Source organism: Phalangium opilio, unplaced genomic scaffold, assembly GCF_054372755.1.
Source record: "Phalangium opilio isolate 3A_F unplaced genomic scaffold, DU_Popi_V2 ptg000209l_1, whole genome shotgun sequence".
Classification (NCBI taxonomy): domain Eukaryota; kingdom Metazoa; phylum Arthropoda; class Arachnida; order Opiliones; family Phalangiidae; genus Phalangium; species Phalangium opilio.
The window spans coordinates 16837325-17124111 of record NW_028324217.1 but is presented as its reverse complement, the minus strand read 5'-3'; the positions used below and the strand labels follow the sequence as shown (position 1 = coordinate 17124111).

Below are 286787 nucleotides of genomic sequence, written 5' to 3'. Positions count from 1 at the left end.
CGATGTGGCTACTACTACGAGCCCTTGGGTCGTCTTGTTAAAAATATATATTGATACATTTTTGTTTTGGCTAGAGGTCGGGTTGTCCACAGCATTTTCTATTTTTTATTGCCTAGGCTAGGTGTTGCTACCTTTCCTTCTGTGTTGCGTTTGATCCAACGATCATGAGTTAGGAGAATTTACGTAGATCATAAGTAACATAATAACAATGAATATAACATTTCAAATATACCCAATGCTAAATGATACCCTTTGGGAAGGTTTCTCCCAACGGGATTTACATGGAAACAGAATACGAAAGTTCCAGGAAACTCTAAACCGTATTCTCCTTGGCGCCTTAAAAATGGTCGCTTCTACGACAGTGTTTGACAAAAAACATTGCTTTGGTGGAAATGATGTTGCACTCAGAAACAGACCCTTCTCCTTTAATGACATACTGTTTGTTGCGAAATGTCACTTATGGTTAATTTTCGGTTATTTCTGGCACATTCATGTAGGCAAAAAATTGTACTATAGATAAAATTGTTACAACTGTAGTTTAGGTAAAATTTTCCCGGCTCATGAATTTTGTACTAACAATATTTTCAATTAGATTAAGTGTAAAACCTGTTATCAAACGTAAATTCAAAATATTGCCCCATTTTTAAACATAAAATTTATTGTATAACTATTTTGACACTGCCCCTTTATGGAACAAGAAAAAAATATTTTGTGTACAATAACTATTTTGACACTACATAAATATTTACAGTGTAATATAACTATTTTGGCACTACCCCTTTTTGAACATAAATATTTATAGTGTAATAGAACTATTTTGGCACTAACCCTTTATTGAACATAAATATTTACAGTGTAATATAACTATTTTGACACTAACCCTTTAATGAACATAGTGTAATATAACAAAATTGTAAATCCACTTTTAAATATGTACACAAAGCGTCCTTGAAAAGCAAACATTTAACTAGAATTACTCTAATATTTCTAGTAAAATTAATAGTACCTTACCTTAAAATTCTAGTTAAAAATAGGCCTCGCATTTTCTTAAGTATAAAATTCGAGAAAAATATATTGTTCATATAAACACCTAATTAAACTTTGACCCATTAATTATTACGAAAAGAAAAATATATACTGTTGAAACAGATGCTTCTATCAAGTTCTTAAGAATTAAGAGGGAGACGCAGGCCCGAGACTGGCGCCATGCTTTCACAGATACCCAAGAAAGTCCATCGATGATTGGCCGAAAATAACAAAAAAATCGAGCGTGCCCCTCTCGAATTCGATATGAATTAATGTAACCTTTTCAATTTTGAAAACACAATCTCCAATTTTCTCCATCGATGTAATCAATATTCAATAAAGCTTAATACCTATCTGCGAGTTCTTGTTAAATTATGTTAGTTTGCTTTTAAGTTTAAACTAAAATCTGATTCAATTATTCCAGTTATCATGAAGGCTCAGAGTAAGTTAAAGCCAAATTAACACGCCACAATTAACAGAATTAAACTCAATTTAGGACGTTGTTTCAAGTCATCAAAGTATTCTAAGGGAGCGGTAGCCTGATGACGGCTTTAATGTATAGGAAGGTTTTTGGATTGGTTTTAACTTTTTTCGTATTAAGTTTATTGTTTCGAAATTTTTCTACTGAACTAAAATCCGGGCCCTTAATATGTGGTAAAAATTTCAAGATGATCCACCTAATAGTTTATTTTATAAAGCATAAAGTTGCTAAGGGTGGTTTTCATTTCCATAAAATTAATCACAGATTTTGGCGAAAAACTAGAGATCTCCATAAAAATAACATGGGAAATTTTCCAAACTTACCCATTTTGTAACTACCCTTACAAAAATAACTATACGTTTGATAGATTTGAAAACGGTCTTAAATGAAAGCCCCATTTTTAAAGTGGGCGCCAATTTTTGTTTCAATAAGAAAAACAAAGTTTAAGTATTGTTTTTAATAGTTTTAAGTACCCCCTCCGAATTACGTGGTTTACCTTTAAACTGTGGAACTTAAGACTTTTTTGCTTGGGTTAAGTAATAAAGAAAGTCATTCTAGGACTTACGTCGTTTTACTGCGGATAATCAAATTGGTAGTGCAATTAGCTAGCTTAATTGTCATTATTGCGCGTCCAACTAATTTAGTTGCGAAGTACAGATTAAACTTAATTAAACAAAATAAGCAATTAAAGATAATTAAACAAAATAAGCAATTAAAGATAATTAAACAAAATAAGCAATTAAAGATAATTAAACAAAATAAGCAATTAAAGATAATTAAACAAAATAAGCAATTAAAGATAATTAAACAAAATAAGCAATTAAAGATAATTAAACAAAATAAGCAATTAAAGATAATTAAACAAAATAAGCAATTAAAGATAATTAAACAAAATAAGCAATTAAAGATAATTAAACAAAATAAGCAATTAAAGATAATTAAACAAAATAAGCAATTAAAGATAATTAAACAAAATAAGCAATTAAAGATAATTAAACAAAATAAGCAATTAAAGATAATTACCAATTATAGTAAATTAAATTTTTACACGAGTCTAAACTATAACATCTGTTTGTGTACAAGTCTACGGAATTTGTTTAAGCGCAGACCTACAGAATATTTTTGTGCAAAGGAGTATAAAATCTCTTTGTGCAGAGGCCTATGCAATCATTTCGTGCACAGGCCTATGAAATATTGTTTTACACAGGCCTCTGGAATATTGTTTTACTCAGGCCTATGGAATATTGTTTTACACAGGCCTATGGAATATTGTTTTACACAGGCCTCTGGAATATTGTTTTACACAGGCCTATGGAATATTGTTTTACACAGGCCTCTGTAATATTGTTTTACACAGGCCTATGGAACATTGGTTTACACAGGCCTCTGGAATATTATTTTACACAGGCCTATGGAATATTGTTTTTTACAGGTCTACGGAATGTTTTTGTGCAAATCTGCATGGAATCCTTTTGAGTATAGGAGTATGGAATCTTCTGTGCACAGGTCTATGGAATTTTTTGTTCTTGGGTCTATGGTATATTTATGTGCACAAGTTTGAAGAATCTTTATTTGCACAAGTTTGAAGAATCTTTATGTGCACACAAGTCTGAAGAATATTTATGTGCACACAAGTCTGAAGAATCTTTATGTGCACACAAGTCTGAAGAATCTTTATGTGCACACAAGTCTGAAGAATCTTTATGTGCACACAAGTCTGAAGAATATTTTGTGCACACAAGTCTGAAGAATATTTATGTGCACACAAGTCTGAAGAATATTTATGTGCACACAAGTCTGAAGAATATTTATGTGCACACAAGTCTGAAGAATTATTTTGTGCACAGAAGTCTGAAGAATCATTTTGTGCACACAAGGCTGAAGAATCTTTATGTGCACACAAGTCTGAAGAATCATTATGTGCACACACAAGTCTGAATAATCTTTATGTGTCCAAGTGAAAAATCTTTATTTGCACAGGTCTACGACTTCTGTTTGTGCACAGGTCTACGACTTCTGTTTGTTCACAGGTCTACGACCTCTTTTTGTGCTCAGGTCTATGGAATCTGATTTGCTCATTTCTATGACATCTCTTTTTGCGCAAGTCAATAACATTTGTTTCTACACAAGTCTAAAACATCTGTTTGTACACAAGACTAAAACATCTGTTTGTGCACAAGTCTATTCCATCTGTTTGTGCACAAGTCTATTCCATCTGTTTGTGCACAAGTCTAAAGCATCTGTTTGTGCACAAGTCTAAATCATCTGTTTGTGAACAAATCTATAACACCTGTTTGTGATCAATTCTATAACACCTGCTTGTGAACAAGTCTATAACACCTGTGTGTGAACAAGTCTATAACATCTCTTTGTGCACAAGTCTATAACATCTGTTTATTCACAAGTCTATGACATCTGTTTGTGCACACGCTAGTGACTTCTGTCTGAGCAAAGGTCTACGGAATATTTTTGAGCACGGGTCTACGTATTATTTTGTGCAAATGGGTATGGAATCTTTTTGAGCATAATGGTTTGAAATCTGTTTGAGCATAGGGGCATTGAAAATGTTTGTGCATAACTCTATGGAATCTGATGTGCACATGTCTATAACATCTCTTTTTGCGACATTTCTTTGTGCACAAGCCTGTGATTTCTATTTGTGCACAAGTGTACGAAATATTTTTATGCATTGGTGTACGGAATATTTTTATGCACAATTTTACGGAATATTTTTGTGCACAGGTGTACGAACCTTTTTTGTTCACAGGTGTACGGAATATTTTTGTGCATAGTTGTATGGAATATTATGGTGAAAATGGATTTCGAATATTTTTGTGAAAATGGATACCGAATATTTTTGTGCACAGGTGTATGTGATATTTTTGTGCACAGGTGAACGTGATATTTTTGTGCAAATGGGTAAGGAACATTTTTTGAGCATAGGGATATGGAATGTTTTTGTGCAGAGGTCCATGGATTATATTTGTGTACAGGTATATGGAATGTTTTTGTGCAGAAGTCCGTGGAATATTTTTTGTGTACAGGTATATGACTCATGTTTGTGCACAAATCTATAGAATGTTTTGTACACCGGTCTAGGACATATGATTGTGCACAAGTCTATGGCATCAGTTTGTGCAAAAGTCTAAGGGATGTGCTTTTGCACAAATATTTGACATCTATTTTTGCACAAATTTTGCACAAGTCTATGGTATCTGTGTGTACAGGTCTACAAAATATGTTTGTGCACAAGTCTGAAGAATCTTTATGTGCACAAGTCTACGGAATCTCTTGTGCAAATGTCGATAACATCTCTTTTTGACGAAGTCTATGAAATCAGTTTTTTACACAAGCATATGACATCTGTTTGTGCACAAGTCTATAACATCGGATTGTGCAAAACCGTGTGACTTCTGTTTGTGTACAAGTCTGTGGAATCTATTTGTGCACGAGTCTACGTAATATATTTGTGAGCAAATCTATGGAATCTATTTATGCGCTAGTGCTAGTCTACGGCATCTGTTTGTGCACGGGTCTACGGAAAATGTTTGTGCAAATGGGTGTGGAATATTTTTGAGCATATAGGGGTAAGAAATGTTTCTGAACAGGTCCAAGGCATGTTTTTTGCACAGGTCCGTGGAATATTTTTGTACACAGGTCTATGTCACATGTTTATACAAAAGCCAATAGAATATTTTGTGCATAGGTCAATGGAATCTTTTTGTGCACAGCACAGTTTTATGAAATATTTTGTACGCAGGTCTAGGGAATATTTCTGTGCAAATGGTTATGGAATAGTTTTGTGCTATGGGTATGAAATCATTATGTACACAGGTCTATGGAATCTTTAGCGCGCAGGTCTAAGGAATCTTTATGTGCACAAGCATATATCATGTTTTGTGCACAGTTCCATGAAATATTTTGTGCACATCTCCATGAAATCTTTTGTGCAGAGGTCTATGGAAACTTCATGTGCAAAAGTCTATAGAATGTTTTTTGTGCACATGTCTATGACTTCTGCTTGTGCACAAAACTATGGAATCTGGTTTGAACATGTCCATGACATCTGTTGTGCACAAGCCTGTGACTTCCACTTGTGTACAAGTCTACGCAATTTGTTTGTGCACATGGCTACGGAACCTGTGCACAGATCTCCGGAATCTGTTTGTACACAGGCCTACGGCATCTGTTTGTGCACAGGCCTACGGCATATTTTTGAGCACAGGTCTAGGGAATCTTTTGTGCACAGTTTTATGGAATCTCTTTGGGCACAGGTCTATGGAATCGTTTTGTGCAAATGGGTATGAAATTGTTTTGTGCAAATGGGTATGGAATCTTTATGGAAACAGGTCTATGACTTCTGTTTGTAAACAAGTCTAAGACTTCTGTTTGTGCACTAGTCCGTGGAATCTGATGTGCACATATCCTTGACATCTCTTATTGCGCAAGTCTATGATGTATTTTTTGTGCAAGACTATGACATCTGTTTCTGCACAACCCTGTGACTTCCGTTTGTGTCCAAGTATCCGGAATCTGTTTGTGCACATGTCTACGGTATCTGTTTGTGCACATGTGTACGGTATCTGTTTGTGCACAGGTCTACGGAATATTTTTTGCACAGGTCTACGGAATATTTTTGTGCACAAGCCTACTGAATCGGTTTGTGCAGAGGTCTAAGGAATCTGTCTTTGCAAAGGCCACTGCATCTGTTTTTGCACATGTCTAAAGAACATTTTTTTGCAAATGGATATGCAGTATTTTTGTGCAATGGTGTAAGAGATATTCTTGAGCATTTTTTTGAGCATAGGGGTATGGAATGTTTTTGTGCAGAGGTCCATGGAATCGTTTTGTGTACAGGTATATAACATCTCTTTTTGCACAAGTTTATGACATCTGTTTGTGCGTAAGTCTATGACATCATTTTGTGCGCAAGTCTATGACATCAGTTTGTACTCAATTCTAAGTGATCTGTTTGTGCACAATTCTAAGGGATCTGTTTGTGCACAAGTCTACGGGATATGTTTGTACACAATGATATGACAGGTGTTTTCACAAGTCTAGGTTATCTACGAAATATGTTTGTGCACTCAGGGTGACCACAAATAACCTTGTAATAGTTATAGGAAAATAGGAAATTTACAATTGATTTACAGGAAATTATAGGAGACTAGCTGTTACCCGCGGCATCGCTTAAGTGTAGTAAGAACTTCCATCAAGTATGGGTACATTTTACTGATTCGACTAATATTTTTGTAGCATCCTAGGAGCGAAGGCACTCGGCGTCGCCCATCAGCTCGTCGGGACATTTTTTATTACTTTACACGCAGACATTCTATAAAGATAGGTTTTTAAATATCTGGCCGCCATTTAAAATGATGGCAACAAATCGATCCCGAAAGACCAAAACCCGTCTATAGGTTAAAGGAATCCAGTGTACTAAATATTTGTGAAATCGGACTTTCTTACAAAGAGAAGATTTGTTACATTTCTGGGCGCCATTTATGAAGATGGCGGCGGATTGGAAAAATCTTTCTTAGTACGCGCCTACTACTTACGAGTAACGTTGCTCCAAATTTTCAGCCTTCTGGGGCCAGCGGTTTGGGCTGGACGATGATTATCAATCAGTCTGTCAGTCAGTCAGGACTTCGATTTATATAGATATAGATGTATAATTAAAAAAACAGGAAAAGACAAGAGAACTACTCTTGAAAAAATAGCAAAATATAGGTTGCAAATGCCAAGAAGTTATATCAGTATCTCAGAGAGAAGATATAAGATGCCTTTGTATTCGCGCGCCACAGTGGCGTAGGAACGGGGGGGTACAAGGGTACATTGTACCCCCCTAAAATTTTACTAGGGCGCCTAAATAGATCAGAAAGAGCGCGAAATTTATAATCAAAGAGCGCCAAAATGATACTGAAGTAAAAAGAGGCGAATAGACCATTTCGGTATTAGGCGCCGCGCCGTTTTCCGTCGTAGAAGCCAAGCCCGTCTTCGGTAAGGCATAAAAAGGTAGAGAGCTTATTCAGCTTATCAAAGACAGCTTCGCAAATTTGGGGCGCTGAAGACCGTTCCTGCCTGCGCAGAGATGAATATCGAAATGATCTATTGTGAAAAAAAAAGCGGACACGGAGAAACCTTTCTTTAAAGGCAATGGCAGCGAGAAAGTATGCAGGACGAAACCTAGTCTTTTGCATCTTAATCGTCTGCTTCTTGTAGTGCCTGCCACTTACGCTTCAGCACCCAGAGATCCTATAATTCCAATAAAATCCTATATTTTAGAAAATATCCTACAATTTCACAAATCGTCCTTTAAAGTCCTATATTTTTGGGATTTCCAAGTAATTATTTATAATCCCATTTGCATGACGTTTTAAACGTAGAATTAACGAGATCTCATTTGGTCGCTCGCTCAGGAGATTTTTCCCTTCAATGTTTCCATAGTTGAATTTAAATCATTTTTAAAGTATATCAATTACTTTGCATTCTGAGCTGCGTTCCAATTGAACTTTGCCTAACACCTTTCATCTAAAATGTCTAAGTTCACGGATTAAGCTCAATTTGAGCACAGAATTTTAAATTATCTTTAATTATAAAAATAATTTTGAAAATTAGTTTTCTGGAAATTATCTTTTCCTACCTGACCCTTTAAATAGCTTGATTTGTCAATTTTCAGTCACTTTTAAGTCTCTTTTTGCTTATTGTTTTTTTTTATCATCAGTCACTTTTAAAAGTAAATCTGAATGTGTGTCTTCTGTGTGAGCCCTTCAATATTTGATTAGATCAAGATGTGATATAACACACTTAAAGGAATCTTACATTCTCACTAAATAAAATCATCCGCACTATGGGTCTTATCATTTAAGAGTCCTATATAATCCTTTATTTTTATGAATCCGGTCCTATAAAATCCGACTTTTGAGAAGGGAATCCTATTTTTCGTATTAAAAAATTCTCTAAAAGAGTTGGTGCCCTGACATACGGGCAAAAAAATTACTCAATAAGAATAAATCATTTAGTGATTATCTAAACATATCCAGAGAGGATTGATAAAAATTTCTTGTGCCGAACATTATCGACAACCAACAACTATCGGCCACCAGTTTCTGGAAAATCATAATAATTCACCATTTCACATTTCACTGTAACTAAAGTACCTTAATTGTTAAATGTATTTTTCGACATTTTTCTTTTCTTGGGGGGGGGCGTCCAAATCCACATATAGACTGTACCCCCCTAAATTCGAAACGTTCCTACGCGCCTGGCGCGCCATAGTCCCAGTCCCCCTTTCAAAATGCAAGGGGGACGTAAAAGGAGGCGCCGGGCTATTTCGCTCACGTCAGTCGGAAATTTTCCTCACTCGCGTCGTCGCGCTGACGTGAGTTTTCAAGAACCCCCTTTTCAACCTTGTCTTGCTGTGAGCTATCAGGGTTCATACAAACCTTGAAAAATCAGGGAAATAAATAGTTGACGAAAACCTCAGGGAAAACTCAGGGAAATTTAGAATTTTTAGTAAAATTCAGGTAAATTAGGGAACTTTGCGTCAAACAGAGGCCGAGTAATTAAGCAAAATGTTCATGATATGAACATACCCTCCATAGGATTAACATTCCACTAGTCTTTGGAGGCTCATAACTCTGGTTCTACTAGAGATACAGGGATGTCCTTCTAGTATGTTATAGTCTTATTTGCCTAACAATAACATCCAACGATACTAAAAACTTGGGATTTTGTCAAACAGGGGTCGAATAATTAAGCAAAATGTTCGTGAACATTCCCTCCATAGGATTATCATAACACTATACTTTGGAGGCTCATAACTCTGATTATATTAGAGATACGGGGAATCGGGGATGCCCTTTGATTATGTAATTGTCCTATTTACAGTTCCTCCTTCGTTAACATTTGCTCCATAGGATAATCCATATACGGGAAAAATCTGGGAAACTCAGGGAAGTATATGGGGAAAAACCTGGAAATCTCAGGGAAATTTGTTTTCCAAAGTTGTATGAACCCTGCCTATTGTGTCGGTTTTCTATTTAGCCGGGTCGGAAATAAGATAACTTTGAGACACTTATAGGGGTCACTGCCTCACTGGACCAATGTCCTATAAATTGATTGGGTGTGCAAAAATGTTCTGGTTGCTGGACCAGCTTGTTCCTTCCTACGTCCACGCACGCGTTCGTGGTCGAAAGTAATTTATAAAATCGTTTTTCAAATTCAGAGCTAGAAAATAAACCACGTTGCCTCAAGATATTATAGAGCACTCGAATAAACAAACTCCTCAAATATAGGCCCGAACTTCTTCTGTTTGAGGTCGTTGCCACATTGTCAATAGTAGAAAAAGAAAACTCTGTTATTACAGAAAGTGAGGAGAGCAGAAATGTAGACGGATTGTGTATTGGACTAGTATTCTACAACGCAAGCATAAACACCCACAGCGGGTGAAAGAGCGTTGAAAGAGGATAATTTGGTTACTTTATGTCACGTGGGCTACTGTGTCTATAACGCGGATGGTATAGCGGTAGCGGGCTTTTATATTAGTAGGCGGCAGATCGCACACTGCAAGGTTTCTTGCAAATGCCTAAGTTCTTGGAACTCACTACTATAGGCGAATATTTACTTTTTCTATAATATCACCAGCGGCGGAGTTTGTGTAAATCGTTTCTTTAAATATCTACTTTTTACTCCACGTGGTTATGTAATAACCAATGAAGTTATGCGCTGATACCCAGTTCTGTAGTTATTTAGTTAGTTATTTATTATAATGCACGTAAAAAGGCAGCGCTAGCGATTCCATGGATAATGAAATCGTAAAGGGGACGGGTAAAAGTGACAGCTTTGATAGATCATGAATCGTGGCACGAGGACGGTTTTGAAGTTGAATATAAAGCTCGGGTTAAAAAATACTGTGAAACGAATCTTGTAGTCTCGTGTGTGTATATATTGTCCCTGACCCACCATTTTTCCGACTTCATGTCCAGTTTTCATATAAATATACATGTATAGAAAAAACTTTACCAACTCACGGTTTTCTATACATAGTGTATCTGAAATGGACGTAGGAGCAGAAGTATTTGGGTTCCTGGGGCCAATATAAGGCGAAACTGTGGTATGACATTTTGTCGTACGCCAACCCATTTGGAAGTTAATTGAACCTCACACTTGCTAGTTTGCATAAATCACAGCATGTTGACTTCGTCTAAAACAGTAGGAATTAAGTTCAAGATAGGATGATTATTGCAAATTAGTGGTTGCCAGCTAAAACAAAAAGCCTTATAGCCATAGAGTCAATTTTTAAGGGGTAGAAAATTGTACAGTTGGTGACTCATAACGAACATCATTGTAAAACAACATGTTACGATTAGTTTTTGAAACAACTGACCGATACTAACGGGAAACTGACAGCGATAAGTATCGGAAACTAATAAGGAACGCCGACATTTTGCTTCATTCTTCAAACAAGAAAGGTTGCAAAAGCGTTCATTTTGGATTGTGTACAAGACTAAATATCCGGCGACGTCTTGTTTCCATTAAATTAGCAAATTTATTTTTGACATGCTTGAAAACACTTTGAACCTTTAAAAGAAGAACCTTTTTACCGTTTTTATTGTCAATTTTCATAGAATAATTCCAAGGAGTAAAAATGTACATTTCCTTATGGGTACATTACATTGCATCTCGCATTGCACGTAGGTCTCCGATCGTTCTCAACGCTGGAAGATTGCTACCAGTTAGTAAATGTCATTAGTCTAATGTTTTAGGGTCGTCTGCACATCACTATAAAACGTTCGCATGCTACGATACTTCAATCATTTCTCTCACAGTTTCTTGTTCAACCATCCGTACTTAATTTGTTAAGGGTGAAGTTTCGGGTGAGGCCCCAAGAAAACCGCCTATACTCTCTAGAGAGGAAGGAATGTTGCCTTTTTTGGTCACTTTGAACCATAACAAATTTAATTTCATTTTCAACATTTAGGTTTCTTCATTATTTGTTGATTTTTATAAGGATTAAATTTTACCAATTATGCATTTTACTGCTCAGTTTTAACAGGCGTTGCCCAACATCCCATCCCAAACATTCGCCCACTAACATTCATTCAAGATAAGTTGCAACATTAACCTAATCTTTAAACTAAATGCAACCATTCGATTGTTTGAAGAATGAAGCAAAATGTCGGTGTTCCTTATTAGTTTGCGCTACTTATCACTGTCAGTTTACCGTTAGTATCGGTCAGTTGTTTCAACACACTAAATCGTAACATGTTTTACATTGATGATCTTTATGAGTCACCAACTCTACAACTTTCCACTCCTTAAAAAGTTACAATAACCTCTATGGCTATGAGGCTTTTTTGTTTTAGCTGGCAACCACTAATTTGCAATAATCATCCTATCTTGAAGTTAATTCCTACTGTTTTAGACGAAGTCAACATGCTGTGATTTATGCAAACTAGCAAGTGTGAGGTTCAAGTAACTTCCAAATGGGTTGGCGTACGACAAAATGTCATACCACAGTTTCGCCTTATATTGACCCCAGGAACCCAAATACTTTCGCTCCTACGTCCATTTCAGATACACCCTGTATAGTGTTGCAATTCTTTCACATATAACCGTGGCTACTCATACAGCTGTTGAAAAACCAGCTTCAAGAGTGAACAAGTTGGGAAAACCAAAATATTACCTCTCCGTGTCGAGAAGATTATATAACCTTAAGTATCCAATGAAAACGTCGACCTTTTTGCCCTCATCCTTTCCCGCGCTTTGCGCTTCCGCATTTCATCCTTACTCTCAACATTATCTTCCTCCATTTTACATACAAAAATCAAATACTCACAAAAAGAAGTGGCAAAAACCTACTGGCTCTTTACAACCACCTAATTTGACTTAATATCCAATTTCCAACAACAATAATATACCGGTAGTTTAATTGACAACCTACTAGCATCGAAATTCTCAATAAGAATGGCTCCCGCGGATAAAAAAGGGCAATTTTCAACTAGGTGGGCGTTATCTCATTAGATTTGAAAAATATCATTTCTCTTTTTTACCAATGCCTAACCGTTTGGATTTTTTTAAAGCAATCTTAGCACCAAAAAATATTTTTTGATACAAAATAAATGTTTTATATTCTTATTAAGAATAGAACAAGAGGATAAAAAAGGTCTGTCCTCTCGTAATTTTTTAAGCTTTTATCATGATTACTCTATACAACAGTAACAAGGAGTATAAACCCATTAGTGGAAGCAGTATTTTTTTTCCGAATCAATCTCGCTTATGTTTATCCTCTCTAGACTTCGCTAAAAACGTATTACTCCTACGTAAAATATTAATAAACAGGCAAGGATTCATACCATTAAAGGAGCGCAATATTATCCCTATTTTCATTTCATATACAGAGAAAAGAAAGTATTATGTTTCTGAGAGGAGCTTTCCATTTTTGTTGTTGTTTTGAAAAATATATCGCAATGCACGGGCCTTGATATATATAGGAGGCAATGAATGAAATATATCACAATGCACGTGCCTTGATAGATATAGGAGGCAATGAATGAAATATATCACAATGCACGGGCCTTGATAGATATAGGAGGCAATGAAGGAAATATATCGCATGCACGGGCCTTGGTAGATATAGGAGGCAATGATAATCTCTCTTTGCACGAGAGGTTTATCTTTAATATTTAAATAAATATAACTATTTTTAATTATTTTAATCTTCAATAATTAACATTAATAATAGTTAAATCGTTTAAAATAAAGTTATACCTATTATCTTCTCAAACTTTGCTAATATTGACGTTTAAAGTGAAGGGTACCCCTCTTCCCGCTTTCTTCAAATTTTGGGGTATATATACGATTCGTTTCCATTATAATAGTAAGGAAAAAGCGCAATTGCGAAAACCTTCGGTGGTCGATCCCACCTTAGGGAGGCTAGACGTTTCTCGTAACCCTAGCTGATCGCCGCGTATATCCTAAAACCAAACGATGATAATGGAGTAGAAGCCAATGATACAGATTGTTGTCTATGTGGAATAGACGGAAGACCAGTGGATGGTGGTGTTAGAAGTCAGTGTAAGTGCAGACGGGTGTCAATGTGGGATTGACAAAGAACAGAAGATGGTGGTGATTAGAAGCCAGTATGTACAGACTGGTGTCCACGTGGAATGGACGAAGACCAGAAGATGGTGGTGATTAGAAGCCAGTAAGAACAGACTAGTGTCCGTGTGGGATGGACAAAGACCAGAAGATGGTGGTGTGAGAACTCGAGTAGAGGAGCCATTTCCGTGACTGTGAAAGCAGTTCGGAAATGGCGAACACGTTTGCTCCGATACGCAAACTGCGAACGCGGTCACGTGGGTGTAACAACGGACAGACAGACACGGCCGTTACAGAACCTCTCCTGGACTACGTCACACGGAGAGGTAAAAAGTGAAGCGCCTCAAAATATTGTAAATATCAGTCGCGACAACTTTGGTAATTGATAGGTAGGCTAACGACATTGCGTTTTTACTATTTTCTACGATTTACGGAAAGAGCAAAAATGCATGTTAGAAAAGCATGGCATCTTATAGTGTCGTGGATACTGTATCCATTGATTATTGAATTATGCTGGCATTTCTCAAGTTTATGCTGCACTCTTCGTAACTTTATCGTGTATGCTAGACACTGTACAGCTTTAGATTATTGTTGGGTGCTCCTTTGCACATTGGAAAGCTCACTGAATATTGCAAAATAATTAATTATCTTGTTTAGATTGAGCTGATGAAGCTGAAGGACAAGAGAATGAAAATGATGAGCGAAATCTTGAACGGAATCCGCGTCTTGAAATTGTACGCCTGGGAGAGGTCATTCCAGAGAATCGTTCTTGAAACAAGGAAGAAAGAAACTGCACTAATGAAGAAACAAGGCCTATTCCAAGGAACAAACAAATTTATAACTTCTCTCATACCGGTTTTGGTACGAACGTAAAACATTAACAAGATGGATATTATTATCGACGATGATGGGGACACATGGAAGTGTAGAGATTTCAGCTACTTAATACTTTCTTCTCCAATTTTCTCCCTTGGTTGAAATCTCAACGCTTTCGGCAATAATGCAATAACGCCACATTTCTGCAAACGAAATAAGAACACGGGTTGAAGTTGCTTTTACCAGAAGTGAGATGAGACTAGAAGTACTGAGCTAACCAAATTCTTCACTCGGCGAAAGTGAATATTCTTGATAACACACCAACGGTTGGCCCTCTTGTGGCGGTTTCAGAATTTCCCCTCCACAAACGTGAGAGGCTCGCGGTGGTGGACGGCCGAACTAGATTCAAGCACCCACGTCCGGGTTTCGCCGCTTTAGGTTGAGGGGAAGGGGGTAAGAAATGTTTTTGGATGTCGACCAATTTTTTTCTCTCTAGCGTAGGCACGATTGAAGCGGCCTAAAATCCTCAAATTTGTTCACTAATGCCAGGATGTATTACCAATGCTAGAGCCCTTCACTTCTAGTCTCATCTCACTTCTGGTTTTACTGTTGGTGATCCTCACCTTCAAACTATTCATCTCCGGGGCTTACAACACTTTACCTCCATATTGATTTGAGCTTCTTACAGATATTTTTCTATGTATTCAGATTACTACACCGTGTTTCGCAATGTTCGTATTAATTGACGACGATAACGTTCTCACCTCAAGGAAAGCTTTCGTGTCCTTTCAGTTGGTACGATTATTAGGGACGTCAATGGTTTCCTTTCCGGATTTAATAAATACCTTAGTTTTGGTAAGAACGGTGTCCGGGGGAGTCAATAGATAAATCTACTATTTGCTTCTTCTACGAAAAATGTTAACTGGTTTATGATAATCAAAGATTTGAAAGTTTTTGGTTTTATGACAATTGAAACAATTTTTAATATTATCAAAAGTATATGATATAAACAGAAGTAAATAGATTATAAACAAGAAGTTAATATCTCCCCGGCATGGGCGCGTTATGAAAGTTGAGATTCCCGCTCCTATTCCGCGGCAGCGCACAAATGGCGTAGCACCTAGCGAACCACTTGACATGTACCTAACGTATCTAGTGTCGCGCCGCTCAGACAAAGTAGTGCTTGTTTTTGAAGGTTTAATCGACGCGCATGCGTTCTAAAGGTAATTTCAATCAGCTGTCTGCTTTGAGACTGTGACAGTATAGCCTAGGGCTAGTACAAAATCTGTGAAGACTACATGTGATTGCCTATGATTGCGATAAAATAATAATATGAAAAATGGATAAGGAATATGATTATGACGAATTCGTGAAACAAAAAGATGAACGTAAAACAATACTACAATGTTGGGAGAGCCAAGGACGTTTGAAAACTTTTGTTTGCAACATGATGGAAGAGTATGCGGTATTATTCGTAGGTTTCAGATAAAAATTGCACTGGGTCGATACCGAAGGCGAAACTAAAATCGCTTTTTACGCGGCATTATGAAACTAATTACAGTTTTAGACTTTAGTATTTTAATATAGTTTACCATAATTCAGCAATTACCCGCACTACTACGGCGCCATTTTCCATCACGTAAGCGCGGCTACCAATGATATTGCCCTAAATTTACTCCCATGATGCTCAGTAATTTGTACTGCTTTCCAATATCTCTTGTCGCTTCTATGACGTCATGCGAACATCCTATTGGTTACAAGCAAGCCACGTGATACTCGATACTCATTTTACATAGCATGCAGGCGGGAAGGTATGATTGACTTAAAGCTATTAACTTTTTGATTCCTATTTACTTTTGATATAAAGAAAAGTTTCTGTTTTCCACCTTTGTATGTGGTTGCCACCTTATTATCGATAGCAGTAGTAAGATGAGTTTCATAAGTTTGTCGCTGGTTACTGAGAGCTTGTCATGAAGTGACGTAGGTGCAACGTCATAGATTCTCCTAAATCGTCGCCTGGTGAGGCGCTGTCCGGGAAGATGAACCGCAAAACCAAGTGAAGTCAATTCTCGCGTCATTTTCCAACTATAGCTCTCATTAAGTCGCTAGCATTACGAAGTATATCATATTTATGGAACGCATCTTATAAAGTTATGCTCTCACCCAATCGGCGACAGTTTTAACTACGTCGTTTGAAGAAAAAACATTTTTAGACTTAGTTTGCCTATAATTAACTGCTGGCCGTACTGTTCTTGTTCATTTTACCAGGCGTACTCTACGCGAAATTTATTCTTTCAAGCAGAAGTTTATGACTTCTTATCCTGGGAAGTATTGGACTCTAACCATATCCGGAACCATCTCTGTTAGCCAACTTCTTATTAGGTCCGATCACCGCGCCACCTACGGCATTTCCCTCATTTTGAGTTGGCAGGCTGATTTGCGCGCCAGCAGCGGGCAAGAAACGAAACTTTAAGGTGTGTCCTGTGGTTTGAGGTAACGAATCAGAAACGGTGACAAGAACAGCTGTTTTAAAGGACTGCTAGAAATTCCGGTCAAACTAGTGTGGGGTCCTAGGCCCACGGATTGCAATGGATTTTGAATGAGTTCTAGCCAGATAGCTTTTCAACGATTGGCGCTGAAGAAGTTTTGAACACGCCCCACAGTTTGAGTGCCACAGCCTCTCGGCGTGGGATTTTTTTCAGTAGATTAGATAGTTTTCCTAGTGGGGAGGAAACTTTCGACCCTCTTTTACGATTGCCATAGGCAATTTTGACTAGCAGGGATGGATACTATATAATGCCTTAGTGTCCAATACTTCCTAGGATAAGAAGTCATCAACTTCTGTTTCAAGGGAAGGAAACACAATGTATAACTTCTATTAAAAAAACCCAACTCTAAAAAGACTAAAATAATGAAAAGCCCAGACTATTATATTTAAAACATCTTGAATATTAGAAGATTATTTTCCCTAGGTATTTTTCCACAATTCAGGGAACAGTATTACCACTTTCGTCATCAGTACGCCAAAAAGGGGTTGGCTTAAATGGGGTAGGAAGGAACTTGGGGACACGGGTACGACCTGGAAACCTTTCCTACATGCTCGAGCTTTTTGGTTTCAATATATATACTTTTGATTTTTATTGTGCCATTGTTTAAGTAATTGTAGTTTGCGTCATTAAAAAACGGCAACTAAATTCATGTTTTAAACCTTTTAGTACAAAGCATTTTCCCAATAAAGAATCATACACATGACTGTAACGTTTACCGAGTTATTCCTTACAGACACACGTCTCGGTAAGAAGAATTTAAAACTTTCTGAGTCTTGGAGAAACCAAGCCTTACGTAAATCAGATGGCTTGCGACGGCCAATATGGTATGTCAATTAATTAGGGACTCGAGAAAACGACATAGGTCGCTTGTAAACTCGATCTTACACAACCAGATATATTTAACTTCAAAAAGAGACAATTGATGGAACTTCTTCAGAACTTAACCCACCAATCCGTAGACTGGGAATAAACAAAAAATATCCTTCTATACATAACAAGGTTGTTTCCCAAAGTAGGTTTATACCGCGGGTGAAAAGGAATTCTGGCTTAAAGCACAATAATCAATTTTAGAATGAAGTCTTGCCAAGGCTAAAGTGTCTCCTTTAATAATGTTATTTTTAAAATAAGTCCATCGAGGTGTCGTTCTATATATTGTTTTCAGATATTTTTAACATCAATTTTTTTCTATGAAAATTTTAGCAATTGAAATTGAGAAGGGAACGTTTTATTGGAAGTTTGAAGAGCCGGAAGCGGCGTCTCTTCAGGACATCAGTTTGAAAGTGTCCCGTGGATCTTTGGTGGCCGTGGTGCGGACCAGGAAAGATACAACAACGTCATTCGCGCATGCGCCTTACAACCGGACCTCGACGACGAAACGGAGATCGGAGAAAGGGTATGTATTATCATAAGCAGATAATCTTTATTAAGTGCCCATCATTAAGTCCTTAGTGGAACTTGTCCTGCTCCCTTCCTTTAGTTTGGGGTGTCTCTATTCAGCGTGGGGTTTTTCATAGGGCTGTGCGAATAGTACTTTTTAAGGTATTCGTCGAATACCAAATAGCAGTGTTTTTGGGAGCCATCTCTCGGCTCGGAATAGGAAAATGACCAAATAATTTGACCAAATAGTGTGAAGTTCAAAAATTCGACGAAATTTTAATTTCTATAAAACTATTCTACCAAATTTCAAATTTATAAATAATGGGACACGGAAAGGTACTTTTGAACAGCTGAAAACTTATTTTTCAAGGAGTCAAAGGTTTTATTTTAATCAAAATTAGGTTAGTTGTCAATATATCCCTACTCGTTTTGCAATGTATGACCTCTTCCATGATACTATATTTTTAATAGGTATACTGTAGTGACATATTATTAGGAAGTTCAATATAGTTAGCTCCGCAGCGAGAACCATTACCCTTTAAAACCTTTAATGGTTTATGTAAAGAAAGTTTAATATTATGGTGGTGGGCAATCTTGTTTTCGGAATATTTGACACTTTAAAGTTATTGACAACCCCTTGCTTTTATACCTGCGAAAAAACCCCCAAATACCTAAAAGTGGGATAGGTCCAATTACTTTCCATAATAATAGAATTTTGTACGAAAATATTTTGGTAGAAGAGTAAAAGCGTTAGCGTTGTAAAGAGGCAGAGCGTTTCAGAGCGTATAAGAGTTCGGAAGGATAAAATTTGTAACCTTTAAGAAATAAAACAGTTTTTTGATATTTTCACTTTTAACTCGGTTCATTATTTAAATACTCTAATGCATCTCTCCAGAGTAGCGTAGCGTAAAATAATAAGAAAAATTACATGGTGCCGAAAACGCGGGATATTAGATTAAGAATTAAATAATTAGCGAAAAATCGGATTAATTAGTGAAAATGGATCGAAACTTGATTAAGCGAGCGACATACCGAACTCTCATCAACAATGTCTTAGTAGCGATAGAACAGACACTCAACGAAGAACAAGTGGATATTAACTATTTAGAAGAACAATTAAAACAATTGAAACCCAAAGTAGAGAACCTCAATCAGATTGATTTGGCTATCGAAGAGGATACACCAATTGAACAATTAGAAAAGGAACTTTATGAAGTAGAAAAGTTTCGAACCAGCGTCATCACGTGGAAAACAAAAGCGGAGAAAGTGATAGAGGAAGATAAACAATCACAGAATACAGCAGCGGCCTCTATACCTTCAGCGTCGGGAAGAGGAAATGTGGGAAGTGCGGTGTCGGTAAAACTGCCCACATTGGAATTGAAAAAATTTTATGGAGAAAATACGCAATGGTTAAAATTTTGGAATCACTTTCGTACGATGGTACATGAAAATCCGAACGTTCCTGAAAAGGTAGCGAAATTCAATTATCTTCTAATGAGTTTAAAGGGAGAGGCGGAAGCGATCGTAGACGGGCTCCCAATTACCGAAGCAAATTACGATTTAACTATTAAAACTCTTAAAGAAAAGTACGACAAAAAAGAACTGTTAGTGGACACTCACACGGAAAACCTTCGTAACATTAGACCAGTTTCTAATGCTTCTGACATAACGGGATTAAGAAAACTATACGATAAATGTCAAGTCGAACTTCGTAGTTTGGAAACATTAGGGGAAAATCCAGAGAACTTTGCTAATTTTTTCTGCCCTATGCTTCTGAGACGCATCCCTAGAGAAATAGCGTTGGCATATAATAAGACACCCCAAGCGGGAAAAACATGGAAGGTAGCGGAATTGATGACGTTTATAAAAGAAGATTTAGAAAGCAGGGAGCGTACGTATAGGATCTTAAATCAAAGCGAATTTGAAAGAGCAGAATCGGATAAAATTAGAAATCAGAAGCCTATCAGTTATAAGAAGCTTTCAACGACCGCCACACTAACCACATCAGTTGAATCGCAATTAAAAGGCTGTGTTTTTTGCGAAAAGGATCATAAGCCCGAAGATTGTAAAACTTTTGCTTTGGTAGAGAAAAAAGAGATTCTCGAAAAGAAACGAAAATGTTTTAGATGCCTCAAGGGTGACCATATTTCAAAATATTGTAGAGGCAGGGTAGAATGTAAAACCTGTAGTCGACGTCACCACTCAGCTATGTGTGAAAACAGCGAGCGAAAGGAGAGAGAAAAGAGCGAAGCTGACCAGAGGGACATCGTAGAGGCAAGCGAAGTTAACGTTTCGGTAGTTAACCCCCATCACAAAGCGGGAGGAAAAATTCTCCTACAAACAGCCAAAGTAATGGTTAAGGGTAGCGAAGATATGGCAGTCACCCGATGTTTGGTTGATGGAGGGAGTCAGAGAACTTTTATAAAAACAGCGATTTCAAGAAAACTAGGACTCGTAACTAAAGGAGAAGAAGACTTGAAATTACAAGTTTTTGGAAATAAGGATCGGTTTCGACATTTCTTTGCTTCTTGAAAACTAAAACTCTCAACACACATTTTTCCTCGTGATAATGCTAATGCGCATTTGCAGATACCTGTAGCACAATACAGACAATTTTTTAAAGCCTTTGGTATAAAATGGTGTGCGATCAACGAAGTAACAGTCACCAGTGGTGTAGTCTTTAACTTTGCGTCCATGTACTGGCTGTCTCTGTGGTGTGCGAACTCCAAGGAAGATTTTAAAGCAAACCCAGACTTAAAGGCAACCCGTATAGCGGTCTTACTCGTTCTTGGTCTAAGCCAAGTATCCCCCGTTGGAAGGATACTCAATCGTTTCGCCCAAGATATCGACGTCCTCGACCAGAAATTACCTTCAGTGTTATTTCTAACCAATTGGGGATTGATCTTATTAATTATTTACCCGTTAGGAATTGCAATTTATTTGCCATTATTCATAATTCCCTGCATTGTTATGGTCGTTGGATACCTTTTACTTCAGGTAGGAACTCAATTTTAGACTCCCGTCATTCAGTTAATTGTCATAGTTAAACACTGAATTCTTAGAAAGTGGGGGATAGCCTGTTTTGATCCTTAATAATCGGGAGTTGATTGCAATTCAGAGCTTGGAGCTCTTCAAATGAGACTATTGAAAAATAGAGCCTAATTGAAAATAGGCAAGATTATTATCGACATTTCCAACAAACATTTTTTTATGATTTTTTACAAAGTTTTACTAAGCGACGGGAAAGAGGGCCTTGGTGTCACGACTATACTATTTGAAACTTCTCCACCCACCACTTTCCCTGCGAAATAAATGTAACCCTACAAATCTGTGAACTATTGAACAGCATAATTTTTTGGCACTAATACAATTTATTGCAAAAAGTGTAGAAAGAATGCACGTTCTGCTCGAGCCCATTCCTGGGGGCATTTACTTCAAAAAATGAGGATTTTTCAACATTTTTGCAGCGTTTCATGATGGCGAGCAATCGTCAATTCAAGCGGATAACAAGCTTGAGAAATTCCTTTTTGTTTTCTCACGTGGGAGGATCAGTATGTGGCAGCAGTGTCATCAGGGCATGTGGCAGCAGTGTCATCAGGGCATGTGGCAGCAGTGTCATCAGGGCATGTGGCAGCAGTGTCATCAGGGCATGTGGCACCGTAGAGAACTTTGAAGGACACTTCCTGAAACTGAGCGACGAATGCACTGCTTCTAACTACATGATGAACATGGCGCAAAGGTAATTTTGTAATTGCTTTATTAAGGTCTAATTTCTATCGCGTCTTTTCGTTTTGCAGCTTCAGTTTTTCAACATCTAAACTACGTTTTTACCTTTGGGTTGAAAAGCTCTGTGGATGCAAAGCAAAGCTAGAATTCCAAGTCGCTACTCATTTTTCAATACCATTAAACCCAATGTATTTGCAGATGGCTGACAGTACGCTACAATATCTTGGGCAATTGCTTGATGTTTTGCACCACAATTTTCATAATTTGGAGCAAAGGAACTCTGTCAGCTGATTTTGTAGGAATGATTTTGGCTAATACCGATCGGGTAAGCGCTACCATTTAAACGAAGCGAGTAAATCAAAATCTTTTCCACAAGCTAAAATCTCTGCTGGCTTTTCGATTAACTCTTGATACTAGCGTGATATTGCAACGTAGTAAAAGCTCAGGTTAAAGATATACAAATAGGACCCATAGTTACTGAATTAGCAAAGGTTATATTTTTGTTTGGTTTATAATTAGGTTAATTATAAACAACTAATTAAATGATTATTAACGAGAGAAGAGTAACAACAACTTCATAGCTCGGGTGCCATATTTGATCTGCTTTATTGATCTCCTCCTACGTTAGGCCTAATGCACTAGCGTCACCTAGCGAGGAGGATATGAACTATCATAAGGATATGAACTATCATACATTTACATAACATGCCCCATTTTTTTTCAAATTAAACAAGAGTAATAAAAGGGACGGATTTATAAGAAAACAGTTATTCATTAAATATTAGTAAGTTATAAAAGTCTTTAAGGTACATAGTCTTGGAATCGTTCCGGCTTGCGTGGTACCCGACCACTTCGTGTTGATCCCGCGGGACGCTGTGCGGGGTCTTGTAGAGGACGCAACGGCGGTGGCGGTGGTGGCGGTGGAGGTGGTGTAAGAGGTACGGTGTGGAAATCCTCGACCGTACGCTGGTGTTTATATGAAGACTCTCGATCCGTTGTTAGATCGGGCCTCAGGTAGAAACGGTTGCGAGTGTATATTCTACCATCCGCTGCCTTAACGCCATAGTAGAGAGCTGCAAAATGAAAATATTGACCTCCAACTCCTTCCAACTCCAGGGCAATATAAAATTATGACTCCAATTCCTCCCATTGCCATTATCAAAAGTTTCAACTCCGCAGAACTCCGCCAAGCGAGATGTAAAACTCCTTCCAACTCCTTCCATGAAAATTAAAATTTCTTAAACTCCTCCCAACTCCTTCCATGAAAATTAAAATTTTTTAAACTCCTTCCAACTCCTTCCATGAAAATGAATATCTCTTAAACGCCTCCCAACTCCTTCCATGAAAATTACAATTTCTTAAACTCCTCCCAACTCCTTCCATGAAAATAAAAAAATTCCAAAAATACTGCCAACATCTCTCTCAATAAAATATAATATCAAAACTCTAAAAACATTTATAGTTTAACACCCCTTTTTATTCCTACCAAATTATTTGGCTATTTTTGCTTAACAAATTGTCAACATTTATTCATCTCAAATGACAAACTTTTACAATTTGAAATACTTTAAACGAGCTTATATTCCAGAGCGTTCAAGATTTGAGTTTAAAAAAATGATACTGTCGACATTTTTGGGTTTGAGGTTGACTCGTCGCTTGGCAATAACTTGACCTGACTTACTAAAAACTCTTTCACTGGACGCGCTAGAAGCTGGCACGGCTAAAACTTTTCTAGCAACTCTGGCTAAATTCGGGTAGTTTTGCTGATTATCGTTCCACCATTGCTGAAGGTTAAAATTTTTAATTTTCCTATCACCAACCGTTTCCATGAGATATGACGTAAGCTCATCATCATCCTTTTCAATCACGCTAACATCTTGTTCATCGAGGTCAAAAATTCCGTCCTTGAATGATTTTTCAAGTCGTTGGCGTTTAGGTTGAAGTTCTTCAATATCTTCATTAACATGTTCTGTTACGTTGCCTCTCATTCTTAACTCTCCTTGTTTGTCCTTAAGAGCTTGAATTTGTTCTCGAAGCCAATTAATTACTCTCTCCTTTACTTCAGGAGTTAATATGCTCATTGATTTTGTTAGAGGATTTAGTGCCAGCGCTACATTATGTAAAACATGTATTTCAATGCTCTGAATTTCGTTGGTTAGCATTACTTTGCACTTTTTAATGGTTTCGGAATCTTCATCAACAGGTTTACAGTGTCTCAGAAGCTTTTCTTTGCATGGCAATACGAGATGAACTGTAGGTTCTTTTTCAGCGGAAAGCATGGATATAGCATCTCGAAATGGCGAAAGAAGTTTTATAAGATCTTCAATCAATGGCATTGATTCATCTAATGCGAATAAATAACGACTGGCTTCTTGTCTCTCAATCAGAATTTGAGTTACTTCGGTTTTCGATTTAAAAATTGATTCAAACATCAGTAATTTGGAACTCCAACGAGTAACTATGTCTTGTTTGAGAGTGTACTTTAACTTGTTTTGAAGTCCGGCCCTCTTGAAGTGCGCTACGAGATTTTTGCACATCGCTATGCAATCAGCTACTTCTTTGACGACAGGAGACTTGCCCTGAAGAGGTTTCTCAAACACGTGGCTTAGCTTAACGTTTATCTGGTGAGACGCGCACCAAACTCGATTTGGAAATGCACACCGCATGTTTTGCGCTCCATCTGTAACATAAGTAACGTCTAAATCTGCAATTCCGAATTCTTCAAGAATTGTTTTCATTTTCTTGGCTATTTCAGTGCCTTCTTTCTTCTCGTCCATTGGTCTGGAGGCCAATGTTGCAGAAAACAACTGGAATTCTGAATCCATATAATGTGCTGTAGCTGACATGTATGTCTGCTTAGTCTCATCAGAAACCCAATGATCAGACGTTACAGCTAAATACTGGCCTGACGACAGTAAACATTTTAGTTTCTGCTTTGTAATAGACACTACTGAGTCAAGTCTACGACTGACGGTTGAAGGATCTGGTATAATCGAATGAACTGGCACATCGCCGTATTTAGAGCCAATTCGTACAAAAGCTTGAGCAAGCTGAACGAAACCATCACCAGTAATGGATTTAAAAGGTCGAATATCTAAAGCGCAAAATTTCACTACCGTATCAGTTAGCTTCTTTTTCTCTTTTTGTGGTATGGCATAGACTGGCTTTATAGTTGTTTGCGTTAATCCGTCCTTAGACTTCAAAGAGTTGGAGTCTGCGCTTAAAAATACGTTAGTCCTAGGGACGATGTTTTTATCGGTGCATTTGTGATAACGCAAGCTGTTAGTTCCATTTTGACGCTTATAGGTGAGAACAGTTTTACACTTATTACAAATTGCCAAGTCATGTGGTGTTCCATCAACCTTTATTTTGGAGAAAGATTTCCAGATTTCACTCTTTGAGTGGACAACTTCCAAAGAGATTCTAGAACTTTCGTTGCAAACAAGCATTTGGACACTTTCTTTAGATTCAGTCTTAATACTTGACTTTGCAAGTACATCTTCGCAAACATTTTGAGAATAAGAACTTATGTTACTTGAAGCAGTAGTGGACTCCTCTTTTCTTGAATCTTCGTATATTTTACTGTTATTCTTGCTAGTCGTGGTCGATTGCGTTGCCGGTGCAAAAACATTTTTTTTAAATATGGTAAAAGTCTCTGAACTCTGACTCGCGCACATGATTCTACCAAGGCTCCAAGAAAATTGACAATGGGCCATCTCATGATCTCATCCCCAGATGGCGTTACTAATCATCAATTTAAAGACGCGAACATTTAAAGCAGTAGCAAGTAGCATTGGGTGAGTCTGAGAGAGACTCACTGAGGGGGTTGGGCACGTGTCGCGTGCGGTTAAAGAAGAATTCCGTACCGTATGAAGCTTTTGAAGATAAACAACGCTAGGAGTCCGCTTTTAAATTGGAACCCTACCATTTACCCGACTTAAGTTTTCCAACTCCATGGATTTCAATGTTTTAAAATAATTTTCCACTGCCTCCCAACTCCGCAATTATAATTATCATTATATCCATTTCCACCCTAACTCCGCAATCGAAAACTTCCACTGCCACCCAACTCCAGTTTTATCTCAAAAAAACATTTCCAACTCCCGGAGTTCCCATCGCTTAAACGCGGAACCCAGCGGGTTTCGGAGTTCTTCCACGGAGTTGCAGCTCTCTACGCCATAGGAACGAGGGTTGCCGCCAGTATTGACTATGACGCCGCGTTGCCATTTTTCGTTCAATTTGTGGCGAAACCAAACGCGCTCGTTGGCCTTTAGCTCTACGAGTTGTTTTGTATGGGCGTTGTTATACTTCTTCTGGCGGGTTTGACGTGTGACCAGTGCATTCGCCGCGTCTGAGACGTCATATGAAGGCAAGAGCCTGTCGGAATGACTAGGTAAGAAGGAACGAAGGCGCCGACCCATCAAAAGTTCCGCTGGGGATTTTAACCCTGATGTGGGTGTGATGCGATAATCCAGTAGGACGGAATGCAGATCTTTTCCATCTTCTAAGGCCTTGAGCAGGCTATGTTTGAGGGTTTGAACCGACCTCTCAACTTGACCGTTCGATCGCGGATACAAGGGTGACGACATGTTGTGATAGATGTTCCATTCCTTATGAAAGTCGGCCATAGCAGATGAAGTGAAAGGCGGACCTTGATCACTTACTACTTCTTCAGGGATTCCATGTCTAGCATAGATAGTTTTCATGGCCATGATTGTTGCTTTGGCTGTTTCCCCGTGCGTGAGTTGTACTTCAACGTACTTAGAGAAATAGTCCACCATTAGAAGATACTTCTGACCCTGAAGTTCGAAAAAATAGCAGGCTACCTTCTGCCATGGGCGGGTAGGTAGGTCCCTATCGAGCAAAGGTTCATGTGCGTTAGCCCTTTGCGATTCTTGACAAATTATGCAACGCTCGACATATTTGTCGATTTGGGCGTTCATTTCAGGCCAATAAAAGTATTCTCGCGCCTTTGTTTTCATTGCGGTGATTCCTCTGTGAGCAGTGTGAAGTTTGCTCAGTACTTCAAGCTGGGCTGCCTTGAGTATGACGAGTCTGTGGCCCCTGCAGATCAATCCATCAGCCGTTTCATGCAGTTCTTCACGACAGTGCCAAAATGATTGAGCATCTGCGTCTGAGAGTTTTTTGCTAGCCGGCCAACCATTGCGGATGTGATGCGTCACCGCTTGGAGGTGCGGATCGTTTTCCGTCTGGTGGTGTAACTTGTGCCAATAGCCATTTGATGCTTCAGCTTTGACACAAACCTGGATTGGTTGTACCTCCACATCAAGCTCTTTAAAGGTAAGATCAGTGCGAGGTGCCCTGGATAAGGCATCTGCAATTAGAAGTTCTTTTCCGGGAACAAACTCCAGGTGGAAGTCATATCTGGTCAAGCGCAGTAGCATGCGTTGCAAGCGAGGAGTGATTTTTTGGTATGGTTTGGCGCTGAGGCCTAACAAAGGCTTATGATCGGTCTGGACAGTGACGCGACGGCCGTAGGTGTAGTTATGGAAATGTTCTAGGCCAAAGATAACGGCAAGTAGCTCTTTCTCTATTTGAGCGTATTTTTGTTGAGGGACCGTCCATAAACTACGTCACACTCTTATGGGGGGGAGGGGGTTTCTAAATATGTGACGGTCCGTGACAAGGGGGAGGGAGGGGTTCTTCTATGCGTGACGTCCCATTTAGCATTGATTTTGTTACGAAGTCAGTAAGAGGCCGATTGGCTCTCTTATGTTATAGAAGAGGGAAAGACAACATTCCATAGTCCACCGTTACAATAATTTACCAAAATTGTTATTCCATCATCGCTTAGATAGTAGAAAATTTAAGCAATTTTCTACTATTTACACCTTGTATAGCGTATTTAAAATAAACAGCGTAAACTCTCTTATGTCTCTGTTTATTCGCCCCTATTATTTTTGAGGATGAATCAAATCCCCCTGCCGATTGAAATGGTTTCGATTCTTTGGGAAATTTTCGAAATCTCAAGCTCGATTAATCTGTTTTCGGTGACTGTGTCGAAACCGAAAAAGTGTGCCCCTTTAACTAAGCTTTATGGAACATTTTTGAAGCTTATAAAAAGCACATCCAGACATTAAAATTCTAAAGGTCAATCAGAGGGAAAAAGCTTAAAACGGAAGAGAACTTTGAATTTTCAGCCGAGCAAAATATTTCTGCGAGAGCGGCATATCACTTAAGAAATTAATCAAATTAAATTTGTAAATTAAGACAAATCATAGTGCATAGGGGGGGTTAAAGAAATGTGACGTGGTTTTTAGGGGAGGGGTCTGAGAAAAGCGTGACGAAGCGTGATCTGGGGGGACGGGGGGGGGGGTCAGAAAATGCTTTTTTTCGCGTGACGTAGTTTATGGACGGTCCCTGAGTATCTGTGAGCGAAGCTGAGCCATAGGCTACTGGGCCGTTTTCTTGAAGTAAGACAGCACCGAGGCCATTCTTACAAGCATCTACCGAGACGGTGACTGGTTTTGCATTGTCGAAGAATTTCAGACAAGGGCTTTGTATTAAAGTCTCCTTGATCTTGTCGAAATCTCGTTGTGTATTGGCATCCCAGAGCCACGCCATGTCATTTCGTACCTATGGCGGTATCATCGAAATAGGGGTTGATGCGAGAGTCATTTTCGAAAAGTTCGTCCATTGCGCGTTGGAATTCCTCAGGCGCGTTATTTAAACCAAAAGGCAATACGAGATACCGAAATCTTCCCCAGGGTGTGGTAAACGTCGTGAGATAGGACGAAGGCTCATCGAGAGGAAGTTGCCAAAAGCCATCTTTGGCATCAAGGACGGTAAAGTACTTTGATCCTTGCAATTGGCGAATATTCTGTCCGCTGTAGGGATCGGATAGTGTGGACGTAGTATTGCTTGATTGAGTGGTCTTGGATCAAGGCAAATCCTTAGTTTCTTTGGGGTATCTGATATAGCCATGTTACTGACCCATTCTGTGGGTTCTGTGACTTTAGTGATAATACCAAGATCCTCCATGCGCTTAAGCTCGGTTTGTACTCGAGGATGTAACGCTAATGGTATTTGGAACGGCGCCGATACATGTGGTACGGCCCCTTCCTTTAATTGGATCTTAACCTCCCTCTTGAGTCTGCCTAAGCCCTCAAATACATCCGGAAAGTCAGCGATGACATCTTCTGGTGTTTCAGGGGTAGATGGCGCTTCCACAGTATGTACTGTACGGGACGGTTTAGATTTTGGGTCAACGAGATTATCAGGAGGCGGTTTCAGTCGATAGGTGCGTGAGACCAATCCTAACTGAGTACACGCTGGCAGTCCAAGAATTGCGCTAGTGTGTAAGCTAGTGACGTAAAATTCAAAGGCCTTTTGTTGCCCCGTGATATCGGACGCGCAGGTCATGGTACAAACGCCGGTAATGGGAATTTGCTCCCCATTGTAGTTTAAAACTGCTGTTTTAGCTGACGTAAGTGTTGGTGGGTTAGTCCATGTAGCAAGTTCGTCCTGGGGGATGACATTTACATGTGCCCCTGTATCCAGTTTGACTGTGACAACTTCGTCGTTGACATATATAGTTTCAGACCACTCTACTTCCTCATCTTCGTTTGTGAGGTTACCGACAGTGGGTTGTACCGTTAGAGCTCCTAAATAAATAGGTGGTTCCTCAGTGGTGGATTCCAAAACATTCTATTTGTGCTCTTTGAACGGTGGTGTCCTCCTATATTCTTTGGTTTAGGATTTTCGACACGCCTTGTATTACATTGTGATGCCCAGTGATTTTTAAAGTTACACTTGGTGCACACAGTTCCAAAAGCTGGACACCGATCGCGAGGGTGTTGTCTTCCACAAGAGCGACAGTCGGCCTTCACATTTGGCTGGTGGGAGCTGCCCTGTGAGTGACTTTGACCTTGTTGTGGACGAGACGTTTGAGTTCTGGTACCTTTATGGGAGATAGCATGAACTTCTTTACGGCTTTCGTTCATGGCCTCTGACTGGGCCTTAGATTGTTCCGCTGCTTTGCATTCGGATACAACTTCTTGTAAGGTTTTAGCACGGCGGCTCGTCTCTCGTAGCAAACGCTCCTGGAGAGGCTTGTCCTGTAGGCCTTGGATGATCTTATCTCTCAACATGCGATCCGTTTTATTCTCATAATTACAGTCTTTAACAGCCTGTGTCAATCTTGAAAAAAGTCTTGAAAGCGCTCACCTTGACGCTGTGTAATTTCCAGAAAGAGGAACGCGGCATAAATTTCGTTTTGGTAATCTCCTTATTGACTATCGAATTCATCAAGGATTTGTTTAAGTGAAACTGCTGTCGCTGGCGCCAGTGTTTGTAAGGAGAACATTCTGTATTGTTTCTTCAATTCCTCACCACAAATATGGCGAAAGAGCGCAGTTTTCGTACCTTCCGATTCATTGTCATATTTCAGCGCCGCTATGTAATCTTCGAAATCCTGTCTCCAATGGCGCCAAGCCTCGGGCGGGTTCGCCCCGGCCTCAAAAGGCTGCATCGTAGGGAGATTCGCGGCCATGCTGGGGACTCGTACCTCCGGGCAAGAAACGCAAAAAAGGGAACAAAGATACTGACAGACGAGAAACAATTATGCGTGGAGAGTCGTGCGGCCTTCTGACACCATGTTAAATTTTTGTTTGGTTTATAATTAGGTTAATTATAAACAACTAATTAAATGATTATTAACGAGAGAAGAGTAACAACAACTTCATAGCTCGGGTGCCATATTTGATCTGCTTTATTGATCTCCTCCTACGTTAGGCCTAATGCACTAGCGTCACCTAGCGAGGAGGATATGAACTATCATAAGGATATGAACTATCATACATTTACATAACAGGTATATTGAGATGGAGTTGAATACAGGGGATAGAATAAGAGGTTAATATAGCGAAGCGCGAAGAAAAAGTTTAGCGATGATGTAATTTTAGGTTAGGTACACCTATAATGCCGCTATTCTTGTTTGTTTTTTTCATAAAGAATAGAACCTAAACTGGAAACCATTCTTCAACATTATTGCAGAATACGTTTAATAGCAGTTTCATAACGTGCCCTTGACAAACCCTTTTTAGAGTTTGATACTTGTTAACGATGCTTTTAAACATGAATCTCAAAGAATCAATTTAGGTCTTTAAGCAATTGTAATGCCGATTGCTCGATAAATATATATGCTACTCCTTTGTTAGTGAGAAAGCTCTGGAAAATGTAGGACTTGAAAAAGAACCTGGTCACGGCCCAATTCATTGAGATTTGAGAAAGTTTTCCTTCATACGAGATTTAAATTCGTGAACTTTAGTCGAAGACCGCTTCTACAAAAGTATAGCAACACGTAGGGTTTTATTGGGTCGATTTTATTAAATTTTCGGTGATCGAACGCAGTCCGGAGTGATCGAATCTTTTTTCATCAATTACAGATAAAAAGACTAAAATCCCGTGACTTCAAACATCTTAATTATTAGACGCAAAAAGTAATGAAAACACTAGAAACTGTGGGTATAGTAAATAGGCCAAGTTATCTTAATTGTATCCATATCCCGTGACTCGACGACTGAAAGGGGATAGGATATTGGGGAAACGGGTAAGACCAAAAATATACAATATTTTCATACAAAGATGTATATATACAGTATATCATGAAAATGTTATGTATTTTTGGTATGACCTTCAAAACCTTTTGTTTAATATACTTTTGATGATATACCATTTCCCTTAAATTCAAGTCGTTATCGTGGCTTATATTATTTATCTAATTGGCTAATTAAAATTACCCCTAAATTTTGAAAATAAATTGTGCAGGCTCTTCTGTCATATGGAAATATTATATATTAAGTACTGATTTAATATTTTGATCTCGCAGCTTCTACATGCGATCAAATTGTTTATCGCTAACGTTACTTGTTTGGAATCAAATGTCGTAATTGGGACCGTCCATAAACTACGTCACGCGAAAAAAAGCATTTTCTGACCCCCCCGTCCCCCCAGATCACGCTTCGTCACGCTTTTCTCAGACCCCTCCCCTAAAAACCACGTCACATTTCTTTAACCCCCCCCCTATGCACTATGATTTGTCTTAATTTACAAATTTAATTTGATTAATTTCTTAAGTGATATGCCGCTCTCGCAGAAATATTTTGCTCGGCTGAAAATTCAAAGTTCTCTTCCGTTTTAAGCTTTTTCCCTCTGATTGACCTTTAGAATTTTAATGTCTGGATGTGCTTTTTATAAGCTTCAAAAATGTTCCATAAAGCTTAGTTAAAGGGGCACACTTTTTCGGTTTCGACACAGTCACCGAAAACAGATTAATCGAGCTTGAGATTTCGAAAATTTCCCAAAGAATCGAAACCATTTCAATCGGCAGGGGGATTTGATTCATCCTCAAAAATAATAGGGGCGAATAAACAGAGACATAAGAGAGTTTACGCTGTTTATTTTAAATACGCTATACAAGGTGTAAATAGTAGAAAATTGCTTAAATTTTCTACTATCTAAGCGATGATGGAATAACAATTTTGGTAAATTATTGTAACGGTGGACTATGGAATGTTGTCTTTCCCTCTTCTATAACATAAGAGAGCCAATCGGCCTCTTACTGACTTCGTAACAAAATCAATGCTAAATGTGACGTCACGCATAGAAGAACCCCTCCCTCCCCCTTGTCACGGACCGTCACATATTTAGAAACCCCCTCCCCCCCATAAGAGTGTGACGTAGTTTATGGACGGTCCCTATCCATAGAAAGAGTTGACGAATACTGCCGTTTGAAGTCCGAAGCCCAGTGGGAGAAACCAGAATCTCCACCACCAGCTGACTGGCCTCAACGAGGACAAATCATATTCCAGGACTACAGCACCAGATACCGGGAAGGGTTAGATTTGGTATTGAAAGACATCGATGTCAGGATCGAAGCTGGAGAGAAGGTGGGCGTAGTGGGTCGGACAGGCGCGAGAAAGTCGTCTCTGACGCTGGCACTCTTCCGTCTCATCGAGGGGGTGCGCGGTCAGATCGTCATAGACGGTGTGAAAGTGGAGGGATTGGGATTGTCCAATTTGAGATCGCGGCTCACCATCATCCCTCAAGAGCCCGTCCTCTTCTCGGGAAGGCTCAGACTCAACCTAGATCCCTTCGATCAACTAGACGATCAGCGACTGTGGGCAGCCCTGGAACACTCGCACCTGAAATCCTTTGTGGCGTCACTAGAGCAAGGCCTAGATCACCCCGTGGCCGAAGGAGGACATAATCTGAGCGTCAGTCAGCGTCAGTTGGTCTGCTTGGCTCGCGCCTTGTTGAGGAACACCAAGATTCTGATCTTGGACGAAGCGACGGCCTCTGTCGACATGGACACCGACGATCTCATTCAAGAGACCGTCAAGAAGGAATTTGCCAACTCTACGATCATCACTATCGCGCACAGAATAAACACCATCATGGACTACGGAGAGTTAGATTAACTACGTATTAGATAGGCTTAAAATTGTTGACTAATTTATCGTCATTTAACTTTTCATAGGGTTATGTTCTCGATCAGGGTCGAATTACGGAATTCGACTCTCCACATGCCCTCTTAAAGAATGAGCAATCAATGTTCTACGATTTAGCCAAAGATGCCAATATACTCTAGATCACCTTTATTTCAACCATTATAATCAATGATTTATAAATTACTTGTCTAACCAATAACGTTATCAATCCAAAAAATTGCGAAACAAAGCTCATTCAAGTCACAAACGGATGTGTTGCAGCAATGGCAAATAGAAGTAACAGAATTTGAGTCGCTAGAGAGAATAAAAGCCTGGATGGTCAATGTTTTCAAGATCATCTTCATTTTAACCATTAAAATTATAGCTTTCATAGTTACGGACGTTTCGTCACAACAGAACAAAAAAGCTGACGAATCGCATAAGGACCAGTTTTCCTACTAACACTTCCGCGAAAACGTTCATGTCACTGCCATCTCAAATACTAGGCCATGCAATACGAAAAAAAGGGGGTGGCAGTTAGTATTTCACAAATGGCGCTAGATGTCGCTTTCCTGGGGTTTTAAACTGGCGGCAAATTCAAAACTAGGGGAAATTTTTGAAAGATTGCGAGACAACGGTTAAAGTAAAGCTATTGAGGATAATATAGCAGCTGACTAAAATAAAAAGACACAAAAAATTCAAACGACAATATAAAAAGGCATGTATCACAGTGTGGGTAAAATGTATTTACATCTTTAGAGTTTTTCATGGGAGAAGTTTGTTCTTGAACTTTTTGTACGATTCTTTGCGATCTGTTAAATCTTTTGCGTAGTTGTCTAACAATGGTCTTATAAACTTTGTTAACAGTAGTTTCATTAATTCCAAATATGAATCACAGTCATATTTTAAAGCCTTCGCAAAATATGATTGAATGAAATATACAAGTATCATCAATGAAGTGCATTTCTTCCTTCACAAAATCTGCAACATCAATTAAAATGTTCGTCTCTATCGATCTAGCAAACGTATTAAACTCAAAAGTTTTTGCGTTGGTTCTAGGTTGAGAGACACGATCCAAACACATTGATCTATTCATTGTAGTTGGGCTTCAGATTTAACTGAATTTGACGAAAAATACAATCATACATACCTAAGTATCATTTTAGCGACGAATTGCACCCATAGTCCGCCGCAGCGTGGGAAATAAGGCGGTGGCACTGGGCAAATGACCAGTTTAAAAATTGCCTGGGCCAGTTTAAAAATTAAATCGGAGGGGGTCAATGGTCCTCCGGACCACTAAGATAATTCAAGGGTAACTAGAGTCCAAACATTAACTCTAATAGTTTAATTATCCACTTCTCTAGTTTAGCAGACGGCGTGCCCTTGTGAAATGAACCAGGTTATTTAGTCCAGTTTAAAAAAACCCTTATTTCCCACCCTGGTCCGCCATAAGCGAAAGAAGTGACGTCATGCGAGACTGCGCAGTACGAATTTACTTTCGTCATCACGAAAATTCTCCCCAGAAAAGAGCCATCTAACGGTTACTAAGCGCAAATTCAAAATGTCAAATAAAAAATACTTCTGTTGCACATTTCCAGGCCTAGTATTAGAGAAGGCAGTGTTCATGTAGAGCCAAAATGTGATACTCTTACAGTTAATTATTTTAAATCCATGAATTTACAAATCTTACCGTAAAATTATTTCGTATCGAATTATAATTAAGTTATATCAGAAGTCCATTAAATTAGCCTAGGAAGTAACCAAAAGCGGGGTTTTGGACTCCCCTCTCTTGTGTAGCAATACTGAAGAAGGACGACACATTCGCCACCTCGCGCTAATTTTTCTCAGATCTCCGGTTCAGGTGCGACTCGTACGCCAAAATTTGCCCTATTGAGAGAGAAAAAACTATTGGCTGAAAATGAACACTGTATCTTTAAAGGGACCGGAAAACGCCCCCTTCCACTGTAAAACCGAGCCCTCTTTAGCATAGAATCAGGAGAAGGGATGGGGGGGGTGAATTTTGGAACAGTCTAGGTCATTCAGTTTTTTATGACTCTTCATAAATCTATTGAAAAAAAAACTATTTAACGACCGTGGCCGTTCCTTTTTTATTTTTTATGAAGCAAACAATCTACCCTTTAGAGAGCCAGCGTTCATGGGCTGAAGAAGTCACGCCCCGCTCACGTCAAGAAAGACTTCCTAGAGAGGAGCTCGAGATTTCTAACAGTGTTAGGAAAGGGGGAAAAATTTAGCCCCCTATCCATAGAGTAAGAAGGAGTTCTTACCGCAGCAGAGACGTACGCTATACCAGCTATTGTAATTGTTTACTTCCTTGGCTAGTTTAATGGACTTCTGGTCTGATTAGGGATCCATGTAATTTTAGAAGGAGGAATAGAGAACGGTTAGTCTTTACTTCAGTCAGACTCATAGCCCAGTATAGAGCCCCTCCCTTCAACACGTAACGAATATTTTAAATTATCTTAATGGTTCACATTTCTGACGGGGACACTGAAAATTACGTAGTTCGTTTTTACCTTTGTGGCTATGACCTGCCTCTTCTTTCATGCTCCCGTCCCGAGGTAGGGGTTCATGGACTTTGACGCGCGCCCAATGCATCCTGTTCTCTATTCCTGCTTCTAAAATTACTTGAATCCCTGGTCTGATCGTGAAAGCTTCCATTCTTTGTTGCATGTTCTTTTTGAGCTGCAAGACCTGATAATATATCTTTAGTATGGAGAAACGTTAAAAATAATGCTGGATAACTAAGAATATTGTTGAGGTGTAACGAGAGGGTAGTGTTTACAGGCCGATCGATTTGTCATTAGAGCTCTTTTAAACTCTTGGATAATTCATTTTTCAAAATGTAGTCGTTCATCAATTAAAGGGATAGTTGCATATTCAAGTAATTAAGTGAGTATATAGCCGTAGTCTTGACTCTGAGATGTAAAGTTTACTATATTGAGTTTACGACTTGAAAATATTGGATATATCTCGAAACCAGAATGGTTTTCCCCGTGCATTCTGATGCTTTTTGTATAATAAATATGTTTACTCTGGAATTATAAACAGAATCGTTTACCGACGGGGTCTGGGCGTTTACAAAAATTCTAACACTCGAGTGCCAGTTTTCTGTCGGTATTCTCAGCCGAGTGAATAATAAGCTTTAAGTGAAATAGTTGAAAATTTTCTCGGTTAAGACAACGAGTACTGTTGCGGACAGTAGCGTGAATAGAATGTAGAAAGGAACGCTGACGCTATTCAGGTTCAAGGCGTTCTTGCTTTTCAACGGTCTTTTCCAAGTGACGCGTTCCATGGCGTAATGGAATTGAAAGTGCTGATATTTGAAAATTTGCATTTCGAATAGCGGTGCCACGCTGCGATAGAACGTTCGTCAAGACTGTTAATCATTTTAAGATAAAATTCATACGGACCTCAGTTGAACGTTTTGTTGGACTTGCAGACTTTGTCTCATCCAAGAGGTGTTGAAAATGAGGTGCATGAAGTCGATATTAACGCTGTCTCGCGAAATGTGAAGACCTCCTTTCTTCTGCAAGAACTTTTCTAATTTGAACGTGTTCATCACATCAGGCAGAAGGGTCTCCTGCAAGATCATGGCTTTCTTTCCAGGAAGTACAGAAATAAAGGCATCAATCGTAAACAAATCCGAGTACCCGCCGAAAAACATTTTCTTCCGATCGAGTGCGTTTAGCCATTCCTTAACAACTGGATCGTGTTTTGACTATAGATAGTACGCAAGAGTTACGTCAAAAGAATAGAGTACATTACTGAAAGAAGGCTAGCTATTTACCAAATTTTCCAGATAAGCGATATCTGTGGTACCTGCGAACATGATTGGTGGAATTTCCGATTTGATCAAGTCCGAGAGGGAGTCGATACGATTGTAACTTTCCGTAGTGAAATCAGTGCGCATGAAACAACCCAAGAAAAACAAAATGAAAGTCACTCCAATCAACCACGACGAGGTTAGCAGACGATACGTAATGTGGGGCAAAACGAAGGGAATTGCTACGGAATATAAGTAATTCTGATGAAAGTGCTAACCTCCATTCGTAATAAGGGTAGCACAATCCCCATACGAAATGAATCCCTCATGGGAAACTGGCTCGCGCTAAGGTGAATTATTTTCAAATATTACTTGGCACTTTATTGCTTACGCTCGGCACACAAGAGGGACGAGTTCTCCCACACATTTTCCAGGGTTTTTCGGACCACTTTCTTGACAGCCTTCATGGTGCAAAACGATTTGTATTTGTTGGTTACGATGGAGTGAATGACGAGCATAACCGACAAAAGGACCAAGGTTAACACCATTAAAATCCCCACCTAGTTGAAGCAAGAATATAGTTTACTGAGTCGAGCGTAGCTTGTTAATAAGCATTGTTTACTTCTTTGTCCATATTCAAGAAGGACCAGGAAGAGGACGTGACTGCCACTTGGGGTTGGGACACGATAATTGTTTTGAGCGTTCCACAGGGTGGAGATGGAGTGAAATGGTCCAGTTGCCCTTCGAACAATGAGCTTATCGATTTATACATGATAATATGCGCTTTCTAAAGAGTTCATTATTTATGAATTGTACTTTTGAGCTTGTTAAATTTTCAAATCACTTACACGAAAGAAATAAGGTTTAAAGTAAAAGTGAGCTAAGAAATTTTCGTGTGAAATTTTATAATCTATAAAATTCACCCTAAAAGTCAAAGGGGAAAATAATTTTGTTCAATAAGATTTTGTCATGGTTTTTAAGTCCTTAAAGCTATAGCTAATCGTTTCTGAGGCATTGTTCACATTCGAAAGAGCAGCCGCGCATAACCTCTGTAAACGATAAATCGAGTCATATAGTGAGTGAGTGACTTTTACAAAGATATCTGTATTAGATTCATAGAGTGAGTGAGTGACTTTTACAAAGATATCTGTATTATCAAAATGACAGTTAATTATTAATTCATTTTTTGTAACATTTATTCGTTTCTGTTCCGAGTTTTCTAGTTATTTCACATCCTTTTGGATGAACGAGCCAGCGAGGATTTACTACATCAAGGCAATTCTTTCTCGCTCGTTCCAATTTATATTTGAATCGAATTCCAAAAAGGAAATATACTTTATATTGAAGATTCTTTCAAAATATTCCGCCATGAACATGAACTGTTCTCTGTTCTTTTTGTGTAGCCAATCATCCTGACAAGAAATGAAAGTGTAATTGCCACCGTAAAAACCCAATTAATTTCCCTTCAACAACGCCATCGATTGTTGATAAACTCACCACTATCGTCATAACGTTAGCGGTAGTTCCATTGGCGTACCTACAAAAAAGTATTAGTTTTAGCGGAGCCTACGTTAACGTAGGCTCTGGTTTTAGAACAGACATTAACATTTACGATTTGAAAATGCAAATTCCACCTGTATTTAAAATATCTGTCATTTCCATTCATGTCCATTTTGGGATACGTTTAAATCCTACTTAGTACAATTCGAAACCTTCAAAGGCTATAAAGAGTTGCTGATAGATTTTACATAGTTCACGGGCCTGCAGTAGAGGGTTATTTTAAGCAGCGTAGGAAATAAGGCGGTGGCACAGGGCAAATGACCAGTTTAAAAATTGCCTGATCCAGTTAAAATTAAATCGCAGGGGGGGGGTCAGAGAAAAATCAAGGGTAACCAGAGCACAGACAACTAAAATATTTTAATTACCCACTACTTTAGAATAGCACACAACGTGCCCTGGTCAATGGTCAAGGACCAATTTATTTATTCCAGTCCAGGGGATCGCTGCTCATTTCCCACCCTGATTTTAAAGCGAGTCTAAAACATGCACCGTCTTGTTTTTCCCTTTCAAGGACAAATTGAAGTTGAATTCCAACTTTTTTTTTGCGTCCCACCGGACATAAGGTGTTCCACAGTTAACACGCCTCTTTCTCTCAAATTTCGCGTCCTCAACGCACCATCCTTGATTTGGCCTTGAATGGTACTAAAAGAAAGAATTCCGGTAGACCCTACTGCGAATGACACGCCGATAACTCTTACGCAATTTCCCTCTCGCTTCGAATTCTTCTTAAAACATCTAATATCCCTGGTTTAGGTACAAACATTAAGTTCTTACGCGTACTCAAAGAATTATATTTAGAACTAAAAATTTTAACAAACCAAAAACACAAACTCACAGATCATACTTGTCAAATCGTTTTAGTCGTTTACACTCAGAGATGTGAAATTACCGTAATTTTTGAAAACGGTAATTTTCCGGGTAAATTACCAATTAAAATTTTTTGAAAATAAAATCTACCGTTCAGTCGGTAATTTATATTTTAACGTTTTTATGGTCCATTAAATAAATAAAAAAGTTGAAGCTTTATATATAGCTTTACTTCTAGCTTTACACCTTTTGCGGCTTTTGCTACTAAGACGCCAGCAGTGGCTTTTCTGATCTGATCTCTAACTAGGATTTTTGAAAGACAAGATGTCTAGCATACCTTTGGCCTCTGAGCACCAAAATATCAAAAATGTTCGTTATTTTACCAAGGAAAATTACCATTGTAAATAACGGTAAGATATGTCTGTATTTTACGTGGTATCTGGTACCCAATATCGTCCCCGCCCCTGTGTAATGTTTGCTCGTATGTAATTTCCGAAATGGTTTATTGCAGTTCCATGATTACTTTTTTATCGAGGACGTGAAGCCAGAGAATCTGATCATTATTTTTGTGGTGGTCGCCCGTTTTCCGCACAGTTTCTTTTCCACACCTTAACACCTATAGCGCCTTTCCGCAAGTAGTTAAACCCTGTACTTTAAGAGAAAAGTAAACAACCACGCCCCCAAAATAAACAAGTGTCGTGTTAGCGAGCCCACCTCCCCGGGGTAGATATTTTTCCCGACTATAAATGACGGATTTTGGTGAAAAGCCTCATTTCATCGATAAAACAGGACAAGATGAAAGGTTCACCAGATGCTCCAATTTATTTTTGTTTTGAGCATGTATTAATATCCGTGGGTATTATAGTAATTATGCTTTTAAACACACCGTCAAAGTATACTATCGCTGTGTTTTTGGTATTGTTAATGCCGATTACTATCCCTATATCATTCGTAATAGCCTTGCTAACAAACGATATATATTTTCTACTCGTATTTTTTTCGCCATTATTATTTATTTGTCACATCATCTACGAGATATTAAAGAAAGTAATTTTGTTACCGTATTGGTTAGCCGAATCGTTATTTTGTTTAAGTCACGAGTATTATAAATATGTCACCCGTATGAATTTTTACTCTGTACCGAAATCAAATAAGTAATTTTGTAAAAATAAAACATTTTTTTTATTGATAATTTATACATGGTTTCAAGAATTTTCTTTTAAACCGAGATATCCTCCCACGCGCTCTCTCGGAGAGAAAGCGAAAGTCATCTAAACCAGTTTAGCCGCCGCGGAGGTGTAGGGCGGGCGGGCTATATAACAGTGAGAGAGGGAGAAAAAAAGTTGTACAACTAGTTTATAATATAGTTCTCAATATCATTTCTTGCTATAACGCGCTGGAGAATAGAATTCGAAAGCCACGGTGAGTGTTATTTCTGTAAACCAAACTTATTAATTAATTTAACGTTCGTCTAAGCGTTTTTTGGAACACAATTGATTAGATTAATACAATTAAGAAGTTTGGTTTACCATATACGTAGAGTTTCACTATCTCCAAACAGGAATTTCAACGCGCCACGGAACTTTTATGGCGAAAGCTCTGTAAAAGAGACGAGATTTAAGTTCAAGTAGTTTATAATATAATTCTCAATAACATTACTCTACCGCGCTGGAGAATGAATTCAAAAGCCACAGTGAGTGTTTTTGCATTCTGTACGTAAACCCACAGTCCTGGATATTTATTTTTCTCCGAACATTTTACTCAAATGTACTGATTAAAATAACGCATTCAAGACTGTGGGCTTATCGATCCGGCACCAAGAAGTCACTGTAGTTTACTCCAAACTTTGATATGAATGTGGATTACCTGTAAACCCATATTAATTCTTTTCCGACCATTTTACTCAAATGTAGTGATTAAAATATTATATAGTGGGGCTTACCAAGAAAACAGCACCAAGAAAGACTGCCAAAACATTTTTACTCGCGCTGATTATTACCGCAGAAAATCATTGCGTTGATCCTGGGGAAACTCTCAGTGAGGAATGAGTGACTTTCTTTGGGGTATTTATACTAAAATTTACTTTTATTTACCTTTTTTAATCCGATTCTGGAGGTATGCGAGGTTAAAGTTTAGCATTTGCCCTTGTTATTATGTTAACTATTTTTTTATTTGAAACAGGGTGTTGATTTAAATAACGCCTAACCAGATAAATTTCTTCTCAAATGGGTGTAGCGTTGCTCAATTTACATTCATCTGTATATTATCTTAAAAAATCTTAGCATTTCTTGCTTAATAAAATCTTAGCATTTCTTGCTTAATAATTTTAAAATGATTTTCTATTACTCAATTTTAGACACGAAAATTTATCATGGTATAGAATTACGCCTTAATTTTTTTCTTGAAATTTTTTTGGTCTTCTTTGACATGGTATTTCATCATGGCATAAATTTATGCAAGAATTTTCTCCTTGACATATATTCCGCAATTTATCTTGACATGGTATTTCAAGTAATTATGACGGTAATTCCCTCTATTGCCTAATCTGTCTTCTTAAATTTATGATAACCATTTTATGAAATCAAATTTCATAATACCGAAAATGGGGTATGAAAAAAAAAAAATGGTGTATAAAAGCTGGTATGGATAACACCCAAAATCCATTCCTACATGAATCTTCACTTCGAGTGGATCAAGTCTTTACCGCGTTTGGATCAAGAAAGGAAGAAAACCAAATGGATTCTAGCAAGGGAAAACGCTCTGGCAAGTCTGAATATTTATCTTTAGATAATGAAAAGTATGAATCTTCCGATGATGACTGTTTTGAAGTTAGTTGCGTGGATGACGAAGGTGGTTTAGAAAGCGTATATACTCGAAGCTCTAACCAATGCGCTTCGATTGTTAAAATACCGCAGAAAAAGGGTGAATATTACCTAGATATTAAAGCTACTAAATATAAAGATTTAAAACGGTGTGCCAAGCAGGATGTTTGGACAGCGCCTTCAAAGCGCGTACAGTACATAGGCGATTTGAGCGAAAATGATTTAAAAGGTATTCTAATTTTAATGAAAAAGCTCGGAGAAAAGATAAAAGAAAATCCCCATAAGAAAATCTTAAATATCGTCAAAGCTAAAAAGGCAAAATCGCACCACTAAATACTTTTTGCTTACCAGATAATTTTTTCGTATTATTAATATTATAGGTAAATGGTGACGGTTTTTAATATTTAACCTTACGTTGTTTTCTTTCGAGCGCATTTAATATTTCGCATTACCCAGAATGGTTTCGATAAACGAAGCCATTCGAGACTATAAACATTTTTACAAGATAGAGAAACTTTCAGTTAAAACTTCAAGAAAATACAAGTGTAACCAGGTTAATTTTCGCGTTGATATCGAAAACACGGACGAAATTAGATTAACGCATATGTACGAAGATTTGCAAAACATTCTCGATTGTGTTTTAAAGGAAATCAAAAATGAATACCCAACGTACGATAGAGTTCGCTTATGCATTCAATCCGAGGAGCTCGAATCTCCTATAAATCTAAAATTAATGGCGTTAAATTCGCTTACTAGCGAACGCGTTTTGGCTGCAATTGAGCACGTAGCACAATCGAGAAGGGGTTTTATTTTAGATAGTTCTTTAAGATTTGATGTTGTTTTCCTCGACTGCGATTTTGAGATATCCGGGCTTTCCAACCGAAAAAGTGTTAGAAATAGAACTATAGTAGAAATGGAAAAATTTGTTAAAGCTGACAAAAATTTTATCACTCTCCAAAATAGCGACGATCTTTGTTTTGCTAGGACGTTAGTGATTGGGAAAGTTTTGGCGGATTTGAGATGTTGTAAATCGAAAGAGAGATCGGATCTTTATACCTATTTCGTTAAAATGAAAAGCTCCACGAGTTCATTACAGAAGGTGGAAGCTCTTAAACTGATTACATACGCTCGTGTACTACCCGGTCCAGTAAATTTAGCGGGTATTCAAAGGTTTCAAAATTATTTGCAAGGAGAATATCAAATTATTGTATACAACGCGGAAGATAACTTTCAAAAGTACTACGTCGGCCCATGGAGTAGAAAACAAATTTTTATTTTGCTTTTACGAAACCACGCTGTAGCGATAAAGAGTATTTCGAGAATGTTTGGCGGCGAAAGTTATTGTTCAAAATGCCTTGTTGTTTTTTATAAGTCTAGCGAAAAAAGGGCCCACCATTGTTCGCAGGGTGAATTAAATTGTAAAAGATGTTCATCACTTAACGTCTTCCATGAGATTAAAGAAATTCAGGTTATCAGGTGTAAATCTTGCAATCGTTATTTTAAAGGTAGTGAGTGTTTATCGTTTCATATTTCGAATGGTACTTGCGATCGACTAAAACGTTGTCAGCAATGCGGTCAAGAAATTGAAACTCTGAGCAATAGCATTCACGAATGCGAAAAAAAATGTAAGCAATGCTTGATTGTGCATGAAAAGAACCAGTGTTACGTTATGCCTTTAAAAGAAAAATATCCTCCCGTGAAATATGGATTTTTCGATTGCGAAAGCTACGTTTCCGACTCTAAAGAACATGTAGCCATCCTACTTGTCAGTGCTATGGAGATGGACGATGAAACATACGAATTTAAGACTTTCAAAGGGCAAGATTGTTGTAAACAGTACTTGGACTACTTGTTTCAAACAGAGGAATCGTTTGTTCAGCATGATACCAAAAGAATGAAGAAAATTAAACCGCGATTTGAGAACTACGTCATTTTTTCTCATAACGGTTCCCGTTTCGACTCGTATTGGATTTTAAACACTTTAGTTAATCACTACTTTATTAAACCTCAAGTAATTTTCAACGGCAGCCGCGCTTTAGCTGTTTTTATCAAAAACCAAAATATCAAGTTTTTGGACTCGATGAATTTCGTCGCCGGCTCTCTTAGATCTTTGAATAAAACCTTTGAACTGGGGGAATGTAAGAAACAGTTTTTCCCGTATATTTTCTTGACTCACGACACGATGAATTATAAGGGAAAATTGCCTGACAAATCTTATTTTCAACCTGAAAAAATGAAGACTAAGGATTACAAAGAATTCGAAATTTGGTACGAAGAAAAGCGTAAGACCGAGTACGATATGAACAAGGAGCTGGAGGAATACTGTCAAATGGATGTTTCCGTTTTAAAGGAAGCGATGGTTAAATTTAAAAATCTTTTTCTAAAAGCTACCAATTTCGACCCTTTCAATATGAACGCTATATCCATTTCGGGTGCTTGTCTACGTTTTTTCCTTCACACATACTTGAAAGAATACGCTTTAGCTATCGTGCCGCAAAATGGGTACCTATACCAACATCAAAATCAAAGTCGCGAAGCTATGAAATGGATCTCCCTCGAGGCTAAACAAAGGAATGTAAATTTCCAAACTACTTTTTCTATCCAGGGTGAAAAATACTTTGGAAAGTTCCCAGTCGATGCTTATTGTCCCGATCCTGAAATTATTCTCCAATATCATAATGATTTTTTTCACGGATGCGTTAGACACACAAAGCAGTCTAGCTTCAATTCATTTCTTGGAAAAACCAACAAAGCGTTATACGAAAGAACTCTAGACATTGAAGAATACATCAAAAACGCCGCTCCGAATGCTGAATTTAAAACCATGTGGAGTTGCGATTTTGAAGAATATCTTCGAAACCATCAGGAAGATAAATCTTATTGCGATACCGTATCATTTCCTTCTTCTATAGGATCGAGAGAAATGATTGTCGGGGGTAGGGTAGAAAACTTCAAATTGTTGCATATCTGTCAACCGGGTGAAAAGATACTGTATCGAGACGTCTGCAGTCTTTATAGTTTCGTCATGAAATTTAAAGACTTCCCAAAAGGGCACCCTACTATATTTACGCGAAATTGTAGTTTAGAAAAAGATAAATATTTTGGCGTGTTAAAATGCAAGGTTTTAGCCCCCAAAAAACTATACATTCCGATTCTTGCATTTAAATCTAATTCAAAATTATTGTTTAGTCTATGTCGCACCTGCGCGGAAAAAGCTTATCAAGCCCTTGTCAGCATTCGAGAGAGCAGCGTATATTCGAAGGTGTGTTCAATACTCCCGAAATTTATTTGGCAATGGAATTCAATTACGAGCTGATTTCTATATCCGAAGTTTGGCATTACCCTGAGCGATTCAGATACGTGAAAAACCAAAGTTCTGGATTGTTTGGGGATTACATTGACAAGTTTTTGAAATTTAAAATTTGTAATAGCGGTTGGCCTGACAATGTAGAGACTGAAAGTCAGAAAAAGGATTATTTACAATCCATTTACGAAAAAGAAGGCATCTCGATATCAATCGAAGAAGTGACTAACAATCCAGCTTTAAGGAATATTTGCAAGCTAACGTTAAACTCGCTTTTCGGTAAAATGTGTCAAAATCTGGACAGAGGAAAGACTGTTATTATAGATAAATACGAAGAACTAGTGGCTATATTAACCGATGAGACTAAAGATCTGGAAGATATTCGACCTCTGAACGATTCATTGGCTTTGCTAACTTACAAACATAAGAAACCTTTCGTTCCTTCTTTACGAAGTGGCAGTCCTGTTATTGGAGGTTTTATCACAACCTACGCTCGAATAGAGCTATTTAACGTTATTCACAAGCTTGGGAAACCTTTGCTTTATATCGATACTGATGGTGCCATATTTTTAGAAGGAGGGAAAGATGATTGGATCCCTCCCGAAGGAAGTAGTTTGGGAGAGTGGAAATCAGAAATAGGCGCTTCGCATATAACAGAATTTGTTAGTACAGGACCGAAATCGTACGCTTATAAAACATCAGACAATCAATGCGTGGTGAAGTCGAAAGGTATCACGCTTTCTCGCGAAAATGAAAAAATTATAAATTTTGAATCTATGGTAGACTCCTTACAAAATCCAGAAAAACGGTATACGGTAGATATCCCGTTTAACGTTGTTCGACGCAAGCGGGACTTAACTTTACTCTTAGGAAACTTAAAAAAACAATTTGGAGTCACCTTCTCTAAAAGGATTCTTCTAGATGACTTTACTACATTACCCTTTGGGTATTGCCAAGAAGAAGAAGCAAGTTATTGCCAAGAAGAAGAAGCAAGTTATTGCCAAGAAGAAGAAGCGAGTTACCTTTCATCACATTGTTAAAGTTCATTGGCTACCCGATAGCGAAGATCGAAGGAACGAGTGGCTGTACACCGCCGCGCGATTTAAAGATAGAGTATTTCTTTTGAACAACCTTTTGAAACCAATTTTTGAACGAAAATTAAAAGAATCATAGTCGACAATGTCCTGTCGGTTGAAATTCGTAGCATCCTTTCAAATGATTGTTTCCGGCGCGTCTATGTGCGGAAAGACGAATTTTGTTTTGGAGTTATTGAAAAATCGTCAAAAAATGATAGACCCACCCCCTCACAGGATCGTATATTGCTACTCTCTGTTTCAAGAAAAGTTTCACGAAATACGCAAAGAAATACCAGAAATTGAATTCCTGGAAGGATTGCCGCCTGATGATACGGATTTCTTTAACCCCAAAGTTAATAACCTGCTAGTGTTGGACGATTTAGCCCCTGTTGCTAATGCTAGTTCGTTCATTTCTTACCTTTTTACGGTTGGTTGTCATCATTTAAATTTAAGTTTAATTTTAATTACTCATAATCTATTCTCGATGGGGAAGGAATCTAGAGTTATAAGTTTGAATACTTCTTATTTTGTAATATTTAAAAATTTAAGGTCTCGGAGTCAGATTTCCCACTTGGAAAGACAGATATTTCCGGGTAAAAAAATAATGTCAAAAGCGTATGAAATGGCTACATCTGACAAACCGTATAGTTACATAATTTGCGATTTGCGCCAAACTTGCGACGACTCTTTGAGATTAAGAACAAATGCACTTCCCAATGAAGGAAACATGATATTTTTTGTGGAATAATAAATATTTTTTTAAAACAAAGTACCAGGTGGAGATTCAATTCATTGTAGTGAAAGATGCCATCCAAGTCATTTCGGAAACATTATCCTTACCTTAAACTACTGAGAGATATTAATCCTCAACAAAGGAAAACTTTAATATCGTTATCTAGCAAAGATCAGTTAAAATCTATTTGCACTATATGTTACAACTTGAAAAGAAACGCCATCGCTCTTCCGCAAAGCAAAAAAAGAAATTTGAGGCGGTACGAAAAAGTTATAAAATCGCTATCTAATAAACGCCGTAGCCCAAATCAGGTTCGACAGTTGTTGTACAAGCAGACTGGAGGATTTTTTCTACCTAGCCTGATTGGTGCTATAATTCCAACTCTTTTGTCAGCTATAACCGGTGGAGAATGAAGAAAATGATTCTAGTTCCGGCGTCCTCAATTATGACCGATGTTGAAAAACAGGTTTCTTCGTTGGATAATGAAATTACCACCATTCTCAACCAACCTGGGAATCCCGATGATAAAGCCAGACAATATCTGAAATCTCTTCAACAATACCTTACAATGAAAAACTTGGTTGAACCTCCCGAAGTTAGAATAGCTCCTCAGCCAACGCCTGTATCGTCAACATCCATGCCTTCATCAAGCTATCTAAAATCTCACCAATATACCGGACAATCGTACGAACCACCGGTTCCAGTAATTGTCAAAACGAAACCTCGAAAAAAAATTGTGTTAGTTAAAAAGACCATTGGAAGTAATTATCAAGTTCGACGTTCTCAAAAGATGAAGAAAAAGAAAATTAAGCTTTCAAATCCATCTCTAGAAGCAGCAAAATCGTCTCCTGTTCTAAAAGAGATAAAAACACCAAGGACTGTCAAGAGATCCCCGTATGAGTTAAGGCGAGAGAAAGGAAAAAAACCCAACCAATGGCTAGAATTTTGATTTTATTCATTACAATATCGAAACTCGTGATTTAACAAATGTGTACACAAATTTAACAATGATATGCTATCGTTATAATAAAGGTTTTTCTTATAAAGCAATTGGATTATTTCTTTCATACTGTAACCCTCGCATTTGGCGAAGCAGTACATTAAAGTATGCAAACCGCAAAAATCGCTATCGATAGGCTGAATTACACAATCGTTGTAGATCCATTCTGAAGCGTAGGGGGTCAAATCAAATCCGTAATGGGTAGGATTCCTTCCAAAGGAACAAAAGAATTCCGCTCTTTCTCGGTTGATAAAGAAAGCAACCCAGTGTCCATCGGCGATATAAGAAGGTGAAGTATTAACGACGAAAAGATAAACATTTTTCTCTAGAGGGGGTGATGGTAGCTTGTCCGAAGGAAAAACACCGATAAAAAATGGTGAAGTTCGAGGATCGCAGTGCAAGACTTCGGAGAGTTGTTGCGTATTCATGGCCTCACTTGTAATAATTGCGGTTCGTAAAAAGCGCCTCTGATTGATACACCTTGACCATCTTTAACGTTGTACGCTGGAGGACTCCGATGCAGGACTTTATCTATGATGAAATTCTCTTTGGTCCAGTTGGCAGTTCCTCCCTTTTCGAATCTAGTTTTCGAAGTTGCTAATTTAACTATCATGCCTGGTTTGAGAGCGGGTTTCTTTCCCTTCTTCTTATCTCCGTATAATCTAAACCAAACTAAATGCTCGTTATTGATATTAACATCTTTTGGTTTAAAACCAGTTGTCGAATGGACGCTCGAATTGTAACTTTTAACCAAGTTTGGCAAAACTTTAACATAATCATACTTCCCGCTTCTGGTAAAGTATTTGTATATCTTTGACGACAGTGTAGCATTGAATCTCTCTACTAAGGACGCTTTTGTATCATTTACTAAAGCGAATGAACTGACGTTGTGTTTCTTTAAAAAATTGTCAAACCTTTTATTTACAAATTCTCCGCCTTGATCGAAAGTGAGTTTGGAAGGTTTGCGAGATTTAAAAATACTAGAGAAAGCTTTAACAATACTTTCCGGTTTTTTATCTCGAAGAGGGATAGCCCAAGCGAAGCGCGATAACACGTCGATGATAGTTAATACGTAGCGTTTTTTATTATTATACCGCTTAAACCGGTTGAAATCCATAAGATCGCACATCCATTGTTCATCTTTAGAAGTTACATAGACTTGATTTCTGGGGAATTTGAGTTTTCTAGGTCTGTGAGTTATGTAGGTATCCTGAGCTAACAACCAATTTCTAGTCTCCTTTTTCGAAATTCCTTTAACACTATTTTGTAATTTCTTTATACTTCCTAACCCAGCCGGGTGAGAGAGATTGTAATAAACTTTCGCCAACTCATCGAGTCTCGACATTGGTGTGGAAAATGAGTAAATAACTTTCAATCAGGTGAAATTTATATTTCTTTATTCAGAACATTTTATCCGTACACAATCATATTTTTCAAATTGGTTAAATTATTAATAATATCGCTATAAAGGATGTACACGTCTTCTAATTTCGTTCCATCCATTTCTTCGTAAAATTCGACCAAAACCTCGTCGTAATTCATCCGCGGAAGCGCTTGTTCGATATTCTGTTCCACCGCTTGACACCAGTTGATATTATCGGCTCCGCAGGAAATATCGTGAGCTAACTTGTGATGACAACAACTGTTTTCGCATTTGATGGTAATTGAATAAAGTATATTCGTCAATTTTTCCAAAACGATCCTTTTCATAACATCCTTAGCGTCGAGTAAAACTTTGACTTCGCGATCGATGGTACTTTTCAAAGACTTTAAACTTTTCCACGATTCTTGATTCAGGGAGAATCCGCGAGCGGAAGAGTACATAATGTGATAGTTATGATTCGCGCCGCGAACGTATTGTCTAAGGTCCAACTGCTTTTCTTTTCCAACGGTGAGACACTCTAGCAGAATATTATCTTTACTCATCCAAGTGTGAAACCTTTCAGATTCCCCATCGAAGTGAGAATCAATTTCGGGTTGCACCTTCCAAAGATCGTTCCAAATAGAATGATGAAACGAAACTTCCGAGTCGTTGTCTCGTCTTCGAATGGTAACGTAAGGATCGACGATATTTCTTACTACGATCTCCAGATCGCTGGAAAGATTGTGACTGACGAACATCTTGAAGATTAATGAAGAGTTGGTCGAGATATTTTTCCATTTATAGTCGCTATTTTCTTAATTAGATGCTGACATCTGTGTTTTAATCAAGTGGATAAATAACGCTTCTGTCTCTGGTCACGTAGAGCTCTTTGTTAAATACAGCATAAATTACGCAAGTGGTGTTGGTGTTGAGTGGTTTAGCAAACTTCATACTAAGACGAAGATTTCCCTGCTTAGGAGGGTTGATAAAATCACCTTGACAATCGCCGGCAGCTGTTAAATCGTACGCGAATATGGTATAACCGTTACCATAGTCTTCGTAAGAAATATAATTGCCTTTGTTTTTACCTAGTATATCTAACACGTCGAACAGTGAGGCGTATTCTCTGGTATATTGTCTTTTGTCAAAGTTGGGTTCGAAAGGAATGTCTGGAAAATTTGTCAAGCCAATAGCGACCGACATATGTCTCAAATCATTATGAGTGAGATGGTAAGGATTGGTATCTAACGTACCGTTGAAAGCGTTCGTGGGTACGAAGAAAACTATCATAAGATCGGGCATTCTCCCAATGAAAACATTTTCCCTAGTGCAATCGACTTCGCCTTTAGATATTGGGAAATGTTTAATAACCGTTTGCTTAATCGTATATCGAGCTGGGTATTGCTCTAAAACTTTAGCGTGAGCCAAAAGAATTTCAGGGCGTACCTTAACCAATTTAGCTATGAGAACAGCTTCATCAATAACAACATGGTACGTCTTATTGGGTACTTTGGAAATAATAGGGAAATGTTTAGGAGATCGGAAAAGTCGAATCATAAGGTCAACTCCAGGAAGCATGTACTTATTCGTACGAAATAAATCTGCCGGTAAATGCCCAATCATTTCAATTTGATTTGATAATTTTGTTCTAGCGGCTCTTTTCAACATTCCATTTTCATTTGTTTTGTTTTGTTGAGTAAACATTTCGTCCGGGGAAGTTGGCGAGTCTTTGTAATAACATTGTAAACCGAGTTGAGATTTTTTAGCATCTTCGGAACAGCTTAAAACTGTTTCAATAAGCGGTCCGTATTGAGCGCAGTTGCTCGATGCTTGAGTCGGTGTATTTTGAGCCAAAACATCGATTTGACTGAATAGGGAGAATAAAAACAGATTGACTGGTCCAACGTTAACCTCGTTAGGTTCGAGTACCGTTCCGTCTTCGTGAAGAATTCTAGCTTTGACTTTAAGCTTTGTCTCGGCAAGATCCATATACTCTTCTTCGTTCGATTTAACGTAAAAGGTTATCGGTCCAGAGTCTGTAATCGCGCTAATCGGTTGATAGGTTACTTCGGTAGACGATATGACATTGCTGTTTTCCGTTGGAATTTCAAAAATGTCTAGCTCGTTACGCATCCCCTCTCTCACCTCCATGGTTTTTGATTATGGTAGAAAATCTCTCTTAGTGCGATTCTTCTTAACGCGTTTACTTTTCTTTTTAGCTCCGCCTTGTGAATTTCTTTTCCTTTTTCGACGAGCACCAGAACCGAACTGCGAACTAGCTACGTGATCACCAGCTTTATGTAAAAGATTACCTCCAGCTAGTTTTAGATTCTTTTTAAAAGCCTTTTTCGGGTCTTCTCCAGACTGGATATCGGTATACATTCTGGTACCAATACCTAAAGCCTCGCGTCCGACGGCCTTAGCCACGGGTTTTACAATTGGTGTAATGAATTTAATTAGCTTGCGAAATAAATTTCCAAGACCCCTCCCGCGTTGGAAAACAGGTCCTGAAAATACTGGAAAGCTTCCACTACCTGATTGCTGCAGGTAATACTGTAGATAACTATCCCTTTGAACCATCTTTTACGAAATGTAGCTTGAGGATAGTCTTACCTAGTTTAAATGGTACGTGTAAATTTGCGTCGGTTTTTATTTCTACCTCGATAATTTCTAGTTCGTTAAGCCTTAGCGGGTAGTAATCAATATTAGTAAACGTTTGAATGAACGTTTTCTTGTCAGCGTTATCCGGTCTAGCAACGATTCGTAAAAGAGGAGCAGCGACGTCACCCACAAATTGGTATTGAATAATATTCGTATACACGAACAGGGCTTCGATACCTCTGTTTAAATCCGCAATGTGTTCTCCGGTAGTATGATCTTTCAGCTGAACCCCGAGTTGACTCTTCGCGAAGCCTAACATTAAACCAAGACCCGGAAAACCAGTGGGAAAAGCCAGGCTATACCCTTTGTCGCACCAAATAGTAACGGTTTGGTCTTCATTAACGAAAAATCTAAATTTTTCTCTATAAGCATCGGGAATTGTTTTTTTCATAGCTCTTAAAATATCTTCAATATCATGATAAACACCCGCGGGTATGATATGCGTCAATTGATTAATCTTTGGCTTGATGGCTTGATCATTTGGCAAATCGTCGTCGCTGGAATCCATCATAGGCTGATCGTTAAGTAATTCATCCTTAAACGTATCACCCTCTTTAGCGGGTTGATCATTAGAGGGATGATCATCAGGTAGATCACCTTTTGCATCGTTAAGAGCTACATCTTTTTCTCTAAGACCTCTATTTCTAATTGGTATTACGTTAATATCAATCGCTTTGAGCTCGTCATCGACAGTTTTGGGTGCATTAATCGGATTGTCATCTTCATCGTCTACGCTTCCCGTTCTTTGTAGATTTACGGCTTTGAAATCCTTTTTTCTGGACCTTATTTCGATATAATTATCCTTGTAAGAAATGGATAAAGTTTTGGCGTGACGCGATAAGGGGAAACGGGAAACGTACCGACCCGAGACGAAATTTTTCTCTCGAAACTCTAGCACTAGAGAGAGAGGTCCTTCCGGGATTCTTACTTGCACATCCGGGTGTATATTCATCAAAAGAAACCTTTCTTCCGATTTTCGACCAACGACATTCGGATGGCGATCCACCTTCATTTGCAATAAATCTCTATATTTGGGTTTTATTTGATCGCGCAGGATATCAATTAAAGTTTTATGTAAAGAATATTTAACCGTATGACCTTTTTTCGTTCTTTTGCACTCATAATCACCTGGTGGTATTTCTAACTTGTAAGTAAACCAATTAGCATCATCGTCGATAGAGGGTGCCATGGTTAAAAATCTATCATAACCCTGAGTAACATTATCCCAAACTGGTGGTAAAACCACTTCAGCCAAACCAACCTTCCAGTTTGATAAGAGTTTAATAGGTTGCGGCAACTTCACCTTAAAAGATGATTGGTTGTTCTCGGGGAAATCGTCCATAGACGCATTACTGGGCAAAGTGACGTAAAACGAGTCTTCCATAATTAAGAGATTTGAAGAATACTGAGTCAGAATGGTGAAAGAGTGAAGGTTTTATAGTTGGGGTAGTAGTATTTAACCATTTCACCCCCAGCGGCGCGCTGCGGCGCGGTTTCTCCCCCATGTTGAATAATGTTAACAGTAAATTTGAACTTATATGCGTATTTTTCTTAAATGAATCTAAAATATTACATTTGTGTATTATTTATCACATAGTTAAGAAGAAGAAATTGAAGTAATTATATTTAGACGTAAAGATATTGTGGTACAAATACCTACGACATTTTTTGATCACTGATTGGCTAATAAAATTAACTCGACTCGTATCTTACAAGCTACATAATTCAGGAAGTAAATATATCTCGAACGTCGCTTAAATAAACATGAAGGAGCAAAGGTTATTATAGATAGTCGACTAAGATCCTCTCGGTGTTGTTGTTTTACATATAAAGTGCATACTTTATAGTCAGGAAAAATATCTACCCCGGGGAGGTGGGCTCGCTAACACGACACTTGTTTATTTTGGGGGCGTGGTTGTTTACTTTTCTCTTAAAGTACAGGGTTTAACTACTTCCGCACAGTTTGCAAATAAAACATTTTCATTTTCTTGTTGATCATAAAATTGTCGATGCTATTTAACGATAGATTTATTTTTAACACAGTTTTTACAAACGGAATTAAAATATGCATCTTTTATTTTTTTAACAAAAACCAGGGATAGATGCAAAAACACAATTGTACTAATGCTTACGTCCATCAATATACTTTTCTATATAGGTAGTGATATTGCAATGATCAAATCACAAGTTCAAAAGCAAGCCTCTATTGTAGCATAGCCTTACCTAACCTAACCCTAACCGAAGCAAACCCTACCAAAACCAAACCGAACCCTAAATCTTTGCGGAAATGTGCTGGGTAAAAACTGTTGAACTAAAATTTTGGTGTAGAAACTGTGCGCAAGTGGGCCATAAAAATTGTACGGAATGGGCTCTGATTCTCGAAAATTGTCTGAAAATGGGCATCCTCGATTTTTGTGACCCAACATTATAAGAGTTGCACGTGCAAATGTTTAACATTGGAAATTAAAACAGGTTTCTTAGTGAAACACTTTTTTTTTCTAAGAGTGAATTCTAGCATAGTTAGCCTCCATTGTTTCCATTCAAAAATTTTACGTTTGGTCGATTTTTCATTCTCGCAATATTGTAGTTATAATAATATATTATAATTGTATATTTTATTGTTATTATCGTAATATTGTAGTTATAACGATATATTATATATTTTATTGTTATTCTCGTAGTACTAATATAGTTAGTGGGAAAAAATAAGTTGCAAAATAGTTCGTTGGCTTTTACCTCTCCGAGCCAGTGGAAATTTGTTGAAAAAGCAAAGAGAAATAATACCATCAAATTTTACATTCACTCACTTTTGACTCGACCGAAATTAGAGCTCGGCACTATCTATCGATTATCCACGTCATTTTATCTTTATCCATACTAGAAAATTATCCACAGAACTTACGTCTTACATCGTATTATATCCACAACTTTGTTTATAAATAATCGGTTATCCACCAATTTGTGGATAATGGATAGAAAATGCCGAGCCCTAACCGAAATACGTTCGTGGATTTCGAAATTTTAACGTGTTTATCCGTTAGAATAGCAGCTGAAATCCGATTCGTTCGGGAAAAGGTATAAAAATAACCTGTGGTTGACATAAAAATATATCGTTTTCTCGTTTATATACTCGAGTGAGAAAGTCATTAACTAAATAACATTTACGAAAGCTTTAGGTAATATAATATTAATTTTCTCATTTAAATTGATATTATGTTCCATAAATATTAGAAGCACGGCGATAGAAAATGTAAAAGGGTCATAAAATTCAAAGAGTTGTTTACGAAATTTATATTTGTGGAAGTCTACTCACAAATGAAAATTGTCATTAAGGACCGCTTTATTTATAAGCTTCGCAGTCCTAAAATAAAAGTGCTTTTAGACCTATACACAATCCCTAACTCTCTTTCACACCCAAAAAGAGCGAGAAATTAGAAATTGAAACAGATATTGCAATTTGACACTAAGCTTAATCGATATGACCAAATAAGTGCAATCTCAGATTAATCTGAGGTGCAATCGATATAACCAAATAAGTGCTATCGATATGAGAAATTAAGTTTAATCGATATGAGAAATTATGTTTAAACGATATGAGAAATTCAGTTTAATCGATATGAGAAATTAAATTTAATCGATATAAGAAAATACGTTTAACCGATATGAGAAATTAAGGCAAAAGAGAGAAGGCAAAAAAAACCGGTGTTCACCCAACAAACAATAACAAAAATAATATTAAACAGTTAAAAAATGCTTTGTCACAAAAGTAATGAGCGACAAAAAAATAGGAATATTTGAAAGCCGCTAAATTATAATCGATGTGCAAAAAATCATACCTTCTTTCCTTAAATGTTATTCGCGTCTTCCAAGAAATTTAAGAGAAAACTGTAGGGAAAAAAAAACAACCCACATTAGAACTCATATTTCACAAAACCTGAGCTCTGGGTTTTTACGAGCCAAAGAATCTAGTAGCTACCTTTTACAGCGCATTTGCCCAATATTATATTTATAATTCTATATTACCAAAGGCGGCACTTTGACACGGCGACTACGTCGCTGACAATGCCTCGTACAATGCCGCAGGAAACAGAGCATGTCAAATTAACACCAACACACGATTTGGCTAAAAAGACAGTAAAAATAAAATATGAAAGTAACATGGAAATGATAAAGGAAAATTTACTTGGTGGAATATATTTTCACAAAAATCCATAAATTTAGAAAACCCTTTTTCGTGTGTAGGTTCACGTAACAAGATATAAACATGGTAGATAAGTAATAAGCCAAGCACGCATTTGCAACCTTAAAGCTCTTAATTAAGGTTCTTTATGTACAGCGTCGATACTCTTGCCAGATATGGCCGTGATGTGTGAGAATCGAGAATAGCAGTGTTCAAACCTTAAGATCACGACACTGCAGCTCAATTCTCTCATTTAACGGTCTCCGATTTTAATGAGTCTTGCTTTAAAATACAGTTATTAAATCGACTATAGTTGGTACAGACTTGTAAATAAATTAAAAATGGTTTTTAGAAGTGCATTCGCAAACGATAGAACCACAAGCAATTTTACTGGGTTAATTTGGAGAATATTTCTTATTAGCAATATGTTGTTTTTTTCGTAATTAACAATAAACCTACATTATACTGAAGTTCTTTCTAAAACAAAACATAAAATAGTCACTTAGCCCGCAGAGTGATTGACTGAGGACGTCATAACGGTGATGTGTTCTTTTGGCTCGTGACTGGCGTTTGCTCCAGACAAAATGTCCCGTCAGAAGCCGTAACTTAGCAACAGGGAGACGTCAAATTAATGTCTTTTTTTAAGATGTCGCCAAGATTAATTAAACTCAAATTTGAAAAAAAACAAGATGGCCCAAGGGCTGGGCCTTAATAGTAGCCACATCGTTATCCATTTAATTAGCACAAAAATAAAAAGAAAAAAAATTCAAAGACCCTAAAAATAATCACAAGTGTCCGACCCCACAGATAGAGAGGTACCCTGACTCCATCCCGACACTTTAGATATAAACTAAAGGATGAAAACTCGAATGTTTCAACGAGTCTCTATGGTTCAGTAGTAGCGTGTATTACTGCTGCGCCAGTGACCCAGGTTAAATTCCCGGGTGCGAAGTAAAAAAATTTTAGTTAAAATAAAATCTCTAAATGAACTCAGCTACCACTATTGGAGGGTTTGAGGTACAATCAAGAATTAATTTACTATAAGAATGCCTAAGTCACTAGATTTTACGCCGGTGTTAGTGGACAAATAAGCCCCACCCCTTTCAGGTCCGTCATTGCTCTGCGCTTTCCTATTGGATCCCGTGGGGATAGGTCATACAGACACGATTGACGTATTCCGACTAGATAAAGAAACCTCGAGAAAAGTAAACAGAAAATTGACGCTGCCAGCGGTGCTGAAACGGTACGCGAATGGTTTTTAATTTTTTTTAATAACAAGTTAGTTAAAGGTTTTGAACCTAACTTAATAAATTTTGAATACGTGTCTCTACGTGAAAATCCCTCGTTCTATAATTGTTTATAAATCGAATCAAGTGTGCTATACTTATGATTTCGTGAGTTCCAAAAACCAAACCAATACTTAACGAAAAGGTAAAAGAGATAGCTGGTGGAAAATATAGAGTAAGATAAAATATTAAGTCCCGCCTTGGTTTCCAGCCTCCCCCCACCCATGAGGGGGGATTGTCGACTATCACGCGCGCACCGGACGCCTTTTAAGGCCCTCTTATAGTAAATTCCTTCTTGGTATAATCGAGTTCCTTTGAAGCTAAAATCTGACGATAACGAAAGCGACAACCCCGGCCACTACCACTACAACAACAACAAAAACAACGACGACGACGACTACTACTACTACTACTACTACTACAGCTACTACGGCTCGGGTCAAACGGAATTCAACTCTCCACATGCCTTCTTGAAGAATGAGCAATCAATACTTAACGAAAAGGTAAAAAAGATAGCTGGTGGAAAATATAGATAAAATACTAAGTCCCGCCTTGGTTTCCAGCCTCCCCAGAGTCTGCAAGTTCTCTCCCCGCTTTTTACCTCTCCGAGTGACGTATGTCACGGAGAGGTTCTAATTTCGACGTATCTGTCTGTGTGTGTGTCTGTGTGTCTGTCTGTTATTATTGACTTATACCCCAGGGGACCGCGTTCGCAGTTTTCAAATCGGAGCAAACGTTTTCCCAAATTCCGGACCGCATTTACAGTTCCCGGAAATATGGAAAATTGTATTCCACTTAAAATGGCTAATATCCATTGCCTATCTAACACCACTATCCTCAGGCCATTTGTCCATCTTACTGACGTCTATAATCCACCTTCATCTGCTCTTTGTCCATCCCACATGGACACCAGTCTGTACACAGGCTTCTACACACGACCATTTTCTGGTCTTTGTCCATCCCACTTGGATACCAGTCTGTACACACTGGCTTCTACACACCACCATCTTCTGGTCTTTGTTCATCACACATGGAACTCTAGTCTGTAAACACTGGCTTCTATTCCCCACCATCTTCTAGTCTTTGTCCATCCCACATGGACACCAGCCTGTACAAACTGGTTTCTACACACCACCATCTTCTGGTCATTGTTTTTGTCCATTCCACATGGACACCAGTCTTCCATCATCATCCTTAAGGTTAAGACATACGCGGCGATCGGCCAGGGTTACGAGAAACGTCCGGCCTCCCTAAGGTAGGGCTTCCACCAAAGGTTCACGCAATTGCGCTGTTCTTATCCATAGCTGCGATTCGAAACCCTTATATACTACCTATTTTAGTTAGGCGAAGCAACCGGCGTATGCTTCATTTCAAACGCCAATATTAGTCAAGTCTCTCAAGAATGTTTAATTGTTCTTTTTTAAAACGATGTAACGTTCAATAAGGCGAATAACTAGCGAAGAAAATATTAAATATTAATTATATTTATTTTAATATTTAAGATAATCTTGTTTCTCAATTCAAAATTAATACGGAAAGAGTTAAAAAGCAGTCTATGTTATTGTCTGTGTGTGTCCGTCCGTTATTACACTAGTGCCGCAGTGCGCTGCGTTTTTTTTTTTTTTTTTTTTTTTTTTTTTATTGAATATCAGTTTAATAATAATATATATTTATCCCTGAGTGCCACATAAGCAATACTGCTTGAGCGTGGCTGGGGGTTTACAATGATTGTCAGAAAAGTGGTTACATAGAGTGGTTTCATTAGTTATATATACATTTGTCACTACACGTTGTTGACTTGTTATATTAGTTAATTAAGTTAGTTTCATAAATTATATTAATTACAATAAATTCAATAATTGATATATATTACTACATATTTAGTTATCTATATAATTGTTAATTTCATTAAATCCTTTAGCTATTAGCCAGGAGTTTATCTTATTTTTAAATAAATTGATAGTTTTACATTCCTTAGTTACTTTGTCGAGTTTATTATACAGTTTCGGACCTAAATAGGTTGAATGTTTTTGGCCGATAGTTTTTAATACTGTGGTACTCCCTAAGTTTCTATTTGCTATAAATCGCGTATTATATGTTATATTCTGTGGGAGTAAGGTGTTTTTCACTTTAAAAGTATTAATTAATATGGTTTTTGCATATAATTGCCGTACGGAGAAGACTTTAAATTCATTATACAGTACCAATCTAGATTCTAAACGAGGTTTTTTTAAACAGATTCTGATTAAGTGCCTTTGTATCTTTTCCAATGGATCAATATATTTATAAAACGTTCCTCCCCAACCTATGATACCATATACAATTAGCGACTGTATCAGGGAAAGATAGACAATTTTTAACCACCTTAATGTCAGAAAATTTCGTAGCTCGTAGAATTTTGGTAAACAAAGACGCAGTTTCTGGACTATATTATTTATGTGATGTTTCCATTGTAGATGTTGATCAATTGTAACTCCTAAAAACTTAATTTTTTCCATTCTTTTTAATTTTTTACAAGTACGCCCGCAATTGGTACAGTGATAATTATCGTGTATAAATAACTCAAAATTATTTATATCTAGTGCTCTAGACGAAAAACATAAATAGTTGGTTTTCTGTATATTTAACGTTAGAAGACTGTCATTTAGTTCGATATATATCTTATTTAGACCGTTCTGCGCCTTTGCAAAAGTTTCATCCCACGAGCTACCCTCAAATATTAAGGTTGTATCATCAGCAAAAACAGTGACTTTTCCATTTGTATCAAGATTACAAATATCATTAATATAAATTAAAAATAATAATGGTCCCAAGACCGTTCCTTGGGGTACTCCAAACAATACTAGTTCAGGGTCACTCAATGTGTTGTTTACTTTCGTTAAAGTTTTACGATCTTTAAGGTAGCTCCTAAACCAATTAAGGGGAATACCCCTGACACCCGCATTTTCTAATTTAGTTATTAATATCTTGTGTGAGACTGTATCAAATGCTTTCTTTAGGTCTAGAAATATTGCAATTGCTTTTTTACCTTTATCTATAGAATTATATAATAGTTCAGTTACTCTTAGAATCGCATCATTTGTACTGTAGCCAGGTCGAAAACCAAATTGATTAGGAGAGAAATAATTTTCTTTTTCCAGAAATTTAACCATTTGTTTTTTAACAATTTTTTCGATTATTTTAGAAATATTACTTAGTAATGATATTGGTCTGTAGTTTTCAACATTGGTTTTTTCTCCTGTTTTATAGATAGGTATAATTATAGCATGTTTTATAGCATCAGGGAAAACACCGTTGTTCAGTGATAAATTTATAATGTGGGTTAGAGGCTCAGAAATGTAGTTTTTTAGGGACTTTATTGTCTTAATGCTAATCTGGTCATGGCCGCATGAAGATAGATTTTTAAGGGATTCAATACCGTTTAAAACATCTCCTGTTGTTACTGGGCTAAAAAAAATACTACGTGTTATAGAGCTAGACCTAATACTTGACGTTGTCTTATTTTGTTTTATATTTTTAGCTAGTTCAGATCCGACGTTTGCAAAATAGGTATTAAATACATTTGCTACTCTTTTAGAGTTCATTTTAACTTCCAAAATTTCGCCTTTGTGTTTGATAGCATCAATTGGGTTATGTACTTTAGTTTTCCGTGTAACCTCGTTTATAGTTTTCCAAACTGATTTCGCTTCATTGCTCGCTTGTATTTTTGTTTTGAAGTAATTATATTTCAGTGTCCTGGTTAACGAGTTTAACTTATTCCTATAAGTTTTAACCAAGTCTTTCAGCTTAGCATTAAAGGGTTCATTTCTAAGCCTCTTTGCAAGCTGGTCTCGTTTCCTAATTGATACTATCAAAGCAGAAGTTATCCAAGGTTTAATTTTTATATTTTTATGGTTATTATTAACAATAGTGGATTTTGTTGCCGAAATTATAAAATTAGAAGTTCGTTTTGTTTTGATGTGTAAAGAAATCCTACAGAACCATAATATTCCCTTTATCCTTAATATAAAGTGAATATGATGAAATATTTTTCGTAATTATGATGCATTTAGTGCTTTTGTAGCTTTAAAGCTCTGTTTCATTTTGATATTCCAAAGATTTTTTTTAATATTATTATTTGAAATGGCTGTTTATATATTACTTAAGCTATACTACATCTGTATATAGAATAATCCTTGGTATAGTAATTTCATGAAGATAGCTAAGATCTAGACTCCGGCGGGTATATCTAGCATTACTTGCAATAAGTTTAGTGAAATATAGAGTAAATAATTGAGGCCTGAGGTGAAGTAAACTTTGGGTTTTGATTTTCGTGTCTGAAATGAAGAGACATCAACGGTTTGGAGTGAGCCGAAAGTTAAATACACTTTTTAATAATTAGGCTTAGATTATATAATCATGGTGGAAATCTGGGCCGCGTTCAACAGAGCCCAGCGCTGTGAGCAGTGTCCTACATAACGGGATTTTGTTTTTGAATTTTGACGTCACGGTGCTTAGCGCTGAGCTAGCGCGGTCTTCAAAGGAAATAGTCGGCTCTTTGGATAACGTGACGTAAAACGCATAGTTCTCAGCTTGGCGAAAAAACCATGGAGGAATTAATACAAATAGCTTTATGGGACTATAACTATTTAATTGGCGTGAAACCAGTTGATCACGCAAGAATTTTAAGAGATATGTTAGTTTCTAATTTTAATTATAAAAGTTAAATAATACCAAAGCTAAATTGTAGCTAGACGCACTGATAGTCAATGCGCACCATAAAGAGAATAAAAACTCTGTAGCTTAGCCCTACTAATCTAATTGCCACCATGATCTTTTCTTCTATTATAAAATCTTAACCTGATTATTTAAGAGTGCATTTAACTAGGGATGTCAAAAACCGCCCGGTTTAACCGAAAACCGGTTTTTTCAATCCCGGAGCACCGGTTTTTACCGGTTTTTTAATTCTTCGGTTTTAACCGGTTTTTTAAAATGAAAACCGAAAACCGAATCGGTTTTTTTTTTAATTCACAGAATTAAAAGTTTTCCATTTTCGTCACTTAATGTTACTTAGCTTCGGTTGGCTGCTAACAATCTACCACCATGGAGCAATATCAAAGGAGACATAGATGCGTTTAATGCAATTTTAAAGGAACTTTCGTTCTCACTCCAAGAAAATTACTCCATCTATCGAGTAATTTTTCATTGGCCTATTCTAGAATGCCAATGGAAAACGGCATTACTTAACACCTATTGGTACTAACAGGAATACGTACTATAGTCTGTCAAACGAAAGAAGAGCCATGAGAAATTTGTCCAAATTGGTGTCGCCACCATCGACCCCATAGTACTTTATCAACTTGTTTTGTTTTGTCAATAGTCGTCTGTAATATAGTCTGCTATAAACAGATAGGCTTAATCGCAATAGAACCAATAAATTTTGCTATATATATTTAATATGTTTATGTTTCATGGTTTTTTACGATCATGAGTATTAAAGAATAAAAAACAAAATTAACGACAAGACACCAGTTTTACCTTCGTTGAACTAGCATTGCAATATATTTTAATGACATAAGTTAAAGTACTTGTCCATAAGTCTAAGTAGTTCAGCATCAAAGCGTCTTCAGTCCACGTCCTCATCAGAGTCTTCGCTGTCTTCTTGCATATTAATATTGTTAGGGTTGAAACTCGATTACACTGAGAGGTTTATTTAATTTAGAATAACATAGTTTATTATCCTCGATGTTACATTGCTAGCGGTCAGACGTAAATGAACTCCGGTCCTTCCTCGGACTCGTAAACTACTACGCACGTTTCATCTCCAACGCTGCGACACTGCTGGCTCCGTTATATGCATTATTGAAAGAATCGACTCCATCGGAATGGTCACAAGTACAGCAAAAAACTTTCGACAAGGCAAAAAACGCTCTACAATCCTCGGATCTCCTTGTACTGTTCGACCCCAGGAAAGAAGTTCTCCTTGCATGCGACGCATCCCCAGTCGGACTAGGCGCCGTGATATCGCACATGGTGGACGGCGTCGAAAGGCCGATAGCCTTCGCCTCACGCACTCTAACAGCTGCCGAAAACAATTACGCGGAAATCGAACGGGAAGCCCTGTCGATAATCTTCGGAGTCACTCGTTTCAGAGATTATTTACTCGGAAAACAATTCACCCTAGTTACGGACCACAAGCCGTTAATCGCTATTTTTTCCGAAAGCAGACTTATTCCAGCAACTGCGGCAGCTCGCCTTCAACGTTGGGCCTTAATCCTCGCAGCGTACGACTACAAGATCGTACACAAAAAGGGCATTCATCACAGCAACGCAGACGCCCTTAGCCGTTTACCCCTCAAAACACCCGAGACGGAACCGCCGTTTCCCACGGAATTAGTCTTTCTGCTCCGCGGAGGGCCGGATGGCCCTATCGACGTCCACGAAGTCGGAAAAGCCACACAAGAAGACCCCATTCTATCGCTCGCGATCAAGTACACGAGACAGGGTTGGCCAAACAACAATGCCCAACTCCATCCAGACATCCGGATGTATCACAGGCGCGCCATGGAACTTTCAACCGCAGACAACATCTTACTGATCGGAAACAAGGTCGTCGTGCCGGAATCGTTGCGACCAAAAGTAATGAACGAGCTTCACAGTACCCATCAAGGTTTGATATCCATGAAAGAAGTGGCCAGATCAAAGATATGGTGGCCCGGCATCGACCAGGATCTTCTAAACCTATCCCGATCATGCCAGACATGCAGGAAACATGCACCCCTGCCACCCCAACAATACTCACCATGGCCACAAGAATCCGTCCCTTGGCAAAGGGTGCACATAGATTTCGCCGGTCCAATCGAGGGTCAATACCTGCTCATCACGGTTGACGCCTACTCCAAATGGATGGAAATCGATATCACGAAGTCAACATCATCATCCACGGTTATACGATGCCTTCGTCAACACATGACACGTTTCGGTATAATGCGAAAACTGATAAGAGCTGATAAAAAATACATTGCTAAAATGACGTAACTCTATGACAGAACTCTACAAATATTAAGAGGTTCAATTGTGGTTTCGAAGATGGAATCTTTTTCCCAATACTCATGCATTATATTCTCGACTTGAACTTTATGAAATAATAAAGCGCCACAAGTCCAGAACCCTGAAGTACGAAATGGACGAGGTTGCTAAAAGTAGAGGTCACACGGTAGTGAGGATTCCACCGTACCATTGCCAGTTTAACCCGATTGAACTAATATGGGCACAAGTGAAGAACGACGTTGCGAAGCAGAATTGTGGTTTCAAACTCTCGACGGTCAAAGATGCAACATTAAGGGCCATTGAACGTGTGACACCAGAGAATTGGCGTAAGCCAATAGAGCACGTCGAGAATATAATGCATGAGTATTGGGAAAAAGATCCCATCATCGAAACCACAATTGAACCTCTTATAATTAATATGCAAGAAGACAGCGAAGACTCTGATGAAGACGTGGACTGAAGACGCTTTGATGCTGAACTACTTAGAATTATGGACAAGTACTTTAACTTATGTCATTAAAATATATTGCAATGCTAGTTCAACAAAGATAAAACTGGTGTCTTGTCGTTAATTTTGTTTTTTATTCTTTAATACTCATGATCGTAAAAAACCATGAAACATAAACATATTAAATATATATAGCAAAATTTATTGGTTCTATTGCGATTAAGCCTATCTGTTTATAGCAGACTATATTCCAGACGACTATTGACAAAACAAAACAAGTTGATAAAGTACTATGGGGTCGATGGTGGCGACACCAATTTGGACAAATTTCTCAGGGCTCTTCTTTCGTTTGACAGACTATAACTAATCGGTACTAATAGAATAATTTCGGTTGAGAGGGGAGTGAACTGTGTATCCCCTACGTTAGGGGCAACTTTGTACTAGAGAATACTATTTGCCCCCGGAAGGGAAGGGGAGAGGGGATATCACTAAGGTAAGAGATAGAGGGTTATGACGTTGCCGTATATGGGAAAGATATTACTCTATATTTGGTCTTTGAGTTTACGTTGGAGTATCGCATTTTTCAACATTTATCATAAACGACCGGTTAAAAACCGGTTATTTTGTCGTTTTTTGAATCGGTTAAACCGGCCATTTAAATATACCGGTTAACCGAAAACCGGTTTTTTTCTGGGAAGTTGACATCCCTAAGCGATAGCTCTCTTAGATAAGACTTCATACCGACTTTAATGTATAAGGATGGTTTTTTGATTGGTTATAACTTTTTTGTATCGTATTAACTGCTTTGAAAAAATTCCACAGAACTACAATTCGGGCCCTCAATATGTGGTTAAAATTTCAAGAAGATCCACCCATTAAGCGACCTTTATACGCTCAATGTTTTGCACAAATAAAGTGTGGGACATTAATAAAATTCATCATCTTATAAAATATTCCCAAGACTTTTCTTTAATTGTGCAAATAAAATCTATCATGATATTGAAAGCTCAATATGTAGAAAAAAATTTTTTTTAATTTTATTGGGCAAATATATTGATCATATTGCACACTATTTATTCAATTATATTGAATATATTTTATCACAATAAAAAAGTTGATGTTGAGTCCATGGCATGGACCGTGTACAATTTTATTGACCAAACATAACATATAGATCGTTAAATACACCATGAACGAAATAGTGAACAATCCAGGACTTAACAGCCGTACCTTTGCACGTACAAACCGAGACATCCACTAGTTGTAACAAAAAGGGGGTGGAAAGATAGGCGGAGGGGATGGAAGTTTGAGAGAGAAAAATAAATTGGGGACAAATTAAGCTGTAATTTCCGTTTTTGCTAACGCCATCTGCGGGTGAACAAATAAAGTATAATATTTGAAATTTTGAAATCTAATGGCGTAAATGTTATCTCCTGTTCAATTTTCTTCAAATTATTGAAATTTGGTCGTTATTTAAGTAAAATGGTTAAGAATAAGCACTGTGTGTTTCCAAACTGAATCAGTGATAATCGGTATTTACAGCTTACCTCATTTCTCCCTATTTACATAAACCACATTCTATATTTCGTGTATGCCACTCTCTCACGTGACCTTTAATTCTGTCCCTAAAATGACGTAGTTCCGCTGGCGCGAATTTGTCTCAACAGGGGGAACTACTAGTCGCTTGTTACACATAGTGGACGGGTTTTTTCATTAAAGGCATGTCCTGGATTGTTCACTATTTCGTTCATGAATACACAGACTTTAGTTTTATTCCAATGCGAAATATTGTTCGTATTTTGAATAAAATTTTGAGCAATAAAAACTCACTCAAAATATATGTTCAGTTTTTTTACGCAAATATTGTCCAAAATTTACCGCAAATGATTTTCCATTTCCTAAAACATATTGTAGCATTATATTTGAACTTTGCACAAATATTAGTCAGGATAACGTTCTATTTATATTTTGTAACTTAAACAACGGGCCCCACGTTTTTTGCGAAAATTATTGAGCGTGCAGGGTGCCCTTTAGTTTATTGTATAAAAAATAAAGTTGCTAAGGGTGGTTTTCATTTCCATAAAATTAATCAGCCCTTTTGGTGAAAAAAATAAATTTTCCCATAGAAATAACATGGAGTTTTTTTCAAATTTAGCCATTTTGTTGCCACCCTTTTGAAATGAAATATTCGTTTGTTACGTTTGGGAACGGTTTTATATCAAAATTTAAACCTTTTTCTAGGACCATTTTTAAGGTTTTTGAGAAAAATTAATTTTAAGTATGTTTAATTTTAAATTTTAAAAACTACCCCAATCTGCGATATTTTAGCATGGATACGCTGTTTTATTGGTAAATATCAGCGCGACCAATATTGGCCTTTTTTTACGTATAGTTGCGTCATAATAATCCGATTGTTTTTTCTTAATGGCTTTTGTTGAAATGGCCTATCGATAGTGAGATAAGACTGCTTTAATATTGCCCCCGTGACAAATTACCCCGTTTGTGGCCGCCATTTTTTTAAGGGGAAAAAAATTTGAGAGTGGGTCCTTTTTCGTTGCCATTTTCATATTTTTTGAGGATTTGCTCATGGATGGATTTTAAATATAATATAAGGTAGGTTTCAAGCTTTAATATAAGCCTAATTTCATAATTTTCCACCTTTTTATTGTCCCACAATCTATTTGTAAACTTGGCACTTTTTTTAAGGCGGTGAAATTGCGCTAAGCCTTGGCTTTCCGTTAATTTTTGCCGTTTAAAAAAATGTTTAACTCTCGTTGCCCGTTACTTCGCCTTCTCGTATCGTCGTACTTAAGTTTAGACTTTGAAAGTAGTGCTTTGTTTTCTTAAATATTACTTAATTGTATAAAATTTCAATATTATAATTGCGTAAAACGAATTCAATGTTGTTTGTTGATGGGACGCGCCTTGCATTTGAATTTCGTTCCCTCCCTTTAACGGGCCGGAGAATTTTTCTTTACCGCCGTCTTTCGGTCGCTTCAGCCCTGAAAACAGCTGTAGTGAGAAATTTTATTTACTATAATAATAAATGTATGCGCTCAGTGTGTTGTTGTGTTTGAATTTTAATGCTTCTAATCGTTGTGCGCGTCGAGGTTTACGAATCCAACGTGTGTTGCGAAATGAAAATCAAGGGTGGATACTATCCTATATGATCTAGGCTTTAAAAGGAATTTGACAGCGCCAGGTAAGCAAAATGGTATTAGGCCAAGGTTGCCAAAAGTGACTGAGCTATAGCTATGATATAAGAAATTGACCCTCGGATATCCTGTGACTAGGAGATGCTTACAAAGTTACTAACCCTCGATTTTGGAGGTAGATACTGTCTAGTGACACTTAAAGTAACGATTTAATCTGATAAACAGACTACCATCATAAGCCCATATCGTAAATTAAACGATGTTGATATCAAAGCTTAATTGAAATACCAATACCAATTTTTTTAACTCAATGAATCTTAAATATCAACATCAAAAACTATCTTCTGAAAGAGATATCTACTTATATTCCATTCAAATTTCTCGCAACATTTCAAATTAACGAATAGAAATGTGCAAATGAAGTTCAAACTGATTAATTGGGCAAATTGCTATATTGGTCACCATTACCGATCACAGATAGATTTGCGCCCTTCAGTAGTGTTTATTATGCTTGTGAAATGGTAAGCGAAATCTGTGATTAAAGTTTAAAATAGACATGAGCAAAACCGGCTTTATTCATATCAACTCGATTACCGAATATCTAAATTTGACTAAAATTAACAAAATAATCTATTCATGGTTAAAAATCTTGTTTGAAGCAGCAAGCCAGCTAATCCTTATTTACTTTCTTTTGAAAAAAAATAATAGGTTGATACCTCTTTCAGTAGATTATTCATTGATATTTCAGTTTCATTGAGTTTAAAAAAAATTAGTTCCACCATTGGTTAATTTTCAATATTGACCAATCGATAATCACAAATTTTAATAACTAAATTACAAAAACCGGTTCAAAACCATATTAGTTTTGAAACGATTAAATTCTAATATTAAACATATATACTAGTTAATTCCTCGTAGGTAATTAATTTATTGCCTTAGTGAAATTAATTACACAAAGTAAATAATAAATTAACTTCTAAAATTTAAATGTAAAGTGTGTGCATTATTTCCCAATTAATTAAAGATATCCACCTATTTTCATTCAAATTAATTACTAATTTGTGGATAATGGATAGAAAATGTCGAGCTCTAATTGCGATATAGCTAAAATCAATCCCACGGGCTATTTATAATACAATATAACCTTTGCCCTATGTTTACTGTTTTGAATTTTATTTGTAAAATTTATAACATAAAATAGTATTACAATTTTTTTGATTAAATAGTTATTAATAAATTTCAATAAAATAAATACTGGTTAAATACATAACACTACTTTTTATTAAGTTTCTGAAATTATCAGAGCTAAATATCAAAGACACATATTTAATTGCTCTCATTTCGACACAACTGCAACCGTATAGATTCATTCATTTAATAACATTACTCATTTCTAATTATTTAAATTCAAAGGGCTGTATTAACTTTTAAAGGTGAAAACCCAGCTGACTGAGAAGCAGGCTAGGAAATAAGACAGGTTTACAGGTCAAAAACCAGTTTATTAATAGCTTGGACCACTTTTTTTATTCAAAACGTGAGGGTCACTGGTCCCAATGACTAGTTTATTAATTCCTACTTTTATTAAAAATTGATATGGGGACCTCTTTAATTATTTTCATTTTAACATAAATTTCGACTCCATGAGTCCAGTTGTGTATACAACCCTAAGCCGAGAGAAATTTTTTTTAGAAGCGAACGACCACAAGTCCTGGAACCAGTAGAAAAATAAATAGGGGAAGGGTCACTGGTCCCGGGACCAGTTTCATATTTGAGACATCAGGGGTCACTGGTCCGGAGGACTAGTTCAGAAATAAACCTTATTTCCAAGCCTGCTGAGAAGTAAACAAATACCAGGCTGCCAGGCTGTCTCTAACACATCAGAGTTGGCCATTCTCGCTTATGAGAAATGAATCCTTGTCATATGCATCTCTGGACTTTAGGAGCTCCAGGACTCCCAACTGAAGCAGGGTGGGAAATAGGGATTTTTTTAAAACTAGACATTGGGCCAGCGACCCCCCCCCCTGCCCTGGAATAAATGAACTGGTCCATGACCATTGACCAGGGCGCGGCGTCTGCTAAACTAAAGAAGTCGGTAATTAAAATAGTTGAGATAATGTCTGGACCCTGGTTACCCTAGAATTTCCTTAGTGGTCCTGTGGACCACTGCTCCCCCTCCGATTTAATTTTTAAACTGGTCATTTTCCCTGTGCCACCGCCTTATTTGCAACGCTGAACTGAAGATTTCTTTTGACCGGACCATAGCCTACTCAATCACGCGCAACACGTCGCAAGCTGCTTGCTATAGCGCGAGTCAGGGTGGGAAATAAGGATTTTTTAAACTGAACATTAGGCCAGGGGTACGTTCAGTAACCCTCTTTGATAGTAGCGCTTACTAAGCGATGTGAGATTTTTCCTACTGTACGCTTTTTCGCGTTTCCGGTTTTGACGTCATGATGCTCAGCGCTTGCCCATCAAAAAAGCCATCTAATCGATATGGTTTGTTTGATGTCGTAACGTAGCGTTTGACTGATGAACACTTGACAGACGAAAAGTTGGCGCGGGATTTAAAAATTAAATTCCAATAATGTTATTCCTACAGTAATTGTATTAGTTTTCATTACAAAACTACTTCTACCATTCAAATAGACATAATTTTCTTAAACAATTTCATTATTTGTAAGCTCGTTTACACTTAAAAAGAGCCATTTGCGCTTCGTAACGTTTTGAGGGCCAGTAAGACGTTTCCCCAACTCCATTTTCTAAACCAGCGCTAACTTCAAAGTGTTACTTTTCCGTTCAACAGCCTTTTACGTCACTGTGACGTCTCGAGCCCATCAACCACACATCAAGAAAACAGCGATTTCCTTGAGATTTTCGTTACTGAACGTACCCCTACTCCCAGAGACCCTCCTGACTTGGATTAAATAAACTGGTCCGTGACCATTGGCCAGAGAACGTCGTCTGCTAAGCTAAAGAAGTGCATAATTAAAATATTAGAATTTTAATGTGTGGACTCTGGTTACCCTTGAATTTTTTAGTAGTCTCGTGGACCACTGACCCCCCTCCGATTTAATTTTTGAACTGGACCAGACAATTTTTAAACTCGTCATTTGCCCTGTGTTACCGCTTTATTTCCCACGCTGGCGCGAGTTGCTTTGCGTTGTCGAGTGCGTGATGGAGCGGGCTATGCCTGGAGTCCCAACCCCCGTTACTTACTACCAAAATACCCACTAGCATAGCCCACTCGATCACGCTCTCTTTTCGCCGGCTACATATTTTGAAGAGGGCACTTTTTAGGCGTATTAACAATCTTGGATCACCTTTGTGGACTTTTAGGGTAGCCCTTATAAATTGAGTCGGCATTGCCCTGACTATATTGTGTTTAAGGTTTATAAGCTTAATATCAAACAGACGTTAGTTAATGCTACAAAAAAGTTTGAAATTGATAATCTCGGATCGTCTTTGAGAAGTTTTAAGGATATCCGAATTTCATATTGGGCTTATGAAAAGTTTGAGCTAAAGGTTAAACAGGCATAAATCAGCGTTTTAAAAAATTGTGTAAAACTGTAAATTTGGTCCTATTTGTGGAATTTTTAGGGGAGCGCCTCGCGTTTCAATAAAGGGTTGTAAAAAATTGTATAGATAGTTTTCACACATGGAGGATTCATACCATTTACACCAGGAGGCCGGGCTATCTGGAGGACAAAAACCCGTCTGCTTTTGTCCTCCAGATAGCCCGGCTTCCTGGTGTAAATGGTATGAATCCTCCATGTGTGAAAACTATCTATTATGTTAATTACAATAAGAATACAAACATTCAATGAGTTACGTTTTTATTTTTTGGAGTATCATTATAAATAAATGACTGATTGAGCTAAAGTTACGGTCCCCTTTTTATATGTTTCTGATTAGTGTAGATTTTGAAAATGTAAAACAGTTTCTTAAAAATCTTAATTAAAATGAAGACTGAAGGAGCAGATATTAATTAAAAATGTCTTGATTAGAATCAAGTCCTAAAAAGTATCGATAAGACTGAGGTTATCACTTGTCTGAAGGATCAGATATTAATTTTTCTTTTTAATTGAAACTTAAAGGCATGCTTAAGAAAAAACAACGTTCCATTACCGTTTTCCGTTGAAATAACTTATTTTACAGGTAATCAATTTCAAAAATTTACTTATCTCGGGTTTTCGGGCACAATTCCATTCCCCCAAAACATTTTATCATTACATTAATTACTTTTGAGAGATAACGTGTCAAAATAAGCTTTAAAACAATAAAAAACTGAATGAGCGGTCTGTTTAGCCATGACCAAAACCTTCAAATCAGTGTTGCTAATGTTAGAAAGTGGATGTTCCCTCTTCCATTTTAAAAATTTGCCGCATTTCCCACACCCCCTTTTTTACAGTCATATTTATCTGGACTATTTTATCATACTAAGTTTAATATAGAATATCACTCCGCATGGCTTTGACACTATGTACAAATGCTATAAAGCTTTAAAATTCTCAAAATATGCTTTCTTTTTTTTCAGTGCCAAACTTAAAATCACCGAATTTATTTCAAAATGTCGCTTGAAATTATTAAACCGGATAAAATTTTCGAAAATGCACCAATTTTAACTGTGCAGTTAAAATTAGTGCATTTTGCACTATTAACCCTTGAAAAGGAAAATTCCGACATTTGATTGATTTCGGAAAAATATTACTTTTTCCCCACAGAGCCTAAAACCAAACCTAAATCTCCCACGATGTGGGAAATTACCCACATATTGGCAACACTGCTTTAAAAACTTACAACAAGCACACTTTCGAGACATGTTCTGAACAAATTAGTGCTTAACCCGCTAATAGTACGACCACGGAGAATTGATGTAAACTGTAGTTGAAATATATTCATGTGCGACCTGCGGCACTGAATGGTCTCTAACCATTGTTTGAAACTAGAGAGAGAAACAGTGAGCAGCATTAATCATGTCCTGAGCTATGAGAATGAACAGTATGACTGTTGACTGAAGTACACTAGACATTACATCATTTTGCATAACCACGAGTAAAAATCTAACTGTCCCTACTTAATTTTCCGCCATTGTTTTAAAACGTATCCACTGCGAAGCATGCCGGGCACAAATGAGGGAACCTTTTAAAACTCAATGTCATACACGTACTCTCTCAAAAGTAATTAATGTAATGATAAAATGTTTTGGGGGAATGGAATTGTGCCCGAAAACCCGAGATAAGTAAATTTTTGAAATTGATTACCTGTAAAATAAGTTATTTCAACGGAAAACGGTAATGGAACGTTGTTTTTTCTTAAGCATGCCTTTAAGTTTCAATTAAAAAGAAAAATTAATATCTGATCCTTCAGACAAGTGATAACCTCAGTCTTATCGATACTTTTTAGGACTTGATTCTAATCAAGACATTTTTGATTAATATTAGTACCGAGTAGTTAGTACCAATAATGCCGTTTTCCATTGGCATTCTAGAATAGGCCAATGAAAAATTACTCGATAGATGGAGTAATTTTATTGGAGTGAGAACGAAAGTTCCTTTAAAATTGCATTATACGCATCTATGTCTCCTTTGATATTGCTCCATGGTGGTAGATTGTTAGCAGCCAACCGAAGCCAAGTAACATTAAGTGACAAAAAGGGTAAACTTTTAATTTTGTGAATTAAAAAAAAACCGATTCGGTTTTCGGTTTTTATTTGAAAAAACCGATTAAAACCGAAGAATTAAAAAACCGGATAAAACCGGTGCTCCGGAATTGAAAAAACCGGTTTTCGGTTAAACCGGGCGGTTTTTGACATCCCTAGTTAAATACACTCTTAAATAATCAGGTTAAGATTTTATAATAGAAGAAAAGATCATGGTGGCAATTAGATTAGTAGGGCTAAGCTACAGAGTTTTTATTCTCTTTATGGTGCGCATTGACTATCAGTGCGTCTAGCTACAATTTAGCTTTGGTATTATTTAACGTTAACACTCATGTTGGCAAACTAAGAATATTGTTGAGGTGAGACGAGACGATAGTGTTTACACTGCTAACCAGTTGTGAATGTAGCTATCAGTATATAGGGTAAACAGCTGAAGCGTAGACTTCATTTCCTGTTCTTTTTGCCATTAACTGATTTCCATGTGTCAAGATTTATCCTTATTGGATGTAAAATGTCGTCTGCTTTACTGTATATTCGCTATGCTTGGAATACTGCTTCAATATTTCGTAAATTTTTACTTCAAAAAAGAGAAATAATTCCATATCTAGGTAAATAACTTTGTAGTAGTAGACCTCTTGACTCGGAGAGGTAATATTTTGGTTTTCCCAACTTGTTTATCTTTACTTTAACCGCTAATGTTCTTCAATCTAGCAACACTTCAACAGTTCACGGCCAACTTAGATACTCGACAAGCTCGCCAATGAGGCCAGCCAAGTTTGATCGCCCTCTATGTTAACGAGCGTATGAAAAAAAACCTGAAAAAAAATCGAAGCCGGGACAAAAAGAGACGAGCTAAAATTTTTTTATAATGTTGCTAAAATTTTTTTATAATGTTAATCCTATGGGGCATGGTCCCGAAAGTGGATTCTATCAGCAATTAGGAGTAGTTTTTGAAATGTTTCCGATTTTTGTCAACTCTGGGTATTTTATGAGGCGTGAAGTAAGTTTTCAGCTTCATTTTGAACCTAATTTCATAATTTTACATAAAGTATTTCGCTATCAATAAATTATTGTTGCTAAGCCTTGGCCATGTTTTTGTTTAAGCAAGCCGGGACAACTCGGGACGAGCTAAAATAAGTTTCTAATGCTATTCCAATGGAAAATGGTTTCGAAACTGGATTCTACCTTTAATTAGGAGTCGTTTTCAAAATGTTTCCGATTTTTATTAACTCTGGGTATTTTATGAGGCGTGAAGTAGGTTTTGAGCTTCATTTTGAACCTAATTTCATAATTTTAAATTGCATTGTTTCACTCCCACTAATTTTTTAATCCTGGCTCTTGGTACTTTTTTGTTTTATTTAAAAATATTACACCACGGTATTGTTTGTTTTCTAAAATAACATTTAATATTATATATGTGCGTAATTTTAATTAGTGTATTGCATTGCAATAAACACGGTTTAAACTGTGAATGTTTGTCATATCATTTGTAGTTACAACTTTAAAACTTTACGACTAACTGGTTTATATTGGAGGTGTTTAACCTTTCAAACTTTTGGGAAATGTTGTGTAGTAAATTGTCCAGAAGAGGGGGAACCAGGCGTTTCACAATAGTCCCACAGTTTAATACAGGGCTCTTTTCAAGCTTGGGAATTAATAAAGACTCTAGTTTTTTCAGGATCCTTGATCTTGGCAAGTACGGTATTGTAGCTTCCACAAAATTTTGGATCACCTCGAGTGTCGCTACTAAAGCCTTACTGGGGTACCGAAGATTCCCTCTATTAGCAATGTCAATGAGCCCAAATAGAGGTGAATCAGATGCTGGCACACTTATATTTACATAGCAACATGGCTCAAAACTATCATCCTTTTCACAGAAGCGAAGAATTACCCCTCCAATGTAGGCCAAACTAGCTTGCTTGATGGAAGGGGACTGAGTTTCAGGGAATTGGGCAAGTTCATCAAGTGTAGCCATGATGGTGTCAGGTATGACTTTTGAGACGTCATACTCTTCTAAGGGGAAAATATCTTCATCATGGAAGGTTTTTTCTTCTTCAGGCAATCCCAAGATAGGTGTGAGGCTATCTTGTCGGACGTTGGCACCAACAAACTTGTTCAATTTTTTGGAACCGCAACGTAGAATGTTTTCAATGGCAAAAACTGCTGCCCTGGCATCTATTAGATCGTTTCCCCCAGAAGATTGTCGCATATTGCAAAAAAACATTTCAACACAATCGCTTGTAAGTTTGCTTGTTAGAATGAAGTGAAAACCATTAGACAAAAGATATTTTACACATGCTGTTGTAGATTGCGACGTTAGAATGAGACATTCAAGGGTTTCCTTGGTTAAAATATTGGGTTGGTTATCTTTTAGATCCTTTATGTAGTCAATGAATGTGTTTTCCAGCCAGTCTAGTCGTTCATCACTTATTGAAAAGAATGGCATTTTGTCTATATTTTGACTTTGTAGATAATGGACCGATTTCTAATGTTATGCATATCAAACCACTTCATCATTACTCGTAAGTAATCAATTGTTGGCTGACAATTTTTAAATTTAAATGCTTGTGGGTGCGAAAATCTATTATCTTTTAAATATTGTAATGCTGTTATAACTTCAGTTGAAAAGATGTCTAAGGCTCTACCAACATTCATTTTTTCCAGATTTGTTGGATACACGTGCTTTCTTGTTAATTTTTTGACCGGTTTGATGCTCATATCTTTTTGAAGCTCGTATAAGGTCTTAATGTATGACCCGGATATGTCAGTTGGATGGTTCTCTCGTTCAGTTGCCTCCAGTAATTGTGTTCGGTCATTTTTAATTGCATGACTTGGATCAAAACTTAGAAATAATTTTCGACTGTTATCTTTAGGATGAGTGACCTCCGCCTTAAGCACTCTTGCACCATCACCAAACCTTCTAAATAAAGCGACATTTGTTTTGGCATTGTCAGCAACGAGTCTAATGACAATAAAACCGCAATTTTCGACTTCACGAATAACTGTGATGGTTAGATCATAGAGGTCTCTTTCTGTAAGCTGCTTAGAGAAGAAAAATGCTGCTGGTAATGAAATGGATGTTGAGATGCCATTGATGAGGAAACAGAGAAGTTGATTAGCAACAACTGGATCACGCTTGGAATTTTGAAGTTCTTCCGCGGCTTCAGAATTGTGCCTTGCAAATTTCTCTTCGATGAACTGTGTTGTGTCCTTTAAGCCAAATAAACGGTCTAGTTTTCGATCATATATAAGTTGACTGTTCAGTGACATTTCATCAATAGCGATTGATACAACTTTTTCATGATCACTTAATTTTTTGGCTTCGAGTGTTAGCCTCCTTTTAATGAGGTCAGTGACGCCACTTTCTCCATCCATCTTCCCCACGTGAGATTTTAAAGTTGAATTGCATGGTAGCTTAATTAAAGTCCTTGCAAATCTGTAACCCTTTGGTGAACAATATCTCCAAAGCACGCATTGCCTAATATTGTCATAATCCCACCTAGGGCATTTCTTGGGGAAGTTCCGAATTAAATCTAATAAAAACAGCGCCTGGCTAGACTCATTTTCATCAGCTTCTTGTTGAATAATTTTTACTGAAATGTGAAATTCGTCTTTTTCATAGTCTTGCAATAAAACTTTCAATTTATCAATTTCTTCCCGTTGAATCTTTCTTTCTTCATTCTGTTGGTCAATTTTCTTTTTAAGTCTCCATATAGTTGAGTTGAGTTTATTTATCGTTCTCTTCAAATTTGAGTCAGATTCCCCCATCTCAATTTCTTCCACAGTTTCTGTAAAGAACTTTGCTGCTCTTCGTGCATTTGCCCATTGGAAATTTCTTCGGAAGAATCGGGACGTGACTTTTTTACAAGGGTAGATAAGGATGGTGAAATGTGTCTGTTGCACCTTTTCGTTGTGGCTTGTGGTTGCATATATGAAGGATAACCGGGAAATATTGATGGAATTACATTTTGCCGCAGCTTTCGAATTTTTAGACCTGAAAGTTTCATGTTTACAATTTTGCATTATGAATCTTGTTTCAGGAATCTTTCATTGCAAAACAGTTTTGTGTATATTAAACTTACCTTGGTGAAAGTCTGATGCTTTGAAATGTATGCTACAAACAATGGATGAAGATGCTGACCGTAATTTTGGTTCATAATCTTTCCTTGCAATGACTTTAAGCCATTTATTGCACAAAATAGGGTCGTTAGGAAACTGATGGAAAGATATATTTTCACTAGGTTTTCTTGATGAAGACTTACAAAATGGTACACAGCAAACTTTAACCATTTTAAAACTATTTATCTTATTAAATTAAACATAAGACGACGTTTTGAAAGGAAATTAAACGGCAAAAAAATTATTTTTCAAATTTTATGGAGTTTTGGCATTGACAGATGTACAGTTTGAAATCTCGCAATATTTACAAATTCAAATTTCGCGGGAAATGAAGCCAAGGCTTCACGATTACTCCGCCTCGAAATAGAAGTTCAAGTTTAAAAATTAGTGGGAGTGAAACAATGCAATTTAAAATTATGAAATTAGGTTCAAAATGAAGCTCAAAACCTACCTCACGCCTCATAAAATACCCAGAGTTAATAAAAATCGGAAACATTTTGAAAACGACTCCTAATTAAAGGTAGAATCAAGTTTCGAAACCATTTTCCATAGGAATAGCCATAGCCGACTTGTATTAATTAATTATTATTAATACAAGTCGGCTATGGAATAGCATTAGAAACTTATTTTAGCTCGTCCCGAGTTGTCCCGGCTTGCTTAAACAAAAACATGGCCAAGGCTTAGCAACAATAATTTATTGAAAGCGAAATACTTTATGTAAAATTATGAAATTAGGTTCAAAATGAAGCTGAAAACTTACTTCACGCCTCATAAAATACCCAGAGTGGACAAAAATCGGAAACATTTCAAAAACTACTCCTAATTGCTGATAGAATCCACTTTCGGGACCATGCCCCATAGGATTAACATTATAAAAAAATTTTAGCTCGTCTCTTTTTGTCCCGGCTTCGATTTTTTTTCAGGTTTTTTTTCATACGCTCGTTAACATAGAGGGCGATCAAACTTGGCTGGCCTCATTGGCGAGCTTGTCGAGTATCTAAGTTGGCCGTGGTCTGCTCGTTGCCCCTTCCGCGTTTTTTCGTTAAGCCTAAGCCAGCGAAGTGGATCTAGACCCTTTATAGTTTTACTATATCTATGGCCTTGACTGGTAAGAATCTATATTGATCTGAGGGGAAAACGCTGAATCTTTATTTATGGCCATTTTTTTTTGTTCCGTTTGAGGGTGACGAGCTAGGGCTTGACAAGCCTTACAGCTCCATAGGGAGGAAATGGGGGACTAGGAAGAGGAGGGTGCAAAAAGTAATTTTTTGAGGCCTAATTTAAATTTTGTTAGAGACGTTAGGGAGGCGAGATCTGAGGGTAGGGAATTCCATAGGGGAATGGACCGTCGAAAAAACGAGTGCTTCAGCGGGTTTTTACGCGAGGGAGGTAGGAAGAGCTTGAAAGAATGACCCCGGGTGGCATGGTTTGACGGGGCGCGCGAAAAATATTTTTGACCATTTGTGTGTAGTATACGAAACAGGCTGATAAGGTCAAGATAGGCCCGCCGATTGGACAATGAAACCCAGCCCAAAGAGGAAAGTCTAGATGATCGCGGGAGGTGACGTAGATTACACGGAATTTTTGACGCTCGACCTTGAACACTATTTAGCTGACGGATATCTTGGGCTTGATAAGGGTTCCGAAGTTGGCTACCAAATTCTACAATGGGGAGAATATAACTTGAAAATAGACGTGTCATGAGTGCGTTAGAAATTTTGGGGAAATTTGCTTTAATGGTCGCAAACAGACCGTTTTCGCGACTACAGGTTTTTGTAATATGGGAATGGAAGTTTAGATTGTGCGAGATGTGTACACCCAAATCGCGACATTCATTAACACGCCGTATGTTTTGACCACCTAGAAAGTAAGGGGACTGGAGAGCAGTGTCGACTTTAGATCGTTGGATTTGCAGTACCATTGATTTCTGGCCGTTAAAGGCCAGACCAAGGCGGCTCAGGTCAGATTGAAGGAGGTTTACATCATCATATGAACGTATGACGCGGTATAGCTTAAGGTCATCAGCAAAGAGGCATAAATGGAAGACTAGTTTATTGGGAAGGTCATTAATAAATATAAGAAATAGCAGGGGCCCAAGAACGCTCCCCTGTGGGACACCACTAGTTACGGAAAGGGGTTTGCTTAGACAGTTGCCAACCCGAACCGACTGGGTTCTGCGCGTTAGATAGGACTCAATCCAACGATATATGTTTTTGTGTATGCCTAAAGCGTGGAGTTTGGCTAGGAGTCGCGTATGAGGCACAGAATCAAAGGCCTTAGCTATGTCAAGGTAAATGATATCAACCCTATGACCTTCATCATAAGCATGAAACCAATCGTAAAGGGCACTTAAGAGATTAGACTCAACAGACCGGTTGTTAAGGAATCCATGTTGGAATATACTAAAGTGCGGGGTGACAAATTCTAAAAGAGGGGTGCGGAGGCATTTTTCAAATATTTTACAAGTAGTCGAAGTAAGGCTAATAGGCCTATAATTGGCGGCGTCACTTCGGCTACCCTTGCCTTTAAAAATAGGGGTAATATAAGCCGTACACCAATCTAAGGGGAGAGAACCTTCAGAGAGGGACATACTAAAAATAGTGTGAAGTGGATGGGCAAGGGCAGAGGCACAGTTTTTTAGAAGGCGATTTGGTATTTCGTCAGGACCTGAAGCACTTTTCGAATCAAGGTTTTTTAAAATACTATAGACCTCCGGGAGAGTTGGAAGGTAGTCAGGCATGGAAAAGGGTTTAGTTTCAGGGAGAGCTGTAAGGTCGGGGGGGAGATATTAAAGTTACAAACAAGAGTCTCATTTAGACAGTTAGCCATATCATAGTTCGAGTCAGTTTTCTGGCCGTTTCGAAGATGGATATTGAGCCGAGAGGGTACAGACCAAATTTGACTCCGTACAAATCGATAGAAAGCGCGCGGATTAGTGTGAACAGAGTTCAATTTACGTTGTTGAGATTTTTCAGTAGCTTTACAGATAAGAGTTTTCACATGGCGAGTCTGGGTTTTGTAATGTAATTTTAAGGTATCCCAGCGTAGTTGATCTCCCGAAGAGGCAGCGCGACGTAATTTCTTCCATAGGCGTTCCTTCTTACGGATTGCGCGTCTGGTGGCAAGAGAGATCCAGGGCTTGGAAGAGCGTTTGTCCGAGTGGGCACAGTTTTTGAGACATAATCGAAGAGTGATTTCTTGAAGATGTTCCATGCATCTTCAATTGGTAGTTGAGTAAGGGGGGCCCAGTCGTGGGCAGTTAGTTAATAAAAAGTTTAGCCGAGATGGTGGTGCATAGAAGCTGGTGTCAATGTGGAATTGACGAAGAACAGAAGATGGTGGTGCATAGAAGCTGGTGCAAGGTGAAATTGACGAAGATCAGAAGATGTTTGTGCTAGGAAGCTAGCAAGTACAGACTAGTGTCCATGTGGAGTGGACGAAGATCAGATGATGTTTGTGCTAGGAAGCTAGCAAGTACAGACTAGTGTCCATGTGGAGTGGACGAAAACCAAAGCTGAAGGTGTTGGAACTCAAGTAGAATAGCCAGAGGAGACAAACCCAAATTTCTGTCAATGCAGTCCGGAAATTGGGAACACGTTTGCTCCGATACGCAAACTGCGAACGCGGTCACGTGGGGCGTGACAGACAGACAGACAGACAAACAGACACGGCCGGTGTAATACCTCTCCGTGACATACGTCACTCGGAGAGGTAAAAAGGTGTTAAACTGCACCTCTGTTGCACAATTTTATACTTATCTTTGCCACCAATTGCTCAAATAAGTGTTATTAAACCCTTTCAGAGGTGTAAATGAACACCTGTAACAGTGTCAAATTTGGACCCATATAAACTACCTTTAAAGGTGTTAAAGCACACCCCATTTTCTTAGAGTGTAAGTGTGATTAAATCCCTTCAGGGGTGTAAATGTACACCTGTAACGGTGTCAAATTTGGACCCATATAAAGTACTTATAAAGGTGTTAAATCACACTCCAATTTCTTAGAGTGTACGCTTTTCGAAATTGGGGAAATTGTATTTCACTATGTAAACTATTTTACTCGAGTACCGATCCACTCTTTTAGTGGCCACTATTCCATCATCTGCCTAGTCTCTCGTCCATTGCACATAAACCGAATCTGTCGCTTTGTCGTCTTACTCCACCATCACGGGTACGAGATGTAACGAGTAACGTATAGCCTCCAAATGGCGGGACATCTACCAAATGTTCAAGCATTTGCGCTATCCATTATCAACTGGTCTCCGACTAATCCACTTAGAGAGCAATCCGTCAATGGATTGAAATGATTGCCTTGAACTCCATTATAATCGTTAGACCTTTGATTACGGGAACTGTCTAGCCTTCACATGGTGGGACTTCCTACACTCTAAGAAATTGGAGTGTGATTTAACACCTTTATAAGTACTTTATATGGGTCCAAATTTGACACCGTTACAGGTGTACATTTACACCCCTGAAAGGGTTTAATAACACTTATTTGAGCAATTGGTGGCAAAGATAAGTATAAAATTGTGCAACAGAGGTGCAGTTTAACACCTTTTTAACTCTTATATCGCACTGAAAGTGAACTTTTACTCTCATATTAGTGTTGTGCAACTCCTTAAAGGGTGCGGCATAGCACCTTTCAGAGTGTCGCTTCACACCTTTAAGAGTGTCGCTTCACACCTTTAAGAGTGTCGCTTCACACCTTTAAGAGTTTCGCGTAACACCTTTAAGAGTGGGAGATTTTTGGGTAGGATAGTAGTAGAAATTCTAGTACTTTTCCCATAGACTTAAGAGCAAAACCAATGACGTAAAAACACTATAGTAGCTACATTTCGACCACTCATGAGGCATAACTCAAATATCGAGTATGGTTTTCCTGTTTAATTAAATTTTGATTATCCGCCATTCCGCAGTATTATTAGCAATCAATGCTATATTCATAGCAGGGTTCCATCTTGAGAGAACTTCATCACCTATAGGGAGGAAAGTTCTCACATGCAGAACTATACCTCTTTAAGCGAGGGTTGTTGCACATAAAGTCATTTTTATTTTTACGGGTTTATGAACTTCTGAAAAAGGCAGAAAGTTTTCAATTCGTACAAATGCAGAGGGTATTAAATTAGTTTTGGAGGCTATAATATTCAAGCAGTAGATATAGACGTTCTTGTTAAATTTAATAATCTCTTTTCACTAAGAGTTTTTCGAGCACCAGAAACGCGTTTAATCTAATTTGCACTACAGATTTTACAAAAACAAATCCATTTAGTACTCTAATTTTTCTCAAAATAATGATTAAGCATGTCACAAAAGCAAGTGCCCCACTTTGGATTCTCAAGCTGGCCCTACTGTGAGGCCAGTATCTAACCTAGTCTCGTTTTTTAAGAGTATCGCTTAACACCTGTAAGAGTGTCGCCTAACACGTTTAGCATAGTTTTATGAAGTAGTACAGTCATTTTAGCCCAAAAATAGAGGGAACCCTGAACAAATTGAAACAAAGCTGAAAATTTCAGATTTTATAGATTTTTGGGCGCTCTTTAACGTGGTGTGGTCTCCCACACTCTCCCATTGGAGGAATTTCCGCCATATTGGAAAATGGCGGACAAAATCGAGAAAAAGTTTTATAACACCGGTTCTACTTAACCGATTAACACGTAATTAGGCTTCAATTGTAGATCACCTTCAAACACATAATTCACCTCTTAAGATATTTTGTCCTAGAACTAACCGGAAGTTCACAATCTGACTCTGAAGATTAGCCTCATATAAAAATGGGAATTTAAAGCATTTTAGGGTTTCTATATTCAGAATACATTTCCAAAATCGAGAAAAAGTTTAATAACTCTGGTTCTACTAACACGATTAACAAGTTATTAGGCTTCAATTGTAGATTACTTTCAAACACATAAATTCATCTTAAGATATGTTGTCCTACAACTAACCGGAAGTTCACAATCTAGCCGGAAAGGTAAGGCAAATTTAATATTTGAGTATTTCGAAACGGTTTCAAGCGAAATAAAGGCAAAGACGGTTTTAAACCTAAAATATATTATTCCCACTATATTTTTACATCTTTAAGTGACGATGACGTCACGGAAAGGTATTATACTGGACGTGTGTGCGGGGGGTGTCAGTCTGTCTGTGTGTCGGTCACCGCGTCCGCAGTTGGCAATTCGGAGCAAACGTTTTGCTTCTACTCCCAACGTTAGGATCAAGAAGTGCGTGGCGATCGGCTAGGGTTACGAGAAACCTCCAGTTCCCAGTTGCAGGGCTTCAACCAAAGGTTCATGCAATTGCGGATTTCTTATCATTTATTGTGAATCAATCGCCTTATATACCCTAAATTTCCAAAAATTGTTAAAGAGGCATACGCTAGAATTCAAACGTCAACAATAGCTATTTTTAAAATTATTTTAGGAATTATGTTTCTTAAAACGACTTCAGTAGAATTACGTTAAACTACTGACGACTAAAGTAATTAATATCAATTATATTTTCTTAAAATTATCAGAAGGGGATAATAGAAGAAGGATGACACTCTGTGTCCTCTTAATGCTTTAGTTATGTAACGTCATTCTTCCCAGGCTCACCCTTTTAGTTTGCTTTCCCACTGATCAAACTACAAATGGGCATCGCACCGTAAGGTGAATTCTATAATTGTTTTGCACTAAATCCCCAGCAATCACCCCACAAACCTCGTCTTGACGTGGGACAAAAATGCACAAGTGCGTCTTGCCAAATAATTAAATGCTAATAAAGTAATGATGAGGGAACTATTTATCGCGTATGTGATTCGTTTTAGTAACCTTGCTCTAAATGTTCCGATGTTGGGAAGAGTGATGTTACACTTACCCAGCTTTGTGGTACACTTCTCTCGAAGAGAAGTATTATATACTTCTGATATTATTAATTGCGTCTCGTATCGGAGAGGTTTATTTTGCTTTACGAACTTGTATATTAGTATATTTATCAATATTGGTTAAGCTTAAGTTTAATCATAGTCCTCTACTTGAGGTTGAGCCTCAAAATCTCTATGTTCATTTGAACAAGATACTCCCTTGCATTGTCTACAAATTGAAGAACAGACTGGACCAGTTTTGCAGCATTCACATTTCAAATCACAGACTTCCTTGCATTTACGAGGGATCATATGCAGAAGCTCAGCTGGAGCAGGTTGTAGAGTGGTAACGATTGGTTTGAGTTCCGATCCTACCTGTCCCCAACCCCATTCTCTAGCATTTAGGCTGCTTCCAAGCCACGTTTGAACTTGGTGATAAACTCTATTTGAATGTTGCTTTGCTGCCGCACTTGTTGGTGGAAGAGAAGCTAATTCAAAAGCTCAATTCCATAATCTTCATTTAAAGTATACACTCTGTTATGTCAACTTTGTTTCACACGATTTAACTCAACTTTAGCCGTATTGACAAGTGTGGGCGAACAATGGTATATATTAAAACATTAAGTTTTATGATGGTAAAAAGGCTGTTTTACCCTCTCCCGTACTATACATTATAGCTCTTGTCAGATAAAAAAACAAAATTTGTCAGTAATAGAAACTATATGTTTAATTTTTGAAACTTATTCTGAAAATAGAAACCATAAATGCTATAAATCCCCATTTTTTTATATGAGGCTAATCTTCAGGGTCAGATTGGGAACTTCCGGTTAGTTGTAGGACAAAATATCTTAAGAGGTGAATTATGTGTTTGAATGCGATCTACAATTGAAGCCTAATTACGTGTTCATCGGTTAAGTAGAACCGGAGTTATTAAACGTTCTCTCGATTTTGTCCGCCATTTTCCAATATGGCGGAAATTCCTCCAATGGGAGAGTGTGGGAGACCACACCACGTTAAAGAGCGCCCAAAAATCTATAAGATCTGAAATTTTCAGCTTTGTTTCAATTTGTTCAGGGTTAAAACCTATTTTTCCTGTACTAAAGGTACAACACCGCCAGATTACCAATTTCTTTGTTAATTTTATTTAAAGGATAAAATTGTTTTCTTTCATGAATATCATCTTTAAAAAAAGGTTTAACAAGTACGTTTTTCAATAATTTTTTACTGTTTGTATTGACTTTAAAACATTTATGAAAAATAAATGAAAGACCTTATTTAAGAAACCCGCAGTATTATAATTTTTCATGTTTAATTTCGAACGGTGTTTCAATAGTGTTATTTTACACCGAATTTACACTTTAAATTGGCCTCTAAAAACTCAAGGTAATAAAACACCCTTTTGGGTGTTTTTACGATGTTTACACCGTTTTAACACCTTTTTAACACTTCCATTTCTTAGAGTGTAGAAGTACAGGACGGTATAACATCGCTGTGCATCAGCATTGTCTCCCAGCACTGAAGTTTAAAGGGTATATGCGAAACGCAGCGGCGAATTTGTGAACTTAACCAGAGGAATAATTTTGGCGCGAAAGAAATTTTTAAAAAAGCGGGGCAAGCAAACGGAAGTAAGTGGTAGCCAATGAGGAAAGGTTCGAGAGAGAAGAGCGCGAAAGGAAACAAGTTGTTCCATAAATAGTGTTGGGTTGTGAATGTAATAGGCCTTTACATAAAATCCGTATGTTGCCGGGGGAAAAAGCAGAGACGAAGGCTATTCTTCCCTCCCGCGAAAAGAAAATGTTGCCGGGGGAAAAAGCAGAGATGAAGGGCGTTCGTACCCTCCCGCGAAATAATTTATAGAAAGGCCTATTGTAAAAGTCCACTTTATTTTTCCGATTTCAAAAAATAACTGACGGTCTATTGGTATTTCGAGCAATTTTTAAACGCTTGTGTTGAAAAGGAAATTAATATGAATTCAAATGTTCAAAATAGCCTTCATCAAGCTAGCACATTTTTAATATATACCTAATACAGCACTCAGTTCCCACCGATTTAAAGGTTTTTAGCGGGGATAGTTGGACCGTCTTATTACTAATAATAGGTTATGTGCGTCGACAGAAATTTGATTTCCTTTTTTAAGTCTGACAAATTTTTTCAATGCTTTAATGTTTTCCGTTTGTGACAGATGCTGGTCAATATTTTTCAGTTTAACAAAGCGTTTTAGTTGCTTTTCATATCACACAAATCGTGTTCAGATGTGTCTTTCTTTTTGGGCATGCGACGATTGTAATTAGTTACATTGATCCTAGGCGTTTTCCTAATTAGCAAAGAATCATAAGCCATTCTAAACAAAATTATAACGCGATAACAAGCTTCACACTAATCACGACACTGGCGGCGGTCTGACAGCCATTACCATCAACCGGAACTCCCGTAGGCTAACGTAACTCCAGATCCGGGTTAACGGGCAAACTAAACTTGTAAAACTGAGCTATAGATGGCGGGCTTGGATGTCTTGGAAGAAAACGTTGTTTACAAAAGCACAACCTACGTCCAGTACTTATAGGGAGCTGTAATATGATCCACTTATGGTTAAAGGAAACCAGTGTACTAAATATTTGCGAAATCGGTTGAAACGCGCGGACTTTGTTGCATAGGGAAGAATTTTTCACATTTCTGGGCGCCAATCAGTCGCGCCGCCAGCAGTAGGCACGAGTAGGCACGGGTAGGCACGTGCCTACGTTGGAAAATTTTGGCCTACTTGAGGGGCCTCCAAATTTTTAAAAACGTGCCTATAGAGGCCTTCGAATTAAATTTTATTTCTTACTTTAACAGCGTTTAATTACTTTATGTACTTTCATAGTTTATATTTCTATCTGTAAAACCAATGAGATGCTGGTTGTAATTTAGAGGCGGGGATTAACTCCGGACCTACGTTTGGACTGGAGATAAAGCCGGAAATGTTGAGATTTTATACCCTCTCCTTAATAAACTATATGTTACTTCTTGCATTGATCTATTGTTGTTTTATATCGATGGGATTAAGTCATAAAACTTATTGATTAGAAAGCAAATATTCCGCATTCGGATTAGAGTGGGATTATTAGAAAATCCGCCAGTTCGCTGGCATATCAGTTGAATGTGAATTCAGTCCAATCGTAATTCTGTTCACATGGAGGATACCGAAAAGATTGATTAAAGAATTTTGGCCATAAGAAAATTATATTTTCTTTTTCATGTCTAAAATTTTATCATTATTAAGAAAGAATCAATTAAGATAGATGCATACCAAGCTAAATTACCAAAAAAATATTTTTCACACTATAGTGAAGTAAGTTACAGATATTGCATTTTTCTCTAAAAGTTAAAGATTATATTGTAAAAACATTCAATAAAGCCTGACCTAGGCCTAAATTATTTCGCCTTAATTTGAAATAAATTTAATGTAAAAGCAACCAACCATTTTGTTTCTTCTTCATTGCTGAATTTAGTGTTTTGTTTATAAAGCCTTTCAAAGGTAAATATTCAAGCAGGAAACTCCATTAGCCGTATTGAACCGTAAACGTCTAACCTTTCTAATCTTGGTTTACTTTTATTTCAAAAAAATATTTTGCCAATTGTTTAGGCTTAACAAAGAAGTAATCAAGGAAATCCAATAACTCCTTTTAAGGTACGAGATTTCTCAAAGATATCCGCAATTTCGATTTAAACTCGCGAAACAGTTTCAGTTCTCGAGAGTGAACGTGATCACGGGGTTACGTGTCACGCAAGTTCCGCATTCTTAAAACACCTGACACCAAATTTTCAGTTATTTGCTAGTAAGTATAAGCAGAAGTGAGATGAGACTAGAAGTACTGAGCTAACCAAATTCTTCACTCGGCGAAAGTGAATATTCTTGATAGCACACCACCGGTTGGCCCTCTAGTGGCGGTTTCAGAATTTCCCCTCCAAAACGTGAGACGCTCGCGGTGGTAGACGGCCGAACTAGATTCAAGCACCCGCGTCCGTGTTTCGCCGCTTTAGGTTGAGGGGAAAGGGGTAAGAAATTTTTTTGGAACTCGACCAATTTTTTTCTCTCTAGCGTAGGCGCGATAGAAGCGGCGTAAAATCCTCAAATTTGTTCACTAATGCCAGGATCTACCAATGCTAGAGCCCTTCACTTCTAGTCTCATCACACTTCTGGTATAAGAGATACAGCAAGTTTCAGTAGTCTAGTGGGTAGAACTCGGAAAGGAAATTAAAGACAAGCTTGAAAACATGTTTTAGTTTTCTAGTTTGAGAGCGAGCGATTTTCGTTTTCCTCTGTTACTTGAGTAAAATCGTAAATCTATTAGCAGCTATTTACAACTTTTTGATAAGGAGACCCCAAAATGGCGCTGATCGATGTGAAATTTCTTGGCCTGCTGTTTTGGGTGTGTGTGTGTGTTTTTGGGTGAACCCCGGGTAGAAAAATCAGTGCAGATGGAAACCGACTAAGGCTATCCCCATACCACCTTGGAGCTAAATACTAACCGTTCTCCATTCCTACTTCTAAAATTAAATCTATCCCTGATTCTAGTAAACTTCTTAATTGGGTAGATAGCCCTTGTATGGACCGAAGAGGTTTATTCTGCTTTCCCAACTTGTTTATTGATGTTGCAGTCAACAAAGTTTGAGTGCTTAACGCCAACGATTTTCTAGTCTGTTACTCGAGAAAAATGGTAAATCTATGAGCGAAAATTTGCAGTCTTTGATAAGGAGACCCCAAATTTTGTCGTTCAATAAAACCTGACCTACATTATTTCGCCTTAATATTTAGTCTGTTCTAAGCCTTTGACAGCGCCTCACCAGGCGTCGCTTAACGAGAATCTATGACGTTTCACCTACGTCACGTCATGACAAGCTGTCAGAAACAGTGACAAACTTATGGAAACAAATCTTATGAACTCGTGATATTAAGTAAAATTAATGAAAAAGCTTCCAACCGTTATGTTTCTTCTTCGTGATTGAATTTCGTATTTTGTTAACTCAGTCTTTGAATGGTAAATATTCCCATGGAAACCCCTTTTTCTCTTTTTGGACCTTACACGTCCAACATTTCAAATCTTGGTTTATTTTATATTTCAAAAATTGTCACAAAAAAGTAATCATGGAAATCCAATAATTTCTTTTAAGCTCCAAGAGATTTAAAAGTTACTCACCGTTTCGATTTGAACCTTCGCGAGATTTTTAGTGAGCGATAGTTAACGTGATCAGGGAGTTACGTATCATTCGAATTCTGCATCTAAAAACACCGGATACCAACTTTTCAATTATTATCACCATCACTGGTAAGTTTAAAATACTCAAAAACAAGACTATCTTGGCTTCATTTTATCGAACAGATCTTGTAACGCTGTCTTGATTAACATTAGAGAGGTTTTATAGTTTCAAACCAAACACAACTAACTAGTCTCATTCTGTTACTGATGAACCATCAAAAAACTCTCATCATCTCTTTACAGCCGTTGAGGTTTTCGAATTGTTCTTGTTAGCATTATTTAAGTGGACGACAAAATGGCACTGAACGAAATTGAATTTGTGGGAAATGATCGATATTTCAAATACAGGTAGAACTTGAGATATCAAATCCAAAATGTTTTCGTTGATTTGAAAATAACTTTATTATTAAAGGTACATCCATGAGACAACTATTAATTGCTCGACACTTAAGTCTACTGAGGTGAGTTTCTCAAAATCGGTGGCGTTGTTGAAGCGAGTCTTGAGTCTCTCTTAATAAAGATTGCTTTCGTGATGACGATTTTATTTTCATTTGTTATCAGGACTTGGTGACTGATGCACATCTGAAGTTTATGGCAGAATATTTAAAACGATTCCTCAACATAAAGTAAATTTTACACTTTAAATTTGATTCGAATATTAATTATACTCAATTCCCTATTCCTCGCTGTCACCTTCGAGCAAATGGGTGTGAAAAATTGGAAAACTAGAAATATTTGAAGGTATAATCTTACCAAAGATGATAACAGATATTTTCAACGATTTATCAAAATGAATGACATTGATTTTCGAGAAAAATAGTGAAATTATAAAATATTCGGGAAACCCACCATATTAATTGTTATCAAGAAGTGATATCTAGTTTATTAGGGAGAAGATTAAGATGCCTAAGTACTCGTGCGACATAGTGCCAGTCCCCATTTCAAAATACATGGGGGGGACCTAAAAGGAGGCCGGGCTATTTCGCCTCTCCTCAGTCGGAAAATACGTAATTTTCGTCATTCGCGTCGCGCTGATGTGAGTTTTCAAGAACCAATGAGATGCTGGTTGTAATTTAGAGGCGTGGATTAACTCCGGACCTACGTTTGGAATGGAGATAAAGCTAGAAATGTGGCGAATTTATCACTTCTCCCCAATAAACTAGATATCACTTCTTGACTTTACTCTGTCTGCCCACAAAATGCTCCAAGGCATTAAATATATTCAAGTTGGGAAAACCAAAATATTACCTCTCCTACTTCAAAGTTATTTACCTAGATATGGAATTATTTCTCTTTTTTGAAGTAAAAATTTACGAAATATTGAAGCAGTATTCCAAGCATAGCTAATATACAGTAAAGCAGACGACCTTTTACATCCAATAAGGATAAATCTTGGACACATGGAAATCAGTCAATGGCAAAAAGAACAGGAAATGAAGTCTACGCTCCAGCTGTTTACTCTGTAGCTTAGCCCTACTAATCTAATTGCCACCATGATCTTTTCTTCAATTATAATATGTGAACCTGATTAATTAAGAGTGTATTTAACTTTCGGCTCACTCTGTACCGTTGATGTCTTTTCATTTCAGACACGAAAATCAAAACCCAAAGTGTACTTCACCTCAGGCCTCAATTATTTACTCTTTTTTTCACTAAGCCTATTGCGGGTAATACTAGATATACCCGCCGGAGTCTAGATCTTAACTTTCTTCATGAAATCACTAAACCAAGGATTATTCTATATACAGATGTAGTATAGCTTAAGTAATATATAAACAGCCATTTCAAATAAAAATATTAAAAAAAATCTTTGGAATATCAAAATGAAACAGAGGTTTAAAGCTACAAAAGTACTAAATGCATCATAATTACGAAAAATATTTCCACATATTCACTTTATATTATGGATAAAGGGAATATTATGGTTCTGTAGGATTTCTTTACACATCGAAACAAAACGAACTTCTAACGGACGGACACACACAGACCAAAACATAGACTGCTTTTTAGCTATTTCCGTATTAATTTTGAATTGAGAAACAAGATTATCATAAATATTAAAATAAATATAATTAATATTTAATATTTTCTTCTTTAGTTATTCGCCTTATTGAACGTTACATCGTTTTAAAACAGAACAATTAAACATTCTTGAGAGACTTGACTAATATTGGCGTTTGAAATGAAGCATACGCCGGTTGCTTCGCCTTACTCAAATAGGTAGTATATAAGGGTGTCGAACTACAGCTAAAAGCAAGAACAACCGCAATTGCGAAAACCTTTGGTGGCGATCCCACCTTAGGGAGGCTAGACGTTTCTCGTAACCCTAGCTGATCGCCGCGAATGTCTTAAACCCGACGATGGAGTAGAAGCCAGGTGTACAGACTGGTGTCCAAGTGGAATGGACGAAGACCAGAAGACGGTGGTGATTAGAAGCCAGTATGTACAGACTGGTGTCCATGTAGGATGGACGAAGACCAAAAGATGGTGGTGATTAGAAGCCAGTATGTACAGACTGGTGTCCATGTGGGATGGACGAAGACCAAAAGATGGTGGTGAATAGAAGCCAGTATGTACAGACTGGTGTCCATGTGGGATGGACGAAGACCAAAAGATGGTGGTGTGAGACCTCAAGTAGAGGTGCCATTTCCGTGACTGTGAAAGCAGTTCGGAAATGGCGAACACGTTTGCTCCGATTTGGAAACTGCGAACGCGGTCACGTGGGTGTAACAACAGACACACACGATCGTTACAGAACCTCTCCGTGACATACGTCACTCGGAGAGGTAACAAGTTGGGAAAACCAAAATATTACCTCTCCGTGTGTCGAGAAGATTATATAAACTTAAGTATCCAATGAAAACGTCGACCTTTTTGCCCCCATCCTTCCCCGCGCTTTGCGCTTCCGCATTTCATCCTTACTCTCAACATTATCTTCCTCCATTTTACATACAAAAATCAAATACTCACAAAAAGAAGCGGCAAAAACCTGCTGGCTCTTTACAACCACTTAATTTGACTTAATATCCAATTTCCAAACACAAATATTTACTGGTAGATAAATTGACAACCTACAAGCAAAGAAAAATTCTCAAGAATGGCTCCCGCAAATTTAAAAGGTCTATTTTCAACTAGTTGGGCGTATCTGATTAGATTTAAAATATATATTTTTGAAATTTTTGGTCTAACTATTATCTACACCTAGATGGTTTTCAGTCAAACAAACAAGGAGCATAAACACAATAGTGGAAGCTTCAGTCTTATTTAAAACATGTAAAACAATTATCATCTCTGCAAATAGCTTACACAATACACATGTCTTTTTTACCAATGCCTAACCGTTTTTCTAAAGCAATCTTAGCACCAAAAAATATATTTAATACAAAATAAATGTTTTATATTCTTATTAAGAACAAAACAAGAGGATAAAAAAGGTCTGTCCACTCGTAATTTTTTAAGCTTGTATCATGATTACTCTATACAACAGTAACAAGGAGTATAAACCCATTAGTGGAAGCAGTATTTTTTTTTTCGAAACAATCTCGCTTATGTTTATCCTCTCTAGACTTCGCTAAAAACGTATTACTCCTACGTAAAATATTAATAGACAGGCAAGGATTCATACCATTAAAGAAGGAGCGCAATATTATCCATATTTTCATTTCATATACAGAGAAAAGAAATTATTATGTTTCTGAGAGGAGCTTCCCATTTTGGTTGTTGTTTTGAAAAATATTTCGCAATGCACGGGCCTTGAAAGATATAGGAGGCAATGAATGAAATATATCACAATGCACGGGCCTTGAAAGATATAGGAGGCAATGAATGAAATATATCACAATGCACGGGCCTTGCTAGATATAGGAATCAATGAAGGAAATATATCGCTTTCACGGGCCTTGGTAGATATAGGAGGCAATGATTTAATCTCTCTCTTTGCACGAGAGGTTTATCTTTAATATTTAATTAAATATATTTATTTTTAATTATTTTAATCGCCAGTAAATAACTTTAAAAATAGTTAAATCGTTTAAAATAAAGTTGTTCCTATTATCTTTCGAAACTTTGCTAATATTGACGTTTAAAGTGAAGGGTACCCCTCTTGCCCGCTTTATTCAAATTTTGGGGTATATATACAATTCGTTTCCATTATAATAATAGATAAAAACGCATTCGCGTGAACCGATGGTGGAAGCCGTGCCATTGGGAGGCTAGACGTTTCTCGTAACCCTAGCCGATCGCCGCGTATATCTTGAAACCAATAATAGATATATAAAACGTCTTGGTTTGGACCAAGGCCGAAAAAACAAACGGTATGTGTGAGGTTTATCATTTGACTGAAGTTTCAGATATTGCAATTGTTCTAGTTATTACCTCTCCGAGTGACGTATGTCACGGAGAGGTTCTGTAACGATCGTGTGTGTCTGTCTGTCTGTCTGTCTGTCTGTCTGTGTGTCTGTTGTTACACCCACGTGACCGCGTTCGCAGTTTCCAAATCGGAGCAAACGTGTTCGCCATTTCCGAACTGCTTTCACAGTCACGGAAATGGCTACTCTACTCGAGTTCTCACACCACCATCTTCTGGTCTTTGTCCATCCCACAACGACACCAGTCTGTACTTACTGGCTTCTAATCACCACCATCTTCTGGTCTTCGTCCAATCCACTTGGACACCAGTCTGTACATACTGGCTTCTAATCACCACCATCTTCTGGTCTTCGTCCAATCCACTTGGACACCAGTCTGTACATACTGGCTTCTAATCAGCACCATCTTCTGGTCTTCGTCCAATCCACTTGGACACCAGTCTCTACATACTGGCTTCTAATCACCACCATCTTCTGGTCTTTGTCCATCCCACTTGGACACCAGTCAGTACATTCTGGCTTCTAAACACCACCATCTTCTGGTCTTTGTCCATCCCACTTGGACACCAGTCAGTACATTCTGGCTTCTAAACACCACCATCTACTGGTCTTCCGTCTATTCCACATAGACACCAATCTGTCTCATTGGCTTCTACTCCATTTTCATCGTTTGGTTTTAGGATATACGCGGCGATCAGCTAGGGTTACGAGAAACGTCTAGCCTCCCTAAGGTGGGATCGCCACCAAAGGTTTTCGCAATTGCGCTTTTTCCTTACTATTATAATGGAAACGAATCGTATATATACCCCAAAATTTGAAGAAAGCGGGCAAGAGGGGTACCCTTCACTTTAAACGTCAATATTAGCAAAGTTTGAGATGATAATAGGTATAACTTTATTTTAAACGATTTAACTATTATTAATGTTAATTATTGAAGATTAAAATAATTAAAAATAATTATATTTATTTAAATATTAAAGATAATCTTGTTTCTCAACTCAAAATTAATACGGAAAGAGTTAAAAAGCAGTCTTATGTTTTTGTCTGTGTGTGTCCGTCCATTGTTACACTAGTGCGTCGCGTTAGCAGTTAGCCTTGTGTTGATGTGTTAAGAAATCATACAGAACCTTAATATTCCCTTTTTACCTCTCCGAGTGACGTATGTCACGGAGAGGTTCTGCAACGATCGTGTGTGTCTGTCTGTGTGTCTGTGTGTCTGTCTGTGTGTCTGTGTGTGTGTCTGTTGTTACACCCACGTGACCGCGTTCGCAGTTTCCAAATCGGAGCAAACGTGTTCGCCATTTCCGAACTGCTTTCACAGTCACGGAAATGGCTACTCTACTTGAGTTCTCACACCAACATCTTCTGGTCTTTGTCCATCCCACACGGACACCAGTCTGTACTTACTGGCTTCTAATCACCACTATCTTAAGGCCTTCGTCCATCCCACATGGACACCAGTCTGTACATACTGGCTTCTAACCACCACCATCTTCTGGTCTTTGTTTTTGTCCATCCCACATGGACACCAGTCTGTACTTACTGGCTTCTAACACCACCATCTTCAGGTCATTGTCCATCCCACATGGACACCAGTCTGCACACCTGGCTTCTACACCACCATCTTCTGGTCTTTGTTTTTGTCCATCCCACATGGACACCAGTCTGCACACCTGGCTTCTACACCACCATCTTCTGGTCTTTGTTTTTGTCCATCACACATGGACACCAGTCTGCACACCTGGCTTCTACTCCATCGTCATCGTTGGGTTTAAGACATTCGCAGCGATCAGCTAGGGTTACGAGAAACGTCTAGCCTCCCTAGGGTGGGTTGTCCACGATAGGTTTTCGCAATTGCGGTTGTTCTTGCTTTTAACTGTAGTTCGACACCCTTATATACTACCTATTTGATTAAGGCGAAGCAACCGGCGTATGCTTCATTTCAAACGCCAATATTAGTCAAGTCTCTCAAGAATGTTTAATTGTTCTTTTTTAAAACGATGTAACGTTCAATAAGGCGAATAACTAACGAAGAAAATATTAAATATTAATTATATTTATTTTAATATTTAAGATAATCTTGTTTCTCAATTCAAAATTAATACGGAAAGAGTTAAAAAGCAGTCTATGTTTTTGTCTGTGTGTGTCCGTCCGTTGTTACAGTAGTGCGCTGCGCTAGAAGTTCGTTTTGTTTTGATGTGTAAATGAATCCTACAGAACCATAATATTCCCTTTATCCTTAATATAAAGTGAATATGTGGAAATATTTTTCGTAATTATGATGTATTTAGTACTTTTGTAGCTTTAAAGCTCTATTTCATTTTGATATTCCAAAGTTGTTTTTAATATTATTATTTAAAATGGATGTTTATATAATACTTAAGCTATACTACATGTGTTTATAGCATAATCCTTTCTAAAGTGAATACAAGCACAACGCTACTATGTTGGTCAAATGAAATTTTATTTGTCAATAGGCCTAGTGAACCAAATAGTAAACGCTTGGGTTTGGTTTTCGTTTCTGTAATGCAGAGGCATTAACGGTTCACAGTGAGCCGAAAGTTAAATACACTTTTAAATAATTAGGCTTAGATTATAAAATCATGGTGGAAATCTGGGCCGCGTTCAGCAGAGCCCAGCGCTATTAGCAGTGTCCTACATAACGGGATTTGGTTTTTGAATTTTGACGTCACGGTGCTAAGCGCTGAGCTAGCGCGGTCTTCAAAGAAAATAGTCGGCTCTTTGGATAACGTGACGTAAAACGCATAGTTCTAAGCTTGGCGAAAAAACCATGGAGGAATTAATACAAATAGCACTATGGGACTATAGCTATTTAATTGGCGTGAAACCAGTTAATCACGCGAGAATTTTAAAAGATATATTAGTTTCTAATTTTAATTATAAAAGTTGTTATCTATCTCTATAAATATGTTATCATACAATTTTTGTTAAGCCTTGGTACCTTGCACGCTTTATTGCGCTAGCGTCATTTATAAAACGCCGATGACCGGAGAAAAGCTATGACGACAGAGCTCACCGGTAAACATTTCCAAAATCCGCTGTCTTTTTTGGTGAGCTCTGCTGAACGCAGCCCAGACCAGTGAAAGGTCTGATCGTAATCGGATAATAGCTTCGTGTTTTCATGCTTTTTATGGTACGCATTTACTTTCAGTGTGTGTAGCCACAAATAAGCTTTGGTGTTATGTAACGTTAACAGTCATGTTGACAAACTACGAAAATCGTTGAGATGAAACGAAAGGATAGTGTTTACAATGCAACCCTGTTGTGAATATGGCTTTGAACATAGAGGCCATACAGTTGAGGAGTAGAAAATTGGGCCTTTACAAACACGTAAAGGTAATATCCCTCCAAAGTTTTATCTCTTCATTTCCCGTTTTTCCCCCATCGGATGATTTTAATGTGTACAAGTATATCATTATTGGATGTAAAATGTCGTCTGATTTACAGTATATTTGCTGTGCTTTGTATACTGCTTTAATATTTCATAGATTTTAACTTAAGAAACATTTCCATATCTGGGTAAATAAGTTTGTAAGTAGTCGTCTTGACTCGGAGAGGTAATATTTTGGTTTTCCCAACTTGTTCCATAATATAAAGTGAATATGTGGATGTATTTTTCGTAATTATGATGCATTTAGTACTTTTGTAGCTTTAAAACTCTGTTTCATTTTGATATTCCAAAGATTTCTTTTAATATTGTTATTTGAAATGGCTGTTTATATATTACTTAAGCTATACTACATCTGTATATAGAATAATCCTTGGTTTAGTGATTTCATGAAGAAAACTAAGACCTAGACTCCGGCGGGTATATTAAGTATTATCCGCAATAGGCTTAGTGAAACAAAGAGTAAATAATCGAGGCCTGAGGTGAAGTAAACTTTGGGCTTTGATTTTCGTGTCTGAAATGAAGAGACATCAACGGTTCAGAGTGAGCCGAAAGTTAAATACACTATTAAATAATCAGGTTAAGTTTTATAATAGAAGAAAAGATCATGGTGGCAATTAGAATAGTAATAGGGCTAATGGTAAACGGGTAGTAGCTACAGACGTTTTATTCTCTTTATGGTGCGCATTGACTATTAGTGCGTCTAGCTACAATTTAACTTTGGTGTTATTAAACGTTAACATTCATGTTGGCAAACTAAGAATATTATTGAGGCGAGACGAGACGATAGTGTTTACACTGCAAACCAGTTGTGAATGTAGCTTTCAGAATATACGGTAAACAGCTGAAGCGTAGACTTCATTTCCTGATCTTTTCCCTATTGACTTATTTCCATGTGTCCAAGATTTATCCTTATTGGATGTAAAATGTCGTCTGCTTTACTGTATTATTCGCTATGCTTGGAATACTGCTTCAATATTTCGTTTATTTTTACTTCAAAAAAGAGAAATAATTCCATAACTAGGTAAATAAGTTTGTAGTAGTAGACCTCTTGACTCGGAGAGGTAATATTTTGGTTTTCCCAACTTGTTTTTATCCATTTAATCCTAAATCAATATTAAATTCAATCAAATGATTTTACTGTTAATCGATCCATTCCCTCTAAATTAATTGAAAAAATTACATATCTACGCTTTTTCAAGAACAATTACATTTTCCGAAAACATTTTATCATGAAATTAATTATTTTGAAGGGAGTACGTGTTGAGAAATCAACATAGAATATTTGAAATATTCTATTGACTTTCTAAAAAGAGCAAGCGAACTTTGACATAATTCGAAAGGAAAATGAAAAAATTTAATCGAAATGCTACATTTCTATTGTCGCCTCTATGAAGAAAAGATTGCACTGCAATTTCCCTCTCCGTGCTTTAGAATTTCTTGGTCAAAACTCAGTCTTCATTTGAACACCGGTTACGTATTACGCGTAATCATTTTAGCACGCTTAAAGACCATTTCGGAAAACACACAGGGGCGAGGCCACCATTGGGGTATTCTCCCTCGCACCAAGGGTCACCGCCAGACGGTGCCAAAGTTCACTAGAGGCAGGAGGCTAGTCAACTCGCTCTGCCTATAGCGGTGCTTCTAGGCGAGAGAATGAAGACCCCAATGGCGTCATCACCCTTGTGATTTAGTTTCTCTGTATGTAATTTCTAAAATGGTCTACTCACTTACAAATGTACACAAATTACACTTAGTGATCGGTCCTTCAGGCGCTAGCGAGTAACAAGCCACAACCATAATCACTCATGTAAATGAATGTTTTATAGTTTTAGGTTATTAAGGTTGGCGGGCAAGTCCCAAGGCGGGCGTATTCGGTGTTGGGATTTTACGGTTTACCGTTCTAGCTACCTCTCTCGTCTAGCTCTTTTCATTGACGTCATACGTGGGCGCCAAAGAATACGCGATCTGTCTTATATGAGATATAAAGTTTGTATGTCCGGAAAAAGGAGAACGACGTTAATCGACGTTAATGGCCTTTATATACGTGTAAACACGAAGGTCTTTTTGCATTCAAAATTGCTATATTAAATAAATTATGTGCACCGTTATTTAGGATAATTATAATGTACACATAATACACATAATAGACCTACATTTAAAATGAGAAGACCAAGTATTTTGTATCAAATTTTATTTCAAGTAGTAACTTTTTTCATTTTCATTTTATCATCGTCAGCTTTGAAAGGTGATGGCAATAATTCATTCTTATAATAGTTCGTAGATTTGTAAAACCTTACATTAAATTAAAAGTTCATGACGTAAATAATATTTACCTTTCAGAAAGAATTAGCAACGCGCCGTTACCGCCTAAGATTTGAATTTATAACGGATAATCGGCCTCGCCCTCTCCCTAAACCATTGAAAGTTAGGTAGGGGTGAAGAAGAAAGGGGGTATACAATTTTCAAAGTAGAGAGACGTTTTCTCTCTGGACGCAGCCACCGCGGATTCTTGTTTCTAGCCCACGTAAGACGTCATAGTAAGGGAAAAAATTACTAGAGCCCCCCTACTACAAAAAGGAGAATCTCCCGCTTACCACCCCTGAAGGATGCTCCGACCTAATAATGCGAAGCGGTATACAGACCTTGGGTAAAGACATGTGGGTCAAACGTTTCCCTCCATCTCACTTTATGGTGCCTGCCCTGTACTCTATTATTATATTTTTTGAAAAATCCACTGGATTTTTCATCGTGGTTTAAACCGGTTTAATCCAGGTGGATAAAACCGGAATGGATACCAGCGTGCCAACCCTGTTTTTTACCGGAAATACCTAAGCGCCGGGAGAAGTGTTATTTTCTCTCACTGTAGGTCGCATATAGGTAACACTTTTTTGGCGGGAAGAAAACGCTGGATACATTAGGCCAGTGTGGCTGAGTAACTTATAGGGAGCTAGTATATGATTAACGGGTCTCGTACATAATCCCCCTGGACATAATCCCCCCGGACAAAATCCCCCTATTTTGGATTTGCCAAGACTTTTTCCCCCCGATTTTAGACGTGTTTGTACAAAATCCACCCAGAGAAAACGTCCAGGACAAAACCCCCCAAAAGGAAAACTGTTCAACAAAATCCTACCGAAAGGATCATTTTATTGAAAATCCCCCAGATAATAGGCATTTAGAAGTAAAGGTAAACGGAAGCCCAAATCCAAAGATTATCTTTAATAATAATGCAAAAGTATAATTCACAAGAGTGAAAGGTATTGCAAACAATGTTCCTAAACCAAATGAAGTAAACTACTGATTTTGTTTTAACTTATTTCCAAAATTCCAATATTTTGGAAAAGGCGGCATTTTATGGTTAGTCAGCAATATTTTGGAAAAGGCGGAAATTTATGGTTAGTCAGCGATATTTTGGAAAAGGCGGAAATTTATGGTTAGTCAAAAATATTTTGGAAAAGGCGGCAATTTATGGTTAGTCAGCGATATTCTGGAAAAGGCGGCAATTTATGGTTAGTCAGCAATACTTTGGAAAAGGGGGAAATTTATGGTTCGTCAGCGATATTTTGGAAAAGGCGGAAATTTGTGGTTAGTCAAAAATATTTTGGAAAAGGCGACAATTTATGGTTAGTCGGCAATATTTTGGAAAAGGCGGAAATTTATGGTTATCAGCAGTATTTTGGAAAAGGCGGAAATTTATGGTTAGTCAGCGATATTTTGGAAAAGGCAGAAATTTATGGTTAGTCAGCAATATTTTGGAAAAGGCGGAAATTTATGGTTATCAGCAGTATTTTGGAAAAGGCGGAAATTTATGGTTAGTCAGCGATATTTTGGAAAAGGAGGAAATTTATGGTTAGTCAGCGATATTTTGGAAAAGGCGGAAATTTATGGTTAGTCAGCGATATTTTGGAAAAGGCGGAAATTTATGGTTAGACAGCGATATTTTGGAAAAGGCGGAAATTTATGGTTAGTCAGCAATATTTTGGAAAAGGCGAAAATTTATGGTTAGTCGGCAATATTTTGGAAAAGGCGGAAATTTATGGTTATCAGCAGTATATTGGAAAAGGGGGAAATTTATGGTTAGTCAGCGATATTTTGGAAAAGGCTGAAATTTAGGGTTAGTCAGCGATATTTTGGAAAAGGCGGAAATTTATAATTAGTCAGCGATATTTTGGAAAAGACGGAAATTTATGGTTAGTCAGCGATATTTTGGAAAAGGCGGAAATTTATGGTTAGTCGGAAATTCATACTATTTTCTCCATCATTGGTTCCGCTTTTCCTCGTAGGGGGATTACTACTATTTTTACTACTATCCTACTAAAAAAATTTCCACTGTGGAAAACGACCTCTAAAATAGGAATGACCCCTCCAAGGTGGGGATTTCGTTCCGTAAGCGGGGGATTTTGTCTCCAATTTGGGAGGGATTTTGTCTCCAGTTTGGGGGGATTTTGTCTGCAAATGGGGGGGATTTTGTCTTATGCCCATTTGGACGGGGGGAAATTTTTGGGGGGATTATGTCCAGGGGGATTATGGGAGTCACCCATGATTAACTCATGCAGGCACTAATGAGGAGAGCTGATCAGGTTTAACATGTATTAATTCAGTCGGAATTTGTAACAATGCTCTCCCACTAATCAAACCTTTCAGCCTTGAGCCTCTTTGTCTCGCAAAGGTCCTGGCAACACCGTAAACTCTTATTTGTTAATAATATCGTCATTGTTCGCCATTCCTTAGCTTGTTTTTTAAAAATTGTTTCATGTTTCGAAACAGATCTTCATTCAAAGTTTAATTTTAGGGAAGAAATGTGTCTTCACAAACTGTCTTTACGCAACGCCTATATGAATTTGGTCGATTCTCAAAGGGGTATTCTTAAAGAGGTATTTGAGAAAATATTGTTCTGCCTTGTGAAGTTTAAAATTACAAAGTTTGTTTTAGGAAATGGATAAAGATGATTGTTTCTTAAGCAATGATGATAAAATGAAGAAACTGAGGAATAAGGTGGTAATTGACAAAACGAGAACACTTACAAAACATTATTTCCATAGAAAAAGCTTTACGAGGAAATCTAATGGGAAAAACTAAACTAGGGGCGCTTTCGCCATGCTCGAGTGAAAGCGCCCAGTTTTCCTGTAACCCTGTGAAGGCTTTATTAGATTCACAATAACATTGTCTACTGCCATTGAATGGCTGATGAACATTTTTTAAATGGCCTGCCAATGAAAAATTCCATTCTGATTGCCTAAATGGTGACCTTCAAAGCTGAATCCACCCTGGTTCCACGTCATTGGTTTTTTCTCTTTCATGCTTGTCCCTTTAAAAGGCATTCTGTGTGAAGGTCCCATGGAAATCAGCTTTTGTAATGGAATCTTATTTAAATTTTTCAGTTTGACGTTTTAATTTCGAACGTGAGAAAGGAGAGAATGGAAAATGAATTAACTATTAATGAACAACGAGAGAAAATTGACAGGCTCAATAAGGTCAGAGAAGAATTGAAAAACAAAGTCAAAGATCTCAAGGTATGCGACATTGTTCATTTGATGAAAACGGAAATCAGGGTTGGCACGCTGGTATCCATTCCGGTTTTATCCACCTGGATTAAACCGGTTTAAACCACGATGAAAAATCCAGTGGATTTTTCAAAAAATATAATAATAGAGTACAGGGCAGGCACCATAAAGTGAGATGGAGGGAAACGTTTGACCCACATGTCTTTACCTCTTTATTTCATCGAAATGGTCGATTCCCATACATTGTGGGTTAGTTTGACGCGCCCTCCTCCCACTGCCCCACCCGAAACTCGTGAGACTGAGTTGAATTTTTCGCCACGCTAAATTGTTGGGTCGGACTGCGCATTTAGAAAAATCTTTATCAGACCCCGCCCTTTTGAAGATCACAAAAAAGCCTACCCGGGTAGACGATATGATAACCCTACCCGACCCGACCAGCAAAACATTTTAAGTAATTTTCTCACCCAACCCGATATGGGTCGGGTTGGATTGAAAAATCCCGATTAAATCAGGGGCCCTACTCATCTCTAAGGGAAATGTCTATAGTTTTATCAACTTTCGTGTATAATAAAAATTATTCTCAATTAGACGGCTTAGCAGAAGTCAACTAGCGCACTAAATGTAAAAAAGAAGTGCTAAAATTAAGCGCTAGAGAGTAGTTTAAAAAAAAGCCAGATAAATCCAATAAAATCCGGTTTAAACCAGCAAAAAACCATATCAGTGGCTTTTTCAAGAAAAATCCGGATTTTTGCCAACCCTGACGAAAATATGAGATTAGATATTAGCAATATTCATTAATCATTGTTAATTCTTTAAAAAATTAGGAGAAAAAAGAAGTAATTCAAAAGGTTAAAAATGTATCAGTGAAAGTTGAACCAGTTGAATATGATTCAGAGCCAAAAGTTGAACTAGTTGATAATGATTCAGAACCAGATAGCCAAGCATTATCCCTACCAGTTGCGGAACAACAACCTCAACTTCAAAATGAAATGTATTTAAAGAAAAAAAATTGTATTTTATTGTTTTATTTTATCATAATTTTAATTATATAGCTCGGAAGGAGTCCCTACTGAGGACGACAACCACAACCAGCCTGGTGTGTAAATTTTTATTTACGTAGAAATATTGTAAGACTCCCGTCACTCCCCAAGTCACTTGCTGGGTGCACAATTCTTTGAACCACCCGCGGATAAGGGGAAGCCCTTAGATGAGCGGGTTCCATAATAGCGGTCCTCATATCAGCAGTTCCCTAAATAGCGGTTTCCCGAAATGGCAGTTTTCCCGATACAACAGCGGTTCTCGTAAACGCGGCGTACCATTACAGCGGTTCTCGTAAACGCGGCGTACCATTACAGCGGTTCTCTATAGAGCAGAAAAACAGGAATGCGAAAACGACTTTTGTTTGTTGTGGTGTACGCTGTGTTATATGAACTTAAATAGAACTAGGTCAGATATGGTTAGCTTCAAGTTGATTATTTAAACCCCCAATAGTGTTAGGTTTGGTTAGGTTAGGTTAGGTTAGGTTAGGTTGCTTTGGGTTTCTTTAGGTTAAAGTTGATTATTTCAATTAAATAATATTAGGTCAGGTTAGGTTTGGTTAGTTTTGGTTAGGTTAGGTTAGGTTAGGTTTGGTTTGGTTTGGTTAGGTTTGGTTAGAGTTGATTATTTCAATTAAATAGTATTAGGTCAGGTCAGGTCAGGTTAGGTTTGGTTGGGTTCGGTTGGGTTTTTTAGGTTTTGTTTTGATTGGTTAGACTTAGGTTAGTAATATTATGGAAATGGTGTAACAATGTTACGCCTTTTCCAAAATATTGTTGTTTATCTTCATTTACTTCCGAAATAAAATAAGCTTTCTTGAAATATTTTCTATCCTGGTATTAGAATTGTAAACTGATACAGCCTGAAGAATAGTGCAATATTTAAGTATACTTTAAAAACACGATCCGTAAGTAGGTCACATTACTGATTAAATGATCAGAGAAAAAGGTAGTTTTCGAAAACAACGAATATAACTGTATTGTTAAGAAATACTCGAAACTGAAGACAAACACTGCTATTTCCCAAAATAGCGGCCGCTATTTCTAAAACAGCAGTTTTGAACAACGCTGCTGTTTTTGGGAATCGCGGCTGCTATTTCGAGAACTGCTCTACCGGGAACTGCTCATACAAGGTACACCCCGGATAAGCTAGAACTAAAGCCCCGACGAGTTTTACGCCAACTTCTAAAAGCCTTATTAGTCAGTGGTGATGGTATGAAGTTGGGCAAACACATTGTGAAACCCTTAAAGAATGTGCATTATACGTAATTATTATGTAATGAAATGCTTTGCACAATTTGATGGCTTAACATACAAGAATGAAATTCATTCGACCCTGTTGGCGAAAGTAGCAAATGTGATTTTATTTCTGAATTCTACTGCTGATGCCAATCACAAAGATCAAGACGTCGGCCCAAATAGAAAATAGTTCAAATTTTCCAACAGTCTTTGGAGGATTGACAGAGCATGCTGGGAAATAACTTATGATAATCTGATTGAGCTAATATGGCACAGAGAAAGGCAAAAGCAATGAAGCTTGAACTTCTCAATTATTACAGTTCCTGACTATTTATGATCAGATAAGAATTTTAATATTGTGAGCGCGAAACAAATGTAGGCTATACTTAATGCTCGTTTTCATAGGCTCGAGTTGCGTGAAAATTTCAAGCGAAAGCGGAAAAGTTCGAAAAAATAACGTTACCGCGCGTATTCAAGCTCGCGAAGCGTGAGCGTTTTCGAATTTTCTAGCTTCTATGAACGAGCGAAATTACGTATGTTCGATTAAGTTATTTTGCCACTAGAATACTTATTTCTGTGAAATATTTGAGTTAAATGTTGGGAAGTGTAAATTCAGCTTTAGCCCAAAAACTCGCCCCCTAGGTCCAAACATAAGTGTGCTTGCAGAATTCCGAATTTTTAATGTTAATTTGTAAATTACGCATGAATATTACCAGGAGTTCATAATAACCCCCCTTCGGGGGGGAAGTACGAAACTTGCCATAGAGCTAATGGTAAAAATCGCGAACAACAAGATTTTGTCGTTGCGCATATAAAGGACTAGCCTGTTGATGGACATACAACTTTACAGTAGATTGTAGTAGTATCCATACTCCTTGGTTTTCGTTCCAAAACTTGGCTGGGAGCCTGGGATCTCCGTCGTTAAGAAAAATGGCGAGTATGTGGACGTAGAAACTCGATGGAATTCTTATATTAAAGATACTGGAAATCAATTTGTCCATACCGTTTTAATTTAACTACGGAATTCTCACACGTATCACAAGAAAACATTAATGACTATCGTTTAAATGTTTTGTAGAAAACTAGAAACCATCGCAAAGCCAACTTCTTAGCCAAGGCTTAATGTACACCGCGGCTGACCGCGCCGACAGACGCGACTCGCGAGCCATTTTCGCTCCCAAAATCACAAGATAAAAATAGTGCTAACCCGGAATATGGGAAGTTAATGCGCGTGGGCGCTAAACATTGGGGTAACTATTTCTTTGGGAGTTAAGCGGTGTATAAATCCGCTGAGCTTTACGGCGAAACTTTGTTGTTACGGGCTTTTTAACTAGTTTCGTACTTCACCCCGAAGGGGGGTTATTATGAACTCCTGATATTACTAAGAAAAAATAGATGCGATTCTGAGAATCTTTCACTCCTAGTCCCCACTGTGTGTGAAAAGTGGGCGGATACTTTAGAACTTGATACGAGCTCCGTCAAATCTCATAGAATCATCGCGCTTTCCAGATGTTACATGATTTTTTCTTTATGAAATGTATTTTTTGATTTGTGTAGGTAAATCCAAGGAAAAACATAATATTGAAGATAAAAGAGTTGTTGAACTTCGCTTCAAAATTCATAATAGAGAACAAATCTTCAAATGTGATCAGTGTGAATTTTCCAGCACACAGAAAAGTAATTTGATCGTACATAAACTCATTCACAGTGCGGCAAAACCCTTCAAATGTGATCAGTGTGATTATGCCAGCAAGCTGAAGAGTAATTTGATCGGACATGAACTTGTTCATAGCGGTGAAAAACCCTTCAAGTGTGAGCATCAACGTCTTTGCCATGGTGTAGATCCCTTCAGATGTGATCAGTGTGGATATGAAACCACACAGAGGGGTCGTTTGACCCGTCATCAGCGCATTCACAGTGGTAAAAAACCATTCAAATGCGATCAGTGTGACTTTGCAAGTACTCGGAAGTATGATTTGAAAATACATCAACGCATTCACAGGGGGGAAAGACCCTTCAAATGTGATCAGTGTGACTTTGACAGTTCTCGGAAGCATGATTTGTTCAGACATCAACGCACTCACAGTGAAGAAACACCTTTCAAACGTGAGAATTGTGAATATGCAAGCACACAGTGGAGTAATTTGAAAAAACATCAACGCATTCACATTGGTGAAAACCCTTCCAAATTGGATGAGAGTGAATACGCTATCGCGTGGAAGAGCTTATTGATCAAACGTCCACGCATTCACAGTGGTGAAAAACCCTTCAAATGTGATCGGTGTGGCTATGCATGCACACAGAGGGCTCATTTGATGAGTCATCAACGCATTCACAGAAGTGAAAAACCATTCAAATGTGATCAGTGACTCTGTTAGCGCGTCGATGTGCTTATTGATCACACATCAACGAATTCATGGTGTTGAAAAACTTCGTATGTGATCATTGTGATTTTAGGTGAGCTGAGACAGTAGTTTTATCAGACCCGTCAACGCGGTCACAGTTGAGAAAAACCCTTCTAATGTGATCAGTGTGACTTTACCAGCAAACTCTTCGCACGTGATCGCAATAGATATTCAAAACCACTGACCATAACTAAATATTCAAAAGAATTCTAAATGAAAACTATTAAGAAACCGTAGTTTAATTGTTTGAGTTTCATTTTTAGAAAGAAAGTTAGTTGTACAAGCCTTTAATATTGTAACGAGTATTAAAATTAATAAAAATCTGTTTAAATGATATCAATTTTCAGTTGGTAATTCAATTGAAGTGCCTAGCCTTTGTTAAATGTCGTATTTCAAGTAGGCTTTCGGGGTGAAGGGGAATTTAAGCGAACTGGGGATTTGGACAATTTATCTCAATGTGGCTAAAGGAATTATCTAGCCTTGTCATACTGAGATAAATATGGCCTATATTCATTTCATTTGGCAATATCATATCTCTTTCCTTTGAGTTATTAACAAATGAAGTTTTTGAGCGGTGCAGGACTGTATTATATGAATAGACCATTCCATTGTTTACTTGAAGAGAAACCAATGGACAGCGTACTTCCCTCAAGACAAGAAGCAAAGCAATGTCCCGCCTACCCGTCTCGGCCCCTGTTTGACGCAAATTTTCCTGATTTCCCTCAATTTTACTAAAAATTCTAAATTTCTCTGAATTTTCCCTGAGGTTTTTGTTAACTATTTATTTCCCTGATTTTTCCAGGTTTGTATGAACCCTGAGTTCAATTTGGTCGTGACTAACTCTAGAGATAACTCAGATAAGTATTGTATTTTCTAAATGCCACTCCAATAATAAAAAATATTACTACCTCCAAGTCGAAGCTGGGAAACAACCAGGCTGGGAAATAAGGATATTTTTTAAACTAGTCCTTTGGACCAGTGACCCCCTAGTGACTGAAATAATTTACTGGTCTCCGGACTGGTCCCAGCCTTTGCTCTCCAATAGATTTGCAATTAATAAACTGGTCCCGGGGACCAGTAACCCCCACTTCTTGAATTAAAAAACTAGTCCAAGCAATTAATAAACTAGTTTTGGACCAGAGGAAGTGTGCTATTTCCCAGCCTGGAAACAACATGCCTGTCTCAGGCTGTCTGCTAGTCATTCTGATTATGGCGCGAAAAGCGGTCAACAAACGTAGTAGACGGAAGCAGGCTGGGAAATAAGGATATTTTTTAAACTAGTTCTTTGGACCAGTGACCCCCTAGTGTCTGAAATTATTTACTGGTCTCCGGACTGGTCCCAGCCTTTGCTCTCCAATTGGGGTGGCGTAGCGGTTAGCGCTTTCGCCTCGCAGCAAGAGGATCCCGGGTTCGATCCCGGACTGTGGCACCGGGTGAAAATCTGGGAACAAATCCTTCTGCGTAGAGTTTGCAAGTTCTCTCCCCGCTTGTTGAAGGAGTTTTCCTCCGCGGTCTAACCCGGTTTCTCCTTTCCATCAAAACTTGCAGAGGTTAACGGTAATAGTTAGTATAGGGCGCTGTAGGTTAGCTGTGGCATAGGGGCTAGCCACCACCCCTCTATGCATTGTAAAGGGACCCACCTGTAAACAAGCCACAGGCTTAGAGTGGAAATCCCTTCTTAGACAAAGCTTAGATTATTATTATTATTATTATTATTATAGATTTGCAATTAATAAACTGTTCCCGAGGACCAGTAACCCCCACTTCTTGAATTAAAAAACTAGTCCAAGCAATTAATAAACTGGTTTTGGACCAGAGGAAGTGTGCTAATTCCCAGCCTGGACGGAAGCCCTTAAATGTGTATTACTAAAATTATAAACCCTTAGTACTGGAAATACTATTAAGAAAAGAAGAAACTCTTTCTCCAACAAGTACAAAAGGCATTAGTTACTAGCAGAAGTCCATTAAATTAGCCTAGGAAGTGAACAATTACAATGGCTGGTATAGCGTACGTCTCTGCTGGGATAAAAAGTCCTTCTAGCTCCATGGATAGGGGGTTAAATTTTTCCCCCTTTCCTAACACAGTTAGAAATCTCGAGCTCCTCTCTAGGAAGTATTTCTTGACGTGAGCGGGGCGTGACTTCATCAGCCCATGAACGCTGGATCTCTAAAGGGTAGATTGTTTGCTTTATAAAAAATTAAAAAAAAGGAACGGCCACGGTTGTTAAAGGGAGGGTGAAGTAGAAAATCAAGTGGTTTTTTATCGATTCTTCTACTAATTATAAAAAGGCAGGGGGTTACGCGATTGGTCGGACGTCCGTATTTAAAATTATCCTTTAAATCTGAACCTAATTTGAATTTTAAAATCATTCATTCAAATATTTCCTGAATGTTTGGCTATGCAGACTGGTCTTGCAATTAGTAGAAGAATCGATAAAACAATCACTCTATTTTCTAGTTCACCCTCCCTTTAAATGGTTTTTTTTCAATAGGTTTATGAAGAGTCATAAAAAACTGAATGACCTTGACTGTTCCAAAATTCACACCCCCATCCCTTCTCCTATGCTAAAGAGGGCTCGGTTTTACAGTGGAAGGGGGCGATTCGACCAATAGTTTTTTCTTTCTCGATAGGGCAAATTTTGGCGTACGAGTCGCACCTAAACCGGAGATCTGAGAAACATTACCACGAGGTGGCCAATGTGTCGCCCTGCTTCAGTATTGCTACACAAGAGAGGGGAGTTCCAAACCCCGCTTCTGGTTACTTCCTAGGCTAATTTAATGGACTTCTGTTACTAGTAACAAGAAAACCATTGAGGCTTAGTTTAGCCTTTTATGATTGATTGGTCTAATCAGATCGTTGACGGGTTGAAAGAGGGCAAGTAGGATGGATTCATTGAAATATTGTGTTGTTACGGTAAGAAATAAAAATGTTTCGGAAATTTGAAGAATACCTCAAGAGGTTTACTGGAACTGCCCTGGAAAAACCTTATCTAAGCAGACCTAATCTGGGGATTCTGGGCTAACGTAACCAAACATAACACGAAACAGGTTTCAGTTCTTTGCTCCATCTATGTTAGAAAGGGCCAATGGGCGAGAGAATCAAGAAAATATTTGCTTTGTGCATACTTTATTGTACAAAAAGGGAAACTTTACAAGCCAATTAAATTTTTTTGGAGAATATTTCTAAATCTTGAGTTGATTAGGGGTTAATTCTAACAACCAAATACATGAAATCTACGATTCTCGTCAAATTAAAAGGCTCATTCCTATAGAGTAATGTCAGTTCTACGTACGCAAACGTCATACCCTTCTATCTCTTAGCTCAGTGTCATCCCTCCTACCAGGCGCGTACAGTACCCCCCTCTTACAAAAGCGCGCCTAGAGGGAGGGATACACAGTATACTCCCCTCTCTACCGACACTGCTCTATTTTAGAGGCCGTTTTCCTTAGTGGGTAATTTTTTAGTAGGATAGTAGTAAAAATAGTAGTATTCCCCCTATGCGGGAAAGCAAAACCTGTGATGGAGAAAATGGTATGAATGGTTCCGACTAATTGTATAAACAGTAAAGAATAGGGAACTTCTATAAAATTATGATAAGGAAACTAATAAGGTTTTAACAAGAAGTGAATTATGATCACGGGAAAAGAGGAGTAACATGAACATTCAAATTGTAATACATGGATTTAGTTAAACAATAGTACCGTATTTTCCGACTTGACAGGCCTTTACAGATTAAATGAAAGCGCGGCTCCGTGGCTACACAGTGGCTAAGCTTGCTGAAGGCTAGTTAAGCCAAAGGCAGGAGCCAATGGGAACTAGTGCATTAGGTCTGATTGGTTCCTGCCTTTGGCAAGGTAAAATTCGTGTGCAGAAGATTAGCCAGAATGCTAGGGGTGATCATGGAGCCGCGCTTTCCTTTAAACATGAGCGGGTTTTTGTTATGATCAACCGAATTAACTGCTGCCTTTTCCATAATATTGCTGTTTCACCGTCTTTCTGCCGTGAAAAGAGGCGGGTGCTTAATCTCTCGTGAATAAACAGGGAAACCAATGCATTGGCCTTTTAAGTAGGGGTCCAAAGTGGCCTGCTTGCAAGGCCAGTACAAAATGGACATGCAAAACGGAACCGGAGAATTTCACGGGCTTCTGAACTAGGCGTTTATAGTGGTCAAGTGGCTTACTTGAGAGGCCTACACTAGAGTTACCAACGAGAGTTACGAGGTTCCCACTGATAATGTCCTTACGTTCAAACGGGAATAGACCAGGTTATTTTGGTTAGGTTCTGTCAAATGGGCATCTGTAGTGGCCTATTAGCGAGGCCAGTACAAATTGAACATCTGTATCTACTGCTTAAATATTATGGCCTCCAAAACCAATTTAATATTCCATACATTTGTACAAATTGAAAACTTTCTGCCTTTTTCAGAAGTGACTTTATACGCAGTTTCACACTGCACGCGAGAACTGCCCTCGCTTGTTTTTCAAAAACTATTTCATGTTTCAAAACATATCTTCATTCAAAGTTCAATTTTAGGAAAGAAATGTGTCGTCACAAACTGTCTTTACGCAACGCCTATATGAATTTGGTCGATTTTATAGGGATATTCAAAGACGGGTAAATGAGAAAATATTGTTCTACCGCGTGAAGTTTAAAATTACAAGAAAAAAATTGCTGTTTGTTTTAGGAAATGGATAAAGATGATTGTTTCATAAGCATAGATGATAAAATGAAGAAACTGAGGAACAAGGTAATAATTGCCAAAACGAAAACACTTCCCAAATATTATCCCTATAGAAAAAGCATTACGAAGAAATCTAACGAGAAAAACTAAACTTGGGGTGCTTTTGCCATGCTTGAGCGAAAGCAAAGTACCCAGTCTTGTCCCCTGTGAAGACTTTATTAGATTCAAAATAACATTGTCTACAGCCACTCCATGACTGATGAACATTGACTTTGTTAAATGGCCAGAAAATTAAAATCCCACTCTCTTTGGCTAAAGGTTTACAGGATTAATCATTAAGGTCCCTTGTTTTAAGCGTCATTAAAAATTAACGATCATCGATGATCTTTCCCGTCAATGGTTTCTCCTCTTTCTTGCTTGACCCTTTAAAAGGCATTCTGTCTGAAGGTCCCATGGAAATCAGCTGTAGTAATGGAATCTTATTTCAATTTTTTAGTTTGACGTTTTAATTTCAAACGTGAGAAAATCGCGAATGGAAAATGAATTAACTATTAATGAACAACGAGATAAAATTGACAGGCTCAATAAGGTCAGAGAAGAATTGAAAAACAAAGTCAAAGATCTCAAGGTACGCGACATTGTTCATTTGATGAACACGCAAATATGAGGTTAGGTATTCTTAAATCATTGTTAATTGTTTCAAAAAATTAGGAGAAAAATGGAGAAATTGAAAAGTTTAACGATGTATCAGTGAAAGTTGAACCAGTTGATAATGATTCAGAGCCAAAAGTTGAACTAGTTGATAATGATTCAGAACCAGATAGCCAAGCATTATCCCTACCAGTTGCGGAACAGCAACCACCTCAATCTCAAAATGAAAGGTATTGCAAGAGGAAAAAGGTATATTTTATTGTTTTGTTTTATCACAATTTTAATTGTATAACTCGGAAGGAGTCCCTACTGAGGCCAGGAACCGCAAGCAGCCTGGTGTGTAAATTGCAGAATATAGCATTTTTAACGTTAATTTGTGGACTAGGCATGAACATTACTAAGAAAAAAGATATGAGATTCTGAGAATCTTTCACTCTTAGTCCCCACTGTGTAACGATCATTTTTTGAAAAGGGGTCGGATACTTTAGAAAACTCGTAACTCATTAAGGGGTGTGATACTAGCTCCGTCCACACCTCATAGAATCATCGCACTTTCCTTGTGTCGAATCTATAATTTCGAAATGTTACATGATTATTTCCTTATTTATGTAGGTAAACCCAAGGCAATTCATAATATTGAAGATAAAAGAGTTGTTGAACTAAGCTCTAAAATTCATATTAGAGAACGAAGCTTCAAATGCGATCAGTGTGAATTTTCCAGCACACAGAAAAGTAATTTCATCAGACATAAACGTATTCACGTTGGGGGAAAACCCTTCAAATGTAATCAGTGTGATTATGGTACCAAGAAAAAGTATGATTTGATCAAACATCAACGCCTTCACAGTAGTGAAAGACCCTTCAAATGTAATCAGTGTGATTTTGCCAGCAAGCTGAAGAGTAATTTGATCGGACATGAACTTGTTCATAGCGGTGAAAAACCCTTCAAATGTAATCAGTGTGAATATGGTAGCAAGCGAAAGTCTGATTTGATTAGACATCAACGCATTCACAGTAGTGAAAAAGTTCCTTCAAATGTGATCAGTGTGACTACTTCAGCAAGAACAAGCATCAATGGATTGCCCATCAATGCATACACAGTGGGGAAAAACTCTTCAAATGTGATCAGTGTGAATATGCTAGCATGCTCAAGAGTAATTTGATCATGCATCAACGCATTCACAGTGGTGAAAAACCCTTCAAATGTGATCGGTGTGACTATAAAAGTACGCAGAAGGGTCATTTGATCATACATCAACGCATTCACAGTGGTGAAAAACCATTCAGATGTGATCAGTGTGACTATAGATGCAGGCAGACGAGTTCTTTGCTCAGACATGAACGCATTCACAGTGGTGAAAAACCATTCAAATGTGATCAGTGTGACTATGGTAGCAAGAACAAGAGTGATTTGAAAAACCATCAACGCAATCACAGTGTTGAAAAACCTTTCAAATGCAATCAGTGTGGTTACTCTTTCACACGGAATAGTGATTTGTTCAGACATCAACGCATTCACAGTGGGGGGAAAACCCTTCAAATGTGATCAGTGTGACTATACTGGTAGAGATAAGAGCAAATTGATCGCACATCTACGTAATCCCATTGGTAAAAAACCCATAAAATGTGATCAGTGTGACTATAAATGTAGGCAGAGTAGTAATTTGATCGTACATCAGTGCATTCACCTTAGGGAGGAAACCTTTCAATTGTGATCAATGTGACTCTACCAGCACACGTTAGTCAAATTTGATCACACATCAGGGCGTTGATAATGGTGAAATACCATTCAAGTTTTTTCATTGTGAAGATGTATCATCACACCAACGTTGAAAGCACATGGGCGAATAGAATGGATTTGAAGGACTGGTAAAGAGTAGAATCGAGGAATGTTTTTATTGTAAGACCTATTTGTATAATGAAAAATTTCCAATGTTGTAAAATTCGAAAAAAAAATGAGAATTCGCTATTGAATGAAACGATGTTGTTTTGACAAATTGCTAATACCTTTTCCGTTACACGAACTATTTCGGGCAACACTTGTTTATGGTGTGAAAAAAATTGCGCCCGACATTGATTATAACCCGAAACATTTGTTAGCTTTTCATTTCAGATAGATTACATAACTGTAATTAGACATAACTGTCTCATTGCCTATGAAATCTATATTTATTTTGATTTTTAAATTCATTAAAAACTATCACGGAGCAGCAATGATACCATTGTCCAATCTTCATTACAAGTAAATTCTCCTAATTCTGAAATAAAGTACATTGATTTCTTGATGTTCTGTTTTTATTGTTTTATTGTAAATGGATTTTTACGAAGATTAAAATTTATAAAATCTGCTTAAATGATATCAGTTTTCAGATGGTAATTTCAATTGAAAAAAGTTACCTAACCTTTGGGGGGGCAACATGATACATAATTACATACAAAAAAATGAAAACGTTTATGCAAAATTACGGTTTTATTTATTTATTACAAGCACATGCTCACCAAAATTTATTTGTAATTCAAATAATATTTCTGAAAACAGTTGCGGATCCCCTGTTGTATGATTCTTAAAAAGCCACTTGTTCCTGAAAAATTAGATACAATGCAGCTTAAAGCCTGACAATAGCTTAAAAACTATGGAGCTGGGGTTATTGTCGTGATATACTACTAGTAGAAAGTTGTTGAGTCAATTTTACATATTTCATTCGTCAAACTGAACTATCGATGGAAATAATGTACAGTACAAACTGAACTATCGATGGAAATATTGTACAGTATGAACATTTCATAGTTTACGAGATATCTACGCTGAAATACCTATTTTCTTCCAGTGTGAAATTGAAAATGATTCTAGTTAATTTCAGAATTTCATTTAGATCGCGAGTTTAACGTTAAAAAACTTTCTGTGCTCATTTTTTTCCGAGAGCCCGACAAGGAATTGAGCGAAGTTTTTTTAAAACGATTGCTAAGATTGCTTAAAGACTTCAACGAAACAAGCTGTTGGCGCCGAGCACAGATCGAGTGAGCTCTCTGCTAGTGGTTCAATGGAAATAGTTTAAATAAATTAATTAGCTAATTTTTTAAAAGATATCACCAAAAGGGGAACGAGATTTAGATATAACCCATTATGTCTTGAAGATATAGCATTTAGTTTTGGAATACCACATGTTGTTCACTTTTACTACATTTTATATCTAATTTAATTTATAATGTTTAATTTTGGAGTTTGAAGGTAAAATATTGATATTTTAATAAATTATCCATTATATATTTCTACTTTTGCAATTAAAGCGCTTAAAAATAATAATTTGTTATTTAAGTCTGAATTTAGTTTTGACAATTTTCCTGTCACGAGTAGAGCAAGATTTTGGTCCACGATAGTCTACAATCTACATCACGCTGACCACGACGACCGCCTTATTTCTACGTTATTAATCACGTAGTCTTGATCTACAGTTCTACACACAGTTTTCAAGGTCTGCTACGTTCTGGCTAATTGACGCCTTTATGAGACCTACCTCATGCGATTGATTGAGCCGTTGATAAGATAATTCATTATAATAACATTAAGAGTATTCATTATAAATAGTGTTGAAGGTTTAATTATAATTAATCAAAAATTCTAGTTTAAAATAATAAATTACGTAATCAAAGGGCGGGAAAAGCTGACTGGGTTTGGTATTGAAATAATTTGTATTTCATTTTGCCAGTTTGTTCAATGGTCTGAAATTATTTTTACGTCGCGAGTCCGGCAGAATTTCAGTTCTTTTTTCCGAGCAAGTTTGCGTCGTTGAGTGTGTGATCGAGTGGGCTATGGTTTTTGAAAACTGCTATCGCATATTTCTCGATGACGGTGATTGATACTTGAAAGGCCGTCAATTTGCCAGAACGCAAAAGCAATTTGCAAAACCACCGTGGCCAAACTAGCCCAGAAAAACCGATCGGAAATTTTTGCCGGACTCGCTCTAAGGCTGAGAATTAAGAAATAAGGATTTTTAAAGTGGACATTTTTCCAGGGCCACCACCTTATTTCTCACATTCTCAGCCTGTTGAGTCTAGAGATTAGTCAGATTCAGATAAGTATTGCATTATCTTCGCCAACATTATTAATACTGTTGGCAAAGGTTTTATCTAAATTCCACTCCAATAATAAAAATAATACCGCCTCCAAGCCCGAGACTGGGAAACTTAGCTGTCTGCTAGTCATTCTTATCTTATTATGACACGAAAAGCGGTCAACATCAACAAACAAAGTAGACGGAAGCCTTTAAATGCTAAAATTAGTAATGCTTAGTACTAGAAATACTATTAATAAAAGAAGAAACTCTTTCTCCAATAAGAACAAAACAAGTAGTAAATGCAAAACCATTCAGTTAGACGATATAGAGCTTGACTTATAGCCTTGAATGATTGGTTTAGTCTGATTCTTTGGCGTGTAAAAGAGGACAAGTAGGATGGATTCGTTGAAAGATTGTGTTGTTCCGATGAAAGCTTTAAGCTGGTAACCCTTACCCAAAAATAGACCTCCAATTATTGCCTAAAATTAGTCCAATATAGACCTGCTAATTATTTATGTTTCACGTTGACCGTTTACGTAAAAATTACGTGACTTACACTTGATTGTCATTTGTGATAAGAGTCATATTATCACTCGTTATAAACCTGTGTGACACCTGATCACTCATTTTTCACTAGACATACGTGACACATAATCACCCGTTATTGGCCCAAGAGACAGCCAACATGAGTGAAAAAACATCACCCATATTTGACCCAAAACACCCGACATAAGTGACACATTATCACCCATTATTGACCCAAAAGACACCCGACATACGTGACACATTATCACCCGTTAACGACCCTAGATGACAGATAATTAATCACCCGTTATTGACCCTAGATGACAGATAATTAATCACCCGTTATTGACCCAAAACCCACCCGACTCGAGGTGCCAAATAATCACCCGTTATTGACCCAAAGGCCACCCGACTCGAGGTGACAAATAATCACCCGTTATTGACTCAAAAGACACCCGACATGAGTGACAAATAATCACCCGTTATTGACCCAAAAGCCACTCGACATGAGTGACAAATAATCACCCGTTATTGGCCCAAAAGCCACTCGACTCGAGGTGACAAATAATCACCCGTTATTGAACCAAAGGCCACCCGACTCGAGGTGACAAATAATCACCCGTTATTGACCCAAAAGACACCCGACATGAGTGACAAATAATCACCCGTTATTGACCCAAAGGCCACCCGACTCGAGGTGACAAATAATCACCCGTTATTGACCCAAAAGCCACTCGACATGAGTGACACATTATCACCCGTTATTTACTCGAGATGACAAATAATCACCCGTTATTGACCCAAAGGCCACCCGACATGAGTGACAAATTATCACCCGTTATTGACCCAAAAGACACCCGACATACTTGACAAATAATCACCCGTTATTGACCCAAAAGACACCCGACATGAGTGAAAAATAATCACCCGTTATTGACCCAAAAGACACCCGACATGAGTGAAAAATAATCACCCGTTATTGACCCAAAAGACACCCGACATGAGTGAAAAATAATCACCCGTTATTGACCCAAAAGACACCCGACATGAGTGAAAAATAATCACTCGTTATTGACCCGAAAGACACCCGACATGAGTGACACATTATCACCCGTTATTGACTCGAGATGACAAATAATCACCCGTTATTGACCCAAAAGCCACCCGACATGAGTGACAAATTATCACCCGTTATTGACCCAAAAGACACCCGACATACTTGACAAATAATCACCCGTTATTGACCCAAAAGGCACCCGACATACTTGACAAATAATCACCCGTTATTGACCCAAAAGACACCCGACATGAGTGAAAAATAATCACCCGTTATTGACCCAAAAGACACCCGACATGAGTGAAAAATAATCACCCGTTATTGACCCAAAAGACACCCGACATGAGTGAAAAATAATCACCCGTTATTGACCCAAAAGACACCCGACATGAGTGAAAAATAATCACCCGTTATTGACCCAAAAGACACCCGACATGAGTGAAAAATAATCACCCGTTATTGACCCAAAAGACACCCGACATGCGTGAAAAATAATCACTCGTTATTGACCCAAAAGACACCCGACATGAGTGACACATTATCACCCGTTATTGACTCGAGATGACAAATAATCACCTGTTATTGACCCGAAAGACACCCGACATGCGTGAAAAATAATCACTCGTTTTTGACCCAAAAGACACCCGACATGAGTGACACATTATCACCCGTTATTGACCCGAGATGACAAATAATCACCCGTTATTGACCCGAGATGACAAACAATCACCCGTTATTGACCCGAGATGACAAATAATCACCCGTTATTGACCCGAGATGACAAATAATCACCCGTTATTGACCCGAGATGACAAATAATCACCCGTTATTGACCCGAGATGACAAATAATCACCCGTTATTGACCCGAGATGACAAATAATCACCCGTTATTGACCCGAGATGACAAATAATCACCCGTTATTGACCCGAGATGACAAATAATCACCCGTTATTGACCCGAGATGACAAATAATCACCCGTTATTGACCCGAGATGACAAATAATCACCCGTTATTGACCCGAGATGACAAATAATCACCCGTTATTGACCTGAGATGACAAACAATCACCCGTTATTGACCCGAGATGACAAATAATCACCCGTTATTGACCTGAGATGACAAATAATCACCCGTTATTGACCCAAAAGCCACCCGAGATGAGTGACAAATAATCACTCGCCATGGACCCGAAAGACACCCGACATGAATGACAAATAATCGCCCGTTATTGACCCGACGTACGTGACAAATTATCTCTTGCAACAGACCTGGGATACACCTGATAAAAGTGACAAATTGTGGCTTGCGATAGACCTGAGATACACCTTAAATAGTTGATATTATATCACTAGTTTATCTGAAATACACCTAATATAAGTGACACACGAAGGTTCTCCCCCATTCGGCTGTACCCAAAATTCAAATGTCCCATTCAAACAAAACCCCGCATGTTGGGTGGTTTTCGAAAAATATGGACGGTGTCAAGTGGCTGCACTAAACGATAATTGAACATTGCTTCGATATCCACGATTGATTAAAAAATCCGAGGATGCATGATCGATTCATTCAATTACGAGATAAAGGCTTAGCTATCACTATGGGAAATGTAAAATAAGGCATACTACGAAATTGGTCATCTGTTATTATGCTTAAATGATAATTAAAACGAAAAAAATATATTTATTTCTCAGCTAACAAACTTAATGAAAAAGACTTCTGATCTTATCTTTCATTTTTATTCAAAATCTTTAATATAATACGAATTAAAGGAAGCACTATCATACCAAGATAGGGCAGAATAAATGACACAAATGATATCACCTGTTATTGATCTGAGATAAACCTGAGATAAATGATAATGTATCACTCGCTATTGATCTAAGCAGAAGTTACTTCTGATCTAAGTGATATCACTCGTTAGTGATCTGAGATACACCCGACATAAATGAAAATTTGTCACTCGTTAGTGATCTGATATACACTAGACATAAATGATAATTTGTCACCCATTATTTATCTGAGATGCACTAGACATAAATGATAATGTATCACACGTTAGTGATCCGAGATACACAAGACATAAATGACACTTTGTCACTCGCTACTGATCTGTGATACACCTGTCAAAACTGATGTTTCACTCCTTATTGATCTGAGATATATCTGACATAAGAGATAATTTATCACTCGCTATTCAACTGAGTAACACCAAAGGTTACACCAAACATAAATGTTAAAACATTAATTCGTTTAAGTGTGTGACATATATGAGTTACTGAATTTCGGGTGAATATCGAATCCCCAATATTCACTATGGTTTATATATGTTGGTGATTCTTGGATGAATCGCGGACCTCACATTAATTATTGAATGTTTCTGACGAGCGCAGTTGGTATATCTCTGGTGAAAATTGAATGTGTAATATTCACCAACCTCAGTACATAAATGGTAATTTATCAGTCGCTATTGATCTGAAATACACCTGGCATGAATGATAATTTGTCACCCATTATTGATCTGAGATACACCTGGCATGAATGATAATTTGTCACCCATTATTGATCTGAGATACACCTGACATTTGTCACCCATTATTGATCTGAGATAAACCTGGCATGAATGATAATTTGTCACCCATTATTTATCTGAGATACACTTGGCATAAATGATAATTTGTCACCCATTATTTATCTGAGATGCAATTGACATAAATGAAAATGTATCACTTTCTATTAATATGAGATACAAGTGATAATTAATCACTCTTTGTTGATCTGAGATACACCAGACATAAATGATAAACCTTTAATTCACGTATATGCAGTTGGTGAATTTCGGGTGAATATCGAATCTTCAATATTCGCTACGTTTTATATAAGTTACTGTTGGTGGTTCTTGGATGAATGGCGGACTGTACATTAATTCACGAATGTTTGTGATGTGCGGGGCTGGTGTAATTCGGGTGAATATTGAATGTCCAATATCCAACAAGGTGTACTTAAACCCAGTGAAGTGTTACTTGTTCTCAGATATTCATCCGACATGCGCTCACTGAGTTCTTAACAAACAGAATCGACAGAGCGCCGAAGTGATTTTTGGATGTTATTCACCTGATATTGCTATCAGGAACCCTCATTTCATAAAGGCTTTGCCTTGAACGTGACCGATATCCATGGGTATATATAAGTGATGCGAGTGTCACCCATGAATCACCTTGAGTATGAAAAGCCATCTAACGTGACACTTTAAAGAGCTGGTATTCACTAATGAAATACTTCTCAAACACAAGTGATAATCATTGACACGTTGTGTCACGTAATATTCACTTGTACTTGGTAACAATCACGTGAAATTCATGTAATATCTACCTATTTATCATGCAATATTTTAGTAAGGGAAGTAATAAAAATATTTCGAACTTGAAGAATGCCTCAAGAGGTTTAATGTAACTGGCCTGGCAAAACCTTATCTAAGCTGACCTAATCCGGGCTAACATGAAACAGGTTTCAGTTCTTTGATCCATCTATCTTAGAATGGCCAAATGGGTCAGAGAAATGAAAATCGTTAAGTTAATTAGAAATCACGAACTCTTCAAAAAACACGTCACGATGTACATTCCCTCACTAATCACGTCATGATGTACATTCCCTCACTAATCACGTCATGATGTACATTCCCTCACTAATCACGTCATGATGTACATTCCCTCACTAATCACGTCGTGATGTACATTCCCTCACTAATCACGTCGTGATGTACATTCCCTCACTAATCACGTCGTGATGTACATTCCCTCACTAATCACGTCGTGATGTACATTCCCTCACTAATCACGTCGTGATGTACATTCCCTCATTAATCACGTCGTGATGTACATTCCCTCACTAATCACGTCGTGATGTACATTCCCTCATTAATCACAGTTCAACGACATTTTATGAGTGTTAAATATAAAAAATATTTTATTAAAATTTAATATTAGACACTAATCAGGAGATCTGATTAGTTTTAACATGTATTAATTCAGTCGGAATTTGTAACAATGCTCTCCCACTAATCAAACCTTTCGGCCTTGGGCCTGTTTGTCTGGCGGCACTGTGAACTCTTTTTAGTTTAAAATATCAACATTTTTCTCCATTCCTTAGCTTGTTTTTCAAAAAATGTTTCATGTTTCAATGTTTAATTTTAGGAAAGAAATGTGTCGCCATAAACTGTCTTTACGCAAAGCCTATATGAATTTGGTCGATTCTCAAAGAGTTGTTCTCGGAGAGGTATTTGAGCAAATATTGTTCTACCGCGTGAAATTAATAAAAACTGCTGTTTGTTTTAGGAAATGGATGAGAATGATTGTTGCTTAAGCAAAGATGATAAAATGAAGAAACTGAGGAACAAGGTACTATTTGACAAAACGAGAAAACTTCGGAAATAGTGTTCCCATAGAAAAAACATTACGAGGAAATCTAACATAAAACATGCTTGAGCGAAAGCGCCTAGTTTTCCTGTCCCCTATGAAGTCTTTATGAGATTCAAAATAACATTGTCTACCGCCATTAAATGGCTGATGAACATTGAACTTTTGTAAATGTCCTGCCAACGAAAAATTTCACTCTCATTCGCTAGAAGTTTGAAAATGAGGATTATAAATGTTCTTTAAAGGACATTGGTTTCCCCTCTCTCTTGTTTGTCCTGAAAGTCACATGGAAATCAGCTTTTGTAATGGAATCTTAATTCAATTTTTTAGTTTGAAGTTTTAATTTCAAACGTGAGAAAAGAGAGGATGGAAAATGAATTAACTATTAATGAGCAAGGAGATAAAATTGACAGGCTCAATAAGGTCAGAGAAGAATTGAAAAACAAAGTCCAAGATCTTAAGGTACGCGACATTGTTCATTTGATGAAAACGAAAGATGAGATTAGATTTTAGGAATATTCATTAATCATTGTTAATTGTTTAAAAATTAGGAGAAAAATGAAACTGTTCAAAAGGCTAACGATGTATCAGTGAAAGTTGAACCAGTTGATTATGATTCAGAGCCAAAAGTTGAACCAGTTGATAATGATTCAGAACCAGATAGCCAAGCATTATCCCTTCCAGTTGCGGAACAACAACCTCAAAATGAAAGGTTTGCAAGTGAAAAAAAGGTGTATTTTATTGTTTTATTTTATCATGATTTTAATTGTATAGCTCGGAAGGAGTCCCTACTGAGGACGACAACCACAACCAGCCTGGTGTGTAAATTTTTATTTACGTAGAAATATTGTAAGACTCCCCAAGTCAGTTGCTGGGTGCACAATTCTTTGAACCCCCCACGGATAAGCTTGCAACGGTCTACCCCGGGGAAAATTAAACTGGCCGATCGTAAAAAAGGGGTTTCCGTTACAGGACGTTAGGTAGCCCTAATTTAATTAAGGGGGACCTCGTGACAACGTTAAGTCTTAAAAACGGGGATTTTATGATAGGCCTAATTAATTAACTTCCTCCCGTTGAAATTCAATAAAAGAAATTATTCATACCTTCTGCTCATGTTGAATTCGAAAAAAGAAGATTTTAATGACTTTTTAAATTTACATAAAGAAAAACTTCGCGAAAGTTTCCCTTAGGATGACGACGTCGCGAGAACAAAACTATCGCGGTGCGAGACAGGGCTTCCGGCGAAGTGAAGTGAAGAAGAAACGAAGAGGAGAGAGAGAGAGCCGTGGGTCTTACACGCGCTTATATAGGAGAAATAAAAGGGGGGGTAGAGAGAAGGAAGAAGGAGGTGACGTAGACGACAAAAGGAGCGGACATAATCCGAGGACTCTATCCGTCCCTCTTGTCGTCTGCAGCGGTTTCTGGACGAAAACCGCTGCAAACGCCCCCTCGAAAAAAAGAATTTTGAAAATAGGCGCGAAATTAAACATAATACAGATTTTACAAATTGAGAAAATAGTAGCAAAATACTCCGTTATGCGGATAGCTAACAATAAGATTTTCATTATTTTGTTCACGTGAGGTGTTTCAATTCTGAAAAGAAAATAAATAGAACATAATTAAAGAGGTCCATTGGGATCGGAGGTACACGGATCGCAATGTTCTTTTGATTTCTCTTCTGTGGCTAAACTGCCGTTAACACTGTTCTCCTTGGGTGGGCTAGTCTAATTCTTTCCCAAGGAGGTTTGGCGATAGGTACTCGTTTGAAAGTAAAATCTTCCGGTTCTATATCTACGATTCCCTTCTCTCGTAAATATTGGGATATTTCGTTTGGAGAGCGTAACATGCGGCTCTTTGGCCCTGGTGGGTAGTAGTACACGTCCATATTCACTTTTCCGGGTTGGACAGTGTGGCGATAGCATAACTCGCGAACCCAGCCCTTTTTAAACGGTTTCTCATAATTTGTTGCCCGATAATCGTGAATGGTGGGAGCTATGAGAGGTTGAGTGTCATCTTCGCTAGCTGAGGATTCTGAATGTTCTATAATTGGAATTATCGAAGGTGGAGGTTCTCCTTCCGCACTTGTCGATAGGGTATGCAATTTTGGCGTCTTTTTTCTTGGTCTTGCCGAAGAACTTCCTGTTGTCGGAACTCTGACTCGTTTTCTCCTTTTTTCTCTATCGGCGACTCGGTCTGTTTCATCTGATGATGAACTTAGTTGATCTGGTTGTTGGGCTTGCGGCCGTCTTTCTCTTCTTTGAATAGGTGGATTTTGAATAATTAAGGGTTCTTTTGTAGTGGTATTACTAGATGACTTTCTTAATTGTTTCTTCTTTCGTCCTATGGAAGAAGATGTGGTAGTTGGGTGACTTCTCTTTCGGAGATCGGGGATCTCAGGTTCGTCACTGGAAAGACTGCTACTTATTGATTTTCTTACTGGTCGTCTTTTAGGTCCAGGAGCGGCGGATGAGGTAGTCGGATGACCTCGTTTTTCCGGTTCCGGTTCGGACATTCTATCGTCATCAGTAGAAGTGCTTAGTTTTCGCAACGTTTTTCTTCTAGGTCTGATTCCTTCTGTTGTCGTTGTTGTGGGGTGATCTCTTTTCGGTCTTTCGACTATCGGAATTGAAGGGGGATTCACTTGAATTGTCGCTGGAGGAGTTAGAGGTCCTTGAGGCAATGGCTCGGTTTCTGGATGCGTCTCTCCTTGATTGACAATGTTGTCCTGTAATTCCACTTCCGGCTGGATTTCTTCTGGTTGACGTATTTCTGGTTCTTGAGTTTTCTTTTTCGGTATTCTGTCAACAAATCGGAATGGGCCTATCATTTCTTCTACTTCCTCAAAAGACTCTGAGGAAGGTTGAGGTCTCTCTTCTAGTACTTCTGGGGGTGGTGTTCTTTCTGGAGTCGGAGCTCTTGACCTCGGTGGAGGAATAATTTCTTTTGGCTGAGTAGCTTCATCTTCCGGGATATTCTCCTCTAGGGGAACTTCTGAAGTTTGGTAAAGTTTGAGTTGAGCTATGTTTATGGGACCTGTTTTCTGTCCAGAGATCATGTCTTCGAGGATGTACACAAGGGGACTCCTTTTTTCCACGATCTTGAAAGGTCCAGTCCATTTCGGGCATAGTTTTCCCATCCTTCCAATATTTGCGTTAGATAGGGGATGAGTTAACTTCCATACTATCATTCCAACGTCAAATTCGAGATCTTCTCTTCTTAAGTCGTAGTATTTTTTCTGTTTGGCTTGAGCCAATTTCGAGAAGTCCTTAGTCAACTTCCATTGGTCCTTTAAGATCTTCAAAGTCTCGGATCTGTCTTCAAATTCCTCTAATGGCATTCCAATGTCAATGTCCCATGGGAGTCTTGGTTCTCTTCCCATGTTGAGGTAAAATGGAGATCTCCTTGTCGTTTCATGTGGAGCTGAATTTATCGCGAAGGCGAGAGCGTTCAAAGTTTCGTCCCACGTTCGGTGATTGTTTTCCACGTAGATTGAAATTGTTTCTCCAAGAACGCGATTAACTCTCTCTGTGATGTTTGACTGTGGATGATAGGGAGAAGTGTGGATGGGTCCAATGTTGAATAACTTGCAGGTATCGTGCCACAGAGAAGAAACGAACTGAGTTCCTCTATCGCTTAGGATCTGTTTTGGTGCTCCCCATCGGCAAACAAAGTTTTTCAGAGCTAGGGCGCAAGCATCCGCTGTTATTCTTTTCAGAGGTACTAATTCGACGAACTTGGTCATGTAGTCTGTGAACACGAGTAGGAATTTGTATCCTCTTCGGCTAACGGGAAATGGCCCCATGATGTCTACTCCTATCTTGTCGAAGGGTCCAGTCGGGACTGTGGATATCATAAGCCCGGGAGTTTTCCTGTTGCTTATCTTGTATTGCTGACATAGGACGCATTCTCTGACGTACTGTCTTACGTCCTTGTCCAGATCGGGCCACCAATATCTATGTCCAACTTTTTCCTTTGTCTTGTAGTTTCCTCGGTGCGCGGAAAGTGGATGGTCGTGAAGAAGTCTCATAGTTTCTCTTCGGAGTGATTTTGGTAGATAGATTCTTGCTGGACGAGTTCCAGATGCTTTTCTGTATATCAAGTTATTGACCATCTCGAAGTCTGGGTGTTCCGGAGGATTGTCCTGTCTTAATAATTCAATGAGTTCGCGTATAATGGGATCTTCTCCTTGGGCGGTAATGATGTCATCGCGGTCGAAGATGTGAAAATTTGCGTGTGGGAATGGAGGAAGAATGTACGCATGATGAGAGTGATCCGAGGGGACATTCGAGTTTTCTGATGATGTTTCTTGATTTTCCTCTTCAACGTTGGAGGCGACTGACATAGCAAACAGTCCTAGTGGGGCTCTTGAAAGGGCGTCGGCGACAATATTTTCGACTCCTTTCTTGTGTTGGACCTTGAAGTCGAAGGTTTGGAGATACATGGCCCATCTGACGAGTTTAGAGTTCGGCTCCTTGAGTCCGAATAGCCATTGTAGTGCTTTATGGTCGGTTACGACGGTGAAAGGTCTACTTTCCAGGTACGGGCGGAAATGTCCTATGGCCCAGTATATCGCGAGACATTCCTTCTCGGATGTGCTGTAATTTGCTTCGGCATTTCTTAGGTTTCTGCTGGCATAGGCGATTGGAACTTCAATTCCGTCTTGGATCTGTGATAGCATTGCTCCTAGGCCCGCGTCTGAGGCGTCCGTAGTTAGGATACTTGGCGCATCTGGCTTGTAGGCTGCTAGAGGTGGGGAACTGCAGATGGCTTCCTTGATTTTCTGGAATGCTTCCTCTTGAGCGGGACCCCATTCGAACTTGACTCCTTTCTTCTTCAGCTGGTTTAGAGGAGTGGCTATCTTCGAATAGTGTGGTATAAATCGGTGGTGCCATCCAGCCATTCCAAGGAATCGTTGAAGTTGTTTTAACGTCTTCGGCTTCGGATAGTCCTTGATGGCTTCCACTTTGGACGGATCGATGTAGATTCCGGTTTCGTTGATGACGTGTCCCAGGACTACTGCTTCTGACTGGGCAAATCTGCATTTCTTCAATTGAAGAGTGAGGCCTGCGTTTTTCAATTTGGTCATGACGTATTCCAAAGCGTTCTTCTGCTCCTTCCAAGTTTCGGATGCGATCAGGATGTCATCTAAGTATACGACTATAGAGAAATTTTCTCCATCTCGGAAGACTTCATCCATTAGACGTTGGAAAGTGCTTGGGGCATTGCAAAGTCCAAACGGGAGAACGTTGAATTCGTATTTTCCGGCGTGAGTGATGAAGGCGGTCTTTGGTGAACTTCCGGGCTCCATTTCGACTTGCCAGTAGCCTGATTTCAGATCCAACGCTGTGATGTATTTGGGTTTCCCCAACTTACTTAAGGTTTCGTCGATACGAGGAATAGGGTAGGGATCCTTGGCGGTTATAGCGTTCAGTTCCCGAACGTCGATGCAGAAGCGGTACTTCTTTTTTCCTGTTCCGGATCCGTCGTCTTGTTCCAGGATTACGACTGGTGAGGCCCATGGTGACGTGGAGGGTTTTATGATGCCATCTTTTAGCATATCGTAGATGTTTTGTTCGATGATTTTCTTCTTTTCGTCGCTAACGCGGTATGCTCTTTTATGTATAGGCTTAGCGTTACCTGTGTGTATTTCATGGACTACCAGACTGGTTCGTCCTAATTTGTCGCTGAATAGTTCAGGAAATCTGAGAAGGAGTTCCTTCAACTCTCTCTTCTGCTTGTACGAGAGAGAGGTTGAATCAACTGCTTCGTTGACGTTATTTACCATTTGAGGTGACGGGGGCAATTTGTCCTCTGACACCTCTAATAGTTTAAGTGTTAGTCCATTTATAGAGCATGTTAAAGTTCCAAAATCGATAATAGTGTTCCAATCTTCTAGGAAATCTTGGCCTAATATTGCGTCACATAGGAGTGAAGGGACAATATGAAACTCTTGACTAAAATTCCTAATGATGTCTTGTTCAAATTTTATTTCAAAGTCTAATACTGTTGATCCTTTAGTAAAAGAGTACTGTCCATTCCCCATGACTATGCATTCTGATCTTTCTGACTTAGGTTCTAGTTTATTTTCTCCCCTAAATCTTTGTATGGCCCTCCATTGGTCTAGGCTTATCATGGATACTTCAGCACCATTATCGATTCTTGTATGTAGGATTGTGTGTTCAAATTTTATTTTTATTAAATGAGGGTTCCTCTTTGGGAGTCCTCTTCTTTGAATTGTGGCCAAGTGAAGTGGCGTGGTCCCAATTCGGTCTTCTTTTTGATGGACTATTGAGTCGCGGGAGGGAAACGTCCTCTGATATTCCCCCCCGAGTTGGAGTTTCCCGGAAACTGACCTCGATTTCTTTCCATTCTGGCTGATGGACACTCAGTTGCGTAGTGACCTAAGCCACCGCAGTTGAAACAGGTTACTTGTCGTGCTCCTTGGTTGTTTACAGGAGGGTTTTGTCCTTCCGGGTTCTGGTCCTGTTGACGTCTGGGAATTGGTGGAAGGGATAGCTGTCGAGGTTCACGTTCCCTTGGTTCACTAGTTTGATTTCTCGATTCAAAGACTCGTGTTCGGCGAGGATATTCGTCTCGTTGTTGGTTTTGTTGTCTTGGTTGATTTCTTGTTTCGGGGTTGGATTGCCTCGTTTGGGGATTGGGTCTCGGGAAAGGAACTCTATAATGTTGAGCTGGGTAGCTTTGAGGGACATATTGGACGTGGAAAGGATTTTGGGATCCTTCCGGAAGAGGGAGGGTAGTGTTCCCATGAGGGATGTACCGCTCAAAATTTGTGTCCGTGTTTGAGTAATATGGTCCAATTTGCGGGATATACCCTTGGGGAGTTGTTACTGGCGTATAAACTGCTGTTGGGGGAGCTACCTGCTGTATAACTGGTTGTGAAGACATTATCGGGGGTTGGGGTATCACTTGAGATGGGGAGACTATTTGGGGTTGTATCTGATATACTGGTTGTTCTCTGATTATTATGGGGTCCTGATATGTCTTGACTTGAGGCTCAGGGGTTTGTTGAGCTTTTTCCTCGCTGGGATTTGACCTACTGCTGGTTTGACTAGATTTTGGCTTATTTAGGCCTAACGTTTGCTCGATTTTTAAACAAGCGTCATGTAAATCCGCGGTAGTGTACAGGGGGATAAACATTAGAAGCCCTTTTAATTCGTTTCTTAAATTCCGCTTTATCATTACGAGTAATTCATTATCCGGTATTGGGGGATGTAGATTTTGGTTTACCCTTGCAAAATAACCGAAAAATTCGTCTACTGACTCATTGGGTTTCTGTAGCCTATTATTTAGATCTATCCTAACCTTAGCTTCCTCATCCTCAATTTTATAATGTCGTTTCAGTCTCCCTTTAAATTCGAGCCATCCCATTCCTTGAGGGAGGGAGCGAAACCAGTATAGGGCATTTTCTCGTAAGAGGAGGGGCATAACATGCATTCTCTCGTCCTCGCTAATTTTGTGGAAAGTCGCGTATTCCTCGAACTGTCTGAGAAACTCCGGTACACTTTCGTTTTGCCTGCCGTAAAAAGCTAGTCTATCCGGGGGATCTAAACCTTTTACGCCGCCTTGGCTAGCGATGGCCATATTTGCGAAAGATTGTAAAATAGAGGCTAGAAATGCAGCCTGTTGAGCACCTCCACTACTTGTATTATTCTGTTGGGGTTGAGGATTTGACATCCCTGGGGGCTGACTATAGCCTTGACCAGGAGGGGGTTGTGAAATCCCTTGTGGGATATTAAGTGACTGTCTAGGGGGTCTCTGTGTTTGTCCTACAGATAATGGAGTATTTATATTCTGTCTAAGAGAGGCATTTGTGTATATCACCGAACTAGTATGTGGAATGGTTCCACAAGGAGGGGTATTAGGTACTGTGATTGGTATAGTTGACATAATTGGTTTATTCATTTGACTAGTTGGGGCCCAATTACTCATAAATCTCTTGGCCCTAGTATATGCGTTATCTTGAGCTACTTCTACTCTGGGTGTGGGTTGACTAGTTTGTAGGGGTTCAGGTACATTTACCAAGTCAGGGCTACTCCCTCCATACCTATTTTGAATATTATTTGTCCTATGGGGGTTGTAAACTTGGCTTGTGCGACGGAATAAGGCTAAGTTTCTAGCGCGTTTATTCGATTCGTCCTCAACTGACTTGGGAATTGTTTCCTTTTGCGAGGGATTGTCTATCCTTTCTTCTTGGTTGTATAAAAATCTACTTAAATCATAATTACTATCCCATAAGGGTTCCTCATTTTGGTTTGCCGCGTGTGCCATGCTCGTTTCAGTTAGTCGAGAGGGACGTAAGATATTACTAATCACGCGGTTTGGCTTAGCTTCCGGCCACGTGTATCCCGAATTTTCCGATTCACGGGAGGAAACCGAAGAAATATCCGAATCCTTGCGTTCGCGATATAATTTTAACTTTGGGCACGATTCGGGATGATTCATTAAAATTTTCAAAAATATTTAAATCCAAAAATCTATCTATTCGAAAAATAATTTGGGATATCACAAGATTCTATTCTAAAAATAAATAATACTAATCTAAATAAATACTATAATAATTAATTTCGATGATTGAAATCGATTTGAAAAATGTGGAAGCACGCCTTCGAATGTTCGAGAAGGAAATTCCAAGATGGCGGCTATCTAACTCAAACTAGAACTAGCCGGTTAGTACCTTGCGTTGTGGCCGCAATAACCCAGGTTCGAATCCTGGTCACGGCACCATTTGCAACGGTCTACCCCGGGGAAAATTAAACTGGCCGATCGTAAAAAAGGGGTTTCCGTTACAGGACGTTAGGTAGCCCTAATTTAATTAAGGGGGACCTCGTGACAACGTTAAGTCTTAAAAACGGGGATTTTATGATAGGCCTAATTAATTAACTTCCTCCCGTTGAAATTCAATAAAAGAAATTATTCATACCTTCTGCTCATGTTGAATTCGAAAAAAGAAGATTTTAATGACTTTTTAAATTTACATAAAGAAAAAGTTTCCCTTAGGATGACGACGTCGCGAGAACAAAACTATCGCGGTGCGAGACAGGGCTTCCGGCGAAGTGAAGTGAAGAAGAAACGAAGAGGAGAGAGAGAGAGCCGTGGGTCTTACACGCGCTTATATAGGAGAAATAAAAGGGGGGGTAGAGAGAAGGAAGAAGGAGGTGACGTAGACGACAAAAGGAGCGGACATAATCCGAGGACTCTATCCGTCCCTCTTGTCGTCTGCAGCGGTTTCTGGACGAAAACCGCTGCAAGCTAGAACTAAAGCCCCGACGAGTTTTACGCCAACTTCTAAAAGCCTTATTAGTCAGTGGTGATGGTATGAAGTTGGGCAAACACATTGTGAAACCCTTTAAGAATGTGGATTATACGTAATTATTATGTAATGAAATGCTTTGCACAATTTGATGGCTTAACATACAAGAACGAAATTCATTCGACCCATGTTGGTGAAAGTAGTGAATGTGATTTTATTTCTGAACTCTACTGCTGATGCCAATCACAAAGATCAAGACATCGGTCCAAACAGAAACTAGTTCAAATTTCCCAACAGGGTTTTGAGGATCAACTGAGCATGCTGGGAAATAACTTACGATAATCTGATTGAGCTAAGATGGCACAGAGAAAGGTTTTAAAATATTATAACGGCAAAAGCAATAAAGCCAGAGCTTGAACGCCTCAATTATTATCGTTTATGATCAGATTAGAATTTTTATATGATAAGTGAAACAAATGTAGGCTTTACTTACAGTGAAATTACGTATGTTCGATTTTGGGAAAAGATTAGGCATTACTTATTTTTGTGAAATATTTGAGTTAAATGTTGGAAAGTGTAAATTCGCCTAATTTTCAGCTTTAGTCCAAAAACTCACCCCTAGGTCCAAACGTAAGTGTGCTTGCAGAATACACAATTTTTAATGTTAATTTGTAAATTACGCGTGAATATTACTAAGAAAAAATAGATGCGATTCTGAGAATCTTTCACTCCTAGTCCCCACTGTGTGTGAAAAGTGGGCGGATACTTTAGAACTTGATACGAGCTCCGTCAAATCTCATAGAATCATCGCGCTTTCCAGATGTTACATGATTTTTTCTTTATGAAATGTATTTTTTGATTTGTGTAGGTAAATCCAAGGAAAAACATAATATTGAAGATAAAAGAGTTGTTGAACTTCGCTTCAAAATTCATAATAGAGAACAAATCTTCAAATGTGATCAGTGTGAATTTTCCAGCACACAGAAAAGTAATTTGATCAAGCACAAACTCATTCACTTTGGGGGAAAAGGAAGACCCTTCAAATGTAATCAGTGTGATTATGCCAGCAAGCTGGAGAGTAATTTGATCGCACATGAACGCATTCATAGCGGTGAATTACCCTTCAAATGTGATCAGTGTGAATATGCCTGCACACGGAAGCATTATCTTATCGCACATAAAAGCACGATGCATATTGAAACACCCTTCAAATGCGAGCATTGTGACTTTAGTAGTGTGTGGAAGCATTGTTTCATTAGACATCAACGTCTTTACCATGGTGTAAATCCCTTCAGATGTGATCAGTGTGAATTTGTAACCACAGAGAGTGGTCATTTGATCAGTCATCAGATCAATCATCAGCGCATTCGCAGTAGTGAAAAACCATTCAAATGCGATCAGTGTGACTTTGCTTGTACTCGGAAGTATGACTTGGAAATACATCAAAGCATTCACAGGGGGGAAAGACCCTTCAAATGTGATCTCTGTGACTTTGCAAGTACTCGGAAGTATGATTTGAACAAACATGAACGCATACACGGTGATGAAAAATCCTTCAAATGTGATCAGTGTGACTTTGCAAGTATTCGTAAGATTGGTTTGATCAGACATCAACGCATACACGGTGATGAAAAATCCTTCAAATGTGATCAGTGTGACTTTGCAAGTATTCGTAAGAATGGTTTGATCAGACATAAACGCATTCATGGTGATGAAACACCATTCAAATGTGAGCATTGTGAATATGCAACCACACAGAGGAGTAGTTTGAACATACATCAACGCATTCACAGTGGTGAAAACCCCTCCAAATTCGATGAGAGTGAATACGCTATCGCGTGGAAGAGCTTATTGATCAAACGTCCACGCATTCACAGTGGTGAAAAACCCTTCAAATGTGATCGGTGTGGCTATGCATGCACGCATAGGGCTCATTTGATCAATCATCAACGCATTCACAGTGGTGAAAAACCATAATAAACCATTCAAATGTGAATAGTGACCTATGTTAGCGCGTGGAAGTCCTTATTGATCACACATCAACGAATTCATGGTGGTGAAAAACTTCGTAAGTGATCATTGTGATTTTAGGTGAGCTGAAAGAGTAGTGTTATCAGACTCGTCAACGCGTTCACAGTAGACAAAAGGCTTCTTATGTGATCAGTGTGACTTTACCATCAAACCTTTAACACGTGATCGCAATAAATATTCAAAACCACTGACCATAACTAAATATTCAAAAGAATTCTAAATGAAATTTATTAAGAAACAGTAGTGGAGGATGCTAATGTATAATCTTCATTATAGGTTAATACTACTAAAATTTTAACTTTTTAATTTTTTTACTTACTCTGATTTTATTATAAGTGAATTTTAATTGTTTGAGTTTCATTTTTAGAAAGAAAGTTAGTTGTACAAGCCTTTAATATTGTAACGAGTATTAAAATTAATAAAAACCTGTTTAAATGATATCAATTTTCAGTTGGTAATTCAATTGAAGTGCCTAGCCTTTGTTAAATGTCGTATTTCAAGTAGGCTTTCGGGGTGAAGGGGAATTTAAGCGAACTGGGGATTTGGACAATTTATCTCAATGTGGCTAAAGGAATTATCTATTTTATGAAGACAACCAGGATTTATTAATTTAAACTTTATTTAAAATGCATATAGTTATAACACCGCGTCTTGGGATTGATTAAACAACAAACTAACTCAAGAAATATCTAGGCTAGAACTGAAGATTAAATTGATTCTGAGTTAGTTTTTATATACAAATGATAGTAATTTAAAAAACATCATCCGGCTGGTCTATTTTTTAACGATAACGTTTAAGTTTAAAATCTAATCTAATTTTTGCCAACATTAAATATTATTTTTAGATACAGTTCTAATCTATTTTTTAACATCCTCCCCCCCCCCGATAATATTTTGTGTTGAGAGTCGCTATCCTTTAGTTCCATTGGGTACAGGAGTTGCACCGGCCTGCGAAGAGTACCCTTTGCTGTTTTCATTAAGCATGCTCTACTTTTTCCGTCTCTGCCGGGATATAGCTCTTCAATTCGTCCAATTCGCCAAAGGTGTCGAGGGCACTTGTCTTCATGTATCAAGACCAGGTCATTGATTTGTAGATACATCGAGGGTTTGGTGTCAGAAGACATATGGGCAGATCTTAGTTCGAGCAAATATTCGTTGCGCCAGCGTTGCCAGAATTTATTGAGCAATGATTCTCGATACAGCCATCTTTTTGTCATGTCGCTCCGGTTTGAAATTTCCTTCAGTTGAATCTTCGGTGGAAGGGAGTTGAGGCGTCTTCCAATTAATAGATGAGCGGGCGTCAATGGAGATGGCTCGGATGGGTCGCTGTTGAAATACGTTAATGGTCTAGAGTTTATAGTACCTTCGATTTCGACCAATAAGGTTTCCAATTCTTCATATTTGACTAAGGCGCGACCTTAGGTTTTCTTTAAACATGTCTTGACCGTTCTCACTAGGCGTTCGAAAAATCCTCCCCACCATGGTGCTCGTTCGACGTTGAATTTCCATTTGATGTTAGAGGTGATGAAGAATTCTTTGAGTTCGGTTTTAGATATCTTCTTCCAGAGGTCCTGTATTTCTCCATTGGCTCTCTTGAACGTCTTGGCATTGTCGGATAGAATTACTTCGCATATGCCCCGTCTTCCGATGAATCGTTTCAGCGATAGTATAAACGTTTCCGTGCTGAGGTTGGTTGCAAGTTCTAAGTGAACTGCTCGACTCGTTGCGCATGTGAATAGTACGACGTACGTTTTCTCCGTTCTTGTTTCGGTGTTGGCTTTTACGAAAATCGGACCCGCAAAGTCGATGCCCGTTGCTTGGAATGGGATTGTGTTGGAAATACGATCTGGTGGCAAGGGTGCGGTTTCTTGAGTGATGGCTTTCGCTTGTAGCTTTCGGCATATCCAGCACTTTGACAGGAGTTGTTTAACGACTTGACGCCCTTTTGGGATCCAAAAACGATCTCGAAGATGTGTTAGAGTACTGGTGAGGCCCAAGTGGAACATCCTTTCATGGCTGTTGATAATTTGTAGTTTGGCAAAGTGAGTATTCCCAGGGAGAATTGTAGGATGAGAAATGTCGAAGTCGAATTGAGATTGTTGTAGTCGCCCTCCTCCTCGTAGAATGAGTTGGTCGTCTAGGAAAGATCGAAGGTTCTTGATCTTGGAGTCATGTTTTATTTCTTGATTGCTTGCTAGGCACTTGATTTCGTCGGAAAAGACTTCAAGTTGAACAAGTTTCATCCAATAAGTAGTAGCTGCGTCCAAGTCGGTGATCTCCAGTTCTTTACTATGTCGTCTATTAGTTTTGTGTCTGAGATTGTGGTAATATCGCAGGACCCAGGCAGTGACGCGTAGAAGTCGGTTAAGGGAGCTAAAGCGTGTAGCAACTATGACGGGCTCTTGGATTCGAATGTGGCAGGTCGCTTGTGTAATTTGGACTATCTTCCTTTGTCGTCGCAATTCTGGATCTTGTAATTCTTCAGTTGGCTGCGTTGGTTGAATCTTCTTCGGCCAAAGATCGTTTGGTTTTGAGAGGAATTTGGGTCCATGCCACCAGTTTTCACTGTTGTGTAAAGCTTCTATTTTCATGCCTCGGCTGAGAATGTCGGCTGGATTATCGGGACCGGGTACGTGGGACCATTGACTGGGTTCTGAATTCATCCGGATTTCCACGATGCGATTCGAGACGAATGGCTTCCAGTTGGTGGCAGCGTCTCTTATCCAATGGTAGACAATCATGCTGTCCGTCCAGAAATGTTGAGTTGGTTGATCGTTCTCGAAACAGGTAGCGACGGATTTCATAAGCCGTGATCCTATTACGGCGGCTAATAACTCTAATCTTGGGATCGTTGCTTTCTTGAGTGGAGCAACACGGGTCTTTGCAGCTACGATGTTAACTTCAAATACATTATTGGGAAATGCCGTTCTCAGGTAAACCACAGCACCGTAAGCCCTTTCGCTTGCGTCCGTGAAGCAATGAAGTTCATGGAAAATTCGTTGTTTCTTCGGTAGCGTGTGGTAACATCTGGGAATCATTATTGCGTTGATTTTTGGAAGATCTTGACACCATTCGTTCCATTTCTTCAATAGATCTTGCGGGAGGGTATCATCCCAAGTGCTTCCTCGTTCCCACATCTCTTGGAAAAGGCATTTGATAAGAATGACGTACGGCGATAGAAAACCAATTGGATCGAAGATACGAGAAGCGGTTTTGAGAACGAATCTCTTGGTGTCCCGTTTGAGAGTCAGCATTTCTAGAAGCGGACTTGCGTCGAATTGAAAGATATCTTCCTCTGATTTCCATATTACGCCAAGAACTTTTAGAAGCGTTGTTGTTGTTTCGACTGCGTCGTTTTTAGTTTGGAGATGATTGGTTTCCGAGGGAAATACTTTGCTCCAATGACCTTGCAATTCCAATGAGTTGGTCTTCCATTTTCTAAGAGGCATTTGAGCTGTCGCTAGGATTCTTTCTGCGTCCGTTGTGAGTTCCAGAGCTTCGTTGACGTCGTCCGCTCCCGCTACCAAGTCGTCCACGTATAAGCATTTCATTAACATTTCACAAGCTTTCGGGCATCTTTCCTTGAATTGTAGAAGATGCTTCTTTATGGTGCTGGCGAGAAGATATGGACTGGCATTTACGCCAAAAAGAACCCTGGACATGCGTAGAGGAATGACTTTGAGACGTTCAGGATCATTTATGTTTCCGTCGATCCAAAGGAATCTTGCAACGTCCTTGTCTTGTTCATTGAGACTGATTTGTAGGTATGCCTTCTCGATGTCAGCCATGAAACCGATTGAAAATCTTCGAAAGCGAATGAGAATTCCCAAAAGGCTTGGATTAAGATTAGGTCCGGTGTACAGGCAATCGTTTAGGGAAGGGTAATTCTTGGCCCTTGAAGATGCGTCGAAGACGATTCGTAACTTCGTTGAAACTCGATCATTCTTTACAATTCCTCGGTGTGGCATGTAATAAACTTCTCCGTTAGTGGCATGACCAGGAACTCTCTCTACGATCTTTCGTTGCAAATAGTCGTTGATGACATCGGAATATTGGGCGAAGTAAGTAGGATTTTTCTGGAATTGTTTAATCAGGTTACGGAATCGGCAAGCTGCGACGTTGTAGTCGTCACCCAGTTCTTTGCGGGAGGTCTTCCATGGCAAGTGTACTTGATATCGACCGTTTTCGTCTTGTGTTATAGAGTCTTCGTAATGTTGGAGTGTTTCCTTTTCCGTATCATCTTGCTGTACTTGATCGATGATTCCCAATGCCTCCACTTCCCAAAACGTTTTTAGTTGCTGGGTGAGCTGAATTTCTTCGACCGTCTCTTGCTGTCTGGGCGTTATGATCGAGGATTGAGAGATTCCCAGGTTCATGGAAGAGATTGTCGTAGGGCCGTGAATGGTCCAACCCAGCATCGTGTGTACCGCCGTAAGCGAATGTGAGAGCCGTTTGACATCGCCGTTAACCATTCTCCAGTAGAAGTCCGCGCCGACAAGAACCATTATTTCTTTCGAGCAGTCGGGTTGGATTAAGAATTGATCGGCTAAGCGAAGACCTCGGGATTTCATTTGGACCATTATCTCGTGACCAGGTACTTCTATTAAGGCACTGCTGATTTTCGGTGTCTCTAGGGCTTCGATGCAGATTGATTCCGTGCCGTCTGGATTGCTCAAAGTTAAGCGGACCCGATTTCTGCTCTGTGGGATGACGTGTTCGCTTTCGAATGAGTGAATAGAAACGGTTTCGACTCCAATTACTGGTAGATTTAGAAGTCTTGAAATGGACTCTTTTACGAATGTTCGCTGACTCCCTCCATCCAGTAGACAACGTACAACTTGTCTTTTCGAGTTAAATTCGGCGATGGCATAGGCTGTTTGTAGAAGAACGGTCGTTTTGTCAGATTCGCTTAGTTCAGAGGCGACTGCTTTCACGTTGATGTTTGCTGAGCTTGCTGATGACTCTTCGGTTCGAGGATATGTTATTGGACAGACGGTTTCGTGATGCCGGGCTTGACAAAAATGACATTTTGTCTTAGATTTGTATCTTCTCGATAAGTGTCCTTTCTTGGCGCAAACGAAGCATCGTCCAGTCTTCTTGAATTTTTCCTTTCTTTCTTCGAAATTTAGTTCCTTGCATTCTTCGATTCCATGATCTTCGGATTGGCAGAAGGTGCATTTAGTTTCTTCGTTTGAGACTGCTTTGACTTGAGTGCTGAGAGCGGATGTAGACGCATGAACCTTTGAAGATTTCCAATGATTTTTGTAATCTCGTTTCTCCCAGGGATCTGTTTTGTTCGTATCGAGGTTAGTATACGTCGTATTATGATCTCGGGTGGTTAATTGGAAGGTTCTTTCTCTGCTTTCAAGTTCCTTCTGTAGAAATTCCAAAAGTCGATTAACACTCCATTCGGCGTCCGCCTCGAAACTGCGACTGAACTGTAAGACGATTTCTTCGGGGATTCTTTGCATTAGAATAGGACATAACAGTGCTCCATACGTCTTAGATTCAATTCCCAACGAGGCTAAGCTTCTTATTTGTAGTTCGCAAGCGTCATGTAGTCTTCGGAGGCCAGTGAGGTCCCTCGCTTGTCGTACTGGTTGAAGATTTAGCAACTTGTTCATGTGGGCGTTTATAATCAGGTCTGTTCTTCCGAAGCGATTCTTCAGGATTTTCACGGCTTCGCCGTAGTTGTTGCCGGAAAGAGATAAACCTGCGATGGCATTGAATGCGACTCCACTTAGATAAGTTTTGAGGTAAGTGAATTTTTCGGTGTCTTCTAAATCGGTGTCATGTATTGCTGCTTTGAATTGCGACCAGAAATCTTGCCATCGGCTTGCGTCTCCATCGTAATTTTCGATGGTTATTGTCGGAAGTTTGACGTTCATTCTAACGGTACGGTTTGCTTCTTGTCTGGCTTCTGGAATTGGAGATCGCGTTCTGCGGGCTCCGTCGTTATTTTCTCGTACGCTTCGAAGTCGTTGATCAGTCCTAGTCATAGTTGCCGTGATTCTTTCCGAATAGTCCATGTTTCTGCGGACTTCTTCTTCGTATGCAACTTCGTCTACTATCTCGGCTTCTATAGATTCATCAAGTTCCTTCATTAGTTTCTCCTTAACTTTCAGTTGTTCCAAGAGTTGTTCAATCTCTCTGATATCGTCGTCGGCGTAATCTTCAACGGTGATCAGGTCGTCCAAGCTTTGCAGAAGTTTCGTAGTGGCTGTTCTAACTATCTTGCGTTTCTTCTTGCATTTTTCTAACTCGTTCATCGTTCACTGATTGTTCTGTAATTCCTTTGTACCGGGTTTCGGCACCAATGTTAAATGTCGTATTTCAAGTAGGCTTTCGGGGTGAAGGGGAATTTAAGCGAACTGGGGATTTGGACAATTTATCTCAATGTGGCTAAAGGAATTATCTATTTTATGAAGACAACCAGGATTTATTAATTTAAACTTTATTTAAAATGCATATAGTTATAACACCGCGTCTTGGGATTGATTAAACAACAAACTAACTCAAGAAATATCTAGGCTAGAACTGAAGATTAAATTGATTCTGAGTTAGTTTTTATATACAAATGATAGTAATTTAAAAAACATCATCCGGCTGGTCTATTTTTTAACGATAACGTTTAAGTTTAAAATCTAATCTAATTTTTGCCAACATTAAATATTATTTTTAGATACAGTTCTAATCTATTTTTTAACAGCCTTGTCATACTGAGATAAATATGGCTAATATTCATTTCATTTGGCAATATCATATCTCTTTCCTTTGAGATATTAACAAATGAAGTTTTTGAGCGGTGCAGGACTGTATTCGAGGTTTAGTATATGAATAGACCATTCCATTGTTTACTTGAAGAGAAACCAATAGACAGCGTACTCCCCTCAAGCCAAGAAGCAAAGCAACGTCCCGCCGACTCGTTCTGCTTCGTCGAGCGCGTCAAAGGGCCAGGCTTTCCAGCGCTGTTAGTCAGGCGTCGCTAGTATCAACTTGCCTACTTTTTTGTACAGGGTGTTGCACATCCTATAGAGCTTCGAATGTTTTTCACGCCCATCCTTTATCCATTGACCACCTTTCTTTATTGTGATTATTTACATTTTTGGTAACTAAAATTGCCTCAGCGCCGCACTTTACAAAGACTACTCTCCTTATCCTGGAACTAACTGCAAAAATTCAGAGAAAAATGATCCTTCAAGCAAAATAGCTATTAGAAAACTGTAGTCTCTCATTCAAAAAGCAAGACATGACCTTGCAAAGACGCAAGTGCAGGTATTTTACAATTAACGCATCATCGCTCGGTCTACCAATAATTTAAACCATTTTTCCTAACGTAATAATGAATGTAAATCCTTTATTGTTTAGTAATAAACAATGTATATGTTGTGTTTAAAACATGGTGGGAAATATTTTAAAATCTATATAATAACAAAAATTTTCACCTTTTTATTAAAATTTGAACTAACATTATCTATAGCAACGCCAATGATTTACAACTAAACATTTTAAATTTCGAGCCAAAGAGTAAATTTTCTCGCTATTTACGTGTAAGACATCCAGTGGTTATTGCGCATGTCAATGGGCGGGGCTTTATATTTCCCCACTCGGTCTATATCCCACTCTAGCCGCTGGCAGCCCGCTGCGACTGCGAGCAGCTTGTGTCCAGGAGCGCATGTCGAGTTGGCCATTGTATACCCCTGGTGCCAGCTCCGGCCCCCAGCCGCGCCGTGCTCAAAAATTAAAAACTACTGCTAGAGATTAGTTTTTGGCGGCAATTGGTGTAGTTATTTGTGTAGTTATCTTTTGTTCCGGAATCCGTAACAAATTCAGTTAACTTAAATTTTTTTAGCCATACAGCTGGAAAACGGTAAATAAAAGAGGAAGCTATTTCTCCAAAGAGCAAGAAAATCAGAACAGTGTAAGTGATAACTGATAACATTATTTTTAAAGAGTTTAATCAAAAATAAACAAAATACACATGGGTATAAAATTTATTATTGAAATTAAAGGTGAAATCAAGAGATTTTTTATCGATTCTTCTACTCATTATAAGACCTGTCTATTTATAAAATATTCAGGAAATACTTCTAATCTAAAAATAAGTGTCATGAAAAAGGAAATATCGAACCGAGCTGCGCTTCACCGGAAATGACCCCGGTTGATCTGGAAAGCGACTTACCGGATATATCGCCTGAACTTGAAAACGATACTTCAGTGTCCAACTTAGATGCCCTTGAACATTTCGCGTCAATCTATTTGTTTGCTAGTTCGAAAATTGGTAAGTAATTTTATTCTTAAAAAGTGTGAGTACCTAGAGAGAGAATAGCCCGAGTCATACTGCTAACGTGTTTGAAAATAACATTGAGCAATATATCCACTGAAGCTGGTAAAAAGGGTGATTTTGAAAAGTCCGTCAATTATGAGGGATCGTGTTTATTGGGAACAACTGAGTGGAAAGTATCAATGAACATGGGGTGTACAACATTTGGTTACAGATATATGCCCCCCCCCCAAAACATTGACCATTAAAACAAGGAAATATCCAACAACGACTTTAATCCGAGTAACCAGCTTGTTTAGAACTAGCAGACAATTTCAATAACCTTCAATCTAAGTTAGATTCAAAACCTTTAACTAGCTTGTTAATGGCACTTGAAAACGACTGTCGTACCTTTTCAGCACCGCGGTTAGCCTCCATTTTCTGTTTAGTTTGTTCGAGGTTTTTACCTCTCCGAGTGACGTATGTCACGGAGAGGTTCTGTACCGATCGTGTCTGTCTGTGTGTGTCTGTTGTTACACCCGCTTGTAGGTCAAAATAGCGAAATCCAAAATGTCGAAGGCACAATATCGACGGTCAAAATAGCGAAAACAAAAACAGCGAAATGCTATAATAGCGAAAAATCTTTATAGCGATAGCAAAGTTAGCGAATTACAATTACCTCGAAATCTTTAAACGCTAAATACATTTTTAGCGAAATTAGTAACAGCTAAATACCTTTACAGCGAAACCTAATATAAAGTAGTAAAGATTCGAACACTACCAAATTGAATGCACATGCGATGAAGATAGCATCGTTATTATAACATAATCAAAGCATTGGTCGAGTAATCCTCAAACTATAATGCAGCCCGCCATTAAAGGTCTAGACTGTTTCGAGAACCTTTTGAAATCATAGCTTAAAGACTGTCGAAAGCTACTTCAGAGCTAAATCCCACCATAAGAGAAAAAATGGACATAATCCCCTCTCGTTGGCGACAAAATCCCCCTACAATTCCCCCCAGGCCCCACTTCAAATGCCCCCCAGCCCCAGGACAAATTCCCACCAAACTGTGATTGACAGGGAGGGAAATCTCTATTATATACTAAGTATATAAAATAAAGAACATTATTATGCAAAAAGGAGTAATGTTATATCGGAAGTAAATATAAAATGTAATTTTTTGGAAAAGGCATGCTATTTTGGGAAGTCAATGAAGATAAACAACAATATTTTGGAAAAGGCATATTATTTTGGGAAGTCAATGAAGATACACAACAATATTTTGTTCAGTGAATGAAAATATTAAAATAATCAACAATATTTTGGAAAAGGCATAATATTTTGGGAAGTGAATGAAAATAATCAACAATATTTTGAAAAAAGCATATTATTTTGGGAAGTGAATGAAGATAAAGAACAATATTTTGGAAAAGGCATATTATTTTGGAAAGTGAATGAAGATAATCAACAATATTTTGGAAAAGGCATATTATTTTGGGAAGTCAATGAAGATACACAACAATATTTTGGTAAATGCATAATATTTTGGGAAGTGAATGAAAATATTAAAATAATCAACAAAATTTTGGAAAAAGCATATTATTTTGGGTAGTGAATGAAGATAATCAACAATATTTTGGGAAAGGCATATTATTTTGGGAAGTCAATGAAGATACACAACAATATTTTGGAAAAGGCATAATATTTTGGGAAGTGAATGAAAATAATCAACAATATTCGTAAAAAAGCATAATATTTTGGGAAGTGAATGAAAATATTAAAATAATCAACAAAATTTTGGAAAAAGCATATTATTTTGGGTAGTGAATGAAGATAATCAACAATATTTTGGGAAAGGCATATTATTTTGGGAAGTCAATGAAGATACACAACAATATTTTGGAAAAGGCATAATATTTTGGGAAGTGAATGAAAATAATCAACAATATTCGTAAAAAAGCATATTATTTTGGGAAGTGAATGAAGATAAAGAACAATATTTTGGAAAAGGCATATTATTTTTGGAAAGTGAATGAAGATAATCAACAATATTTTGGAAAAGGCATATTATCTTGGGAAGTCAATGAAGATAAACAACAATATTTTGGAAAAGGCATATTATTTTGGGAAGTCAATAAAGATAAACAACAATATTTTGGAAAAGGCATATTATTTTGGGAAGTCATTGGAGATAAACAACAACATTTTGGAAAAGGCATATTATTTTGGGAAATCAATGAAGATAAACAACAATATTTTTGGAAAAGGCATATTATCTTGGAAAGTCAATGAAGATAAACAACAATATTTTGGAAAAGGCATATTATTTTGGGAAGTCAATGAAGATAAACAACAATATTTTGGAAAAGGCATGTTATTTTGGGAAGTCATTGGAGATAAACAACAATATTTTGGAAAAGGCATATTTTTTTGAAATGAAAATAAAATACACTATTTTGGAAAAGGCGTAAAATATTAAAGTTATTTATAAAATATTACTAACCTAACTCTAGCCTAACCTAACCTAACCTAACCTACTCCAATCGAACCTAAACGAACCGAACCTAATCTAACCCAACCCAACCCAACCTAAACTAACCCAACCCAACCCGAATAAAATTAAAATATTGACAAACTGAACGTAAATAATGCATGTCATTGACACCACCAATTAACCAATCCAAAACAAAAATTGTTTCGTATTTGCAAATTTTCACCATATTTACGCTAATAACTGTTACGTACACCTATTTTTGCCCTAGAACTGAATAAAAGTCACAAATTTATTAGCAATAAGTCAAATTTCATTTTAATAATATTTATTTACCTTCGGGGAAACGAACCCACCATCCTTCACTCCGCTGTCCAACGCCTTATCCACTATGCCACCAGATCGCTGACTCTGCTAGTGTTTTAGATAATTTTGATATTGTATTTTTACGACCTTTTTATTAAACACTATCGGGGGATTATGACCGGAGGATTTTGTCTAGAGCGTGGGGGAATTTTGTACTCTTTCCTCGGATAGGGGGAAAAATGACCGGAGGATTTTGTCATGAGAGAGCGGGGATTTTGTACGTTTTCAAAAATGGGGGATTATGACCGGGGTCTTTTGTCTTGGAGGTATTTAGACCGTATACCCTCTTTTTGCATTCCCTGTTACGGGGGATTATGGTCGATGTTTTATCTTTAAGTATGGAGTGCGTATGCGTTGTTAAAATTATTTTAAGGTACCGTAAGAAATTCGCTATTGTTGTTCTCTCCAATATTTCATTTCGTTGATGTTGTTCTCGATATTGTTGCACTTCGCTAACCATGCTATCGCTATTATTGCATTTCGCTCTTGTTGTTTTCGCTATTATTGCATTTCGCTATTGTTTGTTTCGACGAAATAAACACGCTATTTTTGCATTCGACATTTTATTTTCGATATTTTGACCTGATACCGTTACACCCACGTGACCGCGTTCGCAGTTTTCAAATCGGAGCAAACGTGTTCGCCATTTCCGAACTGCTTTCACAGTCACGGAAATGGCTCCTCTACTTGAGTTCTCACACCACCATCTTCTGGTCTTTGTCCATCCCACATGGACACCAATCTGTACATACTGACTTCCAATCACCACCATCTGGTCTTCATCCATTCCACTTGGACACCAGTCTTTACATACTGGCTTCTAATCACCACCATCTGTCTTCATCCATTCCACTTGGACACCAGTCTGTACATACTGGCTTCTAATCACCACCATCTTCTGGTCTTTGTCCATCCCACTTGGACACCAGTCTGTACATACTGGCTTCTAGACACCACCATCTACTGGTCTTCCGTCTATTCCACATAGACACCAATCTGTCTCATTGGCTTCTAACTCCATCGTCATCGTTTGGTTTAAGACATTCGCTAGGGTTACGAGAAACGTCTAGCCTCCCTAAGGTGGGTTGTCCACCAAAGGTTTTCGCAATTGCGGTTGTTCTTGCTTTTAACTGTAGTTCGACACCCTTATATACTACCTATTTGAGTAAGGGGAAGCAACCGGCGTATGCTTCATTTCAAACGCCAATATTAGTCAAGTCCCTCTAGAATGTTTAATTGTTCTTTATCAAAACGATGTAACGCTCAATAAGGCGAACAACTAACGAAGAAAATATTTAATATTAATTATATTTATTTTAATATTTAAGATAATCTTGTTTCTCAACTCAAAATTAATACGGAAAGAGTTAAAAAGCAGTCTATGTTTTTGTATGTGTGTGTCCGTCCATTGTTACACTAGTGCGTCGCGTTAGCAGTTAGCCTTGTGTTGATGTGTTAAGAAATCATACAGAACCTTAATATTCCATTTTTCCATAATATAAAGTGAATATGTGGAAGTATTTTTCGTAATTACGATGCCTTTAGTAGTTTTGTAACTTGAAAGCTCTGTTTCATTTTTATATTCCAAGGACATTTCTTAATATTATTATTTGAAATGGCTGTTTATATATTACTTAAGCTATACAACATCTGTATATAGAATAATCCTAGCTTTAGTTATATCAAGTAGAACGCTAAGGCTTACACTCTGTCGGTTAAATCAAGTATTATCAGAAGTAATATAAGAAACCTCCCTACGGGAGGGAAGTATACAAGAGGCCATAGGCATAACGTTAAAACACGCGAGACATCCTCGAACCGCCAAATACCATATTCAGACACTATTGCTCATGGACAAGGTACGTTAGATCTTAGTCCTTTGATATGGTCGTTGGAAAGATGAAAAAGCGCTTCAAACTAGTGTAGTCTGATTAGCCGTCTGTCGTAAAGAAATAGAAGATTCCTGATTTTGGTAATAAATATTCACATACGGTTATTTCGAAACGAAAATACCTATGAAAATCCTATAATCGAGTTACTGCCTGTTTATTAATGATTGATTATCATCAAAATCTAAAAATGCTGTATGAATTATTTCATTGGAAAAGTTAAAATGACAATGAGTCTGTGAAATTGACTTAACTTAAGCAGCCGACGCAATCGCGAGATCAGAGAATGTATTCCTACGCTCTACGCGCCGCGGCCCTATTTTTTAAACTTTGTTTACGGCTGTATAAGTGCGCGGGGACATTCGCGGTACGAGGATGTACCGGGAAAAATTCGCCTTTGTATACTTTCCTCCCGAAGGGAGGTTTCTTATATTACTTTTTGTATTATCCGTAATAGGCCTAGTGAACTAAAAAGTTAATAATTGAGGCCTAAGGTGTATTGAAGAGACATTAACGGTTCAGAGTGAGCCGAAAGTTAAATACACGCTTAAATAAAAAGGTTTAGATATTATAATCGAAGAAAAGATCATGGTGGCAATTAGACCAGTGAAAGGGCTAATGGTAAACGGGTATTAGCTACGGAGTTTTCATTCTTTTTATGGTGCGCAAGACTTTCAGTGCGTTGGTTTAGCCACAAATCAGTTTTGGTGTTATTTAACGTTAATGCACATAACACGGGTAAACAGCTGAAGCGTAGACAATTAGGCCTTTACAAACGCATAAAGGTTATATCTCTCCAAAATTTATACACTTCATTTCCTGTTCTTTTCCCCATTGACTGATTTCCATGTGTCCAAGATTTGGGGTACGTTCAGTAACGAAAATCTCAAAGAAATCGCTGTTTTCTTGATGTTTGGTTGATGGGCTCGAGACGTCACAGTGACGTAAAAGGTTGTTGAACGAAAAGTGAGATTTTGAAGTTATCGCTGTTTTCGAAAATGGAGTTGGGGAAACGTCTTACTGGCCCTCAAAACATTACGAAGCGCAAATGGCTCTTTTCAATAATTAACGAGCTCGCAAATAATGAAATAGTTTAAAAAAAGTATGTCCATTTGAATAGTTGTAGTTTTGCAAAGAAAACTATTACAATTACTGTTGGAATAGCATTATTGAAATTTAATTTTTAAATCCCGCGCCAACAACAGTCAAGCGCTATGTCACGCCCTCAAAAAAACCATATCGATTAGATGGTTTTTTTGATGAGCAAGCGCTGAGCATCATGACGTCAAAACCGGAAACGCGAAAAAGCGTACAGTAGTGAAAATCTGGCATCGCTTAGTAAGCGCTGTCATCAAAGAGGGTTACTGAACGTACCCCTTATTCGATGTAAAATGTCGTCTGCTTTACTATATATTCGCAATGCTTGGAATACTGCTTCAATAATTTGTAAATTTTTACTTCCAAAAAAGAGAAATAATTCCATATCTAGGTAAATAAATTTGCAGTAGTAGACCTCTTGACTCGGAGAGGTAACATTTTGGCTTTCCCAACTTGTTTTTCTCTAATCGGAATACGTCATTCGTGTCTGTATGACCTATCCCCCACGGTATCCAATGGGACAGGGCGGAGTAATGACGGACATGAAAGAGGTGGGGCTTACTTGTCCACTGACACCGGCGTAAGAGTAGAAGCGTAAGATCTCGCAACTTATACCTTCTTATTGTATATTCCTTTTTGTTTTAACCATAGCAAAGTTATTAATTTGCAAAATGTGAAAGTATCTCAGGGTTTGAAATGATTTTTAAAAAGTCTATCGAATCACGCGTCGCACGGTGATACCATAAGTTCATAAGTCATGTTACATAAGTTTCTCAGTTTATACTGAACGCAGCGCTTGTCATGAAGTGACGTAGGTGAAGAGTCATAGATTCTCGAAAAGCGACGCCTGGACTGGTTTTGGCGCTGTCAAAGGCTTAGTTTAGACTAAATAGACCTTTTCACCGGTAGAGCGAGGGTGAAAAGGGGGGTAAAATTCTCGAGAGATGAGCATGCGCTGAAAGAATGTTTGGGGGCAGTGCCGTATTTTTAACCATTGCTTTTGCCTTATTCGTTACGCATTCGAGTTTATTTTTGTGAAACATTGTTGTATTACCGGTTGTAAAAGTATTAATTGAACTTCTGAAGATAAATTTTATCGAATTCAATTGATAGACGATTAGACGTAAAATTGGGGTAGATAATGAAATTCTACGCACTAATTTGGGCGCCAAGGCTTACGAGCGTGTTATACGGAGCACTTTCGCCGAGGCTTAGTGAGTTTAGCTAACTAGTATCAATGTGCCGTTTCCATTAAAACTTAAACACTATATTTCTTAACATGGTTTTAATTGTACTTTCTCAGTTTTAAATACTAGGCATTTTATTTTGATATTAAATTACAAAAAGTTCTCCCACACGTCCATCTTAGTTTAGTTTACATGTTAACTCCATAGAAGAGGAAAACTCATGCCCCAAACATTGCTACTGCTCATGCGCGACCATAAGTGTGAAAAGGCTAATAGGATGATGGAACTCTTGCAAAACCACGTGTAGTCAATTGATGTGTCATTCTCGAACTAGCTCTCATTATGTCTCTAACATTACGAAGCATAGGATTTGTCATACTTATGGAACACATCTTATAAACTTATGGTGATACCAATGAACCAAAAATTATTAAGTAAGGTCTGCATGGTGAGCAACTGAACACCAAAACTGGTCAGGGTTATCTTGCAATAGCCGACGATTTTCCATCTGAAAATATCGTCCGAAGAGTATTTTTATACCGTTCATCATCTTTTATGCATAATCAGATGGAAAAACAACCTTATCAAAAGTATATGGATAAAAACAAAAAGTACACTTCGTTGAAACTTGTTTGCGCCGCAATATGAGAAGCCCTCCTTTATCCAAAAATAGTGTCGACCCCCCTCTACGTATGATTATCTTCCCAACCGTAGCACGCGGAACAAGGCTCATAGAGAAACAGGTGCTAACTCTAGTACCAAATATAAAATGATCTTTTACCTTGTTTAAATAATCACAGTAGTTTTTTGGCACCTTCTACAAAAAACTTTCAATTGTTGTTTAATGAAAGGATTTAGTTGGAGCTATCATTTTCGTGATAATTAAACTTCTTCAAGTTTACTGAAATGAAGTGAATCCGCTACATTCGTAACATTTTAGATTTTGAAAACAAACCGAACTTTATATCATCTGAGAAATTTGTGTCAAGGAGATACAGGGGACACAAATTAAAAGAGGGTTCAGCTTTTTGTGCTGACTTCGATTTAAACTTATATTGATGGGTTAATTTTCTTTCTGTAGAAAAGTCCAAGAATGAACTTACAACTCGATGCGAATATTCTAAGAATGATCAAGAACTTCAAATGCGAAAGAGGAACGTTGAAGAGATCTTCAAATGTGATGAGTTCGACTATTCCAGCAACAAGAAAAGCCTTTTGATCAAACATCAACTTATTCACAGTCCGGAAAAACCATTCAAATGTGATCAGTGTGAATATAAATGTACGCAGAAGAGTGCTTTGATCACACATCAACGCATTCACACTGGAGAAAAACCCTTCAAATGTAATCAGTGTGATTATGCCAGCACGATGAAGAATAATTTGGTCACACATCAACGCATTCACAGTAGTGAAAAACCCTTCAAATGTGATCAGTGTGATTATGCCAGCAAGATGAAGAGTAATTTGATCACACATCAACGCATTCACAGTAGTGAAAAACCCTTCAAATGTGATCAGTGTGATTATGCCAGCACTCAGAAGAATAATTTGGTCACACATCAACGCATTCACACTGGGGAAAAACCATTCAAATGTGACCAGTGTGATTATGCCTGCACGCAGAAGAACCATTTGATCACACATCAACGCATTCACAGTAGTGAAAACCCCTTCAAATGTGATCAGTGTGGTTATGTCGGCACGCAAAAAAGCCATTTGGTCACACATCAACGCATTCACACTGGGGAAAAACCATTCAAATGTGACCAGTGTGATCATCCCTGCACGCAGAAGAACCATTTCATCGCACATCAACTCAATCACAGTGGAGATAAGCCATTCAAATGTGTTCAGTCTGGATATGCTAGCACTTACAAAATTAGTTTAATCAGACACCAACGCATTCACAGTGGAGAAAAACCATTCAAATGTGATCAGTGACAACATTAGCGCGTCGATGTGCTTAATGATCACACATAAACGAATTCACGGTGTTGAAAAACTTGATCATTGTGATTTTAGGCGAGCTGCGAGAGTAATTTTATCAGACCCGTCAACGCGTTCACAGTAGAGAAAAACCCTTCTAATGTGATGAGTGAGACTTTACCAGGCAAACCCTTCGCGCGTGATCGCAATAAATATTCAAAACCATTGACCATAACTAAATATTCAAAAGAATTCTAAATGAAAACTATTAAGAAACAGTAGTGGTGGATGCCAATGTATAATCTTCATTATAAGTTAATACTACTAAATTTTTAACAATTTAAATTTTTTACTTAATACTCTGATTTTATTATAAGTGAATTTTAATTGTTTTAGTTTGTAACTTCGACCCATTTCATTTATTGAAACAAAGTTAGTTGTACAAGCATTTAATATTCGAACGAATATTAAAGTTCATAAAATCTATTTAAAGAATATCAATTTTCAGGTGGTAATTCAATTGAAGTAAGTACCTAACCTGGTCATATTGTGAAAAATATAGTCTTTTTATTTGGAAACTCATACTCATCTATCTCTTTCCTTTGAAATATTAACAAATGAAACGTTTTTGAGCGGCGCAGAACTGTATTAGAGATTTGGTATATGAATAGACCAACACACAGGTGAGCCGAGAGTGTAAGCCAAGCTTCTGGGCGGCAAAGTTTGAGGGAATACGTGCCGACTGCCCCGTGTCGGCCGGAAGTGACTTGACCCCTACACCCCTTCCGTCACCTCCAAAGAAAACCTCATTTCCTTCCCCTGCTTACGCACATTCCGAAACCTCATTAATCGCATCCTTTTCAAGGACGTAAGAGCCCAATTTGCATTGAAAAAAAAAAAGAAAAACAGAGGTGGGACCGTGGGAGGTCTCCTTTTCAGCATACTTCCCTCCCGCCTACTAGCGTTGCCTCTAACGCGAACAGCTTGGTTCGTCGAGCGCGTGATCGAGTGGGCTATAGCCCAGTACTTTTTAATTTATCACTCAAGGGCAAGGCTTTCCAGTGCTGTTAGTCAGGCGTCACTAGTATCAACTTGCCTACTTTTTTGTACAGGGAGTTGCACATCCTATAGAGCTTCGAATGTTTTTCACGCCCATCCTTTATCCATTGACCTCCTTTCTTTATTGCGATTATTTACATTTTTGGTAGCTAAAATCGCTTCAGGCGCCGCACTTTACAAAGACTACTCTCCTTATCCTGGAACTAACTGCAAAAATTCAGAGAAAAATGATCCTTCAAACAAAATAGCTATTGGAAACTGTTAGTCTTTCATTGAGAAAGCAAGACATGACCTTGCAAAGACGCAAGTGCAGGTATTTTACAATTAAAACATCATCGCTCGGTGTACCAATAATTTAATCCATTTTTCCTAACGTAGGGATTAATAATAATGAATGTAAATACTTTATTGTTTAGTAATAAACAATGCATATGTTGTGTTTAAAAAATGGTGGGAAATATTTTAAAATCTATATAATAACAAAAATATTCACCTTTTTATTAAAATTTGAACTAACTTTATCTATAGCAACGCCAATGATTTAAAACTGAGCATTTTAAATTTCGAGCAAAAGAGTAAATTTTCTCGCTATTTACGTGTTGCTGTTGGAAGTAAGACATCCAGTGGTTATTGCGCATGTCAATGGGCGGGGCTTTACATTTCCCCACTCGGTCTATATCCCACTCTAGCCGCTGCGACTGCGAGCAGCTTGTGTCCAGGAGCGCATGATCGAGTTGGCTATGGTATACCCCTGGTGCCAGCTCCGGCCCCCAGCCGCGCCGTGCTCAAAAATTAAAACCTACTGCTAGCAGGAGTTAGTAGAGATTAGTTTTTGGCGGCAATTGGTGTAGTTATTTGTGTAGTAATCTTTTGTTCCGGAATCCGTAACAACTTCAGTTAATTTGAATTTTTTTACCCATACAGTTGGAAAACAGTAAATAAAAGAGGAAACTATCTCTCCAAAGAGCAAGAATATCAGAACAGTGTAAGTGATAACTAAAAACATTATTTTTAAAGAGTTTAATCAAAAATAAACAAAATACACATGGGTATAAAATTTATTATTGAAATTAAAGGTGAAATCAAGAGATTTTTTATCGATTCTTCTACTCATAGCATTAGAGGCAGTATCAAGTCTTATCTAAGAGAGCGACCGCTCTCTAGAATTATAAGACCTGTCTATTTATAAAATATTCAGGAAATACTTCCAAATGATTTCAAAATTCGAAATAGATTGAGATTTTATGTATAATTTGAAATAAGCACCTCTGCCCAATCGCATAACGCTTTGCATTCCTCTTAACAAAATTTTCATTGCACGCTCTACATCTCGCGCAATTATAGAAAATCTCGTGCTAAATTTCATTCGACATGGAGCACGTGCCGCGATAATTTTGTTATCAAGAAGGCAGGGCGTTACGCGATTGGCCAGAGGTGCTCATTTAAAATAGTCCATAAAATCTCAAATAGGTAAAAAATCACTTAACCATGGACATAAGTAATTTAAAAATTTATGATAACATTATTACTAAAATAGTATATTTTTTAAGCCTCGACTTAGAACTCTGTTGTACTAAACTTATCAATGCCAAATCTTGATTTACATTTATTTTTATTATATTAAAATTTTACGTCTCAAAGGTCTTTGACAAACAGAGAAAATCGGGATATTACGTCGTAGTCCACGAAAGTGTGAGATCCTCAACTGAATGTCGAAGTCAAAAAACGATTTGGAATTGTCCCTTGAAAGAAATATGGAGAACGATTCAATCGTAGAATCTTTGGAAGCACAGGAATCTAAAAATAAATGTCATGAAAAAGGAAATATTGAACCGAGCGGCGGTTCATCTGAACTGATCCCGGTTCATCTGGATAGCGACTTACCGGATATATCGCCTGAACCTAAAAACGATACTTCAGTGTCCAACTTAGATGCCCTTGAACATTTCGCGTCAAACTATTTGTATGCTAGTTCGAAAATTGGTAAGTAATTTTTTTTTAAAAAAGTGTGGGTATCTAGAGAGAGAATAGCCCGAGTCATACTGCTACCGTGTTTGAAAATAACCTTGATCAATATATCCACTGAAGCTGGTAAAAAGGGTGATTTTGAAAAGTCCGTCAATTATGAGGGATCGTGTTTATTGGGAACAACTGAGTGGAAAGTTTCAATGAACATGGGGTGTACAACATTTGGTTACAGATATATGCCCCCCCCAAAAAAAAACATTGACCATTAAAACAAGGAAATATCCAACAACGACTTTAATCCGAGTAACCAGCTTATTTAGAACTAGCAGACAATGTCAATAACCTTCAATCTAAGTTAGATTCAAAACCTTTAACTAGCTTGTTAATGGCACCTGAAAACGACTGTCGTACCTTTTCAGCACCGCGGTTAGCCTCCATTTTCTGTTTAGTTTGTTCGAGGTTTTTTTCTCTAATCGGAATACGTCATTCGTGTCTGTATGACCTATCCCCCACGGTATCCAATGGGAAAGGGCAGAGTAATGACGGACATGAAAGAGGTGGGGCTTACTTGTCCACTGACACCGGCGTAAGAGTAGAGCCGTAAGATCTCGAAACTTATACCTTCTTATAGTATGTTCCTTTTGTTTTAACCATAGCTATGTTATTAATTTGCAAAATGTGAAACTATCTCAGGGTTTGAAATGATTCTTAAAAAGCCTAGTGATACCATAAGTTCATAAGACATGTTACATAAGTTTCTCAGTTGCTACTGAACACTTGTCATTAAGTGTCGTTGGTGAAACAACATAGATTCTCGAAAAGTGACGCCTGGTTATGGCGATGTCAAAGGCTTAGTTCAGACTAAATAGGATGATGAAACTACTGCAAAACCGCGTGTAGTCAATTGACGTGTCGTTCGCGAACTAGCTCTCATTATGTCTCTAGCATTATGAAGTATTAGAAGTGTCATACTTATGGAATATTTCTTATAAACTTATGGTGATACCAATGAACCAAAATCTGCATGGTGAGCAACTGATCACCAAAACTGGTCAGGGATATCTTGCAACAGTCGACGATTTTCCATCGGAAAATTTCGTCCGAAGAGTATTTTTTATACTATTTATTAAAGGTGGAATTCATAAACGTCGGACGCAACGCAATTTAGTACAGGCAAAGGCAGGGCGTCGTGCGCAAACTCCCGCCTTTTGCGCACGATGTCCTGCCTTTGCCTGTACCAAATTGCGTTGCGTCCGACGTTTATGAATTCCACCAATACCACTATTTTTTCCTATGAGGGATTTACATTTTTGGCTGGGCTCCCTTCAACTATAATTTTTGTGATAATTAAACTTCTTCAAAATTGAATGATAACCCTCTAAAACTTTGGAAATTCATAACCTTTTAGAAAACAAACCGAACATTATATTATCTGGAAAATTTGTATCAAGGAGACACAAATTAACAGAGGGTTCAGCTTTTTGTGCTAACTTCGATTTAAACTTTTATTCAAGGGTTAATTTTCTTTCTGTGGAACAATCCAAGAATGAACTTTCAACTCGATGCGAGTATCCCAAAAATGATGAAGAACGTCAAATGCGAAAGAGGAACGTTGAAAAGATCTTCAAATGTGATGACTTTTCCAGCAAAGAGAATAGTCTTTTGATCACACATCAACTTATTCACAGTCGGGAAAAACCATTCAAATGTGATCAGTGCGAAAATAAATGTTCGCACAAGAGTAGGTTGATAGCACATCAACGCATTCACACTGGGGAAAAACCATTCAAATGTGATCAGTGTGAATTTAAATGTACGCAAAAGAGTGGTTTGATCACACATCAACGCATTCACACTGGAGAGAAACCATTCAAATGTGATCAGTGTGAATTTAAATGTGCGCAAAAGAGTGGTTTGATCACACATCGACTCATTCACACTGGAGAAAAACCATTCAAATGTGATCAGTGTGGATATGCCACCAATAACAAGACTAGTTTAATCAGACACCAACGCATTCACAGTGGTGAAAAACCATTCAAATGTGATCAGTGTGATTATGCCTGCACGCAGAAGAGTGGTTTGATCACACATCAACGCATTCACACTGGGGAAAAACCATTCAAATGTAATCAGTGTGAATATAAATGTACGAAGAAGAGTGGTTTGATCACACATCAACGCATTCACACTGGAGAAAAACTATTCAAATGTGATCAGTGTGGATATATATGTTCGCAAAAGAATACTTTGATCACACATCAACGCATTCACAGTAGTGAAAAACCCTTCAAATGTGATCAGTGTGATTATGCCAGCACGAAGAAGAATAATTTGATCAGACATCAACGCATTCACAGTGGTGAAAAACCATTCAAATGTGATCATTGTGATTATGCCTGCACGCAAAGAAGCAATTTGATCACACATCAATTCACTCACAGTGGAGATAAACCATTCAAATGTGTTCAGTGTGGATATGCTAGCACTCACAAGATTAGATTAATCAGACACCAACGCATTCACATTGGAGAAAAACCATTCAAATGTGATCAGTGACAACGTTAGCGCGTCGATGTGCTTATTGATCACACATCAACGAATTCATGGTATTTATAAACTTCGCATTTGATCATTGTGATTTTAGGTGAGCTGCGAGAGTAATTTTATCAGACCCGTCAACGCGTTCACAGTTGAGAAAAACCCTTCTAATGTGATCAGTGTGACTTTACCAGCAAACCCTTAACACGTGATCGCAATAAATATTCAAAACCATTGACCATAACTAAATTTTAAAAAGAATTCTAAATGAAAACTATTAAGAAACAGTAGTGGTGGATGCCAATGTATAATCTTCATTATAAGTTAATACTACTACATTTTTAACAATTTAAATTTTTTACTTAATACTCTGATTTTATTAAAAGTGAATTTTAATTGTTTTAGTTTGTAACTTCGACCCATTTCATTTATTGAAACAAAGTTAGTTGTACAAGCATTTAATATTCGAACGAATATTAAAATTCATAAAATCTATTTAAAGAATATCAATTTTCAGGTTTAAGTTCCGCTATATTTTTCCTATGAGATATTAACAAATGAAACGTTTTTGAGCGGGGCAGGACTGTATTAGAGATTTAATGAATAGACCATTCCATTGTTTACTTGAAGAGAAACCGACACACAGGTGGGAAGACTCCTTTTCAGCGTACTTCCCTCGCGCCAAGAAGCAAAGCAACGTCCCGCCTACTAGTGTTGCCTCTAATGCGAGCAGCTTGCTTCGTCGAGCGCGTGATCGAGTGGGCTATAGCCCAGTACTTTTAATTTATCACGCAAGGGCAAGGCTTTCCAGCGCTGTTAGCTGGCGTCGCTAGCATCGAATTGTCTATTTTTTAGTACAGGGAGTTGCACATCCATTAGATATCACGCCCAATCTTTATCCATTGTCCTCTTGTCTTTGACATACTACAAAAGAATGACTAAGAAGCCCATGTTTATAAAAACAATCTCTTATTAAAAAACCTTCCCTATGCATTAAAGGCAGTGTGAAGGATTATTTAAGAAGCGGTGCTTCCCTATTATTGAGCGAATTTACGACATAACAAAGACCGTCTATGCATACGTAGGACGCACAATGAAGCTTCGCGAACCTCCAGCCGCCCAGCAATCCTCGAACTTGCCAATGGCTCCCTCACGAGCTAGCCTGACGTCATCTCCTCCACCCTTTGCGGGTTCTTACGTTCGGTTTCACAACCTGAATTAAAAAGCCACCAACTTATGGGACGTTTGCCTTCTCTCGTTTCCCTGCGACCCCGCACTCACTTCACCCATACCAAATATATAATCAGAAGTAATATAAGAAACCTCCCTACGGGAGGGAAGTATACAAGACGCCATAGGCAACTATTATCCTTGATAAAACCTCGAGCAAAGTGAACAGAAAATGGAGGCTGCCAGCGCAAGGGGGGCGCATGCTAAGAACGAGTTTTTGAGATTTTTTGGATCGCGCCTGGAGAGAAATTTTTTCCATGGAGGTGACGTCAAACGTGGGCCAAGTTCGTATAGACTCGCATTTTTTTGGAAGCCTTATTTTTACAAGAACATGTCTGTCAGATGCATAATAAGAAAATACTGGTTTAGTTCTTCATAGTCGAGGTTTGTCGAGAAAAATACACACTATTCTTCATAATATGATGGCACTAAATTTAATACGGATTTAAATAAAACGAGTATGTACGGATTAAGGAACATCATTATTACTGTATAACTAAGAAGAAGAAAATGTGAAGGACTATCTTTTACAGGGATCTCAGCCAAAACAAATTCCTTATAGGAAGAATAGGATTTTATAGGAGAAAAATGTGTTTTTACAGGTCAATATAGGAATAAAAATGCTCAAATATAATACTATTTTGGCTTAAACTACATAGAAAAATCTCAAAAAAAATATAAATTGTATTTTACTTTGAAAAGAGGAACTTAATTAAAATACAATATATAAAAAATTTCGTTTTCTAGTCAAATGTGATCTCGATAAAAGAGCTCGAAATTGGTAAATTTTATTCAAAACTATACGAAAACATTGACTATGTCAAAAATACATGGTATTATAGGACCGTTCATGAAATTAAAGGATAATTTAGGACAGGTTAAACAAGTTGGGAAAACCAAAATATTACCTCTCCGAGTCAAGAGGTCTACTACTACAAACTTATTTACCTAGATATGGAATTATTTCTCTTTTTGAAGTAAAAATTTACGAAATATTGAAGCAGTATTCCAAGCATAGCGAATAATACAGTATAGCAGACGACATTTTACATCCAATAAGGATAAATCTTGGACACATGGAAATCAGTCAATGGGAAAAAGATCAGGAAATGAAGTCTACGCTTCAGCTGTTTACCGTATATTCTGATAGCTACATTCACAACTGGTTTGCAGTGTAAACACTATCGTCTCGTCTCACCCAAAGAAAATATACGCTCCGGGAATGGAAGCTATGTCTCGGGGTTGGGTTGACCAAGGAACTTCCGGTCTATGCAATTTCAATGTAGCCGGAAATACCTCGGTCAACCGAGCCTGCCTTTAGAGCGTACTAGGAGGGGAGAGACAAAAATTTACACTAGAGGAAGCTACACTTTCCATTCCTGGGGCGTGTATCTTCTTTGTCTCACCTCAACAATATTCTTAGTTTGCCAACATGAATGTTAACGTTAAATAACACCAAAGCTAAATTGTAGCTAGACGCACTGATAGTCAATGCGCACCATAAAGAGAATAAAAGGTCTGTAGCTACTACCCGTTTACCATTAGCCCTTTTACTATTCTAATTGCCACCATGATCTTTTCTTCTATTATAAAATTTTAACCTGATTATTTAATAGTGTATTTAACTTTCGGCTCACTCTGAACCGTTGATATCTCTTCATTTCAGAAACGGAAGAGCGCGGGGGTCGCGAGAAACTTGAGGGAGCGCGAGCCGGACGAAAAGGAGTGCGGGCCGGACCAGAGCGAATAGCATGTACCGGGTTGGCAACTGAAGTGGTAATTGATCCGTGTAATTCACGAGTGTCACGTGCCGCCGTTTCCATTGATACCGCAATATCGACCGCTTGTTGAAAAGTCAAAGAGCTTTCTGAGAGAAGGCGTTTCAAAATCGCGTCATTTGCCAGACCAGATATAAATTGGTCGCGGAGAGTATCGTCGAAAGTGGCTCCGAAATCGCAACGGACGGACAAGTGTTTAATTTCCGCAACAAAGGCGGACACAGGTTGAGACGCGGACTGACGACAGCGGTGAAATCTAAAACGTTCGGCGACGAGCAAAGGCTTAGGGCACAAATGATCACCCAAAATAGTTTTAAGTTCTGCGAAAGTCTTCGTAGAAGGAGCCGCGGGAGCGGTAAGGTTGCGCACTAACGAATAAGTCTTCGGGCCTAATAATGTCAAAAACGTGGCTACCTGTTTTGCAGCAGGGACATCGTGGGCAACAAAATACAGTTCGATGCGTTCGATGTAGGTTGACCAATCACAAGAAGAAGCGTCGAATGGTTCGACGGACGAGAGCGAAGAAGCCGCCATTTTGTAGACAGCGAAACAGGGAGGGTTCGGTAAAAAATCTCCGTCGCCAGTTTGTTGTATATTACGTCTGAGTATTAGTTGGAGCCTAAATAATCTAACTATAATGAGCTAATAAAATAACTAGTCAGTTAATTAATGATTTAAAGTTTAATTGTGCTGAGAGGCTAATACGTTACAAGAAATACTAAGTCTTAAGACGAGCGTAGTGTTTTCCCCGTTCCGGTGTAGGGCGCGTATTCCGCGTGACTCTATTAACAAAGGAGAGATAATATCTCGTCTAGACTTATATCCAAGAATGGGAACGCTAGCGACATCTAGGTTAAGGGGATACGAAAACACAACAAGTTGGAAGGAGTTGGAGGTTAATATTTTCATTTAGCAGCTCTCTAGTACGCAGCATCAGTTAGCATTTGATTCTCCGAACATCCGTTGAATTTCAAAATACGTCCTTTCGAGCCAAAGTTTCTCTTGCAATTCATTTTATGTTCATCCCATTTTTACCTCTCCGTCTGTCGTCACGGAGAGATATTACACTGGACGTGTCTGTCACCGCGTTCACGCAATTGCGGGTTTTCTTATTATTTATTTTGAATCAATCGCCTTATATACCCTAAATTTCCAAAAATTGTTTAAGAGGCATACGCTTGAATTCAAACGTCAACAATAGCTATGTTTAAAATGATTTTAGGAATAACGTTTCTTAGAATGACTAAACTAAACTAAATATTAAGCTAAATTACTGACGATAAAAATAATCAATATAAATTATATTTAATCAGGGATAGATAGACTTTTTAAGACGGAATGGGTAACAGGGTTATTCGGGTGGGCGTCCAAGTCCACGACCCCCTTACCCGTGACGGAGGGGTATGAAAGAAGAGGCGGGTCTCATTTTTGTTATGGCGTTGTATGTATATCCGGGTCAAATAAACGTCGTCTGCCCTTCGTCTGCCAAGTTGGAATGGGCTCGGATTGTAATTTTTGAAATAACATTGTTTAAAAATGGAAGTTACACAAGACATAGGGCTTGCAACTGAAAAAAACGGGGAAAACCCAAGAAAATTAAAAGTGAGTTAGAATTGAGTAAAAGTCTTCATAGATATTACAGCACGAACAGGTTTTAACCAAACACTAAGCTCACAAAACTCCTGACCATTCACTAAGCCTTGGTTAACTTCATCAAATTCGTTTACAAAATCATGAGGATAGTAGAAATGATTGGCTTAAGAAAGAATTAGCGAGCACTTTTCACCTTTACAGATGTACTCCAAATCCAAAACACCAGCACCAAATTCACTAACTACCTTCTTAATTGCTATTAAAAACAATTTTTTAGACTGCTCCATTTTGAACCCCTGTGAAGACTCTTATCTGTACAACCATAGCCCACTCGATCCGCGCTCTATAGCTATAGCGCGAGCAGCTTGCGTCGTGACGCGCGTGATCGAGTGGGCTATGGTACAACGCAAGAGGGGTCGTAGTCATGGCGACCGAGGTAAACAGGAATTACGAATTTTTGGCCCTCCCCGTCAGCAACGTCACCAATACGTAGTTTTTGTGAGCCAATAAGATAATTTAATTTTTTGGTTACGTGTTGAAGGAAGGGACTATATACTCGTCTATGAGTCGGACTGAAGTAAAGGCCAAACATTGTTTATTCCGTCTTAAAAAAGTCTATCTATCCCTGATTTAATTAAGAAAGTCTCGACTCGTAGAGGTCTATTTTGGTTTCCCAACTTGTTGTTCATAAGGTCGTTTACTCATACTTTAAAAAAACAATGATTTTTCGTGTGCGATCGAATGTTAATGTATTTTTGATACTATATTGTAAATGATGTATGTGTCGTTTTTATATTTCATTAATTAATTTCTGTAGAGAAATTCAGGAAGAAAAGTTCAACTCGGATCAAATATTCTGCTGAATATAAAAGGGGTCCACAACGTCACACAAAGAAGGGTAACGAAGAAAAACCCTTCAAATGTGATCAGTGTGACTATGCAAGCACGTGGAAGGTTCATTTGATCGCACATCAACACATTCACAGTGGTGATAAACCCTTTGAATGTGATCAGTGTGACTATGCAAGCACGCAGAAGGTTCATTTAATCAGACACGAACGCATTCACAGTGGTGATAAACCCTTCGTTTGTGATCAGTGTGACTATGCAAGCACACAGAAGAATAATTTGATCAAACATCAACGCATTCACAGTGGTGACAAACCCTTCAAATGTGATCAGTGTGACTATGCTGGCGCAAACAATTCTAATTTGATCAGACATCAATTTATTCACAGTGGTGAAAACCCCCACAGAATTTAATTAGTGCGAATATCTAGTAATCGTATGAGTAATTTGATGATACAAGTTGAAAAACGCCTCAATAGTGATCGATGGGACTATGTATATGCAGACAGAAGTGTCATTTCATAGTACATAAACTTAGAAGTCACATGAATGAATAGATGGATTTACATTTTAAATGTGTAGGACAATAACCATATTTCATCGGCTTGTGTAATGAATGGGCCGACACTGTGTATGTAACAGTCCATTAAATTTCTCCATTAGAAATTGTATTAACGGAAGTGCCGCTCATTTTCTGAGACAAAACTCTTGGTGCACTATACCCAGTTGTAACTTCTCCATTTTCAGAACTAATTTTATATTAAATGTAATAAAATTCACAAAGACGATGCTAAAATAAGCCGTAAATAATTTTTGGATAAGTTTTTCGAATTGTTCCAAACTTGTTTCCAAACCTTTGAGCTTTTCTTCTTTCGAGCTATTTCCATTTCCGTTTTCAGTCCCCTCGGAGCTTTCATTAGCACATAAATTGTAGGACGTTTCTTCAGGTTTTGATGTAGTACTTGCTAAATGTCCTGGATCGTCATTTGCGTCTTTAATTACTTTATCTTCGTCATCAGCTCATGTACTAAATGTTTTCAACAGAGACAGGAAAATTGTCGCTAACCCTGACTTTACCGTTGAAATCAGGCTTGTTGTGTTTTCAGCATTTATTAGGTTTATCACGTATAGAGGTTTAATGGCAGAATTTTACTGTTTGTTCATATTGTCGCATATATTTTATCATGCGTTCATTAGGATACGTTTGCATTCCGTATATTGTCTGAGGACCGTTTCAGTGATCAAATTTTAATCTAAATATATTTTCGAAAGTTGTTTATTTGTTTATGTTTATTTTTTCCGAATTTGACCTAGCTGCCTGGTTTATATCGGAAACACTATTGGGAAGTTTTAAAACTGGTTTGATTGAGTTCTTCTATAGACTGGTAAGAACATACTATTCTGGATCCGTAACATCTGAGCTTTATAATTAACCACTATTAAAGCATCGTTACATAGAATTTGAAAACTTAAAAAAAAAAAAATAGAAACAATGGGGGCAATTCTCTAACTTTTTAAGCGAGTTATCTCAAGTGATAACTTTCGTCTAAAGGGTTTATGACAACCTCGTGTCGTCTATGAGAGCGCGATATCTAAATAGGTGATTAGTCATAGGTGTCATCAAACCTTGAACAAAAAGTGGCGGATGTTTCGCGAATTCCCCTCGTGCTAATAAAAAACAAGGTGGTCAAGTTAAAATTTTACCGTATTTCTTTATAAAGCAAACGATAACTTATGGACCAGTTTAACCCTTTCGTTAAGTTACCACTCTCTCTGGTTTCGAGCCAAGGTTTCTCCTCGCCATTTAAGTTAATCTTCATCCCCTTTTTTTTGATATGCTCGTTTACTCATCAGCACTGTTTCTTTTCTTTAGCACTGAGTTTTCGTATAGGCCTCAGCATTAGGCTTTTTTAAAGTTCGCTTGAATGTTACTGTATTTTCGATACTAAATTATAAGTTATGGCGTTTTTATATTTCTTTTATATATGTTCTATAGGTAAATTCAAGAAGAAACTTCGGTTAAAGTGTTCTACTGAATATAAAAGGGATCTGCAACGTCACGTTAGAAAGAGTAACGAAGAAAAACACAAATGTGATCAGTGTGACTATGCACACAAGTATAAGAGAAATTTGATCAGACATCAACCCGTTCACAGTGGTGAAAAACCCTTCAGATGGAATCAGTGTGAATATGCAAGCACGCGGAAGGGTAATTTGATCGTGCATCAACGCATTCATAGCGGCGAAAAACCCTTCAAATGTACTCGTTGTGACTATAAAGGTACACTGAAGATTAGTTTGATCGCACATCAACGCATTCACAGTGGTGATAAACCCTTCAAATGTGATCAGTGTGACATTTCAAGCACGCAGAAGGGTAATTTGATCGCGCATCAACGCATTCACAGTGGTGATAAATCCTTCAGATGTAATCAGTGTGACTTTGCAAGCACGCGGAAGGATACTTTGATCGCGCATCAACGCATTCACAGTGGTGATAAACCCTTCAAATGTGATCAATGTGTGTTTTCAAGCACGCAGAAGGGTAATTTGATCGTGCATCAACGCATTCATAGCGGCGAAAAACCCTTCAAATGTGATCAGTGCGACTTTTCAAGCACGCAGAAGGGTAATTTGATCGCGCATCAACATATTCACAGTGGCAAAAAACCCTTCAAATGTGATCAGTGTGACTATGCATGTACGCGGAAGAGTTTTTTGATAGCACATAAACGTAGAAGTCACAAGAATGAATAGATGAATTTGAAGGCTGCTAGACCATGTAAAATTTCTTTTTAAACTTAAAATGAACATTTTAAATTTGTTGTGCAAAAACCATCTTTCATCCTCTTTTGTAATGAATTTGACGAAACTGTTTACGTAAGAATCCATTAAATTTCTCCTTTCTGAATTGTATTAACGGATACTGTGCGCATTGTCAAGGACAGGACTCTTGGTTCACTAACAGCCGTTTTCAGAATTAATTTTAAATTAAATGACGTTACTAAAATAAAAAAATAAAGAGACGCCTCTTCCTCTTGTTTTGGGTGCTTCTCTCCAGGCTAGTTCATTTCCAAACGTGCAATCAAGAGCGAATAAATATTTTTAACTTGTCTTCTCCTATCCTTTGGTTGCAATTAATTCCAAGAATATCTGTTAAACATTTTGAGTTAAAAATTAAACGACCGTTTGACCAAAGGTATGTACTTCCTTTTATTTAATGTTCATCACATTTATATCCATAACGTTTATTCGCCGGGACACTGCGGTCGGGAACGTTATGCTATTGAGAGGTACTGTCAGGGACGTTTCTATGTCTGGCTTTCTGTGCTTGGTTACAATAGAGCGCGTTCACAGGTTTTACATGGATGTAAACGCGCTCCCCATTTCTGAATCGCGTACGCTTTTCCCCGTAATTGGGGAGATTGTATTTCACTATGTTAACTATTTTACTCGAGTACCGATCCACCCTTTTAGTGGCCACTATTCCTTTATCTGCCTAATCTCCCGTCCATTCCACAAGAACCGAATCTGTCGCATTGGCTTCTAACTCCACCACCTTCTGTTATCTATCTATTCCGTATACAAAAATCTTTCAGATTACCTTCTACTTCATTAAGGCCCGTTCAGACGACACTCTTTTTCTCGCTACGCTCGCTGTGCTGAGCTCATCAGATTTTCTGGCTTCACCAGCCTCTAGAAAATGCACTGTTCACACGGCCAAAATTTTCTCATTCTTGATCTCGGCAGAGCGAGAAAAAAAGTTTTTTTCTCTCTTTGCTCGGCACAACCAATAGGGGGCTTCCGAAAATGACGTCACTCTTTGTTGTGTAGTCTGCTACTAGCTGTTAAAAGTTTTCAGATGTATGTGATCGTGGTTGTTAACTTATTCACGTTATAGGCTTTAAAATGAATGATTCTGAAAACAAACGTGAGATTAATGAGGAAAACCTGATAAATTTAGTACAAATTTATGAGGAGATATGGAAAGTGAAATCAAAGCTGTATAAAAATCCAAAACGACGAGAACAAGCCTGGAAGGAAATTGGCAAATCGCTGAATGTATCAGGTAACGTACATGATTTTGATACATTTCTGCAATATAAAACCTTTTTCCACTATAAAATTGGTCGCCTTGTCTGCTCTATAGTTGATATTGCAAAAGCAAAATGGAAGAGTCTGAAAGAGAAATATGTACGAGAAAAAAAATACATTGCCAATCTAAATAGAAGTGGTGCCGGTGTTTCATCCAAGACTCCTTGGGAGTATATGGATGCAATGAAGTTTATGAATGATACTATAGAACATAGAATGTAAGATCAAACATAAGTTAACCAATTCTAGATTTTTAAAACATAAAATTTCTAAGGACCACGAGCAATATGCCTATGAATTTATCAACGGATAAAGAAGAGACCAATATTCAAAATCCACCTTCAAACGTAGGTGACAAAGATTTTGTCGAAGAAATCTATGAAGATGATTTATTGAAAGGGTTAAAAAGGAACAATGAAGAGCACAGTGGAAGAGTGGAGAAGCAATCAGTGTTATCTGAGCCTAAAAAGAGCTCAATCTCCAATGTGCAAGCTGGACAATCTACGGAACCTCATGTATTTATTAAACCATCGCTTAAAAGAAAGAGAAACTCGGACCCTGTAACTCAACAACTTATCTAGATACTGAAAGAAAATAACAAACAAATTAACGCTTCAGAAGATGTTTCAGGGGATTCTGATAAGCTGTTTTTGTTGAGTCTGTATGAGGACTTAAAATCTCTACCCAGTAAATATAAAAAAAAAGGTTAAAATCCAATTTTTGTCCATTTTGGAAGAATACCATGAGTTGGGAAATACAAGTGAAGACTTTCAAATGTAACAAAATGTCCAAATTTATCCTAAGCTATATTTTAGTTATTTAAATTAAACTGACTTACTAAGGTTGGTAAGCTATTTTACTTTTCAGTAATACTATAAAAAAAGGCTGAAAGTATTTTACTTTTACAGTATGTTAAATTATTTATTATTTAACTTTGAATATTTTTCAACTTTTTCTAAAGTTTAAAAATTAATTTTTAATTTTGAAGCATGTTCAACTATGTAAATTTTTCTACAATGTTTCCGGTATTTCTAAAACATGAAGTACTATCTCCACTAATTTTCAAACGTGATATTAAAGTTCAAAGTTTTTAAATCTGACGCTCTGTGCCTAACCTTCGTTTTTGATAAACAGTGTGTAGTTTTCTTTAGCACTTCCAACCAATTACCACACATGCCTCTTTCAGAAACTTGAAGATCGCGCCGAATAACGTCGTATCGCAGTACCTATTAACCACGCTTCACTGCTTATATAAATACACTTTATCAAAATGAGACTTAGCTTAGCATATGCGAACTTTTAAACCTGAAATTTAAGAGTTTATATAAAATAAACGGAGGCTGGTAAATTTTTTTAATCATTCGTTGCCTACGGGATGAGAATTAAGGCCAGTTCAAGCTTGGCTGAAGGTGGGGGACTTTAACCTATCGAGAAGAATCGTTCTCTGATATATTTCCTCGCGTGCCGGCGCTCTTTGCTATCCTTTAAAGGGGTCATTCATAAATTTAAATTTGCTTTGGTTCATTGAGGTTTTAAGAATTTTATTATTGTTCTTAGATTTTATCTTGCAGAACTATATTGCAGACATGTAGATGTATTCTGATTTAAATAACACGAAATTTTAATATAATAATTTTACTAGTGAATCGACAATCGTATACAGCGCGAGAACAAAAGCCGAATAGCTTTCTAGGAAACGAACGCCAACCGAAATTTCTTTTTGAAAGACCCCCCACCTTTTTTTAAAACGGTTTTACTAGAGAGGTTTTATATTCTATTCGTCTCTTTATAGTTAACACAGATATGTTGGGGAAAGCAGTCAAAACGGGTGAGAAGAGGATAGGAAAGAAATCCACCCCTTCAGCTTCGGGCGTGTTGCTTCAAGTCAGTCTGCCTGTAGCGCGTCGGCTCGGCGGGAAAAAAATTCAAATCGTAGCGTCGCGTCAACGAAGGGATAGCTAAGAGCGCGCCTAGCGGATATTAAAGGCAAACTAAAATGTCAGAAATACAATCTGAAAACTCTACGGAGAACTGGCCTTAATTCTCATCCCGTAGGCAACAATTTGACCTTACCAAACCTATTATACGCGTTGAGAACGTGGAAGATTTTTGAATTCCTGGTGTTACTTATATCAACACTGAAGCTTGGTCGAGTTCGGAAATTGAGTAATTGTTACTGTGTATGTCATATGGAGCAAACAAATAACTTTCTCAAAAAGATATATAATTCAAACTTGATCCCACGTTAGACCTTTGCGAAAAACTGAATGCAAACTTTCCCAGAATAAACGTCTAATAAAATATACGTGACAATATGCACAGCCATATTGTGCCATTAAACCTCTGTAGGTGCATGATAACACCTACAAAGTAGTGAAAAAACACAAGTACGACGTCAAGGGTAAAGTTAAGCTTAGCGACAATTTTGTTGTCTGAAACCAACTAGCACAAGTGATGGCGAAGTTGAAGTAAAGAAGCAAATTATGATTAATCAATTATTATGTTAAAAATATCATTCTTTAATAGCGAAGATATCATTACTGATATACCATTTGTGATATCAAATATTGTTAATTATAGTTAAATAAAGGGTTATATTCAATATTCTTCGTGAAGGTTTTAAAAATAACTAACACCAAAAGTCCATTAAATTAGCCTAGGAAGTGAACAATTACAATGGCTGGTATAGCATACGTCTCTGCTGGGATAAAAACTCCTTCTAACTCCATGGATAGTGGGTTAAATTTTTCCCCCTTTCCTAACCCTGTTAGAAATCTCGAGCTCCTCTCTAGGAAGTCTTTCTTGACGTGAGCGGGGCGTGACTTCATCAGCCCATGAACGCTGGATCTCAAAGGGTAGATTGTTTGCTTTATAAAAAATTAAAAAAAGGAACGGCTACGCTTGTTAAAGGGAGGGTGAAGTAGATAATCAAGTGGTTTTTTATCGATTCTTCTACTAATTATAAAAAGGCAGGGGGTTACGCGATTGGTCGGACCTCCGTATTTAAAATTATCCTTTAAATCTGAACCTAATTTGAATTTCAAAATCATTCGGAAGTATTTCCTAAATGTTTGGCTATGCAGACTGGTCTTGTAATTAGTAGAAGAATCGATGAAAAATCACTAGATTTTCAACTTCACTCTCCCTTTAAATAGTTTTTTTCAATAGGTTTATGAAGAGTCATAAAAAACTGAATGACCTTGACTGTTCCAAAATTCACACCCCATCCTTTCTCCTATGCTAATGAGGGCTCGGTTTTACTGTGGAAGGGGGCGTTTTCAGCCAATAGTCTTTTCTCTCTCGATAGGGCAAATTTTGGCGTACGAGTCGCGCTTAAACCGGAAATCTGAGAAAAATTATCGCCAGGTGGCGAATGTGTCGCCCTTCTTCAGTATTGCTACACAAGAAAGGGGAGTCCCAAGCCCCGCTTTTGGTTACTTCCTAGGCTAATTTAATGGACTTCTGCTAACACAAACATATTATTACTACCAGTTTCCCGTTAAGACGTTACGCTTGTTACATTCCACAATTTTATAATACGATATAGCCCGTCCGGTGGCTATTCCGTAACAATAGGCTTTTACAAGAAAACTTTTTTCTTAGTGAGTATATCTACTACAGTTGACAAGAACAGTAATGTGTGAAACCAGAAGTAAGATAAGGGACTAGAAGTATCGAGGTAACCAAATTTTTCACTTGGCAAAAGTGAATATTCTTGATAAGACACCAACGGTTGGCCCTCTGGTGGCGGTTTCTGAATTTTCCCTCGAAAACGTGAGACGCTCGCGAAGGTAGACGGCCGAACTAGATTCAAGCACCCGCGTCCGTGTTCCGCGGCTTTAGGTTGAGGGGAAAGGGGTAGGAAATGTTTTTGGAACTCGACCAATTTTTTTATCTCTACTGTAGGCGCGATAGAAGCGGCATTAAATCCTCAAATATTTTCACTAGTGCCAGGATCTATTACCAATGCTAGAGCACTTTACTTCTAGTCCCTTATCTAACTTCTGGCGAAACGAAAATTAAAACCATGGAACGAAAATTTAACATATACGAAAATTAAAACACGTTGCGCAATTAACACATTTTGAAATGGTTCTTTCCAAGTTTTAAATTAGTGAGCATACTTAACTACAATCCATTTTATTAGTCCATGTGATTATAACGTCGATGTCTGATCAAACTAATCTTCTGCGTGCTGCCATAATCAAAACTGATCACATATGAAGGGTTTTTCACAACTGTGAATTCGTTGATGTCTGATCAAATCAGTCTTCCACGCACTTGCATAGTCACACTGATCACATGTGAAGGGTTTTTCACTACTGTGAATTCGTTGATGTCTGATCAAATTAGTCTTCCACGCACATGCATAATCACACTGATCACATTTGAAGGGTTTTTCAGCACTGTGAATGCGTTGATGTGTGATCAAATGATTCTTCTGCGCACTTGCATAGTCACACTGATCACATTTGAAGGGTTTTTCGCCACTGTGAATGCGTTGATGTCTGATCAAATGAACCTTCTGCGTGGATCCATAGTCACACTGATCACATTTGAAGGTTTTTTCACCACTGTGAATGCATTGATGTCTGATCAAATCAGTCTTCCGCGTACTTGCAAAGTCACACTGATCACATTTGAAGGGTTTTTCGCCACTGTGAATGCGTTGATGTCTGATCAAATGAACCTTCTGCGTACTTGCATAGTCACACTGATCACATTTGAAGCGTTTTTCTTTGGCATCCTTTCGAATGTCAAGTTCAAGATCCCTTTCATATTCAGGTGAACATTTGTATCGAGTTGAACATTTTTTCTTGGATTTCCCTACAGAAAGGAAATAGATTAAAACCTCATATGATATCATACACGTAGCGTCACAAACATCTCACTGTTCAAAGGCAATTGATAAAACAGGTTATGCTTAGGCTTAAAAAGACACAAAGGCAAACGAAACAAGTTCAGAAACAATAATGGATGTCCGAGCTTCAAGTTACCAATTTGTTTTGTTCATGCACCCACTCTATTGTATCAAAAATACAATAACATTCAAACTAACTTCATAAAAACGTTAATGTGCACGAAAACACAGTGTTTATGAAAAGAAGCGCTGTTGATCAAAGGCGTTAGCTGATGAGTAAACGAACGAGCATATCAATTAGAAGAGGATGAAAATCAATTTAAATGGAGAAGACACTTTGGCTCATAAAATCAAACGATCGTATTTTAAACTTTGTTTGCTCCTGACATATTCAACGGATTTTCAGTGAATCAAAGACAAGTTATTTATTTATTTTGTTTCGGCATCCCCTCTCTATTGTCAAAGTATTTTTGGTCGAAATGAGCACCAGCGATGACAAGATAAGAGTGAAGATCCTTGGGAAAGGGGGCATTTTAAGAGTTTGTTTCATTATTCAAGAGGATGAAAGGTCGTTAAGTGCTACAGTTCAAATTATGTAGAATCCTAAAAATAACATGAAAGTGTGAACGTTTTGTCCAACACATTTAAATATGTTACAACCACAACGAATAAAAACGAGCATCGATTAGCGGCTTTTTGACCAAGATTAGTTTTCATTAAGTTTAAAGCGGAATTAGGTCCAAAAGCTGAACACACTGATTTTAGGGCAGGGAGTCTGTGTCTCCCACATTCGAGATTTTTGGAATATGAAAAAAAAGTTATATTCGGATTTTATTAAGCAAAACAACGTCGATCTTAAAGCAGTTACATCATGTTCATGTCTGATCAAAGAACCGTTCTCAGAGCTTGTATTGTCACACTTATCACGTTTGAAGCGTTTTTCTTCAGTACCATTTTTAATGTGACGGTCAAGATCATTTTTATATTCAGGACGATATTTGCAAAGAGTTGAACGCTGCTTCTCGAATTTCCTTCAGAAAGCAAACGAACTGAAACTTCCTTACAATTTGAATCAAACACATTACTATGTTCAATAGCACTTGATAAAACCGGTCATTCCGAGAACTAAAATTACACCAAGTTAAAGAAAACAAGGTTCGGAAAACAAAAAATTAATACCGCTCCGAATCGATATGACTATCTGCGAAGACTTTACCCATCAGAAAGTGGAAACTAAGGGTTGTTAATTATTAAGAAAATATTTAAGGTTTTAGTCTATTGCAATATAAATATGCTTATAAAATAAATTTGAAGGGAAAATTATATGACTGCCGTATATTACAAATTTTAGGTTTTTTTTTTAAAAAAAAATAGGAATCTATTAAAACGAGGGTGGTCGCCCATTTCCGCACAGTTTTATTTTTCACATCTTAAAAACCTATAGCCCGTTTCCGCACACTTTTTCATAACCCATTTCCCCACAGTTTGCAAAAGTAAAAAAATAAATAATTCTAGTTGATTACATTTTAAAAAACTTAAACTTACGCTGCTTGCCCATTGATCCGAAAAGAGCCAAAATGTGAGGTTTTATGACTAAAATTTTCGATGCTATTTAACGACAGACTTATTTTTAATGCTCCTTTTACTTCTATTTTTAACAAAATCACACTTGGTTTAATGCTTACGTCTATCAATATACTTTTCTATATCGATAGTGATATTGCCATGTTCAAATCACAGGTATAATGGCATGCCCCTATTGTCGCATAAACTAACCTAACCGAGCCTCATCTAACCTAACCGAACCTAACCAAACCTGACCTAACCCCAACGGAACCTAACCTAACCCTAAACTATATCTATAGTGAAATTGCAATGGTCAAATCAAAAGTTTAAAAGCATGCCCCTATTGTAGCATAACCAAACCTAACCTACCGAACCTAACCCAAGCACGGTTTTCACTTGGCGTAAATCACGACTTTTCGCCCAACGTCAAGCGACGACCGAAAAAAACCTAGTTACGCTGGACAGAAATTACGCTGAGTGTGGCGATATTAGCTTTCTATTTTTTCGGCCGCGTTCAACGTTAACGCTCTGCACGAGCCAATCAGCAATAAGCTAGAGTCGTGACGTCATTTTCGACCACGCGTGTTCGGAAGAGGCCGTCCGCGGTCCGCCATGTTTTTATTTATTTCGTTCCTAATCGAGTCAGTAAATCCCGGAGAATGCCTAAGTTCAATGCTGAAAGGTTTATTGAAGAGGTTAGGAACGATACAAATATGTATGATATTAGAAACAAAGATTGCAAAAAAGAAAGACAATAGATGTTTCGCAATTAGTGCAGTGTTCAGTTTATCTGTTAAGCCTTGGTTCCATTATTTGCATGAACTACGCTAAGTGAAAACGATAACGCTGGGCGACAACGTGAAAAACAAATCTGACGTTTGACGTCCAGCTGCAAAGTAGTTTTTTTCGGTCAAGTGAAAACCATGCTTAAAATAACCGAACCGAACCGAACCGAACCAAACCCAATCAACAAGCAAATAAAAATGTTTTATTTGCAAGCTGTGCGGAAATGGGTTATGGTAAAAAATGGTGAATTAAAATTTCAATGTGAAAAGAGTGCGGAAATGTTCCATAAAAAGTGTGCGGAATTGGGCTATGATTCTCGAAAAATGTGCGGAAATGGGCATCCTCGAAAACGAGTTGACGTTTATTGAGCTTTTTCTTCTCATTTTTAATGAATTTTCAATTATTTTTTTTTTTGGTTCCTTTGTCTTCGGAAATAGATGTAGATTTCGTTTGTAGGGTCTTACTCCGTCTTTGATTGTTAAAGCAAAGCGCGGGTCCAGTGGATCCCCTACAAGTTGACTTTCCTTACGAACTCCAGTTTTGGCTTGGCGAAGGCAGGAGGCATTTGTGGGCGGGATTTATAAGTGCCCATATAAATCCCGCCCACTAGCCTTTGCCAAGCCAAAACGGGAGTACAGGAGGAAAGTCGCCTTGTAGGCGATCCACTGGACCCGCGCTTTGCTTTAAGCATGCGTTGATAGTCGCGAGAGACATGTTTGTACTATCAGACGTTAGATGATTCTGAAAAACCCTTTTCAACATCAGCATTTCCATGGGGAATACAAAGAGCTAGCTGCGCTTTCTTCAGCAAATTCGGGAAATCCTGAACTAGTCTTAATTGCTCCAACAGCTCTCCAGCAGTGGTCAATTCTTATTTACCATCCCCCTTCCCTTACTCATTATCCTTGCATTTTTGTTCCACACTTTTTATGATTAAATTTCTAAGAATGACTGATCGCGACCCTAAAACACTGAAGTTGCTGAAAGTATAGGAATTATAGGATATTATAGGATCACTGGGAGGCAGTGGGAGCCCACTCCGGTGGCCACGGAGCTCAGGCTCAACCGCTGAATTTGTGTAATCAAGTTTTGAGCTTAATATTATTCGCAGGGACAATTTTCCGTTTAAATTTAAAGTTAAAAAAGTATTAATTTAAATGAGGAAAAATTTTTAGAAACTTAAAGGAATAGCGACGGGGTTTAAAAATTATCTCAAATCTAAAGAAAACCTTACTCTTTTGAGTTTCAACTCTTCTGATTCCAAAAAGATGCTCGATAAATATTTAAATATGAGGGAAAACACAGAAAAAACACTTCGAAAACTTGAAATTTGGGGGGCAAAAGCAAATTTGCGGAGAAGATTTTTGGCGGGTTTTTCTCCTTGATACGTCACTCACGGCATAATTAGACAACCTCATATTTCGCATAATTTATTTTTCCAAAATGAAGGGAAAGTTCTCCCATGGGTCTAGGGAAATAAGCTTTCACGGCCAATGGGAAAAACATAGGCTTACGAAAACAATTCCATTGAAAACTTCGGATATTTATCTTCAAATTAAACACTTTAAACGCCAGGTTAGGCCTAAAAATTATTGAGAAAACTCGAATAGAAAATATGTCTTCATTTGCCTAAAATGGAACACCCCGAAACAAGGAAATTTACTCTATCTTTTAACATCCATAACTAATGTTTTACTCACTAAAGGACAACAAAAAAGACCTTAAAAGATGCATTGATTCATTACCTGTCCAATAATGTTTGTCCCGTAATCGTAGATTAAAATGCGGAAAAGATACGGTAATTATTAGCCCAGTATCCAGATTTAGTGATAAACGTGATACCAAGTTTAGCTGATTTAGCATGTTTGGCCGAGTGATATTGGGTTTAACTAAACTTCCAAACACCGTATCATGACTCACTTGATGTAAAATGTAGATTCGACAACTTTTTCGTCACAAAAACATAACAGTTTAGGTTACTTTGATTTAACTTAGTAATTATTTCATTTGAAATACCGTACATAAGCGTTAGAGTGCATTTAATTTACAATGTTTAAACGTAATGAACATGAGAGCGCGCCAACTTTTAGAGCTTTAAGCAGATGACACTCGGTGCCCTTTAAAATATATGTACAGGTATAAAATGGCAAGCGTTGGTCGCTAGATGGTCGTAGCATCGCTAACAAATTATATTTGCTTATTATTAGTTACAAAAACTCAGATTTTTTTGTATTTAAATTAGGGTGTTCCAAATTAGGACGGGGCGTTCCAATTTAGGACGGGGGCGTTCCAATTTAGGACGGACCGTTCCAAGTTAGGGCTGAAATCGACCTTTTCTAAAACCCATTTTGCAGGAAAAGTACGCGTCTTAGCAGTCTGAAAATGGGTGCAATCGATCGGCAATAGTTCAAACTTATTGTATTGGTCTGCTTGTTCACTTCAGTAACTTATTTGGTACTGAAAAATCTGAATTTACAAAGAGCTTGAGAAAGTGTTCCAAGATAGGGCTACTGACCATAAACATATCATAATAAACTAGATATTTCCAGGATTTTTTCGACTTAGGCATTCTTATAGTAAATTAATTCTTGACCATACCTATACCAGATTGCTCGAGGTTCGTGGCTTCCACTTCAAGTAGACTTTGGTAAATGTTGTTGGTAATCTCAGCTGGTATACTTTGCGAACTATCCAAATAAAAAATCGTCAAAACTGATATAGCAACAGTAATAAAAGATTAATAAATTTTATCAGAAGGGGATAATAGTAAAAGAATGTCACTCTGTATCCTCTTAATACTTTAGTTATGTAACGTGATTCTTCCCAGGCTAGAGACCCCTTTTTGAACATTTGCTATCCTGCTCAACCATGGATTAACTAACGCTAGGGATAGTTCGTTCCCCCAAAAAGATAACGCACGCATGTTCCAAACGCCCCCTAGCAGCAGCTACTATCCCTAACAAGAAGTTATAAGAAAATTGGACCAAATATCACGTGGTCTATGCCTAAATTGGGCAAAACGATTTATTTTGCCGAGAGATGGCGCTATATCTACATCCGTTTTGGTCCAATAAATTGGGGGAATGAAGAGGGGAATCAAGCAATGATTCGGAACATGTAGTTGGCGATAGAATTACACGGGAAACCCGGTTAGTGAACAATCCCTAGCGTTAGTTAATCCATGGCTCAACAAACTTCAGATGGGCATCACAACGTGGGGTGAATTCTACAGGGTGGCTTCGGTATTTGTGGCCAATAGCTTCTATGGGATAGTATTATTCCACTGAAAATAGTATGTTTCCTACCATATTGTGTTTCAGGATTGATAAAGTGAATAATAGATATGTATTGCAAAAGACTGCTGTAGTCGAAATAATGTTTAACGTATTGCCTACAGTTTAAAGGGAGGGTGAAGTAGAAAATCAAGTGATTTTTTTATTGATTCTTCTGCTAATTATAATACCAGTCTGCACAGTGAAACATTCAGGAAATACTTCCGATGAATTTTAAAATTCAAATTAGGTTCAGATTTTAAGGATAATATTAAAGAAGGACCTACGACCAAATCGCGTAACGTCCTGCCTTTTTGTTAACAAAATTCTCGTGGCACGCTCCATGTCTCGCTCCACGATTATCACGTCGCTCGCAAATTTTATCAAATCTCGTGATAAATTTCATTCGACACGGAACGTGCCACGAGAATTTTGTTAATAAAAGGACAGGGCGTTACGCGATTGGTCGGAGGACCTTGTTTAAAATTATCCTTAAAATCTGAACCTTATTTGAATTTTAAAATCATTCGGAAGTATTTCCTGGATGTTTGACTATGCAGACTAGTCTTATAATTAGTAGAAAAATCGATAAAAAATCACTTGATTTTCTACTTCACCCTCCCTTTAAACTGTAGGCAATACGTTAAACATTATTTCGATTACAGCAGTCTATTGCATTACATATCTATTATTCACGTTATCAATCCTGCAACACAATATGGTAGGAAACATACTATTTTCAGTGGAATAATACTATCCCATAGAAGCTATTGGCCACAAATACCGAAGCCACCCTGTATAACTGTTTGGCCAGTACTAAATACTCGGCAATCAACCCAGCACAAACCTTGATTGTCTTGACGTGGGACAACAATCCACAAGCGCATGCGCCTAGGCAAATACTTAAGCACTAATAGAGTAATAATGAGGGAACTATTTAACGCGTGTGATTTGGTTTAATAGTAACCTTGCTCCAAATGTAAAATGATGTTGGAAAGAATCATGTTACAATTACCCCGCCTTTGTGGCACACTTCTCTCAAAGAGAAGCATTATACTTCTGATTTTATTTACGATTCTCGTGGCAAAGCTTAACAAATCAAGTTTGATGGATGAGAATTAGTCAGTCAAATAAAAAACTTTAATTGAGCTTAAACTTAACCACAGCCGAGACCTGGCTATGGTTTACTTTAAACAAATGACACAATATAGTCGAGAGGTGGAGATGACTGGCCCGCTAAGCTTAGCAAAGGCTAGTTTTAGCTCCGCCCTCGTTGACAAGTTCTCATTGGTTTTTTGCTTTAAAGCAAAGCGCGGGTCCAGTGGATCCCCTACAAGTTGACTTTCCTCCTGAACTCCGGGTTTAGCTTGGCGAAGGCTAGTGGGCGGGATTTATAAGTGCACTTATAAATCCCGCCCACAAATGCCTCCTGCCTTCGCCAGGCCAAAACTGGAGTTCGTAAGGAAAGTCAACTTGTAGGGGATCCACTGGACCCGCGCTTTGCTTTAAATACCTTTGTATTTGTTCTTCTGTTTGTTTATTTATCACAATTGGAAGAATAAATTCCTGTTCATTCAACCGTAAATCATTTTCAACAGGTTCTAATTCCACGCATTCATTGTTGGCTCTTGGATGTATTCCACTTTCCTCCTATGTTTTAAACAAGTAACAATAATTGAATGAACACTTTTAACCTGATTCTCTTTCACATCGACTTTGAAAATGAAGAATGTTACAAACCATCAGATCCTTGATTTTACTTTCCAACTCATTAATGACCCCATTGAGCCTTTCAATTTCATCCAGTTTCTTATTTATCGTAAATAAAATTGTCATTCTCACTTCTTTCATGTTTGATATTAAACCATTACACTGAAAAAATAGACTGCATTACAAAATAGGACTTTCTTAAATGCAGCGTGTCTTTTAAAGTGTCCAGAAAGAAAACAAAGAAGCCAATGAAGTGAACAAAGAGGGATCAGAAGGGATTTTTTTCGTCAAGGGCGCCACCAGAGGCTTGCGGGCGCGGTAGTTTTGCAAGAACTAAAAGCGAGTCTGCAGTTTGTGTGTGTAGGCATAGAGCTCCCACAAGGCTCTTGTGGGGCCCTTTAATAACCCTATTCTAGAGGGCCGGTAGGCCCATCTAGATAAGAACCCACACCCTCCCGTAATGTTAAAGATATAATTCACAGATTTTAGGCTTAGCGTCCCATAGAAAAGCGTGGGATTTTTGGTGTTCCACTCCATCGAATAACTCAGAAACTACTGCGAAGTTAAGGTTCGGAACACTTTTGAACTATCAAGCAACTATGGAATGTTGAACTTCTGAAGTTTGATTAAGAACAATTAAGTCTAAGTATTTTATTCTAATTAATTAATAAATCATGGTAAAACCGTTACATATATTACACTGTTTGCATAGCATTTTGTTCTGCCTCCAACGGGTTTGTGGCGAAAACGATAACGCTTCTGCCTACGGAGCAGAAGGTTGCGGGTTCGAATCCTGGCAAGCTCGGTGTTTATTTTTACAGATCTTTTATACATCATAAAAGAAATAATCCTATAAATACAATGTTTGGATAATTTTTTTGTTGTTGTTACAAATACGTGCATGTGGCGTAATGGATAACGCGTTTGCATTCGAGGCAAAACATTGCCGGTTCGAGTCTTGGAAAGCTCGTTGTCAATTTTTGATAAAGATTCTTAATATATAGAAGGAAAAATTCTTAAATAACAAACTTTCAATGAAATGTGCGCGTGCTGGCGCATGGAAATTTGGAAATAACTTTTTTTAAAGTCAAAAAGGTCAACTAAACTTTACACTGAGAGATGTGCCTTTGCTAGACTATTGCTGTAAAGGTTCGTTATGAAAAAAGTGCACACCCTTGGTGGCGAAACCTTGGGTCTAACTCTGAAAATTCTCTTCACGTCGTAATCTTAAGCTCAGTAGAGATTATCAATAAGAGTTAGGATTGAGTATAAATAGAAAATCCCTGACGCGATTTTCTAAATTATGGGTCATTTAAAAATTTTATTGGACAAAGTTTAGTGTGCTGTTTTTATTTCCGGCCCAGGTTAGGATAGGTGAAATTATCTCAGGGCCGTAAATAAGCACAGGACACTGGACATTGTCCAATAAATATTTAAAATGTTCCGTAATTTTTATTTAAAACTAAAGGGGTCACCGGACGGTTGACCAGTAAATTTTTCCGAAGTTTTGATGGCTTGACCATTGATAAAGGATGCGCGTGAAAAACATTCGTCGCTCTATAGGATTCGCAACTCCCTATACTAAAAAGTAGACAAGTAGATACTAGCGCCACCTGGCTACCAGTGCTGGAAAGCATCGCGTGAAAAATAAAATGTAATTAATACAAATTAAGGCTGAAGGAACAGATATTATATAAAAAAGACTTGGTTTGCCCAAGCCTTAAAAACAAAACGATAAGAGTTTTTCCAGTTGACTGAAGCGCGGATATTATTTTTTTCTCTTGAATTTTAAAGACAATCCGTATTTTACTACTCTTTAGAATTTAATTCAATCACCTGATTTTACTGCTAATGGATTAGTTTCCTATAAATTGATTGAAATATAAAATTACTTATCTCAGATTTTTCAACAACAATTCCATTTTCCTGAAACATTATATCATGCAGCTATTATTTTGAGGGATATCGTGTAAAATTTAACGTTTAAACTGGTAAGTGATGAATAAAATGCAACTTGGATCATGTCAATAAGGCATAATCATGGAGGAAGGATACGAGCTATGGGCTCTATAGGAGAGGCCAACTAATAGGCGCGCGGGAAGCCAAAACGGGTCACGGTGGCGCCACCAGACGGCGAGTAAAGTAACTAAAGTTCAAACAAATTATTGGTCTATAACCAGGGCCGGAAATAAGCACAGGACACTGGACATTGTCCAATAAAATTTTAAAATGTCCCATAATTTTTTTAAAAACTAAGGGGGTAACTGGACAGTTTGACCAATAAATTTTCCGAAGTTTTGATAGCTTGACTATGCAGGTGTGACACTATTTTGCACACTCCAGTGGACTATGTCCTATAAATTTTCCAGTCAAATAGGGGGTCACTGGACACATGTCCTTTAGGAAATTTTTCTTATTTCCGGCCCTGTCTATAACGTGTAAAAAAACAGGTATTTTTGGGAAATCGGAAAAAAGACAAATTTCTAGCATTTCCTTTATTATTTTTGGAGTTAGGAGCGCTGCAATCAATTATTAACCACATGTTTCGATTTGTTGTTCTCGACATGGTTTTGAATTTTATTAAAACTTTAGTTACTTTACTCACCGTCTGGCGGCGCCACCATGACCCTTTTTGGCTTCCCGCGCGCCTATTAGTTGGCCTCTCCTATAGAGCCCATAGCTCGTATCCTTCCTCCATGATTATATCATGCAGCTATTATTTTGAGGGATATCGTGTAAAGTTAATCAAATTGACGCTCTCTTTTTTAATCACCGGGAATTTTCCTTTCAAAAGGTTTTAAACACATCAATTTTTCATAATGTTGTCAACTAAACAGCAACTCAACCAACACTTCTAAATTCTTCCCCACAAGTACTGATATACACAGTTCAAAAATTGTGACTGTGCTTAAAGAAGAAACGAACACCTTTACCAAATATAAGAAAGGTGATAACAGCCCCCTTTTGTATTCGAAAAGACCGCGCATATAACACATTATTAATGAGAGTATTATTTGAAAATTAAAGTACGTTCTCCCTTGAAAAGAAAAAAATTTCAGGAAAATGGAATTGTTGTTGAAAAATCTGAGATAAGTAATTTTTTATTTCAATTAATTTATAGGAAATAAATCCATTAGCAGTAAAATCAGGAGATTGAATTAAATTCTAAAGAGTAGTAAAATACGGATTGTCTTTAAAATTCAAGAGAAAAAAATAATATCCACGCTTCAGTCAACTGGAAAAACTCTTATCGTTTTGTTTTTAAGGCTTGGGCAAACCAAGTCTTTTTTTATATAATAAATGAGGGACGTGCTTCCTTCCATAAACCTATCACCATAGGCTTATGGTGTTTCCAATCACCCACCAATACTTAAGGTTTTTCTATCGCGATTTATACTTTAAAGTAAATATGTCAGCTCCTGTGGCGCCCCTAATAGACTGATTAACCTTCTACACACCAATTTTATGTAGCCAAAGGCAGGAACCAATCAGAAATCGTCCTTAAGGGTGGAGCTAGACCTAGCCTTTGATAAGCTTATTGGGTCAGTCAACTCCATCCCTCGACTATGGGAGCATCTAGTGCCGTTTTGTTACACTAAACTATAGTCACAGCTGAGACTTGCTTTGGATGGTTCATGCTGCAGCTGTACTGCCCAAAACGCTAGGCTTTGAAACTCACCTTGGCTTTTAGTTCCTTTATTTGATCATCTTTGCTTAAATGATCACAGTTACAATCATCCTCCTCCATTTCCTATAAACAAAGTACAGTTTTTTGAAATTTAAAATTTCTGTGTAAACCAGGGAATAGTCCAATAATTTCTCAAGTACCTTTTTAAGGGCCGCCCTTTGAAGATTTATTAAAGTCCTTTCGGAAATGTCTGACTCTAAAGACCTAACTTACTGGAGCTATTTTATCGAAAAGAAACAGCAAATACTTTGCGAAAATCATTCCCCCAGTGTTGTCAAAATAATTGTGAGAGAAGATCGAAAGGCTACAAGTTCTAGAATAATAATAAAATTCAATACAAAAATTCAAAAACCCTTCAGGTTTGGGGCCAATTTAGGTTTAAATTGTGATTGTGTAGCAGTCATAGTAGCAGACGATGGTATAGGTAAGGCCGGGCGGGCGGCCCAGGCCCCAGGGTAGGAAAGGACGCTACTAATTTGCATAAGTTTACATCAAACCAATTTTTTTGCATAAGGCCGCCATTTTCAAAAGTTTGCTTCCAAAATACTAACTTGCATAAATTCTACAAACTTTTCCTTGCATAAGGCCAGTATTTTCAATAGTTTGCAGCCAATATACTAATTTGCATAAAATTCACCAGCAAACTTCCCCGTGCATAAGGCCGCTAATTTCAAAAATTTGCTACAAAAATACTAGTTTGCATAAATTTACCGAAAACTCGATGAAACTCATGGTTTTTTCAAGGAAACCTATTAAGTTATCTACGCTCATAATTTAGCGATTAATTTTATACCATAATATCAAGGGTTTCTCAGGTTTCAAACCAAATTTGTATTTTGCATAAATATTATATAACATGCAAACTCGATGAAACTCATGGTTTTTTAAAGGAAACTCATGGAGTTATTTACGCTCATAATTTAGGGAATAGTTTTAAGCCATAATATCAAGGGTTTCATAAGTTTCAGGCCAAATCTGTATTTTGCATAAATATTATATAACATGCAAACTTGATGAAACTCATTTTTTTTTTCAATTAAACCTATTAAGTTATTTACGCTCATAATTTAGCGATTAATTTTATACCACAATATCGAGGGTTTCACAGGTTTCAAACCAAATTTATTATGCATAAAAAGTATAAAAACAAGCAAACTCGATGAAACTCGTGGTTGTTTCAAGGAAACCTATTAAGTTATTTACGTTCACGATTTAGCGACTAGTTTTATACCATAATATCAAAGGTTTTACAGGCTTCAAACCAAATTTGTATTTTGCATAAATTTGATATTTAAAGCAAACTTGATGAAACTCACGATTTTTTCAAGGAAACCTAGTTACAACGTTATTTAAAATTTCCATTTTGAATTTATATAAACATTCCACAATTGAAATTTTTATTTTCTTAACATTAAAGTTTTTAACAGGGATTTTTGACATGCATAATGTTTAACAAGGGATGGTGGAATAAAGTATAAATGGATATAGGGGTCTGGAAGTCTTCGATAGCTCTTGACTATTGATTTTTTCAGGAACACAAGCACACACAGACTCAAATTACAAAATATTATTAGACAAGTTGGGAAAACCAAAATATTACCTCTCCGTGTCGAGAAGATTATATAACCTTAAGTATTCAATGAAAACGTCGACCTTTTTGCCCTCATCCTTTCCCGCGCTTTGCGCTTCCGCATTTCATCCTAACTCTCAACATTATCTTCCTCCATTTTACATACAAAAATCAAATACTCACAAAAAGAAGCGGCAAAAACCTGCTGGCTCTTCACAACCACTTAATTTGACTTAATATCCAATTTCCAACAACAATAATATACCGGTAGTTTAATTGACAACCTACTAGCATCGAAATTCTCATTAAGAATGGCTCCCGCGGATAAAAAAAGGCAATTTTCTACTAGGTGGGCGTTATCTCATTAGATTTGAAAAATGTCATTTGTTTTTTTTACCAATGCCCAACCGTTTGGATTTTTTAAAGCAATCTTAGCACCAAAAAATATTTTTTGATACAAAATAAATGTTTTATATTCTTATTAAGAATAAAACAAGAGGATAAAAAAGGTCTGTCCTCTCGTAATTTTTTAAGCTTTTATCATGATTACTCTATACAACAGTAACAAGGAGTATAAACCCATTAGTGAAAGCAGTATTTTTCTCCGAAACAATCTCGCTTATGTTTATCCTCTCTAGACTTCGCTAAAAACGTATTACTCCTACGTAAAATATTAATAGACAGGCAAGGATTCATACCATTAAAGAAGGAGCGCAATATTATCCATATTTTCATTTCATATACAGAGATAAGAAATTATTATGTTTCTGAGAGGAGCTTCCCATTTTTGTTGTTGTTTTGAAAAATATAACGCAATGCACGGGCCTTGATAGATATAGGAGGCAATGAATGAAATGTATCACAATGCTCGCGCCTTGATAGATATAGGAGGCAATTATTGAAATATATCACAATGCACGGGCCTTGGTAGATATAGGTGGCAATGAAGGAAATATATCGCATGCACGGGCCTTGGTAGATATAGGAGGCAATGATAATCTATCTCTTTGCACGAGAGGTTTATCTTTGATATTTAAATAAATATAATTATTTTTAATTATTTTAATCTTCAATAATTAACATTAATAATAGTTAAATCGTTTAAAATACAGTTATACCTATTATCATCTCAAACTTTGCTAATATTGACGTTTAAAGTGAAGGGTCCCCCTCTTGCCCGCTTCCTTCAAATTTTGGGGTATATATACGATTCGTTTCCATCATAATAGTAAGGAAAAAGCGCAATTGCGAAAACCTTTGGTGGCGATCCCACCTTAGGGAGGCTTGACGTTTCTCGTAACCCTAGCTGATCGCCGCGTATATCCTAAAACCGAACGATGATAATGGAGTAGAAGCCAATGATACAGATTGGTGTCTATGTGGTATAGACGGAAGACCAGTGGATGGTGGTATTAGAAGCCAGTGTAAGTGCAGACTGGTGTCAATGTGGGATTGACAAAGAACAGAAGATGGTGGTGATTGGAAGCCAGTACGTACAGACTGGTGTCCAAGTCGAATGGACGAAGACCAGAAGATGGTGGTGATTAGAAGCCAGTAAGAACAGACTGGTGTCCGTGTGGGATGGACAAAGACCAGAAGATGGTGGTGATTAGAAGCCAGTAAGAACAGACTGGTGTCCGTGTGGGATGGACAAAGACCAGAAGATGGTGGTGTGAGAACTCAAGTAGAAAGCCATTTCCGTGACTGTGAAAGCAGTTCGGAAATGGCGAACACATTTGCTCCGTTACGCAAACTGCGAACGCGGTCACGTGGGTGTAACAACGGACAGACAGACACACAGACACGGCCGTTACAGAACCTCTCCTGGACTACGTCACACGGAGAGGTAAAAAATAATGATAAATGTTCCGTTAAAGCACTAAAAAATTGCAGCGCGACGCATTAAGCGTCTACCAAAAATTAAAACAACAGAAACACACGAAGCCCCATGACGATGTGCGCGGAACTAGTTGCGCGGTTAAGAATAACCCAGAACGAGTGAAAACGGAGGAAAAAACAGCCGATAATCTGTAAGTGCGTTTCAATGGGAAAACGGTCAGTCGAAAACTCCCTCACCAATATATCCTCCTAGCTTAAAGGGGCTTATCAGACCATGGAACAAACGACGATCTTCCGCATAGAGCTTAGCATAGCGGTTGGGTAGAAAAGGAGAGGGGGTCGGTCAGCCTCTTTCAACTTTCTACGAAAGCGCGCTATTTATTTCTAAAATGATCTCGTGCTGTAATTGGTTAGCGGTGTCCAAAGTAAAGTACCACCATGGATAAAGAATGCGCGTGAGGAAATTAGTTTTCACGCTATAGGATAGGCAACTCCCTATCTCGAACGAGAGCTTATTCTGTATATATTCTGTTAAAGCATCGGTTGTCAGCACGCGCAAATCTGTAACCAAGCTTTGTGTGTGCTGGCAAGAGACGAAAAACTTCAGCAATAAGACAAATTTGTGTGTTCACAAAAGACATACAGATACTAGTGTTTGTTCATTAATATTCTTACAGAGCATCCGCATTGTACTGTCATGGGTAAATCATAATCCTTTCTCCTTTAAAATCACCAATGAATGAAAAATATCACCTTAACACAATTTATCCCTTTTCACTCTAAGTGTGTTAATTTATATGTGCAGAGTACATTCCCAATGCACAGTTATAGACAAATCATAATGCTCTCCCTTTGAAAATCATCAATCACTCTTTTCATTCTCTCTTTAAAAAGACGAACGATACTTCTTCATCATCATCTTCTTCTTCTTCTTCTTCTACTAGTACTACTTCTTCTTCTTCAGACCAAGTCAAACTAATATCCCCATCGTTAGATGTACATCAAACGATGTGGCTAAAAAAGGCAAGTTTCTAGCCCAACTCAAAGACCGAGAGTCTTAAACTAGCCCAAACTTCTTACCAAATAACTTTGGAAAGTGCCCAAAATGTAAGAATTTATAACAAAAAACCTACTATTTCCAACTTTTCTTTAAAATTTAAAGAATACTTTAAATTTTTGTTGTTGGCTTATCTTATCTAGTGTACTGGCCAAATTTTCCAAACAATTTTGGTGATGTCGTGGCATAGAGAAGAGAACCTGTGACACCAATATGCGCGAGAAAGCTGCGCACAGTCAACAAAATTCTTCGGTACCTACATTCCCACGACACATTGATCCCGCGCAACTATACTGATAATATCTCCTTCCTTCTTTTCTCTGTTATTTCAACATAGTATAATAAATTAAAATGTTCCTCCTACCATGGCTAAATAATTCTACATCAACAAGAAATTAGTGTTGCCCATTCACGTTTTCGCCGTTCTGTGTTGGTTGGCGACGAGTAGACCACTCTGATCAATACGGAAATCCAACTATAGGCCTACTTTATTCTGCAGTACTCGCTTCAGGGTCATTAATACTTTAGTCCAGGAATGACATTTTACGAGTTTGTTCTTTCCCCCATACCTAGTTCCGGTTTTTAAATACGGCATAAACACTATTCCAAGTATACATATTTTATTCCTGTTCGTTATTATGCCATGTTCCCATTATACTTTGTTCCATTTATACTTTATTCCACCATCCCTTGTTAAACATTATGCATGTCAAAAATCCCTGTTAAAAAACTTAATGTTAAGAAAATTTCAATTGTGAAATGGTAATATAAATTCGAAATGGAAATTTTAAATTAAAGTTGTAATTAACTTAATAGATTTCCTTGAAAAAACCATGAGTTTCATCAAGTTTGCATGTTATATAATATTTATGCAAAATAAAAATTTGGCCTGAAACTTTTGAAACCCTTGATATTATGGCTTAAAACTATTCCCTAAATTATGAGCGTAAATAACTCCATGGGTTTCCTTGAAAAAACCATGAGTTTCATCGAGTTTGCATGATATATAATATTTATGCAAAATACAAATTTGGTTTGAAACCTGTGAAACCCTTGATATTATGGTGTACAATTAATCGCTAAATTATGAGCGTAAATAACTTAATAGGTTTCCTTGAAAAAACCATGAGTTTCATCGAGTTTTCGGTAAATTTATGCAAATTAGTATTCTTGTAGCAAACTTTTGAAATTAGCGGCCTTATGCATGGGGAAGTTTGCTGGTGAATTTTATGCAAATTAGTATATTGGCTGCAAACTATTGAAAATACTGGCCTTATGCAAGAAAAAGTTTGCAGAATTTATGCAATAGTATTTTTGAAGCAAACTTTTGAAAATGGCGGCCCTATGCAAAAAAATTGGTTTGCTGCAAATTTATGCAAATTAGTAGCGTCCGAAATGGGACGGGTTTACAAGTCCAAAACCAGTTTATTAATTGCTCGGACCAGTTTATTTATTCCAAAATTTGGGGTCAGTGGTCCCAGGGACAACTTTATTAATTATGGTTTTTGGAAAAAATAGACGGTGGGACCAGTTTATTAATTCGGGGTTCCTAATTAGAATTTTTCTAGCTCAACACATTTTCTACCAATTCTACTCATAGGCAGGGCCGGAAATAAGCACAGGACACTGGACATTGTCCAATAAAATTTTAAAATGTCCCATAATTTTTTTAAAAACTAAGGGGGTAACTGGACAGTTTGACCAATAAATTTTCCGAAGTTTTGATAGCTTGACTATGCAGGTGTGACACTATTTTGCACACTCCAGTGGACTATGTCCTATAAATTTTCCAGTCAAATAGGGGGTCACTGGACACATGTCCTTTAAGAAATTTTTCTTATTTCCGGCCCTGCTCATAGGGAAACAGCATGAAGCGGTTTTTGACCTTCTAGTGACGTCACGCCCGGAAGCCGCGACCTCTGGATTTGTTTTTATTTAATGGCCGCCATGTTGTATGTGAATTATTGGTAAAAAGCACCTTATAAATATAGTGGAAGACATGGCAAATCAACAAATTAATTTCGATACATCAGATTATTTAGAAACTTTAGCCGAAACAACTAAAAAAAGGTATAGGCCTATAGAAAAAATTTCATTGGTTAATTATGAGGATCCTTACTGTAAAAATACGGTAAATTGGAGCCAAGGCTTAAATGATTACGTCCCAAAAGTTGATAAATCCAAGGTTTTTTTACCTTGATTTCTTATTATTCTTGGAATTCTAAACAATATCTCACGACTTTCAGCAACAGCTTTGCTTTTACATTCAAAAACGCAACAGTATAGCACCATCTTTCGAGAGTTCAATGTATTTTTGTAGAGGGCGACACATACAATATGGCGGCCGATTCAAAATTCAAATCGGGCGGTAAAAAATTACAAACCGGTGACGTCACTGAATTGTTCGTGCTGTTTCCCTATAGGTAGTTATAACTCCTTGGCATTACAGAAACTAGAAATTCTCCTATGCGTCGTCTGCTAGAACATTTAAACATAGACAGAATACTACTAGCAGGGCCGGAAATAAGCACAGGACACTGGACATTGTCCAATAAAATTTTAAAATGTCCCATAATTTTTTTAAAAACTAAGGGGGTAACTGGACAGTTTGACCAATAAATTTTCCGAAGTTTTGATAGCTTGACTATGCAGGTGTGACACTATTTTGCACACTCCAGTGGACTATGTCCTATAAATTTTCCAGTCAAATAGGGGGTCACTGGACACATGTCCTTTAAGAAATTTTTCTTATTTCCGGCCCTGACTACTAGTAACCGCAAACGCCAAAAAAAAAAGAAAAAAAAATAGAACGTCTAGCAGACAGTTTAGCTTCTTCCTAACCGAAATCAGGGCCGGAAATAAGCACAGGAGTCAGGACACTGAACATTGTCCAATAAAATTTTAAAATGTCCCATAATTATGTTAAAAACTAAGGGGTCACTGGACAGTTTGACCAATAAATTTTCCGAAGCTTTGATAGCTTGACTATGGAGAAGCGATACTATTTTTGCACACTCCTATAAATTTTTCTGTCAAAAACACACTGGAGTCTGGACACATGTCCTATAAGAAATTTTTCTTATTTCCGGCCCTGTACCGAGTGATTCTCGCAGACGCAGTATTATGTCGGGAAAATATTGGAGATTCTGCTAGACTTGACCGCAAAAAATACCTATGACCTTTTTCAAAACAAGCTAATATTTTAATGACCAGCTCTGTAAAAGTTGGTATTTCGCGGTTAAGTCAATCCTTATTTCCTCAAATAAATATATCTCATCAATAGCAAATGACTCTCTCTAATGAAAATTAGGTACAATAGGGACTTGGCAGTACTATGTCATGCAACGACACGCTAGCTTCCATTAGTGCTAAAAACATACCAGGAGGAGGGACTTAAATAGCTTTCATTCTGTAAAAAAGAAAAAACAACAAAAAAAAACATACCCTAATGGCGCTGGGGTGGAGCCAAGCTCATTTTCCCAAGTTCCTACACAGAGTTAATCGAAATTAATTAATTAAATGCATGACCGTAAAATTTTACCATAGTCCCCACTTTTAGGTTGTGCTAAACCTTAGGTACACCTAGTTATAGCAACAAGAACTGCTATTTACATCTGACTAAAGTACTAAAATAACTCCGCCGATAATGATTATTTTAATAACCTTCATTAATGAACGATGCTTTTTCATATAATTCTAATTAGACCTTTTTGAAAAGTCGGGTTTAAAATTGACCACTTTGTTTTCCTAAGATCGAACATTCGCTATGTGGATCCAAGACGTTAGAGTTAGACACGGCTTCAAACAAAAGAACTTTGGTGGACTGGCAACTTTGATGTGGACGGCTTTGAATTCATATACCGGATGTTCGGTTGAAATCCTATATCGAGAATGCTTCACAACCCCCTCCCCCCGTTTTTGAAATGGGTCTTTTACTGAAATATACGTGACAATATGAACAAACATTAAAATTCAGCCATTAAACCTAGTGAAAAACCATGACCAACTTAATACCGCCGAAAGAAGTCTATCTAAGTTGACCATGGATAAACCTACTAAGAACTGAAAAAACAATAAGCATGAATGCAACGGTAAAGTTAGAGTTTGCATCTATTTTCCTATCTCTGTTGTTCCTTTTCAAACCATTCAGAACCAGAGCTGATGACGAATTAAGGACGCAAATGACGATCCAGGAGTGCTACGTTAAAACCTGAAGAAACTGCAGGCAATTCAAGTGGTTATGAAAGTTCCGAGGGGCTGGTCACTCCGGGAGGAAAATGGAGCTCGTTCGAAAAGCTCAAACGTTTGAAAAGGCGCTTGGAGCAATTTGAAAAACGTATCCAAAAACACCAGGAAAAGATTATGAAAAAGTTTGAGAAGAGAATGGCAAGAATTGAGAAAAATATTGAACGAAATTTAAAACAACTTTATGGTATGAGGGTCAAATTTGCCATGGAAGCAACGAAACTAAATAATACCTTGGAGAAAAAGGGAGATTAAACAATAAAATTAGTCAATTATTACGATAAGCGAAGATATAATTACTGTAATTCCAGTTGTAATATTAAGTGATGTTAAATAAAGCGTTTGAGACGAAATTGATACTAATAAATTGAAATTTCGTTAGTTACGGTTTTATGAATAACTAGCAAAATCATATTATTATTATTAGAAAAGAGGTCCGGTGTTGCCGTTAAGACATTTGGTTAGTTCTGGCCGCCATTTTAAAATATGGTGGTATAGTTAAAAGCACACAACCATAAATCCGGTGTGGTAATTAATCCATAATTACGATTGGAATCTTTTTCTCAGTCAGTGACACTTGTCAAGAACAGAAAAATATTTATTCCGAAAATCAAAACTCTTTATAGTACAACTAACGCATATAGTAAATGTTCCTTTCAAATTTTAAATTGCCGAATATGCTTAAACCCTTTTCATTTGCCCAAGTGATTTCTACGTTGATGTCTCATCAAACTACTCTTTTGTGTGCTTGCAAAGTAACACTGATCACATTTGAAGGGTTGTTCACCACTGTGAGTGAGTTGATGCCTGATCAAATCATTCTTCCGCGTGCTTGCAAAGTCACACTGATCACAAACGAAGGGTTTTTCCCCACTGTGAATGCGTCGATGTATGATCAAATGACACTTCTGCTTACTGCCATAGTCACACTGATCACATTTGAAGGGAGTTTGACCACTGTGAATGCGTTGATGTCTGAACAAATCACTATTCCGGGTGCAAGCATAATCACACTGATCGCATTTGAATGGTTTTTCACCACTGTGAATGCGTTCATGTACGATCAAATGACTCTTCTTGTTGCTCTCATAGTCACACTTTTCACATTTGTAGCGTTTCTCTTCAGTACCCTTTCTAAGGTGACGTTCTAGATCCCTTTTACATTCAATAGAATAGTTGCGCCGAGTTTCAGATTTTCCTACAGAAAGAAAAGAAATTAAAACTTCACATACCCGTTTAAGATGGTAGAATTAGTATCAACAGGGATAGATGTAATTTTAGAAACAGGAATGCAGAACAGATTAACCTGGTCGCGCGTCAAAGTTCCGGACACCCTTCCCGGGGACGGGGGGGGGGTGAAAGAAGAGGCGGGTCGTAGCGACAGAGGTAAAAAGGAACTACGTGTTTTTTGCCATCCCCGTCGTTACGTGTTGGAGGGAGGGGCTCCATAGGCTACGAGTAGGACTGAAGTAAATACTAAACGTTCTCCATTCCTGCTTCTAAAATTACATCTATCCCTGGTATCAAATATATTTATGCAAGGGCATGCTTGATAAAACCGATTATGCCTAGACTTAAAAAATAACACAAAACTAAAGAAAAAAATTTCGGAAAACTTCTCCGACTGCCTCCAAAGGCCTAAAATAACCTAAGCTATGAGAATCATTAGTTATGTAAACACTTAAGCCTTGGTCATAACATGAAGAGTATTAAAATTGGTAATACTGTTTTCGCTTTGTTTAGTACCTGTTGCTCTCTCAATTGTCAAAATTATGGACTATATTGGAAATGGGAAGAATTGCTTAATACAAGGGGAACAAGAACTAAGAAAAAATCATATTAATAGCTGTGGCGTTTCTGGAAAATCAATAGAATTTTTAACTAAGTTATATTGAAGCGCTAGTTCTTCAAAAGTCAGGATTATCGGAAGAGCCGCACAAGGTTAAATTGGACCTGAGTGACAGCAATGAATTCGTGGTAGTTTGTTCTTGCCCAGCAGGAGGAGGAGTAGGGTTTTCCAAGCATTGCATAGCTGTCCTACTCCTAAGCAGGGCACTGACGTAAAACAAACTTGGGGCAAACTAAAAAAATCAGTTCAAGAAATGCACAAGGGCGTTTTTTTTTGTTGCTTTCAAGTGACGAGCTAGGGCTGAAATAGCCTTACAGCTCCAAAAATATATAATCTCATTGATAAACTGTGTTGCATTACAGCTCCCAAGTACAAACGAATGCATTTTGATAAAACAAAACAAGTCCAAATTCTCAAATCACTAATGGGAAGTACAAATTACGAATCAGCCTTACAAAAGCACATAGAACTCAGTGAAAATTTCTTAACTCACGTCAGGAAAAGACAACTGGAAGAAGAAAGCAAGGAAAAACTGTTAACTGAAAGCCCCATCAAAAATGATAAAAATAGATTTCAAAGTGGTAAGAACTAGGGACAGCGTGATGTTGTTCTTCAATATTATACTGGACAGAGTGGATTTCACGCAGCTCAATTTAGATGCAAAAATTGCGATTAGTTTAAATTCACTCATCGGCGAAGAGAAAGATTTCTGATAGAGAGGTGAATGAAATGCCAAGTTTTAGTGGGAAAATGTAAAGCCCCGCCCATTGAGTTTTTTTTTGTTCATAAAATAATGCTCATTCCCGAGTTGTAGTAACACAGAAATGGATTTATATTTGTGCTATTTCCCAAATAGTCCCAACGTTAGGAAAAATGGTTCAAATTTGTTGGTAGACCGAACTATAATACCTTAATTTGAAAATACCTGACCTTTTTTTTTTGCAAGGAAATGTATTGTTTTTTCAATGAAAGACTAACATTTTTCTAGTAGCTACTTTGTTTGAAGGATAATTTTTCTCTGAATTTTTGCAGTTAATTACAGGATGATGATTGTAGTCTTTGTAAAGTGCGGTGCTTGGAGTCAATTTTGGTACCAAAAATGTAAATAATCACGATAATGAAACAGACGGAATGCTTGTTAAACTAGTTTTATTATGGTCTCAACTTAGCATTAATATGTCCAAAGTAAAACAAGTTGAAGTTTAACATACATTCATTCTGTTTCATAATAGTGATTATTTACATTTTTGCTTTTGCGCTTGCCCTCTTTTGGCAGACAAAAGGTATAAGCTTATAAACGGTATTCTTTTTTCCCCTTATTTTCTCGTGGAAAAGCCCCGCCTTTTTTAGTGTTTATGTGTTTACCCGCTATAGCGCCCAGCACCATAAGAATCTGAAAAAGAGACCCACATTAGGCTTGGGATCCTAGTAAAAGAGACGCACATTAGGCTTGGGATCCTCGTAAAAGAGAACCACATTAGGCTTGGGATCCTCGTAAAAGAGACGCACATTAGGCTTGGGATCCTCGTAAAAGAGAACCACATTAGGCTTGGGATCCTCGTAAAAGAGAACCACATTAGGCTTGGGATCCTCGTAAAAGAGAACCACATTAGGCTTGGGATCCTCGTAAAAGAGACCCACATTAGGCTTGGAATCCTAGATAAAGAGACGCATATTAGACTTGGAGCCCTCCATAAAAAGTGTTCCAGATGAAACTACAAGATCAACACTGTAATTTCTTATAGTAAAGCCCACACTGCAATTGGACCGATGGACTTTCGAAAAAGTCGTTCAAACTTCATTCGTTTCAAAGTGAAATTTACAGACGTATAATTCTCTCTTTTGGCAGTATATTTTATATCTATTGTATCAACTCTGAAGAAAAAATATTGCTGTGGGGCTAATTCTAGGCGATGGCCGTATATTTATATAAGAGTACAATCATTGAATAATTTTAGTTCCAGTCACATATTATGTTACAAGTATCAATTTTGAATTAAGAAAGCCATTTATAGCAAATGTTCCAGCCCGTTGGATAGAAATTTATTTTAAATAATGCCAAGCACAAAAGCGTACTGTGGCCGGAGCCATCTTGTTTTGTTACCTGTTATTCATTTAACAGAATATGACGACTTAGCTCGCCTTAATCTAGCGTTGGTTATTTAATTATAACATGTTTACTCGTTCACACAACGCAAAGATAACTTGTTTACAATCGGGTTCTTCGCTGACAGGTCGACAGCTACGTCGATGTAACTTAGCTTCTAATTTCAAATACAATAGGTGTGAAGTCATGCAGGGGTGAGTGTTTCTACATCTCCTCCCCTTTAATTGAAGCAGAAGGGCCCAGAAAATGGCAAGTTGAAGATTTTTGAATTCCTGGTGTTACTGATATCAACCCTGCAGCTTTGTCGAGTTTGGAAATTAACTAATTGTGACTTGTATGTCATAAAGAACAAAGAAACAACTATCTCAAATATATATAAATTAATCAAACTTCATTCCTCGTTAGACCTTTGCGTAAAACTGAATGCAAACCTTCCCAATAATAAACGTATAATAAAATATACGTGACAATATGAACAGCTCTATTCCGCCATTAAACCTCACCTACAAAGTAGTGAAAAACACAAGTACGAAGTCAAGGGTAAAGTTTAGCTTAGCGACAATTTTGCAGTCTCTCTCGTTTCTTCTGAAACCAGAAGTGATGACGATGTTAACGTAATTAAATTAAGATTCAAAGCAATAAATTATTAATCAATTATTATAGATACAATATCATTCTTTAATAGCGAAGATATAATTACTTAAATATTATTAATTATAGTTAAAAAAGGGGTTAAATTCAATATTGTAATTTTTAATAAAGAACTAACACAAAACATAGCATTACTACCAGATTCCCGTTAAGACGTTAGGCCAATTACATTTCACAATTTTATAATACGATCTAGCCTCTTCGGTGATTAATCCGTAACGACAGGCTTTTACAACTGAGGATCTACTACAGTTGTCAAGAACAGTAATGTGTGAAACGAAAATGAAAACGCGTTGCGTAATTAACACATTTTGAAAGAGTTCTTTCCTCGTTCTAAAGGGACTGTAAAGCTGTCGGCGGACCGCTGAATTTGTTTTTTTCAAAAAAACTTACCCGACCCATCCTCCCCTCTCTTGTGATTGGTTGAGTGCCGCCCTGCTTCGGCGTTTTCCCAGTACTGACCCGCGAGAGTCCGAGACCCCCGCTGCGTTTGCTAGAAGGAAAGACTTTCGTTTTGCTCACCCCCCGGGGATTGTGATGTAAATAACGACGCTTTCAAAAAAAAAAAAAAATTACAACGGTCCGCCGACTTCTTTAGAGACCCTTTAAATTGCTGAGTATTCTTAACTACAATCCATTTTATTAATTCAAGTGATTATTACGTTGATGTCTGATCAAATTATTCTTCTGCGTGCTGACATAATGACTGATCACATTTGAATTGTTTTTCACTACTATGAACGCGTTGATGTTTCATCAAATTATTCTTCACTGAGCAGGCATAATCACACTGATCACATTTGAAGGGTTTTTCATCACTGTGAATGCGTTGATGTGTGATCAAGTTATTTTTCTGATTGCAATCATAGTGACACAAATCACACATGAAGGGTTTTTCACCACTGTGAATGCGTTGATGCCTGATCATATCATTCCTCCGCCTACTTGCATAATCACACTAATCACATTTGAAGGGTTTTTCACCATTGTGAACGCGTTGATGTCTGATCAAATCATTCCTCCGCGTACTTGCATAATCACACTGATCACATTTGAAGGGTTTTTCACCATTGTGAACGCGTTGATGTTTGGTCAAATCATTCTTCCGCATACTTGCATAATCACACTGATCACAATTGAAGGGTCTTTCACCACTGTGAATGCGTTTATGTGTGATCAAATCATTATTCCGCATGCAACCATAGTCACACTGATCACATTTGAAGAGTTTTTCACCTCTGTGAATGCATTGATGATGTCTGAACAAATCATCCTTCCGCACACTTGCAAAGTCACACTGATCACATTTGAAGGGTTTTTCACCACTGTGAATGAATTGATGTATGATCAAATCATTCCTCCGCGTACTTGCATAATCACACTGATCACATTTGAAGGGTTTATCACCATTGTGAATGCGTTGATGTCTGATCAAATCATTCCTCCGCGTACTTGCATAGTCACACTGATCACATTCGAAGGGTTTTTCACCATGGTGAACGCGTTGGTGTTTGGTCAAATCATTCTTCCGCATACTTGCATAATCACACTGATCACATTTGAAGAGTTTTTCACCACTGTGAATGCGTTGATGTCTGATCAAATTATCCTTCCGCGTACTTGCATAATCACACTGATCGCATTTGAAGGGTTTTTCACCACTGTGAATGCGTTGATGTCCGGTCAAATCATCCTTCCACGTACTTGCATAATCACGCTGGTCACGTTTGAAGCGTTTTTCATTGGTACCCTTTCGAATGTGAGGTTCAAGATCCCTTTTATATTCAGATGAATATTTCCATCGAGTTGAACGCTGCTTCTCGGATTTTCCTTCAGAAAGCAAACAAAATGAAATTTGTCACAATTTGAATCAAACACAAAGTACTGTGAAGGGCACTTGATAAAACCGGTCATGCCGGGAATAAAATGACATAGTTAAAGAAAACCAGTTCGGAAAATAAAATTAATATCGCTCCGAATCGAGACGACTATCTCCGAAGATTTACTTAGCCCACTCTATCCGTTCCTATCTTATCAGAAAAACCTTTAGGATCATCCTAAAGGGTTGAGGGAATTTCTGGTTCTTTCCCCTTTTCAGGTGGAAAGTTTCAAGTAAACAAGTTGTTTTTCTACAATTTTGGGGTTATTTTACAAAGTTTTTCACAAACATGTTTTGATCGCTTGAAAGGAAAAAAAATACACAAAAAAAAACTGGAAGGAAAAAACACAATGGAAAAAACTGATAATAATAAAAAATACACTAATTAACTACAATTATTCACAATACTTTCCTATCAGAAAGTGGAAACTAATGGTTGTCAGTTATTAAGAAAATATTTCAGGTTTAGTCTAATGCAACATAAATATGCTCATAAAACAAATGGGAAAGGAAAAAGATATGGCTGCCATTACTGAAAGGCGTTATTCGATTCCACGTGATCGAGTTAAATGCAGCAAGTAACTGCAATTCGTTAACACGTTTCTCCAAATTAACTCGCGACTATGTGGGAAACATTTGGCCCTGGCGGTACCCTTAATGAACTGAATATAATGGTAGAGAAAATGGAAAATTTTCGATGAGTCGGATATTATCATAATTTGAGGAAAGGATGGCCACTTCTCCGAGGATGGTAGTCACTCAGTGTAAGAGGTGTATGTGACAAAATCATGATTTACTTTGTACTATATTGCAACGATTGAGTCAGAAGAAAAGAAAACGTCTTGAATAGTTTGCAACGATTATAACATAATTTTGGCGATAGGCTCTACCCAAATCTCAAGGATGTTTACCTTTTAATATCGAACCCCCCCCCCCCAAAAACTCAATTTCTCTTTAAAACCCTTGTTTCCCATACATTAAAAGTCATTTTCAATATATTACTAATGGTATCCTTTACATTTTCAACAACAGATCGTTTCATATTTCAATTATCAGTAAGCCCATAAGGCTTCACACAGAAAGTCTGGGTGAGCTGCACAACATATTCGAAGCGCCTAACCTCCTCGCACCGCGGAGGAAACTAATTCGGTGACGCGGCTACTTCGGCTGTCTCTACCTCAAGAACCGATTGACCAGTTACATAGATTCGATAACTCATATAAAGACAGAGTAGGGTCTCTAAAATATTCTTTAGATGAAATTATTCACAATTTCAACGACTATTTGGGAGTAAAGTACTACGGTACTGGAGGCCTTCGCCAAGCCAAAACTGGAGTTCTTAAGGAAAGTCACCTTGTATGAGATCCACTGTTCAGGATTTTTAAACGATTACCAACAATATCGTAAATTCGCCTTCAGACTTGCTGGTTTGTTTGACTGAAATCGAAGGAGAGGGAAAATAGTTTTGAAGCCGTAGCCGATTGGTCTAGCATTAAACAGGTTTTGCGCGGTTAGAGGCTTTTTTGTTCCCCTGACTAGCGAGAGCCATAAAATCGGAAGCTATGGAATACTTCTGCACTTTATGCGCGAAGCCTTATTGGCAATTGGTATTACCGTGATACGCCACCCTTACGAAAATAAATCGGTCTAAACATGGTCTATTCTTGCACTTTAAACACTAAAAGAAGTCTTATTTTGTTCTTGATTAGTCTAAGTTAAAAGTAGGGATGATCGAAGGTTTATTTTAGGCTATTATAAGACCTCTATTTAGCTTTAGTTTTAAGATGGTCTAACTTAAGATCCATTTTAGGCTTATGATACGTCTTTGCACGGTCTTAGCAAAGAGCAATTCTGGATTCCCTAAATTACAGACCAACATAAAGGTCCTACTTTTTCCTTTTTCCAAGAGGTTCTTTAGTCCAGCCTAACATTAAGATGCTTAAAGACGCCCATGTTCAGGGTTAAAGATGACATCTAAAATCGGTTGCCCTTGTAGACCCACTTAGAGGTCTTAATTCTTCCTCTTTCCAAGATGTTCTTCAGCCCGGTCTAACATTAAGATGTTTAGACGCCTTAAAGACGCCTATGTTCAGGGTTAAAGATGACATCTAAAATCGGTTGCCCTTGTAGACCAACATAGAGGTCCTACTTTTTCCTCTTTCGAAGAGGTTCTTCAGTCCGGTCTAAGATAAGATGTTTAAAGAAGTCTTAAAGACGCCTATTTTCATGGTTAAGGATGACATCTAAATTCTGTTGCTCTTGTAGACCACTTTGAGACTTTCAATCTTCCTCTTTCCAAGATGTTCTTCAGTCCGGTCTAACATTAAGATGTTTAAGACGTCTTAAAGACGCCTATGTTCAGGGTTCAAGAAGACACCTAAAATCTGTTTCCCTTGTAGACCAACTTAGAGGTTTTAATTCTACCTCTTTCCAAGAGGTACGTTTTTCAGTCCGGTCTAATATTAAGATGTTTAAGCAGTTTTATAGACGCTTATGCTCAGGGTTAAGGATAACGTCGTAAGCTGCAAGTCGTCATAGACGCAGAAAATCATGATCTACATTTTCAGACGTCTATGTTTATTCATGATCTTGTCATATTCCAACACGTTAACAATGTCATTTAGAAAAATATCATCCCCAACCCAAACAGAAGTCTGATGCGAATTAATATTATTGACAGAAATTATTTCTGTGCCATCATTTCTAGTGTAAACAACCATTTTTATGGGATGTCGATTTAAGAAGGCTAGGTCTCCGTTGTAAAGCAATCATCAACTATCAGTTTCTTAACAATAGCAAAATATTCTGGGGTTCGGTTGAAAGGGGGGGGGGGTTCGTGTTTAAGAAAGAAATAATTTATCCTTAATCTAAGCCACCGTCGCTATTTTGATATGTAATGAAACAGTTATGTCTTTTCATTCTTAGCAGCGTTAAACCCGTATAAGTTTTCCGTTCGAACAGTTTAAAAGGTCTAAAATAAGTACCTTTAAAAGGGCAGACTGTAGGTCTAGAAATTAAAGCTTGAGACTTTTTGCTTAAGTTCCAAAGATAAGAGGTTTTTAGCCTAGAAACAGCCAGGTTGTGTAAGAAAATGGCGGGAAATGAACATGCAGACTGTAGAAGGTCAAAGGAAAAACATGAAAGGGTGACAAGGTTTAAAAATAAGAGGTTTCTAGATTAGAAACAGCCTGACGCATGCGTGGAAGTATAATAAAAAGGCCGGAAATGAACGTTCGAGCATCGAGCCACAGTCGGGTGAGAGCCTGCCGGTTATGTACATAACGGTTTTTTCGCGCTTCCATATTCCCGTTTTTAAAAGATCTGTCAGGTATCATCGGATTAATTTTCATACTAAACCTGCATCGTTTGACTAATTTGTACCAAGTAAATATTTTACGCTGTTTTAATAGTAAGCAGGGAAAAGTATACTTAATATTCTATTTGTGGCATGTAAATATTTATACCAACGACGCCTGAAATATCTGAAATGGCCAACTTAATTGAGACTATAAACAACGAAAAATGGTAAATCTAAAAAAAAAGATTTATTCTTCAATGGTGTTCTAAGTTTTAAATGATAGTGAAATAATTCCGATTATTGTAGCCATGCAGCAGAGCAGATGATTCAAATGAAGAATCTATTGGGAAAGGCAAGTCCGTCGCCGTTGAGCAACAAAGTGGGAGTGACATTGAAGGAAATGTGCACGAAGACATTATCATTTAAATAAAAATACCTAAAATGCTTAAACTAATTGTGATGATTGAAAAAATATTATTTACGTTTATTCCGTGACTCAGCCCGAATTTCTCTTAAACATCGGACGACTTGAATTTATCCTCTAATCAGACATCTCGAGAGCATCTTCCATTCAGACTTCTCGAGAGCATCTTCCAATCAGACTTCTCGAGAATATCTTCCATTCAGACTTCTCGAGAACATCTTCCATTCAGGCTTCTCGAGAACATCTTCCATTCAGACTTCTCGAGAACATCTTCCATTCAGGCTTCTCGAGAACATCTTCCATTCAGGCTTCTCGAGAACATCTTTCATTCAGACTTCTCGGGAACATCTTCCAATCAGGCTTCTCGAGAACATCTCCATTCAGACTTCTCGAGAACATCTTCCAATCAGGCTTCTCGAGAACATCTTCCAATCAGGCTTCTCGAGAACATCTTCCAATCAGACTTCTCGGGAACATCTTCCTTTCAGACTTCTCGAGAACATCTTCCATTCAGTCTTCTACAGAACATCTTCCATTCAGACTTCTCGAGAACATCTTCTATTCAGACTTCTACAGAGCATCTTCTATTCAGACTTCTGCTGAGCATCTTCTATTCAGACTTCTGCTGAGCATCTTCTATTCAGACTTCTGCTGAGCATCTTCTATTCAGACTTCTGCTGAGCATCTTCTATTCAGACTTCTACAGAGCATCTAATATTCAGACTTCTACAGAGCTTCTTATATTCAGACTTCTACAGAGCATCTTATATTCAGACTTCTACAGAGCATCTTCCAATCAGACCTCTCAGGGACATCTTCTAACCATACTTTTAACAGACGTTGTATAGGGCTATTCTATACAGAGGTCTGTAGACCATCTTAAAATCAGACTAAAAATGGTTTCGCGCAGGTGCAAATTATTAAGAGGTTTAAGACCTCTTCTAGACGTCTAGAATACTTCTAAAAGACCTCAAATAGAAGTATTCTAGATGTCTAAAAGAGGTCTTAAACTTCTTAACAACGTGAAAAAAGCAATTGGTCTAAACGGCTCCTAAATGAAGACCCATTATTTTCGTAAGGGCAATAACATTACAAACTGCCTAGTTACAAAATGTATTCTAATAGGAATTAAACATAATATAAATGTATAGCATATATGTGGCGTTAGCTTATCTTTGTATTGAACTGGACACATTTGTCTCCTATTCTTTAACTTAGGTGTAAAGAACCAATTATTGAGGAACAGCTGGTTGAAAAAATCCCAGAGATGACAGAAAATATACAGTAGTTTAATATATACTATAATATATAGTAGTATAAAGAGGGAAAGAACGGATGGAGTGGGTTAAAAAACGTGTCATGGGAGCTACCACTAGAAATTTGGAAATATCCACCGTTTTCGGTGAGGGCGCTACTGTAAGTGGGTCAATTTTCACGATTTGTGACTCTTATTTTCCAGTCCCGCAAATCGTTGCTGCTCCTAAGCATAAAATTACTTACCAATTTCCGAACTAGCAGAAGATGTATTGCTTTCGGAACTATTTGTCAGCGAAATCACAATTGGAAGAATAAATTCCTGTTCATTCAATCCTGAATCATTTTCAACGCATTCATTGCTGGCTCTTTGATGTATTCCACTTTCCTCCTATGTTTTAAACAAGTAACAATAATTGAACCAACAATTTTAAGCTAATTCTCTTTCACATCGACTTTGAAAATGAAGAATGTTCCATACCATCAGATCTTTGATTGTACTTTCCAACTCCTTAATGACCCCATTGAGCCGCTCAATTTCATCCAGTTTCTTATTTATCGTAAATAAAATTGTCATTCTCACTTCTTTCATGTTTGATATTAAACCATTACACTGAAAAAATAGATTGTATTAAAAAAAGGACTTGGACATATTTCAGAATAGCTCCTGGTAGTCGTTCACTCTTCTTTCTACGTTTATTATATGTAAAATTGGATGAATTATGGTGCAAAATGTTTTGGCGCAAATGATTATTTAAAAAGTTACAAGCGTTAAGTCTTTGGCTACTAAAACAATTATAAGTAGAAAAAGGACCATACACGTATAGGAGTCACAAATTAAGATCTCTGAAGACGAAAATAACCAATTATTTAGCTGGCACCTTTTCCAAAATATTCTCCTATTAATTAGCTGGCACCTTTTCCAAAATAATCTCCTATTAATTGGCTGCCACCTTTTCCAAAATACTCTCCTATTAATTAGCTGGCACCTTTTCCAAAATACTCTCCTATTAATTGGCTGCCACCTTTTCCAAAATACTCTCCTATTAATTGAATGCCACCTTTTCCAAAATACTCTCCTATTAATTGAATGCCACCTTTTCCAAAATACTCTCCTATTAATTGGCTGCCACCTTTTCCAAAATATTCTCCTATTAATTAGCTGCCACCTTTTCCAAAATATTCTCCTATTAATTAGCTGCTACCTTTTCCAAAATATTCTCCTATTAATTAGCTGCCACCTTTTCCAAAATATTCTCCTATTAATTAGCTGCCACCTTTTCCAAAATATTCTCCTATTAATTAGCTGGCACCTTTTCCAAAATACTCTCCTATTAATTGGCTGCCACCTTTTCCAAAATACTCTCCTATTAATTGAATGCCACCTTTTCCAAAATACTCTCCTATTAATTGAATGCCACCTTTTCCAAAATACTCTCCTATTAATTGGCTGCCACCTTTTCCAAAATATTCTCCTATTAATTAGCTGCCACCTTTTCCAAAATATTCTCCTATTAATTAGCTGCCACCTTTTCCAAAATATTCTCCTATTAATTAGCTGCCACCTTTTCCAAAATATTCTCCTATTAATTAGCTGCCACCTTTTCCAAAATATTCTCCTATTAATTAGCTGCCACCTTTTCCAAAATATTAATATATTAGGTTTGGTTAGGTTTAGTTTTGTTATGCTAGGTTTGGTTTGGTTATTTTCGTCTGCAGAGATCTTAATTCGTGACTCCTATACGTGTATGGTCCTTTTTCCACTTATAATTGCGTTTTTAGCTAATGACATGGATCCCTAAGCCTTTGCGCACGCCAAAAAAAATTTTGGGGCATAATTTTTTTCATCCAATATTACACATAATAAACATAAAAACAAAAGAGATCAGCTACCAGAAGCTATTCTGTAAAATTGCCAAGGACTTTCTTATATAGCTATTTCAGAGGGGGTAATGGCTACGTCACCAATGCTATTTGCCCATAGAGAAAACCCTGACAAAATGTCCGCCCTACACTCAAAGGCAGGCCCAATTTTCGTAGCAGACGAAATTTTTCCCCCACTGAAATAGCTCTATATGCAGAATGTCTTTCTTAAGTGTCAAGCAAGAAAACAGAGAAACCAATTATGTGGATGAAGGGGGATCAGGAAACAAGGTCCTCATTTGGTTTCTTTCTTAAAGGGCGCCACCGAAGGCTTGCGGGCGCGGTAGCTTAGCAAGAACTAAAAGCAAGTCTGTAGTTTGTGTGTACATGGACGAAGTAATACTGAAGGACCGATGGCAGCCCATAGAGCCCCATACTAAGCGACTAAACTTCCCCCTTTTCAGCCCCAAAATGGAGGGGGGGGGTTATGAAAAATGCTGAGTCAAATCCCGGAAAAAGCTAGCGCCATCTAGACAAAATAAGAGGTTAGCTGCTTGCTTCCCTCTTAGAACGTTGATTCCCCCATATGCCCCCCACTATCCGGTTTGCTACTATCTGCCGCTAGAAGGCGAATTAACAAGCCGAAAATTAGGAATATGTGTTTCTAATCGACCACCAATAACCTTTGGTTTAATCAAGGTTTTTCCATTGTGATTTCTACTTTAAAGCAAATGCCAGCTCCTGTGTTGCCCTAACACGCTGATTAACCTTCTACATAAACATTTTTGTTGCCAAAGGCAGGAACCAATCACAAATCTAGTGCTAGTCGTTTAAAATAAACCACAGTACCAATTGAGACACTATATTGATGGCTCGATCCTGCACAGGCCAAAACACTATTCTTACCTTGGCTTTTAGTTCCTTGATTTGATCATCTTTGCTTATGCAATCATAGTTGCAATCATCCTCCTCCTCAGTTTCCTAAAAACAAATTACAGTTTTTGAATTTTAAAATTTCTGTGTAAACCATGGATTAGTTCAATAATTGTTCAAGTACCTCTTGAAGACTTATTAAACTCATTGCGGAAATGTCTTCTGACTTCAAGACAACTTTATTTTACCGACGTCAATCTGCCAGAAAAAGCGAAATATTTCTTAACCAAAAGTAGCACCAAACCAGCGAAGCAGAAATTGCTATAACCGGTTCAGAGACTCAACTAAAAATTTATTTTTTCTTTATATGTATGTAAAACAAATAATCACTAATTTCATGTAGTATAGAGTCCTGTCAGAAGCCTTGGTTTTGAATTAATAATACGTCATGTTAGGGCAACATTCTTTTGCCTCGGTTCGCAGCGCCATCTCTATTTTAAAATTTCTTAATATGATCCAAAATAAGTGTCGTGGCGGCCATTAGAGTTAAACCAAACTATAGAGTGCTGTCAGAAGCGCCGGTGTGACGTCACCCATGCTGTTTTCCCATAAAGAAAAAACGGTAACTGTCATGGCCGCCCATTGCTAAAGGCAGACTCGTGACGTTTAACCTTGGATCTGACGTCACAACTCAACTGACAGCACTCTATACGCATAGATATAGTAAAACTATAAAGGGTCTAGATCCACTTCGCTGGCTTAGGCTTAACGAAAAAACGCGGAAGGGGCAACGAGCAGACAGCCGCTATTTTCTGGGGGTAGCCGTATAAAACGCCATCTATCGGGGACAAATTAGCGGCCAAAATTGGAACTATCATAAGGACGAGTGGCACTCTATGTTAACTCCCTATAGGGCATAATAAGTCAAACCCTCGGAGATGCCATTGCTCCATTTTATACGAGCTAAGAGCGGAAAAACGTATTTTATAAATTTTACACCTGTAAAATCTTTTAAAAAACACTTGGAACTTGTATTTCTACTTACTTTCGAGGAAATACCACCGTTTTCTGAAGGTAAGAGTCTTTTTTTTATACATTTATTGGTAATAAAAACATTTAAGGCGAGCTAAGCCTTGGTCATGGCCATAATGTAGAAGTAGATTTGGAAATGGAGTAATGGCATCTCCGAGGGTTTGACTTATTATGCCCTATAGGGAGTTAACATAGAGTGCCACTCATCCTTATGATAGTTCCAATTTTGGCCGCTAATTTTTCCCCGATAGATGGCGTTTTATACGGCTACCCCCAGAAAATAGCGGCTGTCTGCTCGTTGCCCCTTCCGCGTCGACCTCCCATTGAATTGTGTATCTACCCTTTTAATATATCTATGCTCTATACTTGCAGCTGCCAGCGTAGTCACACTGATCACATCTGAGTGGTTTTTCACCACCTTACATTTTTCATTTAATTTCTAATGTTAAATTTTACATCGTTGAAGTCAAATATATATATTTCTAAAAACGGATTTATGTAAGAAGAATGTTGAACGTAGCAAATTCACTACCCCCTTTCCCTTCGTCGTTCTTACTTCGATCTAATTAGCCTTTTCAAAATTTTAAGCCTGCCCACCCAACCCTATTTTACTTTTCGCAATCATGGTAAGGGTACAAGGGGCCACAGTCGAATGCTTTTTCCCCGTCCTTCTCGAACTAACTTATTGCGCGACTCCTTTTTCCGACGCACTGTCCCTCTGTGGAATTCTCTTCCTGACCAGATAGTATCAGCCCCCTCAGTTAGTCAATTTAAATTTAAATTAAAATCCCATCTTCGCCTTTAATCCCTTAAGGAACACAAAAATGTCTCCCCTAGTCATTTATTTATTCATGGTGTTTTTATTTTTTGTATCTCATTTACTTGTACCTTTAATTATCAATTTGGAGCTGAATGGCCTTTCATGGCCCTAGCTCGACAACAAATAAACGGAGCAAAAAAAAAAAAAAAAAAAAACCCATCCTCGCATACTTTATTGAGAAACTTCGTCTGCTTATATTTTGACTCCACCCACAAATAAGCGACTCCAATCAAAACAAGTAGTCGACGAGTGGTATTTGCTACGTTAGTACAAAGAAAGAAACTAGATACTCAAAAAAAGAAACATCAATTATTTATATTCTTAACTTTAAAACTTAATTCCACTAAACCGGGAGTTATTTCGCATTGTTGTCCAATTTGCTTTTTTACCACTGGCGTAATTTCCAAAAAAGTTATTTAACCACGAAAATAGAGATAAGAATGACATTTTCGATCTCTAGAAATCGATATATGCAGAATTTGTGGGTGGAGTCAAAATATAAGCAGACGAAGTTTCTCAATAAAGTATGCGAGCGAGGATGGTACCAGAGGCTAAGCTATGATCCCACGTTCTTAGTACATAAATCCGTTGTTAATATTTCAAAATTCTCAATAAGTTTCTCAATAAGGACTTGGCAATTCGGGCTTAACTCCGCCCCCAGCGCCATTATGGTATGTTTTTTTAACAGAATGAAAGCTACATAAGCCCCTCCTCCTGGTATGTTTTTTAGCACGAGTGGAAGGTAGCCTGACGTTGCATGACGTAGAACTGCCAAGTCCCTATACATATTTTTCCTATTTCACCATTAAAATGCTTCAAAATAATAAATTATTTTCATAGGTCTGGAAGTGGTTTTGACAATATTCTCGTCGCGAGTCCAGCAAAAAATTTCGTTCTATATAAGTTTACAATCTGTTCTGATCGTCTGCTGCATTCTGGCAAATTAACGGCGGAGTTCCAACCGCAAATCTAACTGGTATTGCCGGGAGTGTGGCGCACTCCTGTAAGCCAAGCTACTGGGCGGCAAAGTTTGAGGGAATACGACACATGTCGGCGATCCTCCCCTATAGGTGCCGACTGCCCCGTGTCCGCCGGAGGTGACTTGACCCCCACACCCCTTCCGTCACCTCCCAAGTAAACCTCATTTCCTTCCCTGATTAGTCACATACTGAAACCTGACTAATCGCATCCTTGTCGCGGACCCTTAAGGGACCCAATTTACATTGAAACCTCTTAAAAAAAAGAAAAAAAAAAAAAAAAAAAACTGGTATTTGTTTTACGAAATGGGTTGAGATGAATGTTACCACGATAATCTAAGCAAAGCCAGGAACATCAAATCAAGAACCTGTGCCAATGACGTTACTTGCAAAGCTTACCTTTTTAAGCCATCTTATCTCAGGTGCATTTTAATTTTAGTTAGTAACAGTCAATTTCCATATGCAGTGTTTTAATTTTCTAACTTCAATAGACACAGAATAATATGGTTGCGATAAAGCATTGTTGTTACCGTGGCTGTCGCAATAACTCTAGAGATTTGGACCCCACTGTTGTGCAAGGGGCAACGTTTTACCCAATCCCAAAGCCCAAAACTAAACTAGAAAAGTGTAAAAAATGGATAAGAGCTATAGAGTAATTTCTTTCCCATAAACAGCAACGTCATAACCCTCTATCTCTTACCTTAGTCATATCCCCCCTCCCCTTCCCTTCCGGGGGCAAATAGTATTCTCTAGTACAAAGTTGCCCCTAACGTAGGGGATACACAGTTCACTCCCCCTCTCTACCGATATTACTCTATTGGAAGAGAGGATTTGAACAATGTGGATAAGATAAGAAAGTTCCACTATGTATGCAATTACCATTTTGTGGGTGGTATGGGACCTACAGATATAAACCCAGATCCTATTCCGTATGGAACAAGCGTTAATGTGAGTATTGACAAAAGTTCAGATAAATCTACTGCCTTTTAGTATTATTAACTTTGTGATTGATTGGTAAAACAATTACACTGTATACTCTTATGTCAAAGAAGGCTGGAACAGTTTCACATGACTTTCTTGGTAACGAACCCACGCTAGATATAAATGTACAAGACAATCAAGTGGTTGATCAGGCTGAAGTTACGGAGGTAATAACGCGTGGTATTCGTTAATCCAACAATGCAAGTCATGGATAATCGTGAACAAATATTAGACAGATTCAGCAGAAGCTAGATAATTTTAATGGTATGATTGTAGTTTGTGGGTAATCAGCCATAACTGACGTAAATCGCCGAGTATTAAGTGGAAACTATTTTTACAGTATATATCAGACCTCGGGGACTTCCGGAAAATATGTCTCAAAAAAAAAAAAAATTGTTTTAGGAATAATGTTTGGGGGTGACGAGCTAGGGCTTGAGAATCCTTAGAGCTCCATAGGGAGGAGATAATCAACAAAATTTTGGAAAAGGTGTAAAATAATTTGGGAAATAGATGAAGATAAACTACAACATTTTGGAAAAGGCGTAATATTATTTGGGAAGTAAATGAAGAGAAACAACAAAATTTTGGAAAAGGTGTAATATTATTTGGGAAGTAAATGAAGATAAACAATGATATTTTGGAAAAGGCGTAATACTATTTGGGAAGTAAATGAAGATAAATAACAAAATTTTGGAAAAGGTGTAATATTATTTGGGAAGTAAATGAAGAGAAACAACAAAATTTTGGAAAAGGTGTAATATTATTTGGGAAGTAAATGAGGATAAACAACAACATTTTGGAAAAGGCGTAATATTATTTGGGAAGTAAATGAAGATAAACAATAACATTTTGGAAAAAACGTAACATTATTTGGGAAATAAATGAAGATAAACAACTATATTTTGGAAAAGGTGTAATATTATTTGGGAAGTAAATGAGGATAAACAACAACATTTTGGAAAAGGCGTAATATTATTTGGGAAGTAAATGAAGATAAACAACAAAATTTTGGAAAAGGTGTAATATTATTTGGGAAGTAAATGAAGATAAACAACAACATTTTGGAAAAGGCGTAATATTTTGAGACATATTTTCCGGAAGTCCTCGAGGTCTGATATATACTGTAAAAGTAGTTTCCACTTGATACTCGGCGTTTTACGTCAGTTATGGCTGATTACCCACAAGCTATAATATTACCATAAAGAGTAATGAAAAGGTCAAATGTTTTGAAATACGCATTAATGTGGGTTATTGATGAGAATTATGATTGTAGTCACTTAGTTCTTAATAAAACCCCAAGTTGTTTGTTTCTTTTTGTGTAAGATAAATCCAATATTTGAGGTCAAACTAGATGTGCTAGTTGATTTGATTAGAGAAGCTATTTGGTATTCTGATAAATATTACATAATTTCGGTGAACATATAACATTTTTGACCTTCGTAGATTCCTGTTCACTTCTGGTGGTATTCCGGATAAAGAGTTGATTGATCTTGATAAAGGAAAGAAAGGGTACCGGAATAGTTTCACCAATTCGCTACATTCCATAGAATGCGAATTTATTTCTGGAGCTAAACTCGGTGGCAAAAATGTAGCAGATTGAGGCCTAGCTCGGTATAGGGGGCGCTAACTAAAGGTGTAACATGACTCGCCACCTACCTTACTCATGTTCAACTTATCTATTATGAGGCTAGAATAGGATTAAGATAGGGGCCTGATGTATGTTTGTTTTCGAAGACTCAGTAGTGCATCCGATATAATGTGATGGAGCATAAATTTTAAAGATTAGGATAGAGAGTTTATGTAAATTAAAAAATGCCCGAAACCACGCTTTAGGGATGAAAAACATCTAAATGTTTGATATAATAATATATGGATCTTGAGTAATTCATATTTGAAAGCGGAGCCTACGTTAATCAAGGCCCGCGCATAGTGTTCTGGCTATGGGCGGCATTGAGAGTACGCGCCTGCTTGTTTTTTGCACTTGATTCTCGAAAGGGGCGCTTTTAGATAGTAAATGTCTAGGGATCTTCCATTTATTTGAATTTGTTGAGCGGGAAGATTAGAGGGATCATGCATAAAAATGTTTGGACTAAAATATTTATTTAAATATAGGAAAGTCATGCATTTCTTATATATTATTATAATAATTATTAAAAAGATGATAAAATTTATAATAATAATTATTAGAAAGAAAAAAATTTATAATAATTATTATTAGAAAGATAAAATTTATAATAATTATTATTAGAAAGATAAAATTTATAATAATTATTATTATAAAGATAAAATTTATAATAATTATTATTAGAAAGATAAAATTTATAATTACTAAATTAGAAAGATAAAATTTATAATTACTAAATTAGAAAGATAAAATTTATAATTACTAAATTAGAAAGATAAAATTTATAATTACTAAATTAGAAAGATAAAATTTATAATTACTAAATTAGAAAGATAAAATTTATAATTACTAAATTAGAAAGATAAAATTTATAATTACTAAATTAGAAAGATAAAATTTATAATTACTAAATTAGAAAGATAAAATTTATAATTACTAAATTAGAAAGATAAAATTTATAATTACTAAATTAGAAAGATAAAATTTTAATTACTAAATTAGAAAGATAAAATTTTAATTACTAAATTAGAAAGATAAAATTATAATTACTAAATTAGAAAGATAAAATTATAATTACTGAATTAGAAAGATAAAATTTATAATTACTAAATTAGAAAGATAAAATTTATAATTACTAAATTAGAAAGATAAAATTTATAATTACTAAATTAGAAAGATAAAATTTATAATTACTAAATTAGAAAGATAATAAATATCATATTATTAATAGAAAGATGAAAATCATGTTATTTTTATTAGAAAATTAAAATAATTATAAGAGATAAAATAATAACTATAAAAGAAATACAATAATTATAATTATGCCCTTTCCACCCAGCTGTTATAACGCTCCAGGCAGTTTACCCGCCTTGTTCTCTCCCTCTGAGCCCTCTCTCCCCATACGAAACATGATTTGGATTGCGACACGTGTTCCAATCACCCGCGAAAAGCAGATTTTGAATTTAAAACCGTAATCCTAAGAGCGCACCAAGCGGCGAACCAAAATGCCAAAAATAAATCCTCGAAGCCTAGGATGCGCGGGCCTTGATTAACGTAGGCTCCGTTGAAAGCCTGGGAATTATTCAAATTGTATTATATGTATTCAAGAAGCGATATCTAGTTTACAAGGGAGAAGTATTAAGTTCGCCACATTCCTAGCTTTATCTCCAGTCCAAACATAGACCCGGAGTTAACCCCCGCCTCTAAATTACAACCAGCATCTCATTGGTTCTTGAAATCGCACGTCAGCGCGACGCGAATGATGAAAATTACTGACTGAGGAGAGGCGAAATAGCCCGGCCTCCTTTTACGTCCCCCCTTGTAATTAGATAAGGGGGACTGGGACTATGGGGCGCGAATACTTAGGCATCTTATACCTTCTCCCTAGTAAACTAGATATCTCTTCTTGATTTTGTTAAGCAAAATCATTACCAGAATGTCAACATCAAACGTAATTCTTAAGATATATTTTCTTCCTATTAATCGAAATAGAATGGAAATATTATTTTAAAATTTCGGATATAATCTTGATAAAAAAATTGAAATTATAGACAGTTTTCACTGTTCGGTACTAGAGAAAATTGCTCCCCCATTAAGCTTTGGTTTGCCCATTTAATGTATGTATTTTAATTTTTAGTGTGACGTTTCAATGTCAAACATGAAGAAAGAGAGAATCAAAATTGTGTTAAGAATAAATGAGCAACAAGAGGAAATTGGGAGGCTTGATGAGGAAATTGAAAGGCTCAAGGGAATCGTTGGAAACTTGAAAAATGAAGTTGAAGATCTTATGGTTTGTAACGTTGTTTTTTTCATAGTCGATTAAAAAAACGAAAATCAGGTTAATTTAGCAGTTAATTGTTTGAAAATTAGGAAAAAAATGGAATGAATCGAAACTATGATTATGCCATAGCGGGACCAGTTCAATATGATCCTGAATCATATGGACAAGCATTGTCTCTTCCATTTTTCATACAGCAACAACCTCAAGAACAAATTGAAAGGTATTTGCTGAAAATCTTAATGGAAAAACCTTTAATGAAATAAAGTGGTTAAACCTACACTTACCACTATCGCGAATCTATACAACTTTGAATAAACATCTATATTAGCCTGTCCAACCTCTTCATAGGATTTGGGTTTTTCTTGTTACAGTATCCTAGCTGCTATACTGTCCTAGTGGAAGATCTTTCATTCATACATTTGTTTTAACATATGTATATATATATATATATTTTTAGGCTATTTCGTCAATTCATCGAGGAAGCCTGAAGCACTTAAAATTAATAACCTTATTGGGACTTGGCAATTTGGGCTGTGTTACTGTGTAATGTAGTAGGGTAGTAGCCCCTAGCTGGTTCAATAGTGGAAGTAAAAGTAATAAAAAATGCAGTTAAAGCATGGATTAACTAACGCAAGGGATTGTTCACTTACCGTGTTTCCCATGTATTTCTATCGCCAACTTCATGTTCCGAATTATTCCTTGATTTATTGGACCAAAACGGATGTAGATATAGCGCCATCTCTAGGCAAAATAAATCGTTTTTGCTGATTTTAAAGATGGTGGCGCCCAATTTTAGGTGGAATTTTAATTTTGACGTCATAGGACACGTGATATTTGGTCCAATTTTCTTGTAACTTCCGGTCAGGGATAGTAGCTGCTGCTAGGGGTGTTTGGAACATGCATACTTAATCTTTTAGGGGGAACGAACAATCCCTAGCGTTAGTTAATCCATGGTTAAAGGGGCGTTGACTATTAATTTTCGTATAACAATGGCTAGCAGTGACTTAGGTGGGGAATTAGTTCAACTAGCTTCTGAAGAAGATAGTAATAAGAAATTAGTTTGTCAAATTAAAAGGAACCGTCTGGGGATGGTTTGAAGTAGTTAATGCGCAAAAATACTCTAAATGTCTATTATGAGAGCGATGAATTAGCATAAAGTCTGGAAATACTAGAAAATAAATGCCATGCAAATACTCGAAACGAATTTTCAAATTACTCGATACTCGACTGTAATACTCCGAGACTCGGCTCGAGCTCGATAAGAAAAATTTTCAATACTCAATGCTCGAGACTCGATTCGAAACCAAAAATTTGAGGCTCGCGCCATGGCCAACTTAGATTACCGGTGGTAGAAGGCTTGCCAGCTTCACCCGAGCCCCATGTTAAAAAACGACTAGCAAAATCGCCCCTAGTTCCGACTTTCGCCGTTAGGTGCGCTACCAACCCAGTTTTCCTCCTAATGCTTTTTCTATGGGAAAAAAATTCGGAAGTGGACTCGGTTTAAGAGCATTTTTAATATATTTACCGATCTTTTTCGTGGCCGAATTTTAAATGAAAAGTCAAGTAAGGTCTAATTTACATTTTGAGACCTATTTCATAATTTTCCGTCCGTTATTTGACGAGTAATCAACATTCAAAGTTGGGGTTGTTTTTAAGGCGGAGAAATGCGCCGTTTAGAGTTAAACCTCGGTCTTGAAGGAAGTTTACATTAAAATTTAGTGGCGCCGTTGGACCAAGGCTTAGGTTTTCCGATAAACTTAATTTCTCCGCCTTAAAAACAAACCCAACTTTGAATGTTGATTACTTGTCAAATAACGGAGGGAAAATTATGAAATTGGTCTCAAAATATAAATTAAAACTTACTTGACTTCTCATTTAAAATTTGGCCACGAAAAAGATCGGTAAATATATTAAAAATGCTCTTAAACCGAGTCCATTTCCGATTTTTTAACATGGGGCTCGGGTGAAGCTGGCAAGCCTTCTACCACCGGTAATCTAAGTTGGCCATGGCGCGCAGACCTAACAAAAAATAAACCTAAAGCCTTGATTTCAGTTCAATCCCGTATTGGAAATCGCTATGCTTACATGAAGTTCAAAAATATTATTTTAAGTGAGATTAGTTAGTATGAAGTGTTCATACCACATTCATAGTGAATTCATCTTTTATTAATACAAGAAGTGATATCTAGTTTACTAGGGAGAAGTTATAAATTCGCCTCCACATTTCTAGCTTTATCTCCAGTGCAAACGTATAGTAGGCCCGGTGTTAATCCCCGCCTCTAGATTACAACCAGCATCTCATTGGTTCTTGAAAACTCACGTCAGCGTGACGACGCGAATGACGAAAATTACAGTCATATTTTCCGACTGAGGAAACGCGAAATAGCCGGCCTCCTTTTACGTCCCCCCTTGTATTTTGAAAGGGGGACTGGGACTATGGCGCGCTAATACTAAAGCATCTTATACCTTCTCCCTAATAAACTAGATATCCCTTCTTGATTAATACTTGTGCTTTATAATTATTTATTTATTTATAGTTTGCGAAATATTCCCACTGAGTTAATCAGCAACATTTCCCAAAGTCTACTCGAAAACGAAGCCGTGAATCACAATCAACATGGTATAAATTTTTTTTTTACAAGTATTATAACGTTTCAATCACCTAAACTTAAAAAACTAAACGTTGCGCAATCAGCACAACATAGGCCTAGAGAAAATCAAATCGGAGAGAAATTTGTTTACAACTTAGGCTCGAGGCTTAGTTCTGCTGTGGTTGTTAGTGCATGCTTACATTACAATGATTGCAGCGACTCGGTATCATGACGTCTGGCTCCTCGACTATGCGCCAAGGTAAGTGAGCGCATGCGTTTAAGATGCAGAAACGACTGGGCCTTTCAAGTTACCACCCCTATTTGACTCTCCTTACTCTACTTCCAACATGTTGGAATTTAGAAATTGTGTGTTCCTGAACTGATCTCTAAAATATAATTAGACCAGGTTTGAAAGCATGATATATAGAGAAAACGACGTAGTAGAAACCAGTAGTATATTGCTGCGACATACTTTACTGTGTTCACTTCTCTTGTGGAAATAATGAACGTTGTCTCGGTCGGAAGCCACTAAAAGTCCAGGTCAAAATATAATTGATATTATAGGGAAATAAGAGACATATTAACATTTAATGTAAAATTTCATTAGAAAAAAGTGAGGGTTCTACTAAAATCTAGAGTAGCATGCAAGTATGGGATTTCCAAGAGTTGTTGCCATAACCTATCGGTGAGTGGTGCTTGCCTTTTGTAGTAGCTGACGAGTGAGGTTCCCTGTTGGTGGTCCCGCTCATTAGCCGTAACCATAGAGGAAATAAAGATAAGAGAGTCAAAGGGGGAAGGGGGACGGTAAATTGAATGGCAACAGTCGTTTCTGTATCTCGTGCGCATGCGCGTACCTACCTCGGCTCATAGCTGAGGATCCGAGGCACTGCAATGTAAAGCTAGATTCCCACTCGACGGAAAACACGACGGAAACCCGGCAGAAAGGGGTTCGACCGAAAAATCTTTACGCCGAGTCCGACGGAATTACCGTTCTGTCGGGCGTAAGTTGTGTTCTATTTTTTCGGTCGTGTTCGGCGTTACGCCGGTGTCTCGGCCAATGAAATTATCCCACTGACAACGTCATAAATTTCAAGAGCGCACGCACACGCGAGATCGATTGATAGCCGCCATTTTTTTGTGGTTAACCAAGGCTTAGCTTAAACATGCCACCAAGAAAGAAAAATGAAACTAATGGGAGTAAAAAGAGATTAGATGTTAATAGGAAAGAATTTAGTGAGGAAGCTAGAAAATATCCCTTCTTGTACGATCGAAGCGACCAGGGGACAAAGATATCAATTCCGAGTGCGAAAGAGATGTTGTGGAAACAACTCAAATCTGTCACGTGACCCAAAAATATCTACCGCCAAACTAAAAATTCAGTCGTAGTGTGAACGGTCTACCGCTGGACGCCGGCGTAAGTTAAAATTTCTACCGTCGGCTGCGTGATTTCCGACGGGTTTTATTCGGTCGAGTGGAAATCTAGCTTAAGCATATACGATCCAAGCACGATCAACCGCAGCAGAGCTAAGCCTCGGCAGTCAGTTGTGAACAGATTTCTCTCTGTAGCGATGATTGCGCGTGTGCGTAACTGTAGGACCGAGCCGATGCTCGGTACCGGTTTTGAAAGGGGCTAACGGAGAATCTCATCTCTCCGAGCCTCCATCAGGCGGTTTCAGTCCTGAAACATTCTAAAAGGGATAAAAGAAACGCTAGGCTGGGCAGTACAGTTTTGTATTAAAGTTGAGGTGATAAATGATACGGGGAGAGTATAGAGTTTCATTAAAGGGAGCCAGACAAACACTATTGCCATAGAAGTAGCAGCCATTTCTCTACTTAGAGGCATGATAAACTTATGCTTATAACGATTGTAGTAGAAGCCACGTGCATTGATTAGTGTTCGTACGGGGACCCCAACCCCGACCCCGAAAACCGGGGATCCCCGACTTTTTCCCCCGACCCCGACCCCGGTACCTAACATGTAAAATGAAGTCGGGGTTTTTTTCAGGGTTAGATTTTGGTTAGCTTATTTTTAGCAAATTATTTTTTGTCCTGCGCCAAAATCAATCATCTCATTCGTCTCAAATAAGTGCTCCGCTTCTCCTTTATGAAAAAAGGGCAAGGGGGTAACTAACAACAAACAAAATACAGTCACCAAAATTCCAAAGTTCACCATCCTCCCTCTCGTAGATCGGCGGCCCTCCCGCGTCTTTTGTAATGGCAGTGGTCTTTCGTGGGAATCGTAGCTGCGTAGCTCGGAAAGTCGGAATTTATTGGGCTTTTTTACAGTTCGAATTTGTATATTAATAAAGCTTCTTTCCAAAGACCCAGAAATTTAACGTTTTTTTTTATCATTTTTCCAAAACTTTTCAGCATGCGATGTCTTACCCCGACCCCGATTAAATTTTTACCCCGTACGAACACTAGCATTGATACACTCATAAAAAAGGCTACCATACGTTAATTTCAAGTTTTCGCTAGAATCATTTAATACGTTTCAGTAAAAAGGGTGACTAACTTATGATGCTTAGAGACCTATCAGGGATGATCGAGCACTATAGAGAGCTTTCAGATGGGATAGTAGTACGTCATACACTCCCAAGTCTTACCGCTGTTATGGTAGACATATTGGGTGGTCTCAGCTTCATTCCTGCTTTAAACCCACCAATATGGCAGCGTAAATTACGTCACGAGACTCAGCTCCTCCTCCAACTGAAAGCCCTCTATATCATGCCTGATTAGTTTGTTCGTGTAGGATTGTTCGATCCCTGTATAGACCATTCCATTAATTACGTGCAGAAAAACCAACACATAGGCTCTTAGGTTATTTTCCTCGCGTCAAGAAACAGCGCCAGACTAAGCCCAAGTTTACTAGACACTGGATTCTAGCCAACTCGCACTGCCTCTAGCGGTTCGTCTTGATGCGAGAGAAATAACCCAAGAAGGCAACACCGCTCCTGTGGTGTTGGCTTCTCTTCTGGAATTAATGGAATGGACTGTACCTAAGCCATTCATTCTTTTTGGCCCAGTATGTGAAATCTGATTCGTAAGGGCATACTAAAACTTTTAATGGGTACCATAGCAGTTTTACGTTCCGCTCCCCTATCAATATAATTCAGTTTGCTGCACATTTTACAAGAAGTCTACAGCAAATAACTGCGAACTGTGAATCAAGTATAGCTTTTGTTTATTAATACCAAGAACGAATTCAGGATACCATAAGAACGTTGAAACAAGGTAATTGCTGGCGCCATGAAGTCATACTTTTCATAATATGAGGGAGGGGCCTATTTTTGGGAATATGGAAAATGGAGTCTCCTAGGTCTAGGAGTGTTGGTGTCGTTGTCAAGAAAAAAACTGTTAAAATCGTTAATGATGAACTGATATATTTAAAAAGAGTGGTTATAAAGAATCTAGATTTTTTATTAGAGAGCCTGATTTATCTTGGACAAAGTCAGTACAACGGATTTACCAAACTTCGCCGTGTAACGCCAAGGCTTAAGGCTAGAGAAGCTGAATGTGATACTAGCCACTTTAACTGATTTATAACCCACCGATGGCGCTAAAAACGGATTTTAAGGCGTTACCTAGAACGAAGGCGGTAACAGTTTTCGAAAGAAGTATGACTTCATGGTACCAGGGGACAATGTTACCATTCCACGTTCTTATCGTATCCTGAATTCGTTCTTGCTTTAACTAATAGAATGGATGTAAAGGGAAATACTATAGTAGAATATTTTGTTCATATCGAAAAGAACATGGAAAATAATGAATATTTTAAAGGAAATGATATTTCACCAAGTCTCTTATAATTAAAGTAGGTTTGTTAGGTTAACAAATTAATCAGAAGTATCCAGTTTTTAGCTGTCATTGTTTGTGTAGTGTGCGTGGTCATAGTTGAACGACTTAGTTTTGCCTTTGTCAAAGAATAATTAATTCCTATAGCATTAAAAGCATTAGAGTAAATGGCATAAAACTTTGGAACACTTGAAGTACTGAACTCAAAAACCACGTGTAATCTAAATTAGCAACGGACTCCTATGTACATCAGACTGCTACCTGATCCCAATAAAGCTCTTGTTTATTTCCAATATTGGTTTATAGTCTAACTAGTCTGAATACTGTGTTCCTGCCCTGGTGGAAATCCTAAACGTTGCTACGGTTGAGGACTCTACGTCTGTACCCCATTATTTAAGTATAAATAATAATATGCGAAAATCAGAGGAATATTAACATTGAACATAAAATCTCATTAGAAAAAACTGTTTTTAGTCCGGTCACATGAATATAAAGGTTAATTTTGCTAAACTTTTGTATTTAAATCTACAACTTAAATCATATACGGGATTTACGTCTCGGGCTCCATAACCTATCGGTGAGCGGTGTATAGAGTGCTGTCAGTTGTGACGTCAGATCCAAGGTTAAACGTCACGAGTCTGCCTTTAGCAATGGGCGGCCATGACAGTTACCGTTTTTTCTTTATGGGAAAACAGCATGGATGACGTCACACCGGCGCTTCTGACAGCACTCTATACCTTTGTTAGTGGGTAGCATCAAGAAGTGATATCTAGTTTAGTAAGTTTACTAGGGAGAAGGTATAAATTCACATTTCTAGCTTTATCTCCAGTCCGAACGTAGATCCGGAGTTAATCCCCGCCTCTAAATTACAACCAGCATCTCATTGGTTCTTGAAAACTCACGTCAGTGCGACGCGAATGACGAAAATTACTGAAGACTGAGGAGAGAAGAAATAGCCCGGCCTCCTTTTACGTCCCCCCTTGTATTTTGAAAGGGGGACTGGGACTAAGGCGCGCGAATACTTAAGCATCTTATACCTTCTCCCTGGTAAACTAGATATCCCTTCTTGGTGGCATTCCTTGTCGGTGGTCGTCCTTGTACGCCCGTCAGTATCCTTTAGATTTGAACAGTCAGAAAGTATAATTCGTCAAACATCATCGCATCCGAAACATTTCCCATTCTATCTTTATAATATACCTCTCACGACTGCATACATAGGTAACATGCATACGCTCATGAAGAAAAGCTATCAAACGCTATTGTCAAATGTCAGATAGAGTTGATGTACTCCCCTAACGGTAAATAACTGTTTGATCATTGGTTTATACGAAATCTATAGCCAATGATTGATTCTAAACCATGACATGAATAAAGTATACTTTTTGTTTTTATCAGTACTCTTGAGGTGCTACTTTCATTTTTCACGCGCTTTTGCATTATGAATATTCTATGTCTTGTCAAACGAATAATACACATTAGCGCTTCTTTGATGATATGTTTTTGCTTTGTGTAGGAAAATTGCAGGAAAAGGATTTTACTGAAAGCAACAATTCTAGCGAAGATAAAAAGTGTATAGAACCGGAGCCTCCGATAGAACATCACGCTAGAAAGAAAATGAGAGAAAAACGCCTCAAATGCGATCAATGTGGTTATGCTACCGATCAGAATAGTAAATTGATCCAACATCTACGCGTTCACAGTGATGAAAAACCTTTCAAGTGTGATCTGTGTGATTATGCCTGCAAGCAGAAGGGTAATTTAATGGAACATCGACTCATTCACAGTGGACGTGAGAAACCGTTTAAATGCGATCTGTGTGATTATTCTTGCTCGAGGAAAAGTAGATTAATCGCGCATAAACGCGTTCACACTGGTGAAAAACCTTTCAAGTGTGATCTGTGTGATTATGCCGGCAGTTTCCATAATAATTTGATAAAGCATCAACGCATTCACCATTGTGAAAAACCCTTCAAATGTGATCAGTGTGACTACGCCACTACGGACAATAGCACTTTGAAAAAACATAAAGGCATTCACAGTGGTGAAAAGCCTTTCAAATGTGATCAGTGTGAATATGCCAGTATACATAGGACCGGTTTGATATCTCATCTACGCTTTCACCGTGATGTAAAACCGTTTAAGTGCGATGAGTGCGAATATGCCACTACGCACAAGCGCATTTTGAACGAGCATAAACGTATTCACCGTGGTGAAAAACCATTCGAGTGTGATGTGTGCGACTACGCCTGCCGTTACGAGAGTACTTTGGTCATACATCGACGTATTCACAGTGATGGAAAGAAGTTCAAATGTGATCACTGTGATTACGTCACCTCATTTCATTGTAATTTTATCACACATCAACTCATTCACAGTGGTGAAAGACCCATCAAGTGTGTTCAGTATGACTGTATTAGCACGAAGAAGCCTTAATTGCGCAAACATCAACGTAAAGACAGTTGTAAAATGATCAAAGTAGTTATGCCAGAACGCATAAGGCACGTGGGATCAGAACTCATAGAAATCGAACTAATAGTTTGGAAAAGGCTGTAATAGAATATTTCGTTTTGATCAAAAAGAACATGGCAAATAACGAATTTTGAAAGGGCATAACACCTTCTGTATTTAAAACGGCTTTTTAATGTTTTTTTTATTATTAAAATGTGTTTGTTAGGTAGACCAATTAATAAGGAGTATCCAGGGTTCATTTTCTTCAACTGCCATTGTTTGTTCATTGCGCGTGATCAAAGTTTAGTCATTATCAAATAGTAATTAATCTTTTCAGAGTAAATGACATAAAACTTGGAACATTTGAAAATACTAAACTAAAAAATAAGCCTTTTTAAAATTTTTAAAAATTCACTTTTATGTAAAGCAGGCCCAATAAAGCTTTTTTGCATCCCATCCATGATTTGATATTAAGAAAATCCCTTCTATTTAAATTCAATCAAAACCTCTATAGACCATTCCATTATTGACATGGCTGAAGAGAACTTAAAGGGCTCCTTCGGACCCTTAGACACATGGCCCCGCGGATTTCCGAGCCCCCCTACCTAGCCAGAGAGAGGGAGAGTACTGAGGAAGATCGTCTATGAAGAGGGGATGGAAATCCGCGGGGCCATGTGTCTAAGGGTCCGAAGGAGCCCTTTAACAGGGGCTAGAGGTGTTTTGAGAAGCACCGCTAGAGGCAGAGCGAGTTGCCTAGCCTCCCGCGTTTAGTGAACTGTGGCTCCATCTGGCGTTGCCTCTTAGCGAGTCGAAAGACACCTCTCCGCCCCTGCACGTTTGTTTCTCTACAAGTATTTACAGGAATGGTCTATTGAACTTTGCATTAAGAGCTCATTTTTTTCCGAGTTAGACCCAAGGTTTCACGACCAAGGCTTCGTCACAACCTATCTTCATACGTTGCCTACGTTAATCAAGGCCTGTGCGCGGCGCCGATTGTTTATTTTTCGTTTGGCAATTTGAGTTGCCGAATTCTCTCACCTGAGAGCGCTATTAGCTGGACTTAAAATTTGAAATACTCATTTTCTCGCGCTTGGAATTTGAAATAGCGTTTCGGTCCAGCTATCAATGCCATCTCGCGGTAAAATAGAGAGAAAATAAAAAGTCTCGTTTCTTAAAAGTCGCCCCGGTCGAAAATACCGCGCACAGGCCTTGATTAACGAAGGCAACGCTTCATATCACTAGCAAAGGCTGAAGTATCTCAGTTTTCATGGTATAAAGTTAAGTTGATAATTTTCTATAGGTTTTAAAAATCTTTATTTTTTCAACCTCGCGCTAAATTCAAGTCTCGGGCTCCATTTCACCATTCCTATTGTGAAATTAAGGTCTCGTCACTTTTCAAAAACCTTTTAGGCCGACTTTTTGGTTTGCTAAATCTAAAGTTAGATTATCACAATAAATACCTGGATAATTATTATAATATCTGGTATTTAATAGTTCCCACGAATATCTAGCACACGGTGCGTTGTATTTTCCGACCATTCCAACTGTAAGTTACGATTTATTTAAATAACATAGGTAAAAAATTGGACGATTTTACAACTCCAGAAGTAATTTATTTCCTAAATAATTTTTCTCCCCAAAGGGTAATACCGTGTTACGTTGGACATTTCGTTGCTCTTTTTCTAAGAGAAGTTTAACTTTAATTTTTGACACTTTTCCAAAATTTTTGAATTTGCTTGGAATAACCGTTACTTTCTACATCTCTCTTTTCTTTGACGGATTTTCAACGAGTTGGAAGACAAATAATTCAACTTGTGTTTTGAAGCCGGTGACGTCTTATTCTTTACTAGTAGGTTGTATTTTTTCTTGGATAGTGTTTTTGTGTATCGAGAGCGATAACTACATTCAGTGCATCGATAGTTTCCAGATGAAATGTCAGCCATCGGGGCATTAATTGGGGGCTTAAACCATGCCAAACATAATTCAGAAAGGTAATGCTCAAAAGGATATGCTAATTTGGTTAGTTTTTGTGGTAGAAATGACAATGTTTTTAGAATTTTAATTGAGTCTTCAGTAAGACCTGGGCACAAAATAAAACTATCATCGAAGAGCTGCTGAAATATATCCGTAGCAACATCTTCTCGGATCGATTCGCCTTCAAACAATAGCACTTTGATTACGCAGCCCTTAAAGATGTGAAAAACAGATGCTTCCCCGTTTTCTTCTACGATAATTTTAACCGGATCCAACCCGTGCCTTACAATAAGCCGATCCTTCCGGGTTATTTCCAAAAGAATCTTTAAATTAAGAATAATTTTTGGATTTAATTATTTTGAAATTAAACCGTAGAAAGTGAACTAAAAAAAAGTAATTCTCGCCTCTTTCAATTCTTTGTGAAGACAAATTTTTTCGGCTACTAAGAGGCATTCCTTTTTATCTTTGTTAAGGAGCCAAGTTTTCAATTTACCCAATCTGATACTTCCAGAAAACCCCTGTAATCATTTATGTAGGTTTTTTTACAATGTAACTAAACAAACATTGTAATCAACTATGATAATAGAGGCGCCAAGGCTTAACCCTTACCAGGGGTTTCTCCGTATGTTTCATCCGTTTACTGGAAATTTCTTCATTGGAAACGTCATCACAATTACAAAGATGACCTCTTTTTTGTAATAAATTGTATTTTACAGTTGTTTGGACTAGTTTTGATTTAAGTTCAGGGCCAAATTGGGACGAAAATACCGCCGTTGAGCGCGCCGTCATTTTGATACGATTCTTCTGGCTGTCTCCCTCGCTCCTATAGGGCGTAGCACACTTATCCCTTAATCCACTTATGGTTGTAACTATTGTGTATTAATAAACAAAAGCAACACTTTATTCACAGTTCGCAGTCATTTCCTGTATATTTCTTGTAAAATGTGCAGCAAACTGAATTAAATTGATAGGGGAGCATAACGTAAAATTGCTATGGTGCGCATTCTAAATTTTATCATGCTCTTATGTATCAGACTACAGGTGGTGAAAAAAATTAATCGCTACGCTATAGACCATTCCAGAGAAAAAAAATCAGAGAGAAATTTGATTACAACTTACTGCCGAGTCTTAGCTCTGATACCGTTGCTTGGATCGTACATGCTTACATTAGCATTGCAGAGTTTCTGGCTCCTCAACTGTGCGCCGAGGTAGGTACGCTCATGCCCGTGAGATACAGAACCGACTGTGCTGTTCAAGTTACCGTCCCCTTTTCCCCTTTGACTCTCTTATTTTTATTTCCGTCATGGTTATGGCTTATGAGCGGGACCACCGACAGCGAACGTCAGCTACTTCAAAAGACAAACGCCACTCACCGATAGGTTATGACAGCGCCACTCGAAAATCCAATATATTTTAATCTAGATTTTAGTAGAACCCCCATTTATTTCTAATGCGAGTTTACATTAAATGTTAATATGTCTATTTTATCCCTATATTAGCAATTATATGTTGACCTGGACTCCTAAAGTTTCCGACCGAGAAAATGTTCATTATTTCCACAAGAGAAGTGACCACAGAAAAGTATGCCGCAGCAATATGCTACAGGTTCCCTCTAACGTGGTTTACTCTACTCTATCACGCTTTCAAACGCTCAGTTAAGGAAAATTCAATTTCCAAGTTCCAACAAGTAGGAAATAGAGTAAGGAGAGTCAAAAAGGGAAGGTAACTTGAAAGGCGCAAGGTATCTCACTTACCTTGGCGCACAGCCCAGGAACCAGACGTCATGATACCTAGTCACTGTAACCATTGCAATGTAAGCATGCACTAACAACAGCAGCAGCAGCAGAACTAAGCCTCGGGCCTAAGTTCTAAACAAATTTCTATCTGATTATTTTTCTCTATCTTGCGCTGATTGTGCAACGACTTTTATTTTAGGTTAAGGTATATTTAATCCATGGGCAAACGTTATAACATTTGTAAAGAAATTTTTTATACCAAGGTGACTGTGATTCGCGGCTTCCTTTTCGAGTACACTATCGGAAATGTTGCTGATTGACGCAGTGGGAATACTGTGCAAACTATAAGAATAAATAGTCATAAGCACAAGTAGTAATAAAAGATGAATACACCATGACCATATACACTACTGGTATTATACACTATACCAAGAACGAATTCAGGATACCATAAGAACGTTGAAACAAGGTAATTGCTGGCGCCATGAAGTCATACTTTTCATAATATGAGGGAGGGGCCTATTTTTGGGAATATGGAAAATGGAGTCTCCTAGGTCTAGGAGTGTTGGTGTCGTTGTCAAGAAAAAAACTGTTAAAATCGTTAATGATGAACTGATATATTTAAAAAGAGTGGTTATAAAGAATCTAGATTTTTTATTAGAGAGCCTGATTTATCTTGGACAAAGTCAGTACAACGGATTTACCAAACTTCGCCGTGTAACGCCAAGGCTTAAGGCTAGAGAAGCTGAATGTGATACTAGCCACTTTAACTGATTTATAACCCACCGATGGCGCTAAAAACGGATTTTAAGGCGTTACCTAGAACGAAGGCGGTAACAGTTTTCGAAAGAAGTATGACTTCATGGTACCAGGGGACAATGTTACCATTCCACGTTCTTATCGTATCCTGAATTCGTTCTTGACTATACTGATGTGAGATACTACTGATTTAAATGATAATTTCTCTCTCGTTATTTATCTGAGAAACACCTGACATGAATGAGGTTTCACTCGTTATTGATACAACTGACGTACATAAGTTTTCTCTAGTTATTGATACACCTGGCATACGTAAGTTTTCATTCGTTATTGATCTGAGATACACCCGACATAAATGATAAAATATTCACGTATGTGTGTCGAATATTCAGTTGGTAAATTGCGGGTGAGTATCGAATCTCCAATATTCACTACGGCTTATGTAAGTTAGTTTTAGTGATTCTTGGATGAATTCTCGAATTTTTGTGACATACGCAGCTGGTGTATCTCGGGTGAATATAAAATGTCCAATATTCATAAAGTGTAAATGTATCTAACCTCAGCGAATACTCGATGTCCGATATTCATCCGAGATGCACCTACTGATTATAAACCTACAAACAGTATAAAGTGGTCCCTGGTGTGATTCTTCGATGTTATTCACCTGATATTGCTATCAGGAACCTTCATATCTTCAAGGCTTTACCTTGGACGTAACCATATCCATGGATATTTTAAGGGAGTGGTAGCATTATAGCATGAGTTAGTGCGCGCATCTATAGCATGCATAATCAAAGATGTATAAATTCACGATAGTGGTAAGTGTAGGTTTAACCACTTTATTCCATGAAAGGTTTTTCCATTAAGATTTTCAGCAGGTGAAATTCTAATCAAATACCTTTCAATTTGTTCTTGTGGTTGTTGCTGTATGGAAAATGGAAGAGACAATACTTGTCCATATGATTCAGGTTCATATTTAACTGGACCCGCTATGGCATAATCGTTGTTTCCATTCAATCCATTCTTTTCCTAATTATTCAAATAATTAACTACTAAATTAACCTGATTTTCGATGTTTTTCTCGACTATAAAAGAAAGAACGTTACAAACCGTAAGATCTTCAACTTCATTTTTCAAGTTTCCAACGATTCCCTTGAGCCTTTCAATTTCCTCATCAAGCCTCCCAATTTCCTCTTGTTGCTCATTTATTCTTAACACAATTTTGATTCTCTCTATCTTCATATTTGACATTGAAACGTCACACTAAAAATTGAAATGCATAAATCAAATGGGAAAACCAAGGGGAGTAATTTTCTCTAGTCCCGAACAGTGAATAATTTAAATTTATTTTTTTAATCAAGATTATTTCCGTAACTTTAAAGTGTAATGCTTCCATCCCATTTCGATTTATTCCTTTCGTCAATAGGAAGATATCTTATGAATTACGTTTGGTGTTAACACTCTTGGCAATTATTTTGCTTAACCAATTGTAATACAATTTGAATAATTCCCTGCAGGCTTTTAAATATGAATTATGGTACTCAAGACCCGGATTATTTTTATATAACAAACATACATCAGGCTCCTATGCTCCCTAACTATTAAATGGACACTGGCAATATTTTTACTGGACACCCGCGCCGTCAGCTTCTGCTTCCGCGAATTCGTTTAAATAAAGACTCCCTTACATGAAAACTAGGATTTTATAGGGGCGAGAAAAGTCACGGGTTTGCCATGCCCCAATAAACAGTGCCCATTTCACCTTCCCTCCGTGAGGGCCGTGGAAGAACACTATGTTAAATTAAACCTGACAAAATTGCGCCTGGGCGGGAGCTAGTGAAATCCCGCCCCAAAAACTATCCAGGGTTTGTACAAAATTTTTGGAATGAAATTCCCCGACTTTTCCAGGTATTCCCTGACTAAATTCCACAAATTTCCCTGACCATTTGCAATAAGGTACATGGCGAACATATATGAAAACCTAACTAAATTCAGTCGAATCATTTTGGCACGAGATATTATTAAAAAATCCGCGAATTTGGCGCTCTAGTCTAATCTCAGACAACACATTTTCTGGTCACCCTTATACTGTTATCCATTATTTCGCTCCATTATATTTTTCCCTGACATTTCCCTGACTTTTTATATCCATTTTAAATTTCCCTGACTTTTCCAGGTTTTCCAGGTCGTGTACGAACCCTGCTATCCTTTCCCACGCGAATTGAAATGGCTCTATAGAGAGCTTTCAGTTGGAGGAGGAGCTGAGTCTCGTGACATAACTTACGCTGCCATATTGGTGGGTTTAAAGCAGGAATGAAGCTGAGACCACCCAATATGGCTACCAGAACAGAGGTAAGACTTGGGAGGGTGTGACGTACTACTATCCCATCTGAAAGCTCTCTAGACTCTTATAGAGAGCTTCCGTTTGATGATTTAAGATGGAATTCATAAACGTCGGACGCAACGCAATTTAGTACAGGCAAAGGCAGGGCGTCGTGCGCAAAACATAGAGATACAAGAGGAACAGTTGAATTTTCAGCTTTGATTCGGGTTCAATGGAAGCACCCCTTCGCGTGTGTGATAAGGTGAGTTGCTTGTAGCGCCATCTACATGCGGCGAGGTAAACTAAAATATTACTAACCCCATGTTAACACTCGAAGTTAAGCAGCTTTGAGCGCGGTCAGTACTTGGGAGGGAGACAACGCGGGTTCGAATCCCGCCAGGGACGTTTCATATTTAATTAATTTTTATTAATTAGCCATATGCCTGATCAGCGCACATGGGCATAGCGGCCAAAATTGGAACTATCATAAGGATGAGCTTAAAGTAGTGGCACTCTATGTTAACTCCCTATAGGGCATAATAAGTCAAACCCTCGGAGATGCCATTACTCCATTTTATACGAGCTAAGAGCGGAAAAACGTATTTTTAAATTTTACACCTGTAAAATCTTTTAAAAAACACTTGGAACTTGTATTTCTACTTACTTTCGAGGAAATACCACCGTTTTCTGAAGGTAAGAGTCTTTTTTTATACATTTATTAGTAATAAAAACATTAAGGCGAGCTAAGCCTTGGTCTTGTAAAACACAGCAGATCAGTGATTAGCCTCTATGTTTATGGCCTCTACATTATGGCCATGACCAAGGCTTAGCTCGCCTTAATGTTTTTATTACTAATAAATGTATAAAAAAAGACTCTTACCCATTGAGTTCAGAACATATATTCTTCTAGAGTTCTATTTGGATATCGGGTTTTCGCGCTCGCGCGACCATCGTTTTTGAAATTATGGGACGGACCATAGATATAGTAAAACTATAAAGGGTCTAGATCCACTTCGCTGGCTTAGGCTTAACGAAAAAAACACGGAAGGGGCAACGAGCAGACAGCCGCTATTTTCTGGGGGTAGCCGTATAAAACGCCATCTATCGGAGACAAACTAAAGTGGTGGCAAATAAATCACGTGGGAAATGGCGCGAAATCTAAATTAGGCTTAATATTTTTTCAAACTTGGAAGGTGTATCATTTACTTGGAATAAATGTTTTTCTAAAGAAACTTTTTTCTGGGTTTAACATTCAATTGAATAAATGTTATAAGTATTTCCCCTGTTGATTTCTTGTTTCAAATCTAAAAATGGTTAAGAACTGCGCGTTCAAACATTGTCGAAACATTTCAGGTACCTCAAACGTACTATCGTTTCATAGGTATGATTAATATTCTCCCTTACTTAAATATGGTGTAAAAATTTGCATATCATTCCTGAAAGTGTAGGTTTCCGTTTTCTAAGCCTGATTTACTCCAAAAGTGGGTACAAACCATAAACCGTGAAAATTGGGTCCCTTCTAAGAGTGATTACGTTTGTAGTCAGCATTTCTTAGAAAGTGAAATTCAACTACAAAATGGCAAACGGTGCCTTAATAAAAACGCGTTTCCATCGAAGGTTCATTATTAAAAAAAATAGGAACAATTAAGAGTTTTATAATAATTATTTTATTTGTCTCTAAGAACTTGCACAAAGTTGAAAAAGAAATACACGGCGACAGTCTTACTTTGAATTTTGACCACGGAGCATCACGCGTAGGTTTTAGCATTGAGTATTCATTGCACTCGAGCAGAATTTCTCTGGTTTTAGCGGTTTTAATTAGACATATTCTTGATTAATTACCCTAGTTAATCTAGAGAAATACGGTTCGGTAGTAGAGACTCGGTGGTTCAAAGAGGAAGAAGTTCTCTAGTAGCACATAAACTTAAAAATATTCATTACAGAAATCTTATGGTAAAAAAGATACGTCACTTGATGTTGATAATCCCGTTAGGAACGAGAATAAACCCGCTGATGTTCAAGTTCCGGATGAAAGATCGTTTCTCAAAGAGTTTGAAATAGAAAGTAACATTAGTATTAGCTCGAGCTCACAATCGGTTCAGGAAATGACTCGCGACTGTCGCGAATTAGATCAGACCTTACCAGGCGGCGAACCGGTTAATTTATCGCACTCGGAACTCGAAAATATTCCAATTTCGGTATATATCGCGGCAAATTATTTCTAACAAACAATCGGAGCAAAAACGGTAACTTTTATCAGGGCACTGAAAATAAACACTTGGATGATTGCACTGTAAGTATTTCTGGAGAAACAGCGGATCCCTACGACGCTACATCGGATTACTCTAGTCTTGAAAACAGCACCGCTTCAAATACGTCTGGTGAACTAGATGATGTTATGGTACGTTTTCGGTATTGCTATTGTCTGTACTCTAACAATAAACAGACATATTAACATAAATATATAAAGCAGCATTTATTTATATAGTTAAAAAGCAATTGATTATTTTTGTATAGTTGGATCATTCTTACCATAGTGGAGACCCGGAAAGTTTTGTTAAAACACTAAAAAGAAAGGTTAAATTTTTGGAGGAAAAGAACCAAAATCTTGCCAAAAAATTCAGAAGAGCCGCTGAGAAACTCGCTAGACGGGAACAAAAAATTACAAATTTACAAGAGTTGCTAAGAGAGTTGGAAGACCAAAAGTTTTTACTTAAAGAGCATCTTGTTAACATCAATGAAAAGTTTTCAACTACATCCAAAGCTCTATTCAAAGAACTAAGTGAACTTGGAACTAACAACCAGAGAAAAAGGCCCTACTCAGAGGAGTTAAAGCAATTCGCATTAACCCTTCACTTTTATTCGCCAAAAGCTTACCAGTTTTTGCGTAATCATTTTTGTCTACCACATGAAAACACCATCAGACAGTGGTCCGCTAGGATCGACGGAGAACCTGGCTTTACCAGCCAAAGTTTCGAGTTTCTTCGTCAAATGGCTAAAAAAAATAAATATCCAACCTTAGCCGTTCTGGACATAGACGAAATGTCTATTAGAAAACATGTAGCGTGGTGTGGGGATAAATTCACTGGGTTCGTGAATTACGGAAAGGTCTCGGACAATACGCAAGAGGAACAAACTATAGCTTCATCTGCCTTGGTGTTTATGCTAGTGGCCGTGAATGGAAGCTGGAAAATTCCTTTGGGCTATTTTTTTGTACACGGTACACCAGGCTGGCTATTGTCAAACTTGGTTAGAGAGTGCTTTTGTCGCATCTTTGAGACGGGAATTAAATGCATCGCATTAGTATGTGATGGGTTAAGCAGTAACCTTACCATGGCAAAAATCCTGGGAGCAAACTTGGACCCCGAGGCTCTCAATCCTTCTTTTCCAAATCCAGGAAATAATTCAGATCCTGACGACATAATTTACCTGATCCTGGATGTGTGTCATATGATTAAGCTGCTGCGTAACCTCTGGGCCGATTTTAAAAAGATTTACAATGGCTTAACAGATGAGGTGAAGGAAACATGGGATCTTTAATATTCTAATTTTCGGCGGTAAACATAAAACTACTGAACATGCGCGACTTTGCCAACCTTCTCAGTGCATTGAGTGGTTTAGGAAGTCGCGCCTGTCCTCTAGGTTTACGTTCACCGCCGAAAACTAGAAAGTAAAATCCATCCCTACATACTCAGACCCCGTTTAACAAATTGAAATTATGCAAGTCCTAATTCTAAGTTCTTGGAATAGGTGATTGATTGGCAGTTTGTGAAATCTATTCACAATTTACAAAATAAGGAACAGTTAACTCTTGGAAATAAACTAACCAAATTCCACATCTACTATAAAACACAAAAAATGAAAGTTAAACTAGCAGTTCAAGTTTTAAGTAACTCCGTTGCTAAATCGCTAACTTTCATGGAGGAGACTGGGGCTCAAAATTTTCAAGGTTGTCAAGCGACAGTAAAATTTATAGAATCAATTGATAGGTACTTAATCCATACAAAAGTATACATTCCTTCAATAATTCCCACAAATTAATTATTGCCTTTAGATGTTTTGATATCCTGAACTCACGGTCTCCATTCGCTAAAGGCTACAAAGCTCCTATTAGAAAAAATAAATTTGAGCTTACCAGAAAATCTTTAGAACAAACTAAAGAATTACTTTTAAACTTGAAAGACGAGGAAGGAAATCTTCTCGTTAAAGGCAAAAGGAAGACTGGCCCATTAGGGTTAGCTATTTCAATCACCAGCATCCTGGCAATATCAGAAAAACACCTCATGCCAGAAATGCCTCAATTAGAGTAAGCAATAGCACATGAAGATGAAAACATCTACATTAATCATTTAAATGCAAAACTAACCAAATGTTTCCTTCCTTAAAGTTATTTACTTACCTACAAATTTTCCCAAGACCACTTGGAATTATTTTTCAACACAATTCGTGGAAAAGGAGGCTGGAATAATAATCCAACAACAAAACAGTTTGAAGGCGCTTACAAAAGATCTTTAGCGACTCGCCTTACTCCTACTTTAACCGGAAATGTAACTGCTCTTGACGATACTGAAATCCCCAGACTTTGCAATGTTCGCCGTTACCCGGAATATGACACTGAAATGGAAGCGTCAACAGTAGAAGAATTTCAAAATCAAGAAGATGATGAAATTAAAGAATTTTACATTCAACAAGAAAATTCATCCATTTTCCGAGAAAATTCAGTTTTCTACATTGCTGGCTTTGTGGTATCGCGTCTTTGCAAAGTCATAAGCTGCAAAACCTGTCTCCAGGCACTCGAAGAGCCCCCAAACGAGCATAATTATGCTTTTAATATGCATTCGCGGTTTACGCAACTGAAAGACAATGGTGGGTTGCATAGACCATCAAAAAGTGTTTTTCAGCTTTGTCGTTTAACGGAGTCCTGCATTCGTCAAAATGTATCAGTTTCTATGCCATGCAAAAACATAACTTTGGCCATTGAACTTGCTGTTCTACGAACAATTGTAGGAATGGATATTTTCCCCGATCTACATGAGCACATGTTTGATGCTGAAGTGGGTATTGAGCACCATGCCACCACTTTAATTAAAAAAACTATTAACTTGTACTGCAAAGTCAGGCTTCACAAATTGGCTAAGGATAAAAATCTGGAGTTGAAAGGCCAAGCCATCAGGCATAAACTGTCAAAGTTAATTTTATTTCAAGGCCAGTAACCAAAACCAACCACTACAACGGCACCTAACCCACTAAGGCCTTGGCCAATAAAATAATTTTTTTTATTAAAATATTCACTTACGTTGCTTATACGAGTACAGATTATTACAATTTAATAATTACCTTTTATTTATTCCAGGCGAGTAATTATAATAATAACAAAGAAATAATCCACAGCTGTTAAATAAAGAGAAATAAAACCAAAAGTATACAGATTTATGATCTCTATACTTTTGATAAAACAGAGCAAAAAAAAACAAAAATGATATCAGTAGTCATCACACAATCATGACGACTTTAATACCTATTTCAGTTTCGAAACTTACCGATAGATGTCGCTTTATACGGCTACCCCCAGAAAATAGCGGCTGTCTGCTCGTTGCCCCTTCCGCGTCGACCTCCCATTGGATTGTGTATCTACCCTTTTAACATATCTATGGGACGGACGGATAACTTTATCATTAGGTGGTGGCGCCATCTATTTCACTTAAAAACACATATTTGTTACCATGGCGTCTGCTATAATTTCTTAATATAGATAGGAAATGTTTAGAAACCGCTATGATAATGGAAGTAAATTGCTAGATTCGAGTAAAAACAGAGAAGTAACTGCATTAACCGATAGTATATGTATTTTTGAGCTTTCGTGATAGTCAACTTGACAAAAATGGTCACCGCAAATGTCTTTTTTGGAGTCCATTCAATTCCATTAATGGCCTGACACCATTGTTTTGGTAATTCCGAATTTTTTGTAGGGAATCTTAATGGTACAGTTCAAATAGGGTTGAACCATCTAAATATTTATTAATTTTCTATACGTATATACTTATGTCCCAAAACATTTTTATTTCTACCAGTGTTGACACACTTTTCTACTGAGCATTTTCGACCCATTTTAAAATTTAATACATTTTGACATTATGTGTTACTTTAATAACTAATAGCATATAATTCCCAAGTAAAAACACGCATTTAATAAGAAATTGATCAATATTCCATTTATTAAACAGCAAATTTTATTTATTAGGCTCCACTTACTGTTTTTCAATTACCTAACTTTCATATTTCGCGCTTTACTTCTTCCTAAGCCTAATTTTCAAACTCAAGCTGCGGCGATTTTGCGGGGCGCTTTCCCGCAAAATCGTCGGAAATTCTTTTAAGCTTCCCACGTAAGGCGACAGATGGCGCTAACGACCAATGATAAAGTAATGAAATTCGACGAATCCGAGTACGCGAGGAGGAAATTCAACAAAAACTCTAGAAATACATATATTAGAACTCAATGGTCTAGGTTCTTAATAGTGTTCTAATGTCTATGCCGCAAAAGGCGGAAGTTTGCGCACGACGCCCTGCCTTTGCCTGTACTAAATTGCGTTGCGCCCGACGTTTATGAATTCCACCTTTAAATGATTATTTTTCATTTTGACGTGTACTTCAGCTTCTGTTGTGGGTTGTGTCTTTATGACGGGCGTGGAACGCGTTATTATGGTCCAGAAGTTAGATGGACAGAGGAATAGAGTAATATCGGTTACGGGGAGGGTGACATTAAACTCCGCCCATTCGCCCTTTTGGAGGCAGAATTTAACATGAGCTCTATAGCCACCAGAAGGTGACTCCATCTGTTGGCTTGTTAATTTCACTGGCTGAAAACCAATGACGTCTCACCCCCCTCATCAAATATTACTCTATACTTACCGAAAATGTTGCTTCGAGGTTATATGTTTTTGGGTCAGGGTTTCTTTCAGTGGGTCCAAGATCGCCAACAAAATGTTCACCGCATACGTAATGATATTTTTTAATTTTATCGGGCGTTAACTCGACTCTCCCACAGGCTTTTATCCATCTTATACACTTTTCTAATTGAGTTTTTGGTTTAGGGAAAGGGTAAAAAACAGTTCCCTTTACTACAGTTTTATCTAAGAACCTGGAATCATTCCGACAACCCTTGTAACAACAGTTTTTAGTGCGAACCATAATTTACTATTTATATTACATAAAATAATGATAACTGCTCCGTTAAGGCAGTTAGCACTAACAAAATGCAGCGCGACACATGAAGCCTTCATCAAAAAAAAAAACAGAACAGTCGACGACCGATGACGATAAGAACGGAGCTAGTGTGCACAATATCTGCGCATGGTGTGCGGGACAGTGCGGCTAAGAATCTCCCATTCTCCCAAAGGGCCAGAACCAGGGCCGGAAATAAGAAAAAATTGTTATAGGACATGTGTCCAGTGACCCCCTGTTTGACTGGAAAATTTATAGGACATTGTCCACTGGAGTGTGCAAAAATGGTGTCGCTTCTCCATAGTCAAGGTATCAAAACTTCGGAAAATTTATAGGTCAAAATGTCCAGTGACCCCCTTAGTTTTTAAAAAAATTATGGGACATTTTAAAATTTTATTGGACAATGTCCAGTGTCCTGTGCTTATTTCCGGCCCTGGCCAGAACGTGTGAAAAGGGTGGAAGCCAAAATAATTTCGGGGTAAAATAGTGTTGCCCTTCATTTCACCCCATAATATTTTGCCGAAAAAACCCTATTTTACCCCAAACCTTAGAAATTCGAGCCTATTATTGTTTTCAAAGTTAATAAAAATTTATTTAAGTGTCAGATAGGAAAAAAGGAGCTTTACTAACTTCTAGCTAGCTTAGTTTTAGTCTTAATTACGAAGATCAATTAAAAGTTATTTTAATTTTTGCCCCAAAAATGTACGTTTTTGGTCCAATTTTACGTTAATTATACTTAATTAAGTTGAAATTAACGTTGGATTGTGGTTCGGCAGAATAGATTTAGCTTGTTAATTGAGATTCAATAAATAATTCACATTAATATCAATGTTTAATTGAAAATTCAATACTTGCCGAAAAAACCCTATTTTACCCCAAACTTTGGAGTTTCGAGTCTATTAATGTTTTTTAAAGATAATAAAAATTAATTTAAGTGTCAGATAGGAAAAAAGTAGCCAGTTTATTAATTGCAAATCTATAGGAGAACAAAGGCTGGGACCAGTTCGGAGACCAGTTTATTATTTCGGACATAGGGGGGGTCACTGGTCCCAAGGACTAGTTTAAAAAATATCCTTATTTCCCAGACTGCTTCCTAGTACTGGAATCCTACCCTGCTTTGCGCTTTTGAAGAACGCGTCGTCTGCTACTCATTCTGGAGTGAGATAGTGACGAGAAACGTGAAATATGTAAATTTCAACAAGGGGCCCCAGACCACTGATCGAGCAGTCTGGGAAATAGCACACTTCCTCTGGTCCAAAACCAGTTTATTAATTGCTTGGACTAGTTTTTTAATTCAAGTAGTGGGGGTTACTGGTTCTCAGGACCAGTTTATTAATTGCTTGGACTAGTTTTTTAATTCAAGTAGTGGGGGTTACTGGTTCTCAGGACCAGTTTATTAATTGCTTGGACTAGTTTTTTAATTCAAGTAGTGGGGTTACTGGTTATCAGGACCAGTTTATTAATTACGAATCTATAGAGCTATTTCAGAGGGGGTAATGGCTACGTCACCAATGCTATTTGCCCATAGAGAAAACCCTCATAAAATGGCCGCCCTACACTCAAAGGCAGCCTTAAAATAAGTTGTCTATTCTGCCAAAGAGAGTATAGGGGAGGAGTGGAAAGAGGGGAAATCTTGTTGCTCTTTTCTACCGCGCATCTTCAATGCGCAGTACCGAGGCACTTCCGTTTGAGACATTAAACGGTATCGTAGGTGGCGCGACTGAGCCGGAAACTCCCTCGTACCACTAGTATAATTTAGGGGCAACATTGTAATTTAGCCTTGTGGAGCGGGGGTGCTTCCACTCCTTCCCTATACTCTCTTTGATTCTGCCACGAAGTTGCATGACTTGCATCTGGATGGAGTGGGCTATGAGGTTACAGTAATAAAATGGCTTCTGATGCGAAGGATACAGGTAAAGAAAGAATGAGAAGGTTGCGTCTCAATCCCGAATATAGAGAAAAAGAAAATGGGGCAACTTTGGAGGATTCTTCAAGTTATTCATCTATTGGAGGCTTAAACAATGAAATGGCTAATGAAAATTCTTCTTCAATGAGTTTTGATCATCAGTCAACATTTGAGGGCCCTTTATCTAATGAAGGCTTTTTCATTAGCCCTGCAACTAATCCCGAATATGGATTAAAAGAAAATGGACAAATGTAATATAAGATTATTTTGTGTACAAAAATCTCATGGTCCAGCCGGACCATCTTGATATACCTTTAGTTTGAAGAAATATTTAATTTTAGGGAAGATTTACAATTTCACAAACTAACTTTTCAAAATCCCGAAATGAGTTTAGTTAATATTCAAAGGGTGGCCATTAAAGAGGTATTTGAGAAATTATTGGAATATTCCCTTTTTTAGATAAACTGAAAATTAGAAAAACTTCGTTATTAGGAAATGAACGATGGGGAAGATTGTAACTATGATCACTTGAGTAAAGATGATCTGATCAATGAAATTAAAGCCAGGGATGGTCGAGTCAGGGAACTGGAAGCCGAGGTATTTTCAAAGCGGAAAAGTTTTTTTCTACATGTAACGGAGAATGTAGGGAGATCTCAGCAGGCGTCCTTGAAAAGCTTGTGGATCAAAAACACGAAAAACAAGAAGGGTAGTAGCCTGTATATACAGGCGGTGTTTTTTGGTTTTTCTTCTTTCTTGCTAGTTCCTTTAAAATACGTTCAGCTGAAGAAAGTCCGATGATTATTGACTTTTGTAATGGAATCTTATTTTATTTAGTGTAATGTTTTAATTTCAAACATGGAAAAAGAGAGAGAGAAAACAACGTTAACGATAAATAAACAAATAGACGAAATTGAAAGACTCAATAGGGTCATTAATGAGTTGGAAAATAGAATCAAAGATCTGTTGGTATGCAAGATCCTCCACTTTCATAGTCAATAGAGAAGAGAATTATTTTAAGAATGAAATTTATTGTTAATTGTTTGAAAAATAGGGTAAAAATGGAATACATCAATTAGCTATCAATCAAACTGAACCTTTGGAAAATGATTTGCAAATTAATGGTCATGAACCATCCCTTCCAATTGTGATGCAGCAAGAAATTCAAAGGTATTTAAAACAAAGCGCGGCTCCAGTGGATCCCCTAAAAGTGGACTTTCCTCCTGAAATCCCGCCCACAATTTCCTTCGCCAAGGCAAAACTGAAGTTCAGGAGGAAAGTCAACTTGTAGGGGATCCACTGGACTCGCGCTTCGTTTTAAAGGAAGAACCAAAGGTATTTCTGACATTCAGTAGATAATGGCAAAACTGATGTCGTTGATTAAGCGTGGCAATCTCTCGTACATTTTTATAATCTAGAATTTTTAGTGTAAACTAAGATTTTTAATTTGAATAGTTTACAAGATCAGATTATCAACGACATTCCCCAAAGTCTACTTGACACGGAGGCCATTAAACTCGAGAAATCTGGTAATGGTATGCAAGTTTTAATTTCTTCACAAATGTTAAGAATGCTTCTCACCTCAGCCTCCTAAAATAAGCCATCGTGGGTACAGTCGCCGCAATTAAAAACTTTCTCTCTCGCGACTTCTTGTTTCAACAAAAGCCGCAAATACAATTGATTAAAACCCTATCTTATATTGTTGTTTCAATATAGTTTTTACTAAACGTTTTTTTTTTCACACTAGCCACCTCCCATTTCCAACTGCTAAATAGGGGATTTTGAATCATTGGGATGATTTTAAAGAGAAGGTGAACAGTTGAACATTGCTCGTTCAAATAACCAAATGACATTCCAGTAAAGGGGCAGTGATGTTAACTGTAATGTTCTGAATACGCGTCCACAACGGAATCAATTCATTGAGCCATATTCTTATACCCTCTAATACCCTTTAATATTGTACAAATGTGTAAGTCAACAATTGTGGAATGAAACTTCAAATCTTCCTTTGGTGAATTTATGGCCACGGGTGAGGCGTTCTATTCCGCTATGGTTCGCAAATGCTAGGGGGTGAAGAGAGATTTCAATCTAGATTAGTGAGCGAGTTTTGATGTCAGTTTCAACTAAGGTCTGCATGAACGTTTGGTTGAAAACGGCGCATTTCGGGGAGAACCATCTAGAAATTCAATGGCCAACCAATTCCCTCAATATGTCGCCCATTGAAAACCGCTTGGCGAAAATAATGGTTTAATGAAAAAGGAGAATGCCCGCATTCAAAGCAGCATGGGTCACAAAATGGTGCCTACATTTGTGAAAGTGGTTGTGTTCATTGTATTCAACTAATTGGGGTTCGCCATAAACAAGATGACGAACCTTCCTCACGGAACACTCATATTTACAATCCGTAATTAGTATTATACTATAGAGTAATGTCAGTTCTACTATGCAAACGTCATACCATAGAGCAGTGTTGAAAGAGGGGGGAGTAGACTGTGTATCCCTCCCTCTAGGCGTGCTTTTGTAAGAGGGGATACTGTACGCGCCAGGTAGGGGGGATGACACTTAGCTAAGAGATAGAAGGTATGACGTTTGCATACGTAGAACTGACATTATTCTATCTCTTAGTGTCATCCCCCTACCAGGAGCGTACAGTATCCCATCTTACAAAAGCGCGCCTAGGGGGAGGGATACACAGTCTACTCCCCTCTCTACCGACACTACTCTATAGTCCCACTAGTCTTAGCAGTATATCCGATGGAATAAGGCTAGTGGGACTATAGTATAATACTAATTACGGATTGTAAATATGAGTGTTCCGTGTGGAAGGTTCGTCATCTTGTTTATGGCGAACCCCAATTAGTTGAATACAAGGAACACAACCACTTTCTCAAATGTAACATCACTGCTTCTTTACAGGAATGTCATTTGGTTATTTGGACGAGCTATCTTCAACTGTTCACCTTCTCTTTAAAATCATCCCAATGATTCAAAACCCCCTATTTAGCAGTTGGAAATGGGAATTGGCGAGCGTGAAAAAAAAAGGTCAGTAAAAACTAGGGTTGTAAATTTTCCGCTAATCGGAAAAATATAAAACTAGCAATTAAGTGAGCTTTGAGTCAGTTTATCAAACTTTTAAAGATTTAAAACATTCTCCAGTTATTTTGCCATCTTTAGTAGATTTATTAAAGTACCGCCAAATATTAATGGTTGATTTTCCCATAATTTGTGACTTTAAACAGGGTTAACAAACTTAATAACATTAACAACATAACACCTCGTTTCCCTTACAATGACGCAGACGATCACTATCCTTTATGCCTGATAATTTTAGTTTCACTTGGGTCTCTTAACGGTTAGGTCTCGACTCTCTAACGCCTTATACCGTCATAAGAGCAAACAGTAACCCTATGCATGCAAGCGATAGTCAATGAGTGAGCTTTTCCTATAGAGAATAGGGGTCACTAAACTGTGCCTTTGGACAATTTTTCCCCCTCCGAATTCACCGAAAACAAAATAATGAATGTTTTGAAAAGAAAGGCAATTGAAAAATTTTAAAGTTTTATCTTTTAAATTGAGAAACTGGTAGTGGAAAAATACGGAAAATTTTCCGAAAAAATATAGCTCGGTCATTTTCCGGAAAATTTTCCGACTTACAACCCTAAAAACCTATCTTATATTGAAACAACAATATAAGATAGGTGTTTTTATCAATTGTATCAGATCAATAATTTGCGGCTTTATGTTGAAACAAGACGTCGCGAGAGAGAAAGTTTTTAATTACGGTGACTGTACTTTAAAGGAATACTCTCAGCTGGAAATTTTAGTGTCATTTTTTATTTTTTTCTGGTTGGTTTTAATGAAATATAAAGTTCTAACCGATTTAAAGAAATGATAGTGGCTATGTACAACGCGTGTGATAGGATGGAAAGTGAGAGCGCCAGATTAGGGGTGTGCCTTTCGGAGGTAGCTAATAAAAGCAACACTTACTAGGGTTGAAGTAGAGCCATTTGTGTTCCAAAGTAGGTCTACTGAAGTGATGGCGTGAATTGAGAATGTTAACGCTCGGAAACTAGTCAAACTGGATTGCCTCGTACAAGGACAATCTACCCTACTACTAAACGGGTCTTAGCTTAGAAGGTGAATACGGCCTACCGCACTACATAACTAACTCTCAGCTAACACCAACAGCTATCCGTGATAACTGCCACTTATCAGGATACTATCATGATGACTAAATGAAACAGACTGCTGAACAGGATGAGACTGTACAATGACTATAATAAACGACTGACCTGACTTTATATAGTCCTAGGAATTAGGCCTGGCTCAATATAGGGGGCGCTCACCAAAGATGCAATATGAGTCGCCACCTATCCTACTCATGTTCAACTTATCTATTATGAGGTTTAAAAAAGACTCAATATAAAGAACTTGAGATTAGAGAGGAGCGGGATATAAGCCTAGCCACGCGTGTTTATGAAGGCGTATCCTCTACACAGTCTTTATTTTTCGGATTTTTTAAACAATTATTTCAATGTAAATTACATTTTTTTGAATTGGTTAGGCTTAGCAATGGATCTCGATTTTAGCGCACTTACCTACCAGCCAATAAAAACCTCTTTAAGGATTCAGCCAATCCCATAACGTTTAGATTATTTAGTCGTGTGCTCAGTGCTGTCTGCATCACATAGGATGATAGGAAAAGCTGAGTTTCCAAGGGTGGAAAATAAGGAACTAAATAAAAGGGTGTGACCCAAAATCCCCCCAGACAAAATCCCCCCAAATCATAAATAACGGACAAAATCCCCCCAAAACTCCTACTTAATGGACAAAATCCCCCCAAATCATATTTAATGGACAAAATCCCCCCAAATCATATTTAATGGACAAAATCCCCCCAAATCATATTTAATGGACAAAATCCTCCCAAATCATATTTAATGGACAAAATCCTCCCAAATCATATTTAATGGACAAAATCCCCCCAAATCATATTTAATGGACAAAATCCTCCAAATTATGTTTAACGGTTAGGTTAGGTTAGGTTAGGTTAGGTTAGTTTAGGTTAGTTTAGGTTAGGTTAGGTTAGGTTAGGTTAGGTTCAAATAATTCGTTGACACCTTTTTCCAAAATATGCTCCTTTTAATTAGCTACCACCTTTTCCAAAATATTCTCCCTTTAAATAGCTACCACCTTTTCCAAAACATTCTCCTATCAATTAGCTGCCACCTTTTCCAAAAGATTTTTCTATTAATTAGCTGCCACCTTTTCTAAAATATTCTCCTATTAATTAGCTGCAACCTTTTCCAAAATATTCTCCTACTAATTAGCTGCCACCTTTTCCAAAATATTCTCCTTTTAATTAGCTACCACCTTTTCCAAAATATTGTCCTTTTAATTAGCTACCACATTTTCCAAAACATTCTCCTTTTAATTAGCTACCACCTTTTCCAAACCATTCTCCTATTAATTAGCTGCAACCTTTTCCAAAATATTCTCCTACTAATTAGCTGCAACCTTTTCCAAAACATTCTCCTACTAATTAGCTGCCACATTTTCCAAAATATTCTCCTTTTAATTAGCTACCACCTTTTCCAAAACATTCTGCTATTAATTAGCTGCCACCTTTTCCAAAATATTCTCCTATTAATTAGCTGCAACCTTTTCCAAACCATTCTCCTATTAATTAGCTGCAACCTTTTCCAAAATATTCTCCTACTAATTAGCTGCAACCTTTTCCAAAACATTCTCCTACTAATTAGCTGCCACATTTTCCAAAATATTCTCCTTTTAATTAGCTACCACCTTTTCCAAAACATTCTGCTATGAATTAGCTGCCACCTTTTCCAAAACATTCTGCTATTAATTAGCTGCCACCTTTTCCAAAATATTCTCCTATTAATTAGCTGCAACCTTTTCCAAAACATTCTCCTACTAATTAGCTGCCACAATTTCCAAAATATTCTCCTTTTAATTAGCTACCACCTTTTCCAAAATATTCTCCTTTTAATTAGCTACCACCTTTTCTAAAATATTCTCCTTTTAATTAGCTACCACCTTTTCTAAAATATTCTCCTATTAATTAGCTGCCACCTTTTCCAAAAGATTTTCCTATTAATTAAAAATATATTTAATGTAAAACCATACAGTATGTCTTCTTCCAGTTCAATAGAATTTCGGTCCAATGGGACTATAATAAAATCGCACCTTTTGGCTACGTTCGGTCGAATGCGACACCACAAGCTGTGTCGCCAAAAAATGTGAAATGTGAAATAAAAGAAACCACTTATATTTGAAACTTCTGTTATATCAGAAGTGGTATGATACTAGAAGTATTGAGCTAACCAAATTCTTCACTCGGCATTAGTGAAAAGACTTGATAAAACACAAACGGTTGGCCCTCTAGTGGCGGTTTCTGAAATTTCCCCTCCAAAACGTGAGACGCTCGAGGTGGTAGACGGCCGAACTAGATTCAAGGAGCCGGGTCCGTGTTTCGCCGCTTTAGGTTGAGGGGAAGGGGGTAAGAAATGTTTTTGGAACTCGACCAATTTTTTCTCTCCGCGATGGAAGCGGCATAAAATCCTCAAATTTGTTCACTAGTGCCAGGATCTACTATCAATGCTAGAGCCCTTCACTTCTAGTCTCATACCACTTCTGGTTATATATTTCTCAGAGGATTTTCGTTGGGGGATTTTGTCTTGTTATAATGATTTGGGGGGATTTTGTCTTGTTATAATGATTTGGGGGGATTTTGTCTTGTTATAATGATTTGGGGGGATTTTGTCTTGTTATAATGATTTGGGGGGATTTTGTCCTACATTGGGGGGATTTTGTCGCATTGGGTTAAATGGGGGGATTTTGGCCGGGGGGATTTTGGTATACAATCAAATAAAATGTTGAGTGTTACTATTCTCACCCCCTACTATTCTTATTTCTTACCCTATATTTCCACCCTACCACGTGACTAAAAATTGAGGGCTGCGGTAGGGTGAGAACAGCTTGGGTACTGTTTTCACGCTCCAGTGAAATTCCTACCCTTTGTGAAAATAGCGTTAAGGCTATTTCCACCCTACCACGTGACTAAGAATTGAGGTAAGGGCTGCGGTAGGGTGAAAATAGCTTGGGTACTATTTTCACCGCACGGTGAAGTGAATAGTCGACCCCGGGTGAAAATAACTTCAATTCTTGTTTAAACCTATAATTAGCTTTTGAAAGGCGGCATATTTCAACATAAGGAATCAGAATAAAAATACTTAATTTCTGTCAATAATGTCCCTTTAATGCTTTATATCATAAAGGTTCATTGCAAAATGCCGAAGCTGTCAATGTCCAAGGCATGCTGGGTAAAGAAGATATTATTCGAGAATCACTTGTTTCTGAGCCTCAATATTTTGCTGAGCTTGGCAATACAAACACCGAAACTAAAATTACCTCGAAAAAGGCTGAAAATGAGGGGCTTATAACGCGAATTACGAATCTCTGTGTTCCTAAACCGAATTACGATTACAGTTTGCCTCAAAGTGCGCCTTCACCTGAAATTAAGGTCGAAAACCAAATGCCTCCTGACAAAACGAAGGAAAGCGATTCGCCACGAGAGCCTCTCGAGAACAATATGAACGTTAATGACTCTCTTCTTAAATCGGCAAGTGTCTCGACAGAGGGAGAAACTGAGGATATGACAACTCGATCGAAGGAATTGTGTGTTCCTGAATTGAATGCTGAAGTCGAAAAACATTTATATCTATCTCTTGACGCAAATATCGAAAGCGATTCATTCGAAAGAGTCCTAGAAAACGATCATGTTGATAACCAATCTAAAGTCAACTTGACAGATTCGCAGAAAACTGATAATAGACAATATCAAAGTCTGTATGTTGATCCGAGGACGCTCAGTGTGCCAGTATGTGTTCCTAAATCTGAATGTAACCCTAATGATCTATCAGAATTGGCCTCCGTCTCTATGGAACGCAATTTGCCCGAAGATCCGATTGAAGTTGGAAATTATAGTTCAGAATTGGCCTCCGTCTCTATGGAAAGCAATTTGCCCGAAAATCCGATTGAAGTTGGAAATTATAGTTCAGAATTGGCCTCCGTCTCTATGGAACGCAATTTGCCCGAAGATCCGATTGAAGTTGGAAATTATAGTTCAGAATTGGCCTCCGTCTCTATGGAAAGCAATTTGCCCGAAGATCCGACTGAAGTTGGAAATTGTAGTTCAGAATTGGCCTCCGTCTCTATGGAAAGCAATTTGCCCGAAGATCCGATTGAAGTTGGAAATTATAGTTCAGTGTCCAACTCGGAGACATTTCAAGATACCGCATCGCTTCATTCGGAAATTGGTAAGTCATTTTATACTTCAATAGTGTAACCACACTTGTGAGATTTCTAAATTCGCCCCACGTGGCCATAAGAGCCTTGGCTAATACTAAAATTAAACTACTCCCGTTACCTTAGATTTATTCATACTTTTATTAATCTAAATAATTTATAGTTAAATACCGACTTGTATTTATTACAACTAAAGAAATTAAATAATTACTAATTGTGATGAAGTCCAATGCCAGGGTCAAAGCACTACGGGTAGGATTGCACTTTATCTAACTAACTCAACTAACACGACTGACGAATTAGACCACGGGGAGTTTGGAAAAAATAGTAAAAAAATTCTAAACTCGCCGCAAGTTGGTCAAAAACTTTTTGAAAATTTTAAAATTGCACGTACTTACCGTTATAGACTAAACGCAATATGCACTCAATCTTTGATAATAGGCCCGGGGGAGGGCAACTATAAGAACTTCAAGGACCCGCGACGGAAGTATAGCTATGGAATTTTTAAGAACTACTGAATTTAACAAAACCATTCATTTTTGGTACTGGGATCGAAAAGTAATCTGAGAAATTTTCAAAATATTGGGAAAAGAAAAATTTAGAAATGCCAAAAATAAGGAAAAGGAGAATATAAGCGAGAAATGGCGAAAATTACATTAGCGATATTTTAGTTTCTAAAAATAAAGCTTTAAACTTTTGGTAAGTATTTAGAAGTAAACCAATATTTTGGGAAAAAAAGGCACTAATTGGTTTTTAAGTACCTAGGCGTAATCGCAAACAGAAATTTTGGAAAAGGTGGTAAATTAGCTAATAAGTAACCAAACCAAACCTAACCTAACCTAACCTTACCTTTAATACCTTTGAAATATGTGGTATTCCTTCCCCGCTAAAACTGTCTGAAGTCGCTGGCCGCCCCTTAACGCCTCCCCCCCCCGATTCGCGCCAATTCCCGCCTCGCGGGTTGCCATGGAAACGAGAACTTGCTGCGCAGAGACTCGTTGATGTTCAACGTGATTAGACGTGTTTTTTGAAGAGGCTTTCTTGAGAGATAATTATTACTGCTGTCAAATTATATTTTCTGTGGTTTATTTGGTTTAATTTCTAAATGGCTCATGCTAATTTGGAAAACGAGGCGTATGAAAACCGAAATTTTGGGAATGAGGAACATTTCTTCTAAAATGGTTTCCTTGAAGAATTGGGGAGGATCTTTTCCCGGGATGGATGATGCCCTAAAGGAGAGGTCATAGAGGGATGCCATTGTCCTAGTACTTTCTTTGGAGCTTGTCCCGCGTCTTGAATCCTTCAATGAAGGAAAGACACCTTGCGGATGTGGGAATAAAACCGATGATGGGGAATTAAATGGATATCTTGTTGGGTTTGGCAATGCCCAAAGCCGATTTGGCTATTCGATAAGATGTTCCGCAGCCCAGTCTCGCGCTAACAAGCGCAAGACCTTAAAAGCATTAAAAAGAAGGTACCAGAGTATTTGGCGGTAGAATGCACGAAGGCTTTCGTCCCCTCGAAAAACACCTGGTTTTACAATCAAAACCTGTCGGATACCGACAATCTCTTCCTCGTGTTCCTGTGGGTTTCCAAAATGAGCGTTTCTGACGCTATAATCCCTAGTGAATGTGCCAGCCATACCGTCGTGGACTACATTTCCATGTGTCGCGAGGTAGCTGAGATTGTCATTTCGAACAGGGCCGACAAGGTGCAGATTGGAGGACCAGGATTGTTCGTAGAGGTGGACGAAACATACTTGCACTCTAGAAAGTACCACCGTGGGGCTCAATAGGCCGGAGAGACCATTTGTATCTTTGGTATTTATTGCAGAGATATGAAAGATGGTTTTTTTTTAAGGTCAGGAATAAGTCCAGGGCCGTTTTGTGGACCCAAATGGCGAAATAAATAGCTCCGGTGTCAGTGATAGTGTCAGATGGCGCCTCGATGTAAATGAATTGTACTTTGATGGGATTTCGGGAGCATCTGACTGTTTTGCATAAGTATGAGATCGTGAATTCGGAATAACGTCGAAAACAGAAACCGGCATTTGAAGGCGAGCATAAAGTCCTACAGAACTGACCAGGGTTTGAACAATTATATGGCCACATATTGGTACAGGTGCCTTTTTTTCAAGGACCAAGATGGCAATTGGCTTCCTCATGGAACCAACTTCCGTCAATTCCTGGAAGACGTCAAGGCGTGCAATCCTGGTCCAGGGAAAAGAGGCCTTGAACTAATTGAAATTGGCGTGTCGGAGGAAGAGTTGAACGCTCTGAATCCAGAGACACAGCCGGCGTTCCTTATTGGTGGACAAAACGAAGAAAACACGGTTGAACTCAGCGATGAGCGAGGTCGGTTTTCATCGTTTTAGGCTGTGGGCAAGGGGATTCAATATCCTGGGGAGTTTTCATTTGGCAGCCCCTCTACCTATATAATGTCGACCTCAATGTCCTGAGGTGTTTTGATTTGGCAGGGCAATGAGGTCGACATTATATAGGTAGGGGGGCCTGCCAAATGAAAACTCCCCAGAATATTGAAGCCGGCAGTAGGCAAGGGGACCTGCCATAGAAAAACTCTCCATGAGAAACTAAGTGTGGCCACCTCCAAGTGGTGTTTCTCGGGTAACGCTAAGTGCCAAACATTACTGCATAAACATAAATATATTTGGAATTTCTAATTGTATTTAGTTCTTCCCTGGTAATTTCAAACCCTTTCCAAAATATCGCTGTTTGTGTTTAGATATTTCAAAAAGATTGACGCCTTTTGCAAAATATTGCTGTAAAATTTGACGCCTTTTGCGAAATATTGCTGTAAAATTTTACGCCTTTTCCAAAATATTGCCGTAAAATTTGATACCTTTTCCAAAATATCGCCGTAAAATTTGACGCCTTTTCCAAAATATTGCCGTAAAATTTGATACCTTTTCCAAAATATCGCCGTAAAATTTGACGCCTTTTCCAAAATATCGCCGTAAAATATGACGCCTTTTGCGAAATATTGCCGTAAAATATGACTCCTTTTCCTAAATATTGCCGTAAAATATGACTCCTTTTCCAAAATATTGCCGTAAAATATGACTGCTTTTCCAAAATATTGCCGTAAAATACGACTCCTTTTCCAAAATATTGCTGGAAAATATGACTCATTTTCCAAAATATTGCCGTAAAATATGACGCCTTTTCCAAAATATTGCCGTAAAATTTGACGCCTTTTCCAAAATATCGCCGTAAAATATGACTGCTTTTCCAAAATATTGCCGTAAAATACGACTCCTTTTCCAAAATATTGCTGGAAAATATGACTCATTTTCCAAAATATTGCCGTAAAATATGACGCCTTTTCCAAAATATCGCCGTAAAATTTGACGCCTTTTCCAAAATATTGCCATAAAATATGACTCCTTTTCCAAAATATTGCCGTAAAATTCTGTAATTCTCGTGGGTTATGCTAAGTACATGCAATTTTAAAATTTTCAAAAAATGTTTTGACCAACTTGCGGCGTGTTTAGAATTTTTTACTTTTTCCGAGCTCCCCGTGGTCTAATTAGTCAGAAACCGCTGTTAGTTGAGTTAGTTTAGAAAAAGTGCAATCCTACCGCCCTACGCTCGAGCGAAGTCTACAATTAGTAGTGGAGAATGACTGACTTTTGACTTATAACATGAGTGAATCATATACTAGCTCCCTATAAGCTACTCAGCCACACTGGCCTAATGTATCAAAGAAAATATACGCTCCAGGAATGGAAGGTATGTCTGGGGGTTGGGTTGACCAAGGAACTTCCGGTCTATGCAATTTCAATGTAGCCGGAAATACCTCGGTCAACCGAGCCTGCCTTTGGAGTGTACTAGGAGGGGCCAGACAAAAATTTACACTAGAGGAAGCTACACTTTCCATTCCTGGGGCGTGTATCTTCTTTGAATGTATCCAGCATTTTCTTCCCATCAAAAAAGTGTTACCTATATGCGACCCCCAGTGAGAGAAAATAACACTACTCTCGGCGCTTACGCATTTCCGGTCAGCGTGGGAAATAAGGCAGTGGCACAGGGCAAATGACCAGTTGAAAAATTTCCTGGACCAGTTTAAAAATTAAATCCTAGGGGGGGTTGGTGGTCCACGGGACCACAAAGAAAATTCAAGTGTAACCAGAGTCCAGACATTTTCTCAACTATTTTAATTGCCCACTTCTTTAGTTTAGCAGACGCGCCCTGGTCAATGGTTATGGTCCAGTTTATTTATTCCAGGCCAAGGGGGTCGCTGGCCCAATGTCCAGTTTTAAGAAAATACTTATTTCCCACCCTGTTTCCGGTAAAAAACCGGAAAAGGGGTTCAACCAATGAAACTTTGAACTGAAAGATAGTTAGTATAAGCAGACGACTTTTAAGAAATGTTGTGATCAGGCTTAGAAATAAGGAATTTTCGTAAACTTGTTCTTATGACCAGTGACCCTTACCTTAATATTGGGTACGTTAAGTAACGAAAATCTCAAGGAAATCGCTGTTTTCTTGATGTGTGGTTGATGGGCTCGAGACGTCACAGTGACGTAAAAGGCTTGTTGAACGGAAAAGTGACATTTTGAAGTTAGCGCTGTTTTAGAAATAGGAGTTGGGGAAACGTCTTGCTGGCCATCAAAACGTTACCAAGCGCAAATGGCTGCTTTTAATTATAAACGAGCTCGCAAATAATGAAATTGTTTAAGAAAATTATGCCTATTTGAATGGTAGAAGTAGTTTTTTAAAGAAAACTAAATTACTAATACAATTACTGTAGGAATAACATTGTTGGAATTTAATTTTTAAATCCCGCGCCAAGTGTTCAACAGTCAAGCGCTACGTCACGCCATCAAAAAAACCATATCGATTAGATGGTTTTTTTGATAGGCAAGCGCTGAGCATCATGACGTCAAAACCGGAAACGCGAAAAAGCGTACAGTAGGAAAAATCACACATCGCTTAGTAAGCGCTGCCATCAAAGAGGGTTACTGAACGTACCCATTCTTTCTACTGGTTGATTGTGGTGACGAATACCTACCTAGGCCTTATATATATGTTCCGAGTCACCGAGTGACGATTCCGCTAGCCACTTGCGAGAAGATTCAAGGTAGTTTAACGTTACAAAACGGTATCAAGTCATATCTACAAGGGCCTACCGGCCCTGTAGAATAAGGGTTTATTGTGTTTGAAAGAGAAAATTGAGAGTAGAAAAAAACTGGTCCAAACAATTAATAAACTGCATGGTTTTGGACCAGTGGACGTGTGCTATTTCTAAGTCTGGTTGTAATTGTTTGCGGACGGCTCACAGTCGTATTTCATCTTTGAAATCATTTTAATGGGTTAAGGTTGGCGCAATAGGAAGTTTTATTTTTTCGCATTAAATGGCAGAATTTTGGACATTTTTTGACAAAACCCAAATGAATGAAACTCATTTAAATTCAGAGCGTTGCATACGGAATAATAGTTTTTATTCCGTAGGCAACATTCAGAGTCAGGAACTATTTATGGTGAGAGAACCAAACTTTATCAAAAATAAGAGCTAAACAACAACATAATAGTTATCTCGAAAACCTTAAAAAACGTTTTAATAATCCGACTAAAGAACTAAAAACTTAAAGAAAGGCCCAACCCATTTTTAACGAAGCCTGCTGTGAAACCCAAACTATTTTTAAATAAGCAGAAGAATGAATGTGACGCAAAGGAACCAAAACCGTTAATACCATTTGGAACTATCGTCACTTTCAAGTTGTCGATATACAGGGTGTTACAAAAAGATGTGTCACAAATTCAGGGGCGCATTCTACGGGTCAAAACAAGACTAAGTCACCGAAGAACTATGGTCCAAAACTGAACACCCGCGGAGATACGGGCCATCAAAGTATCACGTAAAATGCGATTAATTTTCCCTTCAAGTTAAGCGACGAATATGGCTTGACCATATTGTTTTCAATTAATTGGTCATAATTGAAAAATATTCGATATTTAAGAAACGATCGATCCTGGGGGCAGAGCTAAAAGCATTTTAGACCAAAAAATTAAACATTTAATTTGGCAAAGTGTTTTAATTTGGCCTAAAGTTACAACGGCGTTTTCAGATCGCTGTAGTTGCTGAGTGGCTTGGTTTTTCATTCATTAAATCGATGGCCCATTCAACTTCTTTGTCAAGCCAACGAGTAAATCGCTTTTACGTGTAAGCAAGAGCACCTAGTTATTGGAAAGATGTGACAACGGCATGAACCTAGTAAAACAGGCGTTTTTAACCAGACCGTGGTATTATTACCCAATCTCGCATGTCTGTTATCGAACCCCTGTGGAAGTTACGTTTGCCATCGAACATTCGTGGATATCTGTGTCGTGGGACATTCTTCAAAGACGGATTCACTATCGGCCACGTATGCAATAAATGACGCATACGGCGACAAACGACCAATGCTATTTCTCACGTGATTGTAATACTGTGTGACGCGTAATCCTTCGAAAAGTAGTCGCTTACGTACATTGCTGCTAGTTATTATAATGATAAGCAGTCGACCCTTTTGGTCAAAGGTAACACAGGGTGTTAATCCTCTCTTTAATCTTACACCCCTGGAGTAGAAACTCCGGAGGTCCCTAAACTATTACGGAAGGTTACAATAGTTAGAGTTGAGAAGTCTTATTCCCACCCTTGGTGGGGAAATATCCAAAGCAATTACTTCCGCCTTCTCGGTGTGAAGTCTAATAGCGTATTACATTTAACTTTTCAGAGATCGCTCTCGATTTCCTCAAGCTACTACGACGTAAAATCCCCTTTACTTCCGGAGCTTCCTTAACTTTAAGTCTTTTCCTTCCTTAATGTCTATACAAATTTAGCGAGCCATCTGTTCTGTACAGGGGATCTCGGGTCCAGACTCCAGCGCTTGGTGAATGGAAAATGGAAATTCAAGCGCGAGCTGATGTAGCGCCCATAAGCGGTGAATGGAATACGCTATTGATATTGCTGCCATCTAGGTGAAAAACTGAAAACACCTTGCAGAGTCCTGGGAAAAATAGGCAGATCCATATCCCAGGGTTCATACGTAAACCGTTTTTCTGTAAATTGTGAAAATCTCTGCGATTTGAAATGTGTCGGAAAAGGTTTTGGTCAAACCTAATTAGAGCCGGGTACGATGAAATGGGCTCTGGTATACATCTAAGTCCGAAATTACCTATAAAATTGTGTGGGACTTTCGTCCGAAATTATCGTTTGACAAGCTCTACTCTCCATCTTCCCTCCTCTTTATTTCAGAACACCGGTAAGCGATACTTATTTTCAATTGTTTCAAGTATCAAAGAACAGTGGCAATTTTCAATTGTTTCAAGTATCAAAGAACAGTGGCAATTTTCAATTGTTTCAAGTATCAAAGAACAGTGGCATCATCCCATTAAATAGTAATTCTAGTCGCGCGCTTATGCGTACGGAAATTATGGTGTCAACGCCATTACTTTTCTTCGACTACAGAGTAAAATTTCATTTAAATCCTAGAACATATGTGTTGGACAAAACGCTGGTGTTACGTGTCAAAACCCTTAAAATACCCTCTATCGCGAGGGTCTTCACTCCTTTCGTATCATCGCTGGTACTTATTTCGACTAAAGATACTCTGAAAATAGAGAGGGGGTGCCAGTACGGAATAAAGGGCTAAATTGTCTAAACGCAGCATCAGCTAGTATTTGATTCACCGAACATCTGTTGAATATGGTGAGAGCAAAGAAAGGTTGTAAATACAACCTTTCGGGTGTCGAGACGGGGTTTCTTTCTTTAAGTTGATGTTTATCCCCTTATTGTTGATACGCTCGTTTACTTATTGGATAACGCCTTTGATCAACACTGCTTATATTCTATACCACTCTTTCTTTAACTCCTCAGCATTACCTTTTTTTTAGTGTTACTGTATTTTTGATACTAAATTGTAAATGGTATGTTTTTTATTTTTCTTTTATATATTTTGTGTAGGGAAATTCAAGAAGAAACGTTCACCTCTGTTCAAATATTCTACTGAATATAAAAGAGATCTACAACGTCACTTTAGAAAGGGTCCCCAAGATCAGTGTGACTATGAAAGTATGCGGAAGACAGATTTCATTGAACATCAACGCATTCACAGTGGTGAAAAACGATTCAGATGTGATCAGTGTGAATATAAATGTACGTACAAGAGTTATTTGATCAAACATCAACGCATTCACAGTGGTGAAAAACCATTCAGATGTGATCAGTGTGAATATAAATGTACGTACAAGAGTTATTTGATCAAACATCAACGCATTCACAGTTGTGAAAAATCCTTCAGATGTGATCAGTGTGACTATAGATGCACGCTGAAGCGCTATTTCATCATACATAAACGCATTCACAAGGGTGAAAAACCATTCAGATGTGATCAGTGTGACTATAGATGCAGGCAGAAGAGTTCTTTGCTCAGACATGAACGCATTCACAGTGGTGAAAAACCATTCAAATGTGATCAGTGTGAATTTGGATTCATGTACAAGAGTCATTTGATCAGACATCAACGCATTCACAGTGGTGAAAAACCATTCAGATGTGATAAGTGTGACTATGGATGCACGCGAAAGTGCTATTTGATCATACATCAACGCATTCACAGTGGTGAAAAACCATTCAGATGTGATCAGTGTGACTATAGATGCACGCTGAAGCGCTATTTGACCAGACATAAACGCATTCACAGTGGTGAAAAACCATTCAGATGTGATCAGTGTGACTATAGGTGCACGCTGAAGTGCTATTTCATCAAACATCAACGCATTCACAGTGGTGAAAAACCATTCAGATGTGATCAGTGTGACTATAGATGCAAGCTGAAGAGTTCTTTGCTCATACATCAACGCATTCACAGTGGTGAAAAACCATTCAGATGTGATCAGTGTGACTATAGATGCAAGCTGAAGAGTTCTTTGCTCAGACATGAACGCATTCACAGTGGTGAAAAACCCTTCAATGTGAACAGTAGGACTTTAGATGCAGGCAGAAGTGTCATTTGATAATACCAAAAACGGATTTATGTAGGAAGAACTAAGGTTTCCCACAGTTCAGTTCAAACAGTTCAGTTTTCGGTTCAGTTCAGTTATTTTCGGTTTCAGTTTAGGGACTAAACTGATTTGATTGCTTCAGTTCAGTTTCAGTTTGCACATATCCAAACTGATCAGTTTTCAGTTCGGTTCGGTTTAATTCTTAAACTGAACTGATAAAAACTGAACTGAAGAGTTAGTTAAGTACTCTATCGCGAGAAACGATATCAATACGTTCCCGCAAACATAAGTAGAAAAATAGAAAACTGGCATCGTTTAGTATTGCAAGCTGTATGATATTTTGGGGGATGTGTCGCGTAAAGTTACCTTAGGGCTGTGCGAATACTCGAATTTTCGAATAGTATTCGTTTAATTCGAATCGATTATTCGATTCGACGAATCGAATTTGCCATTTGGAGAAAAACGAGTATTCGAATTAAGAAACGATTATTCGAAAAGAAATTCGAATAACCGATTTACATACGAATACAGCTCCCTAAACCGATTAATCGCTTCCAATGGGCTAAATTCGAATAGTAAACGAGAAATCGATTGGAAATGGGAGGGACTGTGGTCACATGACATATATGAAGCTGTTTTGTTTATGGAATTTCATTGCGATTGCGCAATTCGCGATATTTTGTTTTTTTCTCACCAATTACTCAGTTTTAGGAAAAATTCCATTCTATGTGGAACTACAATATTTTTAGACTGCTACGTGTATTTAGGAAACGATTAATCGCTTTGAAACGAATATTCGTCTGGTAAAACCGATTAATCGAAAAAAACGAGTACTCGAACCAGAATTTTTGAAAAACGAGTAATATTCGTTTGAACGAGTACTCGATTCGGATTTCGAATAGGAGATTTACTACTCGATTCGTATTCGATGCGGTTTGAAAAACCACTATTCGCACAGCCCTTAGTTACCTTATTAGAGTCGCGTATATTTCATCATTTATGTCGCGTATATTTAATTATGTATAGAAATAAGCTTTTAATTTAAGTCCCGTGATTAGCTGGGACCCTCTGCAGAGAGACACAGGCTAAAAGAATACCAAGAATTAGTAACTAAAAAGGGTATCATATCGTAGATATTGAATTTCTGATCCATGGTATTTTAATATTTCTAATGTTGTTAATTTCAATAAGAAATGCTACTCCATGAAGTAGCAGTTCTTATTTAAATTAACAACATTAGAAAAAGGGTATCATAATTAGTTAATTAGTCAAAGTTAAATTGTTCAATGTTAATAATTAGTAGTTTGTGAAATAAACATGACTCTTAAGGTATGACACTTAACGATTCCAAAATATTTAGTAGTAGTAGAAAAAGTTAGTGGTTAATAGTTACAATCTGGGGTTTTCGGTTCAGTTCAGTTATAACTGAAAACTGAACTGATCAGTTCGGTTTCTTGGCTGAACCGAACTGATAATTTCAGTTCAGTTTCAGTTCTTGAAAATCCTAACTGAAAAGTTTCAGTTCAGTTTCAGTTTTAGTCCCAAACCGATTTGAACCGAACTGTGGGAAACCTTAGGAAGAACGTTGAATGTAGCAAATTCCCTTCCCATTCTCGACTACTTTGTATTTTTTGATGGGAGTGGCTTATAATTTCAAAACTCGCACTCTCCATCTATCGGCCTTATTTTCTTATATTTTGGGCTTTAAATATAGATACTGCATAATTCAAGTAAATAATAATAATAATAATAATAACTTATAAATGTACTACAATAATAATTTTAGTACAAAGAAAGAAAAACCAGATACTTTAAGTAAATATTTGAAGAAACATCAATTATATATATACTTTACTTTACTTTAAAACTTAATTCCACTAAATCCAGAGTTATATCTAAGGTTTCCCACAGTTCGGTTCAAATCGGTTTGGGACTAAAACTGAAACTGAACTGAAACTTTTCAGTTAGGATTTTCAAGAACTGAAACTGAACTGAAATTATCAGTTCGGTTCAGCCAAGAAACCGAACTGATCAGTTCAGTTTTCAGTTATAACTGAACTGAACCGAAAACCCCAGATTGTAACTATTAACCACTAACTTTTTCTACTACTACTAAATATTTTGGAATCGTTAAGTGTCATACCTTAAGAGTCATGTTTATTTCACAAACTACTAATTATTAACATTGAACAATTTAACTTTGACTAATTAACTAATTATGATACCCTTTTTCTAATGTTGTTAATTTAAATAAGAACTGCTACTTCATGGAGTAGCATTTCTTATTGAAATTAACAACATTAGAAATATTAAAATACCATGGATCAGAAATTCAATATCTACGATATGATACCCTTTTTAGTTACTAATTATTGGTATTCTTTTAGCCTGTGTCTCTCTGCAGAGGGTCCCAGCTAATCACGGGACTTAAATTAAAAGCTTATTTCTATACATAATTAAATATACGCGACATAAATGATGAAATATACGCGACTCTAATAAGGTAACTAAGGGCTGTGCGAATAGTGGTTTTTCAAACCGCATCGAATACGAATCGAGTAGTAAATCTCCTATTCGAAATCCGAATCGAGTACTCGTTCAAACGAATATTACTCGTTTTTCAAAAATTCTGGTTCGAGTACTCGTTTTTTTCGATTAATCGGTTTTACCAGACGAATATTCGTTTCAAAGCGATTAATCGTTTCCTAAATACACGTAGCAGTCTAAAAATATTGTAGTTCCACATAGAATGGAATTTTTCCTAAAACTGAGTAATTGGTGAGAAAAAAAACAAAATATCGCGAATTGCGCAATCGCAATGAAATTCCATAAACAAAACAGCTTCATATATGTCATGTGACCACAGTCCCTCCCATTTCCAATCGATTTCTCGTTTACTATTCGAATTTAGCCCATTGGAAGCGATTAATCGGTTTAGGGAGCTGTATTCGTATGTAAATCGGTTATTCGAATTTCTTTTCGAATAATCGTTTCTTAATTCGAATACTCGTTTTTCTCCAAATGGCAAATTCGATTCGTCGAATCGAATAATCGATTCGAATTAAACGAATACTATTCGAAAATTCGAGTATTCGCACAGCCCTAAGGTAACTTTACGCGACACATCCCCCAAAATATCATACAGCTTGCAATACTAAACGATGCCAGTTTTCTATTTTTCTACTTATGTTTGCGGGAACGTATTGATATCGTTTCTCGCGATAGAGTACTTAACTAACTCTTCAGTTCAGTTTTTATCAGTTCAGTTTAAGAATTAAACCGAACCGAACTGAAAACTGATCAGTTTGGATATGTGCAAACTGAAACTGAACTGAAGCAATCAAATCAGTTTAGTCCCTAAACTGAAACCGAAAATAACTGAACTGAACCGAAAACTGAACTGTTTGAACTGAACTGTGGGAAACCTTAGTTATATCGCATTGTTGTCCACTTTGCTCTTTTACCACGCGCAATTTCGAAAAAAATAATTAAATGAAAAATTATTTAACCACGAAAATAGAGATCAGAATGACATTTTCGACCACTAGAAGTCGTTATATACAAAATTTGTGGGTGGAGCCAAAATATAAGCAGCACCAAAAATATTTTTGATACAAAATAAATGTTTTATATTCTTATTAAGAATAAAACAAGAGGATAAAAAAGGTCTGTCATCGCGTAATTTTTAAAGCTTTTATCATGATTACTCTATACAACAGTAACAAGGAGTATAAACCCATTAGTGGAAGCAGTATTTTTTTTTCCGAAACAATCTCTCTTATGTTTATCCTCTCTAGACTTCGCTAAAAACGTATTACTCCTACGCAAAATATTAATAGACAGGCAAGGATTCATACCATTAAAGAAGGAGCGCAATATTATCCATATTTTCATTTCATATACAGAGAAAAGAAATATTATGTTTCTGAGAGGAGCTTCCCATGTTTGTTGTGGTTTTGAAAAATATATCGCAATGCACAGGCCTTGATAGATATAGGAGGCAATGAAGGAAATATATCGCATGCACGGGCCTTGTTAGATATAGGAGGCCATGATTTAATCTCTCTCTTTGCACGATTGGTTTATCTATAATATTTAAATAAATAAAATTATTTTTAATTATTTTAATCCTCAATAATTAACATTAATAATAGTTGAATTGTTTAAACTAAAGTTATACCTATTATCTTCTCAAACTTTGCTAATATTGACGTTTAAATTGAAGCGTACCCCTCTTACCCTCTTATGTTTATCCTCTCTAGACTTCGCTACAAACGTATTACTCCTACGTAAAATATTAATAGACAGGCAAGGATTCATACCATCAAAAGTGGATGAGAGGAAAAGTATGAAAATGGCCAAAAGTCGCGAGTCATCAGAGTTTCGCCGTAGTTGACCGTTTTATTGGCGTAGCTATACTGGGCCTGTTCACTCTCTTAAAATAGGTCTTGTGTTAATTCGCGGTTACAAGGTTACCGTCGTTTGCTATTGTGTATGCTAGAACTTCCTCGATTTGTGTTTGTAGTCAGGACAGAGTAGCTGGTAATGTTTTAAAAGGTATTTGAAGGTATAATATGGATTTAAGTAAGTTTATCAAAGCAATAGAAGAGCGCATAAAACTAGATACGTTTAAAACAAATGTCGGTAATTTAGCTATAGCACGAGCAGCTTGCGTCGTGATGCGCGTGATCGAGTGGGCTATGGTTAAACCAAGGAGCATAAATGTCTGAACTACTTTCAGTCGCGAGTTTGCAAGTCCATCAGTCACTAGTAGACTAAATAGTTATTGGCAAAACTTTGATGTCCGCGTTTTTTAACACAGGCTCTATGGCCATTGTCTTACTTTCCCTCTCATCCACATTTGATACCATTAAAGAACGAGCGCAATATTATCCATATTTTCATTTCATATGCAGAGAAAAGTAATTATTATGTTTCTGAGAGGAGCTTCCCATTTTGGTTGTTGTTTTGAAAAAAATATCGCAATGCACGGGCCTTGATAGATATAGGAGGCAATGAATGAAATATATCACAATGCATGGGCCTTGATAGATATAGGAGGCAATGAACGAAATATATCACAATGCACGGGCCTTGATAGATATGGGAGGCAATGAAGGAAATATATCGCATGTACGGGCCTTGGTAGATATAGGAAGCAATGATAATCTCTCTCTTTGCACGAGAGGTTTATCTTTAATATTTAAATAAATATAATTATTTTTAGTTATTTTAATCTTCAACAAGTTGGGAAAGCCAAAATATTACCTCTCCGAGTGGAGATGACTATCACTACCCCTTAAACAACCTAAATATATGCATCTATCGCTTTTTTTAATTCTTTGCAAGTGCAGGAATTCAATTTTAAAATAGTCAATTGTTCAAGCCTTTTCAATATCTCTCAATTGCTGTGGAAACTCTACTCTCTCGCTATACCTCAACCCAAAAGTTTATAAGAGGAAGTTATTGGATACCCATTGGCTCCATTGTGTCTGCAAATACCCTATAGCTTATAAGAAGGGGGATTAGTTTTCTAGGCTATTTCACCCCCCTCCTGGAAAGGAGAAAAGTCGGTGCTCTACCTGGCGGTGTCTGATAGAAATATTCAAAATGGCGACTACTATAAGCTCGAGTTTGTGTGGTTCCGAACAAAATGTACAGTTGAATGATTTAAAAGTAGTTAAAAACATGTCAACTCAGTATAATTATTACGTAATGAAGAAAAATAATATGAAAAGTAAGTCGGTATCATGTAATATTAAAGCTGGTGTCGAATTTCAAGAGGTTAAAGTCAAAGAACAAGCTAAGCCTTTGCAAATAACAGTGTCGAGAAAAGATAAAGCAACTCAGTGCTGTACTCTTCCTATCACTGTACCACCAAAGAAATCAACTGATATACAAAAAACAAAAACTACTGAAAAATCAACAGGAACGTCTGTAATTACTAAATGTAAATGGTCTCAAACCAAGCCAGCATTAGGTCAAGAATTTCTCGGCGGTGTTTCCAAGCTTATTAATAGTGATTATCCTGAAGAATTAAACTGCCTTGTAAGTAACTATGATTATTTGATTATTTGATTATTTATTTTAAATATATCAAAGTTGGGTTGGCCATCTTGGTTAATAAATATGCTATAAAAACTTTGATTGTTGTTTAGAAATAATGACTTGTGCTAAAATAAAAAGGTTGTGTTATTGTATTTTTAGGTTTCTGAAGATCGGCAGAATGAACTGTTTTTACGAATTACTAGGAAAAGGGCGGCTGGCATTCTTTATCCTGGCAGTGGATTAAATCCAATTGAATTAACAGTTTGGGAAAGCGGAAAATGCCACTTGTACGTGTTATTTAAAGCCGTTGAAGTATTTCAACTACAGAAAGTTAATAAAGAAAATGAGGGAATACCCAAAGAAAATGGAACTAATGAATCGATCAACAATGAGAGTGGATCGAATGAAATCAAGATAGTGCAGCTTGAAGCTGGGGAAGATTTAAAAAAATTACTTGATACGATTTCTGGCCGCTTAGGTCACGCATTTTGTCCCGGTGTTAATGAAACTAAAGTAATAAATGAAAATGAAAATGCGAATTTTGTTCTACACAAAAGATTAAAAACTATTTTATACCCATATCGACGATACCAGGCAGTTCAATGCCAGATTTATCACCAATATTATTTGAAGAAATTTCCCAAAGACCCAAAGAGCAAACAATGTAAATTTTGCGCGGCACTTACTAACGAAATTACAAAGGGTAAGAAACGAAAGGCAGATGAAACCCCCACTCGGAAATTTAAACGTCAGCGAATAACTAGTAACTATCCCATTCACCTACTAACGCCTAAGAGTAAAAAATATCGGCTGTCAAAAATAAAGCAATCACGATTTCAAATGAGACGCAAAATATCAAAGCTAGAAAAGGAATTAGAAGTTAGAGATTTAGAGGTTTCGGATCCTTTTTCCAAAGAAATGTCTGAGATAGTTCAACGCATTAACCAACAATTCCCAGATGAACTGGAGAAAACGTTTGACTCAACAGATGGCTTTACGAAAGAACTTTTAAAGAAGTCATGGGAAAGAGATTCGAATGTGAAACACTTTCAAGATCAAAGAGATTTTCTGGCTGATCAGGCCAATTCTTTTAAAACTCTTAAAAAGCGAAAATGGAATGCCATTACTTTAAGAGTGGCTCTGGCTGTTTACTGTCGCAGCCCAGCGGCATATAAAGCCTTACGTGGTTTTAATATTTTAAATCTTCCCGGTGAAGGAACGTTAAAAGAAAAAACCCGAAAGTTAAACCTAAAGCCAGGTGTTCAAGAGGAGTTTCTCGCAGAAGAAAAATTGAAGTACAGTAGCTTTAAAGAGGAGAAAGAATTGCTGGGTGAACTAGTTCCAAAGGGTGACGGGATTTTGGTTATGGACGAAGTCAAAGTTATAGATAAAATTATGTGGAATTCGAAGAGTCACGAATTTGTTGGATACTCAATGAATGAAGATGACTACTCAGAACTGACAGATATTTATAAAGCTTCAACACCCACAAGTCCATCACCAACTCAGTACATATTGCAATTTCTGTGGCGAGATATGACTTCGGGATATGATTTAATAGGCCCGTACTTCACCTCAGCGTACCCATTTCAACAGAAGTCTTTGGTAACTTGCTTATATGCCACGATTGAAGCTCTTCATACCTTTGGATTTAAGACTATGGGCATAATATGCGATGGAGCGAGTGAGAATTTAGCTCTTATGAAAGTAACAATGGGCATATCCGGTTCCTTCGGGTTTGTTTTCAAGAATGGAAATTATAACTTTGAAATCCAACCAAGCTTTGAAAACCCTTTCTCCGAAGACTCCCAAAAAATCCATTGGATAATTTGTCCCTCACATCAGTTAAAGAACGTAATTGGACAACTATTTGCTTCAAGGGACAATGGCCCCAAAGATTTTTCCCGTAATAAAATACATTTTGGGTGGCATCAGTTAGAGGAAGTTAGAGCGAGGGATAAGGAGAGAATGAAGGTTGGACAATTACGCAGAGCTCGGCATTTGGAAGACAGTTACTTAGTCAGAGATGCATGGACCAAATTGAACGTGGCCCCTTCGAAGGTCATGCAGCAAGAAGATGTTCTCTGCGAGTTGTACGAGTATACTGCTGGAGAGAAAGGTTCAAAAGAAAGTAGAGAAAAAGCAATGGAGACTTACAAGTTTCTAAGAGCTTGTAATCAGCTTTTTGAAAATGGATTTTTGACCAGTAGACGCATAGATAGTGAAACATCTGAAGTCATGGAATCTATTTTAAAAGGATACAAATACTTTGAAGATTGGATTAAGGAAATACTGTTAGAGAACCCCGAGTATAACTTCAACAGCCCACGCCAAGCAAAGTTTCTCTCCTGGCAAACTTGGGACCTGTTAAGGGTTGCCGTTTTTGGGTTAAAGAACCTGGCTAATGACTTTTTCAAACGGTATCCCGGGCACTTTTTGGCACCAGTTAGGATAAACGGAAGTTCTATTGAAAGCCTTTTTGCTCAGATTAAATATGCAACTGGTGGGAAAGTAACTTCTCTGAATTATGTTTCTGGCTTGAAAGCTACGCTAATTCGCCGGAACGTGCATGGAAGCCATCGTGGTAATAAAGATTATCGCGATCAAATGTTGTGCTTTAGAGAATATAGTTTGTAAATCGAAAAGTTATTACAACTTAATTTTAACTGTAAATCGAAAAGTTATTACAACTTAATTTTAACTGTAAATCGAAAAGTTATTACAACTTAATTTTAACTAAGTGTTTATATACTAGATGTGAAGTACTTGTAAATATTTTTGTGAATATTTGAACTTTATTGGTATTAAAAGCCTTTTCTCTTACATCAATGTTTTGAATAAATGTTTGATTATATTGTTCGTTCTCTTTTAAATATTATTGGGTTTCTTTTAAAATAGGAACATAAAAAATGAGATTTTAATACTCAAAATCAGCTAATAATTTTGCTTTTCGTTTCCTAGTACTTTGTCTGGCTGATGGTTTTGTATTTATCACTTTTTCTACGGGTCGATCTAACCTGACTATAGCAGAATTATCTAAAATGGAAGCTTCAGGTATCACATTGTATATCACGTTATTTGAATTAGTAGGCTTAGTCGGACTAGATATATTTACCACTTTTTCTACGGGTCGATCTAACCTGACTATAGCAGAATTATCAAAAATGGAAGCCTCAGGTATCACATTGTATATCACGTTATCTGAATTAGTAGGCTTAGTCGGACTAGATATAGTACTGAGCTCATCAATATGGTAGCTGCTACACCCTGGTGTTGGGTGATCCAAGTTTATAATTTCAGTACACTCATCAATCCTTCGTCTTCTTGGTTTGAAACAGGTTGACTTAGTAGGGGAACTCATTGTTAAACAGGTTTCTTCGGAAGCCATTTTTGATCTTGTCTTATTTTTTCCAGCTTGTCTCTTTTCTCCTTTCTTTGGCTTATTTTTTATAGCTGGTCTCTTTTCTCCTTTTTTTGGCTTATTTATAGCTTGTTCTTTCTTTGCCCTTTTTTTCACTCTTTGTTTCTTCTCTTCTCCTTTCTTACTTTCTTTTAGAGCAAAAAGTTTATCCCTCAATTGTTGGCCTCCTTTTTTGGTTTTCTCATGACTCGAAATAAAATCCTGCAGTCTGCCGTGGACCAATTTGCGTGTCCATTCCTTATAGAAGCTTTCAACAGTATGGCTTTCCAAATTTGACTTAGGAATAAAATCAAAAAATAAATTTCTCTGCTCCTCTGTTTGTGAGAAAGAAAAGCTTTCATCTGCACACTTCTAGAAAAGAAACCAAATTAATAAGCTTTTAGCTAGGTTCATATTAGATCAAAATTTCTTACTTTAACCATCTTAGTTCCGTATTTTAATAAAGAATGCTTGTTCGCATATTGGCAAACCTTTGCTAGTAGGTTTTTGATAAAAGGCAGAAAACATTTCTTTGGATAACACATTTTGTTACGCGTATCACGTATTTTTAACTCAATTGGCAAGTCTCTTTGTTTTTCTTCATCATTCATTTTTACTAAAGCAACACATTTAAACAAATAATCATCTTCCACCTTTTGCTTTGGGGATATTTTTTTTTTTTATTCCACTTTCTTCCCTTTCTTCCTGTCCGTCCATAAATTTCTCCAATTGTACCTCCGCCAATTAAAAATAAGCCTGTATCACTTTCATTAGCATAATTGTGGGATAAATATGAGGGATCTTTTAATTCGTGACACGACGTAGTAAGTTCCATTTGCTCATCATTTTGAAACCTCTCCGGGTGCTTATCAAATGCTTTTAAAAAGGTGAATGCTTTGGACGTAAGCGTAGTTAATACCGTGAATGTTTCTATATTATCGAATTCTTTTAGATTTAGCGCCTGTTTTAAAGGTTTTGATTGATTGAAAAAATTAACGGTTAGAACCGCCATTGATTTGTTGGTGCGAATTTTTGGTCTTTGTTCATCTACGCCCGTATCTGTGGCTTCCTCGGAAACTCTATGTTTGGTTTTTGGTTCTTCCGGCTTACAAGCGTTTTTCAATTTACAGAATAGTTCAAATAAGCTAATGAAATACCTTTGTATTTTCTCAGAGTTTAACAGCGTTAGAAATAACTTCATCAGGCTTTCCGAAGACTTTATATAAAAATTTACGTTTCTTTCACAATATTTAATGAAAGTTTTCATTTTCTCCTTCACTTCTGCTTCCACTGTTTCCACATCTTCTACTTCTTCCATGTTAAGCCTTGGCAGCAGTAGAGTAGTTGAAGTTGAGTGCAGTACACGAAATATACTTCGTATTTTTCTGAGCTAGAATTCTGGAAGACAAGAAATTTCATTAGATTCTCAGAATAATAATACCTAATTTGCTTGTTGTATTCAGAATATTTAATTAAACACCTACCTTCATGTAGCATCTGTTCCAGCTCCAATGCTCCATTGCCGAGTCTGTCACTCTAGAGTCTAGACAGCACTAGCCTAATGCCCTACTTCATAATGCTAGATGGCGCTACCAGTTACTCTAAAATTTCAATGACGTCACATATGACGTACTCCTTACCCAGAGTTCCGTGTTTAAGTTTCGAAAATGACGGGGGGGATGAAATTTTCATCTAGGGCAATTTGTTCCCAACGTTTTTGTAAGGGAAACGTCGATCTCATTTTCTAGCGTATCCGATAACTTTTGCTTATGAACTTTTGCTCAACCGTATTCTTAGTCTACCAGTATGATTTGTAACATTTGTCCATATCAAAGCTGAATCATACCTCGCCACACAAAAAGCAAATGTCCCCAAAACATGGAAACCACAACCCAATCACACATAAGCTAGGCTCCCACTTAACCAAAATAATTATTAAACAGTTAAATACTCACAAAGATTGGCAAAATCAATCTCCTTCAGTAATACGTAGCGCTTAAATATATTATTTTCCGAACAAAATTAATCGAGCAAATTTAACGCTTAACTTCTTCTCTTGAAATTCTATCAAAGAGTGATTCAACTGTTAAAAAAAAGGTTTTTTTTTGGCAAATAGGGCGCTATCATATCAACCGCAATTCCGTCATATTTAAAAAATATACATTGCCAACACTTTTTTAGACACAATAGTGGAAGTTTTAGCCTCATTTAAACATTTAAAACATTATCTCATCTACAAATAGCTTACACATGTCTTTTTTACCAATACCTAGCCGTTTGGATTTTTCTAAAGCAATCTTAGCACCAAAATATTTTTTGATACAAAATAAATGTTCTATATTCTTCATTTTTGAAAATATATTTTTAAGCGTTTATAATGATTACTCTCTACACCTACACCAATCTTACACAAACACAAGAAGTATAAATCCACTAGTGGAAGCGGTGTTTTTATTGAAAATATATATTTTTAAACGTTTACCATGATTACGCTCTACAGCTACACTAATCTTACACAAACAAGGAGTACTATAAACCCACTACTGGAAGCGGTACTTTTATTCAAACGTAAAACAATTTCGCTTAAGTTAATCATCTCTAGGCATCGTTAAAAATGTCTCTACCACTCCTAGGTAACTGTATTCACAGGATTTTACGACATTGTAACTCAAATTCATCTGATTATGTTTTAACAAGGTTAAATCTAACTGGGAGTAAGATGAAAGGAGTAGAAGCTTATCTGTCTTAGGAAATATGAAATTTTATCTTAACAGTTCGTTAAATCATAAGTTTATAACGAAAAAACGCGGAAGGGGAAAACGAGCAGACAACAGCAATTTTTGGGGGTAGAAGGTTAAGAGCGCCATCTGTCGTCCGTGCCAAAGTTGAACTTCCTCTCGAAACGCAATGAGAAAGTGGATAAAATAATGCCATCAGCTATTTAACTGCGTCGATATATTTAACGACTTGACCCATGACATGCGCGTAACACTGGCTTTTATGAATCCTATTTATTGTTGGATGCTAGGAAACTTGGTAGACGTAACAGTCTGTACTAGTACCCAAGCATCCTTCAATAAACGCCTGGCAACATTGTGGTACGCACGGTACAACTAAAAAATAGGATGTGTATTTTTCTTTCGACTCACTCCAAGCCTTTAAGCCCTCATTACAGAGGATTTGAAACACTATCGTAATTCCTAGTGTCTCGAATCTCTACGTTCCTGTCCATTATGAACAGTGCTGAGAGAATGATACATCAGAAAGAGCCATTCAAATCGAATTGCCGAAAATATTATCCATATTTTCATTTCATATAACAGAGAAAACAAATTATTATGGTTCTGAGAGGAGCTTCCCATTTTGGTTGTTGTTCTCAAAAATATATCGCAATGCACGGGCCTCGATAGATATAGGAGGCAATGAAGGAAATATATCACAACGCACGGGCCTTGTTGGATATAGGAGGCAATGTAGGAAATATAACGCAATGCACGGGCCTAAATAGATATAAGAGGCAATGTAGGAAATATAACGCAATGCACGGGCCTTGATAGATATAGGAGGCAATGATTTAACGACTTATATATATTTAAATAAATATAATTATTTTTAATTATTTTAATCGCCAGTAAATAACTTTAAAAATAGTTAAATCGTTTAAAATAAAGTTGTTCCTATTATCTTTCGAAACTTTGCTAATATTGACGTTTAAAGTGAAGGGTACCCCTATTGCCCGCTTTTTTAAAATTTTGCGAAAACCTATCGTGGACAACCCACCCTAGGGAGGCTAGACGTTTCTCGTAACCCTAGCTGATCGCCGCGAATGTCTTAAACCCAACGATGACGATGGAGTAGAAGCCAGGTGTACAGACTGGTGTCCATGTGGGATGGACAAAAACAAAAACCAGAAGATGGTGGTGGTTAGAAGCCAGTATGTACAGACTGGTGTCCAAGTGGGATGGACGAAGACCAGAAGATGGTGGTGATTAGAAGCCAGTATGTACAGACTGGTGTCCAAGTGGAATGGACGAAGACCAGAAGATGGTGGTGATTAGAAGCCAGTATGTACAAACCGGTGTCCATGTGGGATGGACGAAGACTAAAATATGGTGATGATTAGAAGCTAGTATGTACAGACTGGTGTCCAAGTGGAATGGACGAGGACCAGAAGATGATGATGATTAGAAGCCAGTATGTACAGTTTGGTGTCCGTGTGGAATGGACAAAGACCAGAAGATGGTGGTGTGAGAACTCAAGTAGAGGAGCCATTTCCGTACCTGTGAATGCAGTTCGGAAATGGCGAACACGTTTGCTCCGATTTGGAAACTGCGAACGCGGTCACGTGGGTGTAACAACATACACACAAACACACAAACACACCCACAAACAGACACACACGATCGCTACAGAACCTCTCCGTGACATACGTCACTCGGAGAGGTAAAAAGCGCAATTGCGAAAGCCTTTAGGGAGGCTAGACGTTTCTCGTAACCCTAGCTGATCGCCGCGTACATCCCAAAACCAAACGATGATAATGGAGTAGAAGCCCATGATACAGATTGGTGTCTATGTGGAATAGACGGAAGACCAGTGGATAGTGGTGTTAGAAGCCAGTGTAAGTGCAGACTGGTGTCAATGTGGGATTGACAAAGAACAGAAGATGGTGGTGTTGGAAGCCAGAAAAGTACCAGACTGGTGTTCATGTGGGATGGACGAAGACCAAACATGGTGGTGTGAGAACTCAAGTATAGAGTAGCCAACGGAGAGAAATACAATTTTCCAAATTTCTGTGAACTGTCATTGCGGTCCCGAAATTGGAAACACGTTTGCTCCGATACGCAAACTGCGAACGCGGTCACGTGGGTGTAACAACGGACAGACAGACACACAGAGACGGCCGTTACAGAACCTCTCCTGGACTACGTCACACGGAGAGGTAAACAAGTTGGGAAACCAAAATAAACCTCTCCGAGTCGAGACGAATTTACTTTCCAAACACAGGTCCACCATGGACGAACCAATACTGAAGGACGGATGGCAGAGGGAGAAAGTTTAAAAATACTTGTAAATTCGCCTTCTAGCGGCAGATAGTAGCAAATAGGATAGTGGGGGAATGAAGGTTCTAAGGAGAGAAGCAGCTAAAGTCTTATTTTGTCTAGATGGCGCTAGCGTTTTCCGGGATTTGACTCCGCATTTACATAACCCCTCCATTTTGGGGCTGAAAAGGGGGAAGTAAGCTTTACATTGGTTGTATAGTCGCTTAGTAATGGGGACAGTAATGGGCTGCCATTGGTTCTTCAGTATAACTTCGTCCATGGGTCCACCAGCCAATGAGAAAAACCGGAATTACGTAGCTCAAATTGGCGGGATATTGCGAAGGTTATTTGTAAAGGTTTGATCGTTTAACATTTCCCTGTGTATTCTCATAATACTAATGAGGACCTAATATGTATCACTTAAGTGTGTATTTAACTTTCGGCTCATTCTGAACCGTTACATCCCTTGTAATAGGACGCGAAACAAATCTAGGATATTTTATTTCATAAACCCAATCGCTTCAACACTTGTAGAGAGACGAAGTATATTAAAATCCATATAATGTAGTGAAATTATAAGTTGCGTTTACACCATATACAAATGTAGTAAAGCTGAATTAAAAAGTAAACACAAAATTTGAAATGTTAATATCAAAAGATGTTCTTGGAATATTGAGATGAAACGGAGCTTTATAGCTACACAACTACTAAAAGAATCGTAATGCCGAAAATTATTTAAAATATTTCCATTTAATATTCTGCAAAAAGGAAATGTTATCGTTTTGTAAGAGATCTTATCAACCTACTCGCTTTATATTAACTTTGATATGCGTGGAGTGTTTCGATTCAGATGCAATCTTCATTACTCGTTCTATATAAACTCTCACTTGTGTTACTTCAAAGAAATAAGTTTATCTTAAATAATTAATTAAATATAATGATATTAATTATTTTAATCGCCAGTAAATAACTTTAAAAATAGTTAAATTGTTGAAAATAAAGTTGTTCCTATTATCTTTCGAAACTTTGCTAATATTGACGTTTAAAGTGAAGGGTACCCCTCTTGCCCGCTTTCTTCAAATTTTGGGATATATATACGATTCGTTTCCATTATGATAATAGATAAAAACGCATTCGCCTAAACCGATGGTGGAAGCCCTGCCATTGGGTGGCTAGACGTTTCTCGTAACCCTAGACGATCGTCGCGTATATCTTGAAACCAAATGATGACGAAGGAAAAGAAGCCAGAATGTACTGACTGGCGTCCATGTGGAATGGACAAAGACCTGAAAATGGTGGTGCATAGAAGCTGGTGTCAATGTGGAATTGACGAAGAACAGAAGATGGTGGCGCATAGAAGCTGGTCTCAAAGTGAAATTGACTAAGAACAGAAGATGGTGGTGCTTGGAAGCCAGCAAGTACAGACTAGTGTCCATGTAGAGTAGAATAGCCAGCGGAGACAAGCACAATTTTCCAATTTTCCGTGAACTGTCAATGCAGTCCGGAAATTGGGAACACGTTTGCTCCGATACGCAAACTGCGAACGCGGTCACGTGGGGTGTGACAGACACACACACACCCACACGTCCAGTGCAATACTTCTCCGTGACGTCATCGTCACTCGGAGAGGTAAAAATACCTCAGTCAAAATGCTCAATAATTTGCTGTGAAGTCACATTTTATTCAGCCCCTAGCATAATAGCTGACTCGCGATCCCACTTTCCCGCCCAATAATTAGTGGTAGCTACGGCCCTCTTACAGCTAAATTGAAAACTTTACTAAAGGCGCGAAATTTGAGTGTTTTTTTTTTTGGGTGAATGATGTATTTTAAAGTTAATATTATCCGAAAGTATCTTGTTTATACCACTGTTACGTTTAATCTTTTAGTAAAATAGCTTAAAAAGGATTCGAATTAACCTTGAAACGTCGTGTTCACATTTGCAATTTTTACTTGGTTTTTTCCAACTCTATTTTTGAATCGAATTTCGAATCGGAACCAGAGATTTTAATATCAATTTTATACCAAAAAACGTGATCTATCTAATGGTTAAGGGTTTTTTATCGTGGGATTATTGTAACTCTAGCTAAAGCATATTCCCCGATGGTATTGTATTAAGAAACACCTAAAATTGGCATCATCTTAATTTGTTCAGTCCGAGTTGGTGCGTATATTGGTCCGTATCTTTCATCCACGTATTCCAACAATATTCTAACAATTTTTATTCTAATCCTCGATATTCAATTTACAAATTGAGCCCTTTTAAAGGGAATTTGAGTCGCCCAAAAATTTGTTACAAAATTTTAAAGAAAAAGTGTTCACATTTAGAATCGGTCACAATTACCGGTACCAACCCTATGCCGATTACGTTTTTTCGCCGATAAACGTACATGTACGTAATCAACACCACTTTTAATTCCATCACGGAGAGATACTCTCCTGGACGTCACAGTATGTGTCTGTCTCTCCGTTGTTCGCGGTGTGCATATGGAAGTAAACGTGTTTCCCATTTCCCAAGCACATTCGTGTTTTCCTAATTGTATTTCGCTATGTTCTTTTCTACTTGAGTACCAATCCTGAGGGTTCGGAAGTTTTTGAAATAGCGTACGGGGTTTCGAAATACAATTTGATTTCGAAATCCAACGGATTTCCACAGATTTTGCGAATTTTACCCACATCGTATATACGATGGGCTATTAGCAGAAGCCGATTAGGCTTTACACATGAAGTCCGTAACATGTGCCTGGGGGAGCTACACGATATTCTCTAAGCTCCTAGGAAAGAACATCCTTTTACGCGGAGGAACATAATTCGGTAACGCGGCTCCTTCGGATCCTTGCGATCCTTCCGCCATAAGAACCGATTTACCAAGTACATAAATTAGGGAACTATTATAAGCCCAATAAATATTCTTTAGATAAAACAATTCACAATACCAAAGATTATTTGGTAGTATGGCACGAAGATCTTATCAATCAAGCTTTTGCTTGGGCTATTTAAGGGCAAAGTCGACCAAAAATTTAGCTTCTAAAATCCAGTCCAGTGCTTCCAGATTTAGAATATTGCAGGTTAACTGATTTTTTTCCTAAGTTTGGACATTTTTTTTAATACTCGAATATGACAACCATATTATTGGCTAATTAGTTAATTAAATATAGATTAATTAGCAAAACACCAGTTTCTTAATGTTTTTCCTATGCATCTCTTATTAAAATGAAGTCACACTGAATTTTATTTTTATATAGAAACATACTTACGATACCTAGAACCTAAAATAATTTTTAAATGGATTAGTGTAAAAGCCAATTAATAAACTAAAATAATTGTTTAAACCATTTTATCAAACTAAAAGCTTTCTATTTTATGTCTAGGGAACAAACTTTTCAATTTAATTCCAAAATTTATTTTTTTCCTAGTAGTTCATACCTTTCTTAAGTACTTAAAATAGTTTTTAAAGCCTTGAATACTTAAGATATTTTAAAATTAATTAAAACATTAATCAAAATATTTTCCCGTGTAACTCATTCAAAAAAATAGTTAGACAGGAAGGCTTTTTTGCGTTTGATAAAGCAACGATAGGCCTATCCCTTACAAAAATCTTCTTAAGAACTCTTATGAAAATTCCTTGGGAAATTTCTTTGGAAATCCTTAAGGCGTTCTTTCGGAAATTGGGGAATATTGGCCCCTTTTTCTTTGGAAATTACTTTGGAAATATCTTTGGAATTTTCATGGGAAATATCTTTGGAATTTTCTTGGGAAATATCTTTGGAATTTTCTTGGGAAATATCTTTGGAGTTTTCTTGGGAAATATCTTTGGAATTCTTGGGAAATATCTTTGGAATTTTCTTGGGAAATATCTTTGGAATTTTCTTGGGAAATATCTTTGGAGTTTTCTTGGGAAATATCTTTGGAATTTTCTCGGGAAATATCTTTGGAATTGACTTGGGAAATGTCTTTGGAATTTACATGGGATATGTCTTTGGAATTTTCGTGGGAAATGTCTATGGAATTTTCTTGAGAAATATATAGGGAAGATTATGGGTTAATTCATTTAGTCACTTGAAACGAGGATAGTTCTCACATGGAAAACCATATCCCAATACAGGGAGTGTAGTTCTTATATGCTGAACTACACCCCTTATAGCGAGGGAAGTTCTCGCATGCAGTGTAAAATTGCTTATAAAGTCAGACATTTAATCGACTTAAAAACATCCGTAAACGGCAGAAAGTTTTAAACATGTCCCATTGTATGGGGTACTAAGTGGGTTTTGGAGGCTTTAATGGCCAAGCAGTAGATACAGACGTTGTTGTTAAATTTAATAATGTATATTCACTGAAAGTTTTTCGAGGATCAGAAACGCGTTTAACCTAATTTTCTCTACAATGTTTTTTAAAAAATATTTATTTTGGACTCTAATTACGCTCGAAATAAAGATACAACATGCCATAAGAGAATTAAGCAACAATTCCGACTGACAGCTTAGATTCCCTGTAAATCTAAACATAACGATTTTAATTACTCTTATTTTACCTATTTCATCCTTTACATAAACACCTCACGGATTATTAAAGGCAAAAAAAAAAAGATTAAAAATAAAACAATAGGTAAATATAACATTCCATTTCAGCGTTTGCTGAGTCTTATAGCTACGGGACAAGCCTTGGTGAAACGTTTTTAATTTTTTTAACCATCAAGTTAATGTCTATCTAGGAAAACTTTAGCTAAACAATTAGGGTAAAAATATTGTTTAGATAATTATATGTAAAGCATAATTGCAATATATCTGGCCCTTTGAAATTCATCTCTAAAATTCTAAACTAATTTCGTTGGAAAATAAACCCTAGACCTTCTTTGGAAATTTATCTCTAGAATTCTTAAAGAATTTCTTAGGAAAATAAACCCTAGAGCTTCATTGGACATTTATCTCAATAATTCCTAACGAATTTCTTTGGGAAATTAACCCTAGACTTTCTTTGGAAATTGATCTCAAGAATTCCTAAAGAATTTCGTAGGAAAATATTCCCTAGACGTTCTTTGGAAATTTATCTCTAGAATTCCTAAAGAATTTCTTTAGAAAATAATCCCTAGACCTTCTTAGGAAATTTATCTCTAGAATTCCTGAAGAATTTCTTTAGAAAATAATCCCAAGACATTCTTTGGAAATTTATCTCTAGAATTCCGAAAGAATTTCTTTAGAAAATAATCCCAAGAAGTTCTTTGGAAATTTATCTCTAGAATGCCTAAAGAATTTCTTTAGAAAATAGTCCGAAGACATTCTTTGGAAATTTATCTGTACAATTCCTAAAGAATTTCTTTAGAAAATAATCCCACGACATTCTTTGGAAATTTATCTTTAGAATTCCTAATGAATTTCTTTAAAAAATAATCCCACGACATTCTTTGGAAATTTATCTTTAGAATTCCTAATGAATTTCTTTAGAAAATAATCCCTAGACCTTAAGAAATTTATCTCTAGAATCCCTAAAGAATTTCTTTAGAAAATAATCCCTAGACCTTCTTAAGAAATTTATCTCTAGAATCCCTAAAGAATTTCTTTAGAAAATAATCCCAAGACATGCTTTCGAAATTTGTCTCAAGAATTCTTTAGGAAATTCCAAGGAAGTCTTTGGAAATAGTTTCTTTAGAAAATTATCCCAAGGGCTCCGTGGGGTTCCAAAGAAATTCCTTTAGAACTCTTAAGAAGATTTTTGTAAGGGAATCATTAAAACGGGTTTTTAACTTTCGGCTCAGTCTGAACCGTAAATAATTCTTCGGAGAGTACACGAAAAGACATTAATTTTAATCGTATTTATCGTGGCTTAGGCATAGGGTTTCATTAATCTTCCATTCAATTTAAATATATTCAAGTCTACGTTAAGACTGTGTAAATATAGAAAAGCTAAATTAGAACCAGGGATAGATTTAATTTTAGAAGTAGGAATGGAGAACAGAGTAATCTGGGCGCGCGTCCAAGTCCCGGACCCCCTTCCCCGGGACGGGGGGTCGTTAAAGAAGAGGCGGGTAATAGCGACAGAGGGAAAAAGAATAACGTATTTTTCGCCGTCCCGGTCAGCAACGTCATCAAAACGTAGTTTAAGACAAGTGATAATTTAAACTTTTCGTTACGTGTTGAAGTCTCTGGGCTATGAGTCGGACTGAAGAAAATACTAACAGTTCTCCATTCCTACTTCTAAAATTAAATCTATCCCTGTTAGAACGTAAACACCTATTTAAAAAATGATTAAAATATGTTCTAGCAGAAGTAAGATAAGGGACTAGAAGTACCGAGGTAACCAAATTCTTCACTTGGCAAAAGTGAATATTCTTTATAACACACCAACGATTGGCCCTCTGGTAGCGTGGTTTCTGAATTTTCTCTCCAAAACGTAGACGGACGAACTAGATTCAAGCACCCGCGTCCTTGTTCCGCGGCTTTATGTTGAGTGGAAGGTGGTAGAAAATTGTTTTGGAACTCGACCAATTTTTTTCTCTCTATAGTGTAGGCGCGATGGAAGCGGCATTAAATCCTCAAATTTGTTCACTAGTCCCAGGATCCATTACCAATGCTAGAGCTCTTTACTTCTAGTCCCTTATCCTACTTCTGGTTTTAGGAATATCGAAATGAAACAGAGCTTTTTAGCTTCTTAACTGGTAAAATAATCGAAATGCCGGAACATATTTCCAATATTTTCATTTAATATCTTACAAAAAGAAAATATTTAGGTTTTATAAGAGTTCTTTACACGCCAGCACAAGGTAAAACCAAAAAGGGAGTATGAACCAAGGAGTAGAAGCTGTAGGCGCATTAAAAAATTTTAAATTTTGTCGTTTCACCCTATACTTTGCATCTCAGCAGTTCTTTAAATAAGCTCTAAGTTTATCGCACTATAGCTTTCGTTGTTCATTTTCCAATATTATGAAAAACCAACCGTCTCTACCGAAAATGAAAGAGTCCCACGACTTATGATTTGTAATTCAATGAGGACACCTCTTAATTACTATAAAATGAGTGTACAGTTTCAACTACATACATACAACCTTCGTTACTCGTCCTATATAAACTATTCTCATTTGAATGGTAGAAGTAGTTTTGTATTTATAACGAATGTAATTACTGAAGAAATAGCATAATTGGGATTTAATTTTCAGTCCCGGGCCATCATTTCGTCTGTCAAGAGTTCAAGAGTCAAGCGCTACGTCACCGGCTGGTTTTTTGATGGGCAAACGCTGATCAAACCGGAAACGCGAAAAAGCATACAGTAGGGAAATTCTGACATCGCTTAGTAAGCGCACTCATCGTAGATTGTAACTGAACGTACCCACCGAAACAGAACCTCTACGTGACATACGTCGCTCGGAGAGGAAACAACGAAAATCCATATATTTTATCATAAAAACTAAAGTAAGTCTTACGCGCTAACGGAAAAATCTATATTACGATTTTAACTTCTACCGGAGCCTCCGAGATGATCTAGGCCCGTGCGTGTCGATTTTTATGTGGGGAAATATCAAGTTTCATAGAGGAAATATTTTCACCCAATATGTGCTAGATGGCGCTTTTATTGCCGTTGCGACCGGGGTCTTCCATAAATTATCTCTGATATTTTAGGGGCCCATTAATGGCAATTATAAAAATTTTGTGAAAGAGAAAGGTTTCACCCTTAAATTAACGTAATTGTTTTAGGAGTTATTTTTTTTTATTGAATTTTTTGGTTAGATTGTGTGGACAACAAAATTATGAGATTTTAACATTGTTGTTTTTTAAACAAAACTTCTTGAAGTTGCTAATTCACAGTTTTATTATACCATAAGAGGATTCCTTATACCCCTTCATAACCTTTCATTTTTTAACCTTAGCTTTTTTGTCCTTTACTTCTTTGGCATGATTGCTTGATAAAGGTTTTCGGAAATTTTCTAGAACGTTTTTCTACTATCCGCGACCTCCGCTTCACCGCTCTACGTCTAAGCCTTGCCCTAATATTGTACCAGTCGACGGGGTCACGAGGCTGAACTTATTTTTATTTTACAATATTAAAAGTGCCCCCAAGCGAGAAAACACGGCGAACTAAATTAGTTAAAAAATATTCTCGCTTCGCGATAGGCACGGGCCTAGATCATCTCGCAGGCTCCGCTTCAACCTTCACTCTATTGTGTATTTTTACTGAGTAAACAAAATGAAATCGTAGCGTGCAAAAACAGTTTGCACTTGATTTCCCTTTTAAGGCACCATTAACTTGGAAAAATATTTCGCCCTAATGATCAGGTTCCGAATTCAAGTCAAAACGCTCTAGAGAACCGTAATTTTCACACTTTATTTTAGAAGACGCTCCTTAGCTGTTCAAAATGGCCGAAGGTAACTCAATAACAACCGAATGCACCGAGAGTGAAGACACAGGTGAAAAATATTTTTAAGCCTGTTTTTTGCTATTTACGACTTCCGCTTAAAGGAAAATATAATATTAGCATGGATAAAGAATGCGCGTGAGGAAATTTGTTTTCACGCTATAGGATCGGCAACTCCCTATCTCGAACGACAGGTTATTATGTATATACTCTGTTACAACATCGGTTGTCAGTACGCGCAAAACAAGGTCTCTCTGTAACCTAGCTTTGTGCGTGCTGACAAGAGACAAATAACTTGAGGATTTTCGGGATTTAAAATATCCGCGAGTTTTTTTAGCTCGGGTGCACGGACCTCTAGGCCTTAGTTTCAAATACGTCTAGTAGGCAGTAGGCAATTTCACACGTACTTGAAACTAAAGGCTCATTTACATGCACGATTGTAGCTCGTAAAAACAGGATTTTGCTTGAACTATTTTAAATATTTTCTGCACAAGCTAAAGCTTGGCCATTTACATGACTGCTTGTAGCCCCGCTTGTTCCTTGGTTTGGTTTTTAACAAGCTCAATCCGCAACCAAAACGAATTTGGTTTTTTTCTAGCAAGCGCCAAAAAAAGCTAACGCCATCAATGAAATATCCGTTTTTAATCATTTTGACTAAATTTTAACTCAATAATTGTTATATACCTGGCCTCTTTGAAATGGCAAATGTGCCGAATGGACATTAGAGCGCTAATTTTAATTTTAAATCGAAACGTACACCCAAGGCCAGTAAAGGTATTTTTTTTATAAATACATTTGGTCTTTCATATCGTGACAACAATGACTGCAATAAAGGCTTAACACATATTTGAATAATTAGGCCAAAACACATATTTATAAAATTAGTCTTAGCAAAAGTTTGAAAAATTAGGCTTAAGAAAAGTTTGAAAAATTAGGCTTAAGAAAAGTTTGAAAAATTAGGCTTAAGAAAAGTTTGCAACATTAGGCTTAACGAAAATCTGAACAATTTCAAGTTATATCTTAAAATATATTTTTGAAAGCATGTAAATCAAAATGCTTGAAGCTTGCGCTTGAGCATGTAAAAACGTAAATAAAAAAATCTCGAGCTCTGTCACTAGCAAAAAGTTCGCGCACAAGCAGATTTTTAGAAACCATGTAAATCAGCCTTAAGGCCTAGAGGTCGGTGCACTCGAGCTAAGAAAACTCGCGGATATTTTAAATCCTGATGATCCTGAAGTTTTTTGTCTCTTGACAAAGCTAGGTTACATAGACACCTAGCTTTGCGCGTGCTGACAACCGATGTTGTAACAGAGTATATACAGAATAAGCTGTCGTTCGAGATAGGGAGTTGCCTATCCTGTAGAGTGAAAACCAATTTCCTCACGCGCTTTCTTTGTCCATGATATTAGCATCTACGCAAAGCTTTAATTGTTTTAGATTTTACCTTAATTAACTAACATGGAATGCATCCTAATTAAAATCTTGAACAAAAATTAATATGATCGTTCCTATCATGATGAACATTAGCCATGATTATGTTCAACACCATCAAAATTTTCAACAAAACATATTCTTCTTCCACAGAAACCCAAGAAAACCCAGAATTGGAAATTTTGGAAAACTGCGGTTCATGCACTGAAGAATCTGACTTGGAAGGCGAACACAATCAGTATCAAGGTTTCCTATTTTTACCCGACTGCTTGAGCTACATGGGTCTTCTCGAAGACAACCGAACCATCAAGGTCTTAAAATACCTGACCCTAATTATAGTCCATTTTCACTGTATCCAAATTGCAAACGAAGTATTCTACTGCCGTTTGAAAAACGTAGAATGCGAAAACGATTTTGCAAGGCACTTTGCGAGCTTACTTCGAGTAGCTACCACAACATACTTCACAAATTCCCTGGCTTTCAGACCCACTTTTAGAGCTAAAATAACCCAAGTAGTAAAATTTAGCTTGAAAAAACCGATACATTGTCCAAATATTGTATTTCTCGTAATCATGGTCAGTTTATTTGCATGTTTAGCGAATGTAAGTTTTCAAATACACCTGGTCTTCTACGATCTCAAACACCATGACTTGATAAGTTTCATTAAACATTCTATGTACGGAAGTCTAATAATGTTAAACGATTTAAAAGTGGCCCAAATTACAATGACGGTTATACTGTTGGCAGATGGTTTCGTTGAAGCCTTGGCTATATTGTATCAGGGTCTCCTAACTTACCTAATAGTTTGCGAATTGGTACAAAACGAAGAAACAAAAGATTGGTTTGAGAGTTACAGGTGTGGGTGTTTAGCCGGCAAACGAAAGGTCGAAACTCTCTACAAAGAACTACGACTCATGATTAAAAATTGCGATGAAACATTGGTCCTAGTACTAAGAATGAATTTTTGGTTGTTTCAATTGCATATTGTTGTTAACGTTTTACTATGGTTTATCATTATTACACAGATGCCCATCTTCGTCTATTGGCATATCATTATTCAACTTTTGATGCCCGTAATAGCGTCATCGTTTTGGGTTTACAGTTTAATAAGTATCGCTAAAAGCAAGGCAACGTTAGTTGAGCAACTCGGTTTTGTTAGTCCTTACATGGACCACGTTCCGAGGTCATTGATGCATATTCGTAGTTATTTTCTAGTGAAATTCGACTCAAAGATCTTTACCGCAGCTATGATAGATATGGGACTATTTTTCTCCGGGTGGGGGATCTTTTTTATTTTTTTCCACATGAGGTTCCCAAATCATTTGCATTTTGATGAGATAACAACTAACGATCTAATTTCATTCTTCAACTGGAGTGAAAAAGCCTAAGATGATCAATGCTATATAGAGATCAAACATGCTATGAAGAACTGCATGGAGCAAAGCCAAATCAACTACTTTAGAGTTGATTACTCCTAGCTGATTTGCTCTTGTTGTATCTTATCGTTTGATTAACCTTTGAATTGAATTTAATTATTGAGTACCTCATTGCACAGTTTTAGTTTAGCTTATCCAGTGAAGTCTCACTATACGCAAGGTGGGCATTTTTGCACGAAAATATGGTAATTTCGTGCTTTTAAGTGGACATTCTAAAATTTAAAAAACGTTTAGACAGGGATAGATTTAATTTTAGAAGTAGGAATGGAGAACAGAGTAATCTAGGCGCGCGTCAAAGTCCCGGACCCCTTCCCCGGGAAGGTTGGGTATGAAAGAAGAGGCGGGTCATAGCGACAGAGGTAAAATGGAATAAAGTATTTTTCGCCGTCCCCGTCAGCAACGTCATCGTAACGTTTTTTTAGTGACCCAATAAGATAATTTAAAATTTTCGTTACGTGTTGGAGGAAGTGGCTCTATACTGGCCTATGAGTCGGGCTGAAGTAAATACTAACCGTTCTCCATTCCTACTTCTAAAATGAAATCTATCCCTTGTTTAGATTAAAAGAATTAAGCTTGTCATGGGTACTTACAGCTGATCATCCATGGTACACACTATTTTGGTAAATGTTTTCTAAAACATTTATATAAAATGGATGGGATTTTTAGATTTTGCATGTCAATAACTTTAAAATTAAAATTAATATCCTTGTACAGTTAAAGCGAAGTGAATTTGTGTGCTTAGTGTACAAAAAAAGTGCATAAATCTTTCTACGTCGTATGGTTATTCGTTTCAAGGCTCGTAATACGTAGATAACTATAGTAATCTTACCATACAATTAACAAAACATATTATTATGGTTAAAACTTTAATATATGTTTAAAAATATTTCACACCCTCTGCGTGTTTTGAGAAACGTACGCAAACTATATTGTTTAATTTTACTGCTAATACTCAAGTCTGTAAACGTGTGACACCTTGGAAAGATAATAAAAGTGTGACATCTCGGACAGATAATAAAAGTGTGGCACCTCGGACAGATAATAAAAGTGTGGCACCTCGGACAGATAATAAAAGTGTGGCACCTCGGACAGATAATAAAAGTGTGGCACCTCGGACAGATAATAAAAGTGTGGCACCTCGGACAGATAAAAAAAAGTGTGGCACCTCGGACAGATAATAAAAGTGTGGCACCTCGGACAGATAAAAAAAGTGTGGCACCTCGGACAGATAATGAACATTTATTTCTCACTAGCTGTTACCAGTGAGAATTGATATTATTTTTTAATAAATTATTTAAAAGCAAACAACAAAACCTGAATCACAAAAGCAAAGCAAAACAAATAGAACAGCTATAAAAGAAACACTTGAATTATCAGTCGGATATGTTTGTTTTAAGTTTTGTATTGTAATTTAATTTTTCGGGATTCTCTTGTAAACCTGATTCTATCGAATGTAGGACGTAATCCCCCGGTCATAATCCTCCCATCAGAGAAGAAATTGACATAATCCCTTCACGTAGGCGACAAAATCCCCCGGACTATTTCTCCCCGAATGGATATTGAGGACAAATTCCCCCCGGCCCAGGTCAAATTCCCCCCGGCCCCAGGTCAAATTCCCTTCAGCCCCAGGACTGATTCCCCCCAGCCCCAGGACAAATTCCCCCAAAACTGTGATTAATAGGGAAGGAAATCTCTATCATATTAAGTATATGAAATAAAGAACAATATTATGCAAAAAAAGAGTAATGTTATATCGGAATTAAATATAAAATGTAATTTTTTGGAAAAGGCATATTATTTTGGAAAGTCAATGAAGTTAAACAACAATATTTTTCAAAAGGCATATTATTTTGGGAAGCCAATAAAGATAAACAACAGTATTTTGAAAAAGGCGTAAAATTTTAAAGTTATTTATAAAATATTACTAACCTAATGCAACCTAACCTAACCTATTCCAACCTAACCTAACCTATTCCAACCTAAACTAACCTATTCCAACCTAAACTAACCTATTCCAACCTAACCAAACCTAACGTAACTTTAAACTTAACTAAACCCAAACCAGCTCAACCTAAACTAACCCAACCCGGATAAAATTAAAATATTGACAAAATGAACGTAAATATTGAATGTCAGTGACACGACCAATTAGCAATTCCAAAGCATAAATTGATTCGTATTTGAAAATTTTCACCATATTTACGCTATTAACTTTTACGTGAACCTATTTTTGCCCTAGAACTGAATGAAAGTCAACGTACTAATTAGAAATAAGTCAAATTTAATTTTAGTAATGTTTACTTACCTTTGGGGAATCGAACCCACCATCCTTCACCAGGATTTCAGGATTTTAGAATTTTGACCTGGATTTTAGGATTTTGAGTAGGAATTTGGAACTTTGACCAGGATTTTAGGATTTTGATTGGGAATTTGGAATTTTGATTGAGAGTTTGGAATTTTGATAGGGAATATAGGATTTTGATTGGGAGTTTGGAATTTTGACGAGGATTTTAGGATTTTCATTGGGAATTTGGAAATTTTACCCGGATTTTGGGATTTTGAACGGCATTTTGGGAATTTGACGCTTATTTTAGGATTTTGAACGGTATTTTGGGAATCTGACCCTGATTTTAGTTTTCAACTTATTATTATAGTGTTCTGAGCGCTGAATTTTATGCCAGTGTATTATCGAAGGGTTTCAATCCCAAAGTATATTATTTTCATTCAATTTACTATACTACCACTTAAATGTAGTGTAAAATCCAAAATTTATAGTAGATCACCTATTCATCATACTTTGACACCCTATTTAATGCATATCAGGGTAGCGGCGCTAGTTATGTTAACAAATAAGCCGACCGTCACAACAAATCCGTTTTAGAACCCTTAAAATTAAATTGATTTTTATTACTTTTAACACTCGGCCTATCTACTAGTTTTCATCGTAACATGTTGAAACAATTAAGAAGTAGAAACTCATCTGAGAGTAATCTGTAGACAAATAAAACCAGTTGCGAAGCCAAAACAAACCTCTCTGAGGCGAGACGAGGGCTAACTACCAAATTAAGAGGTTTTTCTTAAATAACTAATTAAATTTAGTTGATATTATTTTAATCGTCAGAAATCTACCTTAGTTCTAGTTAAGTCGTTTTAAGAAACTTTATTCCTAAAATAATTTGAAACATAGCTATTACTAGATTTCTAGCGACCACCTTTTTCATGGATTTTGAAATTTTATAAGGCGATTGGTTCATATTAAATGATAAGACAAGTTGGGAAACAAAAATAAACCTCTCCGAGCCGAGACGGAATTATGAGGTTTTTCTTAAAAAATTAAATAATCGTCAGTAACTTACTTTAATTCTAGCTAAATCGCTTTAAAAACTTTATTCCAAAATTCATTTTAAACATAGCTATTGTTGATGTTTGAATTCAAGCGTGTGCCTCTTTGACAATTTTTGGAAATTTAGGGTATTGATTCACAATAAATGATAGGAAAACCCTCAGTTGCTCGAACCTTTGGTGAAAGCCGTGCCATTGGGAGGCTAGACGTTTATCGTAACTCTAGCCGATGGCCGCGGGGTTCTTAATCCTAACGATGGGAGTAGAAGCTAAAAATTGCTTTCTGCGAACACGTTTGCTCCGATTTGCCAACTGCGAACGCGGTGACAGATACACACATACACACCCTGATCGTACGTCCAGTTTAATGCCTCTCCGTGACGTCATCGTCACTCGGCAAGGTAAAATGCCGCAATTACGTGAACAGTTGGTGGAAGCCCTGCCATTGAGAGGCTAGACGTTTCTCGTAACCCTAGCCGATCGGCGCGTACATTTTAACCCTAACGATGATGCTAGAGTAGATGCTAATATTGCTAACTGTGAACTGCAAATGCGGTTCGGATATTGCGAACACCTTTTCTCCGATTTGCCAACTGCAAACGCGGTGACAGACACACAGACAACTCTAGTGTAATAGCTTTCCGTGAGCTCTCAAGCTGGTGTCGAGCATTTTGTGCAAGGATAATAGGAGAGGATACTTGTAAGGCCACGGTTATAAGATGTATTAAACATCTAATATCCCTGGTAAGGTGAACTCCTACCAGCTTGGGCTGTTAGCCATCAACAACAGGCGGATGGGGTGGGTTCAAAAAGCTGGAACCGTATCCATGTAAAATTCTTGCCAGGAGCTAACATCGTTTCGTGTTCGCGCATACACCGGTTTTAGCAAGAAGCTATTTCAGATTTTATTACAAATTTCGTGATTTTGAAGATTTTTTTTTATTTTGAAAGGGATTTTAGGACTTTCATTTGGATTTTAGGATTTTCATTTGGATTTTTGGATTTTCATTTGGATTTTAGGATTTTCATTTGGATTTTTGGATTTTCATTTGGATTTTAGGATTTTCATTTGGATTTTAGGATTTTAACTTGGATTTTAGGATTTTAACTTGGATTTTAGGATTTTAACTTGGATTTTTGGATTTAAACTTGGATTTTAGGATTTTCATTTGGATTCTGACTTGGATTTTCAGATTTTTGAATTTCCAAAGGGATTTTAGGATTTTCAGTGAGATTTTTGAATTTCCAAAGGGATTTTAGGATTTTAAACGGGATTTTAGGGTAAGTGTACGGGATTTTGGCCGAAGTCCGACCCCTTGGGGAGATTCCTAGCCAAGTGTCTACTATTTAACCCATAATATGGAATTATGGAAATACATAAAATAATCTACTTGTTTGATAAAAACGTTTCATTGAATAACATATAAAACCAGGGAAAGATTTAATTTTAGAAGTAGAAATGGAGATCAGAGTAATCTGGGCGCGCGTCAAAGTCCCGGATCCCCTTCCACGGGACGGAGGGGTATGAAAGAAGAATTAGGTCATAGCGACAGAGGTAAAAGGAATTACGTATTTTTCGCCG

The 286787-nt window shown here is 37.6% G+C and overlaps 20 protein-coding genes and 5 long non-coding RNA genes across 52 annotated transcripts; 15 read left to right on the top strand and 10 right to left on the bottom strand.

Annotated features, from left to right (window-relative positions):
* Window positions 1-30917: 30917 nt before the first annotated feature.
* Window positions 30918-33632, top strand: LOC149620931 (ATP-binding cassette sub-family C member 1-like). The gene is made up of 3 exons (XM_089854642.1): window positions 30918-30948; window positions 32803-33505; window positions 33575-33632. The coding sequence occupies exons 1-3, from the start codon at window positions 30918-30920 to the stop codon at window positions 33630-33632; spliced, it is 792 nt and encodes a 263-aa protein (XP_089710768.1).
* A 9322-nt stretch (window positions 33633-42954) lies between these two features.
* On the top strand, window positions 42955-47625 carry LOC149620930 (uncharacterized). Its single transcript, XM_089854641.1, has 5 exons — window positions 42955-45759; window positions 45810-46616; window positions 46723-46914; window positions 46975-47304; window positions 47440-47625. The coding sequence occupies exons 1-5, from the start codon at window positions 42955-42957 to the stop codon at window positions 47623-47625; spliced, it is 4320 nt and encodes a 1439-aa protein (XP_089710767.1).
* A 3188-nt stretch (window positions 47626-50813) lies between these two features.
* LOC149620929 (uncharacterized protein F54H12.2-like) lies at window positions 50814-52124 on the bottom strand. The gene has a single exon (XM_089854640.1). The coding sequence runs from the start codon at window positions 52122-52124 to the stop codon at window positions 50814-50816; it is 1311 nt and encodes a 436-aa protein (XP_089710766.1).
* A 16447-nt stretch (window positions 52125-68571) lies between these two features.
* LOC149620928 (uncharacterized) lies at window positions 68572-78045 on the top strand. Of its 10 annotated transcripts, none has more exons than XM_089853872.1 (8): window positions 68572-68779; window positions 75103-75391; window positions 75500-76200; window positions 76269-76377; window positions 76450-76631; window positions 76766-76913; window positions 77056-77189; window positions 77265-77633. In XM_089853872.1, the coding sequence occupies exons 3-5, from the start codon at window positions 75954-75956 to the stop codon at window positions 76529-76531; spliced, it is 438 nt and encodes a 145-aa protein (XP_089709998.1). In that variant the 5' UTR covers window positions 68572-68779; window positions 75103-75391; window positions 75500-75953; the 3' UTR covers window positions 76532-76631; window positions 76766-76913; window positions 77056-77189; window positions 77265-77633. The 10 variants fall into 10 exon arrangements, with proteins under 10 accessions (XP_089709998.1, XP_089710004.1, XP_089710003.1 ...); XM_089853873.1 differs by lacking the exon at window positions 68572-68779 and adding an exon at window positions 72867-74999; XM_089853871.1 differs by lacking the exon at window positions 68572-68779 and adding an exon at window positions 72867-75039.
* Window positions 78046-100219: 22174 nt separating this feature from the next.
* On the bottom strand, window positions 100220-101008 carry LOC149620927 (uncharacterized). The gene is made up of 2 exons (XR_016375419.1): window positions 100519-101008; window positions 100220-100444 (listed from the first exon to the last, which is right to left on the bottom strand). It is a non-coding gene; the product is annotated as an uncharacterized LOC149620927 (long non-coding RNA).
* Window positions 101009-101035: 27 nt separating this feature from the next.
* On the top strand, window positions 101036-108884 carry LOC149620926 (uncharacterized). 4 transcript variants are annotated; one of them, XM_089855144.1, is made up of 6 exons: window positions 101036-103239; window positions 103298-103360; window positions 103747-103878; window positions 104694-104860; window positions 104922-104965; window positions 107703-108884. In XM_089855144.1, the coding sequence occupies exons 1-6, from the start codon at window positions 103165-103167 to the stop codon at window positions 108512-108514; spliced, it is 1293 nt and encodes a 430-aa protein (XP_089711270.1). In that variant the 5' UTR covers window positions 101036-103164; the 3' UTR covers window positions 108515-108884. The 4 variants fall into 4 exon arrangements, with proteins under 4 accessions (XP_089711270.1, XP_089711269.1, XP_089711272.1 ...); XM_089855143.1 differs by having other exon boundaries at window positions 103298-103363; XM_089855146.1 differs by having other exon boundaries at window positions 103157-103239; window positions 103288-103360.
* Window positions 108885-112320: 3436 nt separating this feature from the next.
* Window positions 112321-114688, top strand: LOC149620925 (uncharacterized). The gene is made up of 5 exons (XM_089854266.1): window positions 112321-113165; window positions 113236-113298; window positions 113729-113860; window positions 113944-114132; window positions 114496-114688. The coding sequence occupies exons 2-5, from the start codon at window positions 113239-113241 to the stop codon at window positions 114544-114546; spliced, it is 432 nt and encodes a 143-aa protein (XP_089710392.1). The 5' UTR covers window positions 112321-113165; window positions 113236-113238; the 3' UTR covers window positions 114547-114688.
* A 3284-nt stretch (window positions 114689-117972) lies between these two features.
* On the top strand, window positions 117973-135684 carry LOC149620924 (uncharacterized). Of its 3 annotated transcripts, none has more exons than XM_089855132.1 (8): window positions 117973-118230; window positions 118300-118381; window positions 123714-123795; window positions 123855-123917; window positions 124266-124397; window positions 124487-124647; window positions 124710-124753; window positions 134078-135684. In XM_089855132.1, exons 2-8 carry the CDS (start codon window positions 118335-118337, stop codon window positions 135184-135186), a joined length of 1638 nt encoding a protein of 545 aa, XP_089711258.1. In that variant the 5' UTR covers window positions 117973-118230; window positions 118300-118334; the 3' UTR covers window positions 135187-135684. The 3 variants fall into 3 exon arrangements, with proteins under 3 accessions (XP_089711258.1, XP_089711259.1, XP_089711257.1); XM_089855133.1 differs by having other exon boundaries at window positions 117973-118233; XM_089855131.1 differs by having other exon boundaries at window positions 117973-118381.
* Window positions 135685-136416: 732 nt separating this feature from the next.
* On the bottom strand, window positions 136417-141509 carry LOC149620923 (uncharacterized). Its single transcript, XM_089854639.1, has 2 exons — window positions 136695-141509; window positions 136417-136566 (listed from the first exon to the last, which is right to left on the bottom strand). Exons 1-2 carry the CDS (start codon window positions 141507-141509, stop codon window positions 136417-136419), a joined length of 4965 nt encoding a protein of 1654 aa, XP_089710765.1.
* Window positions 141510-142489: 980 nt separating this feature from the next.
* Window positions 142490-152479, top strand: LOC149620922 (uncharacterized). Its single transcript, XM_089854638.1, has 6 exons — window positions 142490-142515; window positions 142721-142790; window positions 142869-142970; window positions 143093-143161; window positions 143347-143521; window positions 151617-152479. Exons 1-6 carry the CDS (start codon window positions 142490-142492, stop codon window positions 152477-152479), a joined length of 1305 nt encoding a protein of 434 aa, XP_089710764.1.
* A 1247-nt stretch (window positions 152480-153726) lies between these two features.
* Window positions 153727-156594, top strand: LOC149620921 (uncharacterized). Of its 2 annotated transcripts, XR_016375422.1 has the most exons (4): window positions 153727-153973; window positions 154052-154368; window positions 154448-154508; window positions 155165-156594. It is a non-coding gene; the product is annotated as an uncharacterized LOC149620921 (long non-coding RNA). The 2 variants fall into 2 exon arrangements; XR_016375421.1 differs by having other exon boundaries at window positions 154052-154508.
* Window positions 156595-158079: 1485 nt separating this feature from the next.
* On the bottom strand, window positions 158080-161574 carry LOC149620920 (uncharacterized). Its single transcript, XM_089854637.1, has 3 exons — window positions 161020-161574; window positions 158224-158276; window positions 158080-158143 (listed from the first exon to the last, which is right to left on the bottom strand). The coding sequence occupies exons 1-3, from the start codon at window positions 161572-161574 to the stop codon at window positions 158080-158082; spliced, it is 672 nt and encodes a 223-aa protein (XP_089710763.1).
* Window positions 161575-167273: 5699 nt separating this feature from the next.
* Window positions 167274-168677, top strand: LOC149620919 (transcription factor Adf-1-like). Of its 2 annotated transcripts, XM_089855158.1 has the most exons (4): window positions 167274-167551; window positions 167633-167795; window positions 167852-167924; window positions 167987-168108. In XM_089855158.1, the coding sequence occupies exons 1-4, from the start codon at window positions 167392-167394 to the stop codon at window positions 167993-167995; spliced, it is 405 nt and encodes a 134-aa protein (XP_089711284.1). In that variant the 5' UTR covers window positions 167274-167391; the 3' UTR covers window positions 167996-168108. The 2 variants fall into 2 exon arrangements, with proteins under 2 accessions (XP_089711284.1, XP_089711283.1); XM_089855157.1 differs by having other exon boundaries at window positions 167852-168677.
* A 1395-nt stretch (window positions 168678-170072) lies between these two features.
* On the bottom strand, window positions 170073-183912 carry LOC149620918 (uncharacterized). Its single transcript, XM_089855151.1, has 6 exons — window positions 183601-183912; window positions 183452-183523; window positions 179803-179934; window positions 179576-179712; window positions 177389-177477; window positions 170073-172404 (listed from the first exon to the last, which is right to left on the bottom strand). The coding sequence occupies exons 2-6, from the start codon at window positions 183518-183520 to the stop codon at window positions 171782-171784; spliced, it is 1050 nt and encodes a 349-aa protein (XP_089711277.1). The 5' UTR covers window positions 183521-183523; window positions 183601-183912; the 3' UTR covers window positions 170073-171781.
* A 12869-nt stretch (window positions 183913-196781) lies between these two features.
* On the bottom strand, window positions 196782-197706 carry LOC149620917 (uncharacterized). The gene has a single exon (XM_089855159.1). It carries the CDS (start codon window positions 197704-197706, stop codon window positions 197458-197460), a length of 249 nt encoding a protein of 82 aa, XP_089711285.1. The 3' UTR covers window positions 196782-197457.
* Window positions 197707-197736: 30 nt separating this feature from the next.
* Window positions 197737-209732, bottom strand: LOC149620916 (uncharacterized). Of its 2 annotated transcripts, none has more exons than XM_089855149.1 (6): window positions 209598-209732; window positions 206554-206627; window positions 206403-206477; window positions 204115-204246; window positions 203880-204024; window positions 197737-198608 (listed from the first exon to the last, which is right to left on the bottom strand). In XM_089855149.1, the coding sequence occupies exons 2-6, from the start codon at window positions 206575-206577 to the stop codon at window positions 197737-197739; spliced, it is 1248 nt and encodes a 415-aa protein (XP_089711275.1). In that variant the 5' UTR covers window positions 206578-206627; window positions 209598-209732. The 2 variants fall into 2 exon arrangements, with proteins under 2 accessions (XP_089711275.1, XP_089711276.1); XM_089855150.1 differs by lacking the exon at window positions 209598-209732 and adding an exon at window positions 206760-206778.
* On the top strand, window positions 208744-223374 carry LOC149620915 (uncharacterized). 6 transcript variants are annotated; one of them, XM_089855142.1, is made up of 7 exons: window positions 208744-208892; window positions 209062-209579; window positions 213941-214093; window positions 214174-214304; window positions 216138-216194; window positions 216622-216704; window positions 221984-223374. In XM_089855142.1, the coding sequence occupies exons 3-7, from the start codon at window positions 213953-213955 to the stop codon at window positions 222901-222903; spliced, it is 1332 nt and encodes a 443-aa protein (XP_089711268.1). In that variant the 5' UTR covers window positions 208744-208892; window positions 209062-209579; window positions 213941-213952; the 3' UTR covers window positions 222904-223374. The 6 variants fall into 6 exon arrangements, with proteins under 6 accessions (XP_089711268.1, XP_089711267.1, XP_089711266.1 ...); XM_089855141.1 differs by having other exon boundaries at window positions 209062-209620; XM_089855137.1 differs by lacking the exons at window positions 208744-208892; window positions 209062-209579 and adding exons at window positions 210015-210146; window positions 210248-210346.
* Window positions 223375-224509: 1135 nt separating this feature from the next.
* LOC149620912 (uncharacterized) lies at window positions 224510-237058 on the bottom strand. Of its 2 annotated transcripts, none has more exons than XM_089855135.1 (7): window positions 236620-237058; window positions 228498-228650; window positions 228286-228416; window positions 226888-226970; window positions 225502-225761; window positions 225297-225410; window positions 224510-225215 (listed from the first exon to the last, which is right to left on the bottom strand). In XM_089855135.1, the coding sequence occupies exons 1-7, from the start codon at window positions 236896-236898 to the stop codon at window positions 224667-224669; spliced, it is 1569 nt and encodes a 522-aa protein (XP_089711261.1). In that variant the 5' UTR covers window positions 236899-237058; the 3' UTR covers window positions 224510-224666. The 2 variants fall into 2 exon arrangements, with proteins under 2 accessions (XP_089711261.1, XP_089711262.1); XM_089855136.1 differs by lacking the exon at window positions 236620-237058 and adding an exon at window positions 235963-236589.
* LOC149620914 (uncharacterized) lies at window positions 226966-228502 on the top strand. The gene is made up of 2 exons (XR_016375420.1): window positions 226966-227699; window positions 227951-228502. It is a non-coding gene; the product is annotated as an uncharacterized LOC149620914 (long non-coding RNA).
* On the bottom strand, window positions 231355-235946 carry LOC149620913 (uncharacterized). 4 transcript variants are annotated; one of them, XR_016375417.1, is made up of 9 exons: window positions 235251-235946; window positions 235048-235154; window positions 234239-234324; window positions 234110-234169; window positions 233878-234046; window positions 233402-233817; window positions 232588-233183; window positions 232424-232526; window positions 231355-232354 (listed from the first exon to the last, which is right to left on the bottom strand). It is a non-coding gene; the product is annotated as an uncharacterized LOC149620913 (long non-coding RNA). The 4 variants fall into 4 exon arrangements; XR_016375416.1 differs by having other exon boundaries at window positions 234245-234324; XR_016375418.1 differs by lacking the exons at window positions 233402-233817; window positions 233878-234046; window positions 234110-234169; ... (1 more) ...; window positions 235048-235154; window positions 235251-235946 and having other exon boundaries at window positions 231355-232142; window positions 232243-232354.
* Window positions 237059-238137: 1079 nt separating the features above from the next.
* On the top strand, window positions 238138-259836 carry LOC149620911 (uncharacterized). The gene is made up of 10 exons (XM_089855122.1): window positions 238138-239088; window positions 239179-239260; window positions 239330-239434; window positions 239672-239803; window positions 239889-240004; window positions 240290-240369; window positions 246133-247173; window positions 255128-256211; window positions 257752-258670; window positions 259275-259836. Exons 1-8 carry the CDS (start codon window positions 238820-238822, stop codon window positions 256177-256179), a joined length of 2877 nt encoding a protein of 958 aa, XP_089711248.1. The 5' UTR covers window positions 238138-238819; the 3' UTR covers window positions 256180-256211; window positions 257752-258670; window positions 259275-259836.
* Window positions 259837-261777: 1941 nt separating this feature from the next.
* Window positions 261778-264889, top strand: LOC149620910 (uncharacterized). Its single transcript, XM_089855121.1, has 2 exons — window positions 261778-262215; window positions 262375-264889. Exons 1-2 carry the CDS (start codon window positions 261778-261780, stop codon window positions 264850-264852), a joined length of 2916 nt encoding a protein of 971 aa, XP_089711247.1. The 3' UTR covers window positions 264853-264889.
* Window positions 264890-265132: 243 nt separating this feature from the next.
* Window positions 265133-266226, bottom strand: LOC149620909 (uncharacterized). The gene is made up of 2 exons (XM_089855152.1): window positions 266050-266226; window positions 265133-265987 (listed from the first exon to the last, which is right to left on the bottom strand). The coding sequence occupies exons 1-2, from the start codon at window positions 266224-266226 to the stop codon at window positions 265133-265135; spliced, it is 1032 nt and encodes a 343-aa protein (XP_089711278.1).
* Window positions 266227-267374: 1148 nt separating this feature from the next.
* Window positions 267375-274159, top strand: LOC149620908 (uncharacterized). The gene is made up of 2 exons (XR_016375423.1): window positions 267375-270554; window positions 270620-274159. It is a non-coding gene; the product is annotated as an uncharacterized LOC149620908 (long non-coding RNA).
* A 3756-nt stretch (window positions 274160-277915) lies between these two features.
* Window positions 277916-283756, top strand: LOC149620907 (uncharacterized). Of its 2 annotated transcripts, none has more exons than XM_089855147.1 (3): window positions 277916-278055; window positions 278974-279048; window positions 280581-283756. In XM_089855147.1, the coding sequence occupies exons 2-3, from the start codon at window positions 278997-278999 to the stop codon at window positions 281813-281815; spliced, it is 1287 nt and encodes a 428-aa protein (XP_089711273.1). In that variant the 5' UTR covers window positions 277916-278055; window positions 278974-278996; the 3' UTR covers window positions 281816-283756. The 2 variants fall into 2 exon arrangements, with proteins under 2 accessions (XP_089711273.1, XP_089711274.1); XM_089855148.1 differs by having other exon boundaries at window positions 277917-278055; window positions 278917-279048.
* The last annotated feature ends 3031 nt before the right edge of the window (window positions 283757-286787 follow it).

Excerpts from the sequence above, each read along its gene's own strand:
- LOC149620931 (XM_089854642.1), top strand. The coding sequence starts at position 30,918 with ATGGAGTTGAATACAGGGGATAGAATAAGAG. Across the intron at positions 30,949-32,802 it reads TACAGGGGATAGAATAAGAG|AAAGAGTTGACGAATACTGC; the intron begins GTTAATATAGCG and ends CCCTATCCATAG. Across the intron at positions 33,506-33,574 it reads ACCATCATGGACTACGGAGA|GGTTATGTTCTCGATCAGGG; the intron begins GTTAGATTAACT and ends AACTTTTCATAG.
- LOC149620930 (XM_089854641.1), top strand. The coding sequence starts at position 42,955 with ATGGTTTCGATAAACGAAGCCATTCGAGACTATAAACATTTTTACAAG. Across the intron at positions 45,760-45,809 it reads AGAGCAGCGTATATTCGAAG|CTGATTTCTATATCCGAAGT; the intron begins GTGTGTTCAATA and ends TTCAATTACGAG. Across the intron at positions 46,617-46,722 it reads ATCCAGAAAAACGGTATACG|ATGACTTTACTACATTACCC; the intron begins GTAGATATCCCG and ends GGATTCTTCTAG.
- LOC149620929 (XM_089854640.1), bottom strand. The coding sequence starts at position 52,124 with ATGGAGGTGAGAGAGGGGATGCGTAACGAGCTAGACATTTTTGAAATT.
- LOC149620928 (XM_089853872.1), top strand. The coding sequence starts at position 75,954 with ATGTTGTGTAGTAAATTGTCCAGAAGAGGGGGAACCAGGCGTTTCACA. Across the intron at positions 76,201-76,268 it reads GTCAATGAGCCCAAATAGAG|AAGCGAAGAATTACCCCTCC; the intron begins GTGAATCAGATG and ends TCCTTTTCACAG. Across the intron at positions 76,378-76,449 it reads TGTAGCCATGATGGTGTCAG|GCAATCCCAAGATAGGTGTG; the intron begins GTATGACTTTTG and ends TTTCTTCTTCAG.
- LOC149620926 (XM_089855143.1), top strand. The coding sequence starts at position 103,165 with ATGTGTCTTCACAAACTGTCTTTACGCAACGCCTATATGAATTTGGTC. Across the intron at positions 103,879-104,693 it reads ACAAAGTCAAAGATCTCAAG|GAGAAAAAAGAAGTAATTCA; the intron begins GTATGCGACATT and ends TTAAAAAATTAG. Across the intron at positions 104,861-104,921 it reads CCTCAACTTCAAAATGAAAT|CTCGGAAGGAGTCCCTACTG; the intron begins GTATTTAAAGAA and ends TTAATTATATAG.
- LOC149620925 (XM_089854266.1), top strand. The coding sequence starts at position 113,239 with ATGGATAAAGATGATTGTTTCATAAGCATAGATGATAAAATGAAGAAA. Across the intron at positions 113,861-113,943 it reads ACAAAGTCAAAGATCTCAAG|GAGAAAAATGGAGAAATTGA; the intron begins GTACGCGACATT and ends TCAAAAAATTAG. Across the intron at positions 114,133-114,495 it reads GGTATTGCAAGAGGAAAAAG|GTAAACCCAAGGCAATTCAT; the intron begins GTATATTTTATT and ends TTATTTATGTAG.
- LOC149620924 (XM_089855132.1), top strand. The coding sequence starts at position 118,335 with ATGGATTCGTTGAAAGATTGTGTTGTTCCGATGAAAGCTTTAAGCTG. Across the intron at positions 123,796-123,854 it reads AAAGAGTTGTTCTCGGAGAG|GAAATGGATGAGAATGATTG; the intron begins GTATTTGAGCAA and ends TGTTTGTTTTAG. Across the intron at positions 124,754-134,077 it reads CGACAACCACAACCAGCCTG|GTAAATCCAAGGAAAAACAT; the intron begins GTGTGTAAATTT and ends TGATTTGTGTAG.
- LOC149620923 (XM_089854639.1), bottom strand. The coding sequence starts at position 141,509 with ATGAACGAGTTAGAAAAATGCAAGAAGAAACGCAAGATAGTTAGAACA. Across the intron at positions 136,567-136,694 it reads GAGGATTTTTCGAACGCCTA|CGACCCATCCGAGCCATCTC; the intron begins GTGAGAACGGTC and ends GTATTTCAACAG.
- LOC149620922 (XM_089854638.1), top strand. The coding sequence starts at position 142,490 with ATGACCTTGCAAAGACGCAAGTGCAG. Across the intron at positions 142,516-142,720 it reads TTGCAAAGACGCAAGTGCAG|CAACGCCAATGATTTACAAC; the intron begins GTATTTTACAAT and ends CATTATCTATAG. Across the intron at positions 143,162-143,346 it reads AGCAAGAAAATCAGAACAGT|TGTCATGAAAAAGGAAATAT; the intron begins GTAAGTGATAAC and ends TCTAAAAATAAG.
- LOC149620920 (XM_089854637.1), bottom strand. The coding sequence starts at position 161,574 with ATGGCGGCTTCTTCGCTCTCGTCCGTCGAACCATTCGACGCTTCTTCT. Across the intron at positions 158,277-161,019 it reads CCACTTCAGTTGCCAACCCG|TTATGGTCAATGGTTTTGAA; the intron begins GTACATGCTATT and ends TTTAAAATTTAG. Across the intron at positions 158,144-158,223 it reads CACGTGTTAAGGGTTTGCTG|CTCACCTAAAATCACAATGA; the intron begins GTAAAGTCACAC and ends TTACTCTCGCAG.
- LOC149620919 (XM_089855157.1), top strand. The coding sequence starts at position 167,392 with ATGAATGATTCTGAAAACAAACGTGAGATTAATGAGGAAAACCTGATA. Across the intron at positions 167,552-167,632 it reads CAAATCGCTGAATGTATCAG|TTGATATTGCAAAAGCAAAA; the intron begins GTAACGTACATG and ends TCTGCTCTATAG. Across the intron at positions 167,796-167,851 it reads GATACTATAGAACATAGAAT|GACCACGAGCAATATGCCTA; the intron begins GTAAGATCAAAC and ends AAAATTTCTAAG.
- LOC149620918 (XM_089855151.1), bottom strand. The coding sequence starts at position 183,520 with ATGGAGGAGGATGATTGTAACTGTGATCATTTAAGCAAAGATGATCAA. Across the intron at positions 179,713-179,802 it reads GTAAAATCAAGGATCTGATG|GAGGAAAGTGGAATACATCC; the intron begins GTTTGTAACATT and ends TTTAAAACATAG. Across the intron at positions 172,405-177,388 it reads CCTCGAGCAATCTGGTATAG|GGAAATCCAAGAAAAAATGT; the intron begins GTATGGTCAAGA and ends TCCTTTCTGTAG.
- LOC149620917 (XM_089855159.1), bottom strand. The coding sequence starts at position 197,706 with ATGATCAGGCATCAACGCATTCACAGTGGTGAAAAACCCTTCATGTGT.
- LOC149620916 (XM_089855149.1), bottom strand. The coding sequence starts at position 206,577 with ATGAGTTTAATAAGTCTTCAAGAG. Across the intron at positions 204,025-204,114 it reads GTACAATCAAAGATCTGATG|GAGGAAAGTGGAATACATCA; the intron begins GTATGGAACATT and ends TTTAAAACATAG. Across the intron at positions 198,609-203,879 it reads TTCTGCTAGTTCGGAAATTG|GAAAATCCGAGAAGCAGCGT; the intron begins GTAAGTAATTTT and ends TGCTTTCTGAAG.
- LOC149620915 (XM_089855137.1), top strand. The coding sequence starts at position 210,093 with ATGGGACCTACAGATATAAACCCAGATCCTATTCCGTATGGAACAAGC. Across the intron at positions 214,094-214,173 it reads ATGAAGTTGAAGATCTTATG|GAAAAAAATGGAATGAATCG; the intron begins GTTTGTAACGTT and ends TTTGAAAATTAG. Across the intron at positions 216,195-216,621 it reads GTTCAAAAATATTATTTTAA|TTTGCGAAATATTCCCACTG; the intron begins GTGAGATTAGTT and ends ATTTATTTATAG.
- LOC149620912 (XM_089855135.1), bottom strand. The coding sequence starts at position 236,898 with ATGGTTCGCACTAAAAACTGTTGTTACAAGGGTTGTCGGAATGATTCC. Across the intron at positions 226,971-228,285 it reads CCACAAGAACAAATTGAAAG|TTTGCACAGTATTCCCACTG; the intron begins GTATTTGATTAG and ends TTATTCTTATAG. Across the intron at positions 225,216-225,296 it reads TTCACAAAGAATTGAAAGAG|ATTCTTTTGGAAATAACCCG; the intron begins GCGAGAATTACT and ends CTTAATTTAAAG.
- LOC149620911 (XM_089855122.1), top strand. The coding sequence starts at position 238,820 with ATGGCTTCTGATGCGAAGGATACAGGTAAAGAAAGAATGAGAAGGTTG. Across the intron at positions 239,261-239,329 it reads AAAGGGTGGCCATTAAAGAG|GAAATGAACGATGGGGAAGA; the intron begins GTATTTGAGAAA and ends CTTCGTTATTAG. Across the intron at positions 240,005-240,289 it reads ATGCAGCAAGAAATTCAAAG|TTTACAAGATCAGATTATCA; the intron begins GTATTTAAAACA and ends TAATTTGAATAG.
- LOC149620910 (XM_089855121.1), top strand. The coding sequence starts at position 261,778 with ATGGCGACTACTATAAGCTCGAGTTTGTGTGGTTCCGAACAAAATGTA. Across the intron at positions 262,216-262,374 it reads CTGAAGAATTAAACTGCCTT|GTTTCTGAAGATCGGCAGAA; the intron begins GTAAGTAACTAT and ends TTGTATTTTTAG.
- LOC149620909 (XM_089855152.1), bottom strand. The coding sequence starts at position 266,226 with ATGAATGATGAAGAAAAACAAAGAGACTTGCCAATTGAGTTAAAAATA. Across the intron at positions 265,988-266,049 it reads ACGGAACTAAGATGGTTAAA|AAGTGTGCAGATGAAAGCTT; the intron begins GTAAGAAATTTT and ends TTTCTTTTCTAG.
- LOC149620907 (XM_089855147.1), top strand. The coding sequence starts at position 278,997 with ATGGCCGAAGGTAACTCAATAACAACCGAATGCACCGAGAGTGAAGAC. Across the intron at positions 279,049-280,580 it reads CACCGAGAGTGAAGACACAG|AAACCCAAGAAAACCCAGAA; the intron begins GTGAAAAATATT and ends CTTCTTCCACAG.